General features: G+C 38.6%; 3 protein-coding genes and 1 long non-coding RNA gene across 17 annotated transcripts; 2 read left to right on the top strand and 2 right to left on the bottom strand.

The window, feature by feature from the left end:
* Positions 1-1,011: 1,011 nt before the first annotated feature.
* Positions 1,012-71,322, top strand: chl1a (cell adhesion molecule L1-like a). Of its 6 annotated transcripts, XM_008413440.3 has the most exons (28): positions 1,012-1,357; positions 29,994-30,150; positions 30,611-30,719; positions 30,813-31,000; positions 31,096-31,218; positions 35,085-35,255; positions 35,462-35,500; positions 35,674-35,779; positions 36,275-36,456; positions 36,533-36,667; positions 37,840-37,980; positions 38,182-38,293; positions 39,174-39,337; positions 39,928-40,093; positions 43,217-43,341; positions 43,431-43,532; positions 46,978-47,175; positions 47,515-47,585; positions 48,160-48,382; positions 48,534-48,569; positions 49,294-49,409; positions 50,011-50,215; positions 51,796-51,918; positions 54,185-54,361; positions 64,973-65,107; positions 66,592-66,661; positions 66,808-66,877; positions 70,481-70,619. In XM_008413440.3, exons 2-27 carry the CDS (start codon positions 30,069-30,071, stop codon positions 66,875-66,877), a joined length of 3,369 nt encoding a protein of 1,122 aa, XP_008411662.1. In that variant the 5' UTR covers positions 1,012-1,357; positions 29,994-30,068; the 3' UTR covers positions 70,481-70,619. The 6 variants fall into 6 exon arrangements, with proteins under 6 accessions (XP_008411662.1, XP_008411659.2, XP_017161472.2 ...); XM_008413437.3 differs by lacking the exon at positions 66,808-66,877 and having other exon boundaries at positions 1,014-1,353; positions 70,481-71,322; XM_017305983.2 differs by lacking the exon at positions 66,808-66,877 and having other exon boundaries at positions 1,014-1,357; positions 64,976-65,107; positions 70,481-71,322.
* Positions 71,323-128,729: 57,407 nt separating this feature from the next.
* Positions 128,730-237,237, top strand: cntn3a.1 (contactin 3a, tandem duplicate 1). Of its 4 annotated transcripts, none has more exons than XM_081608901.1 (23): positions 128,730-129,328; positions 136,771-136,915; positions 150,503-150,635; positions 156,129-156,304; positions 166,961-167,056; positions 181,125-181,328; positions 182,341-182,443; positions 182,728-182,912; positions 185,522-185,661; positions 191,623-191,752; positions 197,122-197,272; positions 211,973-212,100; positions 218,304-218,479; positions 221,044-221,161; positions 222,235-222,393; positions 222,586-222,735; positions 226,624-226,694; positions 228,536-228,815; positions 229,125-229,240; positions 229,666-229,852; positions 230,952-231,064; positions 233,408-233,576; positions 235,903-237,237. In XM_081608901.1, exons 2-23 carry the CDS (start codon positions 136,861-136,863, stop codon positions 235,992-235,994), a joined length of 3,132 nt encoding a protein of 1,043 aa, XP_081465027.1. In that variant the 5' UTR covers positions 128,730-129,328; positions 136,771-136,860; the 3' UTR covers positions 235,995-237,237. The 4 variants fall into 4 exon arrangements, with proteins under 4 accessions (XP_081465027.1, XP_081465026.1, XP_081465029.1 ...); XM_081608900.1 differs by having other exon boundaries at positions 128,731-129,328; positions 191,620-191,752; XM_081608903.1 differs by having other exon boundaries at positions 128,732-129,328; positions 228,581-228,815.
* On the bottom strand, positions 193,235-195,494 carry LOC103467238 (uncharacterized). 2 transcript variants are annotated; one of them, XR_014088186.1, is made up of 6 exons: positions 195,068-195,494; positions 194,803-194,881; positions 194,622-194,705; positions 194,401-194,484; positions 194,243-194,295; positions 193,235-193,509 (listed from the first exon to the last, which is right to left on the bottom strand). It is a non-coding gene; the product is annotated as an uncharacterized LOC103467238 (long non-coding RNA). The 2 variants fall into 2 exon arrangements; XR_001776789.2 differs by having other exon boundaries at positions 193,235-194,295.
* A 659-nt stretch (positions 237,238-237,896) lies between the features above and the next one.
* LOC103467236 (band 4.1-like protein 1) lies at positions 237,897-283,339 on the bottom strand. 5 transcript variants are annotated; one of them, XM_017305715.2, is made up of 24 exons: positions 282,922-283,339; positions 268,449-268,537; positions 266,858-267,007; positions 260,564-260,668; positions 259,477-259,519; positions 259,289-259,364; positions 256,439-256,657; positions 256,254-256,341; positions 256,006-256,158; positions 254,811-254,908; positions 252,486-252,661; positions 252,148-252,380; positions 251,527-251,565; positions 249,800-249,829; positions 248,949-249,104; positions 246,885-247,859; positions 245,693-245,743; positions 243,931-244,380; positions 243,550-243,771; positions 243,395-243,454; positions 241,369-241,458; positions 241,174-241,254; positions 240,461-240,577; positions 237,897-240,388 (listed from the first exon to the last, which is right to left on the bottom strand). In XM_017305715.2, the coding sequence occupies exons 2-23, from the start codon at positions 268,518-268,520 to the stop codon at positions 240,461-240,463; spliced, it is 3,684 nt and encodes a 1,227-aa protein (XP_017161204.1). In that variant the 5' UTR covers positions 268,521-268,537; positions 282,922-283,339; the 3' UTR covers positions 237,897-240,388. The 5 variants fall into 5 exon arrangements, with proteins under 5 accessions (XP_017161204.1, XP_081465025.1, XP_017161205.1 ...); XM_081608899.1 differs by lacking the exon at positions 282,922-283,339 and adding an exon at positions 282,283-282,484; XM_017305716.2 differs by lacking the exon at positions 249,800-249,829 and having other exon boundaries at positions 282,922-283,338.
* Between the last annotated feature and the right edge of the window lie 5,019 nt (positions 283,340-288,358).

Raw genomic sequence — 288,358 nt, 5'->3', positions numbered from 1 at the left:
ACCTTTTGGGAATAATGTCACTTAAGGTCGAAAACAGAACAGTTTTTAGATCAAAGCACACGTGTGTGTTAAAATGACCTTGTTCCTGTCCAAACCTGAATCCAAATGTAAATGTTGCAGGACTTGCTCAGAGACTGTCTAGCCAATCTGCCTGAGTTTGAGCAATTTGCAGAGAATAATTGACAGACGTTTCAGTATATATATGTGCAAATCTTAGAGATATAAGCCAAAAGCCAAACGGTATTTCAGTAAAATATTGACTCAGGAGATTTAAGTACAATGGTAAAGGTGAAGGGGTGCATTCGTGCTGAATCACAGTGCCTGGACAGGAATTTCACAGGCATTTTTACAGCGTGATTAAGTAATCTGGAAATAGTCTGACATGTTTATGATACAAGGAGTGGTTATTAAATGGTGACACTTGGCCTCTGTTAGTTTGACCCGCATTAGTGTCATAATAACCACACTCTCCTTCAGGTTTAAGTCTCCTTGTGTCTACTTTAAAGTTTGATCCATGCGCATGTAAACATTTCCGTTTTGCTAAAAGAAGTGACAAAAGCGCATCAGCGACAGGATGTTTCAGCTTTTGGTGGATAAAATGCACAGAGCTTTTTGTTTCATTCTTTGAACGGGATTCGTTGCTTTATGGAGGTGACGTGTTTGCGTAAACTCAGAAGGGTGCGGTGGACTAATAGAATGCAAACAGATGCACCTGCGCTTTACAGTCACCTAATGCAACATACAGTAAAGGCAGCAGGACATTCTCATTGAAATAATCATCATAATATGGAAATTTGGTGAATTTTAGACAGGAGTGAGGGAAGCTATCCCTTCAGCAAACGTGTATAAATAAACAGTCACACATTCAGGTCACTAATAATGTTTTCGAGATCCGTAGCAGGCTGCTGTTTTCCATATTAGCCTGTACGCATCGTCAGAGGTGATGTATGTGCTCGAGGGCACAAGAATGACGCTGCTGTTACGCACGAGCGCGCACCAAAAAACATTTACCCACTTTTCGCCCTAAGCCCATACCTACCTATCATGTTCTGTGACAAGAGACACTCAGCGCACACAGAGTCGCTCCTTGTCCTTTGACCCCCACAAGCTTCCAAAATAGAGGAACAACGTTGCGGAGACTTGTGTCGGAGCGGCAGTTGTTAACATCTCTCCGTGTTGCCCGTCACTCCGCAGACTTTCGGGCGGTCAACAGCGGAGGTTATAAAACTTGTGGTAAAGTTTACACGGCAGTGGCGTTTGTTAGTTCTCCCACTGTGGAGTGGACTTTTTCTTCTCTAAACATTTCTTCGGAAGCCAAGAGAGGTCCTGCTCTAAAGCTGCTCTGCTCTGCTTGTGGGTGAGTTTTATCTTTTCCTACCTCTATTTCGGGTTAGGCACTTTGCGATGGTAAACCTCATCATTTACAAACTCAACCTCAGAACGCCAAGTCAAAACATTCAGTTAAGTACATGGAGCTCAGAGACAGGAAATAAAGATATCAGCTGTGAAGACATGTGGAGGAGTGCAAAATTTTATTGCAGAGCCAGAGAAACAAATACCGTACACACGCTGTTGAATATTTAATTTTTTAGCGTTAAGTTTGCATCGCAATGAAAAAAACTTGTCAAAGATTTCGAAGGGGATTAGCTATTGAATTTATCACAAATTAAAAAAGTTGAAACGGGCATCCAAGACTAGCCCAAGTTACAAACAGGGTTTGTACTGTGATTATGTTCTGGCCCAAAGAAATGAGCTGTTTTAATAAAAATAACAAATTGCATTTCTTTTCAGCTGTTGCTGATAAGGCTTTACATACCATAACTTTACATTCCGTGCTATAATTACTTTTTATTTTTGCATGCACTTTTTCATTTAAATATGGCAAACTACTCAAAAACGTGTCAAGAGCTGAAAAAGATCAAAAACAAGACCTGAAAGTTGCTTGAATTCACTATTTGAAAAACCCAGTATTATAATTTTAGCTATGTGTTAAGCCACCCACAGTACCAAGTGTTGAAAGGCTTATAAGTTTTTCTGTTTTGGTCTAGCGTCTCTGATCAAACAAAACCCTGACCCTGACAAGTAATTTCTAAAACTAATGACCGGTTGTGTCCATCTTGGCATCAACAACTGTTATCAAATATTTCTGATAACAGGAACTGAGACATTTACACTAATAGGGAGGTATTTTGGCCCCACTTTTCACAGAATCGTTTTTATTAAGACAGACTTGAAGATTTTTGAGCATGAATAATCTGTTTAAGGTCATGCTACAGAAACTGAATCATCTGATCAACCTGATGTAAATTGATCAACTCTAAAACCTTCTGCTTGAGCTTAAGTTTGGAAACTGATGGCTGGACACTCAGGGCTTTCTGTCAGGAAGCTGAATTCATGGTTCTACTCATAAAGACAAATCACCTTGCCCCTTAAGGAAATAATTAGATTACCTTCATAAAGTTTGGTTGTCAGTATGATTTTGATTTTCTGAATGGCTGTTCGGATATGATGGGACGTACATAAAAAAATAAAAATTATCTCCAGTCCACAGTATATTCTCCTCTAATAGGAGAGTAAGTTTAGAGGAGCTTTTGTGTTCTTTTAGGCAAGCAATGATTTTAACATTGGATGTCTCTGTTGAAAGTCATTATTATCTTTTTATCAAATTCTAAACGCTGACCTCAGCTGAGGTCTTCCGTGATTTAAATGCAACTCTGGGTTATTTTGTGGATAAGTCTACAATTCATGCCTTACATTTTTACATAAAGCCAGTTTGCTTTCACAAACCCATTTTTTCCCATACTAAATAAAATCCTGCTCTACGGATTTTAATATCACACTAAATATCACAGGTCATTAAAATGTATTAGATCTTCTAAAATATATTTCATTGTGACAAAAAAAAAAAAGCAAAAGTAGAGGCAATCTGCCAAGAGGCAAATACTTCACTGGACTGTATTTTTTTGTTATTGTTCTGAGCTCAGTAAAACTGTACAGAAAATGGTGGACAGTAAATATTGAAAAGTTAAAAGGTGAACCCCGAAAATAAATTCTGCTTAGGGCTTAAAACCTCATTTGCAGCAGGACTTACGTTTTACCATTGACACTCTGAGTTTATGGTAAGACTCTCTTTACTGTTCCTGTTGTGAGTGAAAGGAAGTGCTGGTGGTTTAGGTGACACGAGTATTTGGCCAGAGCTGTTCAGCTGTCTGAAGCTCTGGGCAAAATATGTCACAGTGTTTTTCTGAGAGTGACCCAGCTTGACTCAAATGTGATAATTGCAGGGAATCTTGCTCCCTGCTGTGATGTTTAGTTTGAGCTTCCAGCAGATTAAAAGACAGTAGATCCGACTGTCACATGAGATCAGGATGAATCTTGAAACGCATCCTGTGCTGGGATTATTGTGAGATCCCCTTCACATTCAACAAACAGGGTCTTGTTTTGCCACATTGGAGAATAAGCAGAAATGTGCATAAAAATCATAAAACCACAAAACTTAGAAAATTATGATTTTAATTCCTTTAACTGTAGAAAGAGATTGAGATGTTGGATGGTGTACTTTAAACATACTACCTTTACTCAATAAATGCAATCAGTTGAAAATATGACACATTATTCATTTGATATAATGGATATTAATTTCACTGCATGAAAAAAGAAAGTGGTGTACATTTTATTTTTCTTTATTTTAAACCATTAAAACATAGTGTTCACCAAATAGACACACCGTTGTGACCGGACACAGGAATAGCAGGTAGGATTAATAGAGCAGGAAGTGAATGCTTTGTCCTCCAAAGTCGATGTATTAAAAGCAGAAAGAATATGCATGCAAAAAGATCCAAACAGATTTGACAAGGATTAAATTGTGATGTCTAGATGACTGGGTCAGAGCAAATCTGCAGTTTTTGTGATGTGTTCCTGCGTTGTAGTGGTCAGTTTATTTATCAAGAGGAGACCGGTCAATGAACAATGGTGGTGACAGGCCCATGAGCTATCAGTTTGTTGACGCACAAGGGAAGTCAGGCCAGTCATAAGATGGACTACTATAGCTCAATGTAGAGAGGAAATCAACGTTTCTGATAGAAAAGTGTTGGAATACCGAAAGCATCAGTGATTGTTTACAAAACACTTCAAGGCAGGATTTGGATGCATTTTTGCCGTTTACATGTGCTTTGTAAAAGGTGAGGGAGAAACAGACTAATTGGCCAAATCAGCTAGTTACTGCCTTGTATCAGCTGAAAACAGAGATCACCATCATGTTGTGTGCATTTAATGTGCATTGTTTCTTGCCATAAACACAAATTGGACAGTTTGCTGTGAATCGCACCTTGAAGAACAGATCATCTGACCTCTGCCAAAGTTTAAAAAAAAGACATCACACACCAACAATATGTTTAAAGCTGTAAAATAGTGGATTTTCAACACCCAGATTCTCTATAACACTTATCAACCAAACTCATCTCCACACCATGTATGGTTCTTCAGTGCAGGTTTGATTTTTGAATGGCTAGAAGTAGCTTAGGCAAGGGCTCCACTTTTAAGGTTCATGACATCGCCATTTTATGAAAGTGCATGGTGCATGCTACAGTCAGGATGAAAACAGACATGCTGATACTTGAATGACAATAACTTAGTGATTTACGTTTTGTACAGCCTTAGCAGAGATGCAGTATTTAGTAGGTTTTTATATTTCACTGCATTTGTACTCTAGCTGTTCGTAATATCTTTTGGTGGCTGGATGGACTCTCTCTGCACTTCCACACCTGACACTGACTTTAGATTGATAGGCTAAAGCTCCAGGGACATGAACAAGCAAAAGAAGTTTGAGGAAAATGAAGGTTAATCAGAGGTGATGCCATCATCGCAGAAGTGAACAATAGTATTGTACGAGCACATTTCCAAATAATCTGCACCTCTGTTATAAACAAGACTGCAAAGGTTAGAGCTTAAATGTTTATGTGGGAGCAAAAGGTTTAACTGAAAAGCTGGTTGTGGAAAATGACAAAGAGCCAAGTTTGATTTATTAGCTGTTTCATTTCCGTAACTTGGTTTAAAGTTATGGAAAATAAATTGTTTAATTAGAGCTTTAGAGACTGAATTATATTTTGCTGAGCTAATAAAAACATTTCGGATTTGCCAGTACTGCCCATAGATCACCTTTCTGGAGCCATGAACAATTTGCTCTTTGAAGGAGAGTATTGCTAGGATTTTTGACAGCTTCGTTTTTACTGAATAAATTACAGATGTAGACCCACATGAAAATGTCAAAGTGGCAATTACCAGATAACACACTGAAGAAGCTTGTAGTTTCCCAAATATTACAGCTCTACTTGGATCATAAAGCCATGGGAATTACTCAAGTAGGAGTGGTTTTGTCAAAGTAATCATTTATTTTTTGAAAAACCCAGATATTCAGGTTTCCCCATGTAAACAATAATAAGTAAAAAGTGATCTGAACCCTTTAGAACCTGCATTTTCTGGTTTATTAGACGCAGAGAAAGGATGAGAAAATTCTAAATGTCAGAAGGTGAATTGTTTGAGTGCACCTTTCTGAAGTTAGAGAATGAATTCAAACTGAAGGTGAATTCACACAGGGAATAACACAGCAGCCTGAGCAGTCAACAGAGAAACCCATACATCTCAAGGGGTTGTTGCAAATAGATTTACTGGCAAAATAGAAGGTAGTAAAAATCTCAAACTCTTGAGGACTCAAAAGTTATTTACAATGGTAAGCCTCTTTTAAAGATTAATGGTCTGATGCACCAAAATAAAAATACTGATAAAAAAACCTTACCTAGAAATTGATCTGCTTAGAAAAGAAAGAGTGAGTGAGATTGAGACTCCATCTCACATATCACAGGCTTGGTCAGCCTAAGCTTTGACCAATTCCTTGGTCAAAGCTTCAGGCTACTATGTCACATTAGCAGACTTTATAATTCTTTAAAAAATACATACAATAAATGAAACAAAAAGGTCAATATTGGTTGAATCATTCACAAGGGCTGTGTAAAAATTTAATTTTGAGCATACTTATGTGAAATTATATTCTTTAAGAGAAAATATTTTATTAGAAGTTATACATTCATTCTAGGGCTGTAGTGATAACTCGAATGATTCAAGTACCTTGATTATTAAAATTCCTTGAAGTGAATTATCCGCCTCAAATTGAGGCATATTTGAGGCAAATTATCTGCGCCACGTATGTTCCTAGCCGGATATTATTTGTGTTGTGCAACGCTCTCACTTCCGCCTATGAGTTGTTAGACGTTATGCTGTTACGTGCTAGAAGCATAATTTTCAAGTTCGATCTGAGGGGATTTCTTTGATTGATGACACTGTTCAGGCTTTTATTGTTTGTCGACGGACCAATAAGTATCCTTAGAATGACGGGCGCGATCCAAGGAATACAACTTTTCTCCTCCCAAAAGTGCTGCCTGTTGGCCGGTTAGCAGCAAACAGCGGTGAAGAGCGTGGAGAAAGTGTTTATACAGGTGGCGCGGATAGACGGAACACTGTGGACAGCTGTAAATGCGTAGCATGAGTGTAGCTTTACGGACAAACCGGAAAATAAACGTACCACCATCCTGGCCACAACAACTGGGTGGCGGAGCGTACTGCGGCGGGCAGACGTGTGTCTCTGTGTGACGTAGGTGCCAAAGATCCCGCCGCTAACACGGACACAAAAGCTATAACTGGCTAGGCAAAGTGAGAGCTCATCTATTAATTAAATTCACTGAAGATTAATTCATAATATAAAAACTGGAGTATAGAGTTTATGCATTTGTGAGCCTGCTGCTTTATTATCAGATTGAATGTAATTTCAGATTTTTGCATAATTTCTGTCCAAGTTAACTTTAAATGTAAGCTATTATTGTTATAAGTTAATTTTCTGAACTAGAGAAAAGTAATTATGGGGATGCATGAATATGAAAATTTGGGCCGAAGTTGATATTCGATACTAGTACTGCTGTTATAGCAGAATTTACAAGTATTTTATTTTATCACATTTTTTTATTCGATTACTCAATTGTTAGAATAACCGATTACTCGATTTCTAAAAATAATCATTTACAACAGCCCTATTTTATAAGTATTTCAACATTTCAGAGTTAAAAAAAAAATAACATGGAAAGTCACCAACTCTCAGTCCCCAGTGGTAACACAGACAGAAGAGGTAACGCTGCCTCAGTAAATCATTCATAGTTTTTCAGCGATCCTACACTCACGGATAGGTAGATACGGCATATGTTGCAACATGCTAGGCATGTTGTCTCCAGCTCGCTTCTCTCTCTCCCTGTCAAAGACGTTTGGAGATAACTGCCCCTCAGCAAATTCTGTAATTGTATAATTAGTGCATGCTGCTGCAGTGCTCCGCTAAACCCTAAATTTGCAGGGTGGAGATCTAACCTCATCAATGCCTTTACATAGTGAACATTCCATACATTATGATTCAGAAACATGCACACAAAAGTCCTTTTTTTTTATTTGGCACATTTGATGGATCAGAAATGTTAAATATAATAGGTATGCCGTGACAGGATGAAATATATTTAGATGCTGTCAGCATCTGAGTGGCTCATTGTTATCCATTAAGATCGGCTCGTGCAGCGTAAGAGCCTTACCAGGCAGGGGGTGAGTCTCTTAGCCACTTAATCAGTGCTGCGCTGGGAAGAGCAAAACTCCATGACAGTCACTTATAGTCAACAAAGTTATGGTATCAACGTGAAACCACTGCATGTAGTAGCAGAGCGTAACCTAATAATCTTATTTAGTGGGCAAAGAAAGCTGATTGCGAATTAACTTTGCTCTTCAGAGCTCTGATGGGCTGTAATTTGTTGTTTGTTGCTTGGAATTGATTTCAGTGTTAAAGCTTTGTTTATGAGGCATACACAGTTGGAAACAGTTGTTAATTAGAAAAAGACAAAGACCAAAAAAATAAATAAAAGCTAAGAAAATCAGAGAAAACAGTTAGCTGTGTTAAGGAAGAATTTTTATATTACTGTTAAATTTAGCAAAACTCTGGCTCTGATACTTCCTTTTGATCCCGGGTTTTCTCGCGTGGCCACGTGCGGGGACAAAAACACAACAATGCGTGTTGACGTCACAGAATTACAGGATTTAATCCAATCAGAAGAAAATATAAGATAGTACAGGAAACTAAAGAAAGACAGATACAAACATTGTTACCTGAGACAAGAAGACAAAGAAATATCAAGGACGTCCTTGGAGAAAGAGCTGGTGCAGAAGTAAAATAAATCAGCTTTTTTCTGAATTGTTTCCCTTGTGCACAAACTTTTATACCTGTAGGTGTGTTTACCTCTTTAATGTATTCAAATAAGGCGTATCTCTACTTGACCAATTGGAAGGCATCTCTGGCCCTGTTAAATTTTAGAAAAAGTCCCGCAGTTTGGTCGCAAGATCAAACACCTTTTGTTAAATAAGGTAGAAGCAGACTCTCTGAATTCATGGTGGTTTATGGCTTTTCACAGATCAGTGTGAAAAGCTAGAACTTCCTACTGACTGTTTCCAGACAGACAAAGAGCAGATCAGAAGATCTTGGCAAACAATCTGCTTTATATTTTACTGTTTTAACTACAGTAAAATATATCAATAGGTCAGAATATGTTATAATTTTAAAACTATAATTATGGTATTTCAATCAAGTCATGATAAATTCTAAAACTAACTTATTTTAAATTTATTTTCTTAACACTATCCGGCCTCCCGTGGCTCTACAGCCATCTGGGCAAAGAGAAACAGATGCAGGAACCTCACAGGTAGCTGTGAAATTCTGGTTTCTCTTCTGCTCTGCCCGGAACAAACCTTTAATACTTTATTTTTAATTCAATGTAAAGTTCTCCAAAAACCCAATTTGTTATTCTGCACTCAGCATCTCCAAAGTTTAGTTCTGATATCAAACCAAAAGCAATAGATAATAAACAGAAAATAATGAAGTACAATTCCTGTTTCTAATTAGGAATTAGAAACAAATAAGAATTAAGACATTCATTCACCATAAACCTAAGTATTTTCTAATACTAAACAAATCATTTTCATGTGATTCTAATATAGTCAGAAATAATACAATTTCAAATACATTCATCATTAACTAAATTAATTCTAAAACAAGATAATAGAATTTTTAGTCAAAACATGCTATTAATAACTAAGAAAAATGTCTTACAAATTAAATGTTAGTGATTTAAAACATTTTCTGTTATATTCAGTTTTTTTGCACCATGTCAGATGTTAGTTCTGGAAGATTTCTCATCCTGGTTACGTGAACCGACCAAAGTTCCCTTTCTCACAGTAATTCAAGTGATTCTGTCCTCCACCTTCCTGCATATGTTAATTTATGACCTCCTGTCTTTAATGATAAGACCCCAGGGGTCTGAGCCGAAACTCTCTTGCAGATCTATTGTTCTTTGTACTAATTCTTCGGGTTTTAAATCACTCACACAAACCTGTTCAAACTTAAGAAATTCGTTCTAAAAAGGTTTAAACTGTGTTAAACACTCAAAATAATAATTTTTCTCAACAGCTGCTTCATGTGAACATTGCTCATCACTTCATCGCTGAGAGATTCTTAAATTAATCCCATGTAAAGGTTTAAATCCTAGCAAATTTTGAATTATACGCTCTGTTTTAAATGTAAAATCACTGACAAATCACAGTAAATGATGTGCTTGTTAAGCTGAATGCAGGGGAGCTTTTAAGTGGATGGCGAGGGCTCCAAATTATCTCTTGCTCCCTGCAGAGAAGAAGGAGTAAGTGTTTGGTTTTCTCTGAGATGCACAATAATCACATCTTTTGCATATCACTGGTCGAAGAGAAAGCCTTCATGTGGATTAGCCATCTAAATGCTCTTTAGCATGATAATCTGACAGTATTACATGCATGAATTAATTAAACACTCTTTGTACTCTGCAATCTGGTCTTGAGAAGAAAAGCTACCACTGTCAGAAACATTACAACTGGTTTCTGCCTGTAATAACACCTTAACTGTCAGCACCAAATGGGTCCATGAGGACTTAGGTGTCGTCATGGAAGTTAGTAGGTTAATTTTGTTTAATCTTTTTATGTTTTTATGTAGATTCCATATGCAGCTTTATTCTCTTCATGAGGCTCTGATGAAATTATATTGGTCAAACACTGACACATCTGATTATTATTTAAGAGGGCAAGGGGTAATCGAGAGAGGGTACGGAACTTCTTCCACTTCCAAATAACACACCATTTTACACAATCTGGCTTCGAATTTCTTAAGACAAATCATTTTACTTCATTGTTAAGTTTCTGCCCTGATATGCACCGATGTGTTACATTGTGTTACAGTCATGTTAAATCAACTAAATGTACTGCAGAGGTACTTTTAAATAAGTTCTCAAAGCATCTCAAAATGACCTGTAGATATCAAAATCAGTGTTGTAGCGAAGATTTTCAAAATTTCTATAAGAGGGAACACAATTTTCTGATCTTATGGAGTATGTTGGCCTTTAATCATATTCCGTTTAGTTATTTAGTTATTTATGTAGTTGTGTTTTATAAAGTATTGTTCGGGGGGGAAAAAAGAAGGAAATTGGCAGCTCAGACCTCAAAGAAAACCTGAAACCAGTCTTACTGGCATTTCTCTCATTTGTTTATGTGTGACGTTGACTGAAATGTAAAACAATTCTTATCATGAAACTCCCAGCTTGGATTCTGGCCTTAAAAAGACATCCAGCATCTTACTCAGTCATCTAATGATGCCACGAGAAGATGACCATGAAAGAGAAACTAAAGCTCGGATGTGTGTATTTGTCTGGAGAATTTATTGCTGCACTCTGAGGACAGTCAGTCCACATTTGGAATGCCTGGAAAATATTTACTGCAGTCACTGACACACAGGAACTCGCAAGTGCTCAACACCGTGTTTTAAAATAGAGGCACCACTCTATTTTACTCAAAAAACTGATTGCCTCCAATCTCGTCTGCCTTTTAAAACACTTGTTGATATATTTGCTTGCTTCAGTGTTTCACCCTGTTGAGGGGAAGAAGGCTTCTGCTCTGAGAAAAACTTTCCAGTAAACTCTGCCAGCTTAGATACCAGGATTCTGGTTACCATGGAGCCTGACTTTTTGCTCTTTCAGACCCAGTTCTTCCTAACTACGAAGAGTAAAGGTCGTGACCACTCTGGCCGACAAATGTTTGGAGGAATCAGCGCCTCACGCAGGAGGCGCAAATAATGGAATCCTGTCTGAGTTGGGTGATGCAGTTTAACTGCGGTCACCTATGCTGGCCCAAACTCCTCTTTACTCCCCACATGTGCTTAATTTTCTGGAACATTTGAACAGGTTTGACGGTCAGTAGACTGCATTCCTCCTGGTGAGTGAGGAGCATAGTTTGTTGGCTCCGAAAATGCTCTTCCCTCAACATTCATCTCCACTCTTGCTTTTGAACAGTGCCCTCACTGTTAAGACTCGGGACAAACACTCATATTGAGTCAGAGATACAGAAATAAGTTGTGACATCTGTGATCTATCACCCTGTTGACTGTGACAGCATGTCCCTTTTGCTAGATTCGGAAGTAAACATCCTCTCTATATGTGGGCACCTCCTGTTAATTTGTCAATGACTCAGTGAACATTTACTTTCCTGTGTCAAACAATGAAAACAGAACATAGCAGTTCTAGACTTTCGATGAAAGATTATGATAGGTTTCTCTGCTGAAGAGAAGATAAGGACATTGCTATGATGCACAGTCTTGTTCCTACACGTTCCTTCTTGTTGGGATTATAACTGCACTTGCTGTTCCCACAACTGATAAAGGGATAAAACTGGCTCCTTTGCCTCGTCAAAGTTTCCCTCCTGACATGATAAATCTCCAAAATACAGCACCTCACAAAAGTATTCATACCTCTAGAAGTTATTTACTCTTGGTGAATTTAAAACTACCTATTTGTGCATTTCATGTGGACTTTATGTGATAAGTCAGAGTAATGCACAATTGTGAAGTGGAAGGAAAATGATACATGGTTTTCAAATAAAAAAATTAAAGCTGTTGACTGCATTTGTATTCAGCTTCCATGTGAAGGCCACTGAGATTTGCTAGAAAACATTACTGAACAAACTTTATGAAGAGCAAAACCCACACTAAAAAGGCCAGGGACAAGCAAGCTGAGAAATTAAAGCAAAGTTTGATTTGAAAACATTATCCCAATTCTCAAGCACTGTTAAATCCATCCAAAATGAATATTTCAAAGATACAAACCATCGGCCCACCTGACTTGACAGGAATGGCAAAGAGAGCTTGATTGTAAAATATGGTAACAGGACAGCTTGGCGAAATCTCTTGACGAAAAGAAGCTTCAAAAGTCCCAAATGCAGTTACTAACCATGAAGGGGGCACAGCTAATATGAGGAAGAATGAATGAGTTGAGACTGCGGTTGAGTATAGGTGGGTTTTGTGTGAACAAAAAGAATGAATATAGGAAAGAACTAATTAGCTACTGCTGAACATAGTGGAGGACCTATGAGACTATGGGTTAGTTCTCTTTAAAAGTCCCTGGGGATGTTCTTAGATCACGTGACATTAATTTCAATGAAACACCAGGATTTATATATATATATATATATATATATATATATATATGATGGATTTTACCAGTAAACGGAAAATGGCTCACCATTGAAGCCAAATATGATTTAAAAGATATGGGCAATGAAAACAGAAATGGTTCAACAAACAAAATCAATATTTGTCTCTTTTACAGGATATAAATACTATACAAGAAAAAAAATGGTTGAAGGAGCTGAAGATCATCATGAGTGCTTTGACTGTGTGAAACGAGTCCTACAAATCTTGTCTAACATGAACATGTTATACAGTATATCCAGATGGTGTTGTGATAGTTTTTATGTTTATATTGTTTTTCCTCACAAAGTTGTGGGCGTTACAATTTTGGCACACTATTCAGGGGATTAGAGTTGACACCAGCACTCATAATTTTGCTCATCTACTGCTGGTATTCTGGACTACGCGCTCTAAAATCAGGTCTACTGGAATTTGATTCATGTGCTAATGAGTTGCATTCCCATGGATTTATCTCTCCTGCACCACAGATATCACCCCCACACCCAAACTTTGCTCTGCAGCTTTTTGACTCTTTTTAGTTTTCTCACCCTTTATTCTTTGTATCAGTAGCTCTGCCCTTGTTCGCCACAGCACGGTAGCAATGTTGCCCTCTGAGAAATTATTAATATGCATCAGGACATGCACTGCGCCTGAAAAAAAATCAGATTGCATCTTTTTAAAAATCTGATTTAAATGAATATAAAGAAAGTCGATAACTATTTGAGATAAACATGATCTGGGTGACTTGTTCCTTGGCTTGTTTAGATAATCCAGATAAGAAAAAAAGTTAAATATCTTTCCTTTGCTGCCTGCTGCATATTAAGACATTTTCCTTAATTGTGTAATAATCATACGAAATAATTTCTGAGAGAGCATCAGATTTTTATTGTTTTAAAGATATAACTCAATAATTTGACAACTTAAAATACTTTTTAGTGGCATCCTTAGTCTAACTCAACACAGCTGTGATTCATGTTTTTTGCCTGGATCTACATGAAACAAAACATTTCTTTAATTGAAACAGACTTCCTTGTTGTCTATAAAAGTAATAAGTAAAGAAAAACAAATGGTATGATTACTTTATTTAAATTGTTGTCATATGAAGAGGTAGATATGTAGATGAATGTAGTTGCAAACTATAAAATATAAATCAGTTTTTACCAGAACAGCTTCACCAAGATTTACATAAACTTTGAGAGTAATGGCGCTGAAGAGTGGCTTATGAGTTTAAAAATCTCAGTGAAGGCAAGCTCCAATATTGATCTAAAAATCAATATTAAACTCATATTTCTATGCTTCCTAGACACACCTAGTGGTATGTCAGCTGCTCATTCACATTGTGATTCTTCGGTTCCACCCCATCTGAAAGATTCTCTACTGGATAAGATCTTATGACTGTGAACTCAATATCATGTTTATAATTTGAGTTTTTGACATGGTGCATTGCTGTACTAGAAGCTACCATTAAAATATGGGTACACTTTGAGCATAAAGAGATGAACATGGTCGACAACATTAGTTATTACAACAACAATCCTTTATTACTGAGGGACCCAAAGTGTTCAGACTCCATTATCTACATCAGCAGCAGACTGAACTGCTGATTCATGACGAGATGGGTCCATCCTCTGATGTTGTCTATGCCAAATTCTGACCATACCATCTGAATCTTGCTGCAGAACTTGACTTGTCAGACCAGGAAATGATTTTGCTGTCTGTTGTAGTCTAACTTGTTAAGCCTTTGTGAATTGTAATTATTATTAGCTGACATGAGTTGCACCTGACATGTTGTGCTGCTGTTGTGGTTGTGTAGTCCATGTTTTGTGTTTAGCGGTGACGTTCTGCAAAACTTTGTTTCAACAACTGTTTATTTTAGCCATTGATGCCTTTTTATCATGTCAGATTAATCTGGCCATTACCGTGTGACGCCAACAAGGCAACGGAAGTTTCTAAAATACTCTCAACAGGCCCATCTAACGCCAACAATCATTCCCGTTACAAGATACTTTTCTTTTCTTCCCTCTTTAATTGCTTAGTATGGACTTCTGTACGTCATTTTCACCATCTTTAAATAGCTAATTTCAATGAGTTGCTGCCATGTGATTGACAGTCATTATTTATGTTAACAAGTAATTGAACTGTGGACAGTGTGTGTAGATTTTGTTTTAACCCGGAACGAAAGTTCTGTGCGTCTCTAAATGTAGAGACTTTATGTCTTGAGCACATAAAGCCTGCAGAGCAGAATAGTCCTGGCCAATCGGTTTTATTTTTTGAGCATTTCATCTTTTCTTCTGGTTAACAGCTAATTCAGAGTATACATGACAGAATGAACTTTCTTGCAACACCGAGTTTCATCGGATATTTTAGCCCGTGGACATGAAAGCTCGGATCGTTTTAGCTGAAGTGTCGATCACAAACTGACGCCACTGGCTATACTTTGAAATTACTCTCTTGCGGATGTTTTTGTTTCATTGGACTTATCAGAAAGCACATGTGAAATGGGGCACAGTTATTGGCTTAGTTGAAAGTGGTGCAACAGCAATCAATAAATATAAAAACATTTTGGGGCTCGAAGTTATTCTGAACTTGATTTCCAGCACTGCTGTTAACAGCAGGCTTTTATTTAGGAGAATATTCATCCATGAGTTGCTTTGTGGAATGTCATCAGAATTACCTCAATCTCAAATTCCTTTGTTGATTCTTGTATTATTTGTACTTGGTTTTGTTTCAATACGAAATGCTTTGAAACACTGAAACAAAGATTAAAATGGTATTTAAAAAACTGAACAACTACCTTTAAGTCCACTCCTGATCGCACACCTAAGAACTGTGGGAAAAGGCTTATATATTTGCATTTCAGGCTACACAATCATAATCAGGTTGTAAATTAATCCTCAGCACACAATAAGAGGTGAAACAAGCCAGAGGAAGACAAATAGGGTAATTTATTGAAAATTACATTTAAAATTCAACAGGACATTCATCAGGTGATAAACACTTTTAGAAGGGAATAGTGAGTTGCCCTATAGTTTGAGATTAATCACTTCCAAATTTAGCTTACTTGTGCTTGATGTGTGTTTCTAATAGGGTGGTAGAAATGTTGCTCACTGTGATGAAGATGGTTTTCCAAAGGCCATAAATGTTTTGGAACTGACGCCCATTTTCATAAATCCCCCATCCCCAAACAATTTTATCTAGATCAAAATTTGAAGGGCATCATTGACCTGGAAGAAATCTTTATCAGATCCTTGTTGTGAAATTTAGTGGTGTCCTGTTGAAAGATCATGTTATCACAGCACACAGATGAGGGCCCTCAGTCAAGAGAAATGACCTCTACAACATTTTTTTACATATTCAACTCTGATTTGACTCCTCCTGTGAAACTTCATTGTTCCATAGAAACAACAAGGTCCGAACAGCACTGCTAACTAACTGTCTGTGCCCTCATGTAGGACTACGCTACTGGCCGAGGAAGATTCAGTTTATGAGCAATCTGCAGTTAGCGCATGTTAGATGCACACAGTCTCTCACAAGCGTGATGGCACATCCTCTACTGAGCCATGTAGAAAACATCTTCAGTGTAATCTCCTGATCTTCCCAGTAACACTGGGAAGATTGCATTCAATGTCAAGAGAGTTGAAACATTGTGACAGGCTTTGCTTGTAGAACTTAATCTTGACAGGTTCAAAGACAAAAAGCCTTTGTGCCTATGCCACCAGAGGGCTATAACAGTGTGAATGTCATAATATGAAAGTCTAATTTATATACAGATTTAGCATTTTTAAAGTTGTCATCATACACCATCTTTTTTATCAGCTGGTTGGAGTCCACCAACTCAAATATTCACAAAAATGCTAATACAATTTGCGGTTTTTGGTCTGGTCCGGACTGAATGCAAAGTAAAGACAGTGATGAAACATCTCATCAACAAACTATTAAAATATTAATAAATAGCTGTCTCTACATTCAATCTGTATTGCTTGAAATTAAATACTATTGAACAACTTTTCATATTGATGGTATTTGCCACTATACAGATAAAAATTGCTTTGATTTGATTGATAAAATAATATTTATCCACAGTACTGGTCTCTTAAAAGTTCTACTTATGTACATAAGAAGTTATGGCGTGCCGGATTTGTCCCACGGGTCTTGAGTTTAACATGTGTGGTATAAAGCAAACATGACAGAGAGCACATGGAGACCAACCTAGACCTTACAGAAGGTTTGGATTGTGTAATTCCATGCTGTCGTCCATGCATGCTGCTGTTTTTCAAGTTCTGTTTTGTTAGACTGTTCAGAGTTCATGTTGCTTTTGTGTTGGCACCGTGAGCGTGGGAGACAGGCTAGAGACAGTACTTTCTGATTTGCTCAGGTGCTAGAAATAAAGTAAGTTTGAGAAATGTTGTTTTTATTTTATTTTATTTTTTTATTTTCTCAGTCAAATGATCAAATTCCTGCCCTGCGACAGACTAGCGACCTGTCCAGGGTGACCCCGCCTCTCGCCTGGTACGCTAGCTGGAGATGGACACCAGCAACCATCCCGACCCCACTGAGGGACAAGGGTGTAAGAAAATGAATGGATGGATGGATGGATGGATGTATGGATGGATGGAATGAATGAATGAATGAATGAATGAATGAATGAATGAATGAATGAATGAATGAATTCCTCTTCATACCAGGGTTGGACTGGGAAAAAATATGCCAGAGTATTTTGACCTGACAACATTATTCCACTAAAGTATTTTAAAAAGAGTAAAAGAGCTTAAATCAGATATTGAAGGCATGTTGCCTGATTTGAATAGTGTAACAGCCTTTGGATCTAAAAAATGTGTAACTTAAAGAACACGATCTCTCAAGCAAAACATTTTATCCTATCAAATTCACTATTCTGTCTTAAATTTAAATTGGCATATCAAGCCAATTGTGTGTATTTGTTTCAATGCATATTTTGTCAGTGCACAGAAGAAGAAGTTAATCCTGTCTCAGTTTTTTTGACAATGCTTCAGTTGTCATTCCCTTTCACTGTTGGATAAGAGGTAAAAATCTTTAGGAATGGAAAGAAAGCCTAAAAGCAACTCCCAGAACAGTATAACAACAGTGTTAGTATCGACTGTTTTACTTATTCTGACTCCAGCAGTACCTTAGTGTGAGAAATTGAGTTTCTCTGCTTGGGAATTGCTCAAGGGCAGGTTGCATCTCTGGTTTACAGTAAACAGGCTTTCCCTGATACTTGGCTATGAATGTAAGACCAACCACATTGCTGCCTATCTGCCTTTTTTGTACTTGTGCCAAAACAACATGACATAATTATGACTTGTAACTTAATTATGAGGCACGCCTCTTAACTTGTTAGAAGTTGTCGAGTGAGTCATTTGCATGTGGATCGATTCGATCTAATAACATTTTATTCCCTTTTTATACACTAAGATCCAAACTTCTAACCAAATGCAGTAAAGCCACTAGAACGCTCTTTAATGGACCCTTTCAATTTGGCACACAGGCAGGAACAAACTTGTTAATTCATGGTGTTCCAAATATGCAAATGCAGAAAGGCACTGACACTTTCACAGGGTTCCCCCTTTCAGGAGCCTGTGTCAGACAGCAGTGATGCTGCTGCACTCACAAGCTGATGAAAGGTTCAACTCCTATGCTTGTTGTCCCAGGAGGTACTTAGGTACTTACCTAAACAATACGTTTCCATTCGGGCCACAAGCTCTTAACCATGATGTTACTTGAACAAAGGCTTAAAATTCAGGTAATATAAAAGAGTCACTTTGTCTTTGGCTTGATTTGAAATTGGCCAAAACATTAAGTATTGCTGTGGACTCAGACTTCAGATTTCAGATTTATTAATGGCTGTTCTATGAAACCTGAATCATTAGCAGTAGGGGATCACTGCCTTGTTAGTTAATCAATTTTTTCCTCTGACTACATGCTTTGTTCTCTTGTGGTTTCCGTTCTGTGCTGTGTAGATCACTTAGGACTGGATATGTTCATAGTCTTTTATTCATCAGACTTATGTGATTGCTGTCTGGAATAAATCTTACTGCTACTTAGTGATGAAGAAACTGAAAGGCAAGTTTATTGGTGCAGCAGATTAAAACCTTATTTTAACATGGTTTAAAATAATTCAAAGCTGTCTGTGGATCACTGTATAATACCAGATTACAGGATTCATTTAGCATTTAAAATAGAAAGTGAGTTTCTATTGTTCAAACCTGGTGATGACTCTGCCCACTGTCTCACCGTTTCCGTTTTAATCTACAATGTAAAGTGAGTTCTTTTACAAGTTCAACCATTTCTTTTAACTGTTGAACTTATGTCATTTACTCTTTTAAAACCTCGTTCAAAAATATTACTATATTTCAAGAAATCTTTGAGAATGAACTTTAAGGTAAGTCATGAGTTTTATTGTCAAGACTCCTCAACACTAGTTAAATGCCAGTGAAGCAAGAGTGGATTGATAAGTCACTTTAATGGTTTTGTAGAAACAGAAATTGTAAATTGCTTTCCTTGGCTTTCACTGGCTTGTAAACTTGGGAGTATTACTGGATTATGTGCAACACCTTTAAAAGTCACGCATGTGGGACCCATCTCTGCTCTCAAAATCTTTTCATCCAGGCAAACAGAAGTTAAGTCAGAAAGATTACTTTTTATCCTTTGCTTGTTCTGACTGCAGGTGAAACCCAATGTTTGTCTTGGGAAAATTACACAAAAATTTCCATTTAGACATCCAGAAACTGTGCATTTGAACATTTGATGGGGACAGTGACAGATAATCAATTGAAAAGTCAGAGTGATGGGTGCACACAAGTTCAGTCATGTTTGATCCCAGAAACAAGGAATTTGACTTAAAGGTGACAAGTATTGAGAAAACAATACTACACAAAATGTAGGTCCCTGTGATAACTTATGGCTAATGAAAACAGACTTTTACAAACACTGGATAAAACATGAAGATAAAATCTGTTTTCACTTTAAAGTTTCAGTTAATGTGCAAAAATATGTTTTACCAGAGGAAAAGCATTACCTTCGCTCTCAACTTTGTGAAGGATTTTTCTCTTATTACTTTTTAGACTACAGAGGTGTGTGTTGTATTCGATGCTATTAAAAAAGGAAGGTAGGTAACAAAATCCAGGAAGCGGCTTAGGGGATGCCTTCTTCTTAGAAAATATGCACTGCAGAAACCCCAGGATTGGAAAATGATCAAATTATATGAGAGCAAATTGAACTAGTGCACATGGAGGATTTATTAAAGGGACAGGTTTGTATGCCGTTTTGTTAAAAGTATCTCCTCTCTTCTCTGGATTTTTCAAACTTTGCTAATAAGAGGAACTCTTTCTATGCAAATGGCAATGTTGAGACAAAACGGATAGAATATGCTGGCCATTTTACAAACTCTATTAAAATACCACTTAAGGCCTTCAAGATGATCCCATGAACTAATTACCAGTGTAGCTCAGACCAGACTGCGATGTTTCTCTTGTTTGCTTCTTTGCAGAAGTGAAGAACAAGTATGTCGGTTCTGGAAAGAGTGACGAGATCCTCTCATAGCTCCAGTGTGTGATGGGAGAAAGCTTATCTTTGAATCTTTTCTGTGCTGTTGACCGCGGGGGACTGATTTAGCTCCTGAATAACACTCTTTGTCACTCCACAACTGCAAGGGACATGGCGATTTACTTTGTTGTTTTGAAATCCATCTTAATGGGAGGTCTTAAATTATTTGCCACAACTATTTTCTTTATATTCGCTGTAAAAGCTCTGCATTTCCTTACAGGAGTTTAGTATTTACAAAAGACAGAAGGAGTAGTGGTTAAATGAAATGTGCGTGAGTGAAATACCAAACCTTTGACTGAGGAATCTGTGGTTGTCATAGCGTGTTATGTATTTGCGTGCAAGGCCAGCTCCTTTTCAGGAGGCAGCTCTCTACATGTCACTCCACTAATCACAGTGTTCCAGCGCAGGAAGCATTTAAGCCCCGACTGAGTGAACGTTGATGAGCCACACACACACACAAACCGATACACACCTAAAGCACACTGAGAAAGCCATTCATTATAAACAATGAAGGAGTGATTCTGCATAAAACTAACCAGTAATCATTTAAAAATCTGTGTGCTTGTTAAATTGGATTGCCAGGGGAGAATGATCAGGGTTAAGGAGGACGAATCGGAGTAGTATTTCAGAAATGACGAACATTTAGTAAAACGAGCACAAGGAGACCCTAAAAACAAGTATATGTCATGTTTTACATACCTACGTAAGTTTTAATATGTTTTTGTTGAACTGTGTTTATGTTGTGTTGTATGAACTATGTTCATTTGCCTCCAACCTGTCGTGCCTGTCAACACTGCAGATGTGCTATGCTACTGTTTCTTTTTTATTATACTGGAAACGCAGGTTTGCTAAGCTTGTGTTTGATGTGTCAGAGAGTTGTTTGGGCAAATTCCAGGCATGCACGGTTAGCGTTTCTTCTAAGAACATAGAGTGCTGAAATACAAATAAGCTGCATGTTAGGGCACTGACAGTTTTGGAAGAGGTTAAGGAAGGAGTGTTGTTTAAGGTGAAGTCTGGCTTTAAACAGCTAAGTCCTTTTGACATGTCACTAATGCTTGCGTAGCCGTTTTTATTTGTCAAGACATTTTTCCATTGAATCCGGATTTCTCTCTGACTTCGTAGTTAGCTTCCATACATATGAAAACCAGCCAATCGACCAGAAATTGAAATTTATCATTTTTTATCTTGATTATCTAAGATCAAGATTCACATATCAGATAATCAAAAACGGATGCGATGATTTGGACTTCTTTTCTGGTTCAGCATTAGATGACCTGCCATGATTGATAGAACAATGATTTCTGCTTTCCACCTGCAAAGTCCCAGCTATAAATTTCACTTTGTTTTACATATTCAGATAAATTTACTTGTTGATCTTTTAGGTTAAGCTTTTCCCTCCTTTTTTGTTATCCTGATTTCTGTCATTATTACTGTACTTGTCCTTACTAAGCTTTAATTGAAGAGAGAAACAAAATACTCCTTTGTTATTTGTTTCTATTGTCTTATAGGAAATATTTGAGGCCCAGGAAGCTGGGACAGAAATACCACAACAAAGATTTGGAGGAGGGGCAACTCTGTCGCATAGTTTGAATGCACAAAAAATGTATGCCTCTCATTTGTTTTACAAGCGTCCCTTATGTACTGGTTTGTGTGTGTCATTATCTAACAGTTTCCATGTTGCCAGTTCACTGAGTCATTTGTACTGAAACATGTATTAACATTTTTACAGTAAGTGTCTTGAAATGTTATTGATTTGTTCCAAAACAAATTCTGATCTAGAAAGGGTTGTGTTCATTTGACCAAAATTTTTGCCAGTCTTTTTTTGTGAAACAGCTCTAGTTCATTCAGCTTAGATGGAGAGTGTCTGTGAACAGCAACTTTCAAGTCTTGCTGCAGATTTTCATTTGCACCTAGATCTGGACTTTGATTAGACCATTCCACCTATGACTATACTTTGATTTATAGTTCAGAGTTGTGCTGTTGTTACTTCTGAAGGTTCTGCATTATTTCCAGTGAGCGAGAATAAAGAGGATTACAAATTCACACCACACGTTTTAGATTTATGTTTGTAAAATAGTTTTGAAAAGCATGTACCATTTTTCTTCCATTTCACAAAATACATAAAAGTTTGTGATATGTAGTGAGAAAATGCAAAAAAATATCAAAGCATTCTAAATATTTTTGAGGCATTACAATTAAGCTAATTTCATTTCTTTTTAAATAAGCTGAATAATGCTGAGCAGCCCATTAAGATAAGTCCTTTATTTCCATTTAGAGCAGTAACCTCAGGTGTATCGCTCAAGATTTATTTCGATGCCTGGTGTGAAGAGTTGTACTCAAAGATGTCTATTGTATCTGAATAAACAAGGCCAAGGTATTGACAGCTGTTAAGAGGGCCTCAGTTCCTGTGGTGTTATTTAATAACTCTTAGATGTGTTTTAAATGTCTGAAACACTATATTGATGTTTACAAAGGATTTACATTTAGACCAAAGAACAACATAGACAATTGAGGCATATTTTCAAGGACAAAAAACCTGTGGTGTACTGATTTAGGTATGCTGTCTTACTTCATATGTACTGATACTCAGTAAATTAGAATTTATGTCCAGACGAGTTTCATTTGTCAGAATAAAAGTACCTTTTGAAAACAACCTTGAAAGCTTTTAGTTAATGTGCATCTACATTTGAGACTAATCTTTAAAGTTCTTTTTCCAGAGTTCATAGAAACCACGCTTCATTAGACATGAACTAGGTCTGTGTGATGCGGTGAAAAACGTCTTAAATGAAGTGTGTAATTATGTCCAGACTTTCCTTTAGCGGTTACACAGAGTTTAGTCTGGGTTGCAGAAAAGGCTGGAAGTATTTTTCATTTAGACTTGCAGGTCTAAATTTATAACATGTCAAATGATGCTGCATTTTTACACAATTTAATGCACAGTTGCCATTTTTCATTTACATGAAAAATGTAAGCCTTTACATGGGAATGTCTGGGAGTGAATTTATATATTTATGGTTACAAATGCCTTCCTTATAAATTTGCTCACTACACTGAAAGTTCACACATTAATCGTATTTATCTCGTGTGATGCAGCATATTAAGCTGTTTATGGCTGCTAATGAAATTTTGCCATCCCGTTGTCAATGAGCTATAGACAAGTGTTCACTTTAATTTGAAAATCAGGCCTTTATTGTGAAGGGGATATTAGCAGCCTTAAGTGTGCACAAAAGTTGACTCTTGTTCAAAAGACAGACTGATCCAAAATGGAGAGCTTTTAACTGTATATACTTCTAAGTAAAGTCTGTACCATTGCAGTATGGACATTACCAATGTTGCAATCGATTGTTTGGAAGGCAATATTGCAGTTATTTCCAGTTGTGAATAAACACTTTGCATGCAAATAACAGAGTCAGTCTATTGATGGAGTCTCATTGTGGACAGGTGATATGGATGATAGTACTAAAAATGCAGCATGTCACAGTTGGAAGCCATAATAAAGTAGAAGAACAATTCAAATGTTGTGCAACCCCACTCTGGACAGCCCTACCTTGTTTTTTATTACAAAATTTAAAGGTAAAGTGGCTCTGTTAGTGGATAACACCCAGCTGTTATCAGCAATTACGGCTTAAATTATTATTATTAGAGAAAATACACAGTTAGTAGTGTGTGGGTGGATACTCAATTTGTACACTGGTTTGTCCTGTTTGTTCGGTTTAATATTACCCAGCAAGGGGCTACAGCCTTGATGCACAAATTTGAAAATATAATTTGACAGCAGTTTTTTCCTACAAGATAAATATGATACAAGGTTTTTTGTATACCACGTCATAAATAAAAATGAAACATACTTGGATATAGAAAATTTAATGCACAGATCAACTATTCATTTACGACTTAAGCAAAGCAAAAGGAAAAAAAACAATCCTACTTTAGTTATCTCTTCATTTGATTTAACAAATTATGTTGTACAAGTTGCACTTGTAAAAATAACTGATCTACCCGGTTGTCCAATTTCACAGATATAAATTGTTTGGAAAAGCTCGAAAAGAGATGCTGATGAAAACTAAATTGTTTTTCTAGAGATAAAAAGCCACACTTAACTGCAAATAACATTTAGAAAAAATAAGAAGAAGAAAAGACTTGATTTGTATCTATAGCATTCAGTCTCTCTGAGAAAGTTTTTCACAATGTTCCATCTATCAACACAACTTAAACTGATGCATGGAAATTAGAGCACAAAAGATGTTGGGCTCAGTAGAACCAGATGACTTTGCCCTCTTGTCAATAGGACTGTAAGACTCATTGCATTAAAATCACTGGGAACAAGCTGAGTTAAAATGCCCTTTCATCATTTCCGGAGGGAATATTGGAAGGATCTAGGAAATCAACAGAAAGAATGAGACAGAGAGCATAAGGCATGGCTGTACTTCCTTTACATTAGTTTTTTAAACGCCATCCAAGCATCCCCCCCGTTGTGCAGTCTTAGTCCCCGGTCATTGTCGCGGGATTTGAGAGCTTCTCTGCCAAGTGAGAGGCTTTGGCGACATATGTCACTTCAGTGAGTCTCCTGTCGCTTCTTTAGCAGTTTGAGTAGAATGGTGGGGAGTGAGGCGTGTCTGTGCAGCAGGAGAGGAGCAGCGTGAGGTGAAAGAGGAAAGACAAGTCAGAGATGTTTGTTCAAACAGACAGAGTGAAAGAGTTGCTTGAGTGAACTACTCATTGTTTTTTTACTCTTATATGGACATGTTGGCCTCGGGCCCCTGGCAAATGTGGAAGATGTAAAATGACTCAAGAACTGTGAGTATCGGTTACTTTAAGAAAACTTTGATTTTTCTGTTGAAAGGATGTTTCCTCCCCTTGAACTTGAGCAGATTTACATGTAAGACTATGACTGCTTGAATTTGGAATGTGTGCTGAAGTTGCGTGTGTCCTCAACTGAGACTTGTTATCGGAAGGAAGAAAGGAGGTGTGGGGTTCACTGTGTACAGCATGTGTTTGGCTGGATTAGTCGTGTAGTACTGACACTCTTCATGCCTTTGGCCGACTAATGGCTTAGGTAATACAATCCCTGCGGATTTGTGACTGTGATCTGCCATGTGTTCAGGTAATGGATCCCTTGGCTCCAAAAACAAATGCTTTGTTATGTGTTTACATAGGCGCCCCACGCTGCTCAGCACTCCAAGGATTTATTCTTTTAAAAAGAATGGTGTTGGGTTTGTTTGGCTTACCTTTGAAGAGGCTGGTTTGCAGGTCTAGTAATTTGCCTTCTTCACAATGTTCTTTGATTGTGCAGCAGTAAATTAGTAGATTTGCTGCTGGTGAATAAAACTGCCATGGGTTGTTGCTGTGCTTTGAACATCAGCAGAAGACAACACTTTTCATGTCTTTAAGGGCTGTGGGGATCCTACCTCACAAGGGCTTTGCAGACATTGCTGGTCTGATCTAGTCTGCTTGATTTGATCCATCCATCCATTTTCTGCCACTTATCCGGGGTCGGGTCGCAGGGGCAGCAGCTTCAGAAGGGAGGCCCAGACTTCCGTCTCCCCAGCCACTTCTTCCAGCTCCTCCGGGGGAACCCCAAGGCGTTCCCAGGCCAGCCGAGAGACATAGTCCCTCCAGCGTGTCCTGGATCTTCCCCGAGGCCTCCTCCCGGTGGGACGTGCCCGGAACACCTCACCAGGGAGGCGTCCAGGAGGCATCCTGACCAGATGCCCGAGCCACCTCAACTGGCTCGACGTGGAGGAGCAGCGGCTCTACTCTAAGTCCCTCTCGGATGACCAAGCTTCTCTAAGGGAGAGCTCAGCCACCCTGCGGAGCAAACCCATTTCGGCCGATTGTATCCCTGATCTCGTTCTTTCGGTCATGACCCAAAGCTCATGACCATAGATGAGGGTGGGAACGTAGATCGACCGGTAAATCGAGAGCTTCGCTTTTTGACTCAGCTCTCTCTTCACCACAGCGGACCGGTACAGCGCCTGCTTCACGGCAGACGTTGCCCCAATCCGCCTGTTGATCTCCCGCTCCCTTCTTCCCTCATTCGTGAACAAGAACCCCAGATACTTAAACTCCTCCACTTGAGGCAGGACGACCCCCCTGACCCAGAGAAGACACTCTACCCTTTTCTGGTTCAAGACCATGGCCTCGGATTTGGAGGCACTGAGCCCCATCCCGGCCGCTTCACACTCGGCTGTGAACCGTTCCAACGAGAGCTGCAGATCACGATCTGATGAAGCCAACAGGACAACATCATCCGCAAAAAGCAGAGATGCGATCCTAAGGCCACCAAAACGGATCCCATCAACACCTCGGCTGCGCCTAGAAATTCTGTCCATGAAGGTAATGAACAGAATTGGTGACAAAGAGCAGCCTTGGCGGAGTCCAACTCTCACTGGAAACGAGCCCGATTTACTGCCGGCAATCCGGACCAGACTCTGACACCGGTCATACAGGGACCTGACAGCCCGTATCAAAGGGCCCGGTACCCCATACTCCCGGAGATCCCCCTACAAGGCCCCCCGAGGGACACGGTCGAACGCTTTCTCCAAGTCCACAAAACACATGTAGACTGGTTGGGGGAACTCCCATGCACCCTCCAGGAGCCTGCTGAGGGTGTAGAGCTGGTCCAGTGTTCCACGACCAGGACGAAAACCACACTGCTCTTCCTGAGTCCAAGGTTCGACTATCCGATGAACCCTCCTCTCCAGGTTTGGGCATGCCAGGTCTGACCGGCTTCATCCCCCACCACCGGAGCCAACTCACCACCAGGTAGTGGTCAGTGGACAGCTCCGCACCTCTCTTCACCCGAGTGTCCAAGACATACGGCCGCAGATCCAATGAAACGATGATAAAATCGATCATCGAACTGCGGCCTAGGGTGTCCTGGTGCCAAGTGCACATATGGACACCCTTATGCTTGAACATGGTGTTCGTGATAGACAATCCGTGACAAGCACAGAAGTCCAACAACAGAACACCACTCGAGTTCAGATCGGAGGGGGGGCGTTCCTCCCAACCACGCCCCTTCAGGTCTCACCGTCATTGCCCATGTGAGCGTTGAAGTCCCCCAGTAGAACAAATCTTTTACTTATATTTTTAAACTAAGACAAAATGTTAGAGACTGCAGATGTTTTTGGTTCATAATGCATCCTATAAACCAAAAATAAGGTCGACTTTAACTCTTTCTGGATTTCTAGAAAGTTGCCAACATGCAGGTTGAAAAATCAAAAGTATAAAACAAAGTAACTTTCCTACACTCTAATCAGGTATCCCTCTATCTGCTCTAAGCTCAGATCTCTCTTGCTCTCTTGTAGCCTGAATGAACCGCGGATATTTTCCAACATGTTGTAGAAGATGCAGTTTTCCTTTACACTCATTTTTTTTTACATTCCTTTACATTTCCTGACTTTATATACTCACCTTACTAATGCTAAAAATATCTAATTTTGAATGATGTCTCTCTTCTTAGGATCCAAATTTTACTGCAACATGGACACACTTGTGTGTGATCAAAAAAGTTTAGATATTTTTAGGGTTTTGGTCACCTGCTAAGGCTGATCAATCAGGCAATCATCCAGCTCTTCTAACCAGCTCATTTCTCAATGCACATGAGAAATTCACAAAATCTTTTAAATACTACAGCAAAAATTTTTTTTTCTAATTTTACCATAGCAGAGGTGCCTAAAGTGTAACTCTTATGTGTCATTCAAGGATGATACAGATTTGGCTTGCAGCACAGCTGAGACAAAAAAAAGACACTGGACCTCCAAAATTTAGAAAATTAAAATTATTTTATTTTTAACACGACACGCACGCAAGACCACTCCGTTGTTTCAGATCTACAATTATTTGCAGATCATAATTCTGTTTTATGTTCAGTTTGCTGTGGAGCAGGTTACAATACAAAAAACACCCAAAGAAAAAAAAACTTTTTTTTCACCTGTCAGTACATTCAACTTGACCATTTTGGCACCTGTTCAAAAATGTTTTGACATCACAGGTTGATAGGTATGGGTTTGAGTAAAAGTATAGTTTTTGTTTTATACTCTAAACTAATTATTTTTGAAAAAGCTACCAATAAAAATATAGCTGTTTATTTGCAGAAAATTATAAATTATTAACATCACAATAATGTGGGGTTTTCAGACCAACACAAATAACACTTTCTAAGTTCAATAATGTTTGATGACAGCTTTAATGCTTTCCGCAAGTCTTTCACATATCAGTTGGATTCAGGGGATCACCTAATCCATACCTCACTAAGCAGAGAGATGCGCGCTTGTTATGAAATTGAATAGACAGTTGTATATTTCATGCATTAACCAATTTTGCATGGGTCGCCTAATTGTTAAGATAAAGGGAAGATTATGACATTGCTGTGAAATAAACACTGGACCAGATTAGTTTTTATTCTAAACCACAATAGATAATCCCTAACCCCCTAATGCAAATAATGCCCAATCTCTTAATTTGGTTTAATTGATACTAAATTAAAGAAGCTTAATCTCAAATCTAGTCCAAAACAATTGTGTTGTCTGTAGAGCCCGGGGTAGTTCGCAGCCGTTCTGCTGCATTACACTGTATGACTGCTGGAGGTCTCTGCCTTTATTCTCCTGATAGTGGGATTAGCTGCAGGGTGAACCCATTTGGCACAGGCACCCCTGACGCCACAGTCTCAGCGCTTTGAGAACTAAGCTGTGAAACACCGACTGACTTAGTCCAATTTATAGACTGCCATCTTGAATCTAATGATTGTAGCAGACGACAGCTAAGCCTTTCCTTTTGAGTTTACAGTAAGCATGTCATGGGGATGCCACCACCAGTCGGCTTAACAGTACAAATAAATGGTTATCGCATGACAAGTTGTCTCCTGTGTTAAATTGTCTCAAATCAATTGACCTTACCAAAAATGTTCATCAAAATTGAACAGGCATTGTTTTGGTCAGGTTATTAAAGTGCCATTACACCAGTTTTTTCTTTTACATTGCAATTGATCACATATTTATTCTAAAGGTGTCAGAAATAGACGTGTTAATTTCCACAGTAGAAAAATGTACACAGCAAACAACTAAAAGGTATATCAGCCAGTTGGAAAATCTTAGCGAAATGTTCCAGCACTTTAGCATATCTGTTAAGCAAGAAGACATGCATGTGTAATAAGTACATAACACTAAAAGTGTTATCATTTTGACTTGTACAAATATAAGAAAGGTTTTTATAAATATGTTAAGTAAAGTGTGATGTGCTCTATTTTCCTGGCTTAGTGAGAAAAATTATCTAACCAAAATCTCTAAGAATAGATCGGTCTAAAGTAAGAGAGAAACATGGGGGATCTACATCAAAACAAGAATAGCTCTCAGGCAAAACAAATAAAGGAATAAAACCATAACCCTGGAAAAAGAATAGCAAAGCAACCCAGGAACAGACTAATGAAATCCAGAGTCCTTAATTTTTATTTGTTGACTATGTTCACACACCAGGGTAATGTAAGAACTACTTCATCTCTCACTTTAAGTAAGAGCCTTAAACATGGAGACGGTCATCTCTATAGAGTAACGTATCAAGTTTAAAATACTCACCTGAAACCCAGGGTTCATTATGGCAGCTTAGATGACAAAGTCTCATGTTGACAGCAACAACATTGCGCTCCATGTGACAGATTTCACTTTGATAACAAATGCTTTTGTGTTTTAATGTTGTCGAAACCTACAATCTCATCACATCCTAGGAAAACAAGTCTTGCACTCTAATCTGTGAGCATCCCCGGATACATCACATTGCTCAACACAGGATTTCTGCTTTCCAATTTCTACCTTTGCAGGTCCACTGTGTCTTGCGAATTTCAAGTGAAAACAGCTGATCCACACATGTTTCCTGATTTTCTTCATAAAGAATCATGAGGAGGCCTGGCAATCTGCTACTAGTTCTGCTTTGGAGCTTTACATCCGGAGCCAGAAGCCTTAATATTCCTTTCGAAGGTAGGACTGACACAAAGCAAACTGAAATTATATTTAGTAGTTCTTGCTGACAGTCCTACTATGTCATGTTGTCTTACAACGCTTCATTGAAATGAATGATTTCTATAATATGGCATTCCCTTTTTGATGACGAAACACATTTGTTACCTTTCCAGAGCAAGAATGTTAACTGCTTTTAAAAACTCTTAGCAAACAATGAAAAGGTTAAGGTAAATTGTTTATGTGGCAAAGGTTTGAAGGCTTGTTTTAAAGTGATGAATACATGGCAATCAAGCATTCCTGTGCTATTTTAGGTCAGCGTTTGCTCAGATTACACAGGGTTTTTCTCTCAGCACCACATGAAGCAGAAAGAAACAGCTGAAAACAAACAAAAACAGACAGACTAAACAAATGTGTGAGTTGCAATTTAATTCTCGCTGCTTCGATTTAACACTTCTCCTTTTGTGTTTTTATTTTAAAGTGGAGCAACCTCCAATTATAACCAACCATACAGCAGGTCCCGTTATTGCTCTTCCTTTTGACAATACACTGACTATAAGATGTGAAGCCAGGGGTAACCCAGCACCAGAGTAAGTAATAGCAGTTTGCACAGATTAGATAAATCAGAGAAGTCTTGGTAAAAACACACTGTTAGAATCTGGGTACATATTTTACTCCAACAGATACACATGGATAAAAGATGGCCAGGAGCTAAACCTGCCAAACATCCCGACAGTCAAAACAGACAACAGAAATGGGACATTCATGTTTCACAACAAGCACTTTGCCCTGTTCAGGGGTAAATACAGATGCTTCGCTTCCAATAAGCTGGGAACTGCCATGACGGAGGAGATTGAAATCGTAGTTTCCAGTAAGTAAAGGCTACATATGAACATCAGAAAAATAACAAATTGTCACGATCGTCATAAAATCTTTTTTTTTTCTTTCAATGTTTGCATTTATTAGCTTCACCCAAGTTCCCAAAGGAAACATTTGATCCCATTGTCGTTAAGGAGGGCTATCCAATTACTCTTCACTGTAACCCCCCAGAAGGTGTGGCCCCACGTCAGATCTACTGGATGACTCAGGGTAAGCCTCATGCTCCTGTTTTATCTCATGTTGAAAACAAATTAATACTCACAAAAATATTTTTCTTTTAAGATTCAAGTTATTTACATTTTTGTTATGCTTCTGATGCAATGTTGGTGTGCCATGTACGTCAAAAACATATATATCCCTGGAATTCTTTTTCTAATTTGGTGAAAGTATTTTCACTAAACATTGAGGTTTGCGGCAAGAAACCTCAATGTTTGCTTTCACAATTTGAAATGGTAGACCAGGAGCAAATACTGTATAATTTTTAAAGTGAAAAGAAAAGCTGAGCAGTGTGTTGTAAAATTATATTCAGTTCCCTTTGCCAAGACTTTTTTCAACCACTTTTTGCTGCAATTATAGTTGTAATATTTTTTAAAAATTATGTTTCTACCAGCTCTGCACATTTAAAAGACCAAACATTTTTAATGCTTGTAAATTAACTCAAACTCAATAAGACAGGACGGACAGTGTCTATGAACAGCAGTTTTCAAGTCTCATCAGGCGTTTTCAGTTTAATCCTGTTTATGACTTTGGCTTTGACTCTTCTGTGTTTGGTCATAATCAAATTCCTTTTTGGCTGTGTTGCTAAATGCTGGCATTACATGATGCTTACTCAGGTACCATGGGTATACAAAGTTTTTAGTTTGTATATTCATGTTCACCACTTATTCCAGGGTTTGAAGTTGTAAATCATTCAGTATTGCCACACTGTGAAACAAGTCTGCATATAGAAATTCAAGTTTGTGCATGTGCAGGAGTTTCATATATCTGTAGAAAACAAAGGTGTGGAAAAAACAAGCAAAGTGAAATTGGTTTAAATGAAATTAGTTGTTTCATAATAATTGTATTATGAAACCTTAACTCTTTCAACTTTATTATCCTTCATTTTATTAAAAGCTTTTCAGCCAATTTTTGACCTACATCTGTAGTGTTTAAACTATCTCCAACATCTGTGTGGCAAATAGCTGGAAGTATGTGAGCATTCACAGTTTTGGGATATTATAAAATTCAAAGTCAGGCAGTCTGAGGAGCTCAAGGGGTGATGTTTGTCATCTTAAACCTAACAGTAATAAAAATGTTTAAATTCTGATCGGCCTTTTGGACTTTATACAGATGTTGGATCATTGAAATCCAACATCTTGTTTATAAGAGAGTCATGTGACGCTTGTTAAAACCTTCTAAATTTTGAATCAGTTGTGATCAGTTGATTTACTGGGAAAAGCATTTTAAGAACCGAATCTGGACAAACATATTTTTCAGCCTCTGCAGTCAGTTCTGTGCCATACTTTAAACTGAAAATAGTGTGTTGTTGTATTCTGGCTCAAACTCAATGAGAGAGCGCAGTGAGATGACGGACTCTTGTGTCTTCTTTGACTTTTGCTACTCTGCTGTATTAGTGATGCACGTGTGTAATTCTTCCAGACTAGAGACATTATTTGCATGCATACGCCATTCAAAATAGATGCAAAACATGTGTGCTTTCACCTTTTTAAATCCTGATACACCGTGAACCTGTCTATATCTTGAAGGGATTTACGCCCTGGGATCAAAGTATTTGTGATCATTGCGGTAGAGACAGCAATTCACAGTGAATGAAAATTACTGGAGCTGTTGTCCTTTAGAAAAAAATGTTGTGGTTAGGTATTAGGCAAGTGTTTATAACCTTTGCAATTGAACCTTTTAGGCTTTAATAGCTGTCTAGTTAAAAATTCACAATGAGCCAAACACTCTTTTTCTTTTATGGTAAGTTTAAAAAAAAATCTAATTAAATGGTTGTGGCGGTGGTGCAGGGGTAAAACGCACAACTTATATATGGAGGCCTGTGGCCTTAATTTTGCCGTCACAAGTTTGAGTCCCAACTTGATGACCTTGCTACATACCTACCCCCTCTGCCACAACACACTTTCCTGTCTGACTATTATCAAATAAAGGATACTTTTGCCAGAATTTTTTTTTTTTTAAGTAAGCAAGTAAGCATGTAAAGGTTTGCAAATTTCCACAGAATTACTTTGCACAGTCAGTGTATGCACATAGTTGACACCACAAGTTTATATAAACTGAACTGAATGACATGTAACCTCACACTCCTTCTCAACCCTACAAGGAAGCAATTTAGCATTATTATTAATCAGACAAGACGTGTCTCAAAAATAAAGAAGGTCTTTGTCCTGTAATGCCTCTGTAAATTATAACCAGGATTTTTATGTTGCCTTTGGAGTAACGGCTTCTTCCAGCCCAGTTCTTCTTTCAGTGTGGACAAAGACATTTAAATGGCATAATGGCTTGGCATTCTAGTGCAGGTTCTGAAAATAGTATTTAAGGATGGAAAAGAACTATGGACATCCTCAGTTTTCTTCTTGACATCTTGACTGACTTGTTTTGATTTTCCATAAAACCACATAGGAATGCTGTTTGGAACGGTGATTTGACTTACAGCTTACAAAACAGCTAAACAATCTGGTGGTCTTTAAAGCTCTGACTTTGAAATGAGTCATAACAACTTCTCTAATTATATAAGCATTTGATTCAATGTCAGATATAGAGAAATGAAGATTATGGGTAGTATATGTAAACATCTGGTTTCAGATCCTAATAACCTAATAAAGTTGTATATCTACAAAAAATAAAAACAAAATAATAAAAAAATGAGATAATGAGGGATAAAGCAGCTAGTAAGTTCAGCAGATACCCGTCAGAAACTTCTAGCGTGATACAAAACAAACTTAAAGGACTCGTAAAGTACCTGGAATTACAGAGATATGCTCGGTATGTCTTTGCTCTCTCTTGCTGCTTGCACTCAGATGTTCATGTGCACGAAAGGAATGAACACAATAATTCAAATCTCGGCATGTTTCACCTCTGTTCACACCTGAATAATCATTTCACAAGCTTGATGTGATTTGTTTCAGAAAAACACAGACTGGGCTGTATTAGGTGGATGTTTAATTATCTGAGATCTGCCATTGTTGACGTTTTTATTTTCTACACAATGCGCCATCCAGGGTTTTTCAAATGTATGCACCATCTTGGATGACTCCCTGTGAAGTAGTGGCTGCATTTAAGTTGAATGGCATTAAAGCTTCCCACTTGAGACGCGGAAATTCATCTCCAATCTGGAGTCTTGTCCCGCCATCTTCAAGAACAAAGTGATTTACTGTATAAAAAGTAACCTCAGACTTTGTCTGAAGTGCTCCTGCAATGGGAGGGGGAATCCTGCTTCTGTTGAACTTCTTACAAGTTCTCATCTTTCTCCGACAAACCAGACGAATGTCTGAAAAAAAAAACTACAAGAGTTCTTCAAGTGCTCAGGAGGAGACGCTTACTGATGCACTGAATGAAAACGTTTGGGGACAAATTCAGCTTCAGTGTTGCTATGACTTGCCACATGTATGTGTCCAGAGACAACAATCACTGTATGCCCTGAGCATGGTGAAACAGTTGTGTGTTGAAGAGCTTTCTTTTTTCTTAGATAATATCAAAACATTGCCATGATGATGTGCATCTGAGTGAAATTGTGTTTAGTGAAGTTGTCTATAGATCATTTGTAAATTTAAATAAGGTTTCTTTATTCACACTAATAAAACCACAAGTGGCTGATGGCTATATCTGTTAAACTCAGCTCATGGATTGATAATTCACTGAACTGTAAATCTATGTGAAACAAATTTGCTTTCATGGAGCACGATTAGATGAGGAATCGCTTACGGGTGTTTCCATTTAATTTATCACATATTATACTCCTGTGTATTCTACTTTGTCATTAAATCTCATAAGTGATTTTCAAATGCAAAAAAGAAATGTCAGGAAACAGACATTTTTGATATTGACGTCTTTATTGATTCAGATATGCTGTTTTCTAGGTCTGCAGCACATAAAGCAGGATGAGAGGGTCTCCATGGGAACCGATGGCAACCTGTACTTTGCTTATGCCTTACCACAAGACAGTCGCAAGGACTACGGCTGCTTCGCTGCCTTCCAAAGGATACGCACTATTGTCCAGAAAACCCCCTTGTCCGTCAAGGTGGAGAGATGTAGGTTTAACCAAAACCCTGACGCTCTTTTTAAATTCACTATTACAGACGTGTTTCTGCTCATTTTCAATGGTTTTAATTCTAAGCAGGAGGGGTTTGTTATGTCATGTTTATGCCCAACGGAAATCATAGTCCGGCAAACGCATTTTAGGAAACCAAAGCACATCTGTCCCTAGCACTATTAATGTCACGATTTTTTGTTTCAGTGGAACCGGAGAACAACTCTTCTGAGAGTGTCAGTGCCAGTAAGTGACAGTGAAAGACTTGGTGTGTGACTATCTAATCAGAAAGTTGATTTGTGTTTTGCTAAAATATACTGTTAGCCATCTGATTCTAAGCATGCTTGTGTGGTTTTAGCGGTACTTGATTTATTTTGCCCACAAATGAGGAAGATTGTTGTTTGTCAAACCGTCCATAGCGCTACCAGTTCGAGCACCCAGCCTACTGCTGCCCTCTGGTGTCCAAACAGAGAAGCTGATGCTGAAAGGACAGGATCTGCACCTTGAGTGTATACCAGGAGGATAGTATGTTCATCTTACTGTATCACTATCATTTGTAAACATGGGCTGGTATGAGATTCTTTGATTTTGATAACATTATTATGATGGTATCTCATATAGTGTTTTTTTTTCAACAAAAAATTTACAATTGTCTAATTACGTCACTGCAGACAACAGCTTTGAGAGGAAGTGCACTGCAAACAATTTTCTTCACCAAGGGTTCTAATATTTTTGCAGAGACTTTGTGATAAGATGGAACAAGGGTGGCTTTATTATGGATTAAATTTGTTTGGGTTGACAGGCTGCAGTCAGCTGTTGAAATAGCATGCTGCTTAGCTTGACAACAGTAATTAAAAGAAAAATATGAACAAGATGAATTAAACTTTTGGAGAAGGTATGAAATAATATTTTAGCAGTTTGAAAGTAGTAACCTAAGCTTGCTAGCAACCTCATGCATATTCACCATTATGTCTTGTTTAGCGTTGTATTTTCTAACATTTTTGCTCTTTTATGTTGTAGTCCCACTCCTAAAATAACATGGATGAAAATGGGAGAAACTCTAACTGATCGGATAAAACTGGATAACTTTAAGAAGCTGTTGACCATCAGTTCTGTGGATGAAAAGGATCAGGGGAAATACATGTGTATGGCTGAAAATTCAGCCGGAAAGGCAGACCATTACTTTGATGTGATTGTAGAAGGTTAGTCTTTACTGACAGAACCAATGACCCATTGTTTTTTGCTGAGACAAACATAGTTCTTTTTGACATCTTCCAGAGCCACCAACATGGCGTGCAAAGCCTCCCCAGAACCAGCTGTCTGTGATCGGGTCAGACGTTTTCATTAAGTGCTCAGTAGATGGAAAACCAACCCCAGTGATAACGTGGAGAAAAAATGGAAAAATACTCCAAGGTCAGAAACAATAATGTGGTGTTTTGGTTCTGTTGCTCATCACATTAAGGAGGACACTTAAAGCATGTCCAGCAACATTTAAACCACAGAACCTGGAGTTCATTGTGTCATTTCACTGCTTTAAGTGTTGTACAGGGTTGATTAGAGAGACTTTGTTGCAAAAGCATACCGATTCTAGATGTACAGTGAAACTATTGAATTTACATGGAGTACTGTCTTCATTGCATCTCGCTAAGGGGTATTCAGTTTTAATTTCTCCACAGAGAGCATATGTATAATTAATGACTGGGGAGATACATGTGTATGCATTCCCTCCATTGGCTGCCTGCTCCTTTTAGAATTGATTTTAAGATCTTGCTTTTAGTTTTTGAATGTCTTAATGGTTTGTCACCTCTTTATCTTTCTGAGCTTTTACATCCTCACATCCCCAGTAAAACTCTAAGATCTCAACCTCTTGGCTGTTCCCAGAACCTGGCTTGTTGCCACGGGAGACAGAGTCTTTTCAGCCACAGCTCCCAGGCTGCTGTGATTTCTACTGGAGCTTTAAATGAATTAAAATCTTTTCAAATTGGCTTTTAATTCCAGAGAGCATCAGGTCACTCTTTTATCTTTTATATCTTTTACTGGTGATTTTTTATTGTTTGTCAACTTTGTATTTCATGATTGACCTGTTCAGCACTTTGTTTACCTTTGGATTTTAAATGGCATCATGAATTAACGAATCAGAGTTGATTTTATAAGCTTATTTTTCTAAAGCTAACCACGTTAAGCATCATTATTGAATGCATTTTATAGAAAAGCAAATGGCTTAAATAGTTAAATCATATCAAAAATATTTTCAACATTATTAGTTTGTCCTGCATTCTTTATTTGATTACTTCATATTCTGCAACTCAAAATATGTCATCAAATGTTTCTTCTTATTAAAAACTACAGTTGGAGCTTCAATCTGAAAATCACTTCAAAATCCCAAAAATAATCACTGAAAATTGTTTTCTTGATAATTACAGAAAATGTTCTAATCAAAGATTTGTTCTCTTGTGATTAAAAAATGCTTTTTGGTACAAAGAATCCATTTGAAGGGGGGAAAAAAAGCACATTCAGATTTTCTACTGAAAAAAAAACTAATTGTGTCTTTGGTCCTGATGGCTTTGACATTCTGTTGTTATCAGATGACAGAGAGAACAACAGACGAGTGCTTGACGAAACTGTGATGCTGCACAAGGCCGGGCCAGAGGACAGCGGCGTCTACCAGTGCGAGGCCTCCAATCCTCATGGCAGTGTTCTTGCCAACATTAATGTCTTAGTCATGAGTGAGTAAGATCGCAAGATTTCAACCATGCGCAGCCTGCCAGGTCTCTTGCTGCAAACACAGAGGGCTATTCCTTTTAGCATACTCTGTGCAAAGGAAATGTGGTTAGATAGGGGGTTCTAAAGAATGGGTCTATGTATTCTGCTATTTATAGCCTCGTATTTAAGCTAGTATAATCTCTCTTCCCTCAACGTGCTCTTAGATATGGCACCTCTTATGCTGACAAAGGACTTCCAAGAGTATGCAGTGATAGAAGGAGGGGACATTGTCATGAACTGCAGTGTTTTCAGCTCTCCTCAATCCAATATTTCTTGGTAAGAACAATCTGCCATACTTCTCACAAGGCTGGTTTTCCATCTTTTTTTGTGTTAAAATAATAAAAACCTCTATCATGTCCCCTTTATTTACATCTGAAACAGACTATATTTAAGCTAATACAGCAAGCAGCAAAGAAATTATTCTGATTTGAATATATTTACATGTCAGATGCAAAAACATCTGGTTTTAGAAAAAGCTTCTATTGAGATTGATCTAAGTAAATTCTGGTGATTATATTTGGACCAAACAACTCAGGTTGATGTCTTCTTAGAAATACTTGCATTTTCTGCAGAACTCTGACTTGTGAAAAGGCTTTTATTTAATGCACCTTTAGAATTAACTTACCATCTCCTTTTCCTTTATTTGTTTATTCATTTGGGATCATATAGAGAAAAGATTGAGCTCAAAGAGCAAATACACAAATCACCAACTTGTGTTTTTTTTCCAGAAAATGTTCATCTGCAGACTCAGTGGCAGGTATAAGAAAACACAAGAAAGACATTCCAATAACTAGGAAGGAATTAAAAGGTTCAGGAGAATACAACAAAACATGAAATACGATTAAGAATTCTATTGCAGAAAATTTATGAAATTTACATAGCAATTTTGTTTCCATACTAACCTGTTTGCAATTAAAAACATTTATTTTGCTTCTCTGGAAATGATTCCATAATCTCAGTACGTCTTCTGTTCTGCAGAGAACTTATTTGATGCTTTTATGGCTTTAAATGAGAAAGCTGACACTGTGCCCAGGACACAAACCTTACACCAACACAACATTTTTCAACTCTAAAATCAGTTTGAAATAATAAAAAAAAGATTAAAACAAACGTGTATAGTCTCTTTGATTGATATTTTCAAAATCTTTCCATCTAGGACCAAGGAGGGGACAGCTGTTGAAGGAGAACGATTTCATGTTTTAGAAAATGGGCAATTCTTGGAAATCATCCGCGCAGAAAAAGGTGACACGGGGAAATATGCTTGCATGGCTAGTAACAGAGAAGGCATGTCAAATCTCACAGCTCTGCTGGAGGTGAAAGGTATGTCAGCAAAATCTTTGCATTCATCTTTTGTCAATGAACCGAAAAACAGTTTCTCAAAAGGCATTTCTTATTTCGAGTTACATTTGATACGCATATCTTAGACAGTTACAGTATGTGTGCAAAGCTATTTAGTAAAGTACTTAAAGATTAGGTTAGCTGATTAGCTGAACAGTGCAGTGTTAGGCAGATCATCTGTATATGTTGTTCTTAATGGAAAAACTTGCATGTTTATTATTTAAAATTAAGAGTAGAATGTATTTGTTACTATTAAATATATTTGAACAGGGTAGCTTATTTCTACTAGCCTTAATAAAAAAATGCTTGTTCTGAAAAAAAGATTACCACAATCATCATACAATCATAATCTAATTTTTACAATGCAAGATAATTAACATTTGACTGCTTAATCATCCAAATGACAGAAACAGTTACTGTGAGACCCATTTTTGCGTTTAAATAATTTTGGCTAAATGATTTGTACCAATTAATTTGAAACAGGCTGGAGTTAGAAAAGTTTATTTCATTGTCTTCAAGTCATCAGATTTTTCTTTTTGTCTCTCCCTGAAATTATGCTTTTTTTTCTTCAGACCCAACAAAAATTGTGGCTCCTCCTCAGGATGTGCAGATCAGCAGTGGGAAGTTGGCCCGATTGATGTGCCGGTCAGAATATGACAGAAGTCTGCAGGGCACCTTTGAGGTGATCTGGAGGAAGGATGGGGAGGAGATCTTTCGCTCTTCTGAGAATAGTTTCAGGTAACTGCCTTTGCTTTGGTTGTGTTTGTGTTGGTTGTTTTTGCTGAGCTTCTGAGTACTTTTGCTCAGCCTGTTCAGTATATGTCAAAGCAACAGCATAGACATGCAGATATCATCACATCAAAGGCATCTCACACTCAAAACCTTTTACTCCTCTTTCGTTTTTTAATGAAGGGATTGCTTTTCTCAGCCGGGGACTGGACACAGAATCAGCAACATTTTTATTATTTTTTTTTTTAGAAATGTGTACTAACCCTTAAAAGAAATGTATATTTTAGTGCAATGACATGAATTAATAGTAAACAAATATGTTTTTACGCAGTTCCATCTTTCTAAAACATCTAATGTTAAGTAGTATTTATTAGAGGTGTGCCGATCGATCGGCCACCGATCATAATCGGCCGATTTCCGTGAAAAAGTGTATGAACGATGATCGGCGATCACGGTCTCTTGTTGCCGATCACACAAATCGATCACCTGCATCTCATTTCGCAGCCTGCCTGTGCAGCTGGTCTCCTCTTTCCTTCACACTGCGCAAACGCGCAGCAACAAATCCTAAGCGATGTGGAACTATAACGCACTGAGTGAATGGGGAAGTTTGCGTGTTGCGGCGGAAAATTGAAGCACGTCAAAATGCATCAACTCGGCAATGTAATATGGCATAAAAACAATGCCATACTTGACGGAGTTTGGCTACATCGAGGCTCACTGCAGTAAAAAAGACATATGGAGGATCAGACAGCAGATAAAGTAGCACACAGCTACAAACACTCACCCGGAGTAGCATGACGGTCAGAAAGCTAAACAAATAACCCGCAATATTATTTAAGTCTTCAAGCTGCTATGTAAGACGCTGGTTCTGCTCTTGCTGTTGAACCGCTGCTACGTGCTACAGGTAGTAATATTTCACAGACGGAGCGCCGCTTCTGCTTCACCTGGTAGTGACTCTCACACCGAACCTCTGCTTAAAGCTGCAGCATCTAACTTAAAAAAATACATTTTACATACGTATTAAAGCTTTCGCTGTCCTAACATGAGACAGATAAACTCTGAAAAAATAATCGATCTCCTCTGCCTCCTCCCTTTTCTCCATAATTACTCCGCTCAGTCAGAAACAGCCAATCAGAACAAGCAGTAATCAGCTCGCCGCAGTGCTATCAGGAAATTTTCATTCAGTAACTCAGGATTGTTTATTGTAATGGAACCTGTATTTGCCTTTGAATGTTAAGTTTTACACTTGAATTTTTTGGAAATGTTGAGAGGTTTTATTTTGGCTCTTTGCATTATTTAGCCTCTTCCGAGCCTTCATATGTTTTCAGTCTGTTAGAGATAGTATTACCGATAGCAGTACAATTTGCCCAATGCCTGTTTTTTTCTTGGAAAAAGTTATTAAAAACATATTTTTGTCTAAATTAAGGTGAATTCATGGTTCCTTTTTCCACATAATGTAACCGGTAGTGCTTTTGATTAAAAAAATAATAATTATGTGATTGGTATCAGTGATCGGCCCTCATGGGTGATCGGAATCGGTATCGGCAGGAAAAAACCTAATCGACACATCTCTAGTATTTATTTCTAATAAAATCTTAAGTGCCACAATTATTGATTCACCAATATTTCAGTCATTATGTTGCCAGTCACACACTTATCCCCAGATGGCAGCTCAACAGGTTGGTTAATATATAGAGAGGGAGAAAGAGCTGTTATAGGCTACACAGATGGCTGCATAGGGCGCCAACAGCTGCAAGGGCCATTTGGACATCGATGTGCAGCCTTGTCAGAAACCCTTTTCTGATGCAGAATAATGATAAATAAGATGAATAAATAACAGGCCTGCACCTGGTTTTCCTAATTTTGAAGGACCTTCAACCACCGTCAGTCAGAGGCTATGGTTTGTCACTTTTTGTTGCAAATGTCTGAAATGCACAGATCTATATATTTTTTTACTTTACATTGTCAGAGGAAATCCTAATTTTAACATTGTAAATTTATGCTTTTAATAATGAAACATGGCAATTTTTCTCGCAAATTTACAGCTTTTCGACATCAGAGAATATCCAAGTTGTCTTGTAAAATTAAGCTTAACATTTATTTTTTTTACATGTCCATGGCCATGTTCTCTTTCATTTATCTACAGTACCCCCAATACTCTGCTGCAGGCTTGTGCTGTGCAGCAACAGAAAGATGAAATCTACATCTGTTCTGTCCAGATGCACTGAGAACATTTTTCCACATCTCTCCACACATGATTGATCTAAATGTAAATTTTTACGTTGCTAATACAATGGCCAAACAATGTGATAAGTACCTCCAGATGAATTCTAATTTCCATTTCAATGTCCCTTTGCCACATTTTTTTTACCTTTTCAAGAGGGGTCCATTTTAGAAAATTAAACATATACATAATGTTAAACTATCCTAAAATTTTCTCTCTTTATCCTAAAATTTGTGAAATAAAATATATTTGATTTTGATGGCAAACTGTATTTACCATGGCAAATCTTGTCTAATCCACCAAAAATGATTAGTCAGAGGGAGACCTTGGTTCTTTGCGACTGATGACTAATTTTCAGTTTACTGGAGGCCAAATTTATTGAAATTGCCTGATATTTCAGGTAGTTCTGGATACCAAACAAGGTAACTATAGTGGGGAAAGAACCCCCCAATACAATTTTAAGTATTGTAATGCACAATACTTAAAATTGTGGATTACTAATTAATGCTAGTAAATGTTCCAACCAACTTGAAAAAATGTCATTTACATAATGTATAAAGAATAAAGGCTTAAGTACATTTAAATTTGAAGAGTTTTTGGCAGTACTACTTCAATGACAAGTATCATTTCTAAAGATGGCATACTTTTCATTGAATACATGTACAAGTAACTGTACTAAAATTAAAGATTAGATGTGAGTTTAAGTTACTGAACAAAAATGTGTCAATCTCAAGTCTGATTTACACATCTTCATCATGGATGCCAGTAAATATGCCTAAACTACAACCCATTTACACTTCTCTTCTGTTTTGGTTATTACTGCAAAATCCACTTTTTGGTAACTGTAGTTCTTCTGATATCTTTTAAACTTTTCTTCTGTGTTGTAACAAATGTTCTTATTTTTGCAGGTACAAAATGGATGGTGACCAGTTGCAGATTAGGGACTTGAATATCAGTGATCAGGGGAGCTATACATGCATTGCTCGAACAAGTCTTGATCAGGATACTGCCACTGCCTTTCTAACTGTACTGGGTATGTGATATCATATTGGAAATTCCTTAAATTATTTAAATTAAATTATAATTTTCGGTTCCTGTGCTGATTTTACTGCTTATTCCCAGATACTCCTGATGCTCCTATGAGTTTAAAGATATTGGATCAGGAATCAAGGAATGTAACTCTGTCCTGGATACCAGGGAGTGATCACAACAGCTCCGTGACAGGTAAAACTTTAAACAGAATAAAGCAGAGCATCTGAAGTCGGGTATAGGGGAAGGAGTGGGAGTTTTGCTGAATAATTTAACACTTAGCAACATTTTACCCAGAGATCATCAGCAGCTGCTCATGTAGCCTTACTTTTTCCAATTCTGTTTGATATAAGATTTTAGGTCACACAGTGATGTCATCAATAAATAATTACGAGACAATTAGGCTTTTATAAATATTCTGTCCTCTTAAAATGATTTTGAACGAATCCAAAATCAGCATTTCCTTTGCTATAAACATGTTCCTAAACACATATAATGAGCAAAACACATTCTAAATCTTTCAAAAGGAAAAACAGAAGATGGTCTATAGCAGGAGCACATGTGCATATTTGACACTTGAGCACACTAACTGGGAACGCATCTGTTGCATAGAATAAAATAATAAAACCACACATGGAATATATGATCAACATTGTCTTTCTTGTGTTCATTTCGTAAAATATTGTACAAGTTCTTTGTACAGTTTCCATTATATCAAAAATTCTAATTCAAAAATACTTTATTAACTCCTAAGGGAAATTAAATGTTGCTGTAGCTTATATTAATTAAAATCCTTCAGAGAGTTATTGCAGATAGTGACGGCTGTTGGCAGGAAAGATCTCTTGTTGGGGTCTGTGTTGCAGTGAATTTGAAGAAGCCTCTGACTGAAGACACTCTGTTCTGGAGAGGATGGTCAGGCTGGTCCATAATTTTCTTGAATTTATAAAGAATCCTTCTTTGCATCGTCATCTCCAGAGGTTCCACAGTCCGTCCCCAGAACAGAACCAGCCTTCTATATCAGGTTGTTGAGCCTTTTAATGTCCCTGCCTCTGATGCTGCTGCCCCAACAGATGAGTTGAAACTCTCTACAACAGATTTATGGAAGATCTGCAGCATCTTGCTGCAAACCTTGAAGGATCTTAACTTCCTCAAGAAGTATATCCTGCTTTGTCCCTTCTTATATACTGATTCACTCTTGCGTCTCCAGTCCAGTCTGTTGTTCAGCACTGAGATATTTATATTCCTCAACCACCTCCACTTCTTCTCCCATGACGGAAATAGAAATAGGGTTTGATCTAATCCTGTTTCTCTTGAAATTGACAATCATTTTCTTTGTTTTGTTTACGTTAAAAAAAGAGATGATTGTTCCCACGCCCTGCCACAAAGCGGACCACCAGCTCTCTGTACTCAGATTCTTGTCCATCTCTGTTACACCTGACAACTGCAGAGTCATCTGAGTGTTCCTGATGGCAGAAGTAATCTACAAAGTGTTTTCATGCTCCACACTTTATGAAAAGTTAATATGAAGACATTTTTGTGCCAGCCTATTTCTTCCAAGCACACAACCAGTTCTTGAATGAATGTCTCATTAAGCAAACATATCATTCTGCTGCTTGTCATACAATCAATTGCACATTTGCTCTCTGATCAAAGCCCATAGTGCAAAAACCCCCCATCTTATCCAGCAAGTTATTAGAAACATTAACCCCTTGCAGAATGTCGATGTAAATTTGCCTCAGACTGCTTTTGATTTTAATAAAATACAGATGGTATTTACATGATAATGCCTGTAGTTGTTTTATAATGCAACATTTTTTAGGGCAGTAAGGAATAAATACATAAACTGAGAATCAGCCCTTATTCTCAATTGACAATCACACAGCAACCTTTACCTTTTTAGCCACATACTATGTATTGCCATACTGTAGTTCTGCGCTCGAAGCAGGGTGATACCCACTCTATTGACTGAACAAGCAAATAAGTAAAGCAAGAAAAAAAGAATAAAACTTTCTCCCACACCGCTGTACTCTAAATAGAGTCTCCACTCACAACAACTTAGCTTAAGAGAACTTCGACAGATAATATGACTCAGAATATGAAATCATTATTTTTAGCTTTTCGCAGATTTACTGATTTTTATTGGGAGTTTGTTACTGCAGTGGTATGTTTTGATAAAGAAAAACAATAGTTTGACAGCAAGCTGACTTTTTATGTAAAATGTGCAAACCACTGTTGGAGACATTTGTATACTTAATGGGATTAGAATGCATTTGTTAATGTCTCTAAATGTTTTATGTTTTCTTCTTCTTTTTTTTTCTCTTCAAAAGACGGGAAAATTCAAGCCCTTTGACTGTCAATGGAGTCTAAATAAATTGTTTAATAAGTGAAGACTGGAAACAGCTGTGCAAATAAAACCCAGCAGGAAAGCTTGTTTCTCATTAATGCTTTCAGAAAGGGCTAATTTAGTTCTGAAAATTACAGGGATGATAAGAATTTAAATGGGCACATTTTTCTCGCAGACTTTCAAAATTAGTAGGTCTGATATGTTTCCTAATGGATGATGAAAAATATTCTCAACTGTCTTAAGAGAAATAAAATTTTATTGTTTGTTTTTTTATTTCTAGTTTTCAACTTGTTTATAAGGTTAATTTTTTTTCTTATTCAACATTTAGTTTTCTTTAATAGCATAATATAAGCCCTCTTTTATGTAGCTTTTTCAAGGCAGACCTCATGCGTTTCATATCATTTGTGTTAAACGTAAAGAGAGACCAAAGTGTTCCTGATATATTTCATACCCAACAAGCAGCATAAGGTGGTCTACTTGTCTGATTAATGTTTCCCGACCTTATTTTGATTTCTGTTATGAATTTCTGTCAGCATCCTGGTTTGAGGCAAAATTAAAGGGTTATTTCACAAATTTTAATGAGTCTGGGCTGCATTTGACCATTTCTAGTTCCAAATCTTACAATTTTAAGACTGCTCAGACCTCAAATGAATAATTTCATATTAAAGACTGTTAAACATATTTCAAGAAATTTAACTGTCTTGCAAAAACACAAAAATCTTTTAGCTCCTATTGTTTTTGATTAGTGTCTTCTCAATATAAAAAGCCGATGTTTTGGACTTTTTGCAGAAAGGACTACACTGAAGTTGTGTGGGTGTGTGTTTTGAATGAGGCAGGAGCCTTGCTGGTTTGCTCAGGGTACCATTCATTCAAGAACCACCTCTGACGATGACTTATTTTTTAACACATTGATGCCACCTGGTTTAGCAATGAAAATTAGACTTGCATATATGTGTGTGGTTTTGGATTAACCTAACAAAACCGAGACCCCCTTTCCATAAAATGTTGATGACAGATGCTATTTCTTTGGTTTGGAAAATGAGATCAACACTGTGAAGTTCATTAAAAAAAAGAGTTGCACAATAAATAGACCCAGACAGACTGTCTTTAATCATGCTATTCTTAATAAGCTGCACAGCTCTAAGTGATTATTTTTGAGCTTCTGACTGGAACAAACCGTCTCTGTTTCTCTGTTAATAACAATTATAGTTTTAACTGTGACCATCCATTATTTGTTTTGTTTCAGTGGTAAGGCACTGATTAAATATGTCTGATCCTCACTCATCTGTTGTGCAGAATTTGTGGTGGAGTATGAGGAGAGCCACTGGGAGCCTGGAAGGTGGAAGGAGCTGCAGAAAGTCGCCGGTAACCAGGCAACAGCCGAGCTCTTTCTTCATGGAGACCTTAACTATCAGTTCAGAGTTTATGCTGTTAATGCCATTGGACCTGGACCACCTAGTGAGCCCACAGAGAGACTCAAAACACCCCCTGCTGGTATGATTCCTCTATTTTATTAGCATGTTTTGGTGAGGTTATCTGTGGGTTTCAGAAAGCGTCTGACTTTCAACCTTTCTTTCCTAAAATATCGGTGTAAAAGTCAGGATGCAGCTATATGACTATGTACCAGTCAGGGGAGAGAAAAGCCGCATGTCACTGTGGCTCTGAAAGCATTATTTACAGCAAGATAAAATATCTCCATCATTAAATATGAATTTTTGCCTTCGGTTTAGTGTAATTCAAGTAAATTACAGCAGACATAAATAAGGGTGTCAACCACCGATCCTCTTCTTTACAACAGCATGATTATTTACCCATTTATTTCTCTCCTTGAAGCACCAGACAGAAACCCGGAGAACATCAGAATTCATGGCCACCTTCCCCATGAAATGGACATCAGCTGGGACGTAAGAGGATTTTTATTGTTAATGTCTCATTTTAATAATAACAATGGGAAAAAAACCTTTCTAAGATTCTAGAGTTGTTCTAATGCAAGTTCATCTTAATAAATTTGAATATTATTGAAACATTTAAATAATAAAAGTGAAACTCATTTATTTAGATTTGTTACATGCACAATGATCTGTTAAAAGTGTTTAATTCTGTTACTTTTGATGGCTGCTGTTTGCAGATAATGATAAGGCAAAATTCAGTTTCTCAGAAAGCTAGAATGTCATTTAGTCCATATCCAGGGCAAAGTCTACAGCTGCCGCATCCTTTGTGTTAAGCGAGTCTTAAACAAAAGAGTAGGTTCACGTTGGCTAAGGAGAGAAAGGACCGGACTGTTGTTCTTTTCAGATGGAAGTAAATGTAGTTTTTCATCAAATTAGGGCTTGATTTCATTAATAAGCATTAATCAGCCAGGATGTAACAAGACCTGCTTTAGAACATGGTGTCAATATTCCTGATTGGCCTGAAAACTGGCTTGACCACAGAGTATGGTAACTATCTTTATTTCATTTTTCCCCTTTTATTTTGTAGCCACTGTTACCTACTGAGTATAATGGTCCAGGACTTGAGTATAAGGTCTCCTACAGAAAACTGGAGGTGGAAGATAAATGGCAGGAGCACCTGGTCACAAGACCGTCCTTTATCATCAGGAACACATCCACCTTTGCACCGTATGAGATCAAAATCCAGAGCAGGAACAGCCTCGCCTGGGGTCCAGAACCAAAACCCATAACAGGTTACTCTGGAGAAGATAGTGAGTCCTACAATCTTGTCAGCTCAGTTTATGTATTTTCTAATGTTTGATAACTTAATAAACCCTGAAGCCCAAGGTTTCACACCAGGCTATTGTTGTTCTCATTCTGTATTTTGAACTTCCTGTGCTATCTTCCCATCTGCTTCCTCAGTTGTCTTTTGGCACTGTCTTCAGGAAAATGTGTCAGGTTGAGTTCTTTTCTTATTTCCCCCCTTTACTCAAAGGTTTTCACCATGTGCATGTGTGACTTCTCCTCCCCTCTGACCTTTCTGACAAATACAAGAGAAACACTATTGTTATTTCTTGCAGGTGGCAGATAACCTTTGTATAAGAGAAGAAAGTCAAATTTCCACCTCTGAGCCAGAAACTTTGGGAGAATTGATAGATCAAAAAACACGATTGGCCTGTTGAGGGCTTTCCACCACTCCCTAACATCTGCACTGCTTTTATTTAACTTTTTAGAAACTGCAGTAATAGCATTTAGAATTATTTAGCTTTGAATGCAACTTTAGTTGCTATCAAGTTAAATATATATATTTTTATTGTTCTTTTATGGAATGCACATTTTTATTTGTGACTCTAACCAGAATTACAGTAGCTCTACACTACACACTCCAAACAAAGATCTTTCAAATGTTTTCCACTGTACTAATTTTATTATAATTTAATTTACTGTTTTATGTGAATCCAGTAAAAAAAATAAAAATTCTTACATCTTTGTGAGGAAAGAAATCTTTTAACATTTTCTTAAATGACACCTATGCACGTTTTGTTATTTTAAATTTGATGTTGAAATCATTTACTTAATCTTAATTCATTTTGTTTTATGTTGAATTTGTTGTATAATATATATGTCAAAATCCCTATATATTGGGATTTGTAAGTTTTGTTTTTTTTTACTTCCTTCTAAGTTCCGACTGCAGCTCCACAAAATGTAGCAGTGGAGGTGATCAACAGCACCGCTCTCAGAGTCAGCTGGAGCCCAGTTCTCCCAGCCACAGTGCGAGGTCATTTATTAGGCTACATTGTAAGTTCATCTGGTTTGGATTTATTTTTCTTCTGCCCATTTTTAGTTTGCAACTGAAGTTAAGTTTCAGTCATTATTACAGTTGAGAAAAGGCTGGTGTAGCAAAAGTTTTTTTTGTGTACCTTTAAAAAAAATGTAGATTATAATACAATAAATGTTAATACAAGAGTAAATAACGGCTTGCTATATGAAATTACAGCAGTGAATCTACATGAATGTTTGAATCTTTTTCAAATCAGGAAGATACAATATTAGACTTTCCTTTAAAGATAAATGAAGATTTGAATTTGCCTTTTCTTGTGGTTATCAACCTTTTTCTCAGTCGGTGTTCTTGTGACACTTTCTTTCTTGCTCAGATTTTGAGGTTCTTGCACCTGACATCTTCACAGTGTTTCAAATATTCAGCATATAATAAACAGTTGATGTACATGTTTTATTTAGTGAAGGAATTTGTTTTAAAGTTGTATTCACACGCTCTTAAGAAACATGCTCTTGGCAGTGTAAGTCTAGAGATTGGTGGGCAAAAGATTGTTTTCAAAGATGTTTCATTATCCAAATTATTTCTCTGCACTTCTTATTCTTTACATCTTTCATGTCGCAGGTTCACTGGGAGAGACTGAAAAGCTTCCTGAGTCCTGACAAGATTGTAGAGGAGCATAACTCCAAGTCTTTCCCTGGAAACAGGAGTCATGTCATTGTGTCAGGGTTTCAACCTTTCTCTGAGTACAGACTCACAGTGAACGTTTTTAACAAGAAGGGAAAAGGACCAAAGAGCGATCCAGTTAACTTTGATACTCCAGAGGGCGGTAAGTTGGCACAGCCATGCAACAAGTTATCCATGCTCCTTATGCATTTAGATAGATAATATTCTTCCTGAGATTTTTTTTATTACCTTGCTCAAACCAAAAAGTTTACATACACTACGATTTCCATTCATTTAAAACATTTTTGGAATTTGATTTTGCCGTGGATGTATTTCAAGACAGAAGCGTATTCTTGAGTGGCACGATGAAATAATTAAGCAAAATCAAGGGGAGAAAATTGAACAAGTCTGGTTCATTCTTAGATACATTTTTCAGCGTCTTGGAGGTACTTTGTTTATTTGTTCAAACAATTCAAGTATTAACACCTTGGAAATGTTTAGCCATAATGCTGTGGAGACAGAAGTCGGTTTCTGTGTTTCAGAGACAGAAAATGTTTTGGCCTAAAATCAATCCCAAAATGAAAGTAAAAGCTGAATTACCCGAAGAAGAAATTGTCAGTGAAACAAAAGGCCACTCAGTGAGGAAGAAGCCACTACTCCAAAAGCAATATTATAGGCTAGATCACACTTAGCACGTTTGCTCAGAGACAAAGACCTTAATTTCTGGAGAGATGTGCTATGGTAAAACTAACAGTACCATGTTTGGCTATAAAGACCATCGTTAGATTTCGAAAAGTAAAGGATAAAGCCTGCGAACACCATCCGAACAACGACTTACGGTGATGGCAGCATCATGTTGTGCTTGTGCCTTGTGCAGAGAACATTTCTTATTGAAGCTAAACAGGTTTTAATATCAGGCAGTAGGAAAGAAATTCCTTTTTCATACAGTGTACGTATATATCAGATGTTAAATGTATATTAATTTTTAATGCTAAAACTTAAAGTTAGAATTTCATTAGACTGTGATCTGCTGTTTGTTCTGCAGTTCACTTACCTTCTAAGCTAGAGAGCCCCGCCATCTTTTGTCAGCCTCTGTGTGGTTATTAGTGATAAAACAGATCTGAACTAAAGTAGAAGAGAAACAAACCAAAAATATATATATTTCCTCCGACTATTGACTTTTTTGTTCTACAAAACTCTTCCCATTTGCATTTTTTTTTTCACAATTTAAGTATCTGCCACAAGAAAGATAAATAATGCTTGAAATAACATCCTACAAGAAAAAAAAAACTTTCACAGAAGTCTCACAACAAGAGAATAAAACAACACCTTTATAAATAATGTATCATGAATATAAATGTGTGCAAACAATGTGAGACAACACAAGTAAAGTAGTTCAAACACAGAACACCAGCCGTAAACATGTTCCCCGTCAGCGCTATTGGCTCCCCAGACCAAGGCAAGGCAAGTATGTCCATGAATTCACTCTTGTTGACAGTAAGATCCACATGGTTGCAGTTTTAAAATTGTACATGTTCTACTGCTCTGACTCATGCTTAGGGATAAACTAAAATGAACAGGAATTGAGGGATTTATCAGAGAGATCCAGAAAATTTTCTCGTTAGTTTTTTTTTTTTTCTTTTTTGACATCATTCTGAATTGTCATTTGGCTAAATTGCCTGAATGGAAGCTTCAGTTTATGTATTTTTTTATTTACATATTTAAATGTTTTCTGTACAACAGTTCCACAGAAGGTGCCCGTGCTGATTCCCAGGATTCAGGACGATGACACTGTTCTGCTGGAATGGGGACCACCGCAAGTGACGAATGGCATCCTCACTGGTTATTTTCTAAAGTATCACCTCCGTATGTAAACACATAAAACATACTTTCTGATAATAGACGTAAAAGGTTTCAACTCTTTTACTTATGTTTAATTTGCATATTAACAATGATGTGAAGAAATGTCATTTCTGCGTGCAAAAAAAATTCGATATTTTAAAGTTTAACTCCAAAATGTGGCAACAGGTTACCTGTGTTTAAGTTTCTAGAGATCACCCCTTATTTGATTAACTAAGTTTAAAAATCCACAATATAAAGATCTTAATTTTTATTTAGATTGTGCCCCTTGTCTTTTATTTGCCATTCGAATACATGTTAGTCTAACTAGTTGATTGTTTTGTTTAAGGGTCCTTGACAGAACAAACAAATCTGTGCACACTCTCTTAAAGCAGTTATAATGAAACACTTACCTTATGGATCAGGATTTCAAGTTAGACCTGTGGATTCCTGTTTAGATGTCAAACAGGCTAAGCAGTGAAAATTATTTGTTGAATATTGACAAAAAAAAATAAATTCATGTATAATGGATATAAGAATTTGAATTCAAAGGAGGAGAATCCAGTCCTGATTTTAAAAAGCAGTGAAATAAACCTGATCTGAATTTCAGAATTGGTGTAATTTTTATGGTTTAGGATTTTAGGGAACACAGATAATAAATTCCAACTGTGTAAAAGATTGTGTGATAACATTTCTAGCATATATCAGTACTATTTTGAAATGTAAGCCTATAAAAGTTTGAAATTTAAAAGGACATATGTTGGGGCTTTTTGTTTTCCACAATTTCTGTCTGTGAATCTGATTTCCACCGGTTCCCAGCCTTCCTCTTTTCATGCGTTTTATCAGACAGTTGGGGGCGCTGTTTAACTCTATACCCTCCACTACATTCTCCCTAAGACTCAGTTCTAACAGCTCCCTCGTTGTTCCTGATCACATTTCTGTTTGGACGCGAGCTTTTTTTTTTTTCTTTTCTTTTTTTTTTTTTAGTTTCTGGTAGAAATGTTTAAGCCAGTGCTGGTGATGCCTCTTGTGTAAATTCCACTGACATTTATCACTCCTTGTCCAAGCGCTTCTTCATGTGAGAAAGTGCCTTTCTGCTGTAGTACAGCTAGGGCGAATGAGCGAGTCAGGAGCTTTTATTATGATCTCTATTTTCAAAGCCTACACCCTCGTTTGCTGACATTTCTGAAGTCTTTTGTGTAAAATGTGAATGCAGAGACAGCCCTCCGCCGCCTCCATCTGCACCCACGGAGTCTGGCCAGCTCTTCAATACACTCTGCTCCATCCCCCCCCTCCCAATCCCCCTCCTCTTTGCTTATTTTTCCAGTATCAGATGTCCGACTTTACACAGATATACCCACACTGTGCAATCTGTGGGCGTCTGAATGTTTCTTTTCAGCTGAATTGATTCAACATGTAACTGAAGACTGCTTAAAATCCAGTTTGCTGCTAATGAGCTAAATAAAATAGAATTTGTGGCGCAACAGTATATGCGCAGTCTGCATGTCCAGCTGGTTCACAAAAGCAGTTGTTTGATTAATAAATGAGTAATCTTGTCACCAGAAACAAACAAACAAACAAAATAATAATAATAATAATAATAATAATGCAGCGTTGTGCACCGCTGAAGAGTCACAAAAAGATCTGGCATGCCAAGCTCTCACCTGCCGTCCAACATTTGCACAGCGGTGACATCACTGAGGAGGCTTTCAGGAGGATATTAGAGTGCTGCTTTCACCAGTCTGCACACACGCTTTACTTTGATGTATAATGCATGTTTGGTGATGAGCTGCACTACTGTACTTGTAATTGCCAGCCTCCTAATTTCTTTTCCACACTTTCCCTTGTCTCTTTGTTTCGTTGCCTTTCATCTGTTCTCATTCTTCCACGTTTAAACAGTTTTCAAACATTTTACCTTAACTTTAAATGTTAATTTTTTTTTTTTGCATTTCTTTCATTCCATCTTTTTTCATTGCATCTTCCTCTTTTTATTCATCGCCACTTGTTTACAACCCCGTCCTCTTGAGCTCTACAGTTCCACCTTTCATCTCCTTGCCTATCGTCTTAATGTATTCCTCCTCGGCTTACCTGTCACCACTTGTATCTCCCATATTCGCTTTATGTATGATCCAGTATGACATCTCTTCATCTTCCTTCTCCCTCAAACATTGACCCCCATTATAGCTATGTTCCATTACAACATGACTCACCAATGATAGTTTTCTTGGCAGTGGTCCGTCTCGGGCACCGTGTGATCTAAACTGACCTGACATCTTTCTTGCCTCCTCTGCAGTAAATAAGACTTCGCTGGAGGTGATTGATTCCTTTGAGCTGAACATCACTTTGCCTGACGTCACTCAACACCAGATTGTGAGACCGGACAGGGGCAACCTCTTCCGCTTCTACCTGAGCGCGTGCACTCGAGCAGGTTGCGGGCCTGCAGAACTGGCTGAAAATCACAGTCCTCCAGGTGAGTAGATAAAATCCTTGCACGTACTGGAGTTAATGTTTGGGTGGAAGGAAACTCAGCCTTTGGGGTTTGGAGTGGAGGTGCACAAAACATATCCATACTCCTTGAACGAAGTGGGAGGAGAAAGATGCGTTTTCAAAGTCAAAATCTTGTCAAAATCTTTAAGAAATAAAAATTTGAAAGGTATGGCATGCTTATGGATTTCTAAACACTATTTACCTGTCGCAATCATATACATTTTCCTAAGACTGAATAATCTGATCAACATGCAAAACGACACTCTTCTCAATGTTAAACATGGTGATAGCAGCATGTTGCTACCTTTCTTCAATGGAGACAAATCCAAGCTCAGACCAGTTGGAAATTTGTGGGAAGACATGAAAATATTGTTTGTAATGACTCAACTTTAGATATTTTGCAAAAGAGAATAACTGTTAGTCTGACTCTCCCTAGTCCTGGCTCTAACACACATTTGAAAGGAAAACATATCATTTGCAGTGTGTCCCAAATCATTTAAGGGATAAAACAACCATGTTGAAGAAGGGGCTTTACTCAGATAAGTCAAAAGTCTGACTTTTTTTGTTCTACATGCAAAAATGTGGTGGAAAACTAACCTTGGTATCACCATTTTTGTGATGTAGTAATGCTTTTCTCAAATAGTGACAGTGAAACTGGTCAGTGTTTACAGGGATTGAGATGAGGCACAGGGCAATAGTTGAAGAAAACATGTTAAATGCTGCGAAAAGTGATGTGGTGATTAGTATTACTGCCCCCCAGAAAAAAGGTCTGCAGTTTATCAGATTTCCTCTCCATATGCACTCTTGGGTTTTCTCCAGGTACCGTTTCTTCCCTTTCCACCCACAGTATCAAAACAGTTCAGTCCTTAGAACTAGAAACTGAGATTTGGCCTTGAGGTCAAGGAAAGTTTCAGGAAATTTAGCAGTCGTTGTCTGAAATGATTGCACCATTCTCTTTCTCCCAGCCTACACACACTACTACCAGCCATCGAGTAAACCAGAAAAAAAGAGTAAAAGCATTTGCTTAATTTATTTTACCCACAGCAAATAACTAAGGCTTTAAGTTTCCTTTGTTATTTGACTTTCAGGAAAATGAGGGAGAAAAAGAAATTGTGTTTTATCTCCAGCTTTATCTGTAGCTACACATTAGCGTTTTTTTCCCTCTTGAATCAACACTCTTCTTTTTTTAATGTGGCAAACACAAACCTTTGGTTTATTGAATATACCATAACCTCCATGCAGTGATGTAAGTGGTGCTTTGCCCTGAAGCAGCTAAAAGCAAGGATTAACTGTTGCATCGGTTTTTGCTGGCTGTAGGCGAGTGCTTTGGTGGTCGAAACAGAAAGAAAGGGTTCTGACTTTGAAAGTAGCTGCAGTCAACAGGCTGGTTGAATGTGGAACTGTAAAGCGAGATGCAAATATTATCTGCACAAAGTGAAAGAAACTTCATTCATGTATGTAAGGACAAAAGGATTGTCCATGTATATGGATGAAACTATTTTACTGAAAAGAACTACATACGATTGTCATCAACAAGGCAATTTGTTTCACTCAGTGCCTCTTTCCGCAATGAGTTCATGTCTTGTGAATCTCTTTCAAACTAATGAATAGACTCGGTTTCACAATCCTCTAGAGCAGTGGTTCTTAACCTGGGTTCAATCGAACCCCAGGGGTTCGATGAGTCGGTCTGAGGGGTTCGGCGGAGCCTCTGCCGTGGAGGTAAAGACACACTTGTGTAAAGTCGTGATGATGCCCCGCTTTGCCATCACTTGCTGCAGAGGATCACGTTACATTGCTTAGCCAATCAGAGGAGCACTGATTGAAGGAGCTCCACTCAGCATGGATTTGAACTTGTGTCTTTAATTACTTAAGCAAAACTCAGTTTTTACCAAATTCTGTAGCTTTCAGTGTACTTCTAAATCTGCTCCTTAGTCGCATCTTTTCGGGGTTGCTACTGCCTCTAGTGGTGTGGGGCTGGTAACACAACTAATATAATTACATTACTAAATCAGAATACAGCAAAGTCTTTATTATTTATTATAAATTTTTCATTCTCTTAAGAATGTAGAGCTAATTAAATGATCTAAACAAGACCTTAAAGTGGTTCCAGTTTCTCTCGATGGCCGACCTGTTGAAACTGTGGCAAATTTTTAATACCTTGGGTCGTTCCTGGACAGTCAGCTCAACTGTGCTGAAAACACTGACTATATTTTGAAGAACTGTTCTCAGAGACTCTACCTTTTAAGAAGACTTGGTGATCTTGGGGTGACCCAACTAGACTCTAGTTTTTTGACTTTATTTGGGTCACCCCTATGTTTTGAATTTAGGGGGTGGGGGTGGGGGTGATGTTTTATTTATCACTACAGAAGGGTCCAGTGAATGCGCATATGTAACTGGTGGGTTCGGTACCTCAAAAAAGGTTAAGAACCACTGGTCTAGAGGTTGCAGTTAGCTATCTTGGTTTGGGCAAAATTTTCCACTATATTTTCCTTCCACTCAATTTTACAATAATATTTGTGTCATTACAGCATAAAACCTAACATTTTTATACAGTAACATTCCTATAATTAAACCCTTGTTTTAATGAACGTGTGTCTTTCTTTATTAGCTGACACTAATGATTAAAATGAAAAGAAATATATATCTCTGTACGTGTAAAATTGTAAAATGTATTTATTGAAATAAATTCACATTTTGAGGACATTCTAGTTTATTCTAATGCATGAAAGCAGGTTAAATGAATGCCACTATGACACGCTTGCATGTTATTGGTAATCTTGAAATGTTGCTTCACAGTGCACAGATACATCAACAGGAAGCTATATCTTGAATATTGTGAGTCACATGACCTGCAGGTGAATGGATTCTCTCAAACCAATGACTGTGGTGGGCGAGAGGAGGTGTAATTTGTATAGATTTTCTCTGAATTGTGAAATGAGTAATGGTCGCTGATAAATCAAGCCATGGAGAGTCTTCCAGCCATTACCTTACAGAGTGAGCGGAAGGATAAGGAGAAAAAGAGAGCACGAGAAAATGTTAGTAAGCTGTAAACAAAAACAAGAAAGAGAGAGAGAATAAAAAGTATTTTATATTTTTGTAAATATCTGTAGATGAGACGCCTTCTTTGCATTAGTGGATGTCCAGCCTGAGAGCCACTACATGCATTGTTTGTAAATGTGGTTCAGCAGAGGCTTGATGGGAAGATGAAATACTTCTGTTTGAAAGAGTTGTCCTGAGGGTATGTTAGTCACAATGCAGAGGAGAGATTTATGGATGCCAGTAGGATGGGGCTAGGGCTCCCTGAATCCAGGCACATAAAAGGGAGGAACATGTGACACAGTTACAAAATGAATGCATATGAATGAGGGAGGTCCTTTTTAAAATTGTCTGTGTTCTTTAAGTGAGAGGAGCTCCTGGATGGGCATTTCTGGCCTTATCTGACAAATAATCTGGATATAAAAATATTTCTTTACAAGCAGAGATCTTCCTTTGCAAATCTTTATGATGCAAAAGGAATGTCACAAATATGAGATGAAAGTATAGAAACATTTGCAAACACCTAGGAAACAAAAAAACAAAAAAAAACAAGAGAGAATTTCTAACAACCGGCGTGGAACAAAGACAAAAATCTCATGAGATAAGAAAGCAAGAGAAATTCAGCAGGCTGCAAAAAAAGAAAAAAAAAAGACTGAAAGCACAGAGAAGCATATGCCTGGAAAGTCACAGAAAAATAACCCGCTTCTCAACAGATAAAATAACTCGCTTCCTGGCGGAGCATTCAAACACAGCAGTTTTCACAAATAAAAATATAGGACGTTAAATCTAAAAGTTAAGATGTAACTGCATTAGCCAAGGCCTGATTTCCCCTTCACATTAAATAAGCACATGATTCATGCGTCGGTGTGAAAAACAGCAGTGCGTTTTATTAAAATGGGAGATCAGATTGAGGATACATTTACGCTTGACAGTCCAGTTCATAAGACAAGTGACGACATAAAAAATGTCAATTAAAAAAATTTACAGGAAAGATGCAGATGCACCACTTCTTTTTCCTGACCAATATCTGTGATGTCTCATGTCTGTGGCTTGAATGGCATCCTGGATGAGCCCTTACTTCTGTAAGGGGATATTTTTTTCCTCTGTTCGCACTTTTTAGCTGCAAGGAAACAGAGTTTATGGTGAGAAAAGCATTTTTAAAAGCTTTGTTTATGGTGTAGACTGGATACCCAGAGATTGCTATGTAAGACGATGCTCAGGTCACACTTTTGCCTCCTGAGCTAAAAAAACTACATTGTGTTGCCATCTTTATAAATCTTTTTCACATTTGTCTCGACTGTTCCTTTTAAATTTGAATATAGAAAACTAGACTTATATATATATATACAGGCCTTCTAAAAAAATTAGCATAATTTGATAAAGTTAAATATTTTCCATAATGTAATGATAAAAATTAAACTGTCATATATTTTAGATTCATTGCACACCAACTGAAATATTTCAAGTCTTTTATTGTTTTAATAATGATGATTTTGGCATACAGCTCATGAAAACCCCAAATCCCTGTCTCAAAAAATTAGCATATCATGAAAAGGTTCTCTGAACGAGCAATTAGCCTAATCATCTGAATCAGCTAAGTAACTCTAAACACCTGCAAAAGATTCCTGAGGCTTTTAAAAACTCCCAGCCTGGTTCATTACTCAAAACCACAATCATGGGTAAGACTGCGGACCTGACTGCTGTCCAGAAGGCCAACATTGACACCCTCAAGCAAGAGGGTAAGACACAGAAAGAAATTTCTGAACAAATAGGCTGTTTGCAGAGTGTTGTATCAAGGCACCTCAGTGGGAAGGAAAAAGTTTGGCAGAAAACGCTGCACAACGAGAAGAGGTGACCGGACCCTGAGGAAGATTGTGGAGAAGGACCGATTCCAGACCTTGGGGGAAGCAGTGGACTGAGTCTGGAGTAGAAACATCCAGAGCCACCGTGCACAGGCGTGTGCAGGAAAGGGGCTACAGGTGCTGCATTCCCCAGGTGCTGGTCAAGCCACTTTTGAACCAGAAACAGCGGCAGAAGCGTCTGACCTGGGCTACAGAGAAGCAGCCCTGGACTGTGGCTCAGTGGTCCAAAGTACTTTTTTCGGATGAAAGCAAATTTTGCATGTCATTCGGAAATCAAGGTGCCAGAGGAAGACTGCGGAGAAGGAAATGCCAAAATGCCAGAAGTCCAGTGTCAAGTACCCACAGTCAGTGACGGTCTGGGGAGCCATGTCCACTGCTGGTGTTGGTCCACTGTGTTTCATCAAGGGCAGGGTCAATGAAGCAGCTATCAGGAGGTTTTGGAACACTTCATGCTTCCATCTGCTGAAAAGCTTTATGGATATGAAGATTTCATTTTTCAGCACAACCTGGCACCTGCTCACAGTGCCAAAACCACTGGTATTACTGACCATGGTGTTAATGTGCTCAATTGGCCTGCCAACTCTCCTGACCCGAATCCCATAGAGAATCTGTGAGATATTGTGAAGAGAAAGTTGAGAGACACAAGACCCAACACTCTGGATGAGCTTAGGGCCACTATCGAAGCATCCTGGGCCTCCATAACACCTCAGCAGTGCCACAGGCTGATTGCCTCCATGCCACGCTGCATTGAAGGCTGCAAAAGGATTCCTGACCAAGTATTGAGTGCATAACTGAACATAATTATTTGAAGGTTGACTTTTTTGGTATTAAAACACTTTTCTTTTATTGGTCGGATGAAATATGCTAATTTTTTGAGACAGGGATTTTGGGTTTTCATCAGTATTAAAACAATAAAAGACCTGAAATATTTCAGTTGGTGTGCAATGAATCTAAAATATATGACAGTTTAATTTTTATCATTACATTATGGAAAATAATTTATCACAATATGCTAATTTTTTGAGAAGGACCTGTATATATATATATATATATATATATATGTCCTTTGAATTTTGATGCTGTTTTTAATAATGTTATTACCACCTAGTTGTTTTAACACACCTTTCAAAGTATTTTCTTTACCCCTATGCCCAAATTAAAGAAACAAGTATTATTTTCAAAACATCCTGGAGAGTTCAACAGGAATAAAAAGGTGACTCTGCTGCTAAGAAACCAAAGAAAAAAACTCGTATTTCACATTGAATAAACTACAAGCTATATCTTAAAGATTCAGTATTTGTAGAAATATATAAAATTTGTAACCAGAGGGTTAAATGTGATTGAAAGTATCATGTCATTTATTTCATCGAATCATAAGCTGTGAATGAGACAAACTTTAGTGTCATCACCCACCTGCTGTGTACATTACCATTTTCGTACAATATGCACACCAGAGGAGGGCTCCCATTTAAGTGGTTCAATGTGCAAGTTAGCGGCAAAATTATTCATTTGCCTGGAAAATCAAGGTTTAAAATAAACTTTTATTAAATGTTATTAAAGTGTTTTCTTTGACTGGGAACGATGATAAAATTTAGACTGGTCCAGGGGCTTTGAAGCCTTCCAACTGCCTGTCTTATCACCAAACATAAGGCAGATCTTCTGCTTAAGCAAAAGTACCAGGGGAAACATGCAATAAAGCTGACCAGCAATTGAAAGAACGGTTCAACTGCTCTAAGATCTTTAAATATGTTTTATGCCTGTAGAGAGATTCCAAGCTTGTTTTCGTTCAGAAACAAACTTCTTGATCAAAGAAAAAATATTTTTAGTAGCTTTTGGGCTAAACTGTAAATAGTAATGCTTTTGCTTCTTTGCAACCTGGTGTGTGCAACAAAAGCAATGCTGCACACACACACACACACGCGCGCACGCACACAGACACACACACACATGCACGCTCGCACACACACACACACACACACACAAAAGTAAAAATAAAACACAGATTACTAGTGCAAAGTAATTTAAGTTGCACCGTGATGTCACAGGACTTTTTAAAAAAGGCCAGTTAAAGCCAAACTTTGCATGCTAAGGCTGATGTTTGAATATGAAAACTGTCTATAATTATCTGATGACTTAGATCTTGTAATAAGCATTACGTTCTATGAAAGATAAAGTATTTTGTCAACCAAACAAGAAAGGTCCTCCACAGTTGATGGACTTTTGGATAAAAGCTAGAATCTTGAAAAGAATCAAAGATATCACTAATCTCATTAAAAAGCTAAATGAATGCAGTTTTATTGAGAGGTTAAAATGAAAGCTTGCTTACATTTTCAAGAAACTTCTTAATAATTAGCATCACCATTTTATTTTATTTTGATTTGAGTTGCTATTGTCTATTAATTTCCACGTTAAGTCTGTCTTCCCACAAATCACTAAAACAGAGATTGCTCCTGCTGGTGTTTGTAAGACTGCTTTGTTCCTACAGCTGTGTCAGACTGTGTGGCTGAGCCAGCCTGCTCTGAAAACCTTGAAGCCAGCTTTCTGTTGTATTCTGCTGTATTTCTTTTTATTTTTTCTCCTTTTTTTTCCCCTTAAGATTTTTCCTTTTCTCCAGCTGTAGTTGCTGTTCTGAACAGTATGTACCACTGCCTGCAGCTGCTGTAGCTAGTCCACATAGACATATGCTGGTATAGAGACAGACCAGGTTGTAGGCGTGCTGTTCTTGTAGAGTAGAGCCGGTCATAGCCTGAGCAATAGCTTGTCCTTTAAGGCTGTACTAATAAAATCTCAGAGATGAACTCCTGTTTCTAACTGTTCAGAAAAAAAAGCAACAGAAAGGTTAGGGACCAACAGATATAGCTGTGACTTAATATAAGAGATCCTGATTTACTGATCAGACTTCGCTATAGCTGCTGCCTAAAAGCTCGACTTAACACAGGTGTCCCACTTGTTCTAACCACTCTGACTTAATATAGTTTCTAGTGCTCCCTCGTTGAGTGTGCTGCCTGGCAGTATTGCAGCAGACATTTGAGGCTTCACTTTCATTGCAGCGATCTACTGTGAACAATTTTATTCGCTTTCTGATAGTCAGAAAACTTGCGCTCTCCCACCGATGTTCATATGATCACACTTTTGATAGACACAGAGTAATTTCCACCCGTTCTCATATCTTGTCCTTGGTGAGCCGTGTCAGGAAATGTCGGTTTTGCTTAATGCGGGGTGAAGACCAGATGCGATGCACTCTTCTGATCTGTAAATCTGCTCTTCATGAGTGTAAATCCATCTTTTCTCAATTACGTTTGAGGGCCAGACTTAGCTTTTGAACTGCCTTCTTGAAGGGTTTCTGCGAGATGCGCTGGTTTCAAGCGATGGGGGATCCTGTTTTCCTGCGCTAATCCTCTTTTCCTGCCATCTCTCTCTTTTTCTCTGCGCCTGTCTCGTTTCCATTCCTCCTCCTGTTTCTTCTCTGCTTTATCAGTTTCGGCGCTGTTCAACATAAGCTCTTCTGTGAGTGACACCTTTGCCAAAATCAGCTGGTCTGCTCGAGAGAAGCAGGGCGACTCGCAGCTTTATTTGGCTTACGTGAATAACTGTAAGCTACTTTTCCTGTCCCAGCCTTTGGTAAACATTGATAGGAGGCTTATGGCATATCATATGTAGGTATACTTAGCAACTAAATATATGTATATGTTTCGACTTTACTCCTTTCCATAGCTATTTCCAAATGTGTTTAGACATATTCAAAATAAGGCGGAGTGATTGTTGACAAAGACTTCCACCCAAGAAGGCATTAACCAAACAAGTGACAAAGGTGAGGGCGGGAATACAAAGAAGCGTTATTAGCCTCTTTCATAAAACATTTCAAATTGAGACTGGGCTGCAAATCAAAGGAGTGAATGTTTTTTTTTCTCAGCATGTATAGATTACACAAAATACTTTCTACAAGTTAAAACAGAAAGATTCGACCACCTCCTTCCTGAATTAGATAGTATTACCTATCTAATTCAAACATGACGGTAGTTTATAATATTATCTTCCTGAAATATTGATTGCTTCACGCTATCAGTAGTCTGCTTTGGTCTTTGAGCTGCTATAGCATTTAGCCTAAGCCCCTGATCAATTAATCTGTATTTCTGCTAAGAGTTAAGAGATTTTTCACTTGTAATGTTTCAACAAAATATCTTTAAAAAAAAATTTTACTCTCCATTTAAGGTGAAAACACACTGGGATGTCGTCTGCAATCTGAAACCTATCAATTCTTGTTATTTGCATATAAGAAATCACTAGGCTGTTATAGTTAGCGGTGCTCAGCTTCCAGGTTGCTGCTTGTTATAAAAAACACAGTAGAGTTATAATTTTTCATGTCACATGCCTGAGTTTATTTTTTCTTCTATAGAGAGGAAGATATCTGACATTTAGTATATTTTATGCCTAGTGGTCACCATTTCCCTAGTTGCATTTCACTCCATAATTCCCATGGTTCTGTCATCGCTGCTTCATTTATGAAAGCTCACATGTCCATAGGGTATCGGTGGGTTGGTGGAAGATTCATAAATAATCACAGGCAGATTAAAGAGGAGTATTTTGCAGCTGTATGAACTGTTTAGTTAAAAACAAGTTGTCAGTAGAGCCGAGTGTGCAGCGCCCGGGATGAGGCTCAGTGCCTCCAAATCCGAGGCCATGGTCTTGAGCCGGAAAAGGGTAGAGTGCCTTCTCCGGGTCAGGGGGGTCATCCTGCCTCAAGTGGAGGAGTTTAAGTATCTGGGGATCTTGTTCACGAATGAGGGAAGAAGGGAACGGGAGATCGACAGGCGGATTGGGGCTGCGTCTACTGTGAAGCGGGCGCTGTACCGGTCCGTCGTGGTGAAGAGCTGAGCCAAAAAGCGAAGCTCTCGATTTACAGGTCGATCTACGTTCCCACCCTCATCTATGGTCATGAGCTTTGGGTCATGACCGAAAGAACGAGATCACGGGTACAAGCGGCTGAAATGGGTTTCCTCCGCAGGGTGGCTGGGCTCTCCCTTAGAGATAGGGTGAGAAGCTCGGTCATCCGGGAGGGACTCAGAGTAGAGCCGCTGCTCCTCCACGTCGAGAGGAGCCAGTTGAGGTGGCTCGGGCATCTGGTAAGGATGCTTCCTGGACGCCTCCCTGGTGAGGTGTTCCGGGCACGTCCCACCGGGAGGAGGCCTCGGGGAAGACCCAGGACACGCTGGAGGGATTACGTCTCTCGGCTGGCCTGGGAACGCCTTGGGATTCCCCCCGGAGGAGCTGGAAGAAGTGGCTGGGGAGAGGGAAGTCTGGGCCTCCCTTCTGAAGCTGCTGCCCCCGCGACCCGACCCCGGATAAGCGGAAGAAAATGGATGGATGGATGGATGGATTGTCAGTAGATCAGATGCTTTCTGCACTTAAATGACAGACTCACTCTGCGGCTCATTGACTCCATTGAACGTAATGCAGTGGCTGATTTTGTTCAGGCATACGTGTTTGTTTTGCCTTTTTTCCTGTTTAATATTCTATCAGAAGTGACAGCATAATATAGAGGAAGGGAATGTGAGTTTCATGCAGTGTGAAAGTATCCTCACAAACCCAAGTGAGCCCTGCTTACGCTTAAAGACAAGGTTGTCTGAGAATTATTCAGACAAGTCAGTGTGATCGAAGTATTGTTGATCTCTGTATCTCTTTGCTCTTCTTGCTAGCAGAAAAAGTCGGAACGGAAGCCAGCAATTCAACTCAGCGCTGGTTCATCGGGACTCTGTGTGCGGCGGCATTACTCACACTTCTGGCAGTGATCGTGTGCTTTGTGATGAAAACCAAGGGTGGCAAATATGCAGGTATGCAGCCATGCTGGATACAAGACACCCTCTCCTTGGGAAAAGGTCAGTTAGCCTTGATCAGAAAAGGATCCCCTCGTCATTTTGCTCAGGAAAGTAAATGAAAAATTCTGCAGAAAGACTTTCCAGTCTGCTTTCGGGAGTTGTTCAGTCCTTCCTCAGCCCTGTTTGGAAATGCTTGCTATTCAGTGCCTTGTAAAAGTATTAATGCCCCATTGAAGGTGTTTTTGTTTTTTTGTTGTTTTTTTTTTTACTTTTTGTCACTTTACTACCACAAACTTCCAAAATTATGAAATAGAAAAAAAAATGTAATTGTTTTCAAAATACTTAAAAAAAAAAAGAAAAAAGACATTTCAAAGGTGTGGCATTGGTCGGTATTCAGTTCCTTTTATTTGTTTATAGGTCAACCAGTTGCCTTAAGAAGTGAGCTAATCAATCACAATATGTTCTGTAAAGTGATGAAGAAATTTAAAGCGGGGTTAGGAAATAAATTATAGCCATACTCTAGTTCAGAGTATGTGGCAAGACTTAAAAAAATTACACTTTTCTGATTTTATTATTAAAACATTTAAAACACATGCCATTTTCCTCCACTCAACAATTATTGAGTTGTAGTAAATAACACAAAAATATTCAGACGTTTGTAGTTGTTAGGTGAAAAAATTTAATAAATAAAAAATCAAGAGATTTTAGTACTTTTACAAGGCACTGTTGGTGCGTCACCCTTTGTCCCAGCAGTTCCAAGCCCAGGATCATCCACATGCATCTGCTGTAGTTTACTTATAAATTGAACACTGGAAGTTTGCACGATCCTTGTTAGTTCTGCTTGACAAAAATGATTGCATTTTGTGTCCAGCGTGGGAAGTGAGAATGAGCAGTCTTTGTTCCCCTGCTCCCCTCCCCTCACCTATGTAATCTTCTGTGGCTCTTTCCTTGTACCCTTCTTCCTGCTCTGTATCAAAGCTGGTTTCCATCTCACAGCGTTTTGTCCCTGTAAACTGTCTCTTTTCCATTCTGACCTTCGTTCCCTACTTCTTCCCCACTATCGCTACTATGCTTCTTTGCCTGAAGTAGTGTTTGACAAGAAGCACTGAATATTTCATCAGCTTTGTTGAATTGCCCCTTTGTCCATCTAGCTCTTTTCACAAAAATCCCTTTTTTTGTCTGCCTCAAAAGCAGCTGTTATTTTCAGAGGGTGTTTACACAAGGGGCAGGCAGCACTTGGTGCACACACGCTAAAAAGATGCTCTACATGTTCACTTGATGTAATGTGGACACGTGTCAATAGATCTTTGAACAGTTAAAGACATGTCTGGTCTAACTCCAAGTGTAACTCCAAGTACCACATTTATTTTGTTTCTCTTAGCACAATGTTCTGCATACATTTTAGAGTATCTTGTATGTGTGTAGTGCTAATTATGAACATCATTCACTCCAATTATAAAAGTGAAACAGCAACTGTCTGTTTTCCTTCCCTCTTTCAGTAAAAGAGAAAGAAGACCTCTTTCCTGATGCGGAGTCACAGGCAATGAATGACGACGCCTATGAATACAGGTGAGCTGTGTGAAGTTGGCTAATCTCATTGGCATTACTTTATGTTCTGGCAACAGTTGGCAGCTTTAGATAACCTCAAATGTGAATAGGATGAAGAAGTACTCACAAATTACAGATATGCTCTTTTCCCCTTCCCGTCCTAAAAGCAAACCTCGCACTCATGACGTTTACCAGGATCAAGCTGAAAGCCAGTGCACTCATCATTTAATGGGCTAGGTAATCACAAAGTGTGCTTAAGAGTAGTGGATAACCCTCAGCTTAAGCTTTGTTCCCTTTTAGCTGGAATTATGTGTTTTCACTCTGTAGTTAGATTTGGGTTGTGTGCATGTTCATTGTGTGCATGTTCATGCTTTTCAGACCTTGTGACCCGTGTTACGCATGTATTTTAATGTTAGTATGTGCGCTTATGTGTGCGTGCGTGCGTGCGTGCGTGCGTGTGTGTGTGTGTGTGTGTGTGTGTGCGTGCGTGTGTGTGTGTGCGTGTGTGTGTGTGTGTGTAGGGGTGTGCGTGTGTGTGTATTTGGCATTTATTTCAAGATATATTTATTGAGGTTCTTAGTTACAGCATAATTCAAACATTGGAAACCAGATCTGTTTGATCAGAAGATATAAAAAAAAAAGGTAATAACTCCACATTTCTATTAGAGAATATGAAAACTGTCTCACTTCCAGAGAAAAACACAGTTGGTCAAAACTCTTGGTGTATCACATTTAATCTGCCGTCGTGTGACATGAATTATTGTTTTAATGGGTAAAATCTGTCTATTTCTTATTTTGCTGATGAGTTTTGGCTCTCAGTTAGAAGCGATAGATTTGCAAACCAAATTCTGTGGTCTGCAAATGTGTTTCTAATAAAAGCGAGTTTGCTTCAACTCTCAGAACCCCCTGAGTGCAAATTAGCATGTGCACCTGCAAATCCTGATTGGAACCAGAGCAAATTAATACCAGGAACTTCTGGAGAATCATCTGAAATGAGTCAGACTTCTTAATCACTTTTCCATTGTGCTCAAAACCCAGATGTCATGAAACGCTAATATGATTTTGACTGATGGTTTTGGGTTTTTGTTTTGTTTTGGGGGTTTTTTTAGCTCACGCTCTTGTTGTTCACAATAACATTCACGAGAATTGGATGAGAATAGATATGACTAAATTTACCTGATTCAAAATCAATAAAGTGCATAAAATACCTAGTGCCTTTGTAAATAAATACATATTGAAATAAGATAACACTTTCATAGTGTAACTAAACTTGCATTAATAAGGTATTTTACATACAAAAACAATACTGACAATAGTCGAGGTTTGTACTTCAGGCAATTTTTTGTATTTACACAAAGATGAAACATTTTTACCAAGTAGATAACTTTTGATTCGTTCCAGTGAATATCACTCAACACAGCTGGTCATCACACTGTGCAATTTCTTATTTGAAAAAGATTTTTAAAACTGTTCATCTCATGTTATGTTGCCCTATGACACAAAATCCAAATAAATCGAAATTTGCGGTGGCAACGTGACAAAATGTGAAAAGGTTTCATATCAATACTTTGTGTTCGAAGAAGCGTCTCTCAAAGTGTGACAGTGCACGAAAACGAAGAAGCCACAGCATTTGTGAGTGACCGTGTGCAGATGTTTTGCCTCCAACAAACTGCTTAGAATGCTCCTCATGGTTGGTTTCATGAGGCTGCTTGCAGTCCCGTCCCCCCAGAGTGCCCTTAGCTTTGCTGTGATGTTGTTTGGCTGCCTTCAGAGCTGGTTTCAGGGCTCTCTTATGCCCTTTGAATCTCTGAAGGCAATAGACCACCCACTGGTATCCCATGTGTCTGGGGAGCTGACAAGTGGTAATTATGCTTCTGATGCTTTCTCTTTTGAGACCGCCATCTACGCCTTTCTCCCCCTCAGTCCTCTGCGAGAACAGCAGGTGTCATGGTTGCGCCAGGTTGTTTTATATTATAAAACAATTATAATATTGTTGGGGTTTTTTTACCCTCACCTTTGAGTAAATATTTTTCTACTTAATGTACAATTAGGGGGAGGGGGAAAAATAGTAGTACATGCGCAGAAATGATTTTCTTAATGCTTTCTATGTACAACTTTAATCAAAAAAAATTTAAATGCGAGACAAAGAAAATGCATCTGAACGTCTCCATGGATCTAAAATGGGTCGATAAAGGATTACTTTATGTCTGGCGATGTTAATCTGGTGCCTCCCTTTTTTGCTGTTTGTGAAACAACTTTTGTACTGAAACAGGAGCAGGATACACCAAATAGAGGCTCTGAGTAAGCTGGGGCTCAACTGCTCTCAGCCCCATTTTATCGCAGTATTCAAAGTCACTGTGGGCGGGCGGCGGCGGCAGTGGCATTTCTCCGCTCTTAGATAACAGCCACTTATCTTCGGCGCTCTGGAGACGTCAGAGAAAGAAGGTTTGATAAGGAAAAAGCCTGGGAAAAAGAAGGTTGTAATGTGGACCTTATGTGGCTTGCATCATAAACGGCTTGGCAAAGTGGCCGAGATAAGATTGGTTATTAAAAGTCCCAGTGAAGGAGACTCAAAGTATAATCTTTGTCTCGGGCTCGGCTCTTGTGCTTGAATCCCCCGCTCGCAATCTTGTGCTTCTCTTCGACTCAGGTGTCAGCCGCAATATGCTTCAGTAAGCACTATCATGTACAAAACGCCAGAGTTTTTGTGAGCGTCAGGGCTTTGTGTTGTGAATAGAAAATCAAAGTGGAAGAGAGGTGTTACTAAAATTGATAGTTTAGGCAAAGAAGGAAGAATGTCGGAGTTTTGAGGTGACCCTGCGTTTTAAAGACAGACACCTGCGAGTCGGCCACTCGCCATGCGTTAAATCAGCATCTAATCTCCTCGGTTCGCGCGTGAGCCCCCGGGAATACCAGGAATGACAGGCTGTTTGTCTGGGATTGCATACTCACCACTTCCCCTCCTCCCCTTCTGCCCTCCACAAACTCAGTCGTCTTCTCCTCCGCCACCAGACACAAACCTTCCACTTGGCATCTTTCTCACTGCAGTCTGGCAATTTCCATCGCTGACTCTAAAGAGATTTGAAATTGCCTTTGGTCTTGGAGCTTTGGCAATTAGCAATTAGTGAAGTGATTGTAGAAAGCCCTCCCTGCCCCCCGCGTGCTTTCCTTCCTGCTGTGCGTCTTCCTCTGCCTTCTGCATGTAGTTATATACTGTATTTTGTTGTTCGTTAGTGGGATGGTGTGGCTTCGCATTCAGTGCTGCTAATGCAAAATGTTTTCTCGGGTTTCTCCGACTAGTTTCCCTCTTTAATGGAACCCCTGGTAGAGATGTGTGAAAAGTCTTAGCATAAGTTTTCTGTGGCACAGGCTCACGTTGAATCATTTTCTTATTCAACCTTTAATTTGAGTACATTTATTCAGCGCGTTAAAAGTTTTTAACCGAAATCGTCATTGATAAACAGGTTGACACCACTGCTGACATTTCCTTTGTTAGCTTTTTCTTTTCTATTTTTTTTTTTCCTTTTGGTGGAGCTGTTAGTGATGCCACTTATTATACAGGTTTCTTCGCCATTATTTTTCCCACTGTGCAATTTTAATTTAAATCCATTTACATTTAAATACATTGTACAATGTGAGATTATACTACTGCCATAAAAGATCAATTTATTCTAAGAACTTTTGTTTTTCAAATTTTTACCAAAGACGCCATTATATGAGAAGAGTGCCTAAGATTATGTCAAAAACAGGAGATTTTTTTTTTTTTTTCATTGAACGCTTGATTTGAGATTTTCAATGTGATACTGACCCCGACCCGCCTTCTTTTGTTACCCATGACAGCGGCAGCGACGAAAAACAACTGAAGAAACCTATCCTGGGTGCCGCAGACGACAAGGTTGAGGACAGCATCAGCAGAGACAGCTTGGTCGATTACGCCGATGGAGACGGAGAATTCAGCGAGGATGGCTCATTTATCGGAGAATATTCCGGACCCAGGTACCGGGATTCCATCAGTGAGCCCAGCGGGCCCAGCACCGCCACTGCGTAAAGCCAGGATCCACCATCAAACGGCCTCCGTCGATTCCTGTGACGAAAACATTTTCATTTCTGTTTGTACTACTTTAAACCTAGTCTGACATGGTAGAATAAATTATACTCAGGTATTAACTGATTTACTGTTGGGAGTGTTTTTGTTCATGTTTTGTTTTAAAGAAAGTGGATATTTCTGGTGTAAATAACGTAGGTGTGATGTCTCATACGGCTCTGTACATATTGTAAAAGGGAAAAAATTAGCTATATTATATTAGAGTTGATTAATTTTGACATTTACAATATTGCTTTTATAACAACCAGCATATATTAAGCACATTTTTTTACAACTTTATACTGTCTTGGAAAAAGAAGGGTCATAAAAGGTTTTCAGTAAAGTAAAAAAAATTGAAATAAAAATAACATTTTTGTATTTTTATACAGAATGCGTTCTTGTATTGCCACAAATGCTTTTCTTTCCCTTCCTTTTCATTCCTTTTATTTGTCCTTTCTGAACGTTTGAAATTTGATTTTTAATATGCACGATGTGCAATTTTCTACTGTCCAAATATTATGCATTTTCAACAGACGGGAAACAGAAATATGAAGAAAATGTGAACTCAAAAATAAAGTTATTTCTACAAGTATCAAAAGCATATTTGTTTTCAATTTCATTATATCAGCTTGTGACAAGAAAGAAGAAACATAGATATATACCAGCCACTTTATTGAGTACACATTTCTTGCTGAAGGTTGTACCTAATCTGAACTTAATTGATATTTACTTATATTCAACAAAGTTTCAGAAATGTTCCTCAAAATTTTGGGGATCATACTGACTGATGAAATTGTTTTATAAATCTCTTATTGTCCAGGTTTGGTTGAATTGAGCTTACTTTAGTCTGTGTAGCTTTGACCACCTGCTTTGAAATTCCACCTGACCATTCACACATTGTATGCCGAACAGCTTAGCTGGTTGCAATAAGTGGCTCTTTGAGCAACTTCTTTTTGTTCAAATAACTTTTTTGGTTCGACTAGGCAGGCATTTACGAGCTATTCCTGTCAAAACAACTGCCACTCACTGAAGAGTCATGGTTGCGCATAAAAATGTTAATACTCAGTGGTTTGGTCTGTCTGGAGCCAAACTGCTTTCAAAGTCAATTAAATGCCATTTCCTCCAGATTTTGATCCACACACTATACTTCAGCAAGTTGTACGTCCCAAAACCGACTGAATTCAAGTGCAGTTAAATGAAACGTTCAGGGAACTTGTCAAATTTAAATGATGAACAAGACTTTGACTTTATTTTTATTTATTTTTTTACCTTAGCAACTGTGATTTTTGCAGCAGTTTTTCACAATCCTATTTAGAATCCTTCTGCATGGGAAGGATTCTGTTTCTCTGACTTTACTGTGCAGAGTGTGGCAGGATGAATCAGATACTGTGCTTTATCTCTTCGCTATTTAATGGATTTCTTTTCAAATTGCCTCTTGTTCACATATTCAGAGTGCTCAGGTTCATGTTCAAAGCTCTTTTCACATATTGTGATCAAAAATATCCTTCTCTACCAACCTGTGTCAAACAAATGAAGCAAATTATGGACAAAAAAAGAAAAATGCTCCTACACAATATAATGATCCGGTTACAAATTTTGTCTTGCATCTCTGCTTTAACGTTTGATGTTAAGATGTGGCGTATAATTCAAACCACATTGAGGCCATTCATAAGATTGAATTAAACACACGAAAAAAGGAAATCACTAAAAGGACACCAGTGGTTCCAGCTGCAACGCTTCACTGGTGAGAGGCTCATTCATGTGTCGTCTGGATTCACCAGATAACTCTTTAAATTTCAAGGACTGTTAAGAAGTTCAAGACAGCTTTTAAGTAAATCACATCAAATTATTTTGATATTTCCGAAAGAGGCTACTTGGCTTTTAGAAGCGCATGCCAGACATACTTAAAAAACCAAATTGCATTTACAGTGCCCTCCTGGAAATGATGCTTGAAAAGCCTCAAAATAATTTCATCTGTTCTTCATTTTGAGTGCGTTTATTCGGTGAGGCAAAAATCACACATTAGGAAATAAGGGCAAATGAGATCAAAATTGAACTTTTTGGCCAACGTGCAAAATGAAATGTGTGAGGAGAAAAACTATCACACTGAACAGACTCCCACTGTGAAACTCAGTGGTGGCACCATCATGCTAAGGGAAGGCTTTTCTTCAGCGGAGATGGGGAATATGTCTATGTTGTACAAATACAACAATTTTTTGGACATCAGAAGTTAAAATAAAAAAACTGACAATTGTCACTTGTGCCTAAAATATTTACATCTCTATTACGACATTATTTTATGCAAAATTATTTTCATATTCATAGCAGTATCAGTAGCAAATATAACTCATCAAAATGTAGAACACACCTATTCATACTAAGTTTTTAAAAGCGTTTGCAGTATTTGATAAACACACACACATTTGGAGAACAAAACAATGCATTCATTTTTTGACCATATGTGCGGCTAAACTCTCATCGGCTTTACAAACAGCAGCACAACTAGAATGATGGATTTTGCTCCTGAGTTTCAAGTTGCCAGAATGAAGTTTTGCAGCTTTTCTTTCCCCTGAATCTTTGTTAATATCCTAAAAACACATCACAGCCTCTTTTAGTTTCCTTTCAAACAGCTGTTTAGCTCACCCATCACCCGATTGACACTCTTGCTATAAGTCAACAAGCTATAGAGACACTAAAAGCTCGTAGGGCCTCGTGGCAACATAAAGGTCATTTAAAGAGATGATCCCTGTGTCGTCAGGGATTAAGCCCTCATCCCGTTTAAAGTTGCTTTCTCTTGACAATGCTAAATCCTCTAAGCAACGTGATTAATCCCCCCTCACTCACCATGTCCCCCCTCTATTTCTCTCAATTGCATCTATTGTGAGGACGTGTAAAGTTGACTGTTTTGGAGGTCAGCTTTCAGAGCAATCACCAGGCCATTAGCCGTGTCCAGCAGATCGCTCCCTGCTTGCTGCGCTTCTTCTGCTCATGTCGTCGAGCCGGACGGCGCAACAAAAACACAGCTTAAATCTGAGCGCAATCAATCCCTTCCATTCGATGTGATTGGAGCTGATATTTAGGCCGAGTGCCCTGGAAATTGCCTGGTGGGAGGAAATCGATAACATGCTCGCACACGCTGGGAGCTCGCGTCGGCTCCGGATGAATTTTTAAAGGCGCCGAGGCTACGAGGGCAGGACGCTGTGCAGACGCGCCGAGGGAGGTCTGGGGTTTTCTCAGGGTGCCACACGCTGCGTTTCCACCCCAGAGAGGTGGATGGTAACTACTTTGGCCATGAAGAGCTCATCAATATTAAACCTCCTCGGGTTCACAGAGAGGGGAATTGTGACAGGTGTGTCTGGAGGTATATGCTCTTTGGGAAATCCCTCTCCTCCTTCGCCGTCTCAAAGTCTTGCTTTTAAGCAGCGGTTCGCTGACGAACCTGAGATAAACAAAGATTGTCTCATTTAGCTTTTTAAATATTTCAGCGTTTGACTAGTCTGCAAATGTCTCGCTGGGATAAAAAGGGGTGAGGAGCAGGTGAAAAAGGGAGAATTTCAGCAGCTGTAAAAAGCAACTTATGACCCTGACATTCAAGTGCTTACTTTTCTTAAAATCCATTTTACACTGTAGAAATGAATATGACAAGAACACTGCATTTATCTTATCCTCTGGGGTAATTTTGTTTAGAAAAACATTGGCGGTGAGTTACACCTATCTTGCTATTGCTGCAAAACACCAGGACGTATTTTCAGAAAAGTATTTCCAGGTGTTAAATATATCCAAACCTGTCAAAAAAAAAAAAGAATGTGCTTTTAATGCCAAAAGTAGTTGCGAAAGATTAAAAAAACTCCCACAAAAATATCTTCATCAAAAGAAGCAAACAGCATCTCTCTAGCTGATACAATTTGCCCACAGTTACATAAAGCATTACTCTTTCATTGAGGGAGGAGCCCACGCTTATTCATTCATATGTTCCTAGATTAAGGAAGAACAAACTTCTGTGTAATGTCAAACACTAGAAATAGAAAGGAAAACAGAAAAAAAAAGAAAAGTCAAAATCATGAGACAATTCCAAAAATACAGGGGCAGGAGGAGAAGCAATCTGGTTAATTAGTCTCCCACTGAAGTGGGAGCATCTGGGTGAAGAGATCAGGGAACAGAGACAGAGAGAAAAACTCACAAAATAAATCAAAGAACAGAAACACACAGAGACCAGAAACCAGAGAACGGCACACAAACAAAACATAACTCAATTCAAACACAAGCCTCACAGCAGGGAGGGGGATGTCAGAAACAGGGGATGCGGGGGGGAGAAAACAGGAAGTGGAAATAACACAAACCAGGAAGGACCAAACAAATAATAATTACATTACATGATGAACACAAAGTCTAACGTAATGCGACACCGATTTGTTGAACTGGATCTGATAATCTGACAAACAAACTCTAACTAAATATATTGTATGACGTGTTTATCCTTAAAGGTTTTGGCCTGTCTGTTGTCTACATTGTGCGTGACAATATTTACAGACAATATTTGTATGGAGTCGATGTTATAAATCACCTCGAGGTAGAAATGTTATAAGATTCGTCCTGTGAGATGTTTGTTTTAATAGATTTAAGAAGTGCGTCTTCCGGTGAGATCCTCACGTTATCTGCTAATTGAAATATTGATAGAAAACACTTTTCTTTTTTTTTTCTTTTTTTTCACTGTCTCTGTTTCTGGGGGGAGAGAAAACAAAACTTTCATTCACTGGCAGGATGTTGTGTTTTTAAAAAATGGAGATAATTGTATCGTTTTGCAGCCCCTTCCCCCCAAAAACATCCCTATTCCTGAAACTGTCACAAATACATATTCAGATTCAAATTTCCCAACACATATTGATTCCATCTTTAAAAAATAAAAAAAATAAAAAGCAAAATGAAACATTTCTCCAGCAAAAGCTGTCTTCACACCTGGAAGAAAAAAAAAAAATATCCCATTCAGTTTGTGTTCGTTTCCCGTTCCTGCTCATTCTCTTTTCATCTCGACATGGTGCAACACTCCCCCTCTGCCGAAATTGAATTTGTCTCACCAGAGTTCAAATAGAATAGAATGATTCTGCATACAGAGAATCCTTTTAGAGGGCTATTATTTCCCCCAGTAAACTGTTTTAGATGCAAGCCCAGACACTCTTAAATGCCAGCCAGAGACTGAGTGAATGTTTGTGTGCGTGTGTGTGTGTGCCGCTTTTTGTGTGTGCGTGTGTGTGTTTGTGTGTGTGCTTGAGCAGGAGGAAGCAGGGACATTCAGCCGTGACAGAAACTAATGAGACGTGCATCTGTAATATGATTACCAAGTCAGCATGGCTGTGCCACTGAACAGAGGTCTCCTTTGGCAGAGATATCTGCACAAGACTGCACGCTCTGCCGGTAGGTGAGTGGACAGCAGGTGCAGATAAAGAAGAGTCGCCGGTTGCTTTGGTTAAGCTAATGATAAATACTTAGAGCAACCCTAAAGAGCTTGATAAATGATGATATGAGACTATTCGGGGTGTGCATTTCATTAAAGGGAGGCGCTTTTGTGTTATTTTTTAAGGTCAACACGTTCTGGGCTCGATCCAACAAAAGATTTCATCTAAGACTACTGCTGCACAATTAGATAAGGGACTCGTAAGTGCTGCGTGGGTGGAAAATTATTCTCACCTTCGTTACTTAGCTCAGAGCTGTCAAAGCAACATCTTGGCACCAAGCACAGTCCGTACGCAAGTGTTTGATCAAACTCGTCACCGCGCGGCAAATGGCACGCCTAACTTTGCACGGTTCCGGGAGAAACTGTTTAAATGCTCCACCTGCTCACAGAGTTGATCGGAATAGTTTTGCTTTTTCTTTCCTCTACAAACATGTTTTTTTTTTTTTGGTTTTCTTTTTATGTATATATTTCACTGTTTTGTGTTCACTCGAAATTAGATTTTATTAGTATCTGTGGGGGGGAAAAATATGTATTCAGGTGAGAATTCTTTGATTAGTCCATATTTTGTGGTATTTATGTTTGTCTGGGTCTAAAGTAATCCTAATGCCAAAACTATATTTTAAAAGTGCACTTCTTAATGTTTCCAAACAGAATAAAGGTTTGAGACACTTTTTTTATAATCTATGTTTAGTGTGGCCATTTTCACCCAAAAATATGATCAATTGCAATCAGGAATTATTGGTAACCATAAAACAGCTCGTCATTTAGGCACCGTTAGCAATCCTGAAAACAAATGCCAACTGAAGCACCATCAGCAGGGAGCAGTGGTGGTATTCCGATGGGATTTACAAAGTGTTTGTATCTCATCTGTCGTCATGTCGCAATTATTTGATTCCTCCCAAGCATCCAAAAATGCTGTAAACAATTTTAATAGGGTGGAGGAATGTTTAGTGCTTTTGTAAATTTGCTTTGTTGACCTGCCAGATAAGATTCTGTGAACATGTTTCTTTTCACGCGACAGGCTGAAAAGAAACATGATTCTTTTATGGGCCCCAGATTCCTTCGTATCTGGGGCCCATATTAGCGTTTAACACTTGGATGTTCATTTATTTTGCACTTAATCTAAGATAATCCTGTTGGCAAAAAAAAAATGTAAAGTTACAAATTGCTCCTTTCTTCACACATATAAGACTTTTTTAATTCAAACCAGGGAGGGAAAAACAGAAAATTCCCTTCCTTCATCTTAGTGACATATTACTGCTTTTATGTAATTTTGCAGTGCATACATTAACTACTAGTGCAAATAGAAATCTCACTGTTTTTATTCTTGCTTATTTAATTGAAAATACATTATACTGGGCAGTTAATCATGTCACTGAGATAAAAAAAAAAGTAGTAGTGACATTGTTTATATGGTCAACTAGATAGGAAAGGCCAGAAGTCTCTTCCAGTGTTTTTAAAGGGTTGGAAGTTTGACTGAGAGTGGATATTTAACCTTACATGCAGGGGATTTAAACCAGCAACTTTTTGCAAGAAGCCAGCATTGCTAATTATTGCCACCCCCAACACACACACACACACACACACACACACACGCATGCATGCATGCACACACACACCAGGCAGCCCAAGTAGAAACACATTCTGATATTTGTTTCCTTTCAAAGTTAAAATAATAGGTAGCAGCAGAGGACAAGCTGAACGGACAGAACTGGTGCACTTCCTGTGCTTCACATGCTAATTAAAAACACTTTTTTCTCTTTACTGCCGTTTGTTAATTAGCAAGTGATGAGCAGTTCTGTATATCAAAGAGAAAAAAAAGACACTCTTAACATCAGTTCCTATTTTTCTAAAGTAATTCTTTTTTCTTCTTCTTCTTCTTTGAGTGTGTTCCTGCGGTGTGTCTGCTGTGAAACATCGTTCCTGAATTATTCATGCAACCTTCATTAAAACACCTCGATTTGCATAACACACAGGGCCGCATAGGAAACATTAGGGCTTTTGATCCTGGTGTACATGTCAAATAATTTAACACAGATATGGACCACAGAGGAGCCGTGGAACATAGAAAGCTGGAAATTTCTTTAAAAAGATTATAAACCTTAGTCAGCTTTGGTTTAGAACTGTGACATTTACATGAAACGTGGTATGTGGGTCAATTTCATTCCCTTTGGTACCACAAACTGGATAAAGTATGATGAAGGATTTGTGATTTGTGAAGACATTACAAGACGTTTTATTTGATGGAAGTAACTAGGCTTCGCTCGGCTCCTCAGATGCATCTTGTAATTGTCGCTGTCGCAAACCAATTTAATCACACCCACCCGGCTCAGAATGCTTTATATTTTATTCACTTTGGCGGCTTCAATAAGGCTGATGAGGCCGCATCAAGGGGTAAAAAGTAGCAAATAATGCAGGTTGAATGCTGTTTTTCCAAGAGAAATGATGAAAATAACATGTGCACAATAGGAAAGGAACCAATATGAGCAGCTAATGGACATGTGAGAAAATGTTGGAGCTGCAGCACATCTACAGCTGAGAGGAAGCAGTTCAATTAGCTCAGAACGCTAATCGAAGCGGCTCTGTACGAGGCCCCCCCCCCACTCCCCCTCCAGAGCCAGTGCAGGTGGCGGGAGGCAGACGGACTCCGGCTAAAATAACATCACTTTTGGACGATGTCTCCCACCTCGAGCATAAAACTGTCGCTGAACTGGAGAGTTCTTTCTGTGACAGACTGCTGCATCCTAAACGCACAAAGGAGCGTTAACGTAGATCCATCGTCCCAACAGCAGTTAGATTTTAAGACCATTGCTGGTCAAAAAAAGAGAGAAAGTTTCAATATCTGCTGCCATTTGTACATTCATCTACTCTGTTCTTACTCATTTTAAAACATGAGTAAAAATGTTATTGCACATCTGGTTCTTCTGCACTGATATACTGTATTGTAAATAGTCTCTTTTTACACAATCTACTTTATGTATAATCTTAAAAAACTAATATGACTCAGTTGCATTTCCCTTGAATTGTCAGTTTGATATTCCTAGTTCAAATAACTGTTATTATTATTATTATTATTATTATTATTATTATTATTATTATTATTATTATTATTATTATTATTTATTTATTTTGTTTTAGCACTTTTAATAACTTTATGTGTGAATCTATAGTCCGATGCTGCCATTAGACCTGAATTCCCCCTTTGGGGATCATTAAAGGCTGTTTCTGATTGGATGCTGTTTGTAAAGTTGCCCCATTCATTTTTCAAAGTCGTATTTTTACCATGTTATTCATACATCTACAAATGTACGAATGCAGTTGTTTCAATGACAGTGAGGAAAGAGACAAAAAAAAATCCAAAGAAGTATAGATTCTGAAACCCTGGTCTAAACATAAAAGTGCCATAAAAAATTTGAATGCGGTTAAATTATGAAGATCCATACATGCATCGTCTATATACCCTGCACACAACAGCACAAAACCACTGCACACTCATGAAAGGACCCAGCGATGTATTCATTGCTCACTACCCCTTATGCTGACAGGATGAAACTGGACTCCTTGTCAAACTTTACCTCTAATGTTGGCTTTGATGTCTCTACTTTCCTTGATGGAACATTAGGTACATTTAGTTTGACTTGTCTGAGCTCATAATACCCAAGTTCATATAACTTTTCACACTCCAGCGACTGCAAGCTCCCCAAAGGAGCTGAGTCCTCTGAATCTTCCAGCCTAAATCGCCTCATCCCATTTGCCTACATTACGCTCTATCACAAGATCTTCCGCGCAGGTTTAAGAAACCTGAATCGTCCTCTATTTTATCCAGAGACACGCCGTCAGCCACAATGCAGGTACCCTCCCTCAATTAGCAGTCAGGCATCCCCCTGCCGGAATCCATCAAGTTCTGCCTCCTACCTCGTTTGTCTGCTCTTCACTCCTCGTCTTAATTCCATATTTTCTGCCCGAGAGAAATCTCTTCTGACACGCGTGATTACAAGAAAGCCTTTCAATGTCCTTCCCCATCATACTTACTCAGCTGTGATGGAGCCTAATTTAGCTCAATGGAAGATGGAGTGTGAAATTTGTTATTATCTATGTGTCTTTTTTTTTTCCTTGTGTGCAATGGGATATTTGCTTGAGAGCACTACTTTTTTTTTTTGTTCCCCAGTCAGTCAGTCAGATGGTCAATGACTCAGCCGTTGCGTTTGGGGAAAGATGGCAAATCGGTGGCACCAAGCTGAGAGACGTCTCGCTCCAATTAAAGGAGGTGGTTTAATCATACATTTCTGATGATTCCTTGATAGAGGCAGCATGTTTTAACCATTAAACGAAGCAGCGCTTACTTGACATTTATGAGGGCACACTTACACATCGGTGTGGTGTTGCACACAGACAAGGAACAAGTTCTACACAGCTTACGCTTCTGTAATGCTGTTTTTGTTCTCTGCAATTTGCTCATGACTGCTGCTGTGTGTAACAGGATATATAATGAACCATTCTTATGTAAAAAAGTAACTAAAAAAGTAGCGAGGCATTGCTTAAAGCAATATATATATATGTATACATATATAAAGTATGCTATGAGATGTATATGGTGTTATTGTAAAGCGTCCTCTCAGGGAGCTTCTTCATTGGTTTTTCTTTGTGATTTTTCTTCACAGGGAGAAGTTTATAACTCCTTACAAACACAAACAGCAGTAACCACAAAGCCCAACTGCTGGGAAGCATCTTATTAATTGTAATAAATTACCAGCTTGCTTACATAAGTAGAATCTGGAGGATTGTGGATGGGCCTTTTCCACCAGCATGCCGAAGACAGTAATGAAGCAGATGAATGAAGGTGGTAAATCTCATTGTCAACCTCGCCTTCTCCTCCCCCCACCCCAAAACAGCAGGTAGCTCAGCTGTAGTTTTTGGAATGCATCCACGGTACACAGAAAACAATGCAGGCAAACCATAAAACAACACAAATGTGTATCCTGTGCCATTATGCTTCCATCTGCTTCATAAGGTGGAGGAAAAGTCTTTTGCACTTTCACACATTTAGACAGAGCTCCACTCGGCGTCTCACTTTTGACAAGTTGGTGCGGTCACGTTAAAAAATTAAAGCAAAAAAAAAAAATGGATTTAGATCATTAAAGCGGGACTGAATCCCGTTGTGTTAGGCAAAGCTTCTAATGAAGAGGTGGTAGAATGCATATTTTATGAACAAGCGCAGCACTTTAAGAGCATCTCTGCACTTTAATAAAAGCAATTCAAATAGCACTTTTATTTTAAGCGTGGATTTGCACATCAATCATAACCATTTTCACACAGGACGTCTTAATTCTTTATTAAATCTTCATTGGCAATTTTAATCATTAGCATGTAGCCTTGTGCTCATAACATATTAAGCTAACTGGCAGTTGTGCTGTATGGAGGGAAAAGTGCTGCTGCAGCATCTCCTTTCGAAAGTGTGCACTGAGTGTATGCTGAGTGTCTCGGGGTGTTTGTGGACGGAAGAGAAGCAGTTCAGCTTTTGTTAGGTGCTGTGTTGTTCATTTATGCTTTTGAGTCTTTTGAGCTTTTGTCTGACCATGTTGTAAATAACTGAGAAAACAACAGAGGTGTTTTCTTCTGTAAAGTGAATGAGATGAAAACTTTGCAAGATTTAAAAAAAAAAAGAAGAATCTCAATGTGAGTTGACAACAATATGACCGAAATTATGTAAAGCATAAATGAATTTTACGTGAAGAAGAGTTTCTGTTTTGTAGTTTTATCGGTCATGAATCAAAAATGAATGTGAAACAAGACAACAGGAAAGAATAAAACAGATGTCAGGCAACGGCATAATCCATATGCTGATTAGCATATTATGTTAATGAGTGAATTAGTTAATACCCCCCGAAAAAGGCTCAAATGTAATGTAAAATGTATTATACTATCTTCTCAACATTTTTTTTTATTCTATCAGCCTAAACCTGCACTTGATCACAACCAATGAGGAGTAAGTGACCTCCTGCTGCTGACCCACTCACATTCAGTTAATTGTTAAATCACCTTAAATGATTTGTTCTTGAAGCCGGTGCAGATCAGCAAGGATGTTACAAAACTTTACACTGCTGGCATGAAACACCCAGAAAAAGAGGGTTCATTACCACCCATAAACTTTTATGTATAAGAAGACCAAAACTGTAGAGGTATATAAATATATAAAAAGCAAAAAGCCATTGCCACACAGTCAAAGCAGTAAATTACATATTGGATAAAGCTTTGACAGTTGGTCCACAGCCGCCCTTTGTTTAGCAGAAAGGTTGTGGGGGACACGTTTACTAATCAAGGCATACGGCTTGAAGAAAAATGCGCTTGTCATAGTGTCACTTATTTAATAAATCCAGAAAGCAGTTTATTTAAGCAAAAATAAGGGTTGCAGCCAGTGCAAACCATAAATTACTCTGACACTAAATCAATTATAATATCTCTTGCATGCATAGCACAGTCGTGGTAGAAGGAACAATAAATACCTTAGAACTCTCTTAGTTCTCCTTATTTTCCAATCTTGTTTTTTTTTCTTCTTCTAATTCCCTGAAGGTCAACTTAAGCTTTAGTCTTTCTTGATCCTGTTTACAAAAGCATAATCTCGTATCATTCATAACTGACAGATATGTTGTTTTTCTTTTACAGATAGCGGGGGTTTCTGGATTTGCATAGAAGATCAGCAACAGGAAATAAGTGAGCAAAGTATTGTCCATGTATGCCAGTTGATTGTTTTACAAAACAATTGCTTATGAAGCTGTGGAGCTACTGGAGTGTGCAGCTTTTACTTGCAGTACAATAACAAGCCGTTCTTTTGTTGTTGTTTTTTTTTAGGCTGACCAAGCAGAGTGTCCTGTTCAAGCCTTCACTTTGATATCCAGTATTTTTTATTTTTTTTATTTTTTTTTTTTACAGAAGGTCCTCTGCGTTGTGACCCACAGAGGAGAGACAACGTTCGTCGACATCAACGCAGCCAGACCATCACAGCAAATGCAATTTCGAGCGTGCATTATTCAGCGTCGTGGGTGATTATTTAATCTTTGAAGCAATCGCAGGGCAGCTGCTGTGCATGTCGCACACGGGGCACGTGCGCAAGACTTCCAACGCTTGAGAAAAACAAGTCAGCTACTTTGAGGCAGCTCAAATCAAACGACGAAATACGTGGCGAAGCGATCATCCGACGTCAGATATGGCCTTGCCTTAAGTTTATTTTAAGACGTCGGCCGTCACGCGAAGTGGCACATTGGAGCAGGCTATTTTTTTTTTCTACACTGGGGTCTGCATGTTGGGAGTTTTACATTCATTATGGTAATTACCCATGGCAGCCAGTGATGACTCCTGCATGCTGTGTGTCCACTGAGCTGGCATCATTGACGGGGCAGGGCCCACACTCTAAATAAATTACTACACACAGTGTTTCCCTCATAAATTTGTGAATCCGTGCTACAGGCGTTCCCTGTAAGCACATTCGTCGTGTGCAGCTTTTTCTCTTCTTCCTTCCCTTCCCTTCTTACTTTCATTGTCCGGGGTGTTGGCCGTCATGGTGGAGTTCTTTCTGTGGCTGCGAGTGTCAACGTCTCTCCATCTAGACAGAGGGGCATTATCAGACGGAGGGATAGACTCCTGCATTCAGTCTTTGACTATAAATAACCTCCCAACACATTGACATTCATGACGTGAAATGGTAGCTTTGAGAAGAACTGGCACTTTGTGCACAGCCTGTTTTTAATTTAATTTCACAAATCCAACATCAGTGTGTCAAAGTCAGGCCGTCCTTCCTTTCTTCTTCTTGTTAGATCGTCATGTAAACTGAACAGTACTTATAAAATCTGTTTTTGTCTTAAAAAGGTTTTCTTGAAACACACATGTGCACATATACAGCTTGTTTCAATATTTTTTTTTCTCTGTTACTTTACAGAGAAAAGTAACAGATTATATTTCTATGCAGGGCAGTTTAGTGAGACTTTTAGGCTAAGATGTGTTTACTTAGCTTTTTTTTAATATAATTGTGTTAATATTTTTGTTGGTAACACTTTGACTGGACCACTCCAAAATGTCTTTTTTTTTTTTTACCAGTTAAGTCTAAGACTTTCTGCTGTTCTTTGGATCGTTATCCTGTTTCATAACCCAAAGGAGTTGGGCTAAACATTGATGGTCTGATATTTTTCTTTAGGTTTTTCTCTTTAAAAATAAAAAAAATTAACATCAATCAATCATTGGAAATCATCAAGTCAAATAACAGCGCAGCCCATGCTATCCCCACCAGGTATGATGTTTTTTTCTGGGGGGTTTTTGTTTGTTTTTCACCTAAAAAATACAGAACAGATTTCCTTCAAAAAGTTCCAGTTCTGTCTTGTTCGTGTCCACAAATTATTTTTGGAAAACGTGAGTCCAGCCTTTACGTTCTTTTTGATCAACGGTGCTTTTTGCCTTTGAACTTACTCTTGGATACCTGTTTTATTCAGTCTGTTTCTCGTGGTTGAATCATGTACTCTGACCTTAACTGAGGAAAGTGACGCCCGTATTGCTTTAGATGTCGTTCTCAGTTCTTTTGTGACATCTGAGTTGTCGATGCGCTCATGTTCCGTGGTTTCTTCATTTGCACGTTGTAGCTCTCACTATTGTTAACTGGAGTCTTGAACAGTTAAGAATGGATGTTTTTCGTTTCCCAAGTTGGTTTTGTTTGTTATCTGTTCTATGGGGCATGCTGTGCTGCGTCTTTACATCCTTTAGATCTCCCAGCCACATTGTCAGGCAAGTTCTGTTAAGGCGATTGTGCAAGTTAGCTAGTTATATCATCTGAATGTGACCAGTTGAACTGAACTCAGCTTTACAAAAAAATACAGTTGATTCAAATACCAGCCTGAGGTTTTTCTGTGTGGAGTTTGCATGTTCTCCCTCTGCGTGCGTGGGTTGTCTCTGGGTACTCTGGCTACTTCCCCCACAGTCCAGACACATGGCTGTTAGGTCAAATGACCTCTTCAAATGTCCTTGGGTATTAGTGTGTGCATGCATCCTTGTTTGTCTCTGTGTTACCCTGTGATGGATTGGTGACCTGCCAGGATTCACCTCACCTCTCGACCAATGACCGCTGGAGATAGAAACCTGGCTTCCCACTTGTTTCTGCAACGATAAGCAGGTGTAGATAGTGGATTGATGTCTGGCAAATAACTAGTTAGCATGGATATAGACTTTCTCTAAATGTTACTAGCTGAGTAACATTTGCAAAATGTTACTCCAATGAGTAGCATTTCGTGCTTGTCAGTAGAATGAACTTTATTCCTCATCAAGCTTTTTGATTCATATTTCAATTTTTTTTTAGAAATGTTATTTTTATGGCACATTTGACTTGTATTTTCTATTTTAAAGCAATAAAGAACTTTTCCTTTGTGAAAATATAATATTTAAACACAAGAGAAACAGAAATGTAGAACTTACTAGCCAGGAGGCCCTAGAAACTGTGAGCAATTTAATTGAACATAATTCATGAATTTCAGAAATACTTCTAAAATGCATAAACCTTGTTAGTGGTGAGTTAGTAAGACAAACTAACAAAAGGTCATGTGTTATTTTAGAGCAAATAAATCCCAAATTGACTGTTATCTTAAACACCCGAAGGATTGTTTTGTTCTGGCCAGCTGTCTGTATAAGATCTCTTGTGAATAAAAGTATGATATTCTTTCAACACAAATGTCCTTGTAAAGGAAAAGTATCATTGACTCTTTCTTTTCTTTGTTATTATTGTGTGAAATGAAAACTTAGCATAAAAAAAAGCTTTTGAAAATTAAATCACTGCAAATAATAAACTTCAGTTCACCCTAGAGAAGAGCTGTTCTCCCCTGAGGCTATTGTGTTTCCAACCAGCTTCTGCTGGAAACACAATCTTTGCAACAGTGAGCTGTGAAATTTGCTACCTGTAAATCCTTCAACATGAAAAATTAATAAATGAGCTGAGAACTTAGTTTACATCTAAATATGGAATGTCATGACAAAACTGTGTAAAAAAAGATCATACAACTCAAAATGTCTTCACAAACTGATAGTTTCACATTACCAACAGTGATATATATGATTTTCCTTCCTTTTTTAATTTGACAAAAACATTCTCAGTGCAATGTATTCATTACCAAGACCCATTTTTATACTGCTGTTTGTTTTGAACAAAGAAAAATGCTAGACTATAAATGTATGATTTATAGACAGGAGTACTTTGTTCCATCTCCTTTTCATTTCAAATCACTGCTTTTATATGATTTTCAGAAAGGCAAGGTCAGAATTGCTGCCACAGATTTTCATCTCCTCTTTTTAAGTTTTTGTATTTTTGCCAGCTCTTTCAGAGCAGATGACTAACGACAAAGAAAGATCGACAAGCCGCAGCCTCAAGCGACAAGAAAAATGTGATTTATCCTTGTTATTAACCTGTACAACTTTCCTCTACACTCGTTCGGATTCATTGCTAAATTTATCGCTTTTCTCCTGCCATTTTTCTTCGGTGCACCTTTGCGTTTTTTCTTTTTACTTTTGATCTATATTCCCCAGATTGAGGGTTGCCATTTATAGAAAGTAGCAATTTTGATAGCTTCCAGGAGTGTATGGAGGGAAAGGATATGGATTGTAAATGACAATTTATTAAAAGCAGCATGAGGTGAGTGGCCAGAAAAAACAAACAAACAAACAAAACCACTCCAACCACACACGTCAATTATAGTGTATAGATTAACAAACCAATGGGAACCTTTTAGCTGTCCACCACAAACATATTGACTTTTTCCCTACAAGAACCCACAGTTTTGTGTGAATTGAATTTTATGCATTTCATGCCTGATCTGCACAGTTTTTTGCCCGCGGAATGGAAGCAGCTTTGTTTTTCGTAACGAGGTAGTTTAAAATATGAGCATTATTGTTTTGGTAATGGAGGAATTTCAGGCACCTCCAACTGTCTGCCGCTCCCACCACTGCTTCCAGCTTTTCCTTTTTTTCCTTTTATCTATGCGATAAGCTATCAGCAAGGCAGGGCAAAGTGAGTTTGATGAAGTCTTTGAAAACAGAGGGAATTTAAATTAATAACTTAAAATGAATTATAGAGGAATTAATTTAAAAAGCCATAAATAAACAAAATGTCTCTCCTAGAAGTATAAAAGATCCAGTGCCTTTTAAACCTATTCATGTACTTTGAACTGTTTAACATTTTTCACACTGCAACCTCCAACTCCAAGGTGTTTTATTGAGATTGTGTGCATCAGTCTAACACAAAGTCGAACATAACCATGCATTTGAAGGGAAAAAAGGATACATGGTTGAAAATATTATTGCAAGCAAAAACAAATTGAAAAGTGTGGCACCCACAGCAGCCCCCCGGAGTCGTTCAATGCTTTGTAAAACCACTTATCACTCCAGTTACACTTGCAAGTCATTTGACAAAGAAGTGAACAGTTTTGAACATCTGGAGACTGAAATTTCTTTCCACTCCTCTTTGCAAAGTACCTCGAGCTCAGATTGGATTTAGAGTGACTCACATTTTCTGCTCAATTCCTGCCAAATTAGACTTAGTTGTGGCCTTTGACTTGGTCACTCTAGCTCAACATGTTGGTGTGGAATCGTGGCTTTTGGTTTAGGATCAGCGTCCACCTCTCGTGGAGTCTGGTTTTCTTCCAGGGTCTAATTGTATAAATTCCAATTGACTCCCACCAGCGTCTTGTTCCCGCTAAAGCAGAGAATCCTCGCAGCATGTCGCTCCACCGCAGAATTTTCTGTTAGGGGAATGCGCAGTGTTGGTTTTCATCCACACGTATACCAAAAACCATCTTATCTCAGCATATTATTTTCCTTCATGTTTGCCGTTTCACAATGCGAACAAAATGTCTGACGGGTGTCTCCCAGAAACGGCTTTCTTCTTGTAACTCTTCCATGAAGCCCAGATTTGTGAAGTGCATGACAAATAGCTGTCAGTAGAGTCTCGCCTCTAAGCTGTGGCTCTCTGAAGCTCTTCCAGAGTTTCATGGGCCTCTTGCCTACTTCTGTTGTAGGTTTGTACTTGTGTCAGACTCTTTCCATTTTCATATGATGGATTGAGCAGTGCTCAGTGCAATGATCAAAGCTTGAATACTGATGTGGTATTTGGTATTCATGATGCTGCTTGTCTGCTAAGGTTCTCTAGCAAACCTCTAAGGCCTTCAATGAACAGAGGAGCCTACAGTGACATTAAGTTGCTTACAGCTAGCAAGAGATCTGGTACTATATTGTCTCCTCTCTCAAGGCAACACTTGAAACACCGAAAAGCCAAACTTTACAAACTGACCAATGTGACCAATAAACTGACCTTGCTTCAAAAGGGTTATCAGCAATGATCAAAAACTTTTTAATCAGTTTTTTACATAATTTTCTAAATACTTTAAGTACTGACTTTATATTATGACATTGTCAGCCCTCTCCCAAACACTAGAAGAGTAATACCAGAACGCTTTGAATTTCTAACTTTGTGTGACCTCGTTTTGTGAAATTTAGAAAACAATGCAATATTTCTTCTCCACTTTACAATAAATTATACGTTGTTTTATTCTATTTTGTAAAATCCAATGTAGTTTCTGGTTGCAATCAGGGGTGAAAGTAATGGGATACGGTCAGGGGCGCAACTACACATTATTCAGGTGCACTCTTAGAAATGGCTGTAAATTTACGGCGGAATTCCAGCAGTAACATACTGTTATTCCAAAATACGGTAGAATATTGTCAATTTGATGTCTTCTTTTGTCAAAATCAAGACTGACGATTGGCAGTAAACTACCGCAAAATAATTGTACAATACAGTTTTTTCCTAGGCAAGACATTTTACTTATATTTGCATCTTAGAAAACCAGCATTTAAAGACAATATTAAACTGAAAGAAAAAATACTTTCCATAATAAATCTTTTAGGGAATGAATCAAAATCTGCAGAGCATAATCAAAAATGTTAGAATACCAGTGCTGGTGTTGTATGTTAAAAATACAATGTTAATTAAACACTTGTTTAGTCAAATTCAAAGATAAGTTTGTCAGTTTGCCTAAAAAGATGGTGTTTGATAAAGAGTTGCTCCCACAATCTGTGACGTCACGTGTTTGCCCGGGGGACAGCAATATGGCGTCTTGTCTGGATCTTATCATAAGAAGGTAAGTTCCCCAAATCTATTAAAACATGCTCTTTTTGTTCTCTCTTTAATGTATTTATGTAATGTAATGATAATGTATTGTCTCCGTGTTTGTAACTCCCAGGCGGACATTATACCACAATGTATGCTGCGTTTTACTGTTATGTATTCTGTATCTCAATAAAGATCTATTTAAAAAAAGTAAGTTTCATGTTAAGATCATCATGTTTTTGATTTTGATTATTTTTTATGAATGCATTAACTTTCTGTTTGCGCAACAGTATCAACTTATGCTTAACGTAAAATTATTTGTTTGGATATCGCGGTACGACTGTTCAGTACAGAGATGCTCAAGTCCAGTCCCTGAGAGCTGCTATCCTGCAACTTTCAGAAGCTTCCATGCTCCAATTAACACACCTGAATCAAATGAAAAGCTGGTTAGCAGGTCTGTTCAGAGCTGATTCTGGTCTGTTGGAGTAAAGATACATTGAAAAGTTGCACGGAAGCTAACATTCACAAATGACAGTGACATAAACTCCAGTGCAACATCTGGTTTGAGGTGATACTTCTGGAACCTGTTGGAGGAAAAATATCCCAACTTCAGAAGATGAGCTTTAACTTAACAGAGCTCTGTGGTTCCTCCTATCAATCAGTATGAGAGTCGGTGTGAGGAGGCGCCATGTTAGGAAGATGAAATGGAAGCTGAAGGATCTTCAGAACAAACAGGTCATGATTCTGAATTACTGATTATTCCTCTTTCTGGACACAAGATCAATATAACCAGTTTAAAAGCTAAAATTAATGGTTATATACCAGACATGGAAAAGTGGGATGCACTCCATGCCATGATGTTCAGAATTTAGGACTTGTGGCATCTCAAGGTGTCAACATTACAGCCAGTGGGCTGAGGGAAATACAGCCTTATTTTGTAGCAATTCAAGAGCTACTCAGCTTTTATCGCTTTGCAAAAACGTTAATCAGCACAGAAGCTCCAAAGCTATATATATAGATATCTTTATCTAAATATATATAGATATTTATTTATTTATTTATTTATTTATTTATTTATTTATTTATTTATTTTTGTCATCGTACCCCCAAGATTTTAAAACTACTTTCACCCCTGAAATGGAAGCTGAAGGATCTTCAGAACAAACAGGTCATGATTCTGAATTACTGATTATTCCTCTTTCTGGACACAGGATCAATATAACCAGTTTAAAAGCTAAAATTAATGGTTATATGCCAGACATGGAAAAGTGGGGTGCTCTCCATGCCATGATGTTCAGAATTTAGGTCTCGTGGCATCTCAAGGTGTCAACATTACAGCCAGTGGGCTGAGGGAAATACAGCCTTATTTTGTAGCAATTCAAGAGCTACTCAGCTTTCATCGCTTCGCAAAAAAGTTAATTAGCACAGAAGCTCCAAAGTTATATATATATATATATATATATATATATATATATATATATATATATATATATATATATATATATATATATATATATATATATATATATATATATATTTATTTATTTATTTGGTTTTTTTGGTCATCGTACCCCCAAGATTTTAAAACTACTTTCACCCCTGCCTGTATGTAAATGAGAACAATCAGAGGCAGGTCATTAGCTGGTTATTGCTTTTATTGACGGCAATCTGTGTCATGTGACTAAGCTTTAATAGTAACATGACATGTGATATAGATATATAATGTAGATATGAGGATATAGAAATTCACATTTACCTCACAGTATTTTTAGACTGTGTATGAATGTTGGTCCCTGTAATAATTTGGTCTTTTTCGTGTCAATTTCTGTAAACCTGAAAATTCATCAGATATAAATGTTCTCTCTCTCTTAGTAAGGGAGCGAGTTCATCATCAGCTCATATAAAGCTGGTAAAAGTTTATTTTATTCGAGATGTTTCACTTTGACAAGTTGTACACAACAAGATTAAAAAGGAACAGGAGCAACATTCAAGTCAGCTCGTCATTGATGACGTGATCCTCAGGAAGCATATTCAAAGCCCGAATCACACGTCACAGATTGACGTCAATGAAGGACTGAACCAGAGTCCTTGAATGTAGGTATTCTACCATCATTTGGTCACTAAACTTCTTTTCGTCTTGCAGAACGAACCAGTTAGACAGGTTCTCAGGAGTTTCTCCTTCCTGTCTTGAAGGTCAGTGTTCCCACACAAGACGACAAAGAAACTGGCGCTCTGCGGATGGGGGGCGGAGGAGTGAGTAGCCCCCTCCTGCAAGTCGCGCCAGGGCCCGGCGACATGGGCTGCCTTTGGCGCCCTGCGGGATGGTGGGGCGGAGGAGTTGCCCTCCTGCCGGTCGCCCCGGGCCCGGCGGCATGGGCTGGCATTGGGGGGGCGCGTTGACCCCCCCACAAAGTCAGCCTTGCCCGCCCTTTTTTTTTTTTTTAAACCTCAGAGTGGCCAAAACTTTCATTTCTTTTTTTTCTATCTCCATTGGTCAGTCATACAAATCAACCAATCATGACAGGCCAACTGAAAATAAAGAGGTTCGATCACTTACGTCACTTACTCATATATTCATGTTTATCTTCACGAACAGCTTTTGTTCGTGCAGCATGGCTATTCGGACTTATTTAAAAAACGAATAATCGGAGGACAAAAAGTAACATATATGCTTTTTCCTTTTTTAAAAGACTTTGTCTTTAAAAACACCCCCAAAAACTTGCACCTTCCTGCATGAGGCGTAAGGTAGGAAATTGGCGCTTTGCGGGGTGGGGGAGGAGGAGTTGCCAATGCTGCTGCTGTGGCGCTGCACGTCCTTGAGGGCAGACCTGCATGCAGGGGTGAAAGTAATGGGGTACGGTAGGGGACTGCGTACCCCTAAGATTTAGCGGGGTACGTAGTCACCTGCTACAGATGGGAGCGGCTGTCTGCTGTAAAAAAAAAAAAAAAAATCAATGGTTTCACTGTGCAGCCGTGAGTCCACCTACTAATCACAACTAAATCAGTTAATAAATAACTTTTCCCACTTCATGTTGTTTCTGAACTGTTGGTGGCTTTACTAGAGCAGCGGATGCATACGTCGATCGGGAAGGTTTTGGGTCGATCTCAGGCGTTAGTTGACAAACTGACGCGCCAGGAGGCTGATACCCGCACGTCCTCCTCTGATTGGCTTATCAAAATGTCCGTAACTTTATTAAAAACAAAACAAAAAAGTTTTCAAATAATGTTCGTTTCGGTCCATACCAAATAACTAGCAAACAGGAGCTTAAAATGAAAACTAATCAACCTCTGCTGTGTTCATAAGAGCGCTTATGAAGAATCGCAAACCACACACCAAGACGGAATATTATGGGTTGGCTGGTCTGTGTCGTTGCCATGGCATGAGGTTCCATGGAACGGGGTGTCTTAATGACAGGAGGAGAATAAAACGGTGCGAGTGGTTTAGAGTTGATCACTGTTCAGGTGTTTTGTTTACCTTGCCTTGGTGCATCACAGCCGCTGTAGTTCTGAGCGTTCAATAAACGACAACTTGGACTATTACCTCGTTCTGTGTGGATATACTCATTTACAACAAACATCAAACACGGTAAATATGTTTCTTAAGTATTTAACAAACAAATGGCTTCTACCGCGTAATTATGTGAAATTAATTAATTGTCTAATATAAAAAATAGTTTGATGCTGTCTGGCTCAGAGTTTGAGTCTTTTCCTTTATCAAACTATTTTTCCCTCTTATTTAGTGGAAATGTTGATGAGACTTAATGATAACCTTTTTCAACCTTTAGAGCTCCACTGTTGAGAAATGAGAGCTAACATTCACAATGGACAGTGGCTTAAATCCAGTGGCACATCTGGTTTGAGGTATTACTTCTGGAACCTGTTGGAGGAAAAATATCCCAACTTCAGAAGATGAGCTTTAACTTAACAGAGCTCTGTGGTTCCTCCTATCAATCAGTATGAGAGTCGGTGTGAGGAGGCGCCATGTTAGGAAGATGAAATGGAAGCTGAAGGATCTTCAGAACAAACAGGTCATGATTCTGAATTACTGATTATTCCTCTTTCTGGACACAGGATCAATATAACCAGTTTAAAAGCTAAAATTAATGGTTACATGCCAGACATGGAAAAGTGGGATGCACTCCATGCCATGATGTTCAGAATTTAGGTCTCGTGGCATCTCAAGGTGTCAACATTACAGCCAGTGGGCTGAGGCAAATACAGCCTTATTTTGTAGCAATTCAAGAGCTACTCAGCTTTCATCGCTTCGCAAAAAAGTTAATTAGCACAGAAGCTCCAAAGTTATATATATTATTTAATATATTATATATTATTATATATATATATTATATATTTATTTATTTGTTTTTTTTGGTCATCGTACCCCCAAGATTTTAAAACTACTTTCACCCCTGCCTGTATGTAAATGAGAACAATCAGAGGCAGATCATTATCAGGTTATTGCTTTTATTGACGGCAATCTGTGTCATGTGACTAAGCTTTAATAGTAACATGACATGTGATATAGATATATAATGTAGATATGAGGATATAGAAATTCACATTTACCTCACAGTATTTTTAGACTGTGTATGAATGTTGGTCCCTGTAATAATTTGGTCTTTTTCGTGTCAATTTCTGTAAACCTGAAAATTCATCAGATATAAATGTTCTCTCTCTCTTAGTAAGGGAGCGAGTTCATCATCAGCTCATATAAAGCTGGTAAAAGTTTATTTTATTTGAGATGTTTCACTTTGACAAGTTGTACACAACAAGATTAAAAAGGAACAGGAGCAACATTGATCATATGACGTGAGGATCACGTCATTGATGACGTGATCCTCATGTAGCATATTCAAAGCCCGAATCACACGTCACAGATTGACGTCAATGAAGGACTGAACCAGAGTCCTTGAATGTAGGTATTCTACCATCATTTGGTCACTAAACTTCTTTTCGTCTTGCAGAACGAACCAGTTAGACAGGTTCTCAGGAGTTTCTCCTTCCTGTCTTGAAGGTTCAGTGTTCCCACACAAGACGACAAAGAACTGGCGCTCAGCAGGATGGGGGGCGGAGGAGTTGCCCCTCCTGCAGTCGCGCCGGCGACATGGGCTGCCTTTGGCGCCCTGCGGGATGGGGGCGGAGGAGTTGCCCCTCCTGCGGTCGCCCCGGGCCCGGCGGCATGGGCTGGCATTGGGGGGCATTGCCCCCCTCAAGTCAGCCTTGCCCGCCCTTTTTTTTTTTTAAACCTCAGAGTGGCCAAAACTTTCATTTCTTTTTTTTTCTATCTCCATTGGTCAGTCATACAAATCAACCAATCATGACAGGCCAACTGAAAATAAAGAGGTTCGATCACTTACGTCACTTACTCATATATTCATGTTTATCTTCACGAACAGCTTTTGTTCGTGCAGCATGGCTATTCGGACTTATTTAAAAAACGAATAATCGGAGGACAAAAAGTAACATATATGCTTTTTCCTTTTTTAAAAGACTTTGTCTTTAAAAACACCCCCAAAAACTTGCACCTTCCTGCATGAGGCGTAAGGTAGGAAATTGGCGCTTTGCGGGGTGGGGGAGGAGGAGTTGCCAATGCTGCTGCTGTGGCGCTGCACGTCCTTGAGGGCAGACCTGCATGCAGGGGTGAAAGTAATGCGGTACGGTAGGGGACTGCGTACCCCTAAAAGATTTAGCGGGGTACGTAGTCACCTGCTACAGATGGGAGCGGCTGTCTGCTGTAAAAAAAAAAAAAAATCAATGGTTTCACTGTGCAGCCGTGAGTCCACCTACTAATCACAACTAAATCAGTTAAATAACTTTTCCCACTTCATGTTGTTCAACCAGTTTCAACCAGTTTAAAAGCTAAAATTAATGGTTATATGCCAGACATAGAAAAGTGGGGTGCTTGTGGCTGCCATCGGCGGCAGTTATACAGTTTGGTTTAATTTTATGATTTTAAGTTGATGTAAATATTTTATGTTTATAAGTTGTGAAAAGGTTACCAGAGTGGAGCCAATGTTTAATTTGTTGTTTCATTTAGGTACATATTTTTAGTTACACACCACACACTGCAGAGTTCAGCATGTTTTTCTTCTTTTCTTTGTTGGAGAGATTTGGTGAGGCACCGAGGCTCGTGTTACAAGAAGCTACACAAAGTTTACTAACCCTTTCAGGTTGAAGCGGCCAATGAGGTACTCGTTTTGTATTTTAGTTTTGTTTCTAAATGGATTGTCTTTCTTTATGTAAATGTATTTTATCTTTTGTACAGTTCTCACGGCAAAGGTATTAAATGCCAGTAACCAACCAAGAACGCCTTGTGTCCGTTTTCTGCCTGGAGGGAGTTATAGTGCTCTCCATGCCATGATGTTCAGAATTTAGGTCTCGTGGCATCTCAAGGTGTCAACATTACAGCCAGTGGGCTGAGGGAAATACAGCCTTATTTTGTAGCAATTTATGAAAACTACCCAGCTTTTATCGCTTCGGAAAAAAAAAAAAAATCAGTACTGAAGCTCCAAAGCTCTCGCTCTCTCTCTCTCTCTCTTGATGACGTGAGATATATATATATATATATATATATATATATATATATATATATATATATATATATACTTTTATTGTCATTGTACCCTCAAGAATTTAAAACTACTTTCATCCGTGGTTGCAATGTAATATAATGTGAATAGGTTTAAGAGGTATTAGTTATTTTTGGAAAATACTGTATATTATAACTACTATCGTTTAAAAATTTCGTTTGAAAACTGCATGTATAAAGCATAAAACCAAATTGTTGACACTTTTTTTCCTCTTCCCTGCACATTGAAGAGCGCATACTTTTCTCAAATGTTAACAGAAAACCTGACCCTTTTGACATTTCTGCTCTTTTTCTGTTTACCTAAGACGAGTGTGAGCCCAGAGATGTCACTGCGCAGAGATTATTTGGCTTGCTCTTTGCATAATGCATTCTCGGGTTACGTACACTGCTTTAGATCTAAATTGTATTGAGTGACAAAGATCCTCCAAACTACTCCCGAAGCTAAGTGGCTGTATTGATTGTGGTTGTATGACAGTTTCTCATAAATTGCTGCATCAGGGCCTTGAAAGTCATACTCTTGCGACAGGGGTTATGCTGAAACTCTACACACAAAAGTGTTGACCGCCTCTCAGCAGACATAGACACCAGCCAAACTGTTGACAACCGTGTTTGATAATGGATGGATGGGTTGGCATTGGTAACAAATCAGAACTACTTAAAGCTGAACTTAAGGAAATGTAACAAGAAGAACTGTGAGAAGAACTGTGAAAACAAATATGCCATCAGGAGGATGTGAAAGTATTATGTTGTCTGTGTTTACATTGACGTGTTAGAAGTTCTGAGCTGGACTGGCGACCTGAAATGTGTATATCTCACATTTCCACCAATGAGTGTTGGAGAAAGACACCATTCTCCCAGAACATCCTGCATTTATAGGTGGGTATGTGAATGGATGGATGGATAAAAAGATGATAAAAACTTCCAAAAAAGGAGTCATGCATTAACTTCATGTCTATGTGCACTTATTGTATATTATGTAGATGTATTTAATTTTTATGTATTCTTATTATGCCTGATGGTGTGTTTTGTGCACCATTTAAAAAAAGAAATTGTACACTCCGAGGATGGCTGGAATAGTATAACTATTTTCAAGGTAACCTGAAAACTAAGCATTCTTCTCATTGATTATTTGATTATGGTTGTTTTTGTTTTTTAATATTGCCTAATAAAATCTTTTCTTTGTGCATCAGTGTTTCAATTTTAGCCTTGTTTTGTTTTATAACGATCACAACACTATGGCCCAAGCTAACTACTTTACATGCATTTTCTTTCTTGTCTATTGTCAGGCAGCACTTTTATGTAATTACTATTAAAAAAATATCTAAATACACAAATGGTATACAATAATCATACACAATAATAAACAATGTTATAAATTTACAATTTGTTACTTTTTAGGTAGGTGAGAACTGGTGCAGCAGACAGTGCGACCTGTTTTCTCCAAACCTCTTCTGACTCCATGGAGTCTTGCAGACTGTAAAGTGTTTTTCAATGTCTGACCTTCAGACAGCAGTGCTTTTTTCTAAGACTGGTTAAAGGAACAATAAATTCTACCGTGAAACCAGTGCTGGTATAAATTATTGTTTTATGCTTTTCAAAGTCTACCAGCTCCATTTCTCATCCACAAAGTTTGAACCTGGTGACCGCAACAGTCAACATGACTTGGAAACTGAAAGCAACCATTCAGTGCTCCTACAAACTGAATGAGAAAGTATGTTTATTGGCTTTTTGTACTTAGTTTGGTTCATTTCCCCCGTTTTATCCCCCCCCCCACCCCCCAGAGTTCTGATTAAATTTTGTCTCACAATTTTCAATTTTCACACATGGCCATTTGGAATGTCAAAATACCCCTCAAAAAAGAGAGAACTAACATTTAGAAATGACGAAGACTTTATTTTCAAGACATTCCTTTGTATTTTGTCAAAATGCTTTTGAAAGCACCGCACAAGCACTACAAATCACAGTCAGGAATTAAGCAAAACAAAAACAGGGAGACATAAATGTTTCATCTGGAGTGGAGCAATTCAGTAACTGTCACACATCCTTTTAAACATGAAGACTAAAGAGGCAAGAAATTTTAGAAGTCTGAATTAAATTAATCCTTTTTTTTTGCAGGTAATTTAATCATATGTTTGAATCATACCTTCTCTTGTGCTTCTTGTTTACATATGTCATAGAAATGGCCTGGGGCTCTGCATCAGCCATTTATAGCTCAGAAAAACATTATGCCATTGATGACTGATAAATATTCTTACCACTCTGATCAAATAATGAAAAATATATATGTAATGATTCACACAGATATTTGACATAAATAGTTAAAGATGACTTTCATTCGGACACTGGCAGTTTTAGTAAACAAGAGTACTTTCTGATTTGACATTAATTTAAAATTGAGGTTTTTTGTGCATTTTTAACAGAAGAACCAATAAAAGGCACTGCAACAAAGACCACACAAGGCTACTTAAATAGAAGTCACTTTTAAAATGGCTTGTGATGGTGTTTGTATGTTAACAATAACAAGTGTTAAAAATACACTTGTGCTTGGATTTTAGTTATTTTTTTATGAATTTAAAGGGTAAATCATCCAAAAGTGGCAAAATGCCAACATTATTAAACCAATTTACAGCAATAATCTTTGTGGCTCCCTGACGGTAAATCAAGAAACATAGAAATTTGATATTGTCTGCTCTTCATTTGTTGACCCTCCAACAAATGAAGAGCTTCACGTTTTGTTATTGTTTGCAATAACAATTAGCTTTAGAATTTTTATTGGAAAAGAAGAATGGCCCCTGAGTGTTTTCAAGTTGTTGATTTTGAAAAAGCACTTAAACTCCGCTGTTTAGGGATTTCCATGTCATCATTTGAATTATTCTTGTTAATTTTTTAGCTCCCAGGGCATTTCAGGGCAACTTTCAGAACTTGATGTTTGCACCAAGAATTAAATTGTGCGGTGAAAATAAACCGACAGAACACGAGCTGAAAAATTCCAACATTTCTTTTTTTAGTAGCACTTTATTTGAGGGGGGGTGAATAAGACTGACATGACAGTGTCATAAACATGACGTAACACCTGTCATGAGCATGAATAAGCCTTCATGAATATTTATGACTGTTGTCATAAAGCGTCATTCGGTAAATTATGACACTTTTAATACAAAGTTGACATTATTCAAAATGTCTTTGTTATGACAACTTGACATTAACCAAGAAATCATTACTGATATAAATTTGTTATAAAAGTATTACTGATTGCATTTAAAAAATTACGTAACTTTATGTTATTAAAGGTCAAGTTTAAACAGTAATGATTTATTGGTTAATGTCTCGTTGTCATAACAAAGACATTTTGAATAATGCCAACTTTGTATTAAAAGTGTCATAATTTACCGAATGAAGCTTTATGAAAAAAGTCATAAATATTCATGAAGGCTTATTCATGTTCATTACAGTTGTTATGTCATGTTTATGAAAGTGTCATGACAGTCTTATTCACCCCCCTTCAAATAAAGTGTTACCCTTTTTTTTCTGCCTTATGTTTTATTTTTACAAGTATAAAGTCTGTTTTTTAAATCAGGTAAGAGTTCCAAACTCATGAATTTTGATGTTTAATAGATTCTTTTGAAATTCAGAACTGACTTGCAGCAGCAATTAATCTAGAGGTTACAAGGTTCTGATAAGAGTGTCGTGATGAAAATGGATGTCAACACTGGCTGACTTTAGCCCTGTTTAATATACATAATGATGCCTCACAGTTGTAGGAGAGAATCTCTGAACGTGCAACACATCCAGGCTTGAAGTTGAAGGGCTACAGCAATAGAAGACCACACAGGTACCCCTCCTGTCAACTGAGGACAGGAAACTGGGGGTACAAAGCACACGAGTTCACCAATGACACTGAACAATGACAGATTGTAGAGGGCGTTAAGCAACAATTGTTGACATAAATCTATGATGAAAAAAAAAAAACTGGTTTCACAGATCTGTCATTACTTTCCAGCATGGATTCGATCCTTCTAAAATAATTGAATTCCCTTCCTTCAGGAAGTAGATAAATGCTCCCTAGATCCAGAACTCATGTGCTATTACTCCAACCAGCTCTAGGAATGGTGCAAACTCTTGTCCATCCATTTGCCCACCCACCCACTGACTCAAATCCTATCAAAATTCCCTTTTGCTTAGTTGGAACTAAGCAGTATGGCATGGGTTGGTGGTCAACTGTGACACCAGAATCTTAACTTACAACTGAAGGAGGCCCTGGACTGGTACGGTATTGGCCACTTCCTGAGAAACACAGCGCACCGAACTGCATCGACATGCGTTGCACTGCTCAGTGGAAACAAGGCATACATTAACTACCACTTTGACAAAAATAAGCATACACTTTAAATGCACAGCAACATGAGAAACTGAATCTGAATTTGAAACACAGCAGGGTTAGGATCTCAGCTGTAAGGTCAAATTTTATAGCGACACAGAAACGTACATCTGGTCTATCTGGCCTTGTCTAAACGACTCAAGCAGGTGGTGGGGGTATTATGATGGGGGGAAATAGTTTCTTGGCTCTCTTTGAAGCTTTAGAAGCATTGTTTAATGCTACAGTCATAAAAAAAGGTTAATCTGGACAAAGATATAGCAGTCTAAAAAACATAATGCAGAGAAACTTAGCTGATCTGGTTTAAGAAAGAATAATTGTTTTTGGAATGTAATGTGACAATCTGAAGCATCAAAAAATAGTTTTATCCAACAAGCATGTCAATGTTCGCTGTGATAAAAAAAACAAACAAATAAAAACCCTTTTCCTCAGTCTGAGCTGAGAGAAAAAGTGAAGGTCTTAAAAGGCTGAGATGTTTCACTTGTGTTCCCCTTCAGTTCAACAGAAAGACCAAACAAAGGAAATGCACCAGAGGCTATTTCAACCACTTACCCACAAGCGTCTTTCTAAATACCATGAGAGGTTCGTCGGGCTTTCTTTGGCCGGAACATATTTTCTAATTATCGCCTGCCCCCTTTGGCTGACAGAGATACTTTGAGAGCAATAAAGTTGTGACATTTTAAATTGAGCGATGCCAGGCAGTTACAGCTTACTGTAAGGTTCATCATTTCATACGTGACCCTGACTTAGATTGAAAGCTGTGAAAGGCCGCTTCAAGCATGAGTTTTATCCCGCTTTTGTTTGTTTGACTGTTGCACGCTGAACGTCAAGGTCAACTGCAACAGTTTAACATTTACAGTCAGCCTGTAAATGTCAAGGGGACAGACTTCCACCTGTGTGAAGAAGCCTCATCAAAGATATGCATATTACACAGTAAATTTTCAGCACACAGTCTTGTAGCACAGTAACCGTCGCTGCCTATTTCCTTTTTGGCACCGTTTTCGCAATCGTGTACCAAAAAACAAAATGCGAGGAGAGAACATTTGTAGAGAAAGAAAAGCTGCATTTCATACCACCTTGAGTCAGCTCCAGAAAGTAACACCCATCCACGTCCTCCTCCACACAGGCTGCATAAATAGCTGCAAAGTTCGCTGATTGATAATTATCTGTATCTCCAAATGTCTCCGGTTACAAGGCAACAAATAAAGGGAGAGGCAAGAGGGAGCTGGCAGGCAGAGGTCAGTGGGAGGACTCCTACATTTCATCCGGCACGCTTTGAGAGACGGATGTGCCACGGTGTGACAGTCCCCGACCCCCAGGTGAGATCTGAGAGGAAAGATAAAGGCAACTGACGGGCAGAAAATTGGCAGATAATTACAAAGGCTAGAGGGGCAAATTTAGTCTACCCTTGTGTCTTTCGCTCCATAATACAACACACACATACATAAGAGCACGGACGATAAAGCAGTGCCATTCGAAGGGTGCAGAGTAAGCAGCATACACAGGAAGGCATTAAATTACCTGCAAGCCCATTTCTGCCATTATGCCAACGGTTGTTTGGGGTGGCTTGATATTGAGAAAGTGCTCATTAAATCTGCCATTTTGGAGAAACATGCTCCAAAGCTTATAAATGGCGCCTTGCAAATTTGTTCATACCCCGAAGCATTGTTGTATGTAGTTACATTACAATGAACTTCAGTGTACGTTATGGAGATTCTGCATGATAGACCATAAAATGATCATTAAAAAAAAAAAAAAGCTCTTCTTGCCAAAAAATGAATTCATGGGCCTCTTGGCTGTAGACCATCAGGTTAGAGATATGCAGGTCGTTGTAGGTTTGCAGTAGTGCCACACTCTTTCCAGTTTTTGGACCAGTGCAAGAAACAACACTTGGTCCGATTTTCAAAGTCTGATTTATTGTTGTGTAATGTAAATCGTGCTTCAAACAAACAGATAAAAAATAACAAAGTTCCTGTTGTTTTCAGCAGAGAACATTCTCTTAACCAGAGGATAAACAGAAGTTAATAAAATAAATATGATGTTTGTTCTTACAGAATTTCTACCCGCTCAAAGTTGTTCTCGGTTTTCCTCCAGTGCCGGATTTGTGAGATTATGTCTGGACCTGAATGTTTTGGGGGTTTTTTAAGTTTCGTTTCTTGAAACAAATTTTGTAAAAAAAAATAAATAAATAAAAAAATCCTAAAAGGATCGTGCTAAAGTTGATGTTGAAGTGGGCCTTAATAAGCACTGCTAGAAAATCTCTTTAAGAGACCTACTCATGTTTTGTCTTCCAAATTCTTCCCAGTATCCTTACAGGGACCACTTCTTTCTAAAGAAAATAAAAAACATATGGTCACATTAATGAGATGGATGGATGAGCTGATTGATCTAAAATTAATGCTAAGTCATGTTAATCTGATGAAAATAACATTTGTCAGCGTGGAAGAAAGTCTTGGCTTACAATATTATGCTAATTTATTTCTTATAGTGGACTCAGAGTTAGTCAACTGAAGCGCTACACAGATCCACGGGGAAAAGAAAAAAAAAACAAAAACATATTTATAGAATAGCAGCATGCAGCACCAACATAAGGCTGTAAGACACAGATACTTTGGTTCTGGGAGTGGAATTATTGTTCCATCAGCTCTTTTTAGATGTTTCATTTCCCAAAATACCGTGTCAGTGCTAGAAAAGTATATGTTTTGTGCAGCTTCTGTGAGTCCTATTGTGCATAACAATAGGACTCAATTTCTACTTTTCCTGAATACAACGGTGACCCTTTTCACAGTAAGGCATTTTCTCATATTGTAATCCTGAATTCATGCCATCATCCCCTTTCAGAGCACCAATTCTTGCTCACATAATCACTATGTCTCTGCTTTAAGCTGAGTGTTTTTGGTTGTTTTGCCTTAACTATTGTGTTTTTCTGTATGTTGCACTTCTACAAAAGCGCTTAGGAAAACAAATCTTACAAACAAAAATCCTTGAGCAGAAAAAGTCAATCTAAATAACATTATTCTTGTTTTTTTTCATATTCTAGTAGGAAATACTGAAACGTTTCCTACTGAAAAACTGCACAGTTAACAGTTTTGTCAGCTGTGATATGCAGAGCATTTAATAACTATTCACACCTTAGATTTTTTTCTTTTTCTTATATTGCAACCACAATCTTTAATTTCGTGGTTTATAAAAGTGGAGGGACAACTGAAAAGTGTGGCATGGATTTTATAATCAGCTCCTTTTACTTCAGTAACCCTAAATGTAGTCCTGCATAGTCTAAAAGTGAGCATTAATCAGACAAGCAGCCAAGTGGGCAAAAGCATCTCAACCATATTTTGACAGAACAATGTTGTTGTTGTTGTTTTTTTTTAATGATTATTTGTTGTGAACTGCTACAAAATGTGTAATAACAGGCAAAATAAACCAGGACAAGTTCTGTGTGAATACTTTGGTGGTGCTCCCACAATTACTTCACAGACATTGATCCACTGAGTCAGTTGAAATCGTTCAAAACTTTCTTTCATCTCATCTGTGAATTTGTTTTAGAGAACAAGTCAACATGAACGCACACATTATGAGGTAGTTATTTTTAATGTCTGTCTGTTTAGAATAAGTTCAAATAGAAGCAGCTTCACAAAGATTAATTTGCACCTTCCGAAGCAAGGACTGCACACAAACGCTGGATCACAACTTGATAGAAAACTCTTGGAAAAAATGGTGTCTGATACTATATAAAACAAACTGATCTTAAAGTTTTTTTTTCAAAGTAAAAAAAAATAAAATTAAGAGGGAAAATCTTAGCACCGTTTCCTTGCAGCAAGAAGGTGATTGATTCAAATCCCGGCCTGGGATGTTTCTGCATGGAGTTTGCATGTTCTCTCTGACTACACCGGCTTCCTCCAACAGTCCAAATGCATGACTGTTTGGTCAATTAGTCTCTCTAAATAGGAGTGTGTGCATTTCATGCACACACACACACACACACACACACACTTACACACAGGAGCCAGGTCGTGTTTTTTCCAGTGACTGCAGTGATAGGCACCAGCCCCCTCGCGGACCTGCTAGGATAAGCAGGATTAGATAATGGATGGACAGGAAAATCTTATTTTACCATGCAGAATATCATGAAGGACAGTAAGTAGAAAAGGGATGTGTCCATTCAAATACATGACTAATTACAGAACCAATCTTAAGAACTCAATTTATATTCAGTATTTTTTTCCTGCATTAGTAATGTGAGAATACTCGAGCCATGAGCACTAAACGACAATGGTTTGATGCTGATCCATTTCTCTTATTTACAGACAGTTCAGATGACCCAGCATTGTTCTAGCAGCAGAGGGTGCACTCCATAATGTGAAACCCAAACCTAGAAAGGGCAGCCCTAATTGTCTTAACAACACACAACACGTTCCTGGGTTGAGGCAGCATCGACGTCTAACATATTGGATTGCACGCTGGAGCAATCAGGCCAGTGCTGCAGTGCTGAGGCACTGTGAGACACAACCAGGAGCCAGGATAATTAACATTTATTGATACATGACTGCTGTAAGCCTGTTTGCCCAGTGAATTAAACCAGCTCATTACAAACATAATGGTGGGTAGGGGAGATAAATAATAGATGCGGGTCCACTCACTGCCACTCAAGAATGCATCAGGAGACTCTTCTACTTTTTCCCCCCCTTCCCCACCCACGCTGACTGCAATTTGCCCTACAAGAAGTCAAAGTGTTCTCCCTTGAAATCAAAACTGCCATTACTGTCTCAATCTAATGCAAGTGGTCTCGTGTGAACTCGGTTTAAGGTTTTAATGGCAGTAGCTATGAGGAAATGCTACAGCAAGTTGGATATATGTAACTTGCTGAAGGCAATGAGTGGGCAATAGTTTGCAATGATGCTCTTCCGTATTTCCGTGTCTGATATTTTACTAATAGAAGTGAAGACATGAAATGGAAAAATTAGAATGTGTGTTTAGGACTTGAGTAGATTGTTTCATTGAAACTGGGGTAATTCTTTCCAAGGGTCACTGCGACAGGGATGTTTCTGCTTATATTAACTTGTTGTCCTTGCATGGATGGTTGTTCTTCTTCTAAACAAAAATAACTACAAAATAACTCACATGCCACTACACTCCCCCACAGCCTTTTATGCTACATGAAATAGGCCTCAAGCTTGTTGTTCACTGATGCTCTTCAGCCATGGTGGAGATATTTTGCAAAGAAGAATGTGTCACTGTGACGGACATAGCGTAAATGACTAGCTGCTGTTAGTAAATTAAAAACTGATCCTACAAAATAATTGACTTATGGTCAAGCCACTTTTCTCGTCTTTTTGTTAAGTTAAACAAATAGTAATAAGCATGTAAATGAGTTAGGGGTTGTTTTGTGTTGGTTTGACATTCAAATGCGCAAATGTTTGTGGAGAAAAGATGACAAAATTGGAAAAACTTCATGATTTATTTGAGCATTCACTAGCAAGGACCACACCACGGAGATATATGCTTAAAGATTTGTAGATGAATGGATGAGGGATAAAGGGACGAGGGGATGGAGGGTTGATGAGATGAAGGGATGAATTATCTTGATTGGGTTATATGAGGAGAATGACGGAGGTCTTGGAAGGTGAAGACTCTGCATGGAGGTTTGGTCTTCAGAAAACGGTTCTTCTTATTTTTCCTAGCCAGCATAGGACCCCCAAAAGAGTCTGATTTAAATTGAATAGAGAAGAGAATGAGCTTGTAATAAATCGCTGATCTGGTTGCGGATGCATGAACGGTACACCTGGGATGACCAGTGACCTAAAACTTGAATCGTCTGATCAGAGATAGCCTGACTGGATATTGAAGACGCGGCTCTTATGTGAAGAAGAATGGGCGGAATAATGTTCAAGAGAGATGCCTGATCTTAACAGGTCTAGACTGAGATGACTGGAGAACCAGACTCAAGTGGCTGGACTTCAGGATTCTGAGATGATCATGTATGTTAAAAAATATGCTGTATGTAGAGAGAAGAGAACGAGAGATGGTTAGCAGGTTTTGTAAAATAAAAGTGAAACCTAATGTAAATCTCTACTGTTCAGACTATTCGTGTTCTTTAAGACATGTGAAGATGTACTACTGTCCTGCTGAGGTACAATACAGTAAAACAAACATGTTTAAATGTTCATACTTTGTGAAGGTTGGGAGGATGGGGATGAACGGTACAGAAAAGAGCTTTGAAGCTCAGAGGCGGAAAGTGTAATACAACCTGGCTCCCACTAGGGGAGCTATCGGTGCGAATAAAGGTCCGGAATCGGTGCGACTGGAGGCGGAAATTGCGTCACAAGAGTTGCTGGAGGAGGAAGCGGACACTGATTACGGAGCAGAAGCCCGAAATGTTTGGACTTCTGTAGGGCTGTTTGTTGAGCTTCTGAGGAGAAACGCTGAAATTTACATATTTTGGTGTTGCTTGGCTGAGGGACTCTGGAAGTCCGCGGTGAGCCTGACGCTCCGATGGAGGTTTACGCGCAGGCATTGGAATGACGTCACCGGAGATGTCGGAGGAGGAAACAGACACTGAGGAAAGGCCGGGATGCTCAAATGAGGGAGATGCTGTTGTTTGATGAGGTACGGAATATGAAACGAGTCGGAATAAACTTAACTTGTTGTTTGAGCGGCTTAATGGGATTCTTTTCTCATGTACAGAGCGTTGAAGGCGAGCGACGACCCGGGACTTGAGGCCTTGGCAAGTTGAGACGCCTGCGGTGGAGCGCTGGGGTGTGGATGTGTTGGTGTTGTTTGGCTGAGTGACTTCAGAAGGCGGCGGTGGCCCAGGAGGAACAAACCTGATATCTGAGATCTCTAAGCGGTCTACGGCCATGGGACTGGAAATTTGTTGAAGGTGAAGGATGAACCTCGGACGGATGTTGAACTGAAGGTAATGTGGTGCAAGACGGAGCTCAAATATTGAATCACAGGCGTTTGCAACTTGGAGCTTGTCTAGTTACTGGAAGAGGACAATGTTCAGCAGCAGATTGCGTATGGGCTCTTTACACGTCAGTATCCGCATTCAAGGATAAGCGGCTCGGTCGTTTCCGGTCTATTGAAAATGCCATTTTACACTAGGTGCTTGCAGGGTTTGCCCAAGGTAACAATTAATGATGTACATTGATACGAAACTCCAATAAGTAAGCAGGAGAAAGGTTTTAAGATGTACACCTCATTATGTATTCACAAATACAAAGGTGAGTTTTACTTCCTTTAAAATTTATGGTTAACATTATTTTTAGCTTATTCTAGTAGGCAATATTCTCTGACATTTTTCTTATAAAAATGTGCTATTTAAGTATCTAAGCATTTTAATATCCATTCTAAATGACAATGTTTTTACCTTATTTTGCATTATATTCAAGTATATTATGTGTGGTTGTTATTAGTGTCAGGGACCAAGTAATGGGAGAGGTTACGGTTCGGGTTATTTTGCTTCTGAAGCATGATGAAACACAACAAGCCCTATTGCTTAAAAGTAGGGCAGCACTGGTAATTGTCAGAGTTCGAGTTCAGCTGACGGTTCAGTTTCAAAGTTGTTGCTGTTAGGAACATTTGGCCGTGTTCCTTAAGGTCTCTGTGTTATTTTGTTTTGTTACTTTTGCATGCGTCTTGTGAAGAGCTCAAAAAGGATGGTGTGTACAACAGCGTGTACAGGCGGATCAGTTGCTTGGCAAATTGACTCTGTTCTGCTCACTCGTTACCGTACACTTGCTCTCTCAGACTGAATACAGATGTGATTCCATGAAATAACACAGGGACGGCTCCTTTGTTTACCATATGTCAGCGACGTACGTGCAAAGAGTCCATTGAAGGCCTTCGTCTGAATCAGAAGTGTAGAGCTGAATAGACACGTCGCATTCCATGGCGAGTTGAATTTGTAGGCTTGTAATCGTAGCAAGAGTAAAGAGTCTGGGGGTTGACGAAACGTAACAGACTGAGATGAGTGGGTGAATAGAGTATAAATAGTCCGCCTAGAAAATTAGAGGTGTGGTTTGGGAGTGGCCCTGCTCCCAAACTTAAGTGAACACATTAACTTTCTAAGTAAAAATAGAGATGTGGTATTATGGAGTACTGGGCTAGCTGTGACAGAGGAATAGAAATTTCCATTCTGTTATCCAAGTTATTCAATATATTAAAAACAGCGGGGCAGCAAACTCCAAGCTCTCTATGGAGGTTGGTGATTTAAGATTCCAGGGACTTAAAGTCAGTGACCGTTAAAAAAAGTATTTTCCACAAAGGAAAACATTAAATATTTCTCTTGCCCACATAATCACAAGGGCCTCTCTATCAGTTTGAGAGTAATATCTGAGAACACTAGATAAAAGCTGGGCTTGTATAATGCATAGCCTGGTGCAGTCTTTTTCTTTGTTTTTGTCTTATCAAGTCCACTGGACTAGCAATAGTTATTACCACTCTCAAAGTTGATGAAAGCAACCAAACTGTCTTGTCAGCACTATAAATACTATTTCCTGCCCTCATTCTCTTTTACTGTTTTGCGGGAATTCTTAAATGTCCTCAATAGCGCTGGACTTATGAGGTTATGGATAAAACTGCAGCAGTAATACATCCACATTAAACTTTGCACCCATTTAAAGATACATAGTTTTTTACTGTTGCAAGCTAAGTAGCTTAAATTAACTAAATACAAAGTCTGTCATTTAAAACTGATGTTTTTGTTAGTCTTTGTGTTCTTTTATTTTAGTCAGTAAACGCCGTGTGAAGTTTCCCCTCTGACGCAGTAACATTTGTGTGAGTGATGGCAAGCAGCATGTAAAAAGCATAGAGATGAGGTGATATCTGCATATAAATTGTAGTGACTTTTAACAGAGATTCTACTTTCTTAGAACTTTCCGTAAGAAAAGTTCTTGACATTACCAAGTGTTTTATTTTTTTGTTGTTGTTTCCACTGAATTGAATTAGTTAATATGTTTTCATGTGACTTTTATAAATGGCATGAGTATAGTGTTATGGATATATAATAGTAGAATACAGTAAGGATCCTTTGGACTCCCTGATGAAGCTTTTTTTCAATTCAGTTAGGTTTTTTAGCATTTCTTTACTACTTTATCAAAAAGTCATTAGCTGGTTAAGAGGAATCCATCACATAAATAAAATTTAATATCTATAAGTATTTTTTTCCTCAAATGACTACCTCAATAATAAATCAGGTGAAATATCATTCTTCATCATCTTTATGACCTTTTAAAAGAAAATGCTGAGTAAGTTTAACATTATTGGCAGCAGTCGTGATTCAAATGATTTAAGTAATTCCAAATGGTTCTTATTGGCAGTCTTGGCTACTCTGAGGCTGTCAATTATCACTTTACAAATTAATTTAGTTTTTGCCTCCCTGAGGGCCCTCATTGATGGGCACAGACAGTGAAACAAAGAGTAAGTTTCGTACTGAAAAGCTGATCATGCCATTATGCAGCTTTATTTGTTTGTTCATCTTTACAAGATGGTTAATGGAAATTGTTCATTTCACCAGGTACTGGCGTTAAAATGTTGTCTTCAAATGATGTGTGTTGTTTTAAAAGTCTTGACGTCAATATTATTTTGTGTGATACAGAATATAAAAGAACTGCAAATTTCAGATTTATCAAAATAAATCATAGAATAAAAGTTACAGCTGGTTGATTGTTTTTCTTTTAATTTGCAATTTGTTAGACCTACATAATATGTTGTCTTGTAGACACTGACATTAATGACTTATTTTCATTTATATGCTTTGTGGAACAGAGACAACAGTGAACATACTCTAAAATCACACCAAGAGAATCCTGTTAAAAAAAATAATAAAAGAAGGCTCTTCATTCAGTGAACTGCTAGGGCAAGCAGCCACAAAATTACTGGTCATTTTGGAGAATTTGTTACACTCAAGACTTTTTGCCTGGAGTCCTTGACAAGTAAACTCTGGAAATTATTTTTAACCCTTCTCAGTTAATGGAGGGATGAATTTGGCTCCTTATTTATTAGTCTTCTTGGTTCTAGTTCAAAGAAAAGTTTCTGCGAAGCTTCTGCAATAAAATTTTACTTTATTAAGGCCTCGCACATAGATTTACTGAAGGTATCACTACATACAGAGGGTCAAATAAAAGTAAAGGATTTATTTAGAAAATTGCTCATTTCAAGTCCCTTTACATCACTTTTTTTTATCATGCAAATATATGTGTATGTGGTGTAGGACATAAACACAACTACAGTGTATTAAACCGAGAACAAAGACAAGGAGAACACAAGAGGAACCGAGAGCACAAGACAATGACAAGGAGATTCATCAATGAGTGAATAAACGAGAGCTTATATACAGAGAGAAGTGATGATGAAACAATGAACAGGTTAGTCCAATTAACTGAAAGCGCTGCGTTTGAGTGGGAGCATGACCCGAGGTACTGAGGGAGTATGAACAGAAGGAAGGACATGAATACAAAGGAATCTAAGGGAAACGGGCTGGAGAGAGCTAAATGGCAAAACCCGAAAATCTCAAAGCAGGAGAGTCGGAACTGAACTCAAAATTCTTTGAATCAAAACAGGTAAAACATCTTGACAATGCTATAACTATTATAATTGAACTTCATATTTTTATTACAGAGTAAAATAAGGAGAAAACTTCCCAGAACTCTTAAAAATAACACTCATTAAAACGCAAAGTTCAATGTATTGTATCCAACTCATTCCCAATTTAAAGTACTTCTGATTTTTCTGATTTGCATCCAGTTTTTTCAACCCGAAGCAAAAGCGTTTCACCTTGTCTAATTGTGGTTAACAGTAAAAAAAAATAAATGTTGGGTTAAGAGCGAGATTAATTCCTACAATCATCTCACTTGTATTATAGGCAAAAACAACAACAACTGATTAACTGGTTGCTAAGCTGAATTGTGCAGCTGCACATGAATAAAGCCGAACCTAACTTATACCTCCAGACGTGCTGAAGTGTGATAATAAACTTCCTCAACGGTAAGAGCTGAGACACACGTGCGCTCTCACTAGGACCGACACACACTTCAGCCGTTTGCCAGTTCCTCGTGCGGCCCTCTGTCCCTGGGAAGGATCGGCTCTGTGTCCTTCTCTGATGTTTTTAATCATTTGCTGTTTGATCTTGCTTCAGTTTTCAACGTGACTATCCTCGAGCAGACCATTTCAAGTGGCCAGGTGCTGCCTCTTCACACCAGCTAACACAGAGCTGCCCACCAAGCACCCAATTGTATGTTTTGTTGTACTCCAATACAAAAAAAAAACAACAAAACAATAAAATAAAATCAGCTGCCAAGTTGTGTGAAATTTTCAAGCTTGCTGCAGAGGTTAAATACAGTGATCTGCTGCTCTGCCTGGTCTCTATGTATTTACTAATAACCTGGATACTTTTAGTCTGTATGATGACAATGGAGGCTTTGAGCCTCCGAACTGGTTGCAAAAAGGAAATTCAAGGACACTCAGGGTATGTGAGAACTCTTAAAACCAACACTCATTAAATCACATTAAATTGAGGGCACATGATGTAAATGGCAAGGGTTAATTTTGCATAATACCTCCCACCTAAATCTTTACTGTCTCTTTCAGATGTATTGGTGCACCTGGGCAGGCAAATGTAGCTGCAGCCTGCTGTAGTCACCAAGCTCCTGCCCCACAGTGGGCACCTTTCACACACAGCTCCACCAGACTGGCAGCAGCAGCAATTAGCAAACATCTGGTGGCACTGTGTGTCTGCTCAGCTTATCAGACAAACTACTTCTCAGTCCAGCACTCCTAAGAACTCCTGAGTTGTAAATGGCATGATGAAGGAGGACTGTCGTGACGACGTGCAGAAGAAGAAGTGTCTGAAAGAGCTAGTTTCTGAAAATGGTTGCAGACCAATTTCAGGGCCTTGGATACGGCTGTGATGCAAATTTCTTTGAAGTTATTTTTGATGTATAGAGCATTTTTACAACAACTGAAGGCACCACTTACTCGATTGTGCTATAAAATGTCACCGTGTGCCTGGAAAATACGTAATACACCCGTTTTATTTTGCTAATGAATTTTGGTTTAATTATTCACTTAAAAGATTGCCGTTAAGGGAAAGAGATTACAGGAAGCGCAGGTAGATAATTGGCGACACACTACCAATTACCTCCACTTGTTGTGCAAATATTAATCAGCTTCTGTGTGAATATTTGTCCAATGGAAATGTGTCAAAGCTTTAAAGGTTCCTTAATCAAAGGGCTGTAAATTTGTCATAAACTGCAATGGCATTTGAGTCAGTAGTTGTGTCGCTTTCCGACTTGCTCTTAGTTTCTGTCTGAAGCCATCAAGTCTGGATTTATGGAACAAAAAAGTTATTTACTCCAGGAAAAGTAACAGCTGCCACTTGAATTTCACTTTAGTCTCTTTCTGCTGCATAGATCAAAATATCATAACAGAAAAAAAATGCTTTAATTCAGATGATTTTAGTAGTCCAAAAGAGGTCAACGCTTTTATCTCACAACAGTGCTTCAGGGCCACCCATCGCCCGATGCAGCAAATCTGTGTTTCGACTGAACAGGGTCAAACAGAGACGGCACTGGGGGGAGAAAAATAATACTTGCTCCTTTAAAATGCAGCTTGATCCATCGCCTTGTAGTTTCTGCAGCGATGAGGCATTTCTTAAAGCAAGTAGTAAATCAGCAACCTCCAGTTATAGACACAGCTTAGTCTCCCTTGTTTTCAATGTTTTATAGGATTCTAAACAACAGCTGCTTAATTACTCATTTATTCCTTTTCTGAAACCTCACTTTTTTTCTGTTTAGGGAGATGACAATAAACAGTAGACGGAAGCTGGAACTTATCCAAGCTATCATCAGGCAAGAGCTAGGGGCTCCACCCAGGACAGGTTGCAGACTGGGATCGCGTAATTACCTACCGTAAAAGTCAGTTTCAGATGTTAACATACAGTAACACGATTTTGGGCAATGACCATACCCAAGTGCATAGCTTTTATATATGCCTAACGTCCTGGCAGCAACCTTTCCAGACATTTCGGTCTCTCTCGCCCCCATTACCCCCACCCTACCCAACAACACCATCATCTCCAACACCCATTATTCTGCTCTGTTGGATACAAATACACTCATTCCACTCTTGTTATCAACTCATGCAGAATCATTGGCTTTGACACATATTATTATAACGCCCCTCAATGAGTGCTCTACCTTTAGTTGGATTCTCTAGCCTACGGGGGGCGGGGGGCTCTTCTGGTAACTGGGATATATGTGTTTACCCATGTCTGCGAGCGTTGCCTTTTAGCATCCACTCCCTCATGTTTATGCTATATGTGCGGTACTACACATATACACTTTCCTGTAAAGGTTTTATGAAGTTATTAAAGAGTTTTTCGTGGAATATATTTTGCCAGTTAACGCACAGACACATTTGGACAAACTGTTTTTTTATTAATAAAATCTGGGACCTCTAAAGTCCTATAAAATTAATATGTGTATTTTTTTTGCTTGTGATTTATTAGAAATCCTTGACTTTATGCTCCCTGGAGTGTACATTTAATGTGACACAGAACAATTTGTTTTAGTCGCTGACCACAAAGTTAGAAAATAACTAATTTATCTCGCCTATAGTGATCAGGCGTCACTAGGTATTAATAACAACCACTAGATGGAAAATAATGTCTTGTATTTGTCAGCATTATTGAGACTGAAGAGCATATATAAAATATTGTTTATACAAAGAGAATGACGAGGGGATGTTTTTAGTTTCTATATTACAAATCGGGTGGCAACAGAGCTGAGAATGAGAAATACTTATATCAAGTGATATTACAAATTCAAAGCCCACAGTGAAGAGTCGGTCAACAAAGATTGACTCTTTGACACAGTCTCCTGTCTTTGTTTTTCTAAAGGTTCATTGTTATTTTGTAAAACAGAAGTGTCTGAGGACAGAATTTTCCATGAAGTTCAGGGGGAAAAAAGCAACAAAAAACCCCCCACAATGCTGTGCATATTTTGTCTATGATAAGCAACTGCCGTGACACATCGCTCAGTGTGGATTATAAGACCTGAAAGATTTATTTTTGGAAGTGCATCAGCAGTTCTTGGAAACAATTTCATTTAAAAAAAATTTAACTTTTGTTTGTTGGTTTTTTTTTTGCTGATATGATGCAATTTATATGACATAAATTCCAATAATTGCTATAAAGCTGTAATGCAGCACATCTCACAAACAAATTTTAACTGCGTCCCCTCTTTTGGATTTGGTTTGTTTTTTTTAGCTATAGCTTGCAAAATCTGCCTTTATTTTGTATTCACTTCTCCTCACTACATTTGACAGCATAGGTAACGTGGCAAAAAACCTTATCGCAAGAGTAAAACAACAAGCGGTGCCCTTCTTATTATAGTTTAGGGCTCAATGGGAGATTTTTGGAGACAGATCAGTGAGATGACTCTGCATAAGAAGCATGTGGTCTCTTTGACCTTTCCTAACCCTGGCAAGATGATGCAATAGCCAACTGTGAGGCCGTCTGTCCGTCTCTCACTTGGTCTTTTTCTTCGGTGACAAACCGGAAAAGGTTGCCAACACATTGTTCTAATCCCAATGAGAAGCATCTAAAACATGCAAATATAAAATAGCTATTATAACAACTGCTTTGATGCCATACAATCCCTCTTGTTACAGTATTAATAGGAAATTAATAAATAATTTTGCATGCATGTATCCAACACTTTAAAGGTTACTCATGCCCATCTCCACATTATCAATTGATAAAAAATAAAAATGTGGCTGCTGTCCCGGTGGCCAGTCATTAAAGGAAAAGTTCAAATTGAGCATCTGTTCAAAGGTTATAAGCAGCTAATACCTTACATGTTCTTACAGCACTTTATTTGCTGCGGATTGTTCTCAGTGTGTCCACATAGTTAAATCCATATTACCTCGTCCCAGACGTCGGTGGAACCGACAGCCATGGTAACTTTTTACCAGCTGGCATCTTAAATTGAGTTTGACAGCATTACATGAACAACTTGGATCAAATCATGATTAACTTGATTGTAGATTTATACACAAGTTAAGGTTGAATGTGAGGTTAAATTATTTTGCTTAGTAACATGATTTGAGATTACATTTATTGTGAATTGGTGTCTTTAAATTAATTAAATTAAACAATATTAACTTGGAAGTCAGACTAATTGGTAAGATTTTCGTCACGCAGAACTAAAAACTGATTTCAGCACTTTGGCTCGACCATGCAGAGACCTTGACTCTTGTAGATGAACTCTTGCTGGAAAAGCCACAAACCACCTCAATCAAGTGTAAAAGTTTTTGAGAGACTGAGGACGTTTTTCTTGTTTTTTTAAATTTGTAGTATCCATCAACCTTTTCTAATGACATACTTTAAAATGTGCATAAAAAACTTGATGGAAACAAAACCAACGAGACCAGATAACTATTTATGCAGGTGATTGGGAACAGCTGAGAGGGAAAACAAACTGGCAGGTTGAGGGAAAGTCCATAGGAAAACACAGATGGGCTCAGGAAAGTTATGAATCAAAAGTAAAAGAATAACACTAATTGAAGGGATCAAAATCAAATGTGCAAAGAACACAGGAATAACTGAAGAAACTAAATACAAAGGTATGAACATGTGCAACAAGATCTCATTAACAACAATAAACTAGCATGGAGGAGCACAAACATAAATGACACTGAAGAATCATAACAAATAGTGTGCTCTGGGTCAGACAGAGGACTTGTAACTAATGCATCTGAATTGTTTTAAATTGTTTTTCATGTAAATTCAGGGTTTTAATTTATCCATTAAATAAAAGATTACATTTAATACACTCATAAATTCTTTTTGAGCATCTAACATACTTGTGGCTGCTGAAAACTTGATGAGGTATCCTCAGTTAAAAAAAGCTAATCTCACATGAAGGTTGAACCAAAATGAATTACACCTTTTACTCAAGTATTGTTTGACTAAATTACATGGATGTGTGTGTGTATGTTCAAATAAGCAGTTCACCTGTAAGCCCTACACTCACTGATGCAAAGCCTATTAGAACAAGCTGAAGACATATTCTTCAGACTGTGAGCAAAAACACACACACACACACACACATACGCACACGCCTTTATTTCAGACAGACAAGACATAGTACCGTGCAGGCATGAATTACCATGTTGATCATTCTCCCACCAGACGCGATGTCATGCAAACGTATTGCTTTGTCTGCTGCCGAGGTCACCTTAGCCAAGATGAGTGTCAGTGTGGCGTAGAGCTATCTGCACCAGCAATGCTTTGTTCTCGCTCTTGAATGAATTTCTTTTCATCAAAACCGAGGTGATTTTTTTTTTTTTTAATGCTGATTTATTTATTTTTTCTAAATTCAGAGTCTGGGAACGTCTGTTAATCAAATGTGCTATAGAAAATCCATTCATTGCATCACTATCTTTTCAGGTGTTTATTTCTGATTCTTTTTAAAAGCTTAGTCTTCTATTCCCACCACACCAAGCTATCTGTCTGGCATTTGTATCTGTGGCTCTTTTGTGTGTTTTCCAATATTTGGCTCAGATTAAATATTGATTTCTATACATTTTTGAACACAGTGAAAAATGCTCCCTTGAGCTGAATTACTGGAGGCCACTCATCATTTTTCTGATTCTTACAATTGGACTCAAGAGGTGGAATCATGTCTTTAAACTTTGTCCTGTTGTTTTTTTATGTATTTATTTATGGATTAGCATACATTTCTTATTTCTTGTGGAAATAAAAATGTACACTATTAAAAAAGAACCTACACAATCAGTTGAAAGTGTCCGATTCTGATTTGCATGCTATCATGTCCAAGTAGTTGTCCTCCTTATCAAATTGGCATAATATATTTGGAAAGCACAGAAGTCCCTTTTTGTCAAAAAGATGTTAAAGAACATTTTAGAATGGACGGAAGAGCAACAAACACATCGGGCAGGTTAGAGAGAAAGTTTGTGAAGGTGTAATCAGATTTAAATATTAAATATGCTTTGAAACTCCAGCACTCAATGTGAAATCCACCATTTGAAAATAGACATAGGAAGGTATAACTTGCAGGCTTACCTCAATCTTACTTGCCAGTGTTTTACTCAGAGAGGCTGTCAAGAAGGCTATGCTATCTCTGGAGAAGCTGAACAGAGCCGCAGCTCAGGAGCGAGAATCTGTTGACATGAGAATTATTTGTCAATTGTTGAGGACCACAATACATCACCTTAAATCAGTGGTTCTTAACCTGGGTTCGATCGAACTCCAGGGGTTCGATGAGTCGGTCTCAGGGGTTCGACGGAGCCTCTGCCGTGGAGGTAAAGACACACTTGTGTAAAGTCGTGATGACGCCCCGCTTTGCCATCACTTGCTGCAGAGGATCACGTTACATTGCTTAGCCAATCAGAGGAGCACTGATTGAAGGAGCTCCACTCTCAGTATGGATTTAAACTTGTGTCTTTAATTACTTCAGCAAAACCCACAGTTTTTACCAAATTCTGTAGCTTTCAGTGTACTTCTAAATCTGCTCCTTAGTCCCATCTTTTCAGGGTTGCTACTGCTAGTGGCGTGGGGCTGGTAACACAAGTAGTATAATTACATTACTAAATCAAAATACCACAAAATCTTAAATATTTATTATAAATTTTTCATTATCTTAAGAATGTAGAGCTAATTAAATGATCTAAACAAGACCTTAAAGTGGTTCCAGTTTCTCTCGGCCAACCTGTTGAAACTGTGGCAAATTGTAAATACCTTGGATCGTTCCTGGACAGTCAACTCAACTGTGCTGAAAACACTGACTATATTTTGAAGAACTGAGTCTAGTTGGGTCACCTATGTCTTGAATTTGGAGGGGAAAAAAAATCATGTTTTATTTATCACTACAGAAGGGTTCAGTGAATGCGCCTATGAAAGTGGTGGGTTCGGTACCTCAAAAAAGGTTAAGAACCACTGCCTTAAATGTTAGGTGATTTAAGGTCAACACATGGAAGAAGGCACAGCAGTCAGAAGAAACTACATGTAAGACCATAATGGGTAGAGGGCAACTACCACTGCATATTACACTGAACACACCATCACTACTGTCATTTTTAAAAAGGGTTTATAAATACAGTTGGCTTGGCTATTGTCTCACATGGTGACTGCCACACATGTGGATGGGGTTGTATTTCTTCATTTGGAGAGAAAGGTTCCTCAGAATTGGTGGAGAGACTGATGTAAATACAGGGCAATCTTCCCAATCAAAAATAAAATATTTTAAACTTAAAAACTCATAAGAGGCTGGACCAGAGCTCAGACTGGGGCCGAAGTTATTTTTTCAGCATGGCAATGATCACAACCTTACAGGCTGGAATACAATGGTACAATTTAGCTCAAATTCAAGGGCTGGAATGGTCCAGTCAAAGTCTAACTCTAAATCTAATGCAGAGTTCATTGCGAGACTTGACGTTGGGTGTTCATAGATCTCAATCCAATCTGATTAAGATTCAGCTACTTTGCAAAGTAGAGTATCCTGCATTTAAGTCTCTGGAGGTTCAGTCCAAAAGCTGTAATTGCAACAAAAAGTGGTTGTAGAAGGGTTTGTGTTAGTGAAATATATACACAGCCTACTTCCATGTTTAAAAACTGAAAAAACATTACCTTCCACTTCACAATTGTGGATAGTTTGCATTGGTTTGTCACATAAAATGCCAAAACAGCAAAAATAAAAATAAAAAAATTGGTAGTTGTTACATGACAAAATATGAATAGGTTTTGCAAGGTAATGAAAGATCTGCCTTTCTCTGCAACAGGAGAAACAACTGCAGGCTATTAAAGTTGTTCAGATCAATTTACAGATTTACAGAACTGTGGGTTTCAATTTTGGGGGAAAAAAAACAGTCTTGTTCTCTTTAGATCCCAATTATTTCTCTCGCAACACTGTGACTTGTGAAAACATTTAGTCTGATTCTGTTTCTTCAAAGCAGTTTGGACGTATACAAAGCATATTCATTCTAACTGAAAAAGGAAGCACATAACCGTTTCCGGGAATCCATGAAGCAGGTTAAAATCTTTTAACAAATACAAATGTTTGCAGTTTGAATATTTTCTAATTATATGTTTCTTTTTCTTAATGATGATATACAGTCATGACTTCAATAGACGGTGCCTTTAATCATTTGGGTAAGTGATGTTCATGGCTGTGATAAATGACAGTTATTCTCTGCTGAGTCTTATTTCAGTGTCATCGTCCAAAGCTCATTAAATGCTCTCCCTTTGTGCCAGCAGATTATTGCAAAGGATTTACAGGAAGCCCTCACCTTGAAATATGTTAAGCCTCGCATGGGCCAAATGTCAGCTATCTGTTCTGAAGTTGATCGCAGCAGCAACAACAAAAAAAAAGACACAAAGTCACCAGAGATCTACAGCCGAATTTTTTAATCACAGATGTTACGAGCACTGCGGTAACGCGGCCTCGTCCTTCATGAGCGAGCCAGGTACCGATCTCCAGAGAACGTCCGTGAGGGCTCCACGAAGCATGATGCTTGGCTTGTTCTTTTATCTCTCCATCCCACAGTCTGGGAGCAACATTTAAGCCACTGCAGATGCTGGTTAGGGCTGAGAAATCAATGCAACTCAAACAGGGATAAGTGGGACTTGGTTTTGGATAACTCGGGGTGGGGGTGTCTTAGTGTGCATTATTCATTAGATGGGAGAGACGGAGTCACAACTGCTGCCTCTGCAGGGGTGTACCTGAGACGAGGAAGAAAAGCCCAAACCGAATTATTGTCATTCCTGGTGCTCAGTTTCAGGGTACAAAAGCAGGGCTTCTGAAGTTTACCTATGTGACAATAACACCAGGATAAGTGTCTGTATTCAGAAGTCGTGCAGAATTTCATGGTTTCATGTGGTAAAAGAAAAAAAAAAAAAAAAGAGTTGGCACCAAACTGAACCCTACATGTTTAGAGCTGCTGATTCTTAACCTATGTTAAACAGAAACAGGAATGAGGAAAGATTACAAAAGAAAGCATCATGGATTTAATCAATTATTTAAAAGAGCTTGTCATACAATATCAAGCAGATCTGGACCGCAGCTTTCAAAACATCTGTCTGATGCAAAAGGATTACTGTAAGTCATGTAAGCTCAATGAATCCTTGAACATGCTGACGACGTTATTTTCTGGAATACACGATCCTCGTGTTCTGGGTCGAGATTGAGGTGTTTTGCTCATAGACGTCCCATACAATATTAAATATTCAGCCTCAGTCAGAGTGAGTCCATTTCTACTACCCCAGACTCTTGTTTTGAGTAGAATTAACCAATAGTTTTATGTTTTTTTTTAAAACAAAAACAAGACTACCATTTGAAGACAAGATAGCATCCAGTATGAAAACTCTTAACTAATTAGATATTATTTAGGGAGAAAAGGTTAATAAGAGACTGTCTTGTTATAAATTTGACAGTGTCTTTTCTTGTCTGGATAATTCCTTCACAAGGTGTCACCCTTGGCACAACCAGTGACACCATAGTTGAGTGACATCATGACAAAACTTTGAATTTTTTTTGCTGGTAAATCCACAAGAAAATGAATATTTTTAAGCATCAAGATTAGTGTACGGGCTGTGAGAAGCTCATTCATCATAACACAAGACAAATCTATTTTAAATTCAGTTTTTAAAATCACCTAAGCTCATTAACTTCAGGCTAAATATGTGAACGTATTAATCATGTCGCTCCTACACAAATATGTTCCTTCAAGTGGTTTTCCTTTGCTCAGAGAGATTGGCACGTAAACACAAAAATAGACAGAAGAGCACATAATACATGCAGATTACTGAAAAAAACACCTCAAGGGCATCCATTTACACACAACCAAGCCGCACCCGTTCATTCCCCGAACAAACACACACCAAAACCGTTATTTTATTTTATTTTTTTCAGTTTGCAAAGTTTGAAGCTGACACTTTGTCACTGTCATTTTCTTTTAGAAAGTCTCTCTAAAGCCCGAATGTGTCTACAACCTCTAGGTGACGAGTATTATACAAATCCGTTGGAAAAAGCGTGACACGTCAAAGTACTCTCATCCAAATTCATTTTCAGCTCTTTGAACTACGGAGGGCCACCGTATTGAACAGAAACAAAACATTCAAAAACTAACTTCTGAAATAAAAACTTAAATAGGGTCCACCTGTGTTTTTCTTACCACAAGTTCATGTTCCTAAACACATATGATTATAAGATCATACATGTAGAGTAGAAACGGACCAATGGCAAGTGCTACAGCTTTCAGGTTGACCTTTACACAATGCCAATGAGATTGCAGAATTGTTTCATCCAGAACAACATGACCATTGATGATGATCAACAATATTCAAAGATGAAAACTTTTACTTCTATGCACCTTTTAGGACCAGATTATAATCACTTACAAAGGCACATTTTGTTAGGGATAACTTCACAGACAGTTGACTTAGCGAAATTTTCAGAAAACAATTTGTTATACTTTTTTCCTTTTTTTTTTATTTACCAAAAATGCGATGAGTACATCTCTGATAAAAGACTCCCGTCAAATTTACCTGATGACATCTACAATCTAAATAACTGAATGGTCCTAAAGACGTCTGGCTGGTATCCTCCTGTCAGACAGACAACTACCTCTATTTCATGGTTCAAAAACCCAGGTTTCTAAGTGAAATGACAGAATGGCTCAAGGTTAAATGCTCCAGCAAGACAGTTATTAGTTTGCAGCAAGAAGGGTTGGTGGAAAAAAAAAGTACCTCTTGATTTTTTGCAAGATACCTGCCACAAAGGCAATTTGGCCCTCGAAATGAGAAATCTCAACTCTATCTTACAGATCTTAACCCGTTTCAGACTAACTGTTCTAATTAGAAAATAATTGGGGTTTGTTCTCACTGGAGTGTTCCGATTTGCAGTAGGATATTAGGCAGGAGGTGTGTCTGTCAAGGTACTTACATTCCTAAATTAAGTTCACTTAATTGAGGCGAAAGCTCAGGTCTGTTTATCTGACACATGAACTTACAGACATTATTACATTTTGGCAGCCCAATTCAATAAAATGACATGTAAGAGTTGCCTCAGCCCACAGTGCAATAACGTTCCTTTTCTCGGAAAGGCTCGGAATTATATGACTACTGTTTTCTTCTTATTTCCCTTTTGAGTTGCAGATTTTGTCTCCCTTTCTAATGACTCTGCATTCATATAAATGTCTGTATAAGTAAACGTTGATCATAAAGTCAAGATGTAATCATTTGTCACTGGAAAGAGAAAGAAAAACTGGTGTTGCCATGCTGATTTTTGAACTAGTCTTTCCCTTTTTCAATAGGGTCAGTATGTTTGAAAACGTATTTTTAATTTTGAAATATTGTGTCATGTAGAGAGTTATTGACACATTCAGGTTGGCCCAACATCTTTGCTGGGCTATGAAGAAAATGCACTGGAACGTTGTTCGGTGGTTCAAAGTCCTTTTTTCGGATGAAAGTGAATTTTGTATTTTAGCTGGATGGGCTCCTATAGTCTGAAAGAAAAGGGCAGGCACAGAATCTGAGCCGTTTTAAGTTCTGTTTGAAGTTACCACATTCAGGGATGAATTGGGGAGCCATGGTACCTGCTGGTGTTGGTCTATTGTGTTTTTTAAAGTCCAAAGTCAGTGGAGCTGTCTACTGGGAAACGTTTGAGCACTTCATGCTTCCTTCTGCTGAGAAGCTTTATGGAGATGATTATTTAATTTTCCAGCAGCACTTGGCACCTCGTCACACTGCCAAAAGTACCAATAGCTGCTTTTAATGAGCACGATGTCACTGTGCTTGACTAACCAGCAAACTAGACTGATGCACAAACACTAACACAGTAATTCATGCAAACATATTGTCTTTATTCACATTTAACTACATGGATATACATTTTGAGTTAAATAATTTTATTTCTCTCTGATCATAATCTCATTTTATGAAAAGCTGAATTTGAGTTTTCATGAGTTATAATCTCAGTAGATCACAGTTGTCAAAATCACAGAAACCTGAGGTAGTCAAGAGTAAAGGAGCAACATAATGTTAAAGCACATGTTTCTGTTTTCTATACATACTGAATATATCTATTTAAAGATTGCTATTTAGGTATTTCATTAGTCTTTCTTGCTGTACTTGTTAGAAATGTCTATTGTTATAAAACTGTTGAAGGCATGACTAGAGAAAGCTTTTCTTCTTACTGAAGACTTTGATCTCTAGGATTTCTCTCTCAGCACCTGAAGACATTCTCAAAACTTAGAGTGACATGAAAGTCAAAATCTTGTTACCATAAAACTTTGTAATTATTACTTTCACACTCATAAACTACAAATTCAGAACAGGAAATAATAGTTCATATGTGAAATTCTGATTCATGTAACTTACGACATACGTAGAACCCATGCACATTGGACCAGATATACACAGCATGATTGATTGACTTTTGAATATACAAATGTTTTACTTATCAATCATCATCATGGAGAAAGAAAATAAACCCTGGCTCTCAAATATAGACCTAAAAATAAAGTGGATGTCTGACTTCAGTTAATGTAGACTGGTTGTTATTTGTCATTTATTAACTCTAAAATATATATATATAAGTTGTTTTACACAATACATTGTAAATGATAACATGTGACACAGAGCTGGATATATTCTGAAAGCAGAAAAGAAAAAAAACAGGGAAGCATTTATCTTGATTTTCTTTTTAAAAAGAGTACTTAAAGTAATATTTTGTAGAAGAAATCCCAGCCAGACAAACACATAAACTGGACCCATTAAATATTCAAGCCCACTTCAAGCCCAGATATGAGGTGGCTATATACAAAAAAATGTCCTTTGATGTGAAATTATTAACTGGGTTTGTGTGTGGATACTTAGAAACATTTAATGTGATAATTCAGTGAGCTAATCCAAATATATGTTTTTTTTTTCCCTTTTCACTTTTTTCCCAAAGCTTAGTAGGGTATTCATTAATTCCTTCTGTAATTATCCCTCTACCATTGGCTCAAACACAAGCAGATTCCCTTGAATCCCACTTCACATTATGAGTGGATTATGAGCCAGAGGCCTATAAAAAGTTCTGACTATTTAAACTTAATGAGCTTGCAGTCTGTCTGGGGTTGTTTTACAGCATGATCAACTGACAAAGACGTTATTCGAGAAAACTTGTTTTCTGTAATGAACTTAAAGTATGCATTCAGTGCAGAGTGCTGGCAATGTTATGCTAAAGAAATTGTGATTTCCCCCTTCCCTTCCAACGGATGCATTTTATTAATGATTCTATTGTGGGGGGATGGTGTTCCACACTCCCCCACTCTGTGCACCGGGTGCAGCTAGAAGCGCACCGTTGATTGGTGGGCGGGGCAAATGCCTTTATAGTAGGGCGGGCCGCTGTAAGGTGCGTGCGTCTTTGTTTTTCCCACTGTTGCTACAATCGGCGGCTACATGTCGGCTTGTGTGTTTGGTCGACTCATCTGCGATCGTAAGTGGCAGTTTTGCTATCCGGGGCTGGGATCATGGTTGGTTTTTGGGTGCTACATCTATCGTGCGTTTCTGCAGTGTTGCTCTGATGGCGTTGCGGGCTGCAGCTGGGGGTTGCTGTGGCGTGCGGCTTCCATCTGGTCCTCACCTGCTGACCCACTTCCTCCCGGGTTAGGCTGTGTTTCCACCCCTTGGTAAACTACCTGCTATTTAGCTTTTGATTTCTGTTATCTGGATCCACCGTTAATGGGTTTTCTGTTTCAGGCACCTGATTGTGTTTGGAGTTGCAGCGCTTTGGACGCTCTGCTGTCTTGTCCTGTCATCATTGTTTGTTTGGGCCGCTCTCAACTGAACCTGTTGCTGTGTGGGCGGGGCATTACTCCTCTGGTCCCATCAAAGGGCATTTGGAACCGCATGACGACAATGATTTGTTCAATTGTTTGAAGTGTTTTCTTTTACAGTTTGTATTTGTTGCCAGGGGGGCCAGTGCCCCCCCCCCCCCCCCTGTCATCTGATTGCCCCCCCTGATGATTGACATGTAACTGCACCAGGTCATTCCTGTACATTATTTGGAATCATTCTAAGTCAACCTAATATCTAAGGAAGAAAAACAATAAATATATGAAAAGAAAATGTATAAAACTTTATATAAGTCCATGTGACATAAATAGATTTTTATCAGGCGCGATACCAGCCTCCTTTATAATTGTATAACAAGCTGATATTGTTCTCCTGGGTGTTTCAGTTGCTGCGCTGTGGTGCAACTCAAAGGCTAAAGCACTTCATACCTGATGGTAAAACACCAATAAGTTATTTATTGATCCTCCGCAAAAAAGAGAAAAAAAACGAAGAGGGGCCGACAATGTTCGTAGTTTGGAGCAGAGGTTGCGCTAGAGTTTTTTCGTTGTCCGTCAAAGAAAAAAATCATTTTATTTCCAATTTGTAGTCATCAAACGAAACATTTATTTCTCTGCGAGAACGTTTTTGAAATCAGGTAACATTTCACAAAATGACGTTATTAGAAGACGGCAGAACTCTGATCGTTTCCTGATCCCTCACTGACTTCCCTCAGCGGGAGAAAAACCCCGCAGAAGCGGATCAGCTGCGCTGGTCGCTCCAAAGCCTCTGGTCCGTTAAAGGGTCCAGATCAGAGATGATTCTCTGACAGATATTGTTTTTAGTATGATTAATAATGAGCTCCGCGATGTTCTCTGTGCGTAAAGTTGAAACTGTCTCTCACCAAGTGGTCAGCTGCGCTTGATCACAGTCTGGACACGAAACCAGCGAACTGCTCTGTTTTTATCAAAACGAGGGCAAGGAGGGAATCTGACATATTAACTCAGTTAAGTTTTTACTGGTTTTGTTTTTAAAACACCATTAATGTAAGCAGTGTAACTATAGTATATTTGGCGTTTGTCATCTCATGTGTAGTTAGTTGGAGTTTAACGGTGGAGCATTTATGCGCATTTATTGCCCAGCGCACTGCGCTTGTTTCTGCCTAACGGATCCGCACTTTAATTTCTTTCCTCTCTCAACAGTCAGCTGTTATTCCTCTACTTAAACTACAATAAGTAGATCACATTCTCTTTAGGTTTTCTCTGTGTGCTCCAAACTCATTAAATGTAAACTCATTAGAAGACCGAGCCACCATCAGGCAAATAATTCTGGTCCGACCCAGACTATTTTTACCTGTCAAAACAGAGCTTCCTAACCAAGGTGTCCATAACTCTTCAACACGCTGTCAGCTCCCGGTCAGAAAGACATTTAGTTCAGTGTCAATGGATGATATTCAGAAAGGATCTTTAATTTGATTGATTTTAGTTTCCTCTGCGATGAACTCTATGCGTAAAGTCTATCATGTCTCCATGTGTGCCAGTCAAAGGTGTTAATTATAACATGTCAAATGACAGAGGGGCTTAAAAAATAACCAAATATTCAGTTTGGTTATTTTTTAAAATTATATATATATATATATATATATATATATATATATATATATATATATATAGAGAGAGAGAGATGTGCACACACAAATTTTAAATTTTGCCCCCCCCAGAGGTAGTCTTGGCCCCCTCAACTTTAAAAGTCTAGCTCCGCCACTGGTTGTTGAAGTTACTAATTTTTTTTGCATGTTTTATTTCTTTTGGAATAATTGAACTTGTCCATCCTTACTTTATGTGTTCCCTTTTGTTCCAGGGACCGAGTAGTAGACCTGAAGCCTCGTTTTTAAGAAGAGAAATGTTTTAAAGAAATTGTTTAATAAAAGATTGTGCACTGCTCAGTCTGTGTTCGGGTGCATCTTGTTACTTTTAAAAAGATCTACACCTGCTGGTCACACTATGAACAATATACTAACAGATGACTCGGGACGATATGCTTATAAAACCATTGTCTTAATTAAGTGGTAATTCTTTTCTCATGCACATACAAACAAAATTACACAAAAATGTTAGTATTACATTTTTAAAGATTACAATTTTTCCTACTGCCTTTGTATATTTCTAGTTGTATCTCTAGCTATTTTAAAACTTAATATTAAACTTAAGCTCTTAAGGTATACCATTGGGGTAATACTTAAGTATTACCCCAATGGGTAACACTTTATTTGAAGGGGTGTGCATAAGACTGACATGACACTGTCATAAACAACACCTGTCATGAACATAAAGAAGTCTTTATTAATGTTTATGACAGGTGTCATTTGGTAAATGACACTTAGTGCAAAGTTGCTCTAAAAGTGCCAACTTTGCATTAAATTATCATAAACTGTCACTGTTAATTTACAGTCAAAATTAAAAAAGTTTTAATACAAAATCATACAAAGTTGGCACTTTTAGTGGACTTTTAATGCAACCTTTAGAGCAACTTTGCATTAAAAGTGTCATTATTTACCGAATGACATTTCATGACAACAGTCATAAACATTCATAAAGACTTTATGTTCATGACAGATGTTATGTCATGTTTATGACAGTGTCATAAACTGTCACTGTCATAAACAGTGACAGTTTATGACAGTGTCATAAACATGACATGTCAGTCTTATGCACACCCCTTCAAATAAAGTGTTACCCCACAATGCTTAAATTCTCTTTATGCTCTTTGTATGCATTCCCCGAGAACGATACTACCACTATCATGTTTCACACTGAAAAGCTATGAATCTCTGTAGCATACCCATGGCCTCCTGGAAATTTCCTCTGATTGATACTTTACTTGAATGTCCAGTTAGCTGAAGTGAGTGGCCCTGTCTTGGTAGGTTTGAAGTTGTCAAAAGCTGTTTTGATATTAAGTCAATAGATTGAACAGCACATAGATGGCCACTTAAAGAATTGAATATTATTAAAAAAATAACTTAACTCTGCTTTGAACTATTCCACAAGGTCATTCCTTGATCTTCATGATGGTGTTGGTTATCTAAAAGCCACCACAAAACGTATGAAGTGAGATGTAATTACTCACATGTGAACTACAAGTTGCCGTCAATTTTTTTTAACAGTATTAAATTAGAAGGGGGTTAACAAAAATACTCTTAAAAATACACCAGGTCTTTATTTATTTAAAAAATTTAAAAAAACGAATAATGAACAATAATGGGCAGTTTTGCAATGCATAATATTGGTGGGTCATGTAAACTAAAATACCTGCAAGTGGCTGTAATGTGATAAAATGTGAAAAAAAAGTTCAATAGATGTGAAAACTTTTGCAAAACATTGTATAAACTAATAAAGGGTTAGGGTTGTTTTGGATCATTTTGGATTATTATTATTATTATTATTATTATTATTATTATTATTATTTTATTATTGTTGTTGTTGTTGTTGTTTTGTTAGTATTCTAAAGAAAAGCTCTTTACCAAATTTCTTCCATTACTTTCTTCTGGGTTAAAAAAAAACTGCATCAGTGGGTCTGGGTGTAGCCTGAAGAATGTGGTATGATCCCTCTTGTGGATCCACCTCTGATGTCCCGTGTGCCGCGCCGCCAGCTGCCGCGCACTCACGCAGTTCTTACGGCTGCGTCCTCCTGCCGGAGCGGCACTCTCGGATCGGAGACCGATGCAAGTCAGACTGCTAACCCATCCAAATTAAATGAAAAACAAATGTCATACGGTGAAATGTAAAGACATTTGGAAGCGCGGAAGTCCTCGTCTGAAGCCGCCACAGCGGGTTTGGTTTGTGGGTAACCCGCCTGCCTGCCTGCCGGCGATGCGAGCAGGACCGTCGGGGCAACCAATGCGTGTGTCGGAGGAGACGAGCAGGGCGCATTGGAAGGGAGAGCTTGGAAAGCAACTGTTTTGACTTCAAGAACAGTTTTCTTTTGAGAATGGCAAAAATTGCTCGCCAACATTTTTAGTTGAAGCGAGAGAGAATTGTTCGAGAGAGCCGTTTTTCTGCGAGAGAAAAAAACAAACAACAAAATAAACTTAAAACTATCGCTTTGGACTCGGATCCAGATGAGAGCTGCGGGGCTGGAGCTGACGGGAGATGAGCGATGCACAGTAACATGGATATACTGAAGGGGATAAGCATCAGCAAGCACCGCTGGAGATGTATTCCGGTAAACATTCAATGTCACTTACTCTATTCAACATTACCGCTGCAATGTTATCAGTTGTGTCGTGTGTTCATTTATCTAGAGCAGCTACCAACTTAGCCTGCCTACAAACCTGATATTTTGAACATCAGTGGAATTGAAGCTGCTAATATCATGCTTTGTTGAGTTAAAATCGCAGACCAAGCATCACATGCACATGGAGTAACTGGTGAATATTGCCCTCATGGTTATGCTAACAGGTTAAAATCCCAGCATTTTTTTTTTTTTTGCTTCCCATCTGAATGTGTCACAATATCTCATTAGTAATAATAACAATCTCTGCCTCCTCTAATTGCTGTGCCCACCATTCAGAGCATGGAGCCTTTTTTCCCTCTGTAACATCCACCTACCAAGTCTTTTCTCATTTAAAACCCCTCTGGCAAAACTCATTGTCGTCTCTAATCCATGGGGGATTGGATTCACTCCAGTCTCATCATCGCTTCCTTTTCTTTGATTGCAGCCAGCTTGATTGCTTCAGATTGTCCAAAGTCCTTTTGACTCCTGCAAGTAGTGACTCTCCTGAAAATCAAATGTCCATATGTCTAAGAGGGATGTCTGAGAGGGAGCTTATATTTCTGCAACTAAGTAAATTGGAAGGAAACTGGATTTCTGTGACTGTGACATAATATCTTTATTATAACAGGCTGTAAACAAACAAAAACAAAAAGTTTATATTATTTGCACCGCACTTTGGTCAGCTGTTATGTTGTTAAGTGCTTTGGAGAAAAAAAAAGCAGGTTTGGTAAGGAAAGCAAGGCTCGTGGTGTCTGATGGCTTAACTATATGCTCTGCAGTGAAATTACAATTCATTTTTCTTAAACTGGGTGGAATATTCACGCTGCAACGCATCTCCAAAGACTCATTATGAATGGACACGTTTCCGATGTCACTCGCTCAGAGAGAGAGGCGGAGGCTGAGCTTGGAGTTCACTGTGCCTCTCTGACTGCAGCCTGATGGTTGAAATGATGAGGAAAATGTGTGCATCGAATGAGGAGTTCAATTAGCTAACTCCAAAATCAATGCGAGAAGGACTTTTTTGAGAATTTGTTTTACTTCTCTTCAAAAGTTTATGAAGACTGCCATCACCATGTCTTCAAGCAGTTTGGAAGATGATGATGGTGTCATGGCTCTGTAAGCTTGTTATGGGTTAATTCACAATGTTTGAGTGAAATGCCTGTGGATTTATTTTAAGGCAACACCCAAACCAGACTAATTCCTTGTAATGCATGCAAATCTACATAAATTAACCAGGATTTATGTTAGCAAAATATGTTAGCAAAACTGGAAAAGGTGTTTGAGCTAGACGGCTAACAAACCAGACTCGGTTACGCTAGTTCTCTTACTAGTAAAGGACTAAAATCCCTATTATGAGACGTTTCTGGAAGGATACCCAAAATACTACACTAAAGCCACACAGTTCAAAAGGCAATTCTATTGCCTTTGCTACAGTAGTGGGTCATTTAGTAATAGCTTGAAAGGAAGGATCCCTTCTTGAAAGGAAGAAGGGATGAGAGGAAAAAGTAGGGGCTGCAGGGGTGGGAGGTGTGTGGGTAAAAGGCCTGGATGGTTGCAAACTGAACCCTGGACAGCAGGATCAAGGATTATAGCTTATGTGCATGATGTCCCTGCTCTTCCTCTGAGCCATGTGTCACCCCGCAGAACAGGTTTAGATTAATTTAATATCCGACGGTGAGAAAGAAGGTTTTGTCTTTACAGCGTATGTAACAGAAAACATTGCCGGCTGCTGATCCATGTCTTTCGACATTTAGATCCAGCTGCGCATCCTTCTCTTAAGCGCACTAATGCTAACTTACACTTCCATTTTTCAGTTGTATTTAGATTACATATTGTAAACTAATTAGTGTGCGAGCACTGGGTCAATAAGAAAAACAGTACCAATTGAAAACAATTAGCGCGCTCGCTGAATGAGAGCGTATGATTATCTCAGCTGAGTTTCATGACTTTGTGCTTGGTATTTCTCTTGTGTGATCTTGTTGGCAGATAAACAAACAGACAAATGGCAGTGAAAACATGCCTTGGGGGAAAAAAAATGCCACCACAAAAACAAAATCAATTTTGGGTTGTGGAAAGAATGGGCACCATTTGGTAGTCTTCAGGGAAATAACAGAAGAGAAAAATGAAGAGATATACTGGCCTAAATATACTGGGGAGAAACAAATCTCCTTTTAAATAAATGAACAATAGTTAACAATAAGTGATATTGCTTATTTAAAAAAAAAATGAAAATCCTGAATTCACTCCACAGCTTTCTTTGGTCTGTAATTAAAATGACTTTGACCTGCATGAACGGTTTGGCAGAAATTGTTAGTTTTTGAAACCATAACTTTTTAAAACCTTGATTAGCCTTAAACTGGAGACCAGACCATGCACACTAGACACAGAGCAACAGGGTTTTGACCCCACACGACAACTGTTAGTCATTTGTAACATAAGACATCTGAAATATGCCATTTGTGAACACATACCAAGAATTTGTTTATTTGACTGCATTGCGACCTACTTGAGATATTATAACCAACAAGTGCTGCATCCCAAACTTGTATTTGTAAATGTTTATCTCCCACTGTAAATCCTCTATCACGTTTAAATTGGGCATTTTCGTGATACAGTTACTATTACTTCTAGTCAGAATAAATGTGTTTGTAAAATTAAAGGATTTCTTCAAGCCTCAACAAACTGAAACCTTAAAACTAAATCAGCGACCTGCATCCGCACTTCATACAATCTATGCTTTGTTTACATTTTTTTAAGTAAATGTGCGCACTCTTGCTCTGTTCTGCAACTGCAGAGTTAAATACATGTAGTCTCAGGCATATGTCTGTGGAAACACGTACCAGAGTTGACAGGTGGTCGTTATGGAGGCTACAAGTAGTGCAATTTCTGATCAGTCATATCACCATTGGCTTTAGATGGTGTCTAATAGCCTATAATTTGCTAAGAAGTGCCTAAGAAGTTCTAATAATGCTTAAGGTGAGATAATTATTCCTTTGTATTGTTTGCTGTAGGCTCCCTAATATGTGTGATGCCACTTTATTCTCTGCATTTGGCTCACAGGTGTTCAGATTGCGACGCTTGATGCAACCGTCTATCAGCTAACTTAAATGTTCTTATTTCAGTGTTCGGAATGAGCGCTCCTATGCATAACTTCTGAAGTCTTGTCAAAAACCTTTCAGACCGAGGTTTGAAATGTTGTGGAGGAAGCAAGAGAGCAGGAGGAGCTGCTCGATATATCTCTGTTGCTCTTGTCACCGGGGAGATTGAGATGAGCGCTTTGGTGACGTGCCCCTGGTGTGGGCTGGAGAAATGAAGAAGTTGGCATGTGTTATGTCATGCCTCCGGCTTGTGTGCTTACATCAAAACACTATTAGTCTCTTTGTCTTGTGCCACTACTTGAGCAAGACTTTTGGCTGAGGAATATATTGGCGCCGCCTCAGCTCCCCCGGTGCTGGAGCTGGAAAAACGAATATATTGACTAAGTAAACCTTTAGCTTAAGAATGTATTTGATTTCGGCACTATACAAAAACGAATTCTTGGAAGAAGGAAGCACATTTAAAATCGTTCAACTGAATTGAAACTGCAGGCAGAATTTGCGTGCAGATTTGCAAAAAAAAAAAACAACAAAAAAAGAAAAGCCATAGCAGACACATGTAATCTGAAGCATAATAGCCTCTTTGTTGCTGTCTTTGTGTGTTTGTCTTAAAGATTGCAACAGCTCCAATGTTTTTTGGTAAATCAGAATATACAGGATTAGGAAGATTTTTTTTTTTGTCCCTGAGAAAAAATGAAAACATCACTCATCATTGAAAAGGAATGTGTGGGAAAACATGATCCAGCATGCGATTCAATGAAGTTACAGGACCGTTGATTAAAGATGCAGCATTGTGTTCAATTTTTTTTGTTTTTTTTTTGGCTCTTGTCTTGTTTCTTGCAGAGTGTAGGAGTCTGGCCTCATTCATGATTCAAAGCTGGCGGGGAGGGTGTGATTGTGAGTGGGATGCTCATGCGTTTGTGCTCATTGTGAACTTTATCTTCATCTGGACTCCGCAGGCAAACAGGACCTGCAGTACATGACCTGTTAATACACTTTTGAGCCCTGACACAATTGATGGTGACTGAAAAATGGGGCGTAGTGATCAGGGTCAAATCAGCTGACAATGCTCTCAGCTTTTGTGACAGGCTGAATTAAAGTCTGTGGTTTATCAGCTCCAGCTGGTGCTGTCAGAGGAACAGAGGGCAAGAGATATCACTCTTACAACATGGGACACTTTAAAGATTTTTCTTTGTCTTCAAGAATCAGAGGCTTCTGCAGCTGCAGCAGCAGCTTTTGCCTTTCCTCGAAAGGTGAAGAAGGATGCTATGTGTCGTTTTTATCTGTATGTTCTCAATAGTTTTCTCTTTAGGAGTGATTCGTTTATTCATTAAAAGTAAATTGGTAATTAATTTATAGAGCCTGTGTTCATTTTTATTTCATGGATTTGTAATCTTAACCGAACAATCTTGAGTCTGCTCTGCTCCTAGTGAGGTATTTTTTAAAGTGCTTTGCAAAAAGATTGATATTTTCTGTGTTTTTCCACATTCTATGACATGATGACCACAATCTGGATTTCATTTTAGGATGAGTTGGAAATGGGGTTAAGTACATAAAAATATATATCTTAAGCATTTGAACAACATTCCATTCCATTATGTACCAAGTTATGGCTGGTAAACAAAACTGAAATGTCTGACGATAATAACTTGAATCAAAGAAGCTGCCACTTTACAATGCTGGTCATTGGTAAGATTTATTTCAGATGATCAGTCTCATACTAAACTGTCAAAATATGTATGTAATATGTATGTAAATTTGTTGCTTTTAAAAGGAAAATACATGAAATAAAAACATGCAACTACTGAGAAGTATATTTTAAAACTTAAATTGAGTGACTTAACGTGAGGAAACTCTCATGGAAACATTATCCAACAATTCACAATAAAAAAGAAAAATCTTTTTCTTCAGATGTAATATACAAGCATAATTTGGGTTTTCCCCAGTTGTCTAAAACCATGCTAATCTTAATAGTACTTAAATGGATAATAACAATGTGTCCTTCTAATTATTCTTGGACCTAGAAAATAGAAATAACATTGATAATCCCAACTGGTGAACGACATAAAAATTTGATCTGATTGAATCTCACATGGTGAATACAGTGCATCATATCCATTTGTGGTTAGGCAGATTTTTTTTTAATTTTATTTATTTATTTTTTGGCAGTTGCATTTAAATACAGCATAGTTTGTGCAGTCTGGGAGGAAACAGTCAAGCCTGGACTGTCACTTTAGCCTGACTGATATCCCATTTCTCAAGTTTAGACTATTTCAGCGACATGAAAGCAGTTGGAACTTGAAAGGCAAAGTTTGAAAGCCTTCCCTATCATTAACTTTCATCTCGTACGGCAAACAAATGGGAGAATCAGCCTGCGATGAAAGTGAGCCATCGGCCTTGTCATGAGCACTTAGGGCCACGGGGGTAATTAATTTGTATTGAATAGGAAGTCAAATACTGATGCGGACACTCCCAGACTCCCCTATCATCTTAGTGCTGAGCTTCCTTGGATCAAAAGGATTTCTTTCTCTTCCCCCACCCGCCTGCCCGCCCCTGCAGCCTGATGTCTTGTCTCAGGACTTGCTGAATAATAGAGATCAAGGGATTGCTGTCAGAGGCCAGCAAATATGAATGAAGTGTCATGGCAGTTCACATTTTCCGGCAGAGTTCACTTGTTTTGGTGTCAAGAGTGGATAAATTAATATTAGAAGACCAAACGGTAAAACATTTACATGGCTGACAAAACAATTACTGTAGCAGATCCTGAAGACGTGGCTTTTATATGCGTGTGTGTGTGTGTGTGCAGCAAATCACAGAGACAGCTCAACGCACAAACCGACGTGACACCTACACATCTACATTACCAGAGAAAATGCATTTCACTTAATTGCTATGCATATAAATATCAGGCATCATTTAAAAAATGCATATGTTTGATGTTACAAATAAAGCTTTGCTGAATTTCCAGATTTCCATATAAATATATATATTTTTTCCTCTTAAATGCATTTTGCAAAGTAATTTATTCAGCGCGTTTCACAATGATTCCCTCAAAGGCGGAGAACTCCAAAAATATCCAGGAGCAGAAGAGGGGGATTTGAAGTCTTTCTGTTTTATTATTAAAAGCCAACAGTTACTCATGACATTTGCATCCTAATAACTGCAAGATAAGTTAGAACTAAGTTGGCACTCTAAACCTAATCTCCATAATGAGATTTATAGGCGAAAATTTTTTTTTGCTACTTTTAATGCTACAGGCAGGAAAGAGGGGTAGTGTGGGCAAACGTGTCAAGGGAGGGTGTTGATATACTCACATAGGCATCAGTATGCTCTGTCATGCCTTTCAGTGGTGCAAAGATAGGAGGCGTGCAGATAACTAGGAAAGTATGAAGGTATAATCTTTCAGTTGTCCCGTTTCTCTTTTTTTTTCCGACCCTGGCCTCTTGATAGACCATGCTGTGCGTTCCTCTTAATTCCTTCTTCTCATTCATTTCACTATGCTGATGGTGTGTGTTCAGAGAAAGCTCCACCATCAGTCAGTTAAATGTACCAAGGAGAGCCGGTTTGAACAAAGGCAATACCTAATTTCCTCCCATCGCGCTTTCTCTCTTTTATAATCAGCTTCCCATAACCAAACATTTGTCTGCTGCTTTTCCAGGGAGAGAATCTTGGCTATCAACATGTTGGAAATATTTAGATAAATACAACCAGATCCCTGCTTATCACTCAGCGGGGTAGGAGCAACTCTCATTACTTAATAACATTTTTGTTTGGGGAGGGGGCTGTGTTTGAGGTAAAGCCGAGATGAATTACAGCAAGGTCCTTGAGAGGGAAGAAAAAAATAAAAAAATCAATTGGAAGTCTCCAGGGGAGACTAGAAAATGGTTTTGGTCGACGTACAGTCAGCTCTTTATGTCAAAAATACATAATCCGGCTAAGACGGATTCAAGGAGCCGGCGCAGTGCTTTATTACATGCTAGGGTTGTGTCTGACAGCCGGGGCTGACTTTTGTTTTGTCTCAGCAGGTTGACGCTAAAGAAGGCAGTCCCTTTATGCTTCTATTGAAGGCAGGATATCTATTTTGCAATATTAAGCTTACGTTAGCAAACTTCGCAGCCAGCGCTACGAAAAATCGCATTATGTGGCTGCGAATATAACATCTTATTACTTGCAAAGTTTTCACGATCCGCTTCACGTTCGTCTTATTTCAAGGAATTCACGTTGCTGTCCTTGTTGATGAGGCCGCTGGTTGTGACTCACTAATACTTCCCTGCTCCTTTTCTTTGTGTCTGACAGATGAACAGTGAACATTACTGGGGAGGACAAAGCCAGAATTCTATGCACATGTGATTGGATCTGAGCTTGCTCTGACCTGAGACCATTAAAATGGAGTTGCTATGGAAACTCATAGTGCTGCTGTCATTGGTGGAGTATCTGACAGGTAAGCCTCCCAAGCACACTATTTGTCCTGTTGTTTGTTTTGTGGACACTTGCAGAACCTCGGGATAGAAAATCTTCACGTTTTGTCACATTACAACCACAAACTTTAATGAACTCTCTTAGACCACATGCATATATTAAGTGACTTATGAAGGCAGTTTACTGAAATTGATTTTATTTAAGGGCATGAAAGTAAAGGAACCACAGTATCAATGGGCAACACACTTTTCAGATTTTTATTTATAAAGATTTTGAAAACGAGATAATTAATTTTCCTTCCACTTTACAGTTATGTTCCACTTTCTCTGTTGGTCAACTACATCGACAATCAAGAGGTGGGAATTCTTTTGCAAGGCAATGCACTTTTTTTTTTTGTTAAATCCTACAGGTTTGAAATGTATATAAAAGAAGACATATTTGATCTCTACACACAAACAAAAAAAAAAAAATAGAGATGAAAGCAAACATAAACTATTAAAGACTTTGAAAAAGGTTAACACCCTTACAGTGTGAGACTTGGGGAGGGAGGGAGACCAAAAAAGAAAAAACTCTCCTTTTTAGAAGGTCAGTTCTGCTGAATCACAAAGCTGCCCAGTCTCCGTATCAGAGAGACAACCACCATGCAGCAGTGGACTGTGCAGTCATTAATTCTAAAGAGCGCCTCAATTGTTTTCCTAATTGAGACTGTACTGGTCGTGGTACAGAAATCTTGTCATTGATCTGGGTTTTAATGAGAGACCTAATTTTCCTCCCTTTAGAAGCTGTTTGGGGTCAAACACGAGTTCTCCTCAGACCGCCAGCTCCTGGAGATGAGAACGAGATGAATAAGAGCTTTACTGCATGAGCAAAGTGTCTTGAAGGAAAGACTTATCTTTTCATGTTGCCTCGTTCAAAATCGGCGACTCCTCCTCGTGGCTGGGACGGAAAAATAATTACTCTGCGTGCATGTGAGAGCTGGTGACTGTGGCTGGCTTTGTATGCGTTTTTTTTCCTTAAAGCGGCACCTAAATCTGCATATGTGGCAATTAGCACAGCTTATCGCTAAATCTGAACACATCACTAGATGTCTGATGAGGCTTTCCTCTGGAAATTGCTGCCTGCTGATCTACACTACAATTCAAGATCGCCGGGTTTTATCCTGCTTGGCGATTATTTTAACTACGCAGACGCTGGACGTTGATCAAAACATACCTTAAACCCGCCTGTTTTTGTTTCAGAAAAAAAAAAAAAGAACTGCTTCCATAAGGCTATTCACACCTACTTTCTGTGTTAGGCCACAAAATCTAATCTTGCAGTCATTAGTGGCACAAATCAATGCCGTGGTTATCAATTTACAGCAATTTGGTGCTTGACAGTGGAACAGAGGCTAAATTGTTTCTGCAAAGCATTGTGCTGCCCAGTCCTTGTCTCGCTCTTGAGGCTGGCGCTCAGCAGAAACACATAGTTACTGGGCATTAATATTCAGTGTGGGCTTCCATTACATGTGCTCTACTTACAAGGAAGTATGTCGCAGTATAACCCTAGACGTCTGAAGCCTCTGTCTGCAGCAGGAGGGAAAAAAATTATGAAACGCGTCAAATGTTCTACCGTGTGCATTTTGCGAAAGGCTACCGTGTCAGGATTTTTAACTTGGGTTTAGGTTATTTATCCGCAGACTGAGGTGTTGTTCTTTTTCTTTCTTTCTTTTTTTTTTTTTTTGTTTTACAGACAGTGGGCATTGGCTGTGTGGGAGGGCATTCGAGTTGAGGGGAAACCATTCCCAAAGCGAGTTCATGTAAAGTTAACCACCTCTTCACTTATTCCTCTCTGAGGGTCTGAACTGCCTGAGGCAGGGGTGTTTACTACGTGTGTGAATGAGTGAGTGGAGCAAGATGGCACTGGGGCAAAGGGGAGGATGCTGTTTGTAGCCACAGATGCTGCATCACTGACCTGAAAAAGAGGCTGCTTTCTTCTAGCCCTGAATCGGTTGTTTGGATTTGGAAAAATAAGACACTAATCTGCAAATGTCTATGGGAAAGAAATTATGTATGAAAATGTGAGATTATTTTGTGGCACCTTGCAGAAGTATTTATAGCCCTTGCACTTTCTGACCGCTGACAAAACCTTATTGTTAAGGCTTTGTTGTGATTTTATATGGTAGAGCAACACAAAGTTCTGTGCAACTGTGAAGTGGAGGGAAATCGATACAAGGTTTTAAAAAACATTTTGCAAATAAGAAACTACAAAGCTTTTTATTCTTTGGTCAATACGGTACAAATAGCTTTTGCTGCACGTCTTTAGGAGCATAGCTGTGAAATATTAGAGCATTTTTCCTTGCAAAGCAACTGATGTCAGTCAGAGTGGATGGACAGCAACATTGATTTTCAACTCATGCCATAGATTCTCAATTAGATTTAAGACATTTGGACATTGCCAAAACGTCCATAATGCATAACAGTGGTCTGTCTGGTCAACAAATTATCTACCTGAACTGTTGATCTCTGCAGCGGCTTCACTTTTTCTACAGGCCTCTTGGCTGCTATTCTGATTAATGATAGTCATATCTTGGTTGCTCTGAAATTGTACTTTCCATCTCCAGAACATGGATTATTGATTTTATATCCTAACCTTGATTTAAGGTTTTCCAAAATTAGATTCCCGACCTCTCTGGTGTTACTTTGTCTCCATGATGGTCCGTATTTACTGTGTTTTTCAACCGACCCCAGAGGTCTTTAAAAAACAGCCGTATTTACGACGAGATGAAATAACAGACTTGGACAATATTTTCGCAGCAGATTTCATCGGTGTAAAAATGGCGCAAGAATGCCATCTTTTGGATTCAGTTTGTGGTGGTAAGTCCAGGCGGTGTGAATAATTTTGCAAGGTTGAATTTCCATTTGAGTAACTCCTTATTACAGTGTAGATCGCAGATATATGATCTTAAACATAGAGCAAAGTCTGTAAAAGAAACATAGCACATTGTATCCAACCTTCTTGTAATGAAAGACATTGATTTAAATGCTGTTTTCTAAAGGCTCAGTGAATTTTCTGAGCGGTTGGCTAAAATAATTGGAAGAAATCACATAAGGGTACAATTTTGGCTGGCAAAATTGGAAACAAAAACATAAACATATTACCCAGAATTGCAGCTGAGGCTCTTAACAGCAATCAAAAGTTTTCTTCTCTCTGAATAAATAACAGTGGGGGAAAAAAAAGAGTTCACATTTGCTGAAATGGGTATAATTCATTTACGCTGTGTTTTGATGTGAGGAAACAAAAATCTTAAGAACACAAAAGCTGAGAAGTTGACTGGTATAATTAGATGATTTTATGAAACTATTCATATGTGATGGGGTGATTTTTTTTTTTTTTTTTTGAGTTAGAGTAGAAAAGGGAATCACAGCTTTTCACAGAGCTGAGGGTGGTTTGAGATATTATTCTAGCTTCCATGAAAATGAAAACAACAATTCATTTCTATGATTGATAACCTTTCGGTGTTTTGATGTTGCATATGTGTCACTTATTGCAGTGGAATGACAATATTATTGGAAATTTCTGATTAAAATTAAATAAACTCACACTCCAATATCATTTAGAGACAAAAAGTGTGTTGAGTTAGGAGTGATTCCAGCCAAGTAGAAGTGTAAAACTTGCATGCACTGCAGAGATGGACCCCATCCAATCAAACATTAGTATCGGTGTCTATTCTCAGATCAGATATTGGGCTTAAGCCACCTACAGTGACTGAGAAGAGAGAGGTGACTGCGATTACGTTCTGGGCCTCATTGCATTCAAGGTTCCTCTTTCTCTCAGTCCATTTTGTGAATTGATATTTATACTATACATATACCTGACAACGTGAACACATGCACGGCAAGTCCACTTGACCCTTCGTTATCGATCACATAAGTAGATATGGATCTACTGCAATAATTGAATAATATTAATAATAATAATAATAATAATAATAATAATAATAATAATAATAATAATAATAATAATAATAATGACAATAATAATTGCAAACATGCTTTGTAACTTATAGTGCCAGCGTTATTCGTTCATTCTTAGCATATGCAACTGTGGATCGTCTGGAGGATGCAGATCTTGATTTTCACTCAGAAATTTCCAAAACACTGCAAACATTGTCAAATCCAGCATGTTCCATGTCAAGGTTGAGACCGTAAAAGGATAAAATAGATAAAACAGAACAAAATGCTGTACTCTGGTTCACCCTGTTATCTGTTTAACTTTTTCTCTCCCACACAGTGGGTGCAATGCTTATGAAAACTGCTCACTCTTTTTTTTTGCTTTTACAGATCAGTCATGATCAATGAAATAAAATGTGGTTTTTTGGGTAAAAAAAAAACAAACAAATAAATCCTCTTTAATGTCACAATAAAAACTGTTATATGCAAAATAACAACAATTAATTAAAAATATGAAACACAAAATACGTGTTTAACAAACTTTTCTGCCACTTCAAGTCAGTATTTAGTAGATGCACCCTTGGCTGCAATCACAGCGCGGATCTGAGTAGATGGCCTCCTGACTACCAGTAGTTCATTTTTGTCCTCTGTAGAGGACATTTCTAAACTTGAATATCTCCCACCCCCTGCATTCTACTGAATTAATTCCTTTTGGTATCTGAAGAGAACATTTAGGGCTTTTCAATGATACCACATGTGAAGGGGTGGGACTTTTGTACATACCTTTTTCTAATTCATAAAAATGGTGTTTATCAGTAATAACACATTTAATGGGAAGAGACAAAGTAAGTGCATAAAACCTTTTATTACCTTACAAAAACTGTGGGATTTTAAAAAAAATGGTGATTGGACATTATTTTTTTTCCTGGTAGTCAGGAGGATGCATCTCAAATAGACTTGCACATCTAGATGCTACAATTTACCAGTATTATTTCTTGCAAAACTGTTCAAGTTTTGTCAGGTTTGTGGTTGTGCTCCGGATCGTCCACTTTGTTGTCTTGTAATCGTTTCTGTGCAGCTTCGGCTGGATGCTTCGGGTCGTCGTCTTGCTTGAAGCCATAGTTCTCTTGCAGATGGAAACAAACTGTCCTCCAGGATTCCCCCCTATATTTGCAGCTTTCATTTTACTTTCTTCCTTCATAAGCCTTCCAGGGCCTGCTGGCATCCCCACAGCATGATGCTGACACCACCATGCTTCTCAGTAGGGATGGTGTGTTTGTGGCGATGTTCAACCGTCTGCCAAACATAGAAACATGTCTGAAGGCTAAAAACCTTCATTTTTTTCTTGTTATACCAAAGAACTTTTTTTTACACTTGATCGTGGAGCCTTTCGGCAAACCCTAGTCAAGGTTTTATTTGAGTTTTCTTCCAACAGTGGCTTTCTCATTGCCACTTTCCCATAAAACTTTTACAGGTGAAGAACCTGGGCAACAATTGTCTGCAGAGTTTCTCTCATCTCGGTTGCTGAAGCCTGTAACTCCTTCAGTGTGGTCAGAGACCTCCTGGCGTCCTCTCTCACTGGCCTTCCTGTGGGGTCACTGCGATGACAACCTGATCGAGGCAGACTTACAAGTGACATATTCCTTCCATTTCGTGATGATGGATTTAACTCAACTATTTTTGGCAGATGTGAAGAAGTTTTAAATAGGTTTTGAAGATTTGCATGAGCTAAATTGTATCAGACATCCTGCAGAACCTGATCTGTCATCTTAAAGCGCACAGAGCAACTGTTCACCCAGGCCCCATAGCAGGGAGGCGTCCTCAAAAAACCTGAAATGAAAACAGTTTTTGTGTGCGTTTGTTGATTTTCATAAAATTCTAATGAAATAATGACAGAAATAAATTCATCTGGGCTATTTTAGGTGGCTGAGCGAGTGAATTTTGTATTAACAAACATGTTTATACAAAATGTCCTCTGAGGCCCATATGTGCACCCGGATGAGTTAGATAAAAGTGATCCAAAAGGCAGCGGTGCTTTATGAAGGAAAAAGTGATGTCTTTCCCCTTAAAGGGAAAATCAGGCTTTGAAATGAAAGCACAGAGAGAAATTACTCATTTCTTTGACAAGAAACTGATGGAAAAAAAATACACAGTCTGAGCTAATATCAGCAGTGGTGGTTTCAGAGTGAAGGCGGCATGTTTCCGCTTTGTTCATCAACTTCAGAGTAATTTCCGCCAATCATTTGACACTGAGAAGTTGTGGAGCTAGCAATAAAAGCAGTTCAACTTTGTAGATATTTCAGCCCTTTCCCGGTGATTAATCATGACACATTCTGTAGCAATGAATATCCTGTAATATCAGGAATGTGAAACTGAACGCAACAGACGACAGGAATCGTAGTGATAATGGAAAAAGAGATGCTGTCATTTGACAGAGGGCTAAAATGGTCAAATGGAGATGATTTTTTTTTTTTACTTGTCAGAAAGAGGGATGACTAACATAGACTCTAATCAAACAATGGCATACTGTTGGTGCATTTGAGTCAGTCAATACCTTTTAGAAACGTAAGTTTCTAAACTTTAACAAGAAAACAAACTTATCAGGAAGTACCATGTATCAGGAAGGTTCCCACTCATCATGAGAAAAAAATAATTAAGAAATAATAAAAAAAAGCGAAACATGTGGTCTTGCATACCAAATGGTTTATTGAATAGCAAGCATATACATATACATTTAACCTTTTGGCACCAGCGTAACATTGTGATGAAGCAAAACTTAATATCATTCCCTATGAGAGTAGACCAAACAGCCTTGTAATTATTTCTATTAAGAGACAATTAACAATAAAAAAGACATTTAAAGACCTCATCAGTGGTTTTGTGAACATAAAGACCCATCAATGGACATTTACTGGAGAATAAATTCCTTCGTCATCTTTTTCCAACACTATTTTCAAAGCAGATTTCTTTAAACAGATTTCCAACACCAGCTAATGAGCTTCTTTTTTTGCTCTAATACAGATAAAGATGAATGAGGCCTGGTCATTTGATTATTGTGCAGACAATTAGGCAGTTTTTCAATACAGGCTTTACACTAAGATCATATCATATACCACGGGAAAAAATTTTGCTTGAGAGATAAGGATCAAGAAAGCTGGTGCAAGATGATTCATTCAACGCCCAGAATTTCATTCTTGAGTCCAGTGTGGGAAAACATTGTTGTTCACACAGAGTGAAACGACAGTAGGCCAAATATATCACATTCTAATTTAAAAATGATGTTATTTCTGTGTCGCATCACGTTGGCTTCAGTAATATGGATGCATCTCATTAAGAAATGGCTGTGAATCTAAAGCAAGAGAAATTTGGGAGTTTGACACTTCAAACTCCTTTTTTTTTTCTTTAGCAAGAACAGATATGTGTGAACAGATGATGCGCTTTTTGTGTGTGTGTGTGTGTGTGTGTGTGTGTGTGGGTGTGTGTGTGTGTGCGTGTGTGTGTGTGTGTGTGTGTGTGTGTGTGTGTGTGTGTGTGTGTGTGTGTGTGTGTGTGTGTGTGTGTGCGTGTGTGTGTGTGTGTGTGCGTGTGTGCGAATTCATGTAACCACCGGAAACAGTCATCACAGTTAATCACTTGAAACAGTGATACTGGTTTATTCTCAGTTATATTTTTCTGTGATATTTATTAATGGATGTTTTTAATGACTAAAATGAAAATAAATAAGTTTTTATCAATGTAAAAGCAACAACAAAAAGAAAAAGGGCGTACGTTTTGCTTAGCTGAAGTCAAATGCCAAACATCACTTTGGTCTTGTTTCCACAGCACAACTCTCAAAATGTAAAATAACATAAAGAACACAACAATGAAGTACGTGCACCATGTGTAAGTAAAATAAGTTGTGAAGAAAATATGTAAAACTCATTTCCTTGTATTATCTCAGCACATAAAAGTACCCAAGCACTGGTAAACCTAGGGGGAAAAGATATATTTGATTTTAATATTAATGTATAATTTAAAAAATGTATATGTATTTTGGACCTTTTATTAGCTTTTGTAGTCTTTAATGAACAAAGGGCAAAATGCACTTTTAAAAATGACATTCGTGAAAATAATTTAGAAAATACATTTTTATTTTGTATTGGATTTTTATGAACATCACATCTATATTTAAGTGCTTTGGCTGCAATGCAACTAGATGATAAATGTTATTTGCACAAGCAATTCTGCTATGTGGTTTATAAAGCCATTTTGTACAGAGAACTATAAAAATTGCTTTAATTTGCTGTTCCTATAAAGGGAAGTGGGTGGAATCACTTCTGTTCCCCCAGTGGTCATTGCACTGTATATTACTGATGCAAAGGCTGTTATTGCAGTTGGGAAGCAATAGCTTTGATTAGCAAGAACAGTGGAACATGATTGGATATTGGCTTTAAGTGTCTCACATATTTCTTCCTAATGGCCATGTAGCTAAAAGCAGGTGGCATAAATTTAGTAAGCAGCTTCAAACTGTTTCTGACATCCCAGCTGATTGTCAAGGGGGATAGTTAGAGTTTTCTATTGCTTGGGCAAGCCCAGTCCACACACAATCCTGCGTGTGATTTTTTCGTATCCATCACTCTAGAATTACAAAAATGCAGCGACCTTCTCCCTCAATTTCTGTGCTGAAATGTATGCTGTCAATTTGCGAAGCAAGTTGCACAAATGCATCAAGGGTTCAGATAAATCTAAACCTTCTTTTCTTGAAACAACCAGGACACTGGGTCTGCCCCCACATTCATATTTGGTGCTACCCAATAAGAAACCTTCAAGGTGTATCTTATCAGGACTAGACAGAGCAGAAAGATGCTTTAAAAGGCAAAACTGTCTTTTTTCATTTGATGTCTAAAACCTTAAGCTGAAACAAATTGATTCAGGGTCTCAAAAGTGGTCCGTACCTCCCCCTCAGCTGACTCCTCGTGGGCCTGTTTATTCATGCTAAGGTAAGCTAAAGGAATCCATCTGCTGTCAGCTGGTATTGAATTTGAGATTAGTTTTTATTTCGACCTCTAAAACAGCTCGCTCTGCCTACAACTTGCTTCGGTGCCGAGTCTTGTTGTCCGATGAGCCTTGGAACGCCCGCACATATCACCATCTGGCAGCAGGGGACAGATAAGGGTAGAGTTAGCCTTTTTTTTCCCTCTTCAAACACTATTTCACAAAGACCTCCATTTCTGGCCTGTGGCATTGTGCCATCAACCAACTGAGGGTTCCAGATCACTCCAATTCAGTGTCATTTTGTAAAAGTACATTTTGGAAAGTAGACAAATTTCTTATTTGGTATAAGCAGATATTCCCAGCACTGCTAATACCTGATTGTGGATTCCCTTCTTGTTTCTGTATCATAAAATGCAGAGATGATGTGGTGTGACACAGTAACTAAGATGACACAATTTGACCAAAACACTGGGAGGAGGTTGTCGGGATCATTTAGAGAGTAATTTAAAAAACAAAAGATAAAGAAAACTAAGTTATTTATGAGCTTACAATGAAAAACTAGAGGTAAGATGAAAGGAGAGAAAACAGCAGGGAACCAAGCAAGAAGGCACACAGAGTACGAGTCCAGGAGCAAACAGGCATGGTAGTTGGGAAGGAACAGCAAGGAATAAATGAGCAGATGATGAACTGATACAGAACTGAAGATTCAAACAAACCAAAAAAACAGTATGCAATAAGACTTGATGGACACGATAAAAAGGAGAAAATTACCACAACTTACAAAACCAAAAGTCTTTTAGATCAAAGACCCTGTAAAGAAATGGAATTGTTGTTATAAGTGATTGAAATATTACTAAGTTTATTTAGTTTATTTGTACAGTATGTTGTATTTATTCTTTGTGTTTGTTTAATTTCATGGTAGAAATATTTTACTACGTCTGAAGTCGTTCAAAGAAGCGATGTTGGTTTTGGGTTAAATTACAGATGTCAAAGTTGGAGTTCTGTTTTCAGATTTGTCCATGTTTTTTTTTCAGAATACATTTTCTTTTCATATATATCCATCATAATAAAATGTGTTTTTGAAAAACCCCCACAAATAATAATAATAAAAAAATAGTGTAGTGCTTTTACTTCCAATCTAATTATCTGATAACCTTAGACTTATGTAAACCAATAGTATGGATGTTTTTGCCTTGATCTTTGTCACAACTATGTAGCCACTAACTATGACGTGCAGAGATGCATTGATAGCAACTTCGAACTATTATAAAAAATTAAATAAAAAACATAAATGAATCGGTTACCAACACTTTTTAATCCTAGAGGTTCCAAAAACACACAAAGGTTGAACGCTCAAAACAGCTTTGCTGTATTCAGCTCAGCCTTCCTGTTATCCACTGAAAGTTTGTCTTTCAGTGGATAACACAGTTCATTTCTTAAAGCTGAAATGAACTGCTGAGGGGTCTCATTATGCTATAGCAAATAGCTTAATCATTCATCCTTCATTAGCTTCATCTGAGTTTCCCTTGATTTTATTGTAATCAACTTACTACTGGAGTAAGTAGCTAACTTTACAAATGTTTCCTTAATCACAGAGAACTCCACGGAGATGAGTGTTGTCACTGTAACCTTGTTGTAGCTTTTGCATATAGTGCGTACGCTGACCAGACAACTATCAGATAATGAGGTTTTCAACTATCAGATCACTGATCAGGACATATTGAGCTGAAACTGATCAGACTCCTGTCCACAGCCAATTTCACAATCCATCTCCAATGAAAATTAAAGCAGAATGACTAAATTTGTATTTCCTTCCATTAGGGATGAAGGTTTTTTTTTGTTAAGATGAAATAATTTCTCAGTTTACAATGACACATTTGTGATCCAGCTCATAATTGCCATAGGCTTTATCTCCCCCCCTAGGCTTTTGCATAGCAGGTGTATTGCCTGCAGAGGAACTCTCTTCTGGTGATCTGTCACTTCTTATTGCAGCTTCAAGGAAAACGCTTTGTATGACAGACGATGATAATTAGGTGGATACTTATTTTTACACCCCACCCCCCACCCCCATTTGTCCTCGTGGAGAGAAATAATCTTTTTTTCAGGGCTCCTTCTCAGACATCACCACAGATTTAAAAAAAGGAATTATTCTGAGTTTTGAGGTGAAAGACAGACACCCTACGCCCCTGAGACTTGAAAATGATATCTGCCTCTCATACAAATGACTTTCTCTAACTGTTGAATATTTCTACTGTTGGGCTATTTAATAAATGCAAAAACTCTCTAACTAATCCAAATGAATTCCCTTTTCAGAAAGGATAGCTTTTATTTGTTGACTTCTCCTTAGGCAACTCTTGCACAGTGTCTGCACATGCATTTATTTGTATAATCCAGAAGCTGACCGTCAGGCACACAGCTAAATTTAATTGTATTCAAAAGCATGGGGAAAAAAATAGTTGAAATCCTGCCCACTGCTCTTTGGCATTTGTGCATGACATGCGAAAATTGGGTTGTATGCTTGTGGATTATACAATTTTATATTTAGATCTTTAAGTTACAGTTTCCTAGTTACCAGTTGGTTACCCTGGGGCTTCGAAGATTTGGTAGATTTTAGAAATTAGTAGAAATTGTAGCAACAACCACCTACTTTAGATTGCATTAATGTACTCTAAATTTGAAATCGTATGTTCAAAGGAGTTATAACTGCACTGAAATAGACGAGCAAATTTTTCAATGTTGTGATTAAAATACAGTTAAAATAAGTATTATAAATATTATAGATGATATTTTTCCCCTATGATTTTTCTGATTGATGTTCTAATAGACTCCATCCTTCTTATTAGCTAAATGTAAGAATGTACTGAAAGTTTCTTTTATATGAAATAAAGCTTTAGGTTATGAAGAACCCACTGGGTTCTCAGGTGTCAAGAGAAAGGTTACTTCCAGTCTTATTTGAATAGCCCAATGTGTCTAATATGTAACTTTAAGTGTAAAGAGCTTGAAAGGAGATAAAAAGGAGCTCAATAATTTGGAAACCTCCTGGGCACACAGCAAGATGTGACTGAGATTAAAGAATTGGACTATTAATCAGAACTTAAGTTCTGTGAGAAGAGGTGCTGGCACTTTAGTCTCCGTTGGTTGGAGAGATAGTCAACTTGGCAACAACAGCAGTTCTACTTGTGCAAAGATCACTTCAAAAATCTAAATTGGACTGGCCTATCTTTATGTGCATGTTTTTGAGATGTCCGGAGACTTCTCACTTTGAATTTAGAACTGGTCAGTGAGTATCTATAAGATCCTGGAGGTTTTAGCGTTCAGTGCTGTTGTTTGTGCATGTCAGTGCACCACAAACGCTCAAATACAAAAGGTTCCGGACGGAAAGTTTGCATGTAAAAAAGAGTGATTAATTGATATAAATTTTTAATACATTCAAATTGATCCTAAACCCTGACAAATTCACATCGGAGCAAGCATTTAGTGTTTTTAGTTATTTTTTTGGATCTGGTAGAATAGTCATGTTGTATCTTTGGTGCTGTGTTCCCTTGTGCTTGGTGAATACCTCAGCTTTTGGGTTGATACTACGCAGGAGTACATACAACACCGGAGACAATCTGGGTCAGATTTTGGATGTATGAGCTAGATTGGGTTAACCTTTACTATTACTGAAAATATATCAGAACTTTATTTTAATGCACAACTGAACTGAACTTTGTTTTCTACTCTGTAAAGAACATAGCAGCTTGAAACTGGATTGCAATGTTTATTTCTCTTGCTTTAATTTTGAGTGCTCTGACTTTGGTTGTTTCAATATAGTATAATAGTGGGTTGCTTAAAATTGTTAGACTTTGCTGCAGCTACACTACAGCTGAGAAGCTAAATGGAGTCCAACATTATTGAATAGTTTTTACCACCAAATGCTGGATCATTTCATCAATGTACGACTTCATGGAAAAACAAAAATAGTTGAAGCAAATTTTTTGTTGAGCGCTATTCTGCACATTAAATGAAATTGCTTCATTAGATATGCTATGTAAACAGATTATGAAAACATCCTGAAAGATATGTTTTAAGTTAAGAAATAATGTTTTTGAGATAATTGTTTGATTTTGTCTAAAAAAGGAGATTATTTTGATTAATCTTCACGTGGTCTTAGCGACACTCAGGAAGAGAGCAGCAGATGTCACGGTTGGACGGTGGAGACGTAAGAGGTTTTCCCATAAGGGCGCCAGTTCCCGAAACCGCACACACACAAAAAAAACCTTGTAAAAACGACCCCGCCACACCATGCACAGGGTATAAGGCTTGTGGTGTCCAAATGACCCTGTTTCTTAAATTAAATAATAATAGTAGTAGATTAACTTTGCATTTTTGTGTTTTTATGATGTAAAGCTTCTTGAACTGCCTTGTTGATGAAATGTGCTATGTAAATAAACTTAAAAAATAAGTGAAAAAGAAGTAAAAGGTCAAAATCCACAGGTTGGTTCACAATGTGGAACAATTATTCAATATTAATATTTTGTACCCAGTTCCTAATACCAGTTGTCAACTTGCTGCATTGTTATTCCCACTTTTCCTCTTCAAGCCTTTTTCTCCTCGTCTTTCCTCTCTAAACATCCAGCGTCTGCAAACAGAGAGATGTTTGCAGTGCTTTTTCAGACTCTGCTGGAAATCAAATCTGACATAGTTTTTGTCTGTTCTCCTCCCAGGAAGCGGAGTCCTGCTAAGGCCCGTATTCACTAAGCAACCAGGCAGTGTGGTATTTCCCATTCAGCCTGGCGAGAATCGGAGAGAGGTGGTGTTTAGCTGTGAGGCCCAAGGACACCCACCGCCTTTCTACAGGTAATGCCTGCAGACATGGCTTCATGCACGCATCGTGTTTGTTGTTACATGGAGGCTTCAGGTAATTCCTCAAGGCTACCAAGTGCAACATTTGCACTAACGGCCTGTAGAGATTGGATTTATTGCTTGAGGAAAAGTGGGGATTTGTGTACCATATGGCTCACAATGGCTTTCCGCCTGCAGAGCTTAGATTCACTCTCAGTGATGGTTAATAAAGGAATGACTAATTCAATTCCCCCCCTTAGTTACTGCTGTCTTGCATATTTACAATGGCAGTGAGGCATTAATCTACAGAGTTTACCGAGAACTTTCTGTGATGCATACCAATATTGGCAAGTAAAATAAAAAAAATTACCACAGACATGCTAAGTCAGAGATCTCCATGGCAATGTGATAATTTGGGGCTACTTTTGATTCTTCAGAACCCGGATGACTTGCTGGAGAGTTGATGGAACCATGCGTTCTGCTCTCCGACAGAAACAAAAATTTAATGAAAACATGCAGCTCTTAATTTGTAATCTAAATTCCCTGATTCACAACACCCCATCACCTCTATATGGTTAAAAAATAGAGAAGAGAATTAGTGAAAATGAATGATTTGGAGTGGGCTAGTCAAAGTTTAGAGTTAAATTGAATTGGCATGCTGTTTACGGTGGTGTAACCGTAAACAGGGTGTTCACACTGGAAAGCTCTCCAGTATGGTTCAATTTCCACAATTCTGCCAACAGTAGTAACACTGGTAACAATTTTTTCACATAGCTCTAGGTTTATTTGGATTGCCTTAATAAATAAGGCAATCCTTATTTATTGCCTTAGGCAATCCTAATAAGCATAATAATGCTTATTATTTTTCAAATAATAAGCATTATTTGAAAAATAATAATACTTATTATTTTTCAAATAATAAGCATTATTTGAAAAATAATGCTTATTTTTCAAATAAGCATTATTTGAAAAATGCTTATTTCAAATAAAAACACTTAAATATGTGATGAGATGTGACGAACATCAACAATACTGCATGATGCAAATGAGGTGGATCATGATGGCACAGAAAAAAATAATGTTGACCTGGTTCGGTGCTTTGGACGTGCTGTTAAAGCCCCCAAGCCACTGTGACCCTCAAAGATGAATGATTTCTTTTGTCAGAACAATGGCAATGACGAATTAAGAATTCTGACAAAATGTAAATAAATAAGTATCTGTGTAACCTTATTAAAGTATTATCCATTGCATTGGACTAGGTAGCTGTTTTCCTGTCTGTATAATTAAATGCTGAATTTAAAAGTTGGCATTTATTGTGCAACAGGTTGAATTTGATTCAATGTGAATGTGAATGCATGTTAATGTGGTTTACAGATCCTCAGTTTTACGATTAATGTGCAGAAAGTAACAATAAAAAATGAAATTGAAGCACTCAGGTGGTTTCTTTTTTACTGTTTTGGAAAAATTAAAACAAAGAAAATGTAAATATTGTGCTGCCCCTCTAAGTCCAAATTATTTATAACTAATGCTTTAATGATCCCAGTATATAGTGCCTACAATATCATTCTCATTCAAGCATTCAAACTACAGATCAATCTGACATTTGAGTAATCTCACCATTAGCTTTAGTTAGTTTTTTTTTCAGCTGTAATCTCTTGGATCCTTGTAAAATTCTGCTACACTTCCAGAGTGGCTCCAAACTCCTGCAGCTACAGGCAGGTGTATTTCAGGGGCACCAAGGACACCTCCATTAGTTTTCCATGGCCCAGCAATTGTAAGGCAACATAAAACCTTCACTCCAACTGATCTGTGTCCCCCTTTGTTTTGTCTCATCTGGAGCTGTTGGACCGCTTCCAGCTGTGATCACTAAATCAGTCTAATTAGCCAGTCTGGTGCACTGCATATGTCTTCCTCTTCCCACTATTCTTCAACTCGGCCCTGTGCCTATTTTTGTTTAAATCCCACCAGCTGAAAGAGGGTGGCGATAATGTCATCAAGAGGAGGGACAATCCGTATTCATTTATAGACGAGCATCTTTTGTTACTTTGTTTTTTTTTTTTGTTGGTTGTCTTTGCCAGCATCGCTCTTCTCTCTTTACAATGTAAGCCAACCACAGTAAATGGAATAGTGGACATTTAAGTTACAGATAAATCTAAATCTTGTTTTGGATAAAGCAGATATTTGTGGTTCAGCGTAAAGGAGGTAGTTATTCAATACTGAAAGAAACTACAACATTGACTGTGTTTCTGTACTTGGTCAATCATATGTAGTTATTTTTAGGTTGCAAATGTATTATAGTTTATTTTTAACTCTCATTTTGCTGCACTTACTGAACATCAGTCAAACATAATTTCACTGTGTACAATAATCTACGCCCCTTTTCGGAGCACAGCAAACAAAAAATAGGAATCAAATAGTACGAACTTTTTTTCAGTTAATCTGATAAAATTGCATTACTTGCATTCTTTTGCATGTATGCAAAAAAAAGCAACGTAAATGGTTATATTTATGTGTAGACTTCATATGGTTTGTTTAAATTACCTCCAATTTCTGATTATTCTCCATAATTTCCCATAATTCCCATGAGACATTTAAAATCTGGGATATCATCTTAACACCCAATGAAAACCATGAAAAGGTTTTTTGTCTGAGTCAAGTCCAAGCAGGCAAAACGACTTCAGACCCAAAACATCAGCTGAGGGGCATAGCCAGTGACATTGTGATTACAGGTTTGGGAAGCATCCTTTTGTTTTCATATTACGCCTTATGCCTGAACATTATGAAAAGATAAAACCAGACTTGATTCCCACTCTTGATTTAAGACAATGTTGCTCTTATAATGAACCTACATATTATTTTTTTGTTTGTTTGTTTAAAAGAGTCACAAACCTTCAGTATGTCAGTCTGCTTCTCAGATTACATTTCTTCTCTTCTACTTTTCTCAACAAAATGAGGTCTTTAAAAATACAGTGAGCACTGATGAGACTGTGGCCATGTGTATTTAAAAAAAAAATTTTTTATGGGTTTAGTTAACATTAGAGTGATAAATAAAGCATAGTTTGACATTTATAACTTATTTAGACGATTTATTGCCCTGATTGTAGTGATGAACTGTTTGATATATTTGTTAAATAATTTTGAGACACTCCTTTCTTCTGAGTTATTCCTGATCAGACTCTTAGCACCACATTGCGTAGAGCAGAGGTTCCCAACCCCCCCCCCCTATGGGGGGCGCCGTGCCATTGCAGGGGGGTGTGTGTGGGGGGGGCGCGGGAAGCCGTCTGGGTGAGAAAAAAAAACCTGAACGCTGTATGCGCTGGGTTTTTACCTTAGAATGACCAACTCTCTGTTATTCCTATGTCTAATTGATACAGTAGGAGCTTCCACACTTCCCATATCTGTGTCCTCTGTCACTTTTATCAGCAGTTAAAACTGTTTAATCCGTTGTTAACATGTGGTTACCTGTTTTTCCGAGCCGCCTTTAAACGCAACATGAGCGCTAAGACACTCGCTGGGTTTACGCCTGTGCGGCAGTGAAGAAGGAGACCTGCTGCTGTTGTGCAGAGCTACGCAGGTGTGTGTTAGAATCATGGCAGCAAACCAGCAAAATGCAAAGAACTTTTCACAGTTTTTCCCCCAAACTAACCGACTGAGTTGAGTAAAGTTGCTGGATGCAGGTAATGTTAGCTAAAAGATGACTAGCTAGCTAATATCAATACAGCACCTTAAGCTTAACAAGTAGCCTGTAGGCCAGTGTTTTTCAACCACTGTTCCGCGGCACACTAGTGTGCCGTGAGTGATCGTCAGGTGTGCCGTGGAAATTATTCAATTTCACTACGGTACCGTATATTCCGGACTATAAGCTGCTACTTTTTTCCTTAAATTTGAACCATGCGGATTGTAGCCCGTGTGGCTTTTCTGTGGATTTTTCTTCAACCACCAGGGGGCTCTCTAGCAGGAAGTGAATCATTAGAAGTCCAAATTGTGAATCAAAGAAGAACGGCTAATTTTCATTTAGAACAAGCACATGCTAGCAGCAAGCACGACGGAGAAATGTTTTCAAACTCATATCATGCAGCTTTTAAGTTGAGGGTTGTCGATCTGGCACTACAGGAGGGAAATAGAGCCGCTGCAATTAAGTTAGGTGTGAACGAAACCATGGTTTGACTTTGGAGACGGAGTGATGCGTCCAGCAGATTTATTAGGACGAGGCATTCTGCTGGGTCCTAATGGAAAACCGAGAGCAGCTTCCAGTTTTTATTTTATTTTATTTTATTGAGGGTGCTAGTATGGTGCACTCTATAGTCCGAAAAATACGGTAATTGGTTTTAAAAGATTTTTTGAAAATGAATTATCTGCAAATAATGCCATCTTCGAGTGTCTGCTGTAGTAGTAGCAGCGGCGTAATCATGTAATGTTCTTACCACTAGATGGCAGTAGGTACAGAGCATTTTACATTAAAACGAGAATTAGTGATGTATGAATGTTACAGGTAGCGGTGAGAGCACTGAATCTAGCAAGACTGATGACAGTGATGGAAAAGACAGTGAAGCTCAGCAGTAGTTGGAAAGAACATGAGTCCATTTCCCACAACATATCTGTGTGAAGTGAGCTTCTCTAGTGTGGCTACTATAAAAACTAAAAACAGAAGAGACAGAGATGTTGAGGAAGAGCTTTGTCTTTCTTCAATTTCTGCCAGGAAATCAGATCTGTTTTCATCCAAACATGCACAGGTTTCACACTAGGTGGGTAAAATATACAGATTTTGACATTTTGTACATGCAACTCTTCATATTGTAACAGTGAATATGAAGTGAAATGTTTCCCAAATATTATTGCTTCTTTCAGAATAATAATTATTTTCTGTATTCTGGCTATAAGATGCTTGTGGATTAGTTTGTAAAACACTTTGACGTTTTCTACAACTTCTTTAAATTTAACACCACAGTGTTGTGGCACTGTTCAGGGGTATTTTTGAAGTGGATATGTTAAGTGCAATTTGAAATAAGAAATGTAAAATGTGATAAAAATACATTTTTGTGTTTATTTGATTCCTATTCAAGAGACTTTGATAAGAATGACTATATATAGGCGGCTACAGAGTATCTTTATTTCCATTTTTAGTTGGTGGTGTGCCTCGGGATTTTTTCAATTAAAACAGTGTACCTTGACTCAAAAATGGTTGAAAAACACTGCTGTAGGCTACCGATGTTGTTGTCTATGTTCAGCTACGTACATTAATTTTGCCCCCAAAAAGTCGAGTCCCCCAAGCCCCAGGGGCAGGGGCAAGGACAGGGAGTCTCTAAGAATCCTCTCTCCCCCCTCCCACCCCTTCCCACACGTCTTTCAACCAGACAGCCATTTGTAATCCATGGGGGGGGGCAGAAAATGTTTGGAAACCACTGGGGGGGGGCGCAGGAGAAAAAGTTTGGGAACCACTGGCGTAGAGAGAGTACTAAATCAGAGTCAGAGACTAACAGTTAAACATGTGACTGCTGTCATTCACAGGTGGATGCTGAATGACTCCTTCATCCTGCCCATGCCGGGCTCACGTTTCTCCCTCATGGGTGGGAACTTACACATCACCAATCTGAATAAAGACGAAGATGTGGGCATCTATCAGTGCTTCGCATCAAACTCGTTTGGCACAATCATCAGCAGAGAGGCCAGTCTTCATGTTGCTTGTAAGTTCACTCATAATTTTACTCATCAGTGTCTGTTTATATGGAAGTTTTTTGGGGGAAAAAAACAAAAAACTACTAGAAGCCTTTTTGCTTCTGATAAAAAATGGCTACATTTGTAGGAGAGTTTAGAAACTTCAGCATCTTTAGTCAAGATATAATTTCAGGTCCACAGATTTACTGCAGGCTTGCGCTACATTTAAAGCAGCATATATACTGCTTGTAAGGTTTGTTTTCTTTAGCAACTTTTCTTTTTTCTGTTTTGTAAATCACTTTGATATTCCTCAGTTTAGTTCAACATTTGCTTTGCTGGGAAATTCATCAGACGCCGTTATCTGCTAAAGGTTTGACGCCTCAGCTTGCGTTTTGTCCGCTCAATCTTTTCCTAATTGTTTCCTATGCGCCACTGTGTAAGCAGCATCCACCTCTCTGCAAAGAACTCGCTCGTCTCGGCTTTAAAGACACCTACGCCAGAATCCTGTACATTCAGTTTGACATCTAATATGATCTTTTCAAAGTAGAGAAGCTTCTCCTGGATGTTTACCTCTGGATTCTGAACTTTTTGTGAGAAACCACAGCCAACTCCATCACACTGAGTTCTGGGGTACCTTAGGGTTGCGTGCATCAGTGTTCACACTGTTAACATACAGCAACAGGCATTTGTACAGCTTTCTGCTTCAAGCTGTTAAAATGCTGCTGGTAAAATTATTTTATTTGTTTTATATGTTGTATTTATTTATTTCTACTATCTACTGTTTTTTTTTTTTTACAGTAGTGTGTTTTATATCTAAGAAAATGGCTACCACATTTATATGAATATTTTCCAACTGATTTTTTTTTATGTTGGTTTTTTTATGTTGTTTTTTTGGACTCTGAATGAAACATTGGTAATGATGAAACATTCTTATTTCTGCTCGCTGAGGTAGCAGAGATGATGCATCACAACATTCATACATCATATTTTTATGCCACATTGTCTGTGTGGCATCACTTTTAGCAAGGTGAACTTTGGGCCTCCTCTCTATATGGCGAGCCTGTATCAAATGACACTCCTGATATCTGTGAACAGATGGGCCAGCTTGATTGAATTCTGATGTCTGTTTCTCTGCCGCAGCCGACACGGCAGTGATCCTTGGCGAGAGAGCACCGGCGATGTTCATCTCGCCGCTGTTTGGTGCTTCTTTGTCGCAAAGCAGCGGTAAATCATCAGCATACAGAGCAAATCTGTATTCCGAGCTGCCTGTTGGGCTGCTGATGATATTCACATTTCCTATAAATTTTTGAGGCCTGTCCTCAGCTGTATGTCACCGTGATTGGACTCATTCATAGCCCGGGCCTGACTGGAGACACGCTGCTTTTGTCAACAGATGAGGACAAGCATCAGAGCTGACACGTCGTACGTCTTATTTATTGCTCTTGGTTTAACTTAATTAAGTGTGCGGTGTGATTGAGCGGGTCTCAGGTCAAGGGAATAATTCATGGTGGGGCAGTCTGTTATGAGTCAGTATCATGTCATTTGTAACAGAATCTGACTCTGTGGGGCTCAGGATCCCCTTTCAAACACAATGTGGTTTAATGACTCCGGGAGTGATAGACCCTGGTAAAAGCCATTAATGAAGCGAACACCCGGGATTAAAAGGTTATGTCTTCACTGGTAATCTTCTCACATCTGGCCCCCTAAAAATAAATCCTTTTAAACAGAGCTATTTAAATTACAGTTCGTAGCAGCAAAATTTTACGTTCTTCAACAGTATCATCTGAAATTGCCATTTTTTTCCCCATCCAAGTCCTCAATGATGGCGAACAACATCACAGTCTTTAGTTTTGCGACATCTAATGAGGTGCACTTTTTACTAAATTGGATTGCGTAAACATGTGCGCCATGAATGGGAATTAAGATTACATTTTTAATCCTCCGAGAGATGGATGATATAACCGTTTCCATTACCATCTGTTGTGGGCTTAAACCTCTAAACATATAAAGGTTGTTGATCCCCTCGACAATACACACAGTTAAAAAGGTTCTTTTCGCCTGCCGAGAACGCTGGAAGGAATAATCTAGTTGCTTATCTAGCATAGAGCCGGATTGAGTTTCCTAATCTTGTTGGAATGCTTTCTTTTTTTTTTTTTCCAGAGAGTGAATGGATTTTCAGTAAGGCGAGATGTTGCGTTATACAGCTGAATGCAGGGCCTGTAAGCATGGTTAAAGCCAGTTTTAAGAGAGAACACCAGTACAAGAGAGATTTGCGCTGCATGTGGAGCCATCATGGTATCACGGTGTTAAATGATGAGTGAAATAGCTGAATTTATGATAGAAATCTGGCATAGTGACAGCTCTGTATATGGATTTCCATTGAGATTAAGTTTGCCCTTGTATTTGCACTTAGAGCTGTACCTAAAATTATTCAGGCCCAACATCAAATTTGCTTTATTATCTAACAACTATTTGCAGTGGACAGCTCCAACAAGATCAATTTACATAGCTCACTACATTCATAGGCTATTTAGCCTATGAATGTAGAAGCTTCTAATTCGGCCTCTGCTTCAGAAACCTGCTCTTGATTCTGATATTCTTGCAAATCTCCAGCCTGCCTTTTATCTAAGAAAAAAATCTTGGAAAGGTACTTTACAAGCAAGTAAGTCTTTTTTTAAATTTTTTTTTAGAAAACATTGTATTTTAGATGCTTTTCAATCTTATTACCAAGCTTTACATTGTACCCAAGTTTATCATAGTGAATGCATTATTATTGTGGTTTGACAATTAAAACCACAATAACTGCCTTAGAGACAGTGGATAATTTCTCATTTACAGCAGTAGGTGTGTGTCAGGACTACTGCATTGCAGTGGTTCAAATCTTATTTGGCAGTGTCAATTTTTTTTTCTCAAACTTTGGGATTGTGTCTCCTGTACTGCAATGTGGGATGCCACAAGGTTCAGTTTTAGGCCCCCTTATTTACTTCCTGCATGAGCTAGCCCTTGGCTCTTTTTTTTTTCAGAAACATTGAATTGGTTTCCATTGCTATGCAGATGACTACTTATTAAATCTAGGCTTTATTATGGGGTTAGTATTGTGTACGTCAGGTTGTGCAAAATGCACCTACATGCTGTTCTTGCACACTCTTTTTCTTTTTGAATGGTAAGCTTGGAAATTGTGTTATTCTTTTATAACTTAGCCTGTTTTAAACATCTCTGCAACTATCTCCGACCTGTGTGCTGTGCTCCTTAATCATCACGATTCTGTTTGCTGCCTTATCCTCTGAGATGTTTGAGAAAAGCAGAGATTAAACTGCAGTTTTTCTAACTCCATTTACTAATTAGTTGGCTCACTGTTGATATTATTTTTGGGAGCTGAAGGGTACTGAATACATTTCCACACCTTTCAGCTCTTTCTTTGTTAAAATATTTGAAAAATCATTTATTAGTATTCTTTTTTTTCTTAAAGAAATGCTCTGCTTTATTTTGGTCTGTCACTTGATCTTGTCAAAACAAACATTGATGGTCAGTCATTATGGTTTCTCCATCTCATGATTTATAATTAATCAGACGCCATGTCTCCAGTTTGTGTTTTCCAAGTAAGAACATTTGCAGCATACTAAGAACTTTTTTATGCTGTCCTACAACTAAGTACCATGTGACAGACAGATAGCTATAAATAACTTGTCTAAATAGCTGTCAGAAACTGGAACAAAAGAATCTCAAGGGCCGGTGTCGGCATAAATCCACACACTGAAGGCATTTATCCTGTCACTTGCTGGTTTCATAGTCCATGTTCACATACAACACACAGGGAGTGATATTTTTAAATAATAATACAAATTTGCATGTATCTTATAAGCATTACATCAAAATAAGTCTCTGCATAGTACTTTTTAATTGGGTAACATATAAACGAGATGAGAAATGGGATCCTCTTAGCAAATTTCAATATTTTATGATCCAGCTGATCCCAACTAATTAAAATAATGATGATCGTTCTTGGCAAAAGCAACTAGGATTTTATTTGACATGACTGTTTACAAGTTAAGATCTTCTGAAAGGTAAAGTTGGGATGGCGACTTAACTGCACGTGTTGCAGTAGAGAGTAATAAAAAGTAGCTAATTGTATTTCCTGAATATGTTCTATTCCAACCCAAAACATACAGTTGTTCATTCAGTGGAAGCTTAATGGTAGGAAATAACACGAACGCCGCAGAATGTTAACAGCTCTTCAGAAAACGCTGAAAAACCTCTCCTTGCCTTTTGTCCGGTGGAGAGGTGATAAATGTAACCACATCACAAATTGCCCTCAAACTCACATTCCAGCAGAATCGCCTCGTTTTGCTTCCCCACATTTGCCTCTCATTCATTACTGCGAGTCACATCAGAACAGCTAGCTCCCAAAAATGCAAATTCACATCCAATTTCATGGACCTGAAAGCACTCAAAATAGCCCGGACCCTGCCATGGCTAAGCACATAGAGGTGCAGAACCGTGATAGGCTTGATAAGAGGATCCACGCGGCGTTGAACAGCTTGCCTTGTCAAGCATTGTTGGCTTTTAGTGCGTCTAGCTCATTAACGCTCCACCATACACCAAAGGAATATTGATAGAAAGAACTTCACTCGGTCTGTTTTTTTTTTACATATATTCAAACTTAGAAATAAGGCAGTAATAAATCAGGCTCTGCATGTTGCTCACACGTTTTGATGACAGTAATTTATGGAAAGCTTGAAATTGGGGAAAAATACTGTTTTCATATGCCTTTTCTTTTCAATCCACTAACTTGTCACACATGCTGGTTTGGGTAGTTCTCATATTTTGGAAAGAACTACAAGATGAATTCATATTCAGCACAGTCATCCATCCATCGTCTATATCGAAATATCCTTGCATGGTCAGAGAGGGAGCCTTTCTCCAGCGGTCATTGGGCAGGAGGGGGATACAACCTGGACAAATTGCCAGTCCATCACAGGGCATCACTGAGGCACACAGGACAAACAACCAGGCACACACACGTTTTTGGACTGTGGGAAGAGGCCGGAGTGCCAGGAAGAACCCCGCAATGCACAGGAAAAAATATGCAAACTCCATGCAGAAACAAACTAGACCTGGGTTTGAAACTTTACTACAAGGCAGCACTGCTACCAACTGCACCACCATGCAGCTCCAAATACAGTCGTATTTAATGAATTAGGATATTATTGACACATTACGTTCAGTAACCCACTAAGTGAAATGCATAGAATAAATACAAACAAACTGATCTTTTCTAGCATTTTCTGTAAATTTTTTTACTTAAAGCTAGTGAAAACCTAGAGCTTAAGATTAGAATATTACATCAGACTGGCAAAAAAAAAAAAAAAAAAAAAATTACAAAAATGAATGGACTTGACAGTTTATTTTCTGTTTAAAAGTTATTTGTAAAAGGTATTTTTTATTCTGCAATCTGAAAATAAATACATCATACTGTACAAAATGAAAAAATAAATAAATTATATTATCATTCAAAATACTTCAATCTGTGTTCTAAATAAAGAGCAACTAAATATAATGTGATATGTGGTGCACATCTCCAGCTTGACCTTTCACCCAAAGGAGCTCTTCTGTTCTCAGGGTGATATCAAAATGTCTTTGCGGTAATGTGAGAAGTATATGACCTTTTCCATTGCTCTGCTCAAGACGCTTGGCCTAAGTTCTTGTCAAATGATCTTATTTGGCTTAAATTGAGGTAAATCAGATTTCACTGCCAAATTATTATGAAAGCGTTATGACTAGAGTGACTGTGGACTCTACAGCTGCTTTAGAATATTGTTTTAAGAAAAAAAAAATAGATATTTTAACCGTTATAATCCTTGTCTTCATAAGGTTCTGAGAGACAATGAAACACTTGATGTATGTTTAATAATGTCTTTAATCATAAGTAAAAACATTTTGAACATTCATTTAGCTGCTGTTACGCTATAGGTTTGTGTATAGAAAATCATCTAAATCAAGTCAAAACACAAGGAAGTGAAGTAGAACATAAAACCTTCTTATACGTCTGAAATATGCATGCTGCTATGGCGCATTCCCAATTACTTATTTCTAAACACACTTACTGGTTAAATTTAATATGTATTTGTCTCCTCTGCCTCTGAGATATTCTGTGAGCGGACTGTGTGGTCTTTGCGTGCCACTAACAAACTCAATCAAAGAGGTGCTGCTGCTCTATGAGAGTGAAGATGTGTTTAGAAATTACAAATCATGCTCTACAACGGACAGTTTTATGAAAACAAACTGAACTTTGGCTCTGCCGATATTGAGAAAACAGTGCAAATGTTAGTCCACGCTTCAGAAACGAGTGGATTCCGTCTGCCGGAACAACGCCAGTAATACCTCTAGTCTGTGTTTTTTTTAATTATTTTTTTTGCCTCTCCCATTAACAAAATCGAAACTGCTCCCGCAAAATCACAAAGATAAAATTCATCCTTAGTGATTCAAATTGAATTTCAGACTACATTTCTGCCTTTTTCTGGGGTTTTTTTTTGCAATTTTTTTAAGGAGCTTTCAAATGTTTACTTCAAAGTCAAGACTAATAGCGCTTTTAAACCAGGCACTCACCACTTTGTGTTAACCTAGATTAAGCTGTATCTTCAAGCCAGAGCTGGAAATTGATGTATCCCTGACTCAAGTTTAAATTAGGTCTAAACGCTGTCATTACATTGAAATCCGGTCTATTGCTTAGTGGGATACATGCTGGAGCATCATTTACCAAAGGGAACTTATCTTCCTATGCCATTAAATGGAAGATGTGCAGTACTGTGAAAGATGTATTTAAATTAAATTTTTTTTAGAAGTGTTGAGTTGTAAGACTTTAATATGCCTAATTTATGTTTGTTTGTTTGTTTGTTTTGCTTAATTTGCCATAAGTGTGTAGATTTTAGCTTGATAAAAGAGTTAGATTTTTACCTTTATTATGGATGAGTTGTTCTTCATATCGTTCTTTGGAAAGAAAAGGCAGCGATTCCTCCTACAGATTGAATTAGACAGATTGAGACAAAGTTGGGAGACACTTTTTGATACATCGAGAGTCTAATTGTATGATTCTCAATATAATCAAATGCCATTCAACTTGACTATAGCAAAGTATTTGAAACCAAAAATGGAAAATCTTAAAAACACATTTTATCTGTAGTAAAAGAAAAAGCATAGAGCATCTTTCACAGTATTTTGTCTCCCAGATGGGGTCAGACACACTTGTGAGTTCATTGGATGCTTACGTGTGCTATCTTTTCAATTGGCTTTAAGAAAATTACATTAGATATTGTCCAATTGTTCATTTTGAACTGCAAAATAAATTGATCTGTTTTTATGCCCAGTGGTTGTTGGGACCTCTTCTCCGTTGTTTTTTTTTTTTTTTGTTGGTTTTTTTTTATTCAAACATGATTTATTGCCGTCACCCAGAGTGAATTTCATCACATTTGAATATTTCTGCTCATATTAGGTAATGGAGTCATTGTCACAAAAGGGGATGGTGGTCATTTAGGACTCAAAATGCAGCCGAAAGGAGGCAGAGGCTGAACGAAGATAAAGATGTTCGATAATAATGGAGTAAGAAATGACGGACAATGAAGTGTGCAATCCAAAATAATCTGAACTGAAGATGAAGACCATCAAACTGGGCAGACTGCACCAGGACAGAGCCAATGAACCAGCATCGACTACAGAGGGATACGTACTGAGTGGGACAAGAAACAGAGACTAATGAGCAGAGTGGAACCAGCTGAGAGTGCAATCAGCGAACAGAGACAGAAAGTATCAAATAATCACAGAATGATTGGAAGAACAAGAACTAAATACAGACCAGCAAGGATAACTCTAAATGCAAAAGAAATTTAACTACCCAAACATGATAAGCAAACTTCAAATGTTTCAGTCAGAATAGTTGTGAGGACAAACATTTTACATCCACAACAGAGAAGGACTGATGTGGGGTCCATGATCTAGACTGGTTAGCTAAAGCTTTTTGCTTAGTGTTACCTTATTTTTAGATACACAGCTTGGTTCCATGTTTCTATCTTTCATCAGAAGCCGCTGTAGCTTTCAGCAAGTGGGCTGCTGTGACTTCAGAGAGAACTGGTGCCTTTTGAAATAAAAATTAACAGGTAATGATGTATAATGACACAAAATAATGAATATAATTAGGAGTCAGCCACTCTACTACGAATTTGCTTTTCCTGGAATGGTAATTTGTTTTATTTTTATTATAACAGAAGGTAACATACTCATATGATTTTTGCTATAAAATCAAGAACTATAGGCCTGTAAACTACATAATACTTCCCCTTTAAAATATAACTAGAGGTTTTATTTACCTAAAGAGAATATGCTGCATTTTTGTCTGTAGCAAGCAAATGTAATTTTCACCACATCTTACCTTTTCATAAGGCTTATAAATTTAAATTTAGTGTATTCTCATATTGCCAAGTATTTTGCTTAGACCAAGCATGTAAGTGCATTCAACAAATCTATCTTGTAATTTATTTGTCTACCAGATAGTATTTAATGTCACAGTCAATGAGATGAAAAACTGTTTTCAGCAGTACATAATAAAATTTTATTTATTTGTAGTTGACTTGTTACCTTTTGTTTTTTTTTGTTTTCAAAATGATCCAGTAGACTCCAGACCAGACAAATGCTAGATTGCTAGCTATCTCATGTTTTTTCCATAACAACAAGAGATAGAAAACATTTCTAACAGTAATCTAGCATGCAATGTATGCATTTCTGACAATATGCAAAGATTTTGACAAGGCAGTAGATTTCTATATATACCACATTAAACTCTATGTATGGCTGCTCTCAATCTGGGTTAGGGGGTTAGAGCAGAGGTGCAGCTCAAACACTTATAACCCAACAACTGCGTAAGAAATACCCAAAGCTTGTAAAAATGAGGAGTTGCAACCCAGGATATTCTGTTAAAGTTCTGATTTTGGTAATTGAGCTTGTTTGGACATATTGTACAGTGAAAAGATTGGGTAATGGGATCTTTTTTGCTGGCTCTGTATTTTGTTGTCCTCACACTTTCATACTGTGGTTTGGATGGTGTCTACACAGTGCAGCCCAAAGTTTAAAGCCTCTAAAAACGCAGAAAATGTGGAAGGCAAAAGCAATTTGCCGGCATAGAGTTGTGTGTTTGCTTGGTTTTTCTACTTATAACTGTGAATTTGCCGTGATGAAGATTTCTTACATGCAAACCAATCTGAATCGATGTGGAAAAAGTAAGCCCTCCTCCCTTGTTGAATCATAAATTATAAGGGAACAACCCCTATTTCAGAGGGAAGAGGAGGTGTTAACAGCGCCACCCATATACAATTAGGAAATCACTTAAGTATAATTCTTTTGGGAACATGAAGTTGTTTGAAAAATCAACACATCGTCACAGCTTTGGGACTCTAGCAGGTTACCTTGAATACTGAAATTGTTTCAAAAGCACAAAGCAACATCTGATCCTGGATGTCACACCATAACCCAGCACAGCAGAACCTAAAGCACCACAGGCCTCACTTGTTAAAGTCGTTGTCATGACTGAGCAAAAAGAAAGAAAATGAATTGCTCCTAACTCATCACCTTTGAGGTCAAATATTCTCTTGCTATCTAACATATCCCACCCAGTAAGATGTGGTGTGATGAAGTGATAATCAATCGTATTTACGCCACATCAATGCTTATAATATTATGGGTGATCAACATGGAGTTTTGATTGTGTTCTGTGTCTGACGGATAAATGAAAAAAAAAAAAACATTAGCTGGGGCTCTGAAAACATTGTGTACCCAGAAAATAGCTTCATGCAACAGGAATTGATAAAGATCTGATCATGGAAGAGTGACAAAGAAAATGAACCAAACATGATATACAGTTTTTTTTAAAGTTGCATGGAAGCTTTTTAATAAATCATATATGGAAAAAAAGAATAATAAAAAAGTCCCCCTTTGTGTGTGTTTCTTTATCTAGAAACAACTTTGCATTGCTCAAAAGTTGTGTGAAGATCATGCACTCTATTCATTATGCAGAGCCTCCTCCTGCTCTGCTGCTACAAAAGGAGATATCAGATTTGCATTCTCTCTCTCCCTGTTGTTTTGAAGTGAGTCTTTATTATGTCATTTTATGTCAGGCACACATTTGGCTTCGCCGTCTGCAATATCTCCAAGAGCCGCAGCAGGCGAGACTTAGCGGAGTGTTCGGCAATTCCTGTCTCTATTTGCTTTCTCTCAGCAGGTTGTCAACAAATAATCGGTTTCCATACAAATGATGTTTCTGTCTTTGTCATTTAATTGTTGCCGGTCTTTGTGCAGCGGATCAAACACAGGGAACGATAACAATACACTGTTTCAATTAAATTCACTCATGTGTGACTTATGCTTGAAGAATTGCTTTCTGCTCCAGTCAGAAATGTTATGGACTTTACAAAGCAATATTTATGCAAACATATGACAGACATGAAGAGGTTCTGCATTGTTCAACATCATTCCGCTGTCATTTACCTTGATCTGAAATCACTGACCAACCATTTATGCGATGTTCACTGGTGTACATGTTTTTTTTCTTCTTCTTTATGTCAAATTGTGTGTGCACCGTCTCGCTTCTGGAATTTCTCTGATGATTTTTCATCTCTTACTCCGCTGCCTTTGTCAAACAGACTTGGAGAATTTCAAGACCCAGAGAAGAAATCCAGTGAGGGTTCGTGAAGGTCAAGGAGTGGTCTTACTGTGTGGCCCACCCCCTCACTCAGGAGGTAAGATTCTCTGGTGTTTTAGTCACGTGACGGCAAACCTTTAAACGTAGCATTTTTATACCCGGTATATGAAGTTTGATATGCATGAGGAGACTCTCTGTTGCTGGTGGTTTTTGTTTTTTTTTTGCTTGTGTCTATTTGTCTCTGCTTGTGTCGTTGAAGTTATTGGAGTGAGTCATTTTTATTGTGCAACATTTTGGCCTGTCAGCTTGATTTCTAGGAGGGTGAGGAAAGATTTGGCATGCAATCTGCAGAGAATGTTTTTGGTTCTCTGCTAAGCAGAATAACAAAGCTTTGCTCAGATGGGTGATTTCCACCCCCCCTCCTCATATCACCTCTTTACATCTTTGGGAGTAAGTACCCAGCGCTCTTTACACCTACACATGGGTCTTAAAATAGACTCATTGTTAACATGCATTAACTTAACTTTAATTGCAAGTGTGTCTACATGTAATTTTACAATACAAACATCTTAATCTCTGATTCCAAGCTGCAGTATGTAATGTTTTTTTTTATTTCACATATTAGGTGAAACCATCACTATGTTGTGATAGTGTTATATGAGATGGATAATCTGTGAAAAAAATCAAACTCCTCCACCTCCTCCCAGCGCTAATGCACCGCTTCCTCAATCAGAGCCCTGTCAGTCATCTTTGTGTGTGATCTGTTCAACGTGCTGATTCTTTAGTTGGGGAAAAATCATGTTAAATAATAATATTTTTAAATAAAATCCCCAGTGACACAGTTTGTAACACAGCTGTTGTTAACGCTTTGTATTGGTTTGCGTAGAATCTTTTGGCTAAGATATCTAGACAGTTTAAAATCCTGGTTCATCTCTTATTTTGAAAGGGTAATTGGCCCACAGCATCATAGACCCTCCACCATATATAACAGGTGCTTACATACTCATCTATGATTTTATGCCAGATTCAACTGAAAGATTTTTTTTTTCAGATTGGCTGAAGCTTAGTGGTATCTAAACAATTCACATGTTTCCAGTTGAATGCCTTAGAAACAACATGCTGGCATATGATAACATCTAATGGTTGTTAATGTGACTTGTATACCCCAAGACATTTTTCTTTACTGTGTTTCTTCTGCCACTTATTACCATCTTCCTCATTCAAGTGAAAAAAAAAGATGGATTCTTGTCCAGCCTTGCTTATCACAGATCCAGTTGTTTTGAACTTATTTATTACTAATCAGACTTTGGACATGATTAAGTCTCAACGAAGACTAATTCCAACTTTGTTTTTTGATGATCTTGAATTAAATCTGTTTCCCGTGTTTAAGAGTGGCAAAAAGAAATGTGATTGCATCACATTATGTCTATAGTCCAGGGAAACATGAAGTCATGGTTTGCTAATTAGACAGTGTTTAAAAATCAAATCAACATAAAAAAGTAAACTTTAGTTTGTTCGTACAAATAGCAACAATTTTGATACCAGTAATTTTTCCCACTTGGCAAATGTATTCAAAATAAAGGTTACCTTTTTTTCTTTTTTTTTTTAACATCTTCTTTGTTTTTGATTTAAATTATACTGTTGAGAAATAAGGGCAATTTACTGTAAGGCTTTTTAAATGTCTATATAAGGTGAGCCAATTAGTGTAGAGGCTGCAGTAGGTTGGTATCTTTTGAAGTTTTGTGACTTTATGGTTAAAAAATATTTTCAACTCCATTGCAAATAGATAACTTTTCCCTCCATAGTCTGAAGCACGTCAGCATGCATTCTCCTGGAAACGTATCTTTGATGATTATTCAGCACGAATGCGGACGAGCTCATCATTTCTTCCACTTCTGTGTCTTTGAAGCTGGGAGTGCAGAAATCCTGCGACTGTGCTTCCTTTGACCAATGCTTGTCAGCATCAGTGAAACAGGTTTTAATTTCCCCCAGAACCATGCGGTTAATCGGTGCATAAAGGCGCTCGTACAGACGCTGCCGGATTGTTTCATCTGCTCCGGACAGCGTTGTAGCTCCCCCGTTTGACATTTTCTCGTTCTCTAGAGTTCCGTTTGTTGGTCTTAATGTTGAGAAAACGTGGTGAACGAGTGGTCCTGCTAGGTAAGCGAAAACGCATCGGCGTGTTGTTTGCAAAGTGCTTCTGGTGCGCTTTTCGGTTCCTTTTTTTTTTTATGCAAATCTATAAAACACTCTCTTGTCAAAGTCAGCACTGAATGTAACATCAATGTTTCTAGCACTCCTCTCTTCTTTTGAACATGTGCAAATCAAATTTTGACAGCCTTGATGCAGTTTGATCTACGCCTCCCCCCCCCGGGGAGACGGGGGCTCTAGAACCACTTTAAAACGGACCAAAACGTGTCAAACTGTCAATCTAATTTGAAAACATATGAAGCGTGTTTATTGGGGGTGTTTGGTTATGAGATGACAAAAATGTTTCATATTTTAATATCGGCAGTGGAGAATGTTTCATAGTCATATTATGGATAAATTTAAATGTCCCATTCCACGTTTTGGCTGCGGTGAACCCTGCTGTTCCCCCGCTGAGGGAAAAATGAGTCCTTAATCACATAACAACTTGGAAGCTTAATAGGAGTCCCACTTTCACAGCGCTTTGTTCTGTTTGTGTTATAATGAGACATCTTACCTCGTGTTGGAATATAAAAAGCTGAAGCAATGAGCCATATGCTTGCATTTGGCAGTTTGAATGCTTTTCGGACGACCCTTACTGCAAGGTACCCTCATGCCTACGCTCCAGTCAGCAAACTGCTGCAGAATCAGGAGTGCTGGGGTTCAGTGTGACAGCAATGTCATAAAAAATTATATTTAAAAGTGTCCCATTTTGACAGATTGGAAAGCACCAAATTAAATCTAACAGATTATTTATCATTTGTAAGAAAACAGATTTGTTTAGGATAATATCACATATGAAAAGTGTCTTGTGTCTCCGAGTGTGTCGTCTGTACTCGAGGCAATTTTTACAAATTGCAGGAGGAAATTGCTTCCTTTCTCTGAGTGCTGTGACAAAAGACAGTGTGCTCTTTAGATAGCCTTTCAGAGAGGGTATTTTTTATTCTCTGGTGGAAATGGAATTAGTCAACCTTGGCTGACTTTTACTTGGATGGATTACATGTAAGGAAATAGACATACAGTAAACAAGTATAAAGTATTTATTTGGAAATGGATTGATGTTTCAGAAGTCACCTTCTAGTCATATTTGAGTCAAAAATCAAAAATGAAGAGGATTTTTTTTTTTTTAGATGTTTCCACATGTAATGAATTCTGCGATACGTTTAAGCTGAACAATGTCCAACATCCAAAATGTAGACAACTGGAAAAGAATCAGTGTTCATTGAAAATGTTGCTTGCTTCACTATCAGCTCGAATTAAAATATAACTGTTTGTATTAATATATTGAACCCAATGAATTAGTAATCATCTACGGTAAATGATAAACTGCTGGTGGTTTTTAATTGACTGCATGCGGTACATTTGCTGCAATAGTTGATGTGCTGCACACATCTCAGCTCTCAGCGCTCCTGTAGTTTGCAGAAGGAAGAACATGCTGCAGGTACAGAGACAACAGCAGCAATTAAAATTGGCTTTTTGAGAATAAAATCCCCCCTCAGCTGCAGCTTATTTTTGATATTGTGCATTACTGTGTTGCAGGGGTCACCAACTCCAGTCCTCAAGGGCTGTTTGAATGTTTGAAACTTTGCTCCACAATGTCTGAATTCCCTCACCAGCATTCATTCCTCTCTGCAATAGACTGGAAGCGAGCAGTTTATTTGATCCAGGTGTGTTTGAGCAAAGACGCATCTAAAAGTTGCAGAATGGTAGCCCTCGAGGACTGGAGTTGGTGACCCCTGCTGTGTTGTCAAGCACTTACATTTTTTTTAATCCGTGAAAGGTGACCCATAACATAACTCAAATATTTCCTGCAGACAATATTTTGCATATTTGTTGATGTGCAAATAGCAAGCTAGAATAGAATAAATAAGATAAATTATATTTCGAGCCTTATACTTAGTCTTTGTTTTACGTTTGCGAGTAATAACTTTATAGTTATAACGATGAGAGGAAACATGACACAGCTCATAATGACATCATCTTTCTCTCAGAGTCAGAAGACATAACTGTGTTTATCAACTCTGCTGCTCCCGTAGATTATTGTGTTTCATACTTTGTGGCGCTCTACATATGTTTTTACATTAAACCAGCCTGTTTAGCTATAGAAAGATGGATTGGTTCATTATATATGATACATTTTTACATTTGCCTTCAGGGAAATGTAAAAGAGAGTTTTCTTTAATGGAAAAGTCAACAGGATGTTAAGAGGCAGTTCGAATAAATTAATTACATCAACAGTTTTCATAGTTTAATGTATTTTATGCCGTAGCTGAATTGTGCAATTTTAATCCTTAGAGGAATTATCCATTCAAAACAAGTAGACAGTAATAACTTCAGGGAGAGCACTAAACCATATTCACAGAATATACTGCTACAGGATCATTATAATGCGACCAGCGTATTTCTCATTTAAGGCTGGAGGCGTAAGTAATTCCTCTCAAAAACGTAAAATATTCAGTAGATACTTGAAGGTATAATTTGGGAAAAATTCCCAATAGAAAAAAAAATTATTTGGCTTTACGTCTTCACTGCTGTCAGTTATTGTGAAGTATACAATTGTAGTCAAATAAAATGTAAACTATCTAGGTTTATTATGGCAGTAAGTAACAAGCATGCAACATGCTGTTCTGAAGGTGGAAAAAGCCCACACTTAAGCAAAACTCAGTTTCAGAAAATGGATATAATGATGTAATTATCAAATTACTCCAAACTAGGTCCTAGTGACCCTGCTACTCTACAAAGAAGCAGCCAAAATCTGCTTTCATTCGTCCTTATATGGGTGGAACTGAACTGTTGTTCTAACACCGAACCCCTTTTTGCTTAGAAATATCTATTTACATTCAATATGTTTAACTGAATTAGCTGTCACTGGAAATCATTCCTGTTGAGTAACGCACTGAGAATCTAAAGATATGCAGCATGATGAATAATCCCTGTTTTTTTATCGTAATTGTAAAATTGCAAGCATGCCATTATCTTTCAGACATGTGTCTAAACACACCCACACACCATCATCGCTCTTTTATCCTCCTTCAGTCCTAATTTTCAGCTCTGTGGTAAGTGTAAACAGTAGTGTTATTATGTACAGAAAAATGCTTCTAAACAATCGGAAATGACAGGAAATTAATTTGAAATGAGTTTATGTAAGACATTTGATAGTCATTTTGAGGCAAGCAGGTTCTGAATCTGAAACACTTACCAAGTTTTATCTGGCTATAAAAAGTTGAAGGTGGTAATCCAAATTAATGCTAATAGCCATCTTTTCAGTGTGCTGCGAATAAATCAGTTATATATTAAATATTTTCTATCTCTGGAAGCAGTGAGAATAAATATTCTAGCTGAAGCGAGTTTAACAAAATCAGGAGCAACAAACCTCAGGGGCCTCTTGGCTGCGAAACTCAGAGACTAACTTTTAATGTCCTGCACATACCCTGTAAAATGTACAGATATGATTAGCATGAAAGTCAATTGTCCTTAGATTTCTATATTATGTACATTGTTTTTAAAATGTACTTTTTTTTTTGCAAACCCATCAATTTAGGTTTTTATCTTTCTTTCTTTAGTAAATACTAACATGGTGTAATTTGTTTATAATTTGTTTTTGAACATATTCAAATAATTTTTGAAATTGACAAGATGCAAATCCTTTTGGAGCCTAAGAGTTAAAGAGTTTTATTTCTTTTCCCTACGTTTATTTGTATTGAAAACATGAAAAATAAAACATTTGAATTTACTTAGTAGAGTAAGAAATCCTATAATTTTCACCGCAATCACAGTGCGAATTTAGTCAAATAGGTTTTTTAGATATTTGGATTTGTAAAAATGAGCCATTGTTACATTTTTATTTTAGACGTGATTTTTCTGTTCAGAAGAACACAATTGTTTAGCACAGTTAAAAAATAACACAGCGTCTGGATTTCCAGATGTTTTTTCTTTTACTGTTTGGGGTTTCGTTTGGGTGTGGTTTCCTTAGCGGACCTCATCTAGGAATTATTGGTAAAAGGCAAATGAATAATTACCTTAACTTTTCAGTATTGACTTAAATGATTGTTTAAAATGGAGCTAATAGTGAAAGTTCAAGCTGGAAGACTCCACCCCCTCCGTTCGCCCCTCGGCGTCATGCTCATCTCCGACCTCAGCGCTGGTCCTCACCCAGCGCGTCCAATCATCAATCAGGCTCTGCATAAAAGGATCCACATTCAAGCCGTCAGCCGGTTCCCAGCTGCGTTCAACCCACCACCTCCCCTTCTCCACCCACGTCCTGCGGCTCTCTAGGATAGCACCCTTTCCTGACCACCACCACCAGTGTCGGGCCCCGGGGGAGAGCATCCCTAATCAGTTATCGGGATGTTCATTGAGTTCACATCAAATCTCAGCTCAAATCAGCTGCCGGGGCCCGAGCGCCAAAGAACTGTTATTCATTCCTGTCATTAAATCTTTTAATTGTTCCCTTTTGTCCGTCTGAGTCTTTCCAGATTGAACTATGACAACACAAACTCAAAAACTTTAATGTAGTAAAAATTGACAGTTCGGTTCTTGTGAGTACTTCCCTTTGCTATTTCCCTCTCCCAGCAGGTAGGTACAGGCAAAACATTCCTCTGGACCTGCACTTTACCAGGAAATGGATAAAATGTGGATTTTTCACATTGTGGTGTTTTCTGTGTTAGGTTTTGGGTATTTATTGAGATTAAATAATATAGGTTCTGTCCGTCTTGGTTTGTAAATAACGTATTGTTTTGTTAGCTCTTCATTTAATGTAAATGTTCTTGTTTTGCTTACCATTTTACTGTTGTTTGATTCTTGAAATGCTTTCTTCGAATTTAATTATTTAACTTTAAGCAGTCTGTCATTCATTGTTAATGTTGTTGTGATTTGGTGTAGCACTTAAACGAAAGAGGCTTTCATTGATGCCAATCTGAGGATTTTTTTTTGCAACCATTTGGGTTGAACGTCCACGACCGCTCCACCACCATGACATGCGTGTAACAGTATGCTTGAAACCTCTAGGACAAAAAGAAAAGTTTTGGATGACATTGTGCAGTCATACTGCAAAGATGCAGCTGTAATGCTAATGGAAGAGTAACAACAGAAAACAAGGTTGAGAGTGCAGACCACCATGTAGCAGATAGTTTCTGCTCATTCCCTTCCCCTGGCTGGGAGTTGATTGAAAATATCTTTAGGATCTCAGTGATCCTAACTACTGTACTGTCCTCTGATAAAAATGTGCAGCTACTTTATCACTAATGCTTTTATGCAAGTTGTTATCTAAGAAATTTTCTGTGCATTTGATTTCTTTTTCTTACAATGAGCTGCCTTTCAACTTCTCAGCGATGCATCAAAGCTGGCACCAAATGAATCAAACTGACATTTCGGCTGTGGCCCTTGCTAATTGACTGAAAGTAAAGCTGATCTGGAGTCAGTGCTCATAATTTTCACTTGCTGATTCAGTGCACCCCTGCTGGACATCAGCTCATCAAGATAACGCACTGTGATTGATCACCAGAGAGTAATTCAGTGTTCAGTACAGCTCTATTGCAAGACATATTTATTTTTAAAAAGCAGTCTGCAAAAGCTATTAGATTCTGATTTGTGCAATAATACACTCAATTTATTTTTTCAGCTATTGTAATCAGCGCCTTTCAGTGAAGGCCCACTGAACACATAACGTCGGTAGATCCAGGCTAGATGCTTGGCTTGTGGATGATATTTCAACTACCAAAGATCACCAGCTCTTAAATGTAGAAAGACTTTGGACTTTACAGCTGTGGAAGGACTTTTTGAAGATGTTTTTGTCTTTGCTCCATGCAGAAGGAAAAGACTTGAGCCATCTTCGTCTAGTGGCAGCCACTGGGTAGGCAGATGTTTGTTGAACTGTTTCAATTTGTCTTATTTCTGAAGACTGCTGAACTTAAGCTAACGCATGTCAAAGCTAATGAAGACAGCTATACAGCATCCTCAGCAGTTGTAAAAACACAACTTCATACAGGATGCATTGTGTGTGTTCCTGCTACAGACTGTAATTGACCCCTGACATCATTTATTAAAGTTTTCAAATGAGTTAACTTGTTAATTGGAGCTTGCAACACTAGAAACGGTCTTGATGCTGGCGCACCACAAGCGAGAGACACTGCTAACAGAAAGTAGGTATATATTTATTTTGAGCCCAATAATCCTCACAAAACATTTTCAGCTTTTCTTCCTATTTTTTTGTATTCTTACCGCACTAGATGAAATGCAGCTTTACGTCTACAGAGATAAGTCTGACTTGTATTTAAATAGACTCTCTGCCCTGAAAAAAAAAAGAAAAAAAAAGTGAGAGTCATGCTCTCATACAGGGTGACAGGACATAATTCAACATCAGCCCAATGCAGTCCTTGACAAGATCCTCTATCTCCTTTTAAAGGTTTCCAGCACCCCGTTCATGATTCAGGAAGCCATTATTTCACTTTAACGATGCCTCAAAATCCACAGCCCCTCTGTAGGAAGCAGATTGGTGGAGTTGGGATATTTTAAAACTGTAAGGCATTTCAAAGCTGCACTTCTGCACTGCCAAAACATTGTTGTGTGTTCAAAAGAAGCGCTGACTGAATCCTTTTACTGGGCTTCCCCATATTTACTTTATGGCTTGTCACTCTGTGCTTTGAGAAGCTCTGAATGTCTGTGGCAGGGCCAGGACCTAATGCATCTGACCTCCTTCTGCTAATGGAAATGTGCTTTTCAGATTTACTCAAGGTTGAAATCACTTGTTTTGTGCTTCCAGTGCATCTACCCCCACCCTCCAAAACATAAGCTGCATGCTTGCTGATAGAAGCACATACAGCTCGCAGGGATTTTTACCCGGTGCGTGACTTGAGCCATTTCGTAGAGCGAACTTGTTTGTTATGAATACAGATTGGAAGTCATAGTTAATAGCTGTCACTTTCCACGGAGCAGACCTGCCAGGATACACTGTGGCACAACCTGTGCATATATTGCGCATGAACCCACGCTTAGACTCCGCTCGTCCTTGGCCTGTCATGTCGCATTTCTCTTCCCTCCTCTCGGATCATTAATGGGAAATTGATGCTGTCGGTTCATTATACTAAGACTAAATGGAGCCACAATGAAAATCCGCAACTCACTGTCATTCACAGTTGCATTATTTGATTACCACCCATCCAAACAGGGCTTCGGAGTCAATCACATAAAGCCAATTGTGCGTTTTACTTTCCATGTCCTGTTTCCTTTCGTTTTACATGAATCTTTAAGAAACCAATTAGTATCCGATCATTTGTTTAATTTGATTTTTTACAACCCGCACATTTGAAAGATGTGGTTTCACAGAGTAGCTTGCGGTAGATATGAAGCACCCTTTACAATTTCTTACACCCTTTAATGCACATTTACTTGAAAACAATGGGGTAGTTAGCATCTCTGTTTATTACAGATGATATAAAAATAGCAAATATGTGTTAATTTAAAATTATTTACTTCACTGGAAAGTATTTCAATGCATGCAAACAAACAAAAAAACTGTATCATGGTAACTTTCTGTCACATTAGTGTTATGTATTCTGATCATTCACCCTTAACGAATATTGTTAAAGTCAAGTTTTGTCTTACTTTATTTGGAGTTATACAAGTCATCAGAATATTCAAGTTGAAGATATGTCTACTTAGTAAAACATACTATTTTACAACTAGTAATTCCAAGCAGCAGAATTTTTAGTATATTGGCAATAAGTAATAAAACATTGAAGTAAATAAAAAATTATTTGTACTTTACAAATAAATAGGGATTCATTTGTAGAGTACATAACATTATTTCTTCTCTTTCCTTAATAAACATTAAAAAAAGATGTGATGTAGGTTTGATAACAATTTAGAACATCACACACATTTGCACGGTATGTAATATTCTATGTACAGTATATGGATTATAATTTAATATAGAACTGTATTCACATTATGCGATAATCAGAGTAAAATTCACTCTATATCAGGAAATTGAAGAAAAAAGTATATATCACAACTAAAAGTGTCATATTTGTATTGCATGCTAGGATTTTCTCATATTCTTCACTCCTAGGATATATCAAATAATGTCACAGAATTTATTTAGAACTCATCATTCCTGAGCGTATGGCATCATGAACTCTTTCAAATACAGACATATTTTAAATACTGTTCATTCCCTTCAGCACACAAACAGAAAATAAGTCGTCGGCAGGATAATGAGACAAGTCATTAGCCCGGCTCGACAAAGAAGTGCTTCAGCAGACACAAAATCAGTCGTTCTCAGTTCCAGTGAGCTGAACAGTACAGAAAGGAGCTCCAAAAGATGATCTCGAACATTTTTCAAAGAACAAAAAAAAAAAAAATCCCTCTCTTTGCATACTCTGGCCGCGTAAAGTGTTATGTGAGAACATTAAGTGGTACCCCACTGGTAAAAAGTGGTTGTACAAATTATTAACAGAGTGTGTGAGTCAACCAGAGCAGAGAATTATGTAATCAAGAGGTGAGAACGGCTGGACTGTTGGCTCAAGGTAAAGCGGCTTGTTGGGAAATGATAGGGGCTGGATCACAGTTTGTTAAAATGATAGCTAAATATGAAAATATTATTCTGAAATATTTGAATTTGTCTAAACATAAAGTCTGAGATCTGTCAAAACCTGGTCCATCCAATATTCTCCCTTTGGATTCTTTTTTCTTTTAGAAAAAAAGATTGCTGTTTTTATGTCAGGACCCTGACAAATCCTGTTGCATGCTGTTGTAGTGATTCTTTAACCGCATAAACACACTGAGCATGAAAACTGTCACGAAAGGGTCTGAAAACTGTATTTTATCAAACTGACGGTGATTCGCCATCACATTAATATGCTAGCACATGCACCATTGATTCACAGCTGGGAAAAGCTTGACTTTAGGATCCCAGAAGAAAAGAGTTAGTTGACAACTCACAAAAGGTATTGCATCAGATGAAGATAAATTTCAAATTCAAAGCGAGTCTGGAACACAGAGTTTGAAAATTTGTCACTGGACAGCATTGTCAATCCATGTGAGAATAAAAAAAAACACGCAGAGGTGGAAAGTATGCTTGATATGATACTGTAATTGGATCGATTAGAAAAGCTTTCACTTCCCCACATTTGACAGCTGAAAGGACAGCAGCCTGGGTTTAAAAGCACAAAAAGTCTGAGCATAGACAGCAGAACTTTAAGAATATGTTGCAAGGTTTGAAAAATGTCGCGTTGTCAAAGACGCGTAACAATATGACAGAAGAACATGTAAATGCACAGAAGATGTAGCAGGACGCAACTGTTCAAAAGATTGTATGGAAACAGGCGAAAAGGGAAAAAAAACGTTCATGCGTCAAACAGGTGGGATAGTTAAATAAAAATGGAGTGTGGCCTTAGAAAAGTGATGGAAACATGCAGTTATTATCAGTATTCCATTACACTTGCTAGGCTGCAATAATACTAATAATAGAGCAAAGCCCAGGCGTCCTGCTCGCCATAAAACAGCAGAGGTGAATAAGTGTACACCTCACATCTCACTTATTTTATTCTCTGTGCTATACTGCAGAGTCATCACTTAGACAAGTTTTACCAACAGCCTAGATTGCTTTTGGGACAGGGATGCAGTGCGGTCCAGAGCAATTTATCCTTGTGTCAATATGTCAAAACACCAATATTCAGCCTTGTAATGCCACTGTTAGCGCAAAAGCTTTTATGACTGCATTCCATTTGGCTGGTAGTATCGAGGTCCGTTCCCAGAAACTTGTTACATCAGATAATGAGAGGTGGTACGAAACCGAGTGACACAAACAGTAATATAATGGTTTCACAGGGCATTATTCTGTCTTTTATGGTGTTGCTACAAGATTCACAGCACTCTTATTAACTTACAATTGGACGCATTCTTTCTCAAAAGCGGTAAGACTTTTTCACATTTTGGAAAGGTTCCGCCATCAAACTACATTGTATTTAATAACTGAAATTGAATTTCATTTACAGCAATATAACTGTTTGAATAATTGGTACGTGGAAGGATAAAGATTAACAAGGTACAGTTCAACACAAATCAAAATCTGAAGTGTGTCGTGCATTTATAGGTTTTGACAACGTTTTACATTGATGTAAAGTCATTTGGTTCTTGGTTTGGTTTTGATTACATATTCCCAGCACTCACTCAACCCATCCAAAACGAAGCAGTTCCTTCTTAGGAATCTTGATAAGATGCCATAATAGTGGAAGCAATTGGGAACAACAGCAACCCAGACACGAAGTGGAAGTTGTAGGTTTGTAGATGTAGCACAGAGACCGCCAACTTTCTGCAGACTCCAAACTTTGTGTGGCCTTCAGGTTGGCTGACGAACTGTTTGTAGAGAACAACATTGAATGGGTTTTTGTGGCCATGCAGCTTCATCCCAATCCTTACTTTATCATGTGCATTGCAGAGCGTCAGCGGGGTAAAACAGCGACCGCTAGACTTCACAGCAGTAGAGATGTATTCTTTGGAAAGATGAGTCATGTCTCTCTGTAGACTCTTGTAATTCAAGGTTCTCAGGTTGACAGCTGCAGTTAGAGCAGGAATTGCTCCTCTTAATTTTGTCAAGTATGAGGCTTGGTGCAGAGGGAATTTTGATGTGGTCCTACTTTTTATCAGCTGGGCTTGGTCCCCTAATTTCATTTAAGTTTAATGCTTCAGCATCCCGAGACAGTCGGGACACTATTATGCTCCCGACTTTGTGGGATGAGCCCCTCATGTTGCAGCCTGATTGTGCACTAGTGAACAAACAACAAAGTCCATAAAGAAACTTTACCGTCCTGCACAACAACACCATTGGGATGGATTAGCGCCAGCTCTCCTACTCCAACTTTAGCTTCAATTCTCATAGATTTATTTCTCAAAAATTCCCATAATACATTCCCACAGCTTTGGGAAAGCCTTCCAGCAGAAGATGTTGTGGCTCTAAAGGGCTGGCACACATCATATTTAAAGAGCAAAGCAAATTTAAATTAAAAAAAAGTCTGAAATTATGAGAAACATTTCCTAGCTTAAATATTTCATTCCACTGAAGCCTGCAACAGTGTAAGTAAGTAAGTAAGTAAGTAAGTAAGTAAGTAAGTAAGTAAGTAAGTAAGTAAGTAAGTAAGTAAGTAAGTAGTGTATGTTCAAGTAGGAAATTGTCTAAAACATCTGCTTATTGCATGCAATGGGGACATAAATGTCATCTTGTTTAAATGTTAAATTGTCAAACGTTTGTTTAATCAAAGCTAAAAAAAAAAAAAAAAGGTTTAACATGAAATGATCAAATAAAGATAGCCAACCTGGAATGTCAACAGTCGGCTGCTCAGATGTTTAATATAGACAAAAGGCAAAACATTTGGGACCAGACCCACTTGCACGACGCTTTATCCCGCACTGTGAAATACCACTTCATACCACAGTAAGCCAGTTAGTTGTGGGAGTTTGTGGGCGGCTTAAGAACCCAGTTAATTTTGTTCCATGTTCCCTGTTCCAGTCCAAATGCCAGCCAAATACCAAAGCAAAATTCGGAATCCTCATTTTTCCCACAAAACGTTCAAGTTAGACGACCTGAACTAAACACAATAACACCGCCAGACACACACAAAAAAAACACAATGCCAATGGGGAAAAAAATCCTTTATTTATTCATCCTCTTGGCCTCATCACTTCAACATACATTTGATTTATATTAACAATATTGTAAATAATCCCTCCAATAACAGCTAATGAGAATAATTGATCTTCAATTATAGATGATGTTTTTAATTATGGAAGGCTGGTACTCAGTCTGATGTACTAATTGCTTTATCCCTTCGGGCATTATCCCACACGGATGTGATAAGACTCCAGATGAAGCTCACCCTATCTGCACATCTGTATACAGATATTCTACAAAAAAAAAACAAAATCGGAGCACATTCTGCATGTCACATTCATACATGCGTCTTCTTTGGCTTTGTCCGCAGAACTCACCTTCACATGGATCTTCAACGAGTACCCGTCTTTTGTCGTCCAGGACACGCGTCGATTTGTCTCCCAGAAGACGGGCAACCTCTACATCGCTAAAGTGGAGCCCTCTGATGTGGGCAACTACACGTGTGTGGTCACCAACATGGTCACCAAAAGCAGCGTTCAGGGACCACCGTCACCTTTGGTCCTCCGGCTTGACGGTAACGGTGAACCTCCCTCCGCTTAATGAAATTTATATGCCAGGATAAAGGACGCAGTTTAATTTTTTATTCTTTATTTTTCTATTTCCAGACAGCAGATTCTCAACATCACAGGTGTAGAAACTTTAATTAGTGACTGTCTGGCAAAAAAATCTGTTTTTGCAAACTGTTGGCAGGAAGTCTGTGTTTCATTTTATGACTAACTTGGCTCACAAATATGCTCAGTTTGGGAGTTGTTTGATTAGGTTCACTCTTTTTGTTTAATGGGAAAGAAAATTTTTTTTTACTTGAAATCCCAAACATTTGAAGACACATTTAAAGTTAAATTAATTTGAAAGCTGTGGTGATACAGTGTTGAGCACAAGCATTCACACCCTTTAAACATTTCCAGCTGCTAGCTGTGATGTCGACAGATTCGCCTACCTGAGTAGTCGATGTTTGCACATCCTCTACAGCCTCTATGCACCTTTTTACTGCTTCTCTGATGCTGCTGTTCAACCTACCAAGTTAGGACAACGCGCCATAGAACTTTTGCAGTTGTGCTACAATCTTTTTATTTCTAGATGATGGTTTGAAAAGTTCTTTGTATGCCAATTTGCTCAGTTATGTATTTGTTTCAAAGTTGAACAAGCATTCATCATTTTCACTTTAATTAAACAATGCTTGCACTACTTTATAAAGCCCCAATAAAACACACAGAACTTTTGGTTAAAGAGTGACAGAATGTGAAAATGCGTCAAAGTTTTTGCGAGGCATTGCAATTCAAAGAGCTACAAGAAAATGGAGTGGCTGGTAACCTGCATGTAACTGAGTCATACAGACCTATACCATTTTATTTATATATATATATATATATATATATATATATATATATATATATATATATATATAATATATTTTATTTTATTTTTTTTCCTTTACATCCTTTGTAACCTTTTCCAGGCCTCGAGCTGAAATTATTTCTGTGAGACATGCGGGGGAAGTGACACAGTGTTATTCTTTGTTCCTGCAGGTGTGATGGGTGAATACGAACCAAAAATTGAAGTGCAGTTCCCTGAAGTCGTCCCTGTCGCTAAGAGCTCAACCGTCAAACTTGAATGTTTTGCACTTGGAAAGTATGTTTATTTTATTTTATTTTATTTTATTTTATTTTATTTTATTTTATCATTCCAAAAGCATCAAACCCGTCATTATTTGTTCATTGCTTTAACAATTATTGAGGTGATCTAATTGATTTTCAGAGCACTCTTAAGAATATGTAAACAGTGTTATGTGCTAAGGTTACTAGCTTCACCCTTTTAACTGGTTTCCAGCCACTGTATATAGTTCTTTGAGAAGATCTTAGAGACTGCTATTTTTCATTTTTGCTCGTGTGTGAATATCTTTCTCATCTCTTCAGCCCGGTGCCAACCATAAGCTGGAAAAGGGTTGACGGGGCCCCTTTTGGCAGGAAGGTGGACTTGAATAAAGCCAGCGGAGTCTTAGAGATCCCTTATTTCCAACAGGAGGATGCAGGCATGTACGAATGCATGGCAGAAAACAGCAGAGGAAGAAACTCGGTTAAAGGAAAGCTGTCTTTCTATGGTGAGTTCTGCAGCAGAATGGTTTTCCTGACTTTGATTTAAAGCTTACCTAACTTCTTGCCGACTGCCCTGGATATGAGAAAAAAAAGAGGAGATCTTCTGCTTTAAACCTGTCATTCTTCTTCCTAAAGTGTCAGGTACATTTTTAGAATTTCTAAAAGAAATCGTCTCCCTCTTGATTCAGAACCTAATTTAAGGTTAGGTTCTAATCTTAAATTAACTTTGCTTGGTTTAAAAAGTCTCACAAAGAATAATTTAGCTTTGGTGTGAAGCTTGCAGAAAGTTTTATTTGTTCTCTTCCAATCTGTAGGTTTTATGAGGGTCCATTTACAGCTGAATTAAAGACTAGATTGTGGCTGTAAATTAACCCATTTCCACCAGTTCATTTCTGACAATCCCTTTTATTGTTGCAGCAGCTAACAGGGGACCCAGCCCTTTTAGATTTACACCTCTTCTCAGGGAGAAGCGATTTTTCTCTTACCAACACCGGACTTATGGCCTAGATTCCGAGAAAAGCTTTTAATGTCCCGAGATGAAGGATTTTTATAGTTTCTCTCTCCATTATGTTGCAGTTTATGCATTGATGAGGCCTGACCACATGGTCTTTGGGGATGTTGTTTACGGAAAGCAAGCAAGTTTGGAGGGTTTTTTTCTGTAAAGTGGGACCTTTCATATGATGATACATTTTTTTTGGAGTATAAAAAAACTGGATAAAATTCTTAGAGTGAAAATAGATCTATGCAGATCTATAAAATGCAGATGGAATCAGGGAATTGCAACGGAATCCACTGAAAGAAAAATAATACTTGTATTATTTCTTTATTAATTTGGCACATGTGGTGATTTTCACAGAGAAAGAGCAGGACAGAAAGAATGTAATGGTTGCTGCAGCTTCCTGCTGAGCTCCGTCTCAATCTTCCCTGAGAGTTCAGAAGTTATTTATACGTGATTCACTGAAAATTAGTCATTTATAAGTTTTGCTCAAATGTAATGTAAATCTTAATTATTATAAATTACTTGACTATGTTTTAATGCTTGGAAATTATGTTAAATTCTCATGATTTTACAATAAATTTACATTTTGATATGTTATATTTTGCCATGTAGGCATGGGCCTGTATGGAATTTTTATGCTGTGATAGTCCTGAGTGAAAATGCCAGCTTACAATTTAATAGTACGAACACCAAAATGATAAACAAAAATGCACAACATGATAAAATAGTTTTTTTTTTCTTCAAACAAAAGACTATAATCGTTCAGACAGTTAAAATAATTAAAATAATATTCTAAAATACAGTTATATATATATATATATATAATTTTATTTTTTTCTAATTTCGCACAGGCACACTCAAAAGATGAGTGTCAAAGGTTTGCAATCCGTTAGCTGTTTTATGATAATTTGTAAATAATATTTGCTAGATATATTTTTAAAAAGCGATTAAATTCTTCAGGCGTCAAAAGTACGAAGATGTTGTCATTAAAAACACGCCTTCATATGACTTCTCTGCTGTAACTTTGTGAAAGCCTTCTGTGTCCTTGTGAGATATAACTCTTGTCCCATTTCACAACCTCACAGACTGACTTGTGGGCAGGTGATAAAAATCTGTAATCTCATTTTAACGTCACGCTGACGGGACCTTGTGGGACAGACATCAATCAGAGGATCGATAGAAGGATGCGGGTTTGTAGCAGTCAAACATTAGCCAGCCTGTACCGCTACATGGTTTTGTTTTCTCTTTTAGTGGTGCCAAACTATCCTGCTAAAAGTTGAACAGTGTTATAAAAATTGATCAGACTGATTAAATTGCCTTGTAATCAACCAAGATTGAGAGTTAAACTAATGTTGTCTTAAACCACCACTTTACATTTTCCCATTTTCTTATAGTAGTGCAGTAATTTGCAGGCATTTGTCAGTATTTTCATCTTTTAGAACGATCAGCAGAGGGTGTTGAAATCACATCAAACTTTTCTGTCAAATGTTTTCTTTGAATTTGTTTGAAATTTGTTTTTCAGGTAAACTGTTTGGACATTTACTTGTATTATTTAGTTTTTATCTTCTCCAAAGCAGCAGATGTTTGTAATGCTGCTGAACACATTTAGGAATCATGAGGACAACAAGCAAGTGTTTCTAAAACTAAACAAACTCATACATAGTTTTGTGATAATAAGGACACTGCCATTAAACTGAAGATTTTATCAATAAATCTGTAATTTTACATTAAAAAACATCAAAATAATCTTTTATTTCAACTGTTAAGTTAAACAACTAATTTATTTTTTTTCCTGCACAAGAATGACATTTTGATTAATAATTAATATAATTAATATGGGCCTAACCCATGCTGTTCTTAGTCATTGATTATTCACTTTTGTTTGCAATAACTTTATCCAGTTTTCCGATTTATTTATATATTTTCCAAAAGGAGGTCACCATCAGGTTAATTGGAAGTGGATTCCTGACTTATGCCCTTGGATGCTTCCTTAATGGATTGATTGCCCTCTTGGTTGCCTCATTGATTAGTTAAATCTGCTGCTTTCAGGTATTTCTCAGACGTTTCTGCAGTGTTACAGTGTTCATTCACACTGATGGTTTTGTGTCCTCATAGCTCCACCACAGCTGACGGAGAAGCCTCAGGATGTTCAGAAGACCATCGACGACACTCTAGTGTGGGAATGCAAAGCCAACGCTAAGCCAAAACCCTCGTACCGCTGGCTGAAGAACGGAGAGCCCCTGGATTACATGGAGGTAGAACACCTTTGGATTTTCTATTCAGAGCCAGAGATGGAAAAATTAACACCAAAAAAAACTTGAGTTTTGTTTCACGCTGCAAAATGTGAAATTCAGATTCATGCCGTTTATTGTTTTGTATCCAAATAATGTATATATTTTTTTCATTTATACATTAAAAATACAAAATCTCTGTGTCAAGGAAGTTAATTTCTTATTTTATATGATATGAAGATTTTGGCTAATATTGATAATTTTTATATATATCGCTGTTGTGGCTGATAACCAATTCATACAGATGAATATATTTCACTACCCTTTTGACAACTTGAAAAAGACGACCACCCCACCACACTTCTCTATTTCACTTAAGCTCTTCCAAATCGCATCACTATCACTGATACATGACCAAACAAAAACCAGATGAACTTCCTCCTCTTCCCCTCCAGAAAAGAACGACAACAAGATGGAAGTATCAGCCCAATTTTATTCATCGTAACGGTACTAACATCTTAAAAATGACTAATATCGAACAATATCGACGTTACATTGTGCTGAAATATTGTAGAAATATTTTTGCATTTCTACACTGGTATCACTTTATTGTAACTCTAGCAGGCGTTTGTTCTGCATGTGTGCCACGTGAATGGATCTGGTTTGTTTGAATGGGGATAAATGCAGTAAAGCATTTGTCAGTTTTCTGTGTTTATAAACACAAATAAGCCAGGTTAATATTGAGTGTAGTTAAAACAACTTTGAAAACTTGTTGCTCATCTTGATTTATTAAAGCCTAATTTAATGTAATTGCAGTGTACCACGAGAGACGGACTCTACTTGCCGTGATTCAAAGTGATTCCCATCTGTTCCATTTCTGCCAGCACTTATACTGATGCAGTAAGACTGATCTCATACATATTGCTATTCTGCAACCTATCTGCTACTTACATGAGGTCTGATCTTTTTTACACTGTGACATTTGTGTATTTATTGTTCTAGTCAAAGCAATCTCAAAGCTTTTTGCACTAGACCCAAATTTACCCGATTACACTCACTAATACACACCAATATGCAGGCTGGTAGAAAACTGTTAGGTAGTGACTAGCCTAGTTGCACACTTGCATGTGGCAGAGGAGGATGAAATCAAACTCACTTTTCAATGACTCAACTTAACCAATTAAGATGTGAAATAAGCGAGATTACTGAAAATAATGAATTAATTTGTGCTCTACGACGGTAGAGATCAAATCTGTTTTGGTAAGTTAATGAATGGTTTCTGCAGCCCTGTTTGAAGTGTTGCTGAAGTTGTTTAAAGAACATTGCTGCTCTCCACAGAGCCTCAAACAGTTCAGTAAATGGAGATAAAGACATGTCAACAAGTAAGATGAAAGGCGATAAGATTGCTCTAAATTTAGGAGCATTTTGCTCAAAGGATTCAGCATTCGTTGGATTCAAGTTGCGCTTCCATCTCATAGGCATGCACTTGGCAAAAACATGCCACTTTGAAATGCTTGTGTTTGCTTCTGACTAAATTTGGCATCAGAAATGAGTGTGTCTCTGTGTGTGCATTAGCTGGGGAGGGTGTTTGAATGTGTTTTGCAAAAATGCCAAAGTGGTGCCATTTTCTGTCTGTAATCAACCAGGGATTTTGTTTGACAATTTAGTCCTCGGTCGCTTATCTGCTAATCTCAATTTTATCATTAAGTCCCCTCTCTGGGGGAGGCAGGAAAAAATACCTCATCATCTAAAAAGCATTTTAGATTTCACCAATTTGCCCTGTGTTGTATTATTGTTGTATTGCTGTTTTATGCTTTATGACTAAAAAGCACGGCTCGGTTATGTGCACTGATTTTTGTCAGCGTTTAAATTGGGCCATGAAATGGAAACCGGAGCGTTGTTTTGTTGGATGTGTGTTTAAAGGGTCGATATTATCCAAAAATCTTAGACGCCTCAATTGGCCACCTCACCGTCGGTACACACGTGTTGAAACCGTTTTTAATTTTCACCCTAGGCGGACGATTTCTACGAATGAGTACATTTACATTGCCATTTACAAAATGGATTTCCCCCATTAGGCTCATCTTGAAACACTTATCGCCCCACCTGCACATATCTGATATTGATTTGTAAATAACTTTGTAAAAAAAATAAAAAAATAAGATTCCTTTGGCAGGTGGCCGAGGTAAGATATTCTCTGTGCATGCGGCTTTATTAATGAGGTGTGGTGTTACCATTTTCAAAATGCCACTCTCAACTGCAGCAACGGTAAATCAATTTCCAAACCCAAAGGTCAGCATTGTAGAGAGAGGAGGACGAAGAGGGGGAGGCCAAGGGGGCCATTTGTTATTCCTCATTAGAATGGATCAGTCCTCTTCTTCCCCCCGCCTGCTGTTATCTCGCCATCTCCGTTGCTCCCTTTCTCTTTCTTTTTTCTCTTTCTAAGTTGTCTTCTCTCTTCCTCTCCACCTCCTTTTCTCCTCCTTCCGTGGGAATTAAATGGCACAGAAGAGGTCTGTCACTTCAAAATGTCACCCTGGAAAACAAGGACCCACTCAAGCTTGTATTTTTCCAATATGCCACCAGCTTACCTCCTTTTTAGTAATGTACATAAGAGTGTGCGATTTCCTTTCTGCCGCCCTCCGAGCTCCTCTGGTTTCCCTCTGCTGTGTAACTGTTGTCGTTGGGCTCAATTGGTTCAGCCGCTGCAAAAACACCATTACATAGTCAAAGCAATAGGTTAGTGTCTCCGATTTGCTCTCTCACAGCACAGCTTGACGTTGTTTTGGTCTCAATGTGCCGCCGTGCATAATTAGAGTTGATAAAGAAGACAAATGGCTCCGATCTGATTTACTGTCAATGGTGCCAGCACTGACTTTTTTTTTTCTTTTTTTTTATCCAGGTGAAGCGTTTAGAATGGTTCAGTGTGCCATCAAACCACAAACATTCACAGATACCGTTTGTCTCGTTCTCCCTGTTGGGCTGCTGTGTGCTAAAACGCATAATTTCTCATCTGCTTAGACGGAGTAAAAGTGCAGCTCAATGAATGTTAATATGATTGAGAAAAAATTGGTTTTTACAAATCAATTTAAAAAGTAAAACGTCAGCAATATATTTCTAGCCTTGACACTGTATCACATAACTCGGTTGGTCCGATCAATAGCTTCCATGGACACAGGTGAATAACATCTAACACTTCTATGAAAATAACAGGTCGCTATAAGGAGCTCAGGGAGTTTCGTTGGAATACTGTGCGATAAATGCAGAACGGAATCTGTCCACCAACAGGTTGTGGATTTTCCTCATCGCTAAATATTCCCCAGTAAATGATTATTGGCATTTTAACAAAGCTTAATCATTTGGGAATGGCAGAATCTCAGTGGGAGCTTAGGAGTAATCATCTGTCTGCAGGGTCAGAAGACATCCAAACCTCATGCAATCTTTAATTTGGGCTGATGAACAGTCAGCTGAGAGAGTTTTCCAGGCTGAGCAGCTGCATCCAAACCTTATGTCATCGAGTACAGCCTTGGACGCAATGGGATAAAACGTTGGAGACGGATCATTCTTGTCTCTCTTGCCTCATGATCTATTGGTTGAGTCTGGGTTCAGCAGTTGCTAAGATAGTGCCAAGTCTAACGTTTTATGCAGATGGTATTAATGGGTGTGTCTTTTATTTGTAGGAAACGATCATTTATTTCAAACTAGTTTAATGCTTCAGCGTACCAAATTATTTTAGTCATGACCTTAACCTTTAGTGCTTGACCCCGATAAAACATTTATTGGTCAAATAACTGTGTTAGACCTCATAAATGTAATATTGTTAAAAAAAAAGAAGTGCACAGCTTTTACAGAACATCTGTAATGGCTGCAAAGAGCAGAGTGACATCATTGTAAACCCTTACTTTTATATCTGTGTAGAGGCAGACAGCCTTTATCAGTATAACATATACAATTTTCACTTTTTGAATGTCTAGAATGAATTCGCTTCTCAAACTATTCAACTTACTTTAGATTCGTCTGAAGCCACCCCCCCCCCCCCCATCTTTCTTTCCCTTCTCCCTATCACTCTTCTTTCTCCCTTCAGTAAACAGTTACTGCCAGTTATCTCCTGAAAAGGGTGGACTTGTTCTGTTCCACTCGAGAACTGCTGCATCCTTTACCACCCGGGGTCCCCCCTGGCTGAAGCCGCGGTGCTAGCTCAGCCATGTGTAGCCAAGTTGTCTGCCTGATGCATGCTTGAGCCGGCCGCGGAGGGAAATGCATTTGAAGATCCTCAGCAGTGTCACTGACTGATGTTCAGGGATAGTCCTTGCCTTTTCAAGTAGCAGTGCTGTAATGATTCCCGACGACAGACAGACTGGCGACAGGACCCTCTGGACCACTTTGTCAGTGGCATTAAAAAGTCCAGGTACACTCTATAGAAGGATCAAGGGCAGGAACAATGAGTGCTGCCACACTTAAATTGACATAACTATAAAAAGGAAGCAGGTTCCAAAGCTTCTGAAGGTCAGAAGAGCACAGGGAAGAGAAGAACTTTGTTCAGCCTGGGCTATTAGTAAGTGTATGGCTGTCTTTGAAGAAGGGTGCATTTATTCCTGTTGATCTTATTCTTATATTGTCTAATTTCATTTTATTTCATCATTTTCTTATGTTGTCTTTTTAGTATGGACCTCCCTCCGTCTGTGTCTGAGATAAAGATATGATTGATTGACTGATTGGTTAAACAAACAATGTCTTGTGCTGTTGCATTTTGTTTTCCACCACCAGCTGATTTTATTTAATTTTTTTGTTAGTACAAACAGCCTCCAGCATTCAAGACTTGTGACTGATTCTTCTAAGATTTCATATGCAAAGTCTTAATTAACAAACTCCCAAAGGAGAGAAAATTGTTGTAAAATACTAAAGTTGACTCGGCACATCTGTCAGAATGAACACAGAAGAGATAAATGCAAACTGCACAGTTATTTTTGTTCTTTAATGTGTGATATTGTTGTTGTGCTATATTGGTGCTTAGATTTCTTGTAAGAAAATATTCAAAAATTCATATGTCAAAAAAGGGTACCGCAAGTAGTAAATTAAGAAAAAAAACGATCAGGAGGAAACTATCTACTGAGTTCTACTGAATAAAAACTAAATTTTCAGACACTACAAAACTATTTTATATGCAAACAATAAAACTGATACACAGGCTCAAAGCTTAAAGTGAAAACGCTATTTCTAAAAAAAAAAAAAAAGGTTTCTGCAAGGCCTTAAAAAGTTCTAAAATATCTCAAAGTTTTCAGCATTGTTAAGTAAACTCTGCTCTCAGAATAAATAATTGCCTTAAGTGTCGTGAGACTGCGAGTGCAAAAACAAGAAAAATGATGTGTGTCGCTGGGGTTGAAGTCAGGTCAAGTTTATTTGTGTAGCTCATTTCCGATCACTGTGCTTCATATGATGGAAACAAGACAAAAAGCAAACAAAAAAGAAACTTTGCATTACAGTGTCAACATAAAGAGAAGTATTGAAAAGTTATAATCTAGACTAGAATTAAACTGTGCTCCGGTCGTTATTAATCAAAGATAACGCCAAACATATAGGTTTTGCAATTTTCTGGAGTTTTTTATTTTCATTAGATTAGAGGAACATAAAAACTGAACGCTGCTTCTGAGTACATTTCAGCTAGGAGACCTCTGATTCAACAACACAGGTCTTTAATGTATGTCGATGCTGAGCCATCCTCCAGCTTTTACATTTTTTTATATCAGCTGTGATCAAAAGACTATACAAAATAACTGATGAACGCAAAGATTTTTTTTTCAATTGTGAATTCACTATATTACCTTCCAAACAACAGCAAACTCTAATAGGAGATGATGTAAATACCAAAGTAAAAGTTCCACGCCTGAGTTATTTCCTAAAGCTTTTCTGAATATTGCAGCTTTGTCATTTGTGAATACATAAAGCTGTTTTAAAAACTAATTTATGTATCTCTCTCTTCAGCAGGACAGAGTTCAGGTGAATAACGGGGTGCTGACAATCAACAACTTGAATCTGGCTGACATTGGGATGTACCAGTGTGTGGCAGAGAACAAGCATGGCCGCATCTTCACCAATGCTGAGCTCAGAGTCATTGGTAAGAGCGTAGAGGCAACACATTTGTTGTGCATGTCAACCATTCTACATCTGGGTCGTCAATATAATTTTACCTAAACCATTTTTCCCCTATGAATCAAAGCTATATTCTTGGCTTACGTTTATGTCTAAGCTCACACGGCACTTCTAATTTTGTATTTTTATTTTATACATAGAGTTCACAGACAGTCGTAACTTAAAAAAAAACTGCATCAACTTTACAGTTTTAACAAATACATATAAATCCTCTACTTCGGGCTCTCAGAGAGAAGGCAGCTTGTTTCAGCAGCTCTCCACTAATTCTGAGTTTTCTCATTTTAAGTCTATTTTCAGATGTGTCGTGCTGCATATCTTGATGCTGCTGTTACATCTTAATTTCCACTCTTAAGGGATAATGAAGGCTATCTATTTCTAAATTATTCTTTCCATGGGTGTTTCTAGCTTTTTGGGGGCACTGTGAAAGATCAAATTAGAAGCCCCCCTTTTTCATACTGCTGAGGAGTAAAGGGATTAGACCCTTTTAGACCTAACCAGAACTCGTTTGAGAATCTTGCGTAGACTAGTCATCTGCTTGACATGTGCCACACCACGCTGTGTATAACCTTGGCTAGCAAACCCGACTCCTGAGCTAGAGTGAATATCTGCATGTTGGGGTTAACAATGGAGTACTTCAGACAGTTGTTAACACATAAAAAAGCCATTAAAGATCATTGGCGAGGATGAGGATTCTGCCCATATATATTATATTGCCACCAAATGAATGATTACAGAGTTGTCCTTATGACAGCTGTTCTCAACAGGACGTAGACGTCCAACTGCTAAGCTTGAAGGAACTACAGCTGGAGGCTCACATGGCCCCTTAAATCTGTAAAATTAAAGACACTTCAACACTCATAGTATGTCTAATCATATTTGTCTGGCCGGCTACCGTCCAGTGTTTGGTTTTTCTCAAAACTAGCTTGTAGGCTGTAACCGTCAGTAATATCCAGCAAAAAAAGGCCCTCCGGTGCCATCAGTGCAGGTCAAGAGTGACTTCTAGGCCATATTTCCCAGAAGCCTAATCTACACTAAAAGCTCCAAACATGGCTTGTTTAAATTCAGATCCTCAACTTCCCTTGGAACATGGGAGGTGTGAGTTCAGGATGTTTCTAACATCTAAAATCTGTCAATTGCGGAATCCTTGGAGGGCTGGAGTGGTGGTGCGGGGGAGCGGACGTCATTGGATGAAAAACAATGACATCAGAGTTCATCATTGATGTGATTGGTTGGTTGATGTGTGCCCATTGGATAGCACTTATGTCTTTATAAATAAACCCCACCCCAATCATTAAAATTTTTAATGCTGTATTTTAAAAAATCTATATAAAAAATAAATGCTGTATTAAAATATGTTCATTTGATATTGCTTATATGCAACCTGTTCATATATGAGGAACATAAAAGAGACAAAAAAGTTTTTTATTTATTTCATTTTATTTTTTTTACTGTTTGCACACAAAATAAGACATAAATGCTTGTCCATTTCTGGACCATCTGGCAGTGTTTTTTTGTCCAAACATGAACATTATGTTGTGTTCAGGACAGGCCCAACATCTTTCCTATAGCGTAGACCTGACGTCTCTTCCTGTAATGTAGTCCTGATGTCACTGAGCTCCTGGTTGGAGGAACTTGGGGTCCATCCTGATACCCGTTCATAGCTGCCATCCTCCCAGAATGCCACCTCCTCTCCTGCCAGTACTCTCTGCCTTCCTCCATCAGCTGTTAATACAGAACAGACAATCATTATGAGCTACAGGCATCTTTTAGTCATTATGAAACTACAGTGAAATTGTTTGGCAACTTCCAGCTTAGTATGCGCTCATAAGACATTAAAACAAACAAAAAAACACTAATACACTCTTACAAAAAATAAAAACTTTAATGAAAAAGAGAAAACACTTGGAAACAATTGGAAGAAAAATGAATTAAAAGCAGTTGGTTAGTAATAAATAGTTGGTAATAAATAGTAAAAAACCCAGAACCATCTTGCAGCAAGAAGGTTCTCGGTTCGATTCCCGGCCCCGGTCTTTCTGCATAGAGTTTGCATGTTCTCCCTGTGCATGCGTGGGTTTTCTCCGGGTACTCCGGTTTCCTCCCACAGTTCAAAAACATGACTGTTAGGTTAATTGGTCTGTCTAAATTTCCCCTAGGTGTGAGTGTGTGTGTGCATGGTTGTGTGTCCTGTGTGTCTCTGTGTTGCCCTGTGACAGACTGGCGACCTGTCCAGGGTGACCCCGCCTCTCGCCCGGAATGTTAGCTGGAGATGGGCACCAGCACCCCTCCCGACCCCACTGAGGGACAAGGGTGCAAGAAAATGGATGGATGGATGAAATAGTTAAACATAGCTCAACAAACTCTGAGGCAGATAATTTGCTTTGATGGATTTTAATAAATCACAGTACTTTAATCATTCAAGGAATTGTGACATCTCTAGATTAGTAATAAATCTAACCTGCTTCTTTCTTTAGCTACATCTGGATGACTGGCAGTAGGTCCTGGATGCAGCTGGAAAACATTTTTGTGCATTGTCAATTCATAACATAATTACAGTATGTACATAAACAATATTGAAGTATAAAATATCAACATTCTAAAATAGTAGACACTCACACAGTTGCATCTCTGTCCTCATCACGGACATCAGAACGTTCCTGAAGAGTGATTGACACAAATGTGACTCCCATTCTGTGGAGTCTGTGGAAATAAATGTAAAATTAAAAAAAATATTGTAGCAAATATATCGCTTTCTCAAAAATACATAAGTAAATAAGTTAAAATTATTCTCAACCAACCATTATACAGTCGGGAATCAACGCAGTGATTATACATACCGGCTTCATGACTTTGTCCTCATATCCGTCCTCCGTACGCCATTTTGTAGATCTTTACTGCTTTCCACACTCTGCCTTGCTGTACTGCGTTATAACAAAATAAATAAAATAACGGGAAGATCAGATTTCCTTACAAATATGCGAGTTTTCACTATTCACTAAATGTGAAACCATAACTTACTGAATTTCTGTTCGTCCTGGTGGACTCCTCGGCACCGTGGTCTGAGGTCTGGTTGGTACGGCTTGGCCATTTTTCAGGTCTGAAAAAAAATCAAAAGAAGATGTGAGTATTTTTAAGAGTTCAGAACATCACATGTAATAGAGATTACAATACAAAATCTCACCCTACACTTGTTTCGGCATTAAGAAAACAACAGACCGCTTTCTGTAAGAAACAAACAAAGCAACTCGCCTCGCTCCACGTGCTATTTATAAAGCTTTCTTACCGTGAGTTCGGTCTTGTTGGACCGCCGCGGTGTCATCTGTTGTTTTCCGCCGGAACATTGCTTAATATCAAAACGGTACTGAAAAGGTAACTCCATGAAATAGGACTTTTCCACCATTTCACACAACGCACGGGTATTTTCCTTTATGTTGGGTGTAGGCAGTTAACACTCGTTACCACCAGTGCAAATCTTCCTCTGGACTTTAACGGCGGCTGCTTGACCGACTATGAAAGCGCATTACTGCCACCAACTGGACTGGAGTGTTAAATGAAAGTTGACAGAAAAAAATACATTCTAAAAGTTATTTTTTCTAAAGTTACGTGACAGTATATTTTATTTTTATTATAATTAATTGCTAAAATGTTTTTAGATGTATATATGTTTATTTACTCAATTCTACTTTGAGCTGTCTCCTTTTTAGTTTATACAGAATATGATTCATAATCCGTGAGTTATATTTAGTGCTTAACTAACAAAACTTTAAAAAAAAGAATACAAATGTTTATACTCTATCAGAAGGTATCACAAACTTTCAACCATTTTGTTCTTCAATTTAAACTTGAGAGTTAAGCAAAAATCTGTAGTTTCTTAAGTTCTGTATTGTGATGTGGAATGACCACTACCACTCCAATATAGCATGACTCTGGGTCTTTAAAGCAATCAGTGAACATTGACATTAGTTTGAATATTATTCACAAAAATACTTTATGTACAATGAACCACTCTGGAACATGTTTTTTATTATTATTTTTGATTAAGTTGTGCAATTCCTCCCATCACAAGATAAATCTTCAAATAGGAGGAATGTCAAAGTAAGATCACGCTTCACAAAAGTCTATTGTATGTAATTATGCATATTCTGATTTTATATCATCAATTCAACCAAAACTAAGTTTTTCAGTGCTCCTAACACACATGTAATATATATTTTAATGGATAAGATAGATTGTTTTAATATTCTTTCTCCAAACATTCTTCTTTATGGTGAACAGAAATTAAAAAGGATTAGCTACAAAATGAATAAGAGTCAAAAGGTGGTGCTCAACAGTTGATTTGCATTTGCATGGCACTCAGCAACTTGATTTAAATACGAAAACCTTTGTTAGGCACAAGGGGAGGGGGATGATAGGGGACACGGACACTCAGCCTTTTTGACCATTTTTGGCAGTGCTCGACTGACAAAAACCTCTTACCGAAAGCCCTCAATCTCCATGCGCACGGCAGAACAAGGTGTCAATAGCTGTCGAAAATCCCATTTTTCGTCCTGTGCTGCTTTATGTTAGCGTGAAAACAGAACTGACTGGCAAGTCAACCTTCTTGTTTATAGGAATTATTTCTATTCAAGTAATTACAAACATAACATGCTTTATCTCTAGTCAATCAACTAAGTCATTTCACTTTAGTAATTGAAAACATAATTAGTTTAAAACCTTGAAAATCCCTCTCCCGTAATTATATAGCTAACTTAAGTCTTCTTTCAGACTTTAAACGAGTTTAAAAAAAAAAAAAAGCCCGCCATGTTTGCATTTCCCATGCAGTGTCAAATAATAAAATTTGATGCAGCATGTGTACCGTGTCGCTGATGCCACACTGTGTTCTCTTTAAAGAGCTTTTTGCTGAGTCGTTGCACGTCTAAAACAGCTTCAGACGGTGGTGCATTAGTAATTAGGGGCCTAAAGAAGCAGCAACAAAGCCTCAGCCTTGTTTAACATTCTCTCATTTTAGCTTTTACAGCCCCCAAAGCTCAACTCTCAATGCATAATGTCCTTCTAAAAAAGATTCACGCAACTAAAATCAAAGGAAATGTACCCTTGAAAGTTATGTACCATGCTTCATTTATGAGTGCGTCTCTGGGTGTGTGCAAACAAGAGCATGAGCGTTCAGAGAGAGCAGGATGCGAGTGCTGCTGACCCGCCTAATGGATAGAGTGACCTTCACGTCTTCGGAAACTCCTCAGTGCTCTTCCTCAGTCGCTCCGTTTCCATTTTCTTTTCTTTCTCTTTTGCCTCAATCAATAAATTTAACCTTCCTCCCCTTGTATCCCCCGCCTGCAGCTATTGCTCCCGACTTCTCCCAAAACCTGTTGAAGACACAAACGTTGGCCCGACAGGGCGGCGATGTCCTGATCGAATGCAAGCCCAGGATGTCTCCTCGCGGCGTGATTTCATGGAGGAAGGGGAACGAAGCCCTGCGTGAGAGCCACAGGTACCAGGTTACTTTCTTTGCCGCTGTTGGTTGAGTTTGTCTGTTCTACAAGCGGAGGAAGATTTAAAAGTCTTATTTAATTTCATCCTACTTGATATTCATGCTGACAAACTGTGAAGAACAGAATCACAGTGTGACACAATATAATTTGCATTGCATAACAGGGTCCGCTCATCACTCCCTTCCCCGTTATCTGCGTTTCTTTCTTGAGCTCTGTTGTACTTTCCTCCTCTGGCTGGTCTCTGCTCTGTTTGTTTAAGGTAATTGGGTGTTTCTAGACTGCAGCATTCAGATCGATGTGCCGATCCATCAGCTCATTAGCAGTATGCAAGGCCCGGAGGGTCGTTAGAGCACAAGGCAACCGTTGATACAGACCCACCAGCAAGACGTGGAGGAAGGGGATCAAATGGCCCAAAAGGACTTATCAATGGGTTGCTGCTGTGCTCACGTTCTTTTGTCATAGCGGTGGGAACACCAGGGGAATGCGCTGGACACCTTGTTTCATTAGACATTGTGTTAAAGAAAAATCAATGCAGCGCCTCCGTGAGCTAAGAGAAGATAGGAAAGGAGAAGAAACCGTTAATCAGGCAGAGAAAACCGCTCTTTGTCTGAAAGCAAAATTGTGTTCTAGGTATCACAGATTGGCAACTAGTCAGATCTATGGCGTTCATGCTCACATTGCAGTGGAAAGGTTTTGATTTGCATTCGTAAAACTGAAGTTGAAATGTGATCAAACTCTGGATGTGATCACATAATATATATATATATATATATATATATATATATATATATATATATATAATATCTGATCTGTATATTTTCAAAATGTGAATATACATTCAGGATATATTTTTGGACACCAAATTTTATGAAAACAAAACAGGAGATCAGCATAAGAGAAATCTGCAGAAAATGTTTACACAATTGAAAATGGCTACAATATTTAAATAATAAACTCATGCATACATAAAATGTGTTATTATTTAACTACCTAATTTTCTGTCTGTAGTCTGTAGAGTGCCTCACAACTAGTGAGTGGCAAAACTAGTTATGAATAGGGAAAAATTACATGTTTTTTTGTTTTTCTTTTACTGCCTTCTGCTTGCATCACAACACAGATTATATATGATGGACATAAAATACACAGTTTAGTGTGGCCACAAAATGTGATTTTAATGTCAGTTTCCTTTTAAAACGTCAACACTAACCATCCAAAATGTTGTCATGGTGATGTTCAAAATCTGAAACCATTTTATTCCTACACTTAAATGAAGAGGGTTTTATTTTCGGAAATGGTAAAAAAGGGCAATTCAAAGAGAACACTCTTTATTTGACTTCCAGTTGTTGGAACACTAATAGAAAGACCTTCTCAAACACACAAGGCCAACAGGCAGCACTTAGTAGTTTTCCATTGAAATCCCCCGTAATGTAAATCTTCTTTCACAGTCCTAACAAGATTCAAAACTTCAACCAGATTAAACTTGTAGGAACAGAACCATCGTGAAGTGCAGCTGCACTATAATTGTTGCTCTAGTTTCTCTTTTGTCTATGCAAATGACTCATATTGTGTTTGACAACATTCTTATTTTTAGCAGAAATAAACCAGCGAGAGGCAGAGCACACCAGCTGGCACATACAGGAAACTGGCGGGGGTGCATATTTCTCATTTGATATGGGATTAATTGTTCAACAGCCTCGGCAGCTTTGCCACGTCTAACCTCTGGTGTATCCATCTTCCAGAACAGCAGGGGTGCCACAGGTTTAGTCATCTCTCACCTCCACCTGGCAAGCAAGATGTTCGGGACGCCGAACACGCGATCGCGTTTCGTCAATTCCAAACGGGACAAAAGATGTTTTATGTACGGGGACATCAGCAGAATCGGGCGCAGGATTATATGTTCCAAAATGTCTGCTAAATGTGTAGCCCAGCTTGCTGATTTATCAGCCTCTAAAGCATTGGAAGGAAAATGCATCTAAGCTGCAGCGTGCAATATCAATCATGCCCATAAAAGCAAGATTTCCCATATGAGATTTAATATCCCACCCTTGCCCTGAAGTGGGTGAGCCGCATGCAGGATGTTCGGATTTTACATTATTGCAACTTCTCTCGCTCGCCTGCTCCCCTTTTCCTGGCTTGTTAGCATTTACTTTCCCTACATTGAAACGAGGCAGTTTCCCGCACCATTACAGTGGTGGCACAGTGCTGATCCATCCTACTGGCTTAGCTAAAGTACCCATAATTCTTTCTAATCTTCCAGGGATAATGTCTTCAAGCCTCTGAGATAGAAGAAAACAAATCATCCAAGAACAACGCGGTATCCGATTAGTTAATAAAATCATGCCGGGACTATACTTAAGTCAGCTCATATCCAGTTCACGTATAACCAGATATTCCTGGGGATGCTCGGCACTTACAGTGTGCAGGAAGTGATGAGGTTAGCGGTAAAGCGCTTACCCTAATTAAATTTCACTGCTGACCACTGCCAGCAACTGGGAAACGGATATAAGGAATAGATCTCCGGAATATTACCCCGAGATGAAACCGCTGTGTTTAAGAGTGTTGTGCTAAACACTCTGTGCTGTTCTTTTGTCATATTATGAATCAATTTATAATCCTCCTACTGCGAGGTGGAAATTTTCCAGTTGTGTTACTAGAAACGGATTCAGCTGTTCAAGAGAAGCATTTAAGCAGCACTTTAGAAAATTGTGAGTCGTTTGTAATATACTGAGTTAATTACACAATTCTTCTGAAGTGGTTAAAATAATGTTTTCATTTACGGCCTCTTGTTTTTTTTTTAAATTTATTTATTTTATGTAACACCGCAGAGAGACTTTTAGATTACAGCCGATAGCTCACTTTTAATGCCAGGCCAGCAAAGGGTTGAGGTAAAGTGCGTGTTTACTCTTTCACACCACCCTGGCTTTTATGTACCCCTCACATTTCACCCCAGTACCTTAATTGCTTTAGAGCAGCCTTTCAAAAAAAAAAAAAAACCAAAAGGAATCAAGAATGAGCGCATTTCTGAAAGATATTTTTCTTCACACATCCTATCCTTCGCTCCGTTTCTTTGTATCTTTGGTGGGGAGGGAAGCCTGACATTGTCGTCTGCAAGAGTTCATTGGCAAGCCTTATCCCAGTGACATCTCATATCCATAACTCTTTGTTATAGCCCATTACAAAGAAAGCCCTCAGTTCACTTAGGAGAAAATACGTCCGGCTCCGCGGGGACTAGGCGATGTTGTAAAGCCTAATGTACTTTAATTCTTCATCCTTTAAAGCAATACAGGTCATTCCTGATCATTTTAAAAAGCCCATCCACCCTTAAAAGGGGTCTTAAAGAAAAGGATGAGTTCAGGCACCTTTCAAACGGTTATATTTTTTAAAAAGTGTCTTAACCCCCATTACCATTTACTGTTTAAACAATGACAAGGGAGTTTCTAGTACGTATTTCATTTGGGAAGGAGAAAGGAGATTATCCTTTTCGTAAGACAAGGTGCAATTACCAGTAAATCAAGTTATGGTTTGAAAAATACAGTTCCTGTTGTTTGACGATGTTAGAGTGAACAGAACACAGAGTAAAGCCTATTTCATATGTTCTCATCCTGCTGGACCTCATAGCCTCACTGACAATATTTCTTTGTTAAAGGATTGCCAATTATGACGTCATGCTAAGAATAGCAACCATCCATCCATTGTCTATACCGCTTTTCCTTGAAGGGCAACGGTACACAGAGGACAGACAACCACTCACACACAAACTCATACGTAGGGGAAAATTAGATTAACCTAAAAAGATTAACCTAAAAGGCATGATTTTAGTGTGCATCAGGAAGTTAGAGTACCCCGAGTACTGAGACTGAGAATATTCAAACTACATGCGGAAAGACTTTAGGTTGCATTTTGAACACAGGACCTCCTTGCTGAAATTGACTTTTATGTTCAGAAAATGACTAAAACATACTAGAAATCTGTGAAACTGCAAAAAGTTACAAAAGAAAATGTTTCCTGTCTGGAAGAGGGTCCCGGGGCAGATTTTGTGAGGGGATATTTTGCTTTATATTGCACACATAAATAATATACAGCTGCTAACAAATGTATGCCCTAGTCAGTGAATGTTTAAGTGTTACTTTTTTTTTTCTTTAATTTTTGCACTTCGACGTGGTAAAGATCAAATTAGGACTGTAAAATTAGAATCTCAGCTGAACAGCTGTTTCACATCAGGAAACATTGATTTGTTCTCATGAACTTTATTGGATTTCGCATGTTTGCAATATTTTTGATGCCTTGCCAATTTAATTATTAGCTCAAGACGCAGTGGGACTCTCTATTAACAGAGGGATTTGTTTTTTATTGCCTCTGTAGGTAATTTTTATGTCTGAATTGGTACATGCAGCTTTGACTGACTAATTCTGTAATTCTGCTTCCGCGAATCTGCAAGGCTTTAATAAAACAGCTGTTCTTTGATGTCGAACTCCACAGCCCTGCCTTAAATATTCAACAATAATCAGAAATGCTTGTAAGCCTTTTTATCAGCATTTTCTTTTCCATCTGTTGGCAGGCCATTGTTGTAGTTGTCTTTAATTCCCTTTTTAAAGATCTTTTTCAGATTTCTCTGGTTTAAAGAGGCCAAATACCACAGAACATATTGGTATTTTGTGTTTGATATGTCTGGTTGCTACATAATCAAACATACTATTTGATTCTTTATGAAGTCGCAAAAGTCCCTTTGTGAGAGGTTGCCAAGAAAATACTTTTGTTAGTTATTTTTTCTTTGTAATAAAACCCCTATCCACACATTCCCTCAATTTCAAACATTTGCTACCGGTAGGTAAAATATTAATAGACACATTGTAATTCAGAGAGAGACGACCATTGGCACTGCTAAAGGGGTGATAGACAATAGATTCTCACAAAACATTTGTAGCTCACTTTTTTTTTGGACAGCTTACTAGTTCCTCTTAGTCAGAAGCTTTTGTTACATATTTGAAATATTTAATAGTTACATAATCAAAATCACTGCATACCATATGGAAAATGCCATGAAGCAGCTTTTCTTCTGGTTAGAAATTAAGACGGTGACTGTTTGCATGCAGGAGCTAGGTTGCTACATCATCTTTTCTTAGAATCTGTTTCCAGTCTACATGGATATGTAGAGATATTTTCAAAAATACTGAGTAAAATAAAAAGAAATCTCTACTTTGGAAAGTATTTTCAAAAATGTTTTCTTGGCACAAAATTCATTTTGTCTTTGGATAAGATGCACAGAAAAATGTTCGCAATACCTTCACTTGTTTAAATAAGAGCTATGTTCTTTATTATTTAACTCAAAGTGAAGAACCTGAGATATATAATAATCTCCTAATACCTTTCATGTATAAATATCTTCTTCTTCTTCTTCGTGTGAGAGGAGGGTGAGTGGAGAGCGGAAGGAGAGTGAAAGAGCGAACGAGTGCTTATCTTCTATCTTTGTGTTTTTTCTTACTGTATTTTTCACTTGGTGTTTATGTTAATAGTTTAGTTGTGATTTTGTGTTAAGTTTTGTCACGTTTTTAGGGGTTTTTGTTTCGGGTTTGGGTGTGGCCGTCAGGCGTGCCTGGCTGGCCGGCGTCTAACGCCATGGTGGTGGTTGGTGGCGGTTCTTTCTCCACGCTAACACGGAAGAACGGCGTCAAGGTGGGCGCCGGTTCTCCGTGTAGCGTGGAGGAAGTTTGCCTAGCAGTCGGAGAACTGATAGGGCATGGGGCTATAAGGTCTGCAGCCCGAATGAACGGAGCGGTGGTCTTGTTTGTGGAGAAGGTAGAGCAGGCCCAACGGTTGGTGGAGGTGGGTGTCTCTGCCAACGGCTTGTTCTTACAAGTCTCCCCGCTCACCTTACCTTCCACTAAGGTAACACTATCGAACGTGCCACCGTTCATAAGCGACGAGTTCCTCATAAAAGAACGGTCTCGACACGGAAAGGTGGTGTCACCAGTAAAAAAGGTACCATCAGGGTGTAAATCACCTCTGTTGAAACATGTTGTCTCCCATCGGAGACAACTGTACATGATCCCGAATCGGCGGGACGAGGAGATAAACCTAAGCTTTCGTGTTAGAGTAGACGATTTTGACTACATCTTGTTTGCAACGTCCTCGAACATGAAATGCTTTGGCTGCGGCCAAGAGGGACACATTATAAAAATGTGTCCCAACAGGGCCGGACAGACCCCACCGGGTTTGGCTCAGCGACAGCCCGCCGCTGCTGAGCAGACAAAAGAGGACCCGCCTGGTGAGGCAGGGGAGGTACCCGCTGCGGCTGCGGGAGGATCCGCTGCTGCGGCGGAGGAACCCGCAGCGGCTTCGGCGGAAAAACCCGCTGCGGCTGCGGAGGAACCCGATGCGGCTGCGGAGAAACCCGCTGCGGCTGCGGGGAAACCCGCTGCGGCTGCGGAGGAACCCGGTGTGGCTGCGGAGGAACCCACTGCAGAAGAACAGGCAGAAGGTATAGTTGAGGTGGTGGTAGTGGAAGATGAGAAAAGTGTGAAAATGAATGTAAGTGTGGGAAAGGATGAGAGCACAATGGTGTGTGGTGACGGGATGAATGGTGGTGGTGACGGGATGAATGGTGGTGGTGATGGGATGAATGGTGGCGGCGAGAGTGAAGTGGGAGAGAGAGATGGTGTGCAGGGAGAGCAGCAGGTGGAGGTGAGGAGCGGTAGGGAACATTCAGAGTTTGGAGATCAGGGAGAGAAAGGAGAGGTGCAGGTGGAGGGACAGAATAAAGGTGAGAATAGTGCAGAGTTGGTTTGTGAAACTGGAGTGGAAAAGATGACAGGTGAAACGGAAGAGGCCATGGAAATGGAAGCTTCAGCCCCATTAAAAAGGCGAAGCAAAAGAAGGAACGTGATGATGGCTGAAAAAGCCAGTAAACAGGCTTCCAAGCTAGCTGCAGAGAAGAACGAGGTGTCGGACAGCAGCGACGCTGAGAGCTATATCTCTGACAGCAGCGACATATCGGTCACACAAACAAATAGCAAAGCACCTAGATACCCAGTAGAATCTTTTAGAAATTTTTTAATAGAAACTAAGGGATTCAGAGGGATAAAAATTGAAAGCTACTTTCCTGATCTAAAATTATTTTATTTTTCTGCAAAATGTCACATAAGGAACAAAGAGATATCAGGTTTTTCAGACAGAGACGTGTTTAGATTAAAGAAAATAATGACTAAAGTTAGGAAACAAATTTGATTAAATGATGCAAAGTAGCACTTTATATAGTCTTTTGTTTTTTTGGTTTTAGCTTCCTTTTACCCAATATGGATTCTTTTAAAATAGCATCATTGAATCTCAACGGGGCGAGGGAGGCTGGAAAACGAGCGTTAATCTACCAAATGCTCAACCAAAAGAAAATTGACGTCATCTACCTACAGGAAACACACAGTGATCATTTAATGGAGATAGACTGGGTCAGAGAGTGGAGGCTATCTTAAGTCATGGCACCTCCCAGAGTGCAGGGGTGGGCTTCCTCTTCTCAAGGGCGTTCACCCCAAACTCCACAGAAATCGAACATGTCGTTCAGGGGAGGTGTCTTTTAATCAAGGCAAAGTTTGATCGTTTTAGTATAGTTTTTATTAATATTTATGCTCCCACCACCAATGCGGAGAAAAAGCGCTTTTATGAAAAAATTGGGGAACGGCTGGGTGATTGTGGGTCTGAGGATTATGTTTTTATAGGTGGGGATTTTAATTGCACCGAAAACGAGTTTTTAGATCGTAATCACGCAGAGCCGCATCCAGCAGCCCAACGTGCTCTGCGGCGACTGGTCTCATCCAATGGCCTGGTGGATGTATGGAGGAGGATGCACACAGGCACCAGGCAGTACACATGGTCCCACCTTAATGAAGACAAAATCTCTTTAGCCCGTCTTGATCGTTTTTATTGTTTTAAACACAATTTTAATGTGTTTAAAACATGTCAGATCTTACCAGTAGCTTTTACAGATCACTCGTTGCTTTTAGGTAGTGTTTTTATCAGAAACATTTTACCTAGAAGCGCCTACTGGCATTTTAATTCAGCACTAACGTATGATCGGGGTTTTAAGGAGGTTTTAGCTTATTTTTGGATTGTTTTTAGACAGAGAAAATCTGAGTTTACTAATCTTAAACAGTGGTGGGACCATGGAAAAGTACAGATCAGGCTGCTGAGTCAACAGCACACTCTCAATGTCACCCGCGACATTACCAGATCCATCAGAGATCTGGAGATAAACATCGTGGAATTGGAACAACTTAGTGAATCCACAGGAAATCGAGAGCATATCGAAGCTCTCAAATCCAAAAGGCTAACTTTAGCAAACCTGCTGGAGAATAAAGTCCAAGGCGCACTGGTCAGGTCCCGGGTCCAGAACATCACGGAGATGGATGCTCCCTCTGGCTTTTTTTCAGCTTGGAGAGGAAGCACGGGCAGAGGAAGCTGATCCACTCCTTGCTGTCGGACACAGCGCAGCGACTGAGCGAACCGGGTGAGATCAGGAGGAGGGCGGTGGAGTTCTACCGTTCGCTGTTCCAAAGCGAATACAGGGAGGACGAAGAACTGTTTGGGGAGTTCTGCGATGAGCTACCCCAGGTCTCCGAGGAGACCAACTCCGAGATGGAGCGTCCCCTGGAACTTCGGGAACTCCACGCAGCCCTCCTCGGCATGCAGGGCCAGAAGTCCCCGGGCGTTGACGGGCTCACTGTAGAGTTCTACAAGGCCTACTGGGATCTTCTGGCCCCAGACCTGCTCGAGGTGTATAACGAAAGCCTGTCCACCGGTTCGCTCCCCTTGTCCTGCCGCAGGGCAGTCATCACCCTGCTGCCAAAAAAGGGGAACCTGCAGGACATAAAGAACTGGCGCCCTGTGTCCCTCCTCTGCACCGATTACAAGATCCTCTCCAAGGCCCTAGCCACGAGGCTGGGGAAAGCTATGGAGCAGGTCATCCACCGGGATCAGACCTATTGCGTCCCCAGCAGGTCCATGGTAGATAACATCTACCTGATTCGGGACGTTTTGGAAGTCTCCGGTTCATTGGGTTTACAAACGGGCTTGATTTCATTAGATCAAGAAAAGGCATTTGACCGCGTTGAACACGGCTTCCTCTGGAAAACCATGAGGGGGTTCGGGTTCAGCGAGGGCCTCATTGCCAAGGTCCAGGTACTGTACAGTGACATTGAGAGTATGCTGAAGATCAACGGTAGCCTGTGTGCTCCTTTTAGGGTGTGTAGAGGCGTTCGGCAGGGCTGCGCCCTCTCTGGGATGCTCTACACTCTCTCCCTGGAACCCCTCCTCCAGAAAATACGCTCCCGTGTTCATGGTCTGGTTTTACCTGGTTTTAGTAACAATATTGTTTTATCTGCCTATGCTGACGATGTTGTCGTTTTTATAAAGGATCAACAAGACACCAGTGTTTTAACCAAAATCACAGAGAAGTTCTCTACACTGTCTGCAGTGAGGGTGAACTGGGGGAAGAGTGAAGCCCTGGCCGTCGGCCAGTGGTCTGCTGGGCTCCCGGTTCTCCCTCAGGGTCTTAGGTGGAAAAAAGATGGTTTTAAATATCTCGGTGTGTTTTTAGGTAATAAGGATATTGTAAACAAGAACTGGGAGAATGTCGAGCAAAAAATCAAAGACAAGCTGGCAAAATGGAAGTGGATACACTCCCAGATGTCGTACCGGGGCAGAGTTTTGGTTTTAAACAACCTGGTAGCGTCACAGCTGTGGCACAAACTGAATGTCCTAGACCCACCATCGGGCCTACTTGTAAAAATACAGGCAGAGATGATCAATTTCTTCTGGACCGGTCGACACTGGGTGCCACAGTCTGTTTTGTTTTTACCAAGAGAGGAGGGGGGCCAGGGCCTTGTCCACCTGGCCAGCAGAACTGCAACCTTCCGTCTTCAGTTTATACAGAAGTACCTGACAGAATCTCCTGTGTGGAGGGATGTGGCCAGCTGTATCCTCAGACGTGTCAATTGTCTGGGGCTGGATGCTGCTCTGTTTTTAACTGATTTTAGTCTTTTAAAGTTAAAGGGGTTGCCTCAGTTTTATCAGGGTGTTTTTAAGTCCTGCGCTCTTTTTAAACTGCAAAGAGCAAAAACGCATAATTCTCTGCATTGGCTTTTAGCAGAACCATTGGTGTGTGGAGCAAGACTAGATGTCCAGGACAGCAGCGTGCCAGGCCTGACTGAGGCGCTGTCCAGGTCCGGGACGGTGACCCTGCAGCGGCTGGTACGGGTGGCCGGACCGGACTTCTCTAACATCCAAGAGGTTAGCTCGCTGCTCAGGGTCCGGTCCACCAGGCTGATACAGCGCTTCCTGGAGCGGGTCAAAGAGCAGTTGTCGGCCGAGGAAAGGCGGCTCCTGCAGCTGCACACAGCAAAAGAATGCCTACTTGACCAGACTGACCCGTTTCCAGACGTGATCCTGAGAACTGATTTTGAAGAGGACAGCGGCCCCCTGCTGGACATGACAGACTTGGACTTGTGCAAAACAAGTTCAAAAATCCTGCACAGATCCTGCACAAAAACTTTAAACAAGAGAACCCTCCAAAAAAGATCCACCAATGTGTGGAGCGACAAGTTCAGAGGACAGAAACCCCAATGGAAGAATCTGTACAAGCCTCCAATTAAAAAAAGGACCGGTGACCTCCAGTGGAGGATCCTTCATGGAGCCATCGCCACAAATTCGTTTTTATCGGTCGTCAGCCCAGGGGTTTTAAATGAGTGTCCATTTTGCAATTTGTCAGAGAGTGTTTTTCATGTTTTTATGGATTGTGTACGTTTAACTGGTTTTTTACATTTTTTAATGAGACTTTTTAGCCTGTTTGGCATGGTTTTTACCAATTCCGTTTTTATCTACGGTGTGCATCACAGTCGAGCCACCAGTTTTAAATCCCGCATTTTAAACTATTTAATCACTGAGGCCAAAATGGCAATCTACATTACTCGAAGGGACAAAATGCAGGCTGGACCTCAAATTGATGTGGTGGCTCTGTGGAAGTGTAATGTAAAAGCAAGGCTTAAATTAGAGTTTTGCTTCCACAGAGCCACCGGGGATTTTAATAGTTTTTTACAACTGTGGGGTTTTAATGGTGTGTTGTGCAATATTAGTGATCAGGGAGAACTAAATTTTAACAAGATGCTAATATAATTATTTATTGTTCTTATTTAGTTTTACTTTGACCTGATGATTATGTGAATGTGCATTGTTAAATTATTGTAAAATAAACGTTTTGGTAAAAATCATATGGAAAATGCCATGAAGCAGCTTTTCTTCTGGTTAGAAATGAAGACGGTGACTGTTTGCATGCAGGAGCTAGGTTGCTACATCATCTTTTCTTAGAATCCGTTTCCAGTCTACATGGATATGTAGAGATATTTTCAAAAATACTGAGTAAAATAAAAAGAAATCTCTACTTTGGAAAGTATTTTCAAAAATTCGTTTTCTTGGCACAAAATTAATTTTGTCTTTGGATAAGATGCACAGAAAAATGTTCGCAATACCTTCTGTTACGACTGGCACTTCAACCATTAAAAGCCTAAACCTGATCCATGGTTTATAAACACACAAGCGACAACATGCACAATAAAAGCGACCACCCGCAGCGTGTCCCCGCTAACTGCCTAGCGAAGAAGCTTACAAACTCAACCCTAGTCTTCGTGAGGCGTGGCGATGGGTTCTTATGCATTTAAAAACCAGTGGTACAAGAGAGGCGACCAGCAGGCTGTCACCCCCTCGAAACCACGGAATGCTCCCGAGCCGATGAAGGGAAAGGGGAAGAGGGAAGCTCTACCCGCCGTACCTCCACACTAGTAGAGAACGCGGTGAAACCCCTGTTGGGAAACGCCGCTAAAGCCTACAAGGGGACACCTGCTCAAAACGTTTTATTAGCGCACATTTAAAAACTTGCCACTTCCCTATCGCTAAACTCAAATCCATGGACAAGCATCCCGCTCCAACAAAATGCACCGCACTTCATCTAAACCACCTGCATATCCCCCAAGAGCGCAAAAGTCCAAATAAGGACACTTGCGTCACGGGATTCCCCCGTCACCAATTAAACGCATGGAAATTAGCGTCCCAGAGCCGAACGCTAACAAACACTTGACCAATGCGACACAAGCGCTCACAAACAAGAACGTAATTCAATTAACATGGTAAGAACAAAAGCCAAACTTACCGAACCGAACATAACCGACAGAACCGTTTGACGAGCCCCCAATTGTTACGACTGGCTCAAAGTCATAACAAAAACGGGAGACCATGCAGGGGTTAAAGTGTAGAAAAATGAATATTTATTAACAAAAACAACAATGGATTGTGGATATCAGTGGTGTAATGCAAATGCTTGGATGTGTTGTATGAGTGCATATGGAAGTGCTGAAGTGCCAAAACAAAGACAAACGCAAATGTGCAAAAAGGAGGGGAGCTGCTGCCTGGCAACAAAACACCACAAGCGTCAAGCGGCAGAGTGGACGCTGAAGGCCACCAGAAGATGGGAGACAGCCAGGTTTAAGTACTCTGCACTCCCAATCAACCTGATCAGCAGCACCTGTAAAGGGGAGGAGCACAAGGACAGACAAAAGCAACACCTGCAGCCCAGCCCTTAAGGCCCAGGGCCGTAACACCTTCACTTGTTTAAATAAGAGCTATGTTCTTTATTATTTAACTCAAAGCGAAGAACCTGAGATATATAATAATCTCCTAATACCTTTCATGTATAAATATCTTCTTCTTCTTCTTTTTCTTCTTCTTCTTCTATCAAGTCTGTAAAGTTTGCCTGTTAAATCGAGACAGCTCAGACATATAAAACTGGAGATATCACTGGGAAAAATACAATTAAAACATCAAAAGTTGTACTATGTACAAAACATATATTTTATATTACTCAGATAAACTAAAACGAGAAAAAAAAATCTAGTTTTCTGAATTATAAACGGGACATTATCAAACAGTTTTTGTTGAGATAAAATCAACAGATTTGTAGTCAAGCGCAAACAGTTTTGCATGTAAAACAGTCACGTCAATAAATTAAACATAAGCAATCAGCTCCAGATACAGAACTGATTAGTTCCTTTAAAAGGTTGAGCTTGTGAATGGATTGCATTTGAATGTATTATTTTCTCGATAAAAAGTTCTTTGTTGGTACAAAAGCTTGCTGTTTTGTTTACATCTCATTTAAATTGGCACCATCTCATCTCTTTTCCTGTGATCCATGGCTGTAATATGCCCCAGTAACCTGTCAAACATGGCAACCCTAGTGCCTGCTGCGAGACAAAGTGGCAGCTGGTGGAGTCGAGCATTTATTGTCTGGGTGTTTCAGAGAGTAATACAGCAGCGCATATTAGTCAACGATTAGGGGGGGAAAAAAACATTAATTTCAAACGTTCTACATGAAATCAAAGCCAAAATCAGTGTGGAAAGATTGACTTTGTATTTTTACCCATAGGAGTGTTCATCAGACATGTAATAAATTAAGAAATAAGAAGCTCAATATTTGTAATTACCTCAATGTGTCATATTGATTTACTTAGCAAAGTAAGGAAATAATTAAACGGCTCTGACTCAAACTGTAATCATCTAACCTTTGACATTTCAGAACTAACCTTCCTATTGCAGAAAAAGAATGACCAAACAGTGCAGTTCTTCTGCCTTTCACTGGATTTAATAGATTAGAATGTGATGCATTGCTTTTAGTAATTACAAAGTTCAAAAAGGAAGAGATGAAGGAAAATATGTTGTTTAAAACCAGCTGGAATGCACTGATAATAGAGAGCGCACGAGCTGTAAAAGTGAACTGAAGGTGATAAAATGCAGTACTTTTTAAACGCATTAAACTAGACAAGTGATGAACTTTCATTTGAGAGCAATCTATGAATAAATGTTTTTAATGACACCGTCTACTGGAATGAAAGCGGCGGGATTTTCTTTTAATCTTTTTGTTCAGTATGGACTCAGGTTTTTACAAATGGTAAAAGAATGTATTTTCACAATCAAGCATTTAATTACCTTAGTCAGCCGCACCTCTCTAAAACATTTGAATCCGTAAATCATTTAGTTTTCCTAGGTATTCGAGGATCCTAATCTTCTTAAGTGTTTTCTTTTAATTTACTTCATCCTTGACTGACGTACTGCACAAACAAAAACGCAGTAAAACAAATAATTGCATTTCTCCTTAAAAGCTATTTCCACCCACAATTGCAATCTTTTTCAATGACATCCCTTTTGAAACAGTCGCAAAGCATAACAGTTACATTTCACTGAAGCTTTAAAAGGTGCCCCATGTCACCGAAAGTAGATAACACAAATTCTAAATATTATTTTGAAAATCTTGGAAAATATGTATGTACGACTTGTATCTTTTTTTTTTCTTCTGTGTACTAAACCAAAAAAATTTCAGCGCTTTTGATATGCACAGTTGATCCCTGTCACCGTTGTCATGAAGTCAAGATGTGAATTTTGCCCCATGAAATGATTTTCTCTCTCTCTCTCTCTTCACTTATGAACTTGAGGGTGACAGATCAAACTGTAACACTTCACACAGAGCTTCAACTTACATCAAGCTGACACACAACCTGATGAAAAGTCCACGCACCACTTTGGCTGTTTTTAGACTTTCAACTTCTTATTCCACTTTTAACATGGAGTCTAATGGTAATATGTAGTGTTTTTTTTTTTTATCCCTACAGAATCATGGTTCTGGATAATGGAAGCCTGAGGCTATCCAATGTCACTAAAATGGATGCTGGGATCTATACGTGTGTAGCCAGAAACCAGTTTGGAGTAGCGAGCAGCTCTGGAAGCCTTTTCGTTAAAGGTAAGTTCTTGAACTGGTTTGAAACATTTGCATTTGCTTGTTGACTGTTGCTGATTATTATTCCCATATTACAGTTTCAAGGCATGTGTCCAAACATTGTACTAAACAAATTAACAGCACCTATTTTATTGATAAGAGGCTGGGAGAACTTCTATCTTTAAAAGTGTCTTCGACCACTTCCAATTAACTGAATATTAAAAATTAAGTTGCGCTTAAGGAAATGTAAAGACTAATCATGGTTTGATGTGGTCCTATTTCAATCAATGCAAACAAATAAAAAAGCATGAGTATTAATTTTTACATTATTTAATTGTAAATAAAAAAGCAATTAGTTTTAATCAATATGTAAAGGATTTCAACACGTATCCAGCATCAAACTGACTATAAATTTGGTTTGATGTTGTCAATAATAAAGAATAAACCAGTGTTGACCCTAGATATGTACGTACATTATAGAACAATTTAACCACCTGAAATTGATTCATGTGGTTTAGAATTAAAAAATAACACTCTACTGGCATTTTATGTTAAAGGTCATTTAAATTACTTTAAGATTGTTTGAGACAGATAATATGTTGTGCTAAAATGCACTGTAAAAGCACACATTTTGGGAATTTCCCACTATTCTGAAAGCTTCCTTGAGACGCAAGCCTAGCTTGTTATGCTTAGTGAGCTGCGTAGTTTATAACTGCTAAAAAAATCTGGACTCAGCACTGCAACTTTTAAACAAAACCAGACATACTAAAATTCATTCTCTGTTTCACCTTTAAGTAATTTCAGTATTCACTTAATGTCTGTCCTTTGTATTAATTCAGTCTGCAACAAATCTAGTGCTTTAAAAGAAGCCGCAGAGTTCTGGGCTCGCCATTTGCATGGAGAGTGGCCTAGTTTCTGTGGTATCCTGCAGAGCAATTTCACAGATATTACACTCATTCTGTTTTTACATCAAAAGTGTTGGACTAGCCTGTATGAATTAGTTAGTTAACTAATAAGTGCCCTGACTCCTGCATATGCAATGATCAAAGGTGGTAATAACAAATTGCACCATTTATTCAGTTAAATTCCTCAAATTTTATTTTGATAGCGGTAAAGATAACCTTTGTGCATGCATAAGGCAGGGCTGCAGAGATATTTCTTTCCATGGGAAACATTGATTTTGTGGCACACAATCTCACATCATAGAAGCTGATTTCCACTTAACTACTTATCCTTTGCAGTTAATTTGCATATATTCAAGAACGTGAGTGCAGCTGCCTCAATGCACTTCATCTGTGGGTTAGGCTCTGTTCAACAGACTCAAGTAGCAATGTTAAATATTTATGCTAACATGAGAAAACATAAGGATTCCTGTAAAACTGACCGTCGTGACCTGTTCTTCTGTGGTCACTGAGATGGTAAGCAAAGCAAACCATGGCACCTCCAGCTAAAGATAAAATACGGATTAAATGGAAAGGATGCTGCGTATATTACACATCCTTTCATATAGGAACTAGGAAAAAAAAAAAACGTTGACAGAAATCTGCATATCAAGACAACGCCAGACGGTTGTATCCAATGTCACTGTTAATGTGGTGAAAAAGATGGAACATAAGATCCACTGCGGAGGAAACCTCAGACACATACATTTCCAGCAACCACATTCCATTGCAGTCTTTTGCATTGATTTGTTACACATTCAAACTGAGCGTGCGACAAAGCACAGCAAGTGGATATTTCAGTTTCCACGACGGAGCCACAGGCTGTTGGAGTACAGAGCCTGGACTGAGCTGTCACTGAGCGAGGGATTGCAGTCAGACGCTGCTGTAACCCAGAGGCCTTAGAGGGTTTGCTATTTTAGGTTCTGTCTTTTAGCTGCAGATGACAACTTTACTTTTTCCCTGTCTGTCCTGTCAATCTTCTAAGATTCTAATCTGGTGAGTTGAAGAGCAGGCCAAAAAGACAGCAAAAGTTCAAAAAGAGGAAAAAACTTTATGATGCGTCATCATCATACTCTGTTTTAAATTCTAATTGGTGCTATTTTAAAAAATCATTTAACAGAGATTCTAATTCATCAGATGATATAAAGCTATTGCTTTTTTGCCATTTTGGAGTAGATATGTTTAAATGCACTAAAGGGAAATTAATTTGAAAATAATTGTATGTAGAATAGAATAGAAATGCACTTTACTGTCCCACAGTGGGAAAATCACATTGTAAGAGTGGCAAAGTAAAGGCAACCGAATCATGTAGATTCAAACAAACATAAAACCATAAAAGTATATACAAAAAGAAAACAACAAAATTATATTCTACCTCTTTTACTCTGTCCAAATAGCTTTTTTAACTCAGAACATGAAAAGCAAACTTTTTCTGGCTTTCTGTTTATCTGAAATCTGATTTTGAGAAACATGGATCAGCTGCTACACACTGATGTTCAGATATTGCGAGAGGAAATGCCGGTGATTGTCTTTACTACAATTTGGGGGCAATCATTTGAAGCCCTGAAATCTTGTTATTGTTTTTGAATCTACATTACAAGCCCTATGAGTCACCTAATTGTTCCAGCAGATGTACACACACACAGAAACAAAGAACACATCTATTTTATCCAATAATTTATTTATGTTTACTTGCTAACGGGCAGAGGAAACAAGTACAACCAAACAGCATCTAAGCAACATAGAAACTCCTTTGTTTTTCTGTTTCCTCTCCGTTATGTCCTTTTATCAGACACAAACTTTGGATCCCTCTGACTCTCATCTTATTTTGATGCCTCCAGCCACCACTTGATGCTTTATCCTATCTGTAAGATGAGATATAAGAGAGTTATTTTTCCAAAAATCACTCTCTACAAGATCTGTCACATATGTGCTTCTTTCTTTTGGAAACATTATTTTATTACCACACCATCTTACATCAAACAAACTGATTTCCAGTTACAGTAACTACCGTATTTTAATTTTTTTTTTAGAAAAAACTGGAAACGTACATATATAAGTCGCACCGGGCTATAAGCCGTTGGTATCTCCGCCGCTCACAGTTTTCCATACGGACCCAGCAGAGGGCTGCGTCCTAATGTACTTGCTGGATTTATGAAGGTCGCAGCCCTCCGTCTCCAAAGCCAAACCATGGTTTCATTCACGCCGAGTTTACGTGCAGCGGCTCTATTTCCCTCCTGTACTGCCAGATTGATGGCCCTCAACTTAAAAGCTGCATCATAAGAATTTGAAGAAATTTCTCAGTGGTGCCTGCTGCTAGTGCTTGTTCTAAGTTAGCATGTTCTTCTTTGATTTCCAATTTTGACTTCAAATGATTCACTTCCTGCTAAAGAGCCCCCCCTGGCGGTTGAAGAAAAATCCACAGAAAAGCCTCACCGGGCAATAACCCGCATGTGTAGGAAAAAAATAGTGGCTTATAGTCCGAAAAATACGGTAAATGTGTGATTTCCAGTTAATGCAAAGAGCTGTGAGAATGTGTTCTCTGGAGATTTAATTCTTAATGTCAGTGTTTTATGTAAAGTTACTTCCTGATCTTTTCATATTTATTATTATACCTACTACAAATATTGCCATGCACCAATGTCTGATATTAAAACTATAGTTAAGTATTTGGATATTATTATTTTTTGCCTACTTTGCTGTTACTCAAGTTGTTCTTATGAGATCTATGGCACAACTTGTTTCTAATCTGTAGATGATAGCTTTTCTCAGGGGTCATTGAAAAGACTCTTGGAAACACTCAAACTCGGTCTATTTTTTGAACAATCTCTTTTCTTATCCGGTTCTCTGTTTAAAGTCTAAAAATGAGTAGGTCTTTGTGACATGCTCTGCAGTAGCCTTTGGCATCAGTCCATTGGTTCCTTTTGAATGAAGCAGCTCTGGAGCCTTGATAAAGTAAATGGGGGCTAGGAAGCTTTTCAAAGATCGCTGTGCTTTTCAGGGCGTTTTAGTCGGCTATTGTTGAACAGCTGATTGGTACATTGAAGTGATGATAAAAGCCGGTCAGACAGATGGGCCAAAACTAGTTTTTTTTCTTTGCATATTCTGTAGATTCAAAGAACTCTTGCTGTTAAGAGTACTTCAGAGAAGTATTGGATTTTTTTCACATCTTGTATTGTTACAGCCACAAACTTCAATTAACCTTTTAGAAACTGAACATGATAGACCAACACAAAGTAGCACATTGTGAAGAGAAAGGAAAATCCTAATAGATTTAAGTAGCTCTGATTAGGCATCTTGTCAGAGGCTGAATGTCATCTTAGTTAGGATTGCCAAAGCTCAGACAAGGTGACAAATATGAAACCTAATGATGTGATGGAATCTGGAGAAAGAGCAATTTTCTTTTGACTGGAAATGACATTAAGTTGAGGAACTTGTCACTTTGTAATTATTACTCAAAAAAAGTAAAACAGAGGTGATGCTTGCTTATTGTTAGTGACCTCCGGGAGTAAGACAACACTCTTTACCTTCTCCCTCCTGCAATGTTTAATTCATAACTGTTTCTCAAAGTAGCTCATAGTCCTGCTTGGTTTGTTTAAGATTTCAGTTTATTAAAGTCAGATACTGCAGTACAAGGGATTTTCTAGGTATTTCTAAAGAGCAGAGTCAACACCACTGGTCTATTAAAATGCCTTTTGGTGGTTCCTCTTAGCATGTTTTCTGGATTAGGGGTTCAAACAGAAGCCCTGTTTTACTCTTTTGTTCTGCACACTTTACATGCACAAGAAGTTTGCTGTAACAGAGAAAAACATAATATACTGTATATATGTATATATATATATATATATATATATATATATATATATATATATATATATATATATATATATGGATCAATTATGCATAAACCTACTTTGCACAATAAACATATAAAAAATTTGCACAGAATTTAAAAACGGTCTAGCATTTACTACATGCTCCCCCTGTTGCACCAGCAATATATTGATAAATCGTTGATCAGCACAAATAAAACCAGATTCAAACTAGATATCTTGACTCTTTCTGTTTAGCATGCTTTGATCAACACTTTTCTCTCATTTAGTTTCACAATGTCAGTGTAGTTGATTGAACAATTGTGCAGTAAGTACAATAAAATCAGTCGGAAAAAGGGAAGTCTACTCAGAGAAAGAATGTACAATCACGGTTTTATTCCTCTACACTAACTTGTGCTCCTTGTAAAAGTGCCCAAATTAAAATGGTCAAACAATGAAAGCAAGCGTGTTTAATATGCAACAGTTCAAATAAAAAAAAATAAGCTGAAGAGCTGATTAGCAAACGAGGAGCAGGTGGCTCATTATAAACAGGGTGCAGCTTTTGACGGAAGGCAAGTCACCAAGCTGAGGAAAAAGGAGCGGTGTATAAACGGATATGCACTACCTAAATAAAGCAAAGCACAACCAAACTCTCAGAGATCGTGACACAGCGCTACTTTACAGCACACCACAGCTTACAGTATAACAGCAGCCACTAATTGCACAAGTTTTGCCCCTCTCATTTTTGCCGCATGTGCCAAACTTTCTCGAGGCTCACCTGGAATAAAATGCAGCGGGCAGTTGCTTCTCCTCCGGAGCTGTGAGATAAACAAGTCAGCTTGTTTTGACAGAGCTGAATATAGACCTTTACTTCTTCTGACATGTTGCATTGCTAGGCTGTCCATTAGATGCTTATGACATGCCTGCAGAATTCACAAAGGACAGGTGTGTAGGCCCCTCTGGATGGGACGAATTCTCTGCACAGCACTACTGCTGAATGAGACATCCAGCTGAGACAACCAAAGATTATGTTGACGGGCACCACAGAGAGAGGAGGAAATTGTGGTGCTTTTTGTCGCACACAAGCAGAGCCAAATTACAGACTGAAAACTGATCTATTATAAAGTAGCTGGAGGTTTTTCTTTTGCTTTTAGAGACTTTTGTTTTTTGTATTTATTTATTTATTTTACCACCGTGCTTTTATGTATATCGATGAAACAGATGCAAATGGAGGTCACTGTCAGACTCAAAAGGGATTTGTTTTCTTTTGTTAACATCTCACATCGGAGTAGATCAAAAGATGAGATTTGTTTGTGTAATTATTCATCAGAGTTTGGGAGAAGACAAAATCACAGTTTTGCTCAACATGGTAGCTAGTTGGTCAGTGCACAGGAGGTCATTCAGCCTGAAAAAAACAACAACTACTATGTTATCAATGATTTATGTCCTGTGAATGTTTGTCTGTTATTTATAGAGGCAACCACGATCACGAGTCCAGCAGGGCACCTGGATGTGACCGTTGGAGAGAGCATCGTGCTGCCCTGCCAGGTTTCGCACGATCCAACTCTAGATCTGAAGTTCACCTGGTTCTTCAATGAGCAGGTCATCCACTTTGGAAGTCAAGGGGCCTATTTTGAAAAAGTTGGTGGGGTGAGTCCACGTGTGCATCTTTGCATTCCCTCGTTTGAGTGTCTTCCATGTCACTCCCATTTTCCTTCGTGGACAATTTAACTTTGTGCTGTTGTATCTGCCAATACGAGAAGGTTTTAACAGCAGATCCTTCAAGTCCTGTAAGCCGAGGTCTCGCTGAAATAGCCAGAAATGGCTCTAAAGCCTTACTAGTCCGATCCTCTGTAGAAACACATGCAACAAACTTTGATGTGTTGTGCAGCAACAGTAATTTCTTCAGATATTTAAGCTGCAGTAGCTCTTTGGTTGGATCAGACCACATGGGCCAGCTTTTAATCCCAACAGGACTCAACAAGACTTTTCACCCATGGTCCTGTAAGATGTTCACTCCAGTTTTCCTTCATTGGACCTCATTTTATAGACAAGAACAGCTACAGACTCCTCCCACTATCAGCTGCAGAAATAACCAGTATGATGAATGATCTGTGTGTACATACTTTAGGCAGCTATTTAAACATATGACCAACAGTTTCGCTTCAAAATCCATTTTGAAGAGCTATGTTCTACTGAGCTGACAATAACTTTTCATTAGATTAAAATAAATAAAGCTCACTTTGTCTCCTTGAAAGTTTATATTTCCATTTGATTATAGCGACTGCTTGCACATATATAAAAGCTTTCTGAGTCTAATGAAATTATTTCAAAGTCCTTGGTTAAAAAACTTTGATATATTCAAAACATATTTTTGATCTTTACAAATAATTTATACATTGCAACTGTTTTTTAGGTCGAAGAGATTTTTCAGGAAGGTACGTTTGAATAGTTAAAAGAAACAGCTGCAGCTGGTTAGATTTTTCATTTTTAAATTCAAAATGTGATTAAATATTCTAAGGTTGCTTAAGATGATCGATCCTGGTTTTATTTATAGTTCTTTTAGAAAATAAAACAACTATTGTTTGCTTAGTTTGTGAGGTAGAGTCACCTCCTTCATTAGTGAAAGAGGAAGTTCGTCCCATCTACCATTTATTCAGTCTCACTAAAGATCTTTGAATAAGGATAAAGAATCTCAGCTCGCCTTTTCATACTAAGCCTGTTTTGAACAACACCAGGAGTTTTATAAATAGTCTATCTCTGTGTTTTTTATTCAAACTCTATTTTTTATGCAGCTGAGTGCTACAGGGTAGCACAATAAAATTGTGAGTTTGCCATTGCTAGTCAGGCAGCGATCATGACCCGAATATATATATATTTTTTCCCATGTGTATTTTCTAGCAGTAAACATCTGGTTGATTAATTTTGACTTTCAGCTATTCAAAACATGCATGATGTAATAAAATGTGAAAAGACAATAAGATTGGCAGCAGCAAGATCTTAAAGAGACAGCAAGCACAGAGTTAATCTGGACAACTTTGAAAGAGGTTATAGATCCTTTTGCAAGATTCTTTCTCACTTAAGTGAAATACACTTTGCTCATGAAAATGTTTTGAAAACAGATACGTTAGAATATATAGATGTCATTTTTACCTTTTTATCAAACCTTGATTAACATCCTCCAACATCACCTCCATCCTAAAGGTTCTCCATCCTGGTCTGTGGTAATAAAATCTGGAAAACACATGTTTGTCCAAAAGGAAATATTCTGGAAAAATGTTATTTTGATTCAATATATATATGGTAAAAATGTAAATATCAAATTATTTGACTGTTACTACAGCTGCCATTCTAAACATAGAAAATAATCTCAAAGATTGTCTGATATGATTTGATATTTGATTTTCCGTTTAACGTTTTTTATGTATTTTTTCTTCACCTAAATTTTGCAAATGCAGATGGGACATGTTCAGGATAAGGAGTGACATTTATCCATCTTCATCTCATTAAAGGGCAACGGACAAATTTAGACTTCTCTAGGACTACTCATTTCTTCATTCGATTGTATAAGCTCATGGCTTCTTTTTATGCCATATATTAAGTTTGTCAAAGTGAAAGATCTGTAATCCGTTCTATCCCGAGTTCTGTTACTTTAATGATGGCAGGTGTTTTTCAAAGAGTGAAGGATTGGGAGCAACTGCATCTTTATCTCCTTAAAATGTCCCCGATTTTACATCAAAGTAGCTTCCAGTGTCGCTTCTCCCTTCACAGTTTCTCACTTCTCGGAGATAAGACATCAACTTTATATCGGCTGTAACTTTAAAGTTCAGAGTTAACCGTGTGTTTGGCATTGAGTGGTTTTCTGTAGATTAAAAGGAGCCAGGGAGTATAAAAAGAAATGGAGCTGAAAGAAGCTTTTTTAATTCCTCACTAAAAAAGTTGCCCTCATAAATGAGTATCAAAGCAGTAATCGGTTATTTAATGTCCCCGGATGAGTGCCGCCTCTCTCCCTTTCCTTAATGAAATAAACAGAAGAGCCCCAGAAATTGCTTTGACATTTCACTTACTTTACCTATTCCCTTTATTCACTTTTGCAACTCCATGACTCGGCCAATTAAATGTCTTTTTTTTTTTTGTTTCCTTTATTTATTTCTTTTTTCCTTTTTACTGCTTTTACTTACCATGTATTTTATTTCTGACACCTCCGTCTACAGCGTTCAGCAGGTGACATCATGATCCGGAACATCCAACTGAGTCATGCTGGGAAATACACCTGTGCGGTTCAGACCAAGGTGGACAGCGTGTCCATCGCTACAGATGTGGTTGTCAGAGGTAAGGATTCTCCTATGCCCCCCCCAAAAAAGATTTCAAACTACCAGTGCAGGCAACCACACTCAGTTGGCCGAGATGAATGGATCATAAAGAGTGGAGCTAAAAGCTTTAACATCAGATGTGAACACCCACAACGATTAAAGACACCCCCAGCAGAGCTGTTTAAAATCCCTTGAGATGCACACATCTTTAATTACTTATCTTAACATAATCTCTCACTCACACACACACACACACATCACACACACACGCACACGCAAACACGTTTCATTTAGTACAATAATTGAATTGGGAAAAGTTCTGCGTTCAGAAAAGATTGCTACCAACAAATCCCAGAGTGCACAGTTGTTGTTTCCTTCTGATATCAATGCCTCTTTTGCAAATATTTCTTCTGTAGCAAAAACGATTGGAGTTTGCAAAGAGAAATCTCCTTTGACAAACACGTTTTTAAAAGGCTCTTGGTTTGTGAATTGAGAAAGGCCCATGAAAAAGATTGAGTTCCCCTCTTCAGAACCACTTCTTTTTTGATTAAGCCAAAAATGTTAAATCTTGATCCTTGTAAATAAATAAATAAATAAATAATACACAACTTTTCCCTACGAAGGCAACCAGAGTTCTTTTTAAAACATCCTGATGTTTTATTCCACCATTTGCTCCAACATGGATCCCCTGGGCCTCAGTGTCACAGATCATTCCCTGTACCTTACAGTGGGCAGGAGACGCTTTCTCACAGAATTATCCCTTTTTTTCCTGTTTGTTTGCATGTGTCACTTTTGTTCTTAATAAATTGTGAGACTTTGTGGCACAAACAGTTTTGTTCCCATATTGCCTGCTTAGACATTTACCACTAATCACCGAAAAATAAACAGTCACAGATTTTTGAATTGAATAATTTTAAGACCACTTGATAGTGTATTAAATGACTAGGTAATACTTGGGAAACAAAGTAATAATCACTACATTAGAAAACCTCTTATGAATACATTTTTCAGGAACTGCAAATTAGAATAAAAGATTAATCTTTGCAGTACGCATCTTCTGTGTGAGTGAAGTGTAACTAATCATCCTTCCAGGTCCTCCAGGCCCACCTCTGGATTGCCAGGTCACTGAGATGACTGAGACTACTGCCTCTCTTTCCTGGAGGCCAGGGCTGGACAACCACAGCCCCCTCCTCAGCTACACCATCCAAGCTAGAACACCCTTCTCTCTTGGATGGCAAACCGTCGCCACCGGTAGGCTGATGCAATTGAAGACATTTCGTTTAGGTCTCTGAGAAATACAGTTTAAATATGTAGATTTTTTTTTTTAAGTGAAGGATGTGATGGTTATTTCTTTACAACACTAATAGTGAGGTGATGGGAATAATACCTTGGAGAAAAACGTTTCCCCTGTATTGATGAGATCTTTGTCTTTATGATTCTCAGTCCTGGAACTGTTAAAGGGGAAGCAACTTTCAGCCACGGTTACTGACTTGAGTCCCTGGGTGGATTATGAGTTCAGAGTTTTGGCAACCAACAGTGTTGGAACAGGAGAGCCCAGCAAACCCTCGAAGAAGACCCGCACCAAAGAAATGCGTATGGATTCTTTTCTTTTTTTTCTCTCTCTCTCTGCTGATAAATGTTTACATGACTGATGTCCAGTAAACAACATCAATAGCTAAATGTACTGTTTGACATAGTCAGAGGAGATTTTGCTTATTGGGTGGGGGGTTGTGCCAATTTATGTTTTCGCATCCATCTGAATAATATGTAGTTGTGACCCTGCCAATAATACATAACTGAAAAGAGAAGACACCTTTAACAGAATAGATATTGAAAGCCCAGGAAACTTAAACCTATAACTATTACTTTTCTCAAAGAAAAGGTTAGAAAAAAAGCCGAAACATATTTTTTTTTAAAGTTGGTTTGCATTACAGACAAAACCTGTAAGCTGGTTCCACAAGAGAGGAACATAATAATTTTTTTCCCCTACTAGAAACTCCAAGAACTCCCAATAAATCTGCAGGTAGGGAGCAAAGTGCTCTTGGATATGGAATGATCATATCTATATTTTAAAGTGGAACTTGAATATTAAAGAATTTGTAAGTAAGTAGGAAGAATAACGTAAAGCTCACTTCCACATTTCACAGGTTAGTCAAACAGGAAAACAGACCTTGAGAAGTGCTCTGACTTCTTTCACTTTTCATCAACTCTCGCTTCAGTGCCTTCAAAAGAGCTGAAGGCTTTTTATTGAAATTCACAAATACCAAAATGCTTCTTGTTTTCACAAATTAAAATCAGTCAACAAACAGCGTGACATGCCGATAAATGTCAAGCACTCTAAAGAAAAAGAGGAACACATCCACCCATTCCTGCTTGATTTTGCTCAGGTTCTTAAGTGTTTTCTGGCAATCAGAGAACAAGAGGGCAGGGTAAGAAGGAAGTGCACAAAATGTTACATGTTAAAGAGACAAACATAACTGAGTTGTGTGTCTGAGGAAACCTTATTTGTTTGTTGCATCCTCAGATTTTATTGTGTATTGTAGCCCAGTGGTCCCCAACCCCCGGTCCATGGACCGGGGATCATTGGACCCCTGGTCGGTCCGTGGACCAATGGGGTACCGGGCCCCGCAAGAAATAATTAAATATTTCCGTTTTATGTATTATTTGAGTTTGGATGATCTTTTATTTTGAAAATCCTTTAACCGGATTCTCTCGGTTACTTGCGCGCCAACACTGAACCCACAAACAGCAAAATGAGTAAGAAACAGATCAGATGTCTTTGGAAAGTTTCTTTGCAAAGGGGAAAAGGCCCAGAGAAGAGACAGGAAATGCCGCCGCATCCCCAACCCGCCCTATAGCTCCGCGCCTCAGTGCAGAAGCCTTATCTGACTGTTATTCCCCCATCCCCTTCTCCCTCGGGCCAGAGCAAAAATATCTAAGTCTTGACCGGTCCGTGATAATAAAAAGGTTGGGACCACTGATTTAGCACATGCTAGTAGCAGACACAGGATCAGCACTTTTACTGTTACAGTTACCGTTCGGAAACTACCGTAATCAGTTCTGTTAAATCTAATCTTGGCAACTTTTTCTTTTTCAACCCTAATAAATGTGATATTCAATTGACCTGTTATGACTCAGATTTTGGGTGTCCGCCCCCCTCTGCTGCTGCTGCATCGTTGTGGAAAACTTGGAGCGGCAGAGATATCTGCGGCTTATATGTGTATATTTACTGGTTTAAAAAAACAAACTTTGGGGTTGTGGTTTATAGTCCAGTGCGGCTCATAGTTCGGAAAATACGGACTATAATCCTTCCTGGATTTTTTCTGTGGAGAACCCAGAGAATGTTATTTGATTGTGCTTTTTGGAAAACAATATATTTTTTACATTTAGGCACTCCTACAATCGTCACATTTTTTCTGTTACAAACTGACTCCGGCTCCCCACCAGAGACGGGAAAAGTTATATGGCCCTCGCAGGAAAAAGTTTGGGGACCCCTGGTCTACATATACGAAATTGATTTTTCAGTCGCACATTAATAAATGAATTCGCACCTCGCCCAGACGTTTATAGCGGTTGTGTTCATGTTAGCACAGGATTTGAATGCCCTGCATTCGTCACACACAGAGCCACATCTACCAGGTATGTAACGTCACGATGCGCTTCGCCACCCATTTGTTGCGACTGGGATGATATGAAATGTATTTTCCGGTATTTTAAGTAAAGCTATGCATAAAATACCCAGGCGCCCGTAGAGTTCGGTCTATCCGCTCACCTGTGTAAATAATCCCGCCGTGCTCGTCCCCGCCGTTCGCTCTGAACCAGCAGCTGCGGGAGGAGAAAAGCTGCCATACTCCAAGCATCGCTCTGGTCATTTTAAGGATGTTTATTGGTCCCCCAAAAAACGACAAAAACCCAGACATTATCAGAAATCAGTAAAATCCCCCCAGTCTGAACTTGAAAGCTAGACGTTATGCTGCTAACAGTTAGCTTTCGTCAACAACTCAGGCGGAAGTGAGAGCGCTGTGCAACGCAAGTAATAACCCGGCTGGAACACGGTGCGCTAAATAATAAAACATAATATAACGAGGCTTCGAGGCAGATGAGTTTGCCTTGAGGAATTTTAATAATCGAGGTACTCGAATCACTCGAGGAATCGTTTCAGCCCTAAAAAATATTAAACCAAAATTATTTATTTGCAGCTCTTCTCCAAGCAGGCAATATTTCTTGTCACATTTTACAACAGCAGCAGCAAATGTTTGTAAGTTACATTTAATTTTACTTTTAAGATATTCTTAAGTATAATTCAAAATTTTAAACCTGATAGATTGATGAAAAATCCTACTTAAATTAATGGTTTTATTATACCATTGTCATTCTAAACTTAATATTTAACCATTAAAATCCCTGTTTTAATCCCTAGCCTCCTGAACTATACCTTTCTGAAGTTCGTCATGGCGCCTAAAATGATTAACTCACAGCAAACTTTCCCGTCTGGGAAAGTTTGCTGTGAGACTGCTGAGTGTAAAAACTCAACTTCAGCGCTAACAAAAGCGACTTTGGAAGACCTTACTCTAAAGAGATCTGTCCTTGAGGACGATTTGGCTAATTACAGAGAGGAAGCTTTGAGAAGTTTGATGCTTGAGAAGAGAAAGGACTCTGAAACCCTCACCTGTGTGCTACAGAGAAGAGCAAAAGAACAGAACATCTACGGTGTACGAAGACCTACCGACATAGGCTATGTAAAATATGAGCGAAAATATCCTGCTTAAAATTATTGTTGGTTATCTTAACTGACAGCTTGTTAAGATTTTTGCAAGGTGTTAGACAAAGGTTTTAAGTATCAAACAGCAAACTTTCCCGGCTGGGAAAATTTGCTGGCCTGATGGGCTCATCAGGCCATTGTGGGAGTTTACAAGACCCGACCCATGAAGAGAGATCTGGCCTCGAGAACGATTTGGCCAATCTCAAAGAGAAAATTTCCCCGGCTGGGGAAGTTGGTGTTAAAAAAAAAGACTTTCCCGGCTGGGAAAGTTTGCTGGCCTAATGGGCTCATCAGGCCACTGTGGGAGTATACAAGACCCGACCAACATGCAGAAGCCTTACCTGACCGTTCACGCCTCGCCCCTCTGGGCCGCAGCAAAATTTCCAAGTCTTGACCGGTCCGCGGTAATAAAAACGTTGGGGACCACTGTTGTAGCCTATACCTGGCAGTGGAATATCATCGTATCAACCAATGCACCTCAAACGGGTGTATCATCTCTTGGAAACTTTACATAAAAGCACAAAGCCTTTCATGTCACTTAAGTGACATAAAAATAAAAATAACAGAAATAATTAAAATAAGGTTTTGGCTGTGTCAGCTTTACATCTGGTGTTTTTTTTCCCAGCACCTGTTTGTGTCCAACTATATTTAAAAACTTCATAATTCATATATAAACTCTAGAATTTGGCTGAACTTACCGATGTTTTTGACCTACTTAGTTCCCAGAGTGACTCCAGCGAGGGTGAGTGGAGGTGGTGGAGGACGATCAGAGCTCGTCATCACATGGGAAGTAAGTATCCAAATAAATACCTAAGATTACTTTTGTTTTTTTATGGTTTTAGTGGATTTCTAGTAGTTTGTTTAGGTTGCACTTGTGCTGTGTGTTTATGATCATTTTTGTATTCTTGCGTTGCTAGACAGAGAATTTGCAAATGAAATGTAATTGCGTGGTGACTGATGTAAAAGTGATTTTCACTCATGTTTTTTTAAATTTTTTTTATTGTATGCCTTTGTATTTATATTTTAGTTTAAAAGACTGGAGTATGTGAGGGATACATTTTCAACTTGACATGGATTGCTCTGTTTTATTTCTCCTTAGCAGCTCATGCATTTAGTTTTCCTGTCACCACTCTCTTCAAAGTGCTGTGTTATTTCTGTACCGAATGCTGATTTATGCTTTGGGGAGATAATTTGGATCATTTATAAAAAACAGAGTTAAAACCTGTGATCCGGTTTGTTCGGTTAGATAATTAGATTAGAGACCAGAAGCCTCATTTTTAGACCACCTTTTTGAACCACACGTCAACCTGATGAGATTTCACCAACCCTGAAGGTGCTCTGTGGTACTTGGCACCCAGATGTTACCAGCAGACCCTTTACGTGTTGCAGGTTTTAAGTCGGAGCTTCCAGGGAACAGATTTGTTTGTGAAACACGTCAATCAAATTCAGATCTGCAGAAGTTTGGAGGCCAAATTATAATACCTTAGACTTGGTTTTGTGATCCCTAAAACATGTCTAAACATTGCTTTTATTTGTTGCAGAGAAAATATTCCTGCTTAAGGAGGAATACTGTTTCTAACATGATGGTTCTGCAGTTCTGCAGTCCCAAACTGTGATGTAACTCTCACACTTTTCGATCAGAACTATCCTGAACTTTTTTGGTAATTCGTCTGTTACACTCCCAGCATGCGTCACAAGCTGATGTTGATCTCCGTTGTCCCACTAAAGCAATTTTAGAGATTCTATGATGCAGCTGTGTTGTCATTGCCAGAGCTTTATCAAACTCTAAGTCAAATCCTTACTATTTTTTTTCAGGTTTTAAAGCATCTGCTTAAAGACAAAATGTTCATCCGCTACCTAAAATATGCCAAATTGCTCGTGATACAATGAACAGTTTATAAGGATGATTCATTCTGTGTCAGTGGTCATCATGTTTTGCCTATTTGGTGTATGTAGAATTTTTTTTTTTTTTGACATCCACATTCAAATGTTTGTCAATGAAACTTTTATAAGAAATGATATGGTGGCTATTTTTACTGATCATTTTTAATAAAGCTGAATGAAACAAAGTAAACACCATTCATTTCAGCTAAACAGCAGTACAGTTATTAGCACTGTTGCCTCACACCAAGAATATCCCTGAATCAAATCCTTTTCAGGGCTTTTCTCTGTGGACGCTCTCTGCTGATACTTTGGTTTTCCTCAAAAACATGAATGTTAAGTTAAATGCCACTTTAATTTGTCATTTGGTGCAAATGAGTGTGTGGTTGTTTTTCTTCGCTGTCATTTTGGACTTACAGAGTTCTCAGTATAGGGACCCCACCTCTTGCTCATTTATCTTTTCAAATTTGGACCAGACTGACCATGCAAAGTTTGGACCATAATTGAATTTTAAAACAAACGTTTGCTCTTTCAGTAAGCCAGAAAATAGATTATTCTTTCTCCTCAACGCTTAAACATGAGTCAATCTCAACCAAACTGTTTACCGAACTCTTTTAGGTGAATCAGTTCAAGACTGCATTAGTCCATATTTAACACTTGGCTGGATTAGCAAAATATCCCAGATTTGGTTGTTTCATTCGGCATTACATTTACAGTACATATGAATTTCTGTGAATTCTGTCATTCAAGCTTGTTTCTAATGAGTCCTCTGCCTGCCGTCTGCTGCCTGCTCAGCCGGTTCCCGAGGAGATGCAGGGCGGTCCGGGCTTTGGCTACGTGGTGGCATTCCGCCCACTTGGAGCTCAGGGCTGGATGCAGGCTGCTGTTACGTCCCCCGATGCTTCAAGATACGTATTTAAGAACGAGACCATCCCTCCATTCTCCCCTTACCAAGTCAAAGTCGGCGTTTACAACAACAAGGGCGAAGGACCTTTCAGCCCGGTTACTACCATCTACTCAGCAGAAGAAGGTGCGCAAAATAAAGCATCTGTCTTCCAAAACTGTATGAAGTCACCTCTGCAGACAGTCCAAAAATATATTAAATTATTATATTTCCAAATGTTGAAACTGGTATGTCAGTTTTGTATTTCTGCAGCATCAAACCCACATTCTATTGTTATATTGTTTCACTTGTATGTGAAATATAACACCAAAAAAACGGAGGGGGTGTTTCTGCACATAAAACAAATTTAGCTGCACTATTTTATTTTTTTAAGAGTCATGCTGTGTTTGTGGGTGTAGAGAATGCATGTAATTGTAAGCATCATGTGTGCCTCAGAACCCGGCAGAGCTCCAGTGAGGCTGAGGGTGAGGAGTGTTTCAGCATCTGAAGTGGAGGTCACCTGGAAACCGCTGGCATGGAGCAACAGCCGCAGACGTATCCTCGGCTACGAGGTCAGGCCAACAGATGCTCACGTAATTTGACATGTAAAGGATGCAGACACTCCCGACCCCACTAAGGGACAAGGGTGTAAGAAAATGGATGGATGGATGGATGGATGGATGGATGGATGGATGGATGGATGGATGGATGGATGGATGGATGGATGGATGGATGGATGGATGGATGGATGGATGGATGGATGGATGGATGGATGGATGGATGGATGGATGGATGGATGGATGGATGGATGGATGGATGGATGCAGACAGAATTGGTCTTATGTTTGTTTGTTTTTTATTTATTTAAGAGCGAGGTGTTCTCTTTGCGTTTCCTGTGTTATTGTTTATTTAAAATCAATCGTTCATGCAACAATTGCAGGAGTTAAAATAATGGACTCGAACCGACAAAGTGTAACCTGAGCATCTTTTGTGTTTAGCTGCTTTACTGGGGAGAGAAGGAAAAGCCGGATGCAGCCAGTGTGGTCAGAACGGAGGGGAATAAAACATCAGTACTCATCAGGGATCTGGAGGGCAGCAGTACCTATTACATGTCCCTGCGGGCCTATAACAGTGCCGGAGTGGGTCCACAGAGCAGCATAGTCAATGTCACGACCAAGAAACCACGTAAGGACTCCACTTTAAAGATGCTGTTGGCGAATGGAAATGTCCTTTTGTGTGTTGTATTTTCCTTGTTCCTGTCTCTCTTTTTTTTCTTTTGCTGTTTCTTCATTTCACCATACCTTTAGGGCCAGAGTCTGTTGAGCACATATTAGATTGAGGAAAGTGGTCAGCACCAACTGTAGGAAGATTATGGCTTAGCCTTTTCTCTGCGTCAGCTGATATTTTACTAAATTTGTGTGTTGCAGCCATACTTAATAGAGTGTTTTTCTAAGGGGGGGATTACTGAACAGTTTTATTGAATTTGACTGGTTACACTGATTTGAATTGATCAGTTTTCTCTAATACACACAGGGTCAAAATCATGTATCATTGCTTCTCCTAAACCAAATATTGGTGGGGATGTATGTATACATCGGAGCCTGTATGTATAATTTTGACCCCGTCTTGAAAAAAAATCTATAATACGTGATAATGATGATTAAAAGTCTATTGAATTTCTTTGTTGTATAATTATCCCGGCACAGAAAAGGAGCAGCTCAAATAAATAATTCAGGAAGTAAATTGATATTGATATTCTTTCCCAAGATAAGTGAACTACAACGGAAAAACTCAATGAGGGACTTTTCACCCTCAAAATATCCGTAGTCGCTGTTATAAATATCTTTTTGTGTGCACAGATTTATATGTAAATATCTGTTTCATTAACTGTCAGCGTGTTTCGACAATCTGGGGAAAGATGGATCTTTTTGCCCGGTTTTTCTTGTACCTTGAATGCACCATTCACATACTTTATGGGTTCTGCAGTGTATATTACTGTGTCATAAGCATATGCACAAATATTTAGGCATGCTCAACAGAACCTTGTGGTGCAGAATATAAAAAAAACAAAAAACATTTCAGTCAGGGATGTGACATTTTAGCATGTTTAGCTTTATTTGATGTTGGATGTTTGAAAATCTTCCTCTTCTTCAAATAATACTTTCCTAGCAGAGATCACCTAGCAAACTGTCATCAAGTTCTTGTGTATCTGGGTTACTTATTTATTCAGCCACTTGTTGCTTTTCTTCTTGCACTCATGCCACACCCTGTCGTCCGTCTCCAGCTCCCAGTCAAGCCCCAGTTAAAATCATGTGGAACACGTCCAACTCCAAAGTCATTCTGCGGTGGGACCAGGTACACGCCTTGGAGAACGAGTCCGAAGTCACGGGATACAAGGTAAAAAGTGGAGAGTTTCACACTTTGCTGTAAAGTGGCCGCACCTAGGAGGAATCACAGCTAAGATGATGAGGGCATAGTTTTATACAGACTTATTGTCTATTTACATCATTTTTAAGACTATTGGTGTATTGTGTAGTTGCATTAGCCTCTTTATGCTCTTTAAAACAGCTGGTAAACAGCATCACTAGAAAACAACCGTAACAAATCATTATGTAACTCTGTTTAAAGAGATGAGAAACGTTTTCTAGATTTGTAATATTATCAATAGATGGTATGTTTAAGTTTTTGTTTTTCCTTTCTAAACGCTCCACATAGACTAACACTTATGTTAGTAGTATATTTTCATTTTTAACCATGAGTTTTCTCCTTCTTAAATCCTTAAAATAGAACATTAAACTCTCATGTTAAAGAAATCTTCAGTGGACCTGACAGTGTCCTTTAGTACCATTACATACGTTGACCTCACTGGGGCTCTAAAGCATGGAAAGTCAAGAGGCTCAAGAGGCATTTCAAAAGGCAACATCTGAACTCAAGCAGTAAAAGGTTATGCACAAAAAAAAAAAAACAGCCCTGCACAAGCTAAGCGCAGGAAAATACAGTGGTGAAACCTTTAGAAAAACAACTGGAGAAATGTTTTTTTGAATGATTACTGGATGATTAAAGTCTGGCGAACAACCATGGTGACATAAGTGGGGTTAGAAACGGCAGACATGGGGAGCAGCAGTGGGAGGCAGGGGTTGGTGCGAGACCAGAGAAGGCAGGAACAGATAAGACCGAGACATAGTAGCAAGAGCCAGAAAGACAAGACAGATAAGTATTTCATGATAAAGCAAGAAACCAGAATATATTTATGACTAAAAGGATTTATGCTCATCTTCACACTGTAAAATATTGATGTACAATACAAAATATTGTCTACTCTAACGCCACAGCATTTTTGCAAGCATCGTATAAATAAGAAAAGTGTATTATTTTCAAGGTAACCAAGGGGAATAATTTACTGTATATGATAAACACACTAGCATTTAAATATTACGGTTTCTTTGCTTAACTGTGGAATATGTAATATTGTAGAAAATGACACCTTCATAAGGGTCCAATGAACCCTTATTCACTTTATGCAGAGTGAATAGGGAGCCGGGGAGTGATTTTTTTAATAAAGAAAAAAGTTGCAAATCAAGGAATCTGATAGAAAAGCAAGAATTCACCCATAGTGGACTTTAGACATTATTGTAATATGTGAAACAGACCAGAGAAAACTAAAGATATGCGCTTACTGTGATAATAAGAATAAAACGGAGAAATGACACAAACAAACTTGAACAAAATTAAGTAATCAGAAAGCAGACTAAGGAGGAAAAGTATTTATCAATATCCCAATTAAAATCTGACAAACTGGATTTTTTATCTGAGAGTTTTGATCACATATCCATTCCCGAAATCCACTTTGTAATCCGTACAAACTTCCTAGGTCCAAAATGAGAAATTTCTCTCGGTCTGGGATTCTTAAGGCATTTCATCATCAATATTAGGTTATCAAAAGCATTACGATGATGGAGAATTTACATTTATTAATCAATTCAGAATTGTCTATATCTACAAGTGAGTGGATTAAAAAAAATTGATTTCATTCCCCACCCGTGACAGTTCTGTTCTTGGTTAAATATCTTTCAGTTCAATTTGCGTAGCACCAAAAAATAAAAATAAAAAATTGTTATCTCAAAAGTTTATTATAACACCAGTAGGTCTAAATAATATTCAGGAGTGGAATCCAAGTTGTTCAAACTAATTTCAGGTTTATTTAATTCTTTTTAGTAAAATACGATCATTTTGTCACCAGTAACTGCATACAGTCCAGCTCAATATTAATAATAATAGAGTACAATCGAAGTTAGCCGATCTTTTAATGCTAGAAGTTAAAAGTCAGTTTCATAGAGTTACTTTCTTTGCAGCAATCCTGTGTGTTGATCAAGCATGTGGTGACAGTGGACAGAAACTGTCTTTTAACAGAATACTCCAGCAGAAGGAAAAGTGACCTCTATCTGCATATTGTTGAATGCCAATGATCCAGATAGTGTTTTATCACAATAAAAAGTTGCTTTACAGTAAGCGGAGTTCAGCGGGTGGTAAAACTGAGAAAGCATCCGTAGCTCAAGCAGCAATTAAAAAGTCCGGATTAATAAACCTTCATAAGACTGCATCTTCACAAATGTTTGCAGTGTTATTGAGAGACTTGTTTAAATCTGATTACTAGACATTAATAAAACCTCTTTATTCAATGCCAAGTGCCTGGAATGACGTGAAGCCGTGACACAAACATTTAAACTCTGTTTCCTGTAGGTGATGTACAGCCAGGACAAACACAGCCGCCCTAGCGTGGTGGAGACCAACAACACCTCCTTGGAGTTGTCACTTCCAACCAACCAAGACTATGTCATCCAAATTAAACCTTTCAGCGAGGGAGGGGAGGGCATCAGCAGTCGCCAGATTACCATCCCCAAAGTGGAAGGTAGGATGGCAATCACAATAAAAGTCTCTTTAAAATGCATGTTTATACTATTGTTAATATATGAATTCAAATTACTATGGTCCTGCTTTGGTTTCTAGGGATTTTCGGTTTTATTTTTTTACCCGTCTGCTGCTTTGTAGCTTATTATTGTCCGTTTCTTCACAGTAAGACTTTGAGTAATCTCATTGATGAAAGTGTGAACATCCACTTAAACCCTCTAAACTAGCGGTTCTCAACGTGGGCGGTACCGCCCCCCAGGGGGCGTTCAGAGGACGGCAGGGGGGCGCTGGCATGAATTTTTGCAAGTGGGGGGCGCTGGGATTCCTTTGGGGGACGTTTGGTCGAAGGTAAACTTTACACCTTAAATGCACAACAATACCAGTTTAGACTTTGAGCAACTTGGTAAAACTGTATTGTGCAACATTAAATCATGCCTGGCTGCAACTGTAGCCAGGCATGATTTCTATTCAGTGTTTGTAGCTTCTTGGCGCAGCTCCGCTCCTGCTACTGGTAGCTTCACCGCATCAGTTCAGCGTTACTCTGGGTGATGACGTTGCTGTGATTCACTTTGTCTGGTATTTTTGTACATATATTTTGTCATTTCTGTGATCATGTCAAAGCAGCAACTTATATATATATATATATATATATATATATATATATATATATATATATATATATATATATATATATATATATATATATATATATATATATAAATAAATAAATAAATATTTCCGTTTGAAAGCTGCCCGCCATGGAAGGACAGCAGAAAATATCTCTTATAAACACGCAATTACTAAAATCACGATACCCTGACTTTGTATCCCTCTGAAAAATGAACCCATTTAAATAAAGAAATCCCTCCATGGGTGATACCACGATAGAAAGCGTTAATTTTTTAGCGTTAACACTAGTGCTGTGGTCCGGTATGAAACGGGTGTGGTAGAACAACAATACCACAGCACTTTTAAATTTCAATAATCAAAATACCAAAATTGTTTTCCTTGTTTTAAAAGGTTTATCAGTCTGCCTTTTTCCCATCGATACGCTTCCCGAACTCTGCGCACCAAAGGGATAAAAAAAAAAAAAAAAACGTGCACATCGTGCAAAACTGAAACTGGAGAAGCGGGACATGAAACGGAGCGACAAACTAGATGTGAATTATGGCATAAAAACAGAGAATCCAACGCTGAACAGTCAAAAATCAACACATGATGTGAAACACATGACGATTAGGCGGCGCAGCAGGTGATAAGTGAAGATTACTGATGGTGAGCGTCAATAAATAAGTGATGCCCCTCCTGAAAGCTCTAGTTTGCACAATAAATGCCATCTGGGTGAACTTTTATGGATGATACTCTGATGTCCCATTGTCCTGAAGGCAGCACAGAGCTGCACCACTAGAAACTCACAGAAACACTGAAGAGAAGAAGAGCTATGATTAATGTAGTTACAGTTCTATCCATGTTTTAATGTTGCAGAGCTCAGTCGTTTTGCAAATAGTTCAACGTTTAAACTGGCATGTTAAACATCTTTTATCTGGTCATTTTGTGGAATATTTAACAACTAAAAAACGGCAAAGAACAAGAATATTTTTCCACTCTGACTGGCTGCTGTTAGGCCTACCAATTTTAACTTGAATGTTCGTTGCATTTTTTGTAGACACCTGTGAAAATAATTTCTATTCCCATGGCTTTTTTGTTCTCTGGGAAATAATTTTTGATGAATACATAAAAATACATAAAAATCAAAACATCTACAATAGGGATAGTAATATTAATGGTAAAATAGTCAGTGCGAAGTAGCCTGCAAATTCTTTGGTGGGGGGTGGTGAGGGACCTGGATAAAGGCTAGGGGGGCGCTGGCCCGAAAAAGGTTGAGAAACACTGATCTAAACACATCCCACAGTTGCATTTAATTGATAAATTACTGCACGCTTCCATACGAGTCATTTTTCACAGTAAATCCTGCTTAAATGGTTGTTTTTTTTTTTTTTATCAAAACATTTTTCTCTCACACAGTAGACGTTAAAATTGTAGCTTTTCCACACATGATCAAAGTAGCAGAATGGTCTCCGTCGTGCACTTAAAGCTGAAAGTGGATGTTTGCTTTTGATGAAAACTGTCTGTTGCTTCAAGCTCTTCCAGTCTTCATGAGCGTTCTTGTTGTGCTACTGCCATCTAGTGACATATGGGTGTACTCACACCAAACGGTTCAAATAACTATACAGGAAACGTTTTGTTTGTTTTAGATACAACACTTTTGTACATTACAGGCACAAGCTTTTGGTTTTGTTTAATTCTCATCTGATTCTGTATTCCAGGTTCCATAGCGACGGGAGCAGCTCCGGAGTCCTTGGGATTTTCAGCGGTGAGCCTTGGAGCTGTAGTTCTCACAGGCAGAATGCTGCTATGACAAACATCCAGATATTGCAGCTTCTTATTCAGAGTGGAAGGACAGCAGGTCAGAGACGACACAAGGCCGAAAGCCTAATTTCCTCCTGCTCCCTTCTCCACCCTACCATGTCTCTCCTCTCTGCCCCACTAAAGGTCTTCTTTGTGAGGGAAGATCCTTTTCTTCACTTTTCTAAAGTGGTTGCTGAAAGGAAGTGCCGCTTTCAGAATTTGCTTTTATGAAACCGAAAGGGACGCCTTGACTCGACTGACTCCAGCCTTTTTCTGAAGATGAGTTTTTCTCATCTACTTTCTAACTAGTGGATATTCTTGTATGTTTTTCACCTTGGAGGATAAATTAGGACATGTACATGCTCTCCCAAAGGAATTGTGCGGGTTATTTTCTAAAAGGAGTTATTTAGTGTGTGTACCACTGAGCTTTTCCTTCAGAAAACGGAACTGAGAGTGGAGGCGACCTACATCGCTTACTTGCTTATCTAAAGTGGAGACTTTATTGGAGGTAAGAAGCGTTTCTCTGAGAGGAAATGATCATCCCATCAAATGGAATTAAAAAAAAAAAGGGGGATTAAGCTTCACTGCTTTAAGACAAAACAGAATTTGGGACCTTTCTGTTCTTTCCTGCTTCGATTCCTAACATTACAAGTGGCCATAAAACTGACTGGAACCAAAGTGGCTGCCACAGTGCAGCTATACCTGTTGCATCGTGGGAAACGGCAGCCTGTACTCACATTGCTTAATTTCTGTCAAGCAGCTGGCTTGTGTAAATGATAAATGTCCCATCTTGCTCCGTCATCAGTGCATAACCAAGACACACATGTATGAAATCCTCAGGTCCCAAATGAGCCTTAAGTCTTATGATTACCATCCGACTTATCATTCAGGACTACGTTTGTTTTTGTTTGTCCACCTTGTATCTTAGCTCTCGCTGAATCATATCTTTGAATGTTTCGAACTTGGGGGGGGGGGGGGGGGAGAAAACTAAATGCTTTTTGTCGTCTTTCTGTCCTGATGAGCATTGTTATACAATAGGTGGTCCTGTTTTCTGACTTTTCTAGTATAGTTTATATCAAAACCAGCTCAGTGTTTCACTGTCGGTTGGCCAATGTGTGTGTGTGTCTTGCACACACACACAAGTGGTTTGAAAGGATCAGTCTGCTTTGAATAAAGATCATGTCATTTTCCTCATTTCTGTCCCTGTTGTAACGTTGGGCCAAATGTTCTTTAAATTAAAGTGTTGCCTTTCATTTCGCTCATGCGGTTAAGATTTCGACACCCTTTCACATCACTTCTACATCTCTACCTTTTGCCTTCTGAAATATTACACTAACATAAAAATGCCCTTTGTTGACCTAAAAGTTACTCCATTTAGCTCTCATGCAGTTTTTCAAGAAAGTAGTGCTTATATAAAGTGGATGGAAAACGATGGATGGCTTTCAAAATTTTTTTATTCCCCTTTATTTTAATACCCTGGAATCAAATACAGTACAAGTAATTGCCTTCAGACGCCACTGAATTAGTAGTAATGCATCACAGTTGTACTAAAAACTCAAACATGCAAATCCATCTATGATCAATGTTGCATGTAGCGCTTGCAACTCTAAACTGAACAAATTAAAAGTGGTGTTTGCTTATAGAAAGGCTAAAAGTATGTTCATAAGAGGCATGATAATGTTCATAGGCACTGACATGCTGTTGAAACTATAACTGGAATGGTGTCACCTTAGGTGTGACATCAAATCCAACCCCGATTTCCGGGGGAACTGGAATGCAGCATAAGAGTGCAACTACAAGCAAATTGATAACCCTTTAAAATTAAGAAATTTAGATTCACTTTCTTGCATTGCAATTGCAAATTTAAGCATAAAGAAAAGAGCTGCTACACACATAATACACAGGACTCATCTTCAGCTTTCCTTCGGTCTTTATTTTGTTTTTTGGATGAAGCACAATGTACAGCAAAGACACAGCACCAAGCAATGGAGAGCAGCAGAGCAGAGGAGATGGAGCGGAGACACAGTTAATTGGACACGGCTTTCCCACGCTGCATCTTCCTGGATATCAAACTTCCACAAATGTGCCGTCTTTTCAGCCCATCCTGGATCAGTCTGTCCCAACAGGCTTCTCCGAACAGGATTTGGATTACTCAGAATGTTAATGTTAACGGTGAGAAGTGTTTCAGCTGGGTTTGCTTAGTGTTGATGCAAAGCTCGATACTTTTAGGTAACCGGTGCCCCCTAGTGCACATCCTGCCCATAGTCAGTCACTAACGTACTTCACGTCTTCTACAATCCACCAAACGGCACCAAAAGAACGGCACGAGGGATAAAAAAGAAAAAAAAAAAAGCTGCATTTGTCTTTCCTTGAGCCCTCCAGCTGGACAATGCCATGTTTTGTTTTGTTTTACACTTAAAAAATGCAGAACCGAAATCTGAAACACAACAGAAGTTACACCACACATGTGAACATTGTAAAGTTTAGTGTTTGAAAGCAAAAATCATCAGTAGTGCATTCATAAACCTGACATGACAATGTGTTGCATTGTCTTATTTTTAATTTGCTGAATGTATTTTTTTTTTTCCTCCATGGTGCATAAATTTTATTAAAATATGAGTTTGGCAAACAGGCAGAGAGAGATTGTATTCAGTAATTAGTTTTTTTTTTCTCCACATCTTAAAGACAGCATACTTAAAGGGAAACCTTGTCACGCCAAGTTTATGTATTTGTCTCTCTGGCACTTCTGCAATTAAAAGGAGCTCATTTATAAAAAAAATTGTTTTTTTTTTCTCAATACAAAACCGGCATTTGTACAATTTTACTGCTATCTCAATTGGCACATTACACGTCTGTGGCATTCGTCTAACATTCACATACTAAATCCCACACAGCTAAAGGTTCTCCTGTTTCTCCTACACTGTATTCTACTTATGACGGCGAACTTTACATGACACATCAGAAGAGTTCAGATGCATAATACCATGTAAGCAAAACGGTTTGGAAGAAGAACAAAGTATTGTTGCAAGTCAGTTAAAAAAAAAAACAGTGCAACAAAACGCAGGCCTGCAAAACCTCTGACGTTCCTTAAGATTTAAATAAATTTTAAAAATGAACTGATATGTTTAGATATCTTGTACAGCACCATCAAAATGAGATGCAAATGTATTAAAAATGAAAAGGCTCAACCACAATGATTCACTTTCATTGAGTTTTCAGTTATGGAGTAGAACAGATGTTCCTGTTCCTTCACAAGAATAATTGTGAATATTTGAGCCTAAATCTTCATGATCAGTCAGTTTGCTTCCTCCTTCTGCATCAACATCCATGTTAGAGTCTTATTACAATCCAGTAATGCAAGAAATGATATCATGCAGACATTACCTCAAGTACTACTTTTACCAATGCAGCTGTGTTTTGAGTCTACTCTATGAGCTTTACCACACAAAACAGCCAGAGTGGCTTTTACATCCAGATGGACTGTGAAAGCTTATCTAAAGGCAGGGAGAGAAACTTGGGCTCAATCTAAAGCATCGTTACTTCACACTGTTCTGAATCAATCCAACAGCTACACTGTGCAACACCAGCTCCTGCAGCATGTGTGCATCCCTGCATACTTGCCACCCACACGTCAAGTTTTAAAAACATGCGGAAAATAAGTCGGTTGAAAAAGACAGAAGGACTTAAAGTGATCAGGCAGAGACGAGAATCTCCTTTAATCAACGCGTGATCGTTATCGTTCAGTCAAAGAATTCGTTTTCTCCTTCAGTCGAAGCAGAAGTGGAGAAGTGACAACTTTTCAGGAAATTATCCCGAAACCTTCTTTCCTGAATTTGTTAATGGCTACTTCATGGACCAACAAATAAACAAATTCAGTTCCAGACACATTGGCATTATTAAATTAATTGTCGATCATTAAGATATTCCCAAATTTCCTTCTATGAAATCTGAGATGTGAGCTCAGATTATTCCACAGTGATTCATTTAACAGAAATCCTCAAACTATAACTTCCTTTAAGGAATACTCAACCAAGCATTTTGAACGTTAAGGTCCTGAGAGGTTTTGCAGGGGAATTTGGTTGGATCATGACTTTTAATTGTTCGTCGTGTTTTGGTATTTTGTTTGGGCGGGTTTGCAGACGGATTGTCGTCCGAAGAGCGTGAATCATACAGGATTTTTGCAGCTCGACTGTGAGCGGCTCCTTGGATCAAAATGAGAGGAAATGCTTCGATGGAAATCTAAAAGTTTAAAAGGTCCATTTCACCATTGTAGAAGCGGATCTCTGTCCGGAGCCCTGCTGACGGTCATCGTATGTAGTAGGGATGGTGTGGGTGGCGTCTTCAGCTCAGGTACCGACACCTCTGGTCCACACGGGGGCACTCTTGCTCCAGTAAAAAACGAGACTAAGGACCAGACGAGCCACAATCACAACCTTTCAAGACAAGAGTCAGTCAGAGCCAAGACAGCAGCTGTACCTATGTGGTGCCGTGTCGGTCCTCAGCGGATGGTTCGGTTTCCCTAATGACGACCGCCTTGGTCACCTGCATGTCTGGATGCTGCTGCTTGGCTTCCTGTATTGCAATAGCCAGAGCCTACAAGGACAGGAGGAGTTTTGTGTGAGACACTCAAGACAAAGATTTTCAGCTTCAGTTCAAAATGCATTTAAAGTTTACATGAAACACACAGGCAGTGATGGAATGCACGTACTTTCAGTAACGCTTTGTTTCAGCTGTTTATTAGTCATTTTAAAGAAGCCATTATTGTCGCAACATTTCAAGTAAAGCCTGGTCATGTCGCAGCCCATTTACTTACTAAAACACCATAATTAATTTAATTAATTTTGAGAAAACTCCATTACTTGTAGAAGTTACAATGAGCATTTAAGTGCTATTAATATGCACATTAATTAGTAACTTAACGTTTTTTTTTTTTTTATCTTGTTCCCTGCAATAAATAAAATCGTTGCCACTTTCTATTCAAAATTTCCTCTTCCAATTTTTTCCAATTCTTCTTATAATAAATAAGATATGGATATATTTAAAAACTCTTTATGGACAATTTGATCATTTTTCAGTTTTTTAGTTTTTTTCTGACCACTTTGAACTGTGTTTCAAGTCTGACCTACCCACAGATCACAAGTCTTTCCATCTTTTTGGATTCTGCTTTATTTAACTCTTTCCTGTCTCACCTGCTCTTGGTCCACGTCGTCATCTCCAGTGATTATAATCCTCTTTTCAATCCTCGTCTCCGAGTATCCGCCTTTCACCGTCTGCAACACAGAGTTAGCGCTTGGTAGATGATTAGCAGATAAAAGTCTTTCAACAAATGCGAGACGGTTGCATGCGCTTTGCGTTTGGTTTTGGGGGGTTTTCTACCTCCGTACCTTTGAGACATGAGTGGTTGCTGAGGTAACGTTTTCAGCGACAAGGATAGGCGAACCAGCCGACTCTCTTCCAAAACCGCCTCTGTGCACCTGATAAAGCAAAACGCAGCCAAACACAAATTACTAGATAGTTAGCACAATACTATTAAAATTTCTGTCCTGTTTGCTAGCGAATTTCCATGGAAATGAGCTTAATTAGCCTCTGAGTCATTTATCAATAGCTAAGCAGCCAAATACATATTAAAGTTACAGCTGCATTCAAATAACAGCAAATTATTTTCCTAAATGGCAAACAAACAAGCCCTAAAGCCCAGCAGTCATAACATGCACGTGCTAATTCTGTTATTGAAACTTCATTTCAAAGGAGTGCATTAGAAATAATAGAGTGGTGTTCAGTGAGGTTGCTAATTCCAGTGGTGCACATTTATGAACAAAGGCAACAAATGTTAATGTTTATTATTACTAATACATTCCTTTGAAACGTAAACAGAAATGCTCTCAGACACTTCAGTCAGATGTCTAACGTAAAGCTGCCCCACATCCTGTTCGTCTGCTGTGCCCTTCATATTTTCCAGTGGCGTGTCATTCTTTCACTTAGCGAAGTGTCAGGAATCAGGATTCCTCTCATGGAGACGGACTTCTACAGGTTCATTACACTTGATTCTCCCCAAAAGTCCTTCAAGTCATTTCTCCTAACAGCATGGCAGCATTGGAGATCAATATTTGGTCTGCTTTGGAGACCCCTTTCAGCCAAATCTCTGAACCCTGCTCTTCAGAATGAACACTGATTAGTTGGCGACACAGAGAGGGTTGATTTGTTCCTCCAAAAGAAGTTGAGTTTGAGCTCACAGAAAAATGTCCTTGAGCTGAGTTAGGGTGGCTTTAAAGGAGATAACTTTTAGAAAAAATGTGTTTTTGTTACATATTCATTTAAACAGTCACCATGTCCTGACATTATAATATAGGATATAATCTGTGCAAAAATCTAGGTCCTATGTCTCCTCCCTGTGGTCCTCCAGTCATCTGCAGAAATGCACCACTCCCGGTCAGTAACAATCAGTCAGAGCCAGGAGGAATGTCTTAGTGCTCGTGTACACGCTGCTCACACCCTCTCCCTTGCTCTCTGCTGCACAACACCTCCTCCACCACTGCAGAGCCTGCCATGAATCTTAGTTTCCTTCTCTACCATTAGCGTAGCTGCTGCAAACCAGCAAGCTTGAGTTTGTATGTGATGTGAGGTGTGAGCAGCACATACACAATTGTGTTTGACAGCATTAAGACCTTCCTCCTGGCTCTGATTGGTTGCTTCTGACCAGAAAGAGTGCATTTCTGCAGATGGCAAAAGCAGCATATCGAGGAGTCAGAGGAGCACAGATTAGCAGTCTGCTGTTATGCTGTCAGAGTATTGTGACAGTTTTAATAAATATGTTAAAAATATATATATTTTTTATAAAAGTTACCTACTGCAGCTTTACTAGAGTCCCCCCTGCAGAGGCACCTCTGATGTTTGGAGCAGAAGCCCTAAAGGCAGCTGGAGCTTCAGCACGGTGTTCAGCTCTCATCTTACTCAACTAATAATCCACGATTTTATAATGACAAAATATAAACTGGTTTGGATGCTTTCACAAAGTGCTTCTGGAGTCATAATAAATACAAATATTTCCAAAACGGCACAAGACACCATAAAAAACATAAAAAATAAAAAAAATCGACTGTCTCCAGCACAAGACAAGCTGCCTGATAAGAGCATCGCTGTGGACAAACTCTGAGTCTGGTTTGTTTCCATGACGATGAAAAAAGCCATCTAGAGCAGTATTTGTCCTAATCTTCCCTCTACTGTGTGTATAAGGTGTTTTAATTGGTCTGTCATTTAAATAGATTAAGGTCAACATCTGCTTTTGTTTCAGTGTTTCTGGTATGTGAGTGATGATGGGTGTTAAAAAAAAAAAGCCTCTATCCATTCATGTCTGTCATCTTTTGAAGTGATTGGACGGCAGGATAAACTGAAGGTCCTGTTTATACTCACTGGAGATACGCTTTGTCTCGTAGAGTAAGAAACTTCGCTTAGCGACGTGATGCCATGATCCTGGAACGGAGACCGAATCAGTGTCATGTTTTTTGCTCAAAGCATCTAACTTTACATTTCAAGCTCTGATTGTGTCAAAAAGCCATGAGCCCAACCTGATCTGTGAACTCCACTATGGTGGTGGTGAGCTCTGACCCGTTGGGCTGAGTCTCTGTCCTGGTGTCTGTTTTTCTCACCGTTGGGGTGGGCATGACATCACTGGCCTCTCTGCTCAGAGGCGCTACCGTAGGGAGGCGACTGGCTTCTTTGTGCAACTGATCTCTGTCCACTGATGATGACACTGGCACTGACCTCTTTGGTTTTTTAGGCACAACAGGCTTGCAAACAAAAAACAAACAAAAAGATTTGATTTGGTTTCTACTTGTACAAAAAGCACCTCATTAATCTTTTGAAATGCTGAGGATTCTTAAAGAACTGTATCCAAGCAATATGAAAGGAGTACAATATTTAATGCATAAAGCTTCTGAAAAGGCTACCTGGCCGTCAGGTCTTTTGACATCTTGTCGGACTTCTGGTCGGATCTCTGGTCTGACCTCGGGTCGGACATCTGGTCGGACCTCTTCAGCTTGAATAAGTTTGGCCGGAGGGCTGCCACTAGCTCCTCTGGCGAGAGGAGCGGACACTAACGGAGGCAGTGGTTCGGGGGGGCCTTGCTGCTGGAGCAAGTCAATCCCGAAGCGCAGCCCCCCGTCGGGCGAAAGATCCCTCTCTCCCAACTCTGACATACCCCTGGAGAACTCCTCCATGCCCGTTTGCAGATCTGTAAGGACGGTGAAATCTACTTCAGCCTCAAGGCTGGAGGTCGAGCTAACAGTGATGCTGGAACACTTGCGCTCGATGCCCAGGTGGGTTTCCTTCAGGTAGAGGATGTCATGGTCCTGGTCATCCTCGGACACAGAGCCTAGGCGTCTCTCCCATGGTTCCTTCTATAGAGACAAGCAAACAAACAAAGAAAGACATTTAAATTATCTAAGTTTGGACGTCTTTTTTGAAAACCTAAAGAAGCAACCTCATGTGAGTAATCTCATCAGGCCATCCCATAACTGGTCACACATTTTATTTCTGACTAGTTGGTTTTATTTTTATGCTTCTCTTACGAGCAAGCATCACCTAAATCTCACCATAGTGTAAATAAAGGAATCTAATCGTTTTCCCCTTACCAGCCAAGTATATATTTTACTGTTTATAATAATGTTGAGAGTGTTGGAGAGGCCTTATTGACTGCAGTATCTGCTGGTCTGTCTGTGTCACATGATCTGTTCTGTGCTGATGTTTGATATCCACAGTTGGCAGAGGCAGTCATTCAATTTTGAGACATTGACAGCAAAGCGCTACATTAATGAAGCCAGTGTAAAATTTCTAGAAGTATTGATAGCGCTAAAAAAAAATTGAAAACAGAACAGAAAGATAACCTGCTAATGTGTTTATTAAAGCTTAGTTGCACTTTAATAAACTTACACTTTGGTCCTGTTGACATTTTTCATTTAGTTTGTCGAAGCTTTAAGTGTCAAGTCAGAACAATGTCACGTTTCAGCTCACTTAAATCACACAATGTATTTGTTTTAATCGTGTATCAGAATTTTCCGCACTATAAGGCGCACCGGATTATAAGGCGCATAGAATAGACGCTACAGGAGAGGCTGGAGTTGCGTTATGCATCCACTAGATGGAGCTGCACTAAAGTGAATGTTAACAAAACAGTCCGACTCCGGTCGACGAGGAGAGCCTTCCGTGACTGAGCTGCAAGGCTCACGGAGAAGGGTGACGAAGGGTGATGGTCACGCTTCTCCGTTCGTGCACAGCATGTTCGTGGAGAACGTGGTGCTGAATGACCTGCAGACGACCTGATTCTAGACGGTCTGTAGGTAGATAGGTCAGTCAAACTTTATTAATAAATTACAAACCAGCGTTCTGACAACTATCCCAGCATGCACCATGCGCTTCTTCTTCTACGGGCAAAATGAAGTCGGCGGCTGCTTACTATAGTTGCTAGACCTATTGTGGCTCAATATTGGTCCATATATAAGGCGCACCGGGTTATAAGGCGCACTGTCGGCTTTTGAGGAAATTTAAGGTTTTTAGGTGCACCTCATAGTGCGGAAAATATTGTAATATGCCTATTCTTAAAGGATGTGGATCAAGACAACATAAGTTTTGTGCTGGTTTGATTAAAACTCACAAACATTTCTTTTAAAGCGTGAACATTTTCGAACAAAGAAATCAAAGTGCTGAACTCACTGAACTTTCGCTGAAATGCTCCTCATGGATGGCAGGGGTGGGGGGTGTATCCTAGAGAATAGAAACACAAACAATAAGCAAAACATTAAAACAAGACTGGTAATGGAAATGTTTAAGCATATCAGAAAGGGAAGTTAAAGAAAGCTGGGAGGTAAGCCTGTTTTTAAATCAGGCTCCATGTGAATCCCAGCTTATATTATAACAGATAGGTAATTTCAAGTAAATAATGTGACTTTTTAAAAATTATTATTCATTGCTCTTGAGTAAGCTTTCATAGCGCTGGATGCAGGGTACAGGTGAGTTACTTTTCATTAAATGAATACACAACTCCTTAAATGTACATCTGAGAATTTAGAAAGTAGAGCTGCTGTCAGAAGCATGCACTTGAAATATCAGTCAGTGGATTACATCAACAAAAATGATTGCAAGTGCAATGGTAATGCCATGCACTGAGAGATCTGATTAAAAAGAAAAAAAAAGAAATTCCCTTTCAGGGGAGATGTATTCATATTTGGAAATGCAGCATATGAATACCCCAGCCCTGAAGCGGCTTGGCAGTTCTGCAGGATATTACTTTTAATAACCTTTTTTTTTTTTTCCCCAGTTTTTTTTCTTGTTGCTACAGAGGTGCCAAGGTAGAACATTTGCTTCAGATGCTCAAAGCTTTTTTTATCTTTTTTTTTTTTTTGCAAAAAGGGATTTAAATTATGTGAAAATAGGCTTTAAGAGAAAAAAGAAAAAAAGGGTGAAAAGGTCTTGCACTCCTTGCAACAACGACCTCCTTCACTTTGTGAGGATGTTGGAAGGAGAGACTATGTTAAGTTGACAGAGCTAAGGACGCCTGAAGCTTAAGCAACATGAGCTTTGCTTAAAGGCCCACAGCGTTCTCAAACGGCCGAGCAGATGTGAAGCTCTGCAGAAGAAACGGGGAGGAGGGTGGAGGGACGAAAGCAAAATGCTCCTGATCCCATGGACGTGAACTGAGGCAGTCAATGGTACGATGCGCAGGGACGTGAACTTTTGCTTTCTCATTAGCAGCCACATGACGTTTGAAGGATTATGCGTGTGTGTGATGTTATTTGTATTCAGATGATTAGAAAACAAGATCTGAAAGCCACACTGGCTGAAGCTCATGCAATGCTTTAGTTTCCGATGATGGATAAAACAGGCTTGGAAGGAACTGGCGGTTTACCGGTTGCTTTCTCTTGGCCGTTTCTTGGCTGGTGGTCCGGTGGTGGATGTGGCTGCTGTCGATGTTGTTCGGTCTCTCTCGAGACCAGTGTGTTTTCAGAGGGAGGGTGCGAGGGGGAGCGGTGGGAAATTTGGAGCTAAACTCTAAGATGTTTGGAAAATTGTCCTCATGCAGAGAATTCCCTCTCGTCCCCGCTGAATCTCTGCAGTCCTTCAGCTCCTTCTGCGATAACGACTCGCTCGTCGTCTGATGGGGAACTTGGGTTTGCCGATACAACTCCAAAGACTGCAGCACAGTGGCATCATCGTGTCTCCTTCCTGACTCACAGAGCAATTTATTCATCTGTCCATTCCCAGCAGCACCAAATGCGCTTTTGTCAGACTGTCTTTGAGTTTGAGGATTTACAACTTTGTTCTCCTTATTCAAACACTTCTTTGATCTTTGCGGTTTGAGCGGAGCTATTTTGGTGACTTCTGAATGCGAGTTCACAGTTTTGTTGCCATCCTTCTCCCCCGAGTCGGGGCTCAGGTCTCTCGTTTTCCGAGCATCACTGTGCCTTGTGCCACTCTCACTTTTAGGTCTGTAGCCCTTAGGGAAGGAATCCACAGTTGCAAGAGATTCAAAGGGTTTGTTTTTCTCTCGACGCTCGTACAGAGAAATGTTTGTGTCTTTGTTCATTTCATTCATCATCTTGTCAGGTGGAGAGCCATATCCATTTTCATGAAGCATATTCCTCACTAACGCAGAATCAGGATGGCCGTTAGTTGCGTCCTCCATCTTGTTCATATCTCTCCCTCCTGCTGAGTCAGTTACAGATGTTCCCAGCTTAGTAGATAAACATTCCCTGGATGTTTGGCAATTGCTCGTAATTGCCTCTGGCCCTGATGAGGTCTCACTTTTTTCTGCATTGAAGTAAGAATCCAGTGTGGTCTCATAACCATCCTGCTTCTCAATCAATTTGGCATCACTGGTTGCCTAAATTGACAGAGTAGACAGTTTGTATTAGCCTAAAAATGAATCCTCTATTAGTAATCCCTCTTTAGCCCCAAGAGTCAAGTTCTGTGCAGATTTTAAAGTTACCCAAATGAGAATAATAGAAACATGGTCTATGAAACCATTACCTAATATTTCTCTACACCGTGCTCCTAAATAAGTGTAAACATTGTAATTTAAAAATCTATTTATTAGAATCAGGGTCACATTAACCTAAAGAACCTGAGCGTTATGCAAAGTAATTGGTTTTTACCCAACGTTTATTTTCCCACTGGACTGGGTTTATTGTGAAGCCTTGATAAATTGGCAAAAAAAAAAAAAAAGAAAAATGTTTCAAGTTTAAAAATTTCCCTCATTTTCATTCATTCGTTTTCATTTTGATTGAGGTAATATTTCTTTTGATATTATAAGAAACAGCATGGCCTGACAGCCTCACCAATATATTTGTGTTTCATTCATATTGTATATCAAGAAACATGGCTTTAGAAAATATTACAGCGCCACATGTGTGTGTGTTAAAGTTATTCTAGCAGTCAGTGGAATCTATACAAATGCCCCGGCTGCCATGGAGTTTTGTCTACTACCAATATGATGAACCCCCCCCCAAGAGTTAAGAAACTGTTATAAACTGTACAATAGGTGGCCAAACCCTGAAAGAACTCAGTATGAGGCTGCAGCCCTCAAACACTCTGCACTAATGAAGATTTACTCACCATAGCCTGCTGAACCCTTAAGGTGGCTGACACAGCAGGGACTTAGTGATTAATTCAGCAAATACGTAATTAACCACTTACAGGCATTCAAAGACTTTATAAGGAGCTTTATTAAATGAAGACAGACATTTGGTTTCGATTTAAAATGTCCAATCCAGCAAAAAATACTACGAGGGAGGACAATCGACGGTATTTAAATAAAATTTAGTTGTGTTAGTTGAACCTGAGTTGTGACAGGTTTGGACATTTACACCTGCAATTAATGTGAACAGAAGACTTTTGTGAGTTGATTCAAGTTTACAAGATTAAGAAATAAAAGGAGTACAAGTGAGCACTAAGAGTAGGAAGCGAGTCTTACCGTTTTCCGTTCCGGGGTTCCTGCAGGAGGAGTTGCTGAAGGCAGGCGCTTCTCTCTCGGCGCCTTCTTGCTGTTAGGTTGCTTCAAAGCTCTCTTCAGCTCGTTGATGCTGGCCTGGTGTTTCTGCAGGACGTCCTCTGGCTTATCCAGAAACTGCTGCTCGGACAGCAAAGGACAACATGAATGGAAATTAACCCAGCTCGCTAGAAATGTAAACACAGTTAGCATGTCTAAACTCAACTAAATATATTTGATTTGTTAAAAACAAAAACAAACAAAAAAAAGAGAACTTCCATTTCCTCGACTCGAACTTTAATTTTATATCACGTTTAAAACGACAGAGGTCGTTGCATTATGTTCTTCAAAAAATGTGCAAACTATATGATACATGACCAGTGACTGATATGGTTTCAGTGTGTACAGTGTGCAGACGAAATAAAATCCACTTAGAGGGATTGTTGTTTGAGTTATTGAGTCAAAATGAGTTTATACGTTTTAATATAGCAGCCAGAATTAAAATAAAAGAAAACATCATTAGCAATTGAAAAGATAAGTCATTATCTCTGCTACACAAAGTCGGAGCTTATTGAGTTCTGTAGAGATCCAATACTTGTTTGTTATTCAACATGAGAGCTCTTCAACTCGCAAACATCTTTGAAGCTGACATTCGGAACGATTATTACGAATTTAAGTGATACATGCACCACTGCGATAGGAGCTTTAAAATTGGACTTGCTTTTATTTTTGCTGTGCATCCGACAAGCGAACGATGCAGACGTAAACTCGTCAACACAGAACTCCCGACGACGTGCATACACAGCACATGCCAGAAATAAGAGGACGAGCAGTACCTCCTGTTTGGGCCGAAGGTGCACCACGTCCTTGTCCGACAGATGAGGTGGGGAAGGGGGGTGTGCAAGCGAGCGAGGTGGAGTGAGCGGTTTTAGGGGCAAAGCAGCAGAGTTTGAGGGGCGACGCGTGGGAACAGATGTGTGCAGAGACAAAGAGGTAAAATGCAGCAGGTGAGTGAAAACAGGCAAACGGGCAGCCAGAGTGACAGACAGAAACAGCTGGCACCATCTGGCAGCAGAGGGAGGACTTCTGACTCGAGACTATTAAGCTGAGTAATGTTCTGCCAAGAAGACGGGAACAATCCATTTCAGTGTCAGCCAAATGATAATTAATGCAGTCGCTTATTGATTCGAGTGTTTGAGAGAGGATTATTCCTGTGCTTCTTTATCCAACGATTTGATGAGAGCAAACCACAAAATGAGAAGTCCAATAACGTGCTAATCGAATGGTCGTTTGTCTGACAAAAGACGACAATACACACACACACACACACACAGCCTTGGCAAAAATATTCACGGTCCTTCTGCTTTTTTCATACCTTGACATGTTGCAAGCATAAATTTACATGTACTTAAGTGACAGACTAAGACAAAGTATTGTATATTGTGCAAGTAGCAGGGAAAGGATTTGCGTTTTAAAATGCTTTCAAAATTAAAATTCAAAAAAATTTTAATTCTAAAAAGTGTGTGGTGGAATTAAATTTTTCTATAGAAAATAGAATAAACTGAGTCAGATTGGACCGAGGGCGCCTGTGAGAAACACACAAGCTCTGGCAACAGATTCTCTACTGGATTTAGGTCTAGACTTTGGATCATTTCAACACATGACTACACCATTTCATATGATTGTTTTTAAATTGTTTTATATTCATGCAGTGTTTAAAGTTCTAATCCAGAGTTCACCAAATTCCCTCCTTTGACTGATTTGCACTTTTTTCCTCTTTGTTCGAGCTTCCAATTTTAGTTCTCCCCCAACTCATAACTCTCTTAGCTGTGCTTCTGATTCAACTTTAGGTCCATCTCTTGGTGTGCCATACCTTTTCCCTTTTTTTTTTTTTTTTTTTTGCAACTGTTTTAATACTGAGAATAAATTACACACAAATAAACTGGATTTATGAGCTCAGACGATGTCAGAGTAAATATGTTGCACTGTTAACTAAAAATGGATGATTTTGCATGCAAGTTATTTTGAAACTGATTTTCTTCCCACTTCAAAATTTTGCACTGCTTTGTGTTTGTCTATCACATAAAATCCCATTAAAATCTTTAGTTTGTAGTTGTTGCATGAAAAAAAAGTGGAAGACGACACAAATAGTTTTGCAAGGTGCTGAACTTGCATCTGTATGACTTAACAGTACATGTCGATAAAGCCAATTTTGCTTCGTTAGGAATGAACACAAACCCCAGTCAAGATGCTCACTGCTGAATTTGTGGCATAAACATAATTAATTTGTTTGAATTTTTTTTTTTTTTGCTTTCCAATGAAACTCTTATACTGAATGGAGAGAAAAAACTGTAAAGAGGAATGTAAATAAGTGCACAACAATAATTTTTTTGTTCTTCTGAACATCAGTTCATGCAGCTTCCACGGATTCCACTTAGCTGAATCCTGGACATAAAGACCTAAAATAGAAATATTTCCACAGGCATTTAACTGCTTAAGCACAGAGTAACATAGCATGACCTAAAAACAACCATAAAAAGACAAAGATATGTGACCAAAATACCTCTGGTTTCGTGTCTATAGGAATGCCTGGCTCCTCATCCTGGGTGCAAGGATAAGGTAGAGGACGGGAATGTAGGAGAAACGCAGCTGAGGTTAGTGAAGTATGTTAGGAGTGCAGCAGCAAGAGAAGAAGATTCATGAGGCAGGGTGCAAGTGTGACAAATACTATCTGCAGCAAAGAAGTCAAGTTAGATAAAAAAAAGAAAAAAAAGTAGTGAGCAGAGGAGACTTAAAGGTCCTATAAGAATGTAGGATATTAGGCCAAGAAGAGAAGCATAAGAATGGTGATTAGTGTCTTTAATAAAAAGGATTGTGAAGGAGAAGATGAGAAGTTCATGCAGTATTTTAAAACCGATGGGCAAAATTGCAGAAAGCCTTTCGAATGGTATTTCAATGGGGCTCTCAAAGCTTCTCCAAGGTTCTCAGAGTCGCAGTGTTTTACTCAGTGGATCATTTCGTCTCCACTTCAGACTGACAGGCAGTGGCTAATGAGAACTTTCTCGAGGATCGATATAATTAATTCACACTGTATCCACGTGTTTGAGCTTTTTGACAACTGGGAGCCGCGGAGCCTGAAAATTGTTCTCTGTGCAGTTTCTGGCCTTGAATCCACCTTTTTTACCTTGAGCTCCAAAGCCTTTGTGGGCGTCGAGCTGATGGCTCCCATTGGCTGTTTCTGCCCATCCTGGTGCTCCGCTTCCTGGTCCGTGTACTGGTCCTGGTCCTGGTACAGATAGTGGTCATGGTCCAGGTCAAGGCTGCCCTCCTGATCCAGGTCTTCCCTGGACATAAACTGTGTTCGTTCACTAGAGCTTCTCTGAGACAGCTGATCCATACTGTCACCTAAAGCTGAGGCTGTGGAGACGGAAGTGCAGAGAAACAGTAAAATGTTAAGATCCTCTAGAACAATCAACCAGAACACAAACCTGCGCACAGACGGGACAGAGCTGGAGTTCAAACCTCCATCTATGCTTCGTGGCTGCAGGTACCGCTTGCTGACGGACCGATCAAACTGCGGGGCCGGGCGGTCGATCAGAGCACTGGCCTGCCTCGTCTGCGCTTGGGTCCGCCCACTGTAGCGAAACTTGGAGCCAATTACGAGGAAGCCCTTCGGGGGCGGCTCTGGGGAAACCAACCTGTAGAAATAAACCTCAAACTTAGACATTAATTACTTTGAAAAATATATATATACATTAGGGGTGCTGTGGTGGCGTAGGGGCAAAGCACAACCCATGTATTGAGGCCTTAGTCCTCATGTCGGCGGTCGCAGGCTCGATTCCCGGCTCGGCAACACCTGCCGCATGTCTTCCCCCTCCCTCATAACCCTCCTTCCTGTCAAACTACTTTCAAATAAAGGCCACTAGAGCCAACAAAACCTTAAAATATATATATATATATATATATATATATATATATATATATATATATATATATATATATATATATATTACATTAGATTTTAATTAAATGTGTAACAAACAGCACATAACATTAGATGTGTATTGGTCTTCAGGATTAGACAGCAGGTCTCCTTTTTAAAAATGTTCTGGTGACAGTTTGATGCAAATAATGATATAGTGTCACCTATCAGCATATTAATGCTGGTCAGAACTGGTGCAGAAATGACTTTTTCCTCAAATGCTGCTAGAAGTAGTAATGTAGCAAGTTACAAGTAGCCTTTTATTAATGTGGTGAATAACAGGCTGGGAACAGGGGGCTTTTTAATCCCTTTATAGAGTGCTGGTTTATTAAGTATCAGCAAATCCAGGACAGCATTTTCTCCTGGTCTCCTCAGTAGATAAATTTTCATCCAAATATTTCCTTTTGATCATTTAAATTCAATTGAGCTGCAGACCTTGCTTCCCTTACCTTCCTCCTTGATGGGCATTGTGTTATGCATTGATATACCAATTTAAAAATCTCTTGAGTAACTTCTGGTCTGCATGTTTTCCTTGTGCTCACTTTTTGTCTTTCCATAGTTGTGCAGGCTTCTAAAATTTTTATCATGGAAATGAAAACAATTATGGTGAGCAAAACAAAAGAATACATGCATCCTTTAAGAAATAAGATGTCTACCACATTTCACTTCCTGTATAATATATAGTATTGTTTGAAGGTTTTGACCCAGCAGTAGATTAACAGTATTTTTGAATTAATACTATAAGCCGTTTTTGTTTTTAATCTATGGATATTTTCTAATGTTTCTTTTATTTACATTTGAATTTTCACCGGGATCAATTGCTGTTATTATAGATTTCAAAGCTACTTCACTTTGACCTTTGGCTCCCTCAGGTACCAAGGCTCCACCACCAAACAGTCGCCAGCCTGTCACCCAGACAGCCCGGCTCCAGGAGGATGTCCCAGCACAGCCTCTCCGTTCTGGGTGAGGTCCACCTACTTCAGTGTTCAGTTTCCATTAGAACTTTGGAAATCCCCGCAGTCTGAGCCCTTCTCAAAGTCCAATTTGTCATTAGAGACTCTACCAGGGGCTATTTGTGTCTTGCTCACATTGATGGTAGGATGGAAAGGAGGTGAATAGATTGATTAGGGCCTCTTCTGCAGCAATGTGGGCTTTGCTCCACACCACGGATTTGGAGTACAGCTGCTGCACATCTGCATCAAAAGGGACCTGTTGACGTGATTTGGGCGTTTGATCCAAGATCCCTCCTGGGAGTTTCTCCAACACATGTCAACTCTTTCTTGCAGACTTTGTTAGACACTGTGCACCATCCTCTGATATTTTCACTGAACAGCTGTTTGAAAATAACCTTGTTGGTGAAAAAAAACTATTTTTCAAGTTATGTTCTGGCATCAGTTTGTAAAACACATCCAGAAATGCTCAACAATGAGCTCAACAATGAGTCAATCCGCTTTACTGACTTACTGACTTTGAGTTGGTTTAATTTGAATATACTATATTTATCATATAGAAACCAGATATAAATTGTGCCTTGAGCCAAATATTTCTTGGGTTAAGTAACTATTCATCCTCAAATACCTTAAAGGGATTGCTTAAAAATCTCTGAAAAAAGTCAAGTGCCAAAAAAGCCCAAAAGCGTTTACATTTTTTAAAAATTTCAAAAGAAAACCTCTAAGATTTTTATTTTTTTTTTTGGTAAAAGCAGAACTACTGATTTACAAGATTATACAAAAGTCAGTCTACGAAGAACAGGGAGATGTCTGAAACTTCAGTCAACAGTGTTTTGAGCTGCGGCATGCCAAGCGTCAACATTCATGCAGTAAGCAAAGAATTAAGTGCTGAGAAAGTGAATCTGTCTATCCTACCTGAAAAAGGTGTGGTGTTCTATGCAGACCTTCCACAATCGCTTCGAGGCCCGGTGGTTGGGCAACTTGAAGCCTATGGTGCTCTCAAACTGTTCGTACTGAGTGGTGAGGGAGATAAGTGGAGGTGGTGAAGACAGTGGAGACGGAGGGAGGTGAAGAAGAAAAGGAGAGTGAGGGAACCAGGTGTGTGGAAAGGTGGAAGAATGGCAGCAGGATGAATTGTGTTTATTCCACAGCAAAGGAAAAATCTATTTTTCCTCCTTTTTATTTACTCGTGCAACTGTATTCGCTTGTCTCTCGGCGCAATGCCATCTAAAGCCAGCTCATAAATTACCCATTTATGCACCCAGCAACTAAGGTTCACTGGTGTGCAGAGAAGAAGATGCTGTCAAATCAATAGTTATTAGCAATAACGGGTCTTCAAAGGCTGAGTGATATCCATTCATGTGAGAAGGTCACCTATTGTTCATGCAAAAAAAAATAAATAAATAAAAAAATTCAGCAGGGACAGTCTTGAATAAAAATTCCTTCATATACAAAAAAAAAATCCTCAAGGCACAGTTGAAGTGACAGCCAACTTAAGAGGACAGATGTGCAGGAAAAGTGAATGCATAAAATAGCCTTGGTTTTCACCGCAAGGATGTCAGTAGCAGTTTAACAGTGGGGGCGGGGGAGGAGTCAGTAGTATCCTAAAATACCGAGGAGTGAAGGAAAATCATAACAACTTAAGTGAGTTTAATGTGGAAAACTCTGACGACTAAAAACCTAATTACATTTAAAGTTACAGAAAGAAAAACAAGACACGTCTACTCCGCCTTCACAGAGGTAGCTCTAAAGGAGATACATAATGCCCTCAGCAGTTAAGGTGGTTTGCGCCAGATAAATCACAGAAGCAACACTTACCAAACCATGAAATGAGTGTTTATGCTGCTTGGCACCAGCAAAGAAGAGCAATGATGTAATCCTAACAACTGTGAACCCATGAAATAAAAAAATAAAAAAAGATTTAAAAAAAGGCGATCTCGGCTCTTTGCCTGATAATCTCTCCATCCACGAGCCTTGCATCAGTGGCTGTGTGGTTTATTTTTAGGGGGGGTTATTGTGAATCTGGGCATGCAGTAATGGTGTAGTGAACTCTGGTTAAACCACAGAAATGTGGAAGGGAAAAAAAAAATGTATTCATAGATTTGTTTACCTCTCCAGGACGGATTTTGATGTAGAAGTTGCTTCTTTTATAAGAAATCTTGAGAATTTTCGGCCAGGCGAAGCGATTGATCCTCAGGCGGTCTCTGTAGATGAGCAGCCCGTTTGCGCTAACGCCGAGCATTATGTCTATTCCCTCAGAATCCTGGGGAAGGTAGATGGATTGTCAAAGAAGATCAAAAAAGGACATTATGGGGATGCAGGATTTCAGCAGAGGAAATGAGAGAAATCTCCTCTTGCCTTTGCGTGATGCAGATCCACTCCGTACATCGAGAGCTTCTTAGCATTTTCAAGGAAGTTCATCTCTGCTTCGGCTGGAGTCATCCCCCTACGGAATAAATCCCAAAAGAGGACCGGTTGTTTCTCATCTCCTCAAATCCAAACACTGGCATCACGGTAGCAATCATGGCTTTATTTTTCCTGACCTGTAGTTGCGGTGCAACTCCATCACTCTCTCCTCCAGCTCTCGCGTCTGGTTTGGAGCAAAGTGGAATTCGCTGACGTAGTCCGGGCCGTGTTCCTCGGGGTCGTAGTCTCCCAGCTCGGCCTGGACGGTGTAGGAGCCCAGCAGCGCGTGTGTGACGAACGAGCACGGGAGGCGGCCGGAAAGGATGTCGTCTCTCAGTTGCAGACACAGGTAGTACCTTGGAACCAGCAGGGGAGGCGAAAATAAAAAGCTGCAGAAACCACTTTATTCCAAACAAATGGATCAAAGCTATAAAAATCAGCAACTCGATTCTTGTCGATCTCGAATCAGAGTGCTAGGGCTGTGTGTGGCTCTAGGGAAGTTAGGGCTGGTCAGCAAACAGACATGAGGCACATAAACATTTTAGATCTTTTAAATATGCGGAAGATATCAAAGTGATGCAAACATTTTGCTCTGAGTCTCACGCCCGCGTAGCGGTCTGTCTATAAGAGGCAACCATCTCAGTGTGGCTCATTAGTGAAATTTTTATTATTTCTTTGACTTCCATCCGTTTCTTTTGAAGGTCTGTGGGAGTTAATTTGCCAGTAGCCGCTGAGCTGTGAGGCAACTTTGTTTATGGTATGCAAAGAAGTGCAAATTAATCGGTGATGAAATAAGTCAACAGCATGCTTCGCACCCCCCAAACAAATGTAAGAAAAATAAAATCAAGGCAGTATAATTTTTAGAATCAACAAACTTCAAAGCAAGACATGAGAGTCACTATATCCAAACAGGAAATGCTAGATTTGTAATTTTCCATTCAAAAAAAGGTGATTGAACTGATAATGTAACACACATTTTACATGCCATTATGTTTCTGCAACGTGAGAGAGCCCCAAAACTGTGACGCATAGTAAAAAGCAAACTCTAAAGAGCAGATGGCTCATCATTCAGCTACATTCTTGCCCAGGGGAAAGTTTCTGCGATGAGGAGGTTTTGGGGGGGCTTCATCCAATTCAGATTCATTTGAAATCGAAATAATTTCAAGTAATAATGTCTTAAATTCCATCTATTTTTCAGAGATGACTCAGAGCTGATCCAGGAATGCGACATCCGCCTCAAGGAAAAAGCAATTAGATGTAAATATTTATGGGTTTTTTTTTTTCCTGTTAATTAGATGTTAATTATGTTACGATGAGTTTGAGAAAAAGTAAAAGTAAGGCTCCCGCTGTTCAACTGTGACTGCAGTCTGGAGCTGGCTCAGTTGGCTGATCACAAAAGTGGTCCCGAGACTTTTGATTCCAGCTGCCTTCACAACTTTTCCCAATTTAAGTTAGGATTATTTATTGTAATCAGTGTTGCCCAATGTAACGCGTTTAAATCGTCACTGCGATATCAGTGTGTGGAAGAGTCTTGTCACAAAGGACTGCAATAATAGTTCACCAATATATGCCAAGATTTTAGCCTGCATTTTTCATGCTAATGCAATATTTAGGCAGTTGACCGAGTTTATTGGCAGCAGATGCTCACTGGCATGTCGCCTTTAATGCTAAAGGTCGCAGAGTGATGGAAGCAAAGATGAATAAGAGAGAAAAACTATTTACCTATAACACAACTGGTATTTACCAATATGCCAACACAAGATTTTTCATTATCGCAGCCTTATTTATATTCAGAAATAAGCCAAGTTCTTCCTTTCCCTTCAACTTCTCAGATGCTGATAAAGATTCTGAAGTTAAAATTTTTTTCTTCGATGCTAGCAAAGATCGAATGATTTAAAATGTGTTCTTATTTTTGCAAAATACAAACATCTGCACGCATCTGGATTGCAATCAATTTACAAAGTTGTAGTAACATGTCCAGTTCTCTGGAAAATAAAAGTATCTGCTTTTCAGATTAATTTTGATAAGCTGTGAGACGATCTAGGATCAAGTGGTGAGCAATTTTTTAAACATAATTCATACCAATTTTTATTTCAGTATTTCTTCTTCACATGATGTTACACAAGAACATCCCATGCCACGTAAACTCCCATAATTGTGCCCAAAAAAGCTGATCTGTTCCTTGGTCATTTAGTTAGATAAAGTAGGTGGAAGAAGACGAAAGCTTTCCTCGTCATGTAAAGTTAAACATACAAACCGTTTCCTGGCAACTTTGCACAGACAAGGCGGCTTAAACTGGTAAAAGTAGCAGCAAAATCATTTGTCTATGCCACTTCAGGCAAAACTGGGTTTTTTAAGACCTTGAAGCAAATCAAAACCTCGACTCTTTTCTTAGGACAAAGGTGCATTAGCAAGAAGGAAAACTGCAACCTTGAAATGATTGTCAAGACAAAATTATTCAAAAACTTGCTTGAGCTTCACAAGTGAACTGAAAAAGTATTAAAATTCAGTAGTACCACAGGCTGATCAACTCCATGCCACTCTATATTGATGCAGTAATTCATGCACAAGGAGACCCAACCAAGCAGTGAGTGCATCAAGATGAACATGTTTTCCAGATGCCTGATATCTCTGAGAATATTCTAGATCTTATATAATTTATGTTAATATATTTAAATTTTCTGAGACCTGAAATTTGTTTTTGTTTTGTTTTTTTATAATGATGATCATCACGATTACAAAAAGGCTTAAAATATTTCACTTTTTGTATTAAAAAAATAATAATCTAAATAATAATGAACTTTCACTTCCTAAGAAGAGAGAGAAAATATGAAACTTATTCACATCATTAAAATTTATGAGCTGTACTTGGCTGAAAACTAAAATACCTTTTTCAGAGAGCTTCAATGCATTCAAAGAAAGAAAAATAAATAAATAAATAAATTTAAAAAAATTGCGTAATACAGGCAAATACACTTCCGACCAACCTTGTGATGTCTTCGATCAGAACAGATGGGTCTGGAGGATAAAACTTGACGGCAAACCCAAAAGTCCACGAACCAACTGTGGGAAAAACCAGCAGCAGAGAGATTTTATGAAGATCTCTGTTCTTAAACACAACGTGTGCACATTTTGCAGTCTTTGCATATCTGAGCAGCATTTTCACAACACTTACCCCGAATTTGCTTCTTGATCTCTTTGGATGGATCCAGCCAGTTCTGATAAGTACAGAAAAGACTTTTTAGAAACGTGACCCACGCAGATTCATCCATATTCATAGGACACTCTCACTGCTTCTCACTCTTAAAATCCATCTCCCTTGTTGAAAGCTTTATATGTTAATGCTAGAGATTTGATAAAGACTTCTATCATCATGGAAAAGTGCCAATACTTGGACTAAAAACGTAAGCCGATTTCAATTTTGTCACTTCACCATCTCACTAAGGCTTTTATGCTGCGCTGCAGATTCAGTGCAGTTTTTATTTTAAAGCCAAGCTGCCTGATCACATTTTAAAACATTAAAGGTCATGGGTGTCACACCAGCAGCCCACTGTTGTTAAAAGAGCTGTGGGGTATCAGTGCTCTAATACTGGAAAAATGAGACAGGTGAGCTAGTCGGCTTAAAAGGCTAGAAAGAAAATCCCTTTTAAAACAAAATATTTGCTTTTAGCAAAATTAAGTATGTTACTTTCAGTTGTTAAAAAAGTGCTGTACATATCAAATATGTCTTAAATTAACTTTGACAGCTTGAAATTTGCCCCTGTCTCTTTAAGAAGCTCCTGCTCTTTCCTGCACTCTTCCTTCAGCATGCCTCCAGAGCAATGCTTCTCAACGTTACCATTTTAGGAGCATTTGACTGAGAAGTTCTTTGTATGAAAAGCTCAGCAGGCTCGCAGTTCCACCAGGTGTTTGCCAATTGCTGCTGTCGCTATCTGGTGGAGATTAGTGGATAAAGGAGGAGCTTTGTGCGAATAGGCGTTTAGGCAACCCCAGGTGGTTGTCAAAGGAGATTCAAGAATTTTTTGAACATGCATGAAATAATCAAAGCAACACTTCAGGTATCCTTGAACAACAATGCGACATGATACAAAGCTCAAAAAAGTCAATTTTACATAATACACCCACCACAACCCACCCTTTGAAAGGTTTAAGTTGGTTAAAGTTCAGTTTCAGCAAACAGAGAGCTGTTACAGCTTTTATATATTAAAGTTTTTTTTTTTTCTATTTCTTTTTTTGCATGCGTTTATGTTTATGTGCCATACCTTCGAACTGTCAGAGTCGATGAAAGTCAGGCCAAAGTAGTCTCTCTCCAGCAGGTTCAGATGGCCACACACCATGTCCAGCAGGGTCTGGCCCTTGGCAAATTTCTTTTAAAAACAAGCACGCATGCACACACACACACACGCACGCACACACACACACAGAGCCAGAAAAGAAAAAGGAGAAAAGATCAAAAGGCTGAGTTTAAGGGTTTGCAAATACTACATATTCGGCAGAAAGTTTGTTATGCATATCCCATGTAGTTTTTCCTTATTATGTCCCCATAATACAGCATGGAAATGACAAATTGTTCCATATTAATGGCATTTGTAAACCAGTTAGATATCATTTAAGCAGAAACCAACATCAACTTTATTTAGGACATTTTAAAACAACCAGACTTGATCAACAATAAAAACAATAATGCCCAACACAGGATCAGAAAATAACACTTTAACCAAAGGAACTAAAATAATTACTAAAACAATTCTACAACAAGGGACTCAAGTGGCTTAAGCTTGTACAGAGAGCTGAAAGTCAAAGAGAGAAAATTGCTTGTGTTTTTTATATTCCGAAGCTGTTAGGGAACAATTCCTACAGAATCAATAAGTATGCAACATAACGCTATTCACTGAAAATCTTGTTACTCATGTCTCGTTTGAAAGCGTTGCTGTAGTTACTAAGGAAATTTGCACCGCAAGAATTATGTATTATGTGCATCAATAAAAAAAAAAATTAAAAAAACAGCAGCACTCTCTTGCAGCCTTTTGTATAAATATTATTTCACCTCATGTTAAGTTCATCAGAAGTTACACCAAACTCTTTATTATACTCCAAGGTACAAATTGTTATTCTACTGAACTTAAAGTATTCACTTTGCAGATTACTAATGATGTTAATAATGATGACAATTATAATGCAAGATTAGTAAGCCGGTTTCATATCCCACCGTTTCCTCCCGCTGTGTACATTAAATGTGAAAAAGTGGTGGTGAACAACAATTATACTAATCTCAATTAACCTACTTGTTTTTTTTCTTCTTTAATTGTTTCTATATTATGTAAGATTGCAAACATCCATATTTGATCATTTTTTATACACAAATTTAGACAATTATTGTGTGCCCCATGTGCCTACTCCAATTTGATTTTAATCACTCATCCTGTTTGTTCGTATGAGATTTCTATTCTCCCATATTTGGTTCATCTTTAGTGTTTTTTTTTACATGACATATAATCATAACCTGTCACTGCATTAAGACATCATGAGTTAAAATAAGGCCAGACATGGTCAGATGGACAGCATATTTGTGCGTTAAAGCAGGTAAACATTTCTAAGCAAGAACAATTTTAAAGCAAGTAGAACGGAAATTTAGCTGAAAAGAAAAGAAAAAAAAACAGTTGGAAATTATGCATCTGATTATTTTTCACTTAGTCTTTATTAGATCAAATATGAAAATTAGCTTCGTCACCGATCCACTCCGACTGTGCTTGGAGTCAGACTTCCTCCCTGCCGAGTTGTAGCAGCAAGTGAACAGGCTTCTATGACTATAAAAGGTTTGAAAGAGCATTTTATATCTTGCGGCGTTGTAACCGACCACACCCATCTTATATCAGGCTCTTCAGGGCTGAAATGAAGGCCTGCGTGGGTTGAGCAAGCAGAGCTGGCACAGACACACACACACACACACACCGTTAGACAGCACACACACACACCAGATTGATCTCCAAGGGAGACCTGGCTCTTACGGCGACAAGGCAACCAAGCAGTTGTTACCATGGAAACAGGAGTAATAGGTCCCCTTAGTCTGTGTGCACGCCCTCTCACTTCCTCCGTCTCCTTTTACTACAAGGCTAATGCAAACCTTTGTTGAGAGAAAAGCTGGAATTACAGTGAGCATAACCTTAAAAGATGTAAGTAGGATGAATAATTTAGCTGTGCAGAGTAATTTGTCTCTGTCAGGAAAAAAAAAAAAAAAAGTTTGATTTTGCTGCATAGAGGCTGCCATGTGTTAGAACCGAAAGAGAATAACGCTGATTAATGGCCGTCTGAGCTTTTATTGCGAGTGTAGCATTTTTTCGATCAAATTGAAATTGCGACAAACATCTCGGGAGGAACTCAAAGCACAGGAACCAATTCAGGTACTGCAGATTAGATTTCGTCGTCACACCAGTTGGATAAATTCAGATTTCTGTCACTGGTTTTTTTGCCGGGATTATATTATCAGCCATTTAGTGTAATTCTGCCTATTCCATACAGGGGCAGGCAGGCTGAGGACAGGAGCTCAGCACGTGTTTAAGCAGTGCTACATAAAAGGAGTATTCCTCCGTTGATCAAAGCAAACTTTTGATCAAAACGAAGTTAGTGTTAAATATTGTTAAAACAATACAATAAAAATCGTACAATTCCTCTAATTATAAGTATGTGCAGTAAAAAGTTTTTAGTTAAAGTAAACTTTTTATCATTTGTTTAAGCAATGACTCTTAAAAACGCGTATTTCAGGATGAACCCCGACATGTTGACTTTGTTTTGTTTTATTATTTTTTAGGGAAATTATTGCACTTCTACTTACTCTTGCATAGTTTTTTTTCTTTTCTGATATTTACTTCGTTCAGACCATGCTTAATAAAAAAGATAAATCTTCTGAAATTCATCTAAAGAAGCGCAGTGTCAGATACAACAAATTTTGTTTTTTCCAACTTTGGTCCCTGGGCAGGTAGTTGAAACAAAAAATACAGCATGTAGATGAAAATAAAGACTGATCAGTTAACCAGTGTTTGTAATGCAGATTGAAATATGTCCCTATGACATTAGAAACTTAAACAGAAAACATTTCAGACAAGTTATAGAACAATCACATTCATAAACCACCCACCCCACTTCTGACATAACCAAAAACACATACTTTTCTCACAAATCCCACTCCATAAATATCAGAAAGTTTACTGCAATAAGACACAATGCTTTGTTAAGAATGAGGATGGCGAATACAATTGTTCTTGTGTGGTTGTTCGTTCTACAAATGATGCGACGGTAAACTTCTGCATGATGTAAAACCATCTACAGCATGGCAAATATTAAACTGAGCTGTATACCTAATAAAAAGAAATGCAAGAGCTGAAGAGCGTGTTTTAGAAGTTAAACATTTGAATCACTGGGGATGGACATACAAAAATAAATAATCTGCTTACTGAAATGTTTAGCTGTTGAGAGGACACAGCCATTGTAATTAAAGTACAAAAGATTTCAAATAAGTGAGGTATTTTATGTAGATGTTGAAGTAATTGCTTTAAAAAATTGCCTCAGGTAAATAACTGGACATAGTAATGCACTGACCACAGTCAATGGCTATAAGGTTGTGTGCCAAATATCAATAGGAGGCTTAGCCTTCTTCCCTGCTCGCTTTTTATCATCCTTTCCAGCTTGCTCGGTGGACATTACGACTCTAATTAAAGTAATGATTTCACTGCATTTGCCATTCAGTTCCAGTTTGCTGATATTCCACATCAAGCCACTCATCCATACCACAGCACACAAACAGGCACTCCCCGTTGTTTTCCCTCCTCCGAGTCCAACCTTCATCTTTTCCTCTTCCTCTCTCGTTCTATTTTCTCCCCCGGTCAAACATAAGAGCACTCATGGATCAACTGTATGGATTTCCTGTCACAGCCCACTACCTCAAGTGTCACTTCCCAGATGACCTACAGAAATGCGTGCAGATGTGTGTGTGTGCGTGTGTGTGTGTGCATCTAGCTAAGATTCAAGAAAATATGGAGGCTCAGTTGAAGGAAAATGGTATTTGTGTGTCATATGAGGCCAGATGTGTGGCAGTATGCGATTAATGGAGTACAGTAGGCAAGGGTGAAGATGAGGAACCAGCAAGCTCATCTGCAAGCATATTACACTTCATCAACAGCTCCTGTCAACGGGGCTCCAGTTAAGGCTTTAAGACTGAATCTGGCAGCTTTGCGAGACATCCCCAGGATCTTCAAAACACCCACACGTGACATCCTGACATCCCTCACAATTCATTTCTGTTGACAAGATCCATTTTCTTCAGCTCTCAGTCATGACGAACATGTGGCTGGCTGTGAAATTCAAATAAACCGGGAGCAGAGAGTACGGTGTGCTGCAATCTCCCTGTTTACAGACACAATGAGGCTATAGCGTGGCGTCACGATTTATGGAAGCTTGGGATTGCCTAGTTAAGCTTTCCATCCCCCACATCCCCATTGATGGGAACAGCAACGCCACAACATTTTCGTCCTCTGAACAACACGGCTCTGATCCTTAAGCTGAGGTTTCTGACACATGCGCTTGCTGCTTATACGCCAGAGAGAACTTAACGGGACATCAAAACAGCTCAAATGGGACTTTGCAAAATCACCTTCTCTTATTACATATGCATCTTAATAGAATTACTAATGGAGAGACAAACACCTGAGAAATATTCTAAAATGAATGAAGGAGGAAATAGCCTTCAAATTTAAAAACACCACACCAACTCTCAATATGGTGGTGGAAGCATCATGCTCATGAATTCAGTAATTGTTGGTGGTACTAGTGCACAAGAATGTCAGGATAGTGACATTCTATCCTGACAGATAGAATGTCAGGATAGAATGTTGACATTAAGTTGATCTTAAACTTTAGATCAACTTAATGTCTTGATCAGGGGTTTGCAACCTGCAGCTCCAGAGACACAGGTGGCTCTTTGAACCTTCCACAATGGCTTCTAATAATTTAGCTAAAACAGTGTCAACGTTTTTTTTAATTAGAGATATAAAAAAAGCACAATCCACTGAATTTCTACTACAGAATGACAAGTACAAGCCTTTTACCATGACGAGCATGCTTAATGCTACTGATACTCAAACTGGAACCGTGTTTTCGTCAGATCATACTAAGGTCGAGCTTTAAGTGTGGTTGAGCAAAACAAAGAAATCGTGATTTTAGTCGAGTGAACAGGCTCGTCTCACTGTGTTCGGCTCCTATCAGGGTCGCCTACGGTTCCTGGGAACGTGTTGGGCTGCTGTGGGCTGAGAGGCCCAAGCTGGGTTTGGGTTGGTCACCTTGGTCATTATGAGTTCCAGCTGGGAACAGGGTCTTGGGTTCCCGGCTCTGCCTGGGAGAGGGAGATGGTTAGGTGGTTAGGTCAGGCGTTTCAGCTCCCAGCCTGTGGTTCTTTAGCCAGGGAGCCAGTACTCCTGTGCTTCTCTGACAATCTACCTCTGTGTGGGGCATATTTCTGCCCTGAGGAGGTGCTTACTTCTGACTGCCTGGAGCGGCTGCAGCGGTCTGGGACCTTGTCCACCTGTTCTCTGCTGCTCTCAGGTGCCGAGTGCTGCAGGCTTTCTACTGTTCTAACCACCAACAACTGTGTAGCTTCAGGGGTTAGGCTCACTCACATACACACACTCAACCCAAAGATGGTTACTTCTACACAGATGGTCACACATACACACACCCAGGCACTGACGCACAAATAATCAAAATTGCTGAAGGTCATACAAACACATGTTAGTATTACAGTAAAGTGGTTGTCTACTTCGATGCTAGATGCAGTCTTGATTTAATAAAGGCAATTACGATTCTGTCTAGAGATATCCCTTTTGTAGCACAAGATTGCTCCAGCACTATATAAAATGCCAAGAGAGGACGCAAGAAAAAAAAAAAAAAAGATGAGCACGCACACACACACACAGACATTATATGCCAAATTCAGAAACGGTCTTTCAGATGTTGCAATACAACATCTGAAAGACTGTAATTATTTCATATAATTTAGGGTTTATAAGTGAAAGTTGGGAAGATACATCAGCCCAGATTTTTCTCATCTGTGAGTCGTTTTTAAATCTGTTTCTTTTCTCCAAGAGAAACGCTTTGAACAGTTGGAAGAGCTTTTTTATCCAGGCTTATCTTTTATCTGTAAGACAACCTGCCGGTTAGCTTAACTGTGTTCAAGTTACTGTGGCTGTGTGTCTCGATAAGAAGTGAACCAACCTGTGTGACACAGAAAATCTTCAAGTATCTCACAAAGGTTTAAGTTCTGCTGCAATACAACAAAGGTCGGTGACCTTAGATTTCAATCTGATATAACAGCCTGAGTCTTAACATAAGTGTTTCATTTAAGATTCCTGATCCAAGTAAGTGGATTATGTCAGAAAATACCCTAACCCTAGCCCGACCCTTTGTAGAAGTTATTTTAAAAAAAACAAAATATATATATATATGATTTTTTTTCAATTACATATTTTAAGATCAATGTCATGACTAAATTGCGTAGGCAACCATACCTCAACTGCAGTGTCATACTCCAAGCCGTCAAGGAGAGTTACTTTGACAGGGACGGTCTTGAGCCGTTTGGTCGTTTTCTGGGGCGACCTGGAGGCTTTGCTGGGGGTTTTCTCTGAGCTGTCATCCAGTTCGCCCTGGTCCTCAGGAACCTGGGAGAGAGAAAACACACCGGAGAAAAAGAACAGGGATCCAACACTATTCATCTAAATACAGTAACCTGCAAAATTATTTGTACACCTTGAACTAGTGAACATTTTGATGCATCACAACCATAAACTGTATTTTATGTGACAGATCCACATGTAACCCGTAATTAGTCAATTAGTCAGACTTTTATTTTTGCGGGCCCACTTCCCGTCTTGCCCCAAACTCTTCAACTTATTTAAAGCCCCACCTCCAGCGCAGTTTGAACACCACGTGTTTCACTGTGATTGTGACTGGCTGTTGGCGTCTTGGTGATCATCTCCCCTTGGCAAATTCACCCAAATCTCTGAAACAACTGATTTGAACTATTGGTGAGTTGCTTGTTTGATAGCAGTTTTGTTCAGCATGAAAATGTTGCTCGATTGCTCATTGGAGCGTTTTATTAGAACTGTTGGCGGTTGTTACCTGGGCCGTCACCGGGATTCACAGCTGATCTCAGTCTAGCACTCTCTGCTCAAAGGTAATCGTTAGTTTTGTGCAAGATTTCTTTTCCAATTTCATTACTTTTGTAATGAAATTGATTGAAAATAGGATGTAGCTACATTTACATTGATATTGCGCATTATATTTAATTTATTTATTTTCTTTTTCCTCACACTGCTTGAGTATTTTGAGTTGATTTATTATCTCTTGATTGATATTTTGAAAGTGAACTTTGATTTCAACTTTAACCTTAAATGGATTAGTTTGAAATATGATTGATATTCTTTTTGTTTGTTTAAATTATGGTTAATTTAACCTGGCTGAAATGTTTAGTTTAATTATTGCATCTGAATTTGATATTTATTGCATTTGTGTGTTTGCACATACTTATTGTTGATAAAACGCCTAGTGTTTTTTTTTGGCCTTTTAGGTCGGGTTTTTTTTGATGGATCAGATTCTCAGATCTGATCCATCAATCTCAGTATTCAACTATACTGAGATTAATTTACTTAAAGTTAGACACCTTTTTTTTCTAAATACAGCCACTCAAGGTGATTGGTTTCACCTACATTTATTTATCGGCTGAATAGTGTTGAAAACAATTGCATTGTATCCTTCAAATTGTGTGTTTGTTTTTTTAACTTTACACTCATGCACTACATTGGTCTTTCGCATGAAATCCAAATAAAACACATCAGAGTTTGTGAAGTTAATGTGCAAAAACTTCATGGTGAAATAAAATTTAGATTTTCAGGAAGTGTTAAGTGTTTCTCCCAGCAAACAATTTGGTCTTAAACATAAAAGATGAATAGCAAACGCATGGAAAGGTCAGCCACTGCTTTAAGATGTTAGTTATTGGCACTGACAGAAAGGGCGAGCTGTCTTGCATATCAACTAGAAAGCTGGAAGGGCCCTAAGTGATTGAGACGACTACAGCTGCTGTGAGTTAGACAATGCGCCCACCTGATTGGTCCTCCTGGCGTCACCCTCCATTGCCGTCTTCATTTCCCCTGCCAAAATCGCCTCTGTTGTCATAGAAATGGATTACAGCCCTGCAAACGCACAAAAAAAAAGTAAACATCAACTCTTTTCCAGCATACCCAAAATCAGTACGAAGCTTTTAGTGCTGTGAAAAGTCAAATCGTCCGACGAGCTCAATTAGACTGGAGGCCCGTGAGCCAAATGCTTTCACATCAACAGACAGCTCACCGAGTCTCGACTTCCACTGACATTTGGTGGCGGAATGACTCGCAGCAGAGATTATACCTGTAGCGACAACTCGTTCAATTTTCTCTACAGCCGACAGCTACTACAGGAGAGCCTTTAATTATCCCGTGCCGCCATCCGGTATTGGTCGTCTAATATATCTGTGGTCGTTGCATTGTGCGCCTAGCTAAAGTGTATAGCTCAGTCGGGCCTGGCTTGCAGCCTCCCACAGGAGCACTCGGCTTGAAGAGCACTGGCTTCAGGACGCTCTTTTCTCACGCTAGTAAAGGAGATAGCATAAATTACATCAGCCCGAGCCCTGCAGCAGCACACTGAGATAGAGAATGAAAGGAAGACACCGGGAACGTGTCTAAGGATGAGACAAGAGAATAGAGAGAAGAGTTTAAGTCGAAGAAGACGAGAGTTTAAGAAGCATAAGGATGTTACAACACGCCGGTGAGGAGGAGACAGAGGAAGCTTATCGCTTGAAGGTGACCAGACTCTTGCACAGCAGCATTTCTCCAGGTTACACGTAGGAAAATGGCTGATATCCAGAATCGCTTTTATAGGCCACAGGAATGAATTATGCAAGATAAACGGCCAGAACAAATTTAGCATTACATACAACAAAAGGTGAAGAAAGGGTCACGGGCTTTAGAGAGGTTTTAAATACTGCTGTGTGAAGGTATTTTTCACCTCAGAGATTCCCCTTATACTTAAATGCTTCAGGTTGTCAAATTTTAACGACAGAGATAACCTAAGTTGATACAACCCACAGTTATCAAATGAGGATTTTATTAATAAAGGAAAAAAAATCATCCAAATTACACTGGCTATATGAAAAAACACAAGAACCAAAAAAAAAAAAAACACTTTCAATGTCCCCAAGATGTTAAAAAATGCATTCTGTGGACTGAAAACCTTGGTAGAATTGAAATAACTTATTTTCTCTACTACAAAATTGTAAGGGATAGTGTCCCATCATCAGTGATCTCAAACATACTTTGAGTATGCACCAGGAACATGGCCGAAAGCACAACAGAAAAATCACCTCCAAATGGTTAAAAAAAGGCAAATTGTGGTTTTGACATGGTCTGTTCAAAATCCAGACTGAAATCTAGTTGACTACACAGCATAATTTTTAGCAACTTATTGCTAAAAATGTTAATTTAAACAAATCAATTATTAAAGGAAAAAAATGGGTCAAAAGTTCTCCACAAAAATATAAAAGGCTCATTGCCAGTTCTAGCAAAACACGCCAAGGCAGAGGAAGGAGGAAACAACCAGCTATTAGCAATAGGGTGCTACTACTTGTTCACATAGGAACAGGATTGTTTTGGCATCTTTTTCTCTTCATAAATCCTAGCAGTGGTTTTTGCTAGCAGATATTCTTCCAAGTTAAATTGAATATATCTCAACATTCTGATGTGTTTTGGAATGTTTTGTTTATTACAAACACCTGGTAATGATCAAACTTTAGTGCCCCATTATTCCTACAGTACATGTTTGTTCTGGTAAGCTCAAGTTCTCTCATCATTACTTATACATTTATTAAAGGCATGAAAAGGAACCATGACTAATTGCACTTATAGGCCTTAATCTTCTTAAATGACCCTTTCCTGCTAAAACATTTTGTTAAGCAACATACATTTTCTGCATCAGTGCGCATCATTAGTTTACAGTCAACGATGATGTAAAGTGGCCACCCACTAGCTGTCATTTCCATAATGTTCCAACTTTTCTACTCCAGCCAGTAGGAAAGATATCAATTAGGAGTCATGCAGTGCTTCTTTTAGCTGGTGTTCCCAGTGTGACTGCGACACAATAAGTAAAGCTTGGCTTCACACCTGGTCCACATGACAGAATTTTCAAACAAAACTCGCACAACTACATTATTTTTTAATCAAGCTTGACAAATGTGTCAGCGGGTTTTGTTTCATGCGTCTTCAGAGCTCTGGGTAAGTTTACAGCTTTTGTTGACACATACTGCCATTGTGTGTACAGGCATGTCTCAGAGAATTAAAAATGTTGGAAAATAATTTTTATTTTTGTCACTAAATGCAGAATGTGAAACTCAAACTTTATATATCCTGTACACGTTGAGTTAAAGATTTCAAGCTTTTATATTTTATAATTTTTAGAATTATGGCAAACGGATAGTAAAAATCCAAAATTCAGTCACAAAATTAGAATATTACATCAGACCAATTTTTAAAAATCATTTTTGTGTGTGTAAATATTATGCATTATGCCTACACAATCATGGGGAGAACTGCTGACTTGACAGATAAAGAAGACAGTCATGTACAATGAGGATCAGACTCTCAAGGTAAAATAAGTAGATTGTTCACAGTGTGCTGTACTCAGTCATATCCACAAAAATGATGTAAATTATGTACGAAAGTTTACACAAAGTTTGTTTGAATGAAAAGCTGAACTTAAATTTTAGGTGAGGTTCAAATCAAAAGTATGGGGTGGTTGAAAAAAAACAACAACTTTCAGAGAAGAGTCAAAGGGGGTAAATACTTTGATTTTTATAATGGCCAATAAGTGTTTGTCAACAAGAACACAGCATGGTATTTTTTTTTTCTTAAAGAGGATGCCCCAATTAAAACAGTTTTTCATTAACCTGTTTTTTTTGTTTGTTTTGTGCGTTTGTAGTTTACAAGGCTGTAGCAAAGCGTGTCTTTACTTTAATGATGAATCAGTTTTTAGTTTGCTACATCAAAGCTGAGTGCAGTCTGGCTCCTGAAAGGCAGCAGATGCCACTCTTTTCAGATTTCATTCGCAACTTTAAAGAGGCCATTTGATTCATTTATTTTTGGAATAACATAATTAGCTGCAAATCACTATAATTCTTACAGATGAAAGCCAGTTTCACGCAGAGATTTAGAACATTTCTGATGCTGATTACAGAGCCCCATTTTTTTTTTTGAAGACTGATATCTTTAGGAAATGGGGGAGCAACAAGCCAACATTAAGACCAAACACTGAGAAACTGCCATGTTTTCTTGTGTGAAGCTCTCAGTCAGTTGTCAACAGTCTGTGAACATACATTTTCCAAGTCTTCCAAATGATTCTCAATTGGATCCGAGTCTGGACTTTGACTGGTTCATTCTAACTTGACCTAAACCCTCCCATTGTTGCTCTGACTCAATGATTAGAGGAAGCTCCGAGGCAGTGAGTGTAAATTTCAAGTCCATTGTTTAATCGCGACACTTATCTTCTATCTCAAATCTGATCTCTTTACGACGTAAGCCGTATAGATATTTTCACTGTAAGACAAGCTTTCATTGTCAACCTCAATGGAGCAGCTGCCAGAACAATGCGCCTGTGAATCACAACGAGACTCGAGTAAAACCCTGATGACTTCAGAGCTCTCGTTTCACACGTGTCGCGACTGCAAAGTTAATTAATTATTTTATTTTGGGACCCCTTTATGAGTCAGTCACTCCAGGTCAGTTCTGGTCTCTGCGCAATTAATCATCTGTGTGAGAGTTAATGGAGTCTGAGATGTGTGAGGTGCTGAAACTCAAAACTCTGGCAACAATCAGGCTCCCATTAAAAAGGTCTTCTACCGCTAAATAAGCTGTGTTTTAATTTTTGATGACAGTTCTAAATCAAAGACAGAGCATGAAGGGATATCTGTCAGGAGTTAAAAAGACTTGGAAAAAAAACAAAACAACAACAACCCACCAAACTACCATAGGAAAGATTTAAATATGAATAAATTGAGCAGTAAGAGCAGGACCTAACCCTAGTTTACAAAAAGGTTAATGACAGCAGTGCCTTGGCCAGTCAGAGCTCCTAACATTACAGTTTGAAACATGGAGGCATGACAGATACAGCAATGAGCGGACATTGAACGCAACGCCTCAGAGCTTTTGTGGCTCCTGTTTGTTTTATTAGGCTTTTGAGAAAATTAAGAAATTCTCCTCTGATAGACACTATGGTAGCTAGGCTAGCCTAGCTAGCTAAACTAAAATTTTCAAATAGGATGCTAACAAAGCTAGCGTAAATGATCAGAGCACTCCAACTACAGTTTTAGTTTTTTTATGTTTTCTGTGAAGCTGATATTTAACCATCATTCAACACACCAGTTAATAGTCTTTGCCACTTTATTAGGTACAAATCATCTAATCACGTGGTAGCAACTCAATAAATTTAGGCTAGTAGGTGCAGTAAAGACTACACAACCATCAGAATAGGGCAGATAAATAGATCAAATAATCAGTGATTACAATCAAAGTATGTGCAATGCACAACGTGTCCAGCCTGGAATCAGATGAGCTTGGTTTTCATATTTTGCTCTGAATGCTGGCGTTTTGAAAAAATGTCTAACATATCTCAAAGCATTATAATTTCACTCCACAGAATAAATATGCTCACATTAAATGTTTTTTCCCCATTATATTACGAAACTGCAAAAAAAAAAAAAAAGACTGATTTATATTGAGCCAGTTAACATCTTTATCACAGACGTCAACAAATCAAAAGGGTGCTCTCTCTTGTATAATTCAAGCAAAATATCTACACAATCTGTAGCTCCTGGCCAAGTTTAGGGTAAATATGTGCTTATATGCAAGGATATACATCCCATAAGTCACTCTGGATGGGAGCAAGCATGAGTCACTTCCCCCTCCTCCTGTGTAGACTCTCTGTATAGGAGTGTACAGATGGTCCCACGCTGTTGTATACTTTTACAGCTTTTTCCCCCACATCGGTAGAGTATCTTTTACAGTCAAGGCGATAGTCTCCTCACATCAAATATTTCTGCTTTCTGTTTTGGCCTGTGATTTAGCCCCATGCAACCAGGGCTAACTGTTGCACAAGGCTACATTTAGCCCTATGCCTATCAATATTGGATTCGTTTTTTGATCAGTCACATTTATTTTCATTTTTTCTTTTTGACAAGCCAAGATAAAAAAAAAAATCCCTTAGACATACAAGTCATTCTCAGTTGCACACATGAATTCAACTATGTTTCACCATCACAGATGCATCTCATGCAGCCTTCAGTACAGTGCTGAGAAAAAGTATTGACACCTTCCTAGATTAAACCTGTTTGGTTTAGTTCTGAATACTTTCTCAACTAGAGTCAAGTTTGTTTATTTAGCTTTTGCCTCACAATAAACAAAGTCATTATTTAAAAACAGGTTTTTACTCCGGCCATCTTGGTCCGATATTAAAATTAGTTTGATCTGAAACATTTAGGAACGACAAAAAAGCAAATACAGGTAGCACAACATCTTCAAAAATGGCTTCGCTTGTAAATTTACCCATTAATCATTTTCTGTAACAGCTGCCGTCTATAACCATCTGTAAAGTCTGTTAACCGCTCACTCAAAAAAAAAAAAAAAAAAAAAAAAAAGGCTTCCAACTGCAGGAGTCAACGAACATAAAGAAACAGACTGCGCCCAATATGGTGCAACAAAACCGTCATCGTCTCTTTGTCTGCAACAGGCCAGGTTAGACATACTGCCAGATAGTAAAACACATGATGGCTGATCATCTGGGGCAAAATAATGTCAATGATGCATCATTTACTACAGGCTTGCCTGAGCACATTTGTCTTCATGTCATTTCTCAAACAAAGACTCTGTCAGTTTAGAGGCCCCCCAAAAATTGATGTGTCTACAGGCAGCCGTCACTTGCCCACAGGCCCATCCTTCATCAGTGAAATGGTGGGAGAAATTTGTCAAATGCAGCATTTCAAAAAATATGTCACAGCAGAGCACGAGTACCACAAGTATATAACAGCTTGTAGATATTTCTCACCTCTCTAACGCAGAGCGCTGTCAGGAAACAGTGCATGCGTCGCCAGAGTAAAGTGTTTGTCTACTTGCACAGCGGATCGGCGAAGGAAAATAAGACTGTTGTGCACGTGTGAGAGCCAAACTGCGAGAAGCAGCAGTCTGCAGAGGCAAGCCGACAGCCTATTCCACTGTCATCGCAGAACAACCGTTTGAAAAATATTTCGACTCCCAAATTGTTCTGCAAACTTTTTTTTGTTCAACTCTGCTGTTTTTTAAACAATGTAGGATCAAAAACAATAAGCCACCAGAGATCCTAAAATATCCCATATGCCTTTTATTAAATTTAGATCTCTCATCTGCATATCCAACCAACAGGATGCAGCTGACTGATTCAGATTACCGCATTTAGATCAAAGATCCTGTCTGAATAAGTAAGGATGAGTATTTGCTATAAAAAAAAACACATCAGAAGAGTTTTTTTTATAGCAAATACTCATCTATCTCTATCTATTTCTTATGATATAGAGATATATCATAGATACAGTATCAGCTAAATTACTACCACAAGATAAGTCGCCTTTTGTATGAACTAATTGCTGAAAATTTCTCCCCATGTGATCTCTGACTTTCCCGTCTCTGTTTTATAATCAGCTTCTCTTGCTTATGGCCTAGGCATCCAGTTCATCAATCCTGGGGAGCAGAGGACAGCTCAGTGAACCCAGATGAACTCTGGTGGGGATCGGTGGGGTAATATGACTGTAGAGATGTCCTTGTTCAAGATAAACCAAATGCAAACATTCATTAAACCTGTGGCCCTCAGCGGTTTTTGAAGGGGACCGAGTAGTACAACTCTTAAGTCGGCCGCAAATTATCGCAAACAAGATAAATTATGTGACATGGAAATCAATGAGGCTGCAAGTTCAACCTTCCAGGGAAAGTTCCAGGTAGCCAGGCTGATTTTAGTCAGACTAGCTACCTGCAAAATGCTGAATGCAAAAAGTATCTGCATTCAGCATTGGTCATTATATTTCAGCATTTTGAATACTTTCTAGTCCCTTTATAATCGTAATGGAGAAGACAGTTTGAGTGATGACTGGACTTAGCATTATCTGCTTCATTACCACCTGGAGCAAAAGAAGGTGGGGGAATTGTGCACATTAAAAGCGCCAGAGCAGGAAGTTTGAGGTGGGTCACTGCAAAGTTGAGCTAATCTGATTAAAACAAATCAGCCAGTGAAATCCCTTAAAAAATGAGCTGTCAAAACGCATGATTTGATTTATGAGATTAATATCCAAAATGTTAATGAGCTCATAAGTGAAAGAGCAAACATCATCGGCACTGTCCCACAAAGCAATTGTTGCATCCATTTAGTAAAATAAATTGTGCTGGGACATGTAACAAGATCGGAGAAACGTGGACTCGCAAAATGGATAAGACGAGAAATGTCGTGCAACTGCTAATGGTCTCCACAAACTTGTACTCTCACTGCTAAGACCTCATCGGCACACGCAAATCTATGGTTACACTATTCATGGGTCACCTCGTTTCACTCATTTTTTGCCACAACGTCACAGTGGGCGCTAGCTGGCTGTTTATTAAGAAGAAAAGAAGAAAACAAAACTGAACTGAAAAAGAAAAGGCGATCATCCATCCATCCATCCATTTTCTTGCACCCTTGTCCTGCTGGTTTTTCTTTGTCCTCAAATTTCCACAAGTACTAAATCAGACACACCTTTTCACTGCAAACTACAAGCATCTCTGGCTGAGCTGCAGGTTTGTGACGTACAAACAGCAAATTCTTAGCCAACAAAAGCATTAATGAAAAAGATAAAGTTGGAAGCTGCCGTTAACGCCTTGCAATGTTGTACAACATTTTAGAGAATCAAAGTTTACTGTGCACAAAGTTGCCATGACAGTCAGTAATTTGTATACTCTAAAGTAAGTAACGGGAGACAACAATAGCCATTTGCTGAAATAACTCAAGTCTGCATTCATCAATTACAATTGCATAAATTACAAGAGAATATTTGTGAGTCCCCACAAAGAAAGTGTAAGTCAAGTCCTAAGTCTGTTGCTTTAAGTTACCACAATTTATTTGATCAAAACACAATACTTTTATATAAAGCCAATTTTAAACAAGAGAGTTACTAACTCACCATTTATTCCAATTTTGAACATTACTATTCACAAAATATTAAATATTGAGTGTGTTTAAATAAAACGAATTAATCACAACCATACATGCAGGAGGTTATATTTATGAAAACAGGAGGCTTCTTGGTGGTCCACCTACTGACGAAAAATTGGCCCCAAAATATCGCAGCATTTTACATTTCAAGCCGTCATCAAATCTCACCTAGTGGTTAAAAAAGGCAATAAAAATCTTACCAAGCAATTTTACAGTGGACAAGATGATAATGTGAGGGTGCAGACATTAAGTGCTACATTAGAGTCATTACCAACCGATAGAACAAGTCAGCAATTTGTGATTGATGGAAATCATTAAAAATGTATAATATTCACGAGCATCCTTTAATTGAGGACAAAAGGGGCGTTTCCTGCATGCTCGCAGTAAAACAGTTCTTTCTTACACTTCAGTGTTTTAGCAACCTTCACTTTCAAAGTAAAATGCAAAGAAAAGCTTCACTCTAAACCAGTGACAGGAAAATGACAGGCGCCATGCTGTGCTGGCAGCTAACCCCCCCCTGAAGCCCCCTCAACCACCACCACCACCACCCGCCCTCCTTTTCTGACCAAAGTCGGGAGTGACGCCACCAACAATACTTAACACAAAGACATCAGACGAGCCCGTTTAATATGCAGTTGCCATGGGAACTCCAGCCTAACATCGTCTGTCAAGCATATCAAAATAAGATAAAGAAAATAACAAGAGAGAAAGAGAGAAGAGCCTGTGGGGATTTATTTGGCTGGCTGACACATACACATGTGTGAAAGAGGGAGAAAGAGGTGAACCATCACATGGCACCGTGCTGAAGGATGTGACAGTTCATGCAGAGATAGGCGCACAGATGTGACAAGGTGGAGACAGTGGTGGTGGTGGTAGGAGGATGACCAAAAGATATTAGAAAAAGATTGCAACTTTGAAAAGATAAGACATTTTGAAACAATTGAATTAATTGTCTGACAGCGTGGAGATGAAAATAGATACTGTATGAGGATTAGTTAGAATTTTTAAAAAATGGCTACAAACCAATTAAAACAAAAGGATACAGCGGTATCGTTTGTGTATAATTAGCCGTTTTATTTACAGCGTCATCGAAACTAACAACTTAGGTTGAGGCAGACAACCATTCCTTCAGTCTCACAGCAGAAAGCAAACGTAGCCAGACTCCATTAGATGTTGAACAACAAATAGGTTGATAAACGTGTCTGCCTACCTGTTTTCTTTTTCCAAGGCAAGATAAATGAAAATGAATTCGAGCCTTGAGGTTTGAAACTTGTTTACACAGTATCTCGGCCTCAAAATAGTTTCATTTATAAAATAATTTGCAATGTCAAATGACATGAACAATAAACCCATTTAAACTAAATTCACTACACATGAAGCGTCTGTCACTTATAATGGTCATGCCATTATTTTAGGACTATTTCCCCTGATTCCAGTTAGGATTACCAAAATTATTTCAGCTTTATAAAACCAGATGATGGAAGAAAGAATGTTTGAGTTTTTTCGTTATTACCTTAATTTGCATAAACTGACATTACTATGCCTGTAAACATTTTTGAAAAAGTTTAAATAATGTTCCTTTATTGGATTCTAATAGATTAATTCACAGCATGTTAGGCAATTTGAGATTTTGAATTTGAAATCCAACAGCTCAGGAAGCACACCAAAATGAAATAATCAGTTGAGATGTTAAAGTTGGGATGCAAACAGGTTGTCCAACTAGAGCACGAGTATATAGCTACCAAAAGTTGCTTCAGCACAAGAAAGTAAATCTTGTGGAGCGGTCGACACAAAGCTCCCATCCTGGATAGAGTATAAATGGAGTGTGACCAAAGCAACCTGCAAACCTGACCTGTTGCGCCAGTTTCGTCTGGGGAAATGGGACAAAGTTCCAGCAAACTATTGTAAGAAGCTAGGCTTGAGGGAGAATATAAAAAAATAATAATTAAATGGAATCACACAGTTTAAAAGGAAATTCTACCAATTACTTAAACTAATGTTTTGATGGATGTTAAAAATTAACCACAAAAATACCTTCTCTCAAATGTAGAAAACAGAAAAATGTTTGGTAATCCTGACCGACCTAAAACAAGAAGCGCCACAAAGTCAGGTAACGAGGAGAAAAACTTTTGATTTCAACTCCAGCTGCATTTTGTAACAGTAAACTAGATTACTAAAAAATTGCTTCAAATATTCGGCTGTTAAGACATGAAATTTGAAAAATTTGGCATGCGTTTGTGTACTCAGTCCTTGCTTTGGTCAGATGAGAGCAAAACTGAACTACTAGATATTCATGTATGTGAAAATGGAACAAAATGACGTGATCTGTATCTAGTGGCAGATATCTGCTTTTCTTGTACAATACAATACACAATTTAAAAATTAATAAGTGTTATTTGATGGTGAACTTGAAGAGGTAATTCAATTATTTGACTCAGCAGTGGTCGATTCTTTAAAATAAGATAATCATCGAGCTTCAAAAGACTTGGGAGGTGCCTTCGAACCGCAAAAAGGAAATAATCCCATTATATAAAAAAGTTCTCTCCACAACAACTAGATAAGTTAAAGGCATTCTTACTGTAAGTGTTTTTTTGTCGTTTTTTTTTTTAAATAAAGGAAACATGAGATTTTGTTTGAAGATGTCTAAACTTTCCCAGATGTGAAACAAGATTCTTTGAGGAGATAAAGCCATTTCCGGCTTGTATCAGAGCAGTTAGGACAGAAGAGGATGGAAAGGAAAAAGGCTCTACAGAATCCATCAGCTAAGGTTCACCTTATCTGTAACAGGGAGCAGTGGGATGCAGCGGGCATGCTGCCAGTGGAACTGGGTCATTGGTGTTTATTGATAATGTGACTGCCGATGGAAGTGGAATCATACTTTCTGAAGTATATGAGCGGTAAGAAGGCATCTGAGTCTGAACGGACGCAGATCAACATGCAAAGATTACCTGAGTAATCTACCGTAAACCTAGTTCCAATTTTTTTTTTTTTTTTCCCCCCACTTAATTTCGTCACAACTGTCAGCAGAATTTTCCACAAATAGGAGCTTAATAAAGACTTTTTTTTTTCATCTTAAAGAATTTTAAAGACGGATAGTTTCGCTTTGCGGGACCTGAAAATAAAACCTCTAATCTTACAAAATCAACTTTGCTTTTCTCTAAAAATGTAAATCCAACAACACCAACTTTAGAAACACAGCATGTATGCAACACAGTCAACTCCTATCCTGAAAGCCATTACTTTTACTTGCATTCACTATGATGGGTATCAGCAATGACCTTGATATTCTTCAGGAAAGTTTTTAAAAATCCATTACTGCAGGTGTTAAAAACCGAGTGTCTCATCTTTGCGATAGCATGTGATTGGCCATGTAAATATCCCCATGTCAACCCCATGCTGCCATTCATAACTTGGGCATGGTAATTTGTGCATCTTTTGCAGTCACAATGCACAACTGACAGTTTATTACATGCTGTTATCTTTGATATGCCTTTGAAAGCTCCTCTGACTTGAAAGTAATTTGAGTTTATCCAGTGGAGAGCTCCAGATAGGCTCTCTGCTTCAACGAGGTATTACAAATCAATCATAAAATGCCTCCACAAAGGCCTTGAGGGGGGAACTGTATTAAAGTTGCCTTACCTTAAACAAGCATGCTCGCTGAATTATTATGCAAAACAAAGCCGCCTTCTGCGAATATATTGGCTGGAATGTAGATCGCACCCTATCCCTGCCTGGAAAATTGAAGAGCATCACTGCCCGCGTACATCTACTATACAACTATCTGACTAAGTTTGACTAAGTAGTTAAAAGAATGCATGCCACTAAAAGACAGAGCTTTTTCGTTGAAACTGGCACAGGGTTTCGAGAAAGGAGCACCACTCCGTCTGCACCTTTGTAACGAACATCGGGGAGGTTAAAAGTGGAGCAGGTGAAAGGAAAGACGAGATGGGAGGATGCACAGAGAGTTCAGAGGCATAGATGGACAGATGGGTGGATTTCAGATCTAATTTGCCCCCCCCCACCCCTCCACCCGCCGCCTCCTCCTTTTTTCTGACTGCCTCAACAAACTCGGGAGTCTGGGAGATTGTGTGGCCTGTGGTGAGGCTGCAAAGGAGCCAGATACTCGAGGGCTCGCAGTCTGTTTGACTTAGAGGAGAATGAACAAAAGGGGGCATTAGTGATGAGAACCGACAAGTCCACTTGTTTGTGCAGCAAATGTGGAAACACAAACTGCTGGATGCCCAAACCAAACGTCCTCTGCTACTGCAGGTTATTTAATGAGACATGCTTTGCTGCCGTACCTTTCTAAAAATGCAGCTTAAAGCATTATCTGTTAAGCTGATGACAAATATTCACATTCCACAATAAAACTGATCTGATAATGCAATGCTTTGTACATGAGAGAGATATTTAATGATTGGTTATATTACCATCTCAATCTGTGTCTGCCATTTAGGAGACTAGTACCGTCTCCTAAAAACAGATTTTGATTCGCTATTCCAGCCTTAAAGAATTTTCAACGTTAAGTGGGAAATATACTCAGCTCATCTTTCTTTGCCATTAAAGTATTAATGAAACTGTATTTTATTCTCCTAAAACGTAGCAGAAAATGAACGCACCTCTTCACCAAAACAAATCAGCTGAGTGAGAACGTTCTCTTGTTGATGTTTGGTCAAGTTTTCCATCGGAAACCAGGAATAACTTTATATTTCAGTTAAAGGTTTAAACATATTTGTTTACTTTGAAGAGGAAAGCAGAATGCTGTGTCAAATGAAAGCATTATATTCTACAGTAACAAACAGGATTTTGTGGCAGCATACTGTTCTAGCCACAAAAAAAATGTGATAATTTATTGAACATTGCTTCGGGAGCACTTTTGTTAAACAAGAACTTTTTGTAATTTTAGGTCAAGGTTATAAAGAAAATGTAGATAATTATCCCAGATCGTTGACTTCGTCGGCCAACGTCTTTTAATACATTGTAAAGTATTAAAGTTTTTAGATCATGTTTTTTTTCTTACATCAGAGATGTCCACAACTCATTTTTCCAAACTTTAATTCAAGTCTTAAATGAAGTTTATGAAAAAAATAATAATCAAAGTGTAGATGCCTTCTAATGCACCTAAAAAAATTATTTAATTGCTGTAGATCCATTTTAATCACTACACTTAAGCCTGGAAAACCGGTATTATTACCATAACAACCACCCACTAGTATACTAGGAAACAATATTGATCACTTAACTGATTTGAACTTGTGGGCTAACTTTCAACCCTGGTTAAATAAGATAAGTCAAGTCTGAAATTCTTGGTTCAGCCAGTCTTTCTCTTCAGAAAATCAAGTCCCTTATGTAATTCTCAAACATTTTCTTTTTTTATAAAATGTTGCCAACATGACTACTGAAAAAAAACAAACCCACTTTGATTAGATTAAAGTGGAGCACTCGCTTGCTCAGGCTTAATAAGCAGCTAATTTGTCATCTTCATTGTCTTCTGGTTTTCCCTGAAAAGCGATCTGATAAATTGGATTATGCATGGTCAGCTTCCCTCGGTTCTTTCCCGCTCCAGCACACACGCACCAGCAGTTTCTTTAAAAAAAAAACAAAAAACTAACTCGGCAAGTTTAAGAGGCTATCTAAAAATGACCACCTTTTCAGACGGCAGCAGTTCACACCCTCAGGAGTCCGAGGCGTCCATGCCTGCCCCCTGTGCCACACCCGCGCCAGTACAGCCCCTCTTCAATTAGCCCATTATCCTAAGCATCAGCTGTTAGCCTTTGGCTCTATGAAGGGGTTGGGGAAGAAAAAACAACAACAACCAATTCCTTAAGCATAAAACGTGCTCAGACATAGGTCTGGAGAAATGCAAATCGTTTTCTTTTTTCTTTTTCCCCCCTCCATGCCTTTATAGATTTAGAAAGCGATAAAGGTGCACCTGCTTCCTACTGGGCCCTGATAAGCGTGAAATAAAGGATGCGCTCATTCTGTGCTGCTTATTAAAACCAGCCTGCCGACCATATTGGCCGCGTTAACGCTGCGTGGTAACACCCTCCACATCCGCCCATGGACCTCTAGCCACAAAAGCGATCCATTTGCACGGAATTAAAATAAATAAATAAAAATAACGCCCGTTTCGGCAGCAAAGCTCAGCACCGGCGTGAGATGCGATCCCTCCTCTTCTCCCCCTCCCCACCCCCACCGGTTTCTGCTTCTGCAGAAGTGTCACTTCGCGCTAACCGGTTTAGCGCAGCATGCCCGCACCTTAACGATGCAATTAAAAGCTGCCTACCTGCCCTGTCAGGTTAGGATGTCAAGGTTCTGGTCATTGAGGTTGCAGGACACGGCCGCCACCGCCCCGGAGAGCGCCTTCCTCTCTTTCTCTTTCTGTCTCTCTCTCTCTCTCTATCTGTGTCTGCCTCTCTCTCTCTCTCTCTGCCGCGGGGAGATGCAGCGCTGCAGGCTGGGACAGCAGACAGGCACAAGCCGGTAGCGATGGCTAACAATCAGGAGGAGAGCTGGAAGGACAGAAGAGGGGCGTTTTCACGTTGGAGGAAAGGGGAACTCCCAACGTCGTGCGTAACATGCCGCGCACATGACACGCAGCGTCCTTAGAACTTCACGGGTTTTTGGGTCAAGCTCTCTGATGGGAGCTTTCACAGCAAAAGACGCTCCGAAAACTCGCATCTTTATTAGCCACCTGCTTGCCTGCTGCATAAATTGCCAAAAAAAAAAAAAACACAAAAAAAAACTATTTTACACACATAAGATAATTAAGATGATGGGTGAAATATTCATTGTGATTAGTTGGCACATTACAAAAGTAAATGTAAAGTGGGTAGAAACAGATTCGGGATTTTCTTACCATCGAGTCAAAGTCTAAAATCTTGTGCAACTAATTAAATAAAGGAAGATATATGAATTTAAAAAAAAAAAGTTTTTAAAACAAATATCTGAAAAAATGTGGCATACATTTTATTTACCTCCCAGTATTGTCCAAACTCTGAGCAGAAAAATATGATGCTGCCAACCCCATGTTTCTCTGAGGAGTCAGAGAAAATGCAAAAAAAAAAAAAAAGTATTCCACACAAATTTGTTAAGTATAGAAATAAATAAAAACCACAGTCCTTTCACTTTACAATTAGGGGATACTTCATATTGGAAAAAAAAAAATCCCATCAAAATATATTGAAGTTTGGAATGTGACAAAATGTGAACTGTAAGTGCAGCACAATGTTGTTTGTTTACATCTACGTGTTATTTAGTGTGCCATGTAATGGAATCCCCCTGATTTTCTGAATACTTCCATATTCATATGCATATGTCAGCCCGTCTTTAACTCGAGAGATCCAGGAAGATTTGTCATGTTGCTGCTTCCATACTGCAAGCTGTGGGCTGAATGGATGAAGGCTGGGAGCATGATGTATTGCTTCGGTGACTCACAGGAACCTTCTGTGCATAAATGCCCTTTCTGGCATTCATGCACAAGTGTTCTGTTGAAATGCAAATATGTATACAGCAACATAAATTCCTGTCACACTTCACTGGCTCTCCTTCAGCTGGATGTGCAGAAAAAATAAAAAATAAAAATCTTATGATATGGAGAGCATGAATTCAAATTCAGAATATGACTGGATGTGGTAAAACTCGGGTAAATTATTGATTGCAGGCTTTAACGACTACAAACCAATAATTTAAGACATCTATGGATTATTTACTTCTTATCAGATCGAAGTTGTTCCAAGTGGAGATGTTTGACTTCTGTCCACACGGTGGCAGTCATGCACCGCCGTCACACTGACAATCAAAGCAGAGGGGAATATGCGAGACTTAAATGCATCACGCTCAACAGCAATCACGTGTTAGACGCCTGAAAGCATTTCTTTCGCTTTGCACCTGCGTTCAGTGATCATTCATATCTTCTGACAGTCTCTGAGAAAACCCGAGGCTGCACTCCACGTGTGAAAAATGTGACAGCAGCAAGTTCCGTCTTTCATATGCAGCATTGTAGCGTTTTGGCTGTTATTTTAGACCACGCAGTGCCTCATCTCTGCTGTGTTATGAGACATAAAAATGACAGTTAATAATAATAATAATAATAATAATAATAATAATAATAATAATAATAATAATAATAATAATAAAACATTCACTTTTCTATTCACAAAAAGATGTATCCTATGGTTTTCCAGAAATATGTCACCACCTCTTGCTAAGCCCTGTCGGTGGGTGCTAGGGCAGTCATTTATCCAAAAGCCCATTGTGTTTTTCAGTTTGTTTTTTTTTTATTGACAGGAAATTTTAAAATATCACTTGATAATGATGTATTATTGAAAGATTGGAAGATTAATACCTGAACACCAACTATAAAGTCTTAAAAAATGCAAACATTTTAAAGAGACTTAAATAAATAAGCAGTGCTTAGCCTGGTGGGGGCACAAGTAAAGCCTGGTGGCTCACCAGGCTTATAGTACTCTGGGGGAAACCCTGACCTCTGTGTTTTACCCCAAAGGCTAGGCAATGATCTCTTTTTTAAAGTTGAAGTTTAAGAGATTTGTGTGACATAGGAAAAGGGCTACAAAAATTCCTATGCTAAAATCCACAAATAAATAAATAAATCAAAGTAAGGTCACACATTTTAGTATGTCAGCTTTTTTAATACTTAAGTGCTGTTTGTCTTTAGATGGAGAGCATCTGTCAACATCAATGTCAGCGTTCATTTGTCTTTTTTTTTAGTTTCTTTTCTGCACATAAAACTGGCTCGTTATCATATTCTCCCACTTGATCTTGGGGTCTTTGCAGATTTAGCCTGGTCCTCTTGTATGCTTCTCATATTAAAATGTTCTTTCTGCCTAACATGTGGATAGGTGGACAGTCATAAATTCCTGTTACTGAAAAACATATTTTTTAGAGGTGTGCCGATCGATCGGCCACCGATCATAATCGGCCGATTTCCGTGAAAAAGTGTAAGTGATCGCCGATCACAGTCTCTTGTTGCCGATCACACAAACCGATCACCTGCATCTCATTTCGCAGCCTGCCTGTGCAGCTGGTCTCCTCTTTCCTTCAAACTGCGCAAACGCGCAGCAACAAATCCTAAGCGATGTGGAACTATAACGCACTGAGTGAATGGGGAAGTTTGCGTGTTGCGGCGGAAAATTGAAGCACGTCAAAATGCATCAACACGACGAAGCTAATACAACATAAAAACAATGCCATACTTGACCGAGTTTGGCTACATCGAGGCTCACTGCAGTAAAAAAGACATATGGAGGATCAGATAGCAGGTAAAGCAGCGCACAGCTACAAACACTCACCCGGATTAGCATGACGGTCAGAAAGCTAAACAAATAACCCGCAAAATTATTTAAGTCTTCGAGCTGCGATGTGGTTCGGCTCTCTGCTGCTACGCGCTACAGGTAGTAATATTTGACAGACAGAGCGCCGCTTATGCTCCACCTGGTAGTGACTCTCACACTGAACCTCTGCTTAAAGCTGCAGCATCTTACTTAAAAAAAAATACATTTTACACACGTATTAAAACTTTTGCTGTACTAACATGAGTCAGTTAATCTCTAAAAAAAATAATCGATCTCCTCCCTGTTCTACATAATTACTCAGCTCAGTCAGAAACAGCCAATCAGAACTAGCAGTAATCAGCTAGCCGCCATGCTATCAGGAAGTTTTCATTCAGTAACTCAGGATTGTTTATTGTAATGGAACCTGCATTTGCCTTTGAATGTTAAGTTTTATTTTTATTCTTGAATTTTTTGGCAATGTTGAGAGGTTTTATTTTGACTCTTTGCATTATTTAGCCTCTTCAGAGCCTTCATATGTTTTCAGTCTGTTAAAGATAGTATTACCGATAGCAGTATAATTTGCACAATGCCTGTTTTGTATAGTTTTCTTCTTGGAAAAAGTTATTTAAAACAAGTTTTTGTCTAAATTAAGGTGAATTCATGGTTCATTTTTCCACATAATGTAACCAGTAGTGTTTATGATAAAAAAAAATATATAAAAAATAATTATGTGATCGGTATCTGTGATCGGTATCGGTGACTGGCCCTCATGGGTGATCGGTATCGGCAGGAAAAAAAACTGATCGCCACATCTCTAATATTTTTAAATGATGACCAGTTCAAGATGAAAGCAGCTTCCTTCACAGGAAAGTCAAACCACTCATGAATAGTTTACCACTGAGAGAATGAGGATATGTTTTCAAGTTTCAGTCACATTTTGAAAACATTGTTTCACATGCAGCTATCAGAGTTGTCCCAATTGGATACATGTGAAATGTCCAACCGTGAGTTTCAATTTGCTACATTCTGAACACAATTCAGTTGTGTTTTCCATCTTTCACACTGTTCTAGTGAAAAATGTTCTTAAACCCTCATGGCACATAATAAAATAGTACATTTTATTTTGTTCTACTTGCCACAAATGTGACTTTTTTATTTTTATATATTTTTTTACTTTCATTAAGTGGGTTGTACAGCACGGCGGTCAAGGACGTTTGAGAGTAGATTAAACATTTCAGTTTGTTCAGATGAGGAAGGAACGAACCTGACATGTGGGTGTGTGTAAAAGAAAACTCAGGTGTCATCTTGTCCAACTGGACTCCACCTGTGTAACTATACATGCAGCACACACTGTACGCCCACTTGTTTCTCCAGCTCATCCTGGGTCCAGTCTGACGGGGACCGTGGTGGGACACACTGATGTGTCCTCATTTCAAGAGCAACAGCCTGCCAATGTCTCTTGGCTGCTGCCATCTCCTTTCACTGCAGCTTCGCTCAGCGAAGCCAAGCCGGAAACACACAAACTGTAGTGGGGCTCTGAAAGGTTGTTCATGCAAATTAGAGTCACATCTGGATCTCCCCGACTCTTTACATCAAATGAGCTAAGAGCAAAAGAAAAGCTGCAGCGCTGAGCATGTGATCAGTAATAGTGAGTTTGAACAATATAGGGCCTCATTTATTCACCCTCCTCCAGCCTCAGTATTTCACTAAACATCATTCCTATTTTATTGCAATAATGAAATTTTATAACAAAAGAGAAATCCAACCTAAACATTTGATTTGCATATGTTTTGCAAAAGGTGAAAAAACTCATATTTTTTGTTAGTCCCCTTGAAAAAATGATAGCGCTTAGTCTTCCATTGGCATGTTTCCCCCCACCCTCTTGTTGCAGTTCATTCTGTAGATGTGAACACAGATACCAATATAACCACTGATCCCAGTTGTAGGAGGTGCAGTACCAAACAACCTCTTGAGGGGCTCCTTTATGGCATAAATGTGAAGCGACCTCGATGTGACATGCACGCTGCAAGCTTGAGCCAAACGCCGTCCGCATTCTGGGATGCGGTAGACTAAGCAAACTAATAAACAGCTACAGAGCATCGTTTTCATTAAGCATAAAGTCTTGTGCAACTTCCAGGCCATCTTCTCAAAATCATTCAGCAGAGAAGCTTAGATCATTTTTGTCTGAAGAAGTAGTCAGAAATACAGCAAATGATATGATTAAACTCTCTCTGTTTTCCACTTGCTCAGAGCACAGCACCTGCTTCCTGTGTTTAGATTTGCTACTCCAACCCTAAATACATCTAACCGATAGCCAGATGTTCTCATGTGTTTTGCAGTAACAGGTTTTGATTCACTTGGAGAAAGCTACAGTAACCACATCATCCACCATAAGCAGAGGAGAGACCCTGAAGTTCCCAAAACACACAC

The sequence above is a fragment of the Poecilia reticulata genome, chromosome 7, assembly GCF_904066995.2.
Source record: "Poecilia reticulata chromosome 7, P_reticulata-male-v2, whole genome shotgun sequence".
NCBI lineage: Eukaryota > Metazoa > Chordata > Actinopteri > Cyprinodontiformes > Poeciliidae > Poecilia > Poecilia reticulata.
This window is presented reverse-complemented; position numbering and strand designations above follow the sequence as displayed.

Bases quoted from the DNA above. Each gene is read 5' to 3' on its own strand.
- chl1a (XM_008413437.3), top strand. From the start codon at position 30,069: ATGAGGAGGCCTGGCAATCTGCTACTAGTTCTGCTTTGGAGCTTTACA. The intron at 30,720-30,812 runs GTAAGTAATAGC...TTACTCCAACAG, and splicing joins AGGGGTAACCCAGCACCAGA to ATACACATGGATAAAAGATG. The intron at 47,176-47,514 runs GTATGATTCCTC...CTCTCCTTGAAG, and splicing joins ACTCAAAACACCCCCTGCTG to CACCAGACAGAAACCCGGAG.
- cntn3a.1 (XM_081608900.1), top strand. From the start codon at position 136,861: ATGGAGTTGCTATGGAAACTCATAGTGCTGCTGTCATTGGTGGAGTAT. The intron at 182,913-185,521 runs GTGAGTTCTGCA...GTGTCCTCATAG, and splicing joins AGGAAAGCTGTCTTTCTATG to CTCCACCACAGCTGACGGAG. The intron at 231,065-233,407 runs GTAAAAAGTGGA...TGTTTCCTGTAG, and splicing joins CCGAAGTCACGGGATACAAG to GTGATGTACAGCCAGGACAA.
- LOC103467236 (XM_017305715.2), bottom strand. From the start codon at position 268,520: ATGACAACAGAGGCGATTTTGGCAGGGGAAATGAAGACGGCAATGGAG. The intron at 249,830-251,526 runs GTATTTTGGTCA...CTGTCGGACAAG, and splicing joins CTATAGACACGAAACCAGAG to GACGTGGTGCACCTTCGGCC. The intron at 243,772-243,930 runs GTAGCCTTTTCA...TTTGTTTGCAAG, and splicing joins TCAAAAGACCTGACGGCCAG to CCTGTTGTGCCTAAAAAACC.